We start from the raw sequence: 288,358 nt of genomic DNA on the forward strand, positions 1-288,358 counted from the left end.
CAGTGTATTTAAATGATTTACCTTATTATAATAAAATGGTACTTCACATACCACCTGCAATCAATGATAAAATACTTTGGTTAGATAATAGTAGAAACTCAGAGTAATTATATTTTAAAAGCCTCCTGTAAAAACAATACATACATAGAAACCCTGGAGTAGTTGTTGGTTTAATTTTATTTAAAACTCACGTTTTGACGACTTAGGAAATTGTTGAAGAAGCTGAAGCTGTACACAGTCGATATTTTTTCACTGAATACTTCTTCATACTATCAATTTGATGTTTTTGTTGAGGTAACGTACTAAAGAAATTCCTCGATCTGACGTACAGAGATGCAATACTGTTGCGTGCTCAAGTGACCATCAGCCTTTTCGCAGCCCCTTCGGTATTACCTCAATGGCGACGACTAAGCCAGCTCGGGGATACTCCCAGCCTGACCGAGAACATGCCACAGCCTTTCTCTACTGTTCCCTTCATCTAGTTTCTCCATGCGATTTCTGGAAGATACGACAGGAAAGTTCCATCTCCAGCAAAACCCTGAATATTGTAGTGGCCCAATATCGAGGTACAAATACAAGACCCTTGCGAGCGAGCTGTTGTTGTGGTGTCGGAGAGACCAGTGGGTGTATGGGTTGGAGACGGCGGAACGGAAGACTTTACTGTGTGTTCGTGTATTTCTGTGGACTGAGGCTCGGCATGTGTCAGCGAGGGAAGCCGCTATCGCGAGTGTGAAGGTAAATGGACCTGTGTTAATATTCGCTGTTGTGAGTATCGTTCTGCTGTTGAATACTGTTGAGCTCTTTAGTTGTTCACTGCATGTGACTGTGTGAATCATTGGACTGTCCGTGGAGTCGAACGAACGAACAGTCGTCGTGTGTCGAGTGGCCCGAAGCCCTGTGTTCATATCCAGCGGTCTACACACAGCTGCTCTTTGAGGTGATTGGAATTGGGGAAGTGAAAGTAAGGATTAATCGTCCGCAGGTGTATCAACGGGTAAGTCCGCCTACTGTATCATGAGGAAGAGAGAGATTTGTAAATAGACAGCAATTAGTGAGTGTGGCATTTCATTGTAAATTCGAGTTGTGTGTATATATTATGACCGTCCAATGGCAAGTGAGTCAGCTGTTGAGCCATTGAAGGTCATGCTAAAGGAATGGTTAATAGGAATTACTCGGAAATACATCCAGCTGGGTCAAATATCTAGAATAACTCGCCCATTCAGACAAGAAATGGGATGGATATAAGATGAGGAATGAAATTCCTAAGCTCAAAACCCCGTGGTCACCGCACGCTTACAGTCACGAAATATTATCTTATAGGTGAGCAGAGAGTAGCAAAATAATTTTACATTCTCAACAGTATTAAGAAGTAAGTCGACTATATGATATTCAGGTCCAGCGGTGTCATGAAGGAGGCCATGAATTGATGCCATATGTGACAGGATCAAGGCGGCGCTGAAGAGGTTAGGTCGATTACATACGTCATAAAGACAATGGTGAAGTGTTCCTTTGTACATCTTTCCAGTCAGATGGGATCACGTTATCTTGGAATTCGCATTCGAACTGTCATAAGCAGATGGAAGAGAGGTTACAAGTCAGTGAGTTGAGCCTAACGTATGGAATGCAGGCCGATATTAATAGCATAACAATGGTAATGAACTTTTGTTTTATAAATAATGGTATGGCATATAAAAACGGAGATTGAAGGTTGAACTGACAGTAATTAGCACGTCTTTAAGGGGAACGTCTACGTTCGCAGAACCTAAGAGAAATATTAGAGAACGTGATATATAAAATAATGTTACTGTGTCGAATAGCGATCTGAGGTTTTAATACTGAACAAGGGAAGTTTCGGAAATAACTGTGAGATATTGTAAAACGCCTGTGTCACTGTGTTAATTTTGTTTTTCTAAGTTTCAGGTCCATGGACTCAAAAATGTATGAAGATTTTTCCAATGATGTAATGATGGAAATGATTATGAGGGCTTAAACATTCCGATATCCTGACAGGCCCGGGAGATAATGCCGAAGTGAGGGCCAAAACTATGACCAATGGAGCAAAGGACTGAGAGCGGTATCACCTAATCTTCACTGATAAGTACCAAGATTTCATTTTCTTTACCCTATTTTCTTGTAGTTGCATAGCTGTAGAGTAGAATGTATTTTTCCTTTCATAATGAAGTGACGTAAATTTAAACAACTTGAGTGACCTAATGCGACTATCATTTAGTGCCCGGTTACTTGTGATTACGGTTATGTCCGAGGTTGTAATTAAGATCATCTATAATACGCAAGATTTAGCTTGTAAATACGTGCCTTACCGCGAGTTACTCGGAATCTTCTTCACGTTTACGGTGAATGGAGGAATGCGGTGTCTTCATTAGTGAACCATACTTGTGTTGCACGAATACTTCGTGAGGTGACTTTATTTTAATATTTATTTGTAGAAGGTCTTCTGCATGATAATACAATACGTGTTTATTGCGTAGTGGCGAATGTATCGTGAAATTAGTGTTGCGTTGATTGCGATTTGGTAATGATAAAGGAGATTCTTCGGGAATGCTTGTGAATTCTCTTGGGTAAGTAATGTGTGAATATGTACGATGTTCTTGAACATGGTGAATAATAAGGACAGGGTCGTCCATAAAGTGTTTTATGATGAATTAATATTGTTATGGGAAGTGTCTCGTTGAAAAATAGATAATGGGAGTGTGATAAATAATTGTTTGAGAGTTAGAGATGGATTTAAGCGCTCGTCATACAATTAAGAACCCAGAATAGGCAAGCATTTGTGTCGTTGTTATTTTGGTGATGTAAGATGTCCGAAGGTCGAGCGTAGGGATTGTTATATGATCATCGAAACACTGTTTCGCGACGGGATACGATGCAGATACCAGTTAATTTGAGGAAATGGTCACTAATTAGACGTCTTCAACATTTAATAAGCATAATATGTGTGAAGTAGAAGGTCGTATTTATCGAATTATTGTCACCTGGTAGTAGATTGTAGTCTTGCGTAGTTGCTTATAGTCTGTTTCCCGTAGATAGTGTGCCTTCAAGATTTTCTTTCAGGAGGGCAGTGCCGGTGGAAGCAGTTACTGTTAATCATTCTTTTGGATTATTTATGATTTGTAGCGGCTAGATATTGTGTTCTATTTAGGTGGCTGATACGGATTCCTGGGACATGCTGTTGTTGAGTTATGTCGATATGAGATCCAATTATTATGTGGGTTTTCCTACACTGTGTGCACTTTATGGATATTGATATTGAAACTGGTCACCATTAGAGAACTCAAGTTGGTTAGCAATTAGGTAATTTCCGAGATAATGGATAAAATGTAGGGTACTTTAAAATGAAATCTTGGATAAGTGAAGATAAAAGCAAGTGTAGTTTATAAAAAATTTTGAATAAAATTTTATTCGATCCTATTATTCATTGCGGGCGGACAATTAATGATAAATAATGATGATTTGCCTTCAGCAAGTTCCGTATTCGTTTCCATCAAGTTAGTATTTTCAATCAAGGTTTAAATAATGGTGTTTTTTTAAGTATTTAGCCAACAGAGATTTTCGTTCGTCTATCTAGCTATTATCCAATCATCATACAATGTATTATTATTGTATTAAGTTAGGTTTTGATTTCATTAAATTGGAAAAAGGTCCTTCCAAGAAACTAACATTCGTTTTCCTTATTTAATTGAGATATATTTAGCCTTACGAAATTGATTGAATACTATTCTTACCACAATCATGAACGTCTTGCGTCAAATGCTAGTCCAACTGCATAAACAGTTGTTGGATGTCCATGCCCTGGGTGGAGAATTATGCGTCACGACGGACTTTAGCTGAGGCTTATCACAAGAACCTACGAACCTTCTATATCCCCGGGCAATGGACGGGTGTAATATATATGTGTGTGTGTTCATTTATTGGTTCGTCCTGAAATAAAATGGAGTAATGAAAGAGACGGTGTTTTATTCGTAACACATTGGTGTCAGAGGTTAGAATAGACCCCATTTGTGATATATCGCTGTAATCAGCATGAATCAGCGGACCAGATACTGTAGATTTTGAGCGCCATCGGGAACATTCCAGAACGTCGGAGTATAGTGAATACACACTCATATAAATCTTTCTTTCATCTTGTGTTAATTACTGCATGCCATTTGAGACCAGAGGTCACACGAAGTAGAGACTCAGTTAAATGCGCTTTTAGCTAAAATGATGATGAAGAAGATGGAGGGTAATATGGAATAAAATCAAAAGAAAATGGAGGAGGAGATGGAAGAAAATGAAAATAAGGTGGAGGAGAAGATGGAAGACAATGAAAAGGAGATGAAAGGCGGGCAAGAGAAGACAGATGAAGGCGATAAAATGCCAATGGAGAAGATGGAAGAAGGCCAGAAGAAGGTAAAAAAAGTACGCAGATAGATGGAGCAGGGTCAGTACGAGATATAGGATATTCTGCAGGCAGAAATAACTAACGTGAAAAACGAACTTGAAGAAAATAACACGGTCCAGCAGGAAATCGACGAGAAAATTGATGTAAAGGTAGGGGCGGTTGACGAGAGAATAGCTATGGTCGGTCAAAAATTCAAGGCTATTTGCCTGGATCTGAAGCGAGAAGTCGCCCAGCCACGCGATAACGTAGGAGACGAGGCCTAGGTGGATGGGCCATCGTCTTCAGTACCAAGTTCGACCAAGGTGACGCCACCAACGTTTGACGGGGAGGTACCAGGGAGTACGAATCTGCGGCAGTTCGAGGCAGCTTGTTCTGCTTAATCACTGGAGTGAAGGGGACAAAGCTTTAGCCCTCGTCGTGGCTCTGAGGTGGGAATCCCTTAATGTACTACAGGCGTTACTGTAAGGTGCTCAAAACAAATACATCGCTGTAGTAGCCCACATGGACACCCGTTAAGGAGATCGCCACCTACAACAGGCGTAACAGACCCAGCTTCGAACCAGAACTCAGAAGAGTACGGAGACACTCGAGAACTCTAGACAGATATCACCCGTCTCGTTCGCCTGGCCTACCCATCAGCACCAGAAGAGTTCCTCAAACAGCTGGGTAGGCAGACGTTCATAGGTGGATAACGCAACCCAGATACTCAACAAATCCCTTCGTCTCGTCCACCACAAGACTCTAGGAGGCGCTCTCGGCCACGCCTTGGATTTCGAGGCCGCGAAGCAGGCATCAAAACTAAAAACTGGGGTGCGCCACCTGGAAGCGGACGAAAATCCGCGGTTGCAGAAAGATAGATCCCTGACCGATTTCCTCGAAGCCGTGGGAAGCTTCTATGAAGCCAAGCGGAAACTAGCGAACGATGCAATGGAACAACGCTCTAACCATCGGGTACTTCCAGGACTTGTCAGCAGTTCGAATTGTGTTACCAAGGGTCATATAAAATGGAATTTCGAAAACCACCGAAGACGGAAGCCTCCATCTGACGTCCTGACGGCCGAGAAACACACGAGTCAGGGAAACGACTATTAGCCAGGCTTATGGGGCGAAGGTTGGCTCAGCAAAGTCGTCAAGCCCCAGCAGCCTACACCCGCGTAACGAAACTGCGATCATATGGTAGCAGCCTAATGTTAGACTGAGTCGTCGATGGGATGCCGCAGAGCCATGCTGATTGATACTGGGGCAACGAGAACCATCGTGAAGACAACAGTTGTGCAGCGGTGGAGAATTCGACCCGTGCCGGTGAATCTCAGCCTGGCTACTTCCACAGGAGAAATGATGCCTGTCCACGGCGAGACAGTAATGGAATTTTTCGCAGAGCGGCGGACGGCGAAGCACCGGATTCTTGTTGCAGACATCGTGGACGAGATAATTATCGGACTGGAATTTCTGAACGAACAGAAAATCATCCTGGATATGAGCTCCAACACGCATCGGTACGGGGATGAAGAAATTGTCATGCGGCCAGCGGGGGAAGGCACTGCTTTACGCCAGGTTAAGCCGTGAGAGGACCTGACCATCCCTGCAAGGACCGAGGTGGTCGCGACTGTGAACGAGGATGGAGCTGCTGAAGGTTTGACGACCATTGTGGAGATGGAATATCAAAACGTTCGAACTAATGGATGACTGATCGCCAAAACCTCGATCAACACCTCTCATCAGCCTTACGTTCGATTAACCAACTTGATTGACTACGACATCGCCATCCACAAAGGCACAGCACTTGGTGTTTGTGAGTCCATTAATGGATTTCTCGCTCCGAAGCCATCGAGTCATATCGGCCAGACACAGGAGTGAGAGCAGGGAGGAACTTGCCAAAAGCCCTGAGTAAGGTGCATGAAAAATCCACCGAAAACGTAAAGCGTGGGCTACGAGAGAAGCTGGTAAATGCATGAACATGCCTATTGTAATTGATGTTGCAGTGATTCAGAACCTGATCTTACATCATGATAGGTCATGACTTTCTGGTGGAATACAAGGTGGTCCTAGACTATGCAGCTCATGAAGTATTTTGGGGAAAAGACAGACGTCTGAGGGTCACTTGGCATGATGAAAATCTCCGAACTCGCAAGGATACGGAAGTCGACGTAAACCTGGGATATATCCAATTAACGCATCTTCGACCGAGTGAAGAAGAGGAGCTGAGACACATATTAAAGGACTTTCTGGAAGTCATCACCAATAAAATAGACGGACTACCACGGCAATGCAACGCCTCCTCACATCAAACAACGTCCATATCCAATCAACGCGGATAAGCGCAACATCGTCATCCAGAAGTTTCAAGAGATAGAAGGGCAAGGTCTCATCGAAGCCTCTACATCCTGTTGGACCTCACCTATCGTCCTACCGAAGAAGAAGAATGGGGTGTATCGACTGTGTGTGGACTCCCGCAGGTTGAACTAGAAGACCGTTAGTGATGCCCACCCCATGCCTGACCTGAAAGACTCTCTGAAACAAGTAAGTGGGTCCAGGATTTTCAGCACGCTGGATCTCAATTCCGGATACTAGCAAGTGGAGATAGAGGAAAGTTGTAGACCACTGACTGCCTTCATGACACCGAGAGGATTTTACCAGTTTGCAGTAATGCCCTTTTGATTGAAGAAAGTTCCTACCACCTTCATGCGACTGATGGATAAGGTATTATCAGGATATGTTGGAGATTTTTTGCCAAGTGTACCTTGACGACATTTTAATTCACAGCAAGAATTTTCAAGAACACCTTGTACATCTGAGGAAAGTGCTGGAAGGACTAAAGATTCACGGACTGACTTGCCATCTGGAGAAGTGCTACTTAGCCCAGTCCCGCGTAGTATATCTTGGCCATGTTCTAACCTCTGAAGGCTTAGAAAGGAAACCAGAGAAGAATCGAGCTCTCGAAGAAGCTGAACGCACACGGACCAAGCGACAAGTACGTGAGTTCCTTTGCCTGTGCCGATGGTATTGCAGCTTCGTGCCACTCTTTGAAGACAAGACAATACTACTCACCGATCTACTCCGTAACAACCGCCCGTTCCGATGGACCAGCAAGTAAGGGAAAGCATTCCAAGACAATAAGGCTGCGATATGCAACGCTCCCGGCCTAGCCCATCCCGACCCTCAGCGGTGCCTGCATACGGACGCCAGCGACTCCGGCTTACGAGCAGAGTTATTCCAGGAGAGGAGTGAAGGCGGAAGCGACATAATCGATTATGCCAACAGGAAGCTATCTTCCACCGAACAACGCTACTTCACTGCCGAAGAGGAAGCCTTAGCCGAAGTGTGGGCAATGGGAAAATTCAGAGGCTACTTGGAGGGGAAAAAGTTCCAGTTCTACAGCGATAACGCCGCTCTCAAATGGTTAAACTCGGTCTCTGGCTCAAAATAAAATTGATTCGATAGGCTCTGTTAATCGCAGAGTTTGATTTCGATGTGTGTCACGTCCCAGAACCGATGAACATACGAACAGGTAGCTTATATAGGCACACGGCTAAGGAACCTGAAGCTAGGAGCACCATTGTCGAGAAAGAGTTTCCACGAAAACACAAGGGTGAATCTAAAGAACCTGTCCTTACCACCATCCAGAATAAAGTTGATCTGGGAGCGATCAAACAGTGGTAGGAAGAATACAAGCCCTGTAGGTCCATGGCGCAGTGAATTAGGAGACAGAACACCGAAAGTCGACTTGTCCGAGGGAATTCAAGACGTGCCACAAGAACTTCCGGGTTGACGGAGGACTCTTGACGTACAGGTCGCACCTCTCCGACAAGCCTGCAGTAGTGGTGATCCCCAGACAGCACACGACGGACATCCAGGAGGTGAAGAGACATATCAGTCTATCCGACGAAGATACTTCTGGGTCAAAATGTGGAAAGACATCCTTGACTGCGTGAAGGGGTGCTACGTCTGTGCCTGCACAAACACGAGCAACAGGAAGGCAGATTCCAGGCAACGAGGAAGACAGCCACAACGCCCTAGGACGTCGTAGCCCTGGACTTGATGGGTTATTACCCTAGAACACCACGGGCAAAAATAGGATTCCTAGTAATCACCGACCCCGGTGCATTCTGTCAGACAACGGGTGTCAGTCAAGGAAGTGGCAGCAAATCATGACAGAATGGGATATGGAGCACTGGACCACCCCTATCTACAACCCAAGGGCCAATCCAACAGAACGACGAAACCAGGAGCTGAAAAGGATTATACGGGCCCACCTGATAGACAAAGAACATCGACTGTGGGACCTACATATGCCGCAGTCACTCTTTGCCCTGCGACGACGCATAAGCCGTGTCACCGGCTATTCCCCAGCGGAGCTATTCCTTGGTCGACAGCTATACGACACCGGGGATTGGGAGATTAGTCCACTACCCACTTCAAGTCATGATGATGCAGCTGTTTCCCTGACAAAGTGGCAGCAGCAGCAGCAGCAGCAGCAGCAGAATATCAAGGAGAAGCAAGCTTTGGCCGAGAATAGATCCCTTATGCAGGCCAAGGCTCAAGATGCCGAGGAGACCCAGATCTTCCTACCAGGCCAACAAGTACTGCGACGTAACCACCCAGTCAGTAATAAGATTGGAGGGTTTCACGCAGGTCTCGCACCTAAGTGGGTTGGTCTCTTCGAAGTGGATAAACAGCTGGGCAATAGGGTCTACTTATTAAAGACCAACCCTCCTGTCAAGGTCCACGCATCGGAGTTTCTGCGAGTCACCCAACCGCTGCACAGAGTAAGCCTGGAAGAGAGGCCTCTAATGACAGAGCACCATCTGGTCATCGTGGGGAGAACGCATAGACTATCATTCAAGAAGAAGCTGGTAGCGAGGCAACACCGATCCCCGACTCGCCACAAGCTGGTCAAGAGGAAGGTAGCACATCTATCGACATCGAGGAAAAAAGAAGATACAATCTACGTCGAGGGCAAAATCGACGCATGTGACGTAGTGTGGAAATTATTTCAAGTTATTGGGGGATGTTGACGCAAGTGTAATAAACCCATGGGTAAATAATGTAAGTGTCGAGCTCAAATTATTCTTACTATTATTTTACGATTATGATTATTATTTTTATTACTTGCTATGTATGGCTATGGAGTGTTACATCCAGTTAGTATTTTTATTATTGTTACATTATTGTAAGTATGTAAGTAATTTATTGAACACTAGCAGTTACCCGCAGCTTCGCTCGCGTGGATTTCGTAAAATTATAAAATTAATCGTTCCTCGGTACTGTAATAAGACATTATCTGAAAATCCCTAAAGTGTAAACATTCACCGACAAATTGAGTTTCGTTTACCCCGGAATCTCTGCGTAAACTACGTTTGTGTTATTGCCTTTTGGGGCAAAGATGACCATGACAATAGATCTGTACATATGAGAAGCAGTCTTCTATCAAATCGAAAAAATTGTTTATTTTTAAAGGAGATTCCAAATATCTATCTCCACGTCGTAACATTTTCAGTTTTTGAGATAGGCTATAAGAACCCCCATAAAAGGAATTCAACCCCTTTATCAGTCCTTCCCGCCTCAGAGCAAGGAATATGAATAACAGACAACCAGGAATGTCCCACAATCATAACCAATGAGCTAACACCATTGAAGGAGGCGATGCATGGCAAAGAGGAAATTCCAAATGAAAACCAGAAACTAGCGGTTAAAGAATCAAGAGCTTTTATTACGGACAAAGAAGGAAGAGAAGTAATACAAGAACGAGAATCTGGAGACTACCGAATAGAAAATGAGAATAAGTGGAATATATACGTGAGGGAAAGGAGAGATAAAAGAGGAGAGAGGAAAACTGGGAGTGATCTTGACAATATTCATGATGCAAACACCCAACGAAGCAGACCAGTAATAGGAGCGAGAGAAGGCGATACCAAGATAAGGGCAGCAGAGCCAAACGCATGGTTATATGTGGGAAGACTGGAACCAAATACAACCAAGGAAGACATATGCGAATATCTCAAGGAAAACGGTATAGACGGAAAGGTGTTCTGTGATACAGTTAGCGGGAGGCCAACCGGCACAGCATTTAAAATTGGAATTCCGTAAAAAGACCTAGAACGAGTGCATGATAGTTCGTTCTGGCCCGCCCGTGTAGTATGCCGGCATTTTCGGAAACCTTGGAAATTTCGTTGGACTCAGCAATGACAGGGTTAGAGCCATGACTTGGAATGTAGAAGGACTGAGAGGTGCACTAAATCTGATATCAAGTAACATATTAGAGGAATTTGGCATATGTGTTCTAACAAAAACTTTCATCAGGGAGGACTCAATAATAAATGTACCAGGTTTCTACAACCATCATGTTACGCCAATCAACTCAAGAAAAGGGGACGGCCATCAGGAAGAGTATCAGTACTCGTTAAACCTCATCTAACCCCATGTAAACAACTGTTGAGAGACGAAAACCTATTGATTTTACGAACGAAAATATTAGTGATCATGGCAGTATACTTCAGCCCTGAACGCACTGCAACAGACAGTTGATACGCTTGGAAATGCGTTGAATATGATAAATGATGAAGAAAATGTGTTATTTGCCGTTGACTTGAACTGTCCAGTAGATAAACACAGCTGGAAAACAGAAGATGTTATGGACTACCTGAGGCACAGTGGATTCGTGCTGTTAAACAAGAAACAGGAATGGACATATATAGGAACACATGGAGGCAGCACAATAGATTTAATGCTTTCAAAGGGTCTCATAACATCGGGAACAACAAAGCGGTTCCTTAAAGAAGGCTCCATTGTAAGAAAGCACTTACCAGTGAGCACAGACATCATCACGAAGATAGAAGAGGTGGCTGACCTAAGAAAAGGGGCCAAAATCAAAAAGAATATAGACATAAACAAAGCGAAAGCAAGGACAAGCCAGATCGACCAGGTGAAGAAAATGATAGATGAAGGTGAAATAGATTCCGCAGCATGGTGGATAGCAAGTTGCTATGAAGAAGCGGCTCCTCTAAGCCTGGGGACAAGAAAGTCAAAACCTTCGTTCGACAAACAATGTTATGAGGCAAGGAGAAGCACATTAGAAAAATTGAACAGGGCAAGAGAAATAAGGAACATGGAAAACTTGGAAGAGTACCGGCAACAGAGAGTTCTGTACAAAGAGCTCCTGAAGAGAAAAAAGATTCAGTACATAGAAGAACAACAGAAAAGGATCATAGAAGAAGCCAAATTGGATCCATACAAGGCTCTACGACCGAAAATGAGCAAAATATATTCTAAGATCGATATGGAAACATGGAAATCACACCTCAACAAAACAACTGCTTCGAGAGATACGAGACCAACACTCAGGTGTCCAGAACACAGAGAACCATCAAATGTCATAACGGAAAATGATATATTTCAGGCCATCAACGAAGGAAGAAGCAATAGAACACCAGGACCATATGTAGTCAGAAATGAGCACCTAAAAGAGGCAGTGAGGGAAATGTTACCGGTATGGAGTGCCTTACTGAACAAATGCCTCGAAACTGGAAGGGTCCCAACAGATTGGAGGAAGGCAACAATCCGAATGCTCTCTAAGGGGAAAGGAGACACAGATGACCCGAATTCCTACAGATTGATCGCGATGGAACAAACAGGTTTGAAACTTCTGACGAGGATTTTAACGAAGAGAGTGATAAATTGGATCCACTGTTACCAGAGGAGCAATTTGGGTTCAGACGGAAAGGATCTACAACGATGGCACTGGAGAATTTACTGAATCATATTCGTATCAACGTAGAAATGCCACGAGGCAAATTATTTGTGGCATTCGTTGACTACTCCAAGGCATTTGATTGGGTAAACAGAAGGTTACTCATAGATAAGCTGGAGAAGTTAATCGGAACATCTAATGTCACAACACTCATATCAAACCTGTTGGCTGAGAATTATATACAGTTGGGCAATGGCACTGGGTCGTCAGATTGGATGCCACAGACTATAGGAGTTCTTCAAGGTGATCCACTTAGCTCTATATTACTTAACGCTTTCACCTCTGATGTAGTGTCAGAGATAGAGGAAAAGGCAGACACAGAAATGTACCTGTATGCTGAAGACATGGCAACTGCGGCTGAAGACATAACAGAACTACAACGTGCGATGAACTTGCTAGTGGACTGGGCAAACAGGAATGAAATGAAGATAAATGAGGAGAAGACTAAACTAGTCGTATTCAGGAAAGGAGGTAAACTAAAGGAAACAGAGCATATATGGTGTAATAACGTCCGCCTTCGCAGAGCTAGCAGTTTCAGATACCTAGGTGTAACCTTGCAGACCACATGCAGCAGTTTCAGGATCCATATAAGAGGTAGAATTATTGCAGCTCTGAAAGCGATGAATGACATTGAGAATATTACACAAATTGCAGTGGATACAGCCATGGTGCTTTTTCGAGTAAAAGTGCTACCAGTGTTAACTTATGGGCATGAGATCATAGGGGAATTTCTGAGTTTAAAGCAATTAGAAGACCTGGAAAAGATAAAATCCATGTATCTGAAGCGAGTCCTCAGTGTTTCAAAGACTACAAGATCTCGACTTGTATATGAACTCGCGAGAGAAACTTTCCTGATTGAGGACCTGAGATACAATCTTGTTTCACCAGGAGGCGCAGCATAGGATAACCTGTTACATAAACTTAGAGAAAAAAAGAGGAACATTTGGGAAGACTTCTACTCAACGGAGGCCATGACGGATCGGAAATGGATGGAAACGGGCTACCAACTGAGACACATAGTTACGAGATTGGCTGTGCACGGATTCCATTTCAAGATGTGTAAAAGCAAAGTTTTTCACGAACCGAACATAAACTGTGTGTGTAGGCTATGTGACCAAATATGTGAAAGATATATCCAGAAGTGTTCCTCGAGGTCCTGTTCGATTAGTGAATTTATTAAGGACTAACACTTAAGCAGAGCGCATTAGACGCCACGCTGTCTTATCTAATTGTGAACCTCTATGCACATTGTACGCAATAAAATTTATTATTAAAAAGAAATACATGTTCCTTTACTTTTAAAGGAGATCTCAAATACTAATTTTCGCATGTGTAACATCATCAGTTTGTGAGATATAAGCATCCTCATTAAAAATTATTCACTTCCTTCTTCACTTCTTATCATTCCTCCTCCCGTTAAGTGCCTTTCCCGAAAACAAAAAGTACGTGTTCCTGTATTTTAAAGGTCCTTCCAAATACGAAGTTTCATGTCTTTAACATGTTAAGATTTTGACTAATACTGTAGATATACCGATACTTATTTTCAAAGCTCACCCACTTTTCCAATTCTTTCCCACCTCTTAAGTGGATTTTCCGAAAACAAAAAGTACGTGTTTCTTTATTTCTAAAGGGAATTCAACATACAGTACCAATTTTCACGTCTGTAATATCTTCAGTTTTTGAGATATAAGTACCCTCATAAAATTATTCACCTTCTTTTTATCTTTTTCCCACATCCTCTCCAATTAAGTAGACTTTCCGTAAACAAAAGTATGTGTTACTTTATTTTTAAAGAAGATTCAAAATACCAATTTTCACGTCTGTAACATCTTCAGTTTCTGAGATATAAATATCCTCTTAAACAGAATTAAACTCCTTCTTTACTTATTTTCAACCCTCGCCCACCCAAGTCGATTTTCCGAAAACAAAAAAACGTGTTTTCTAAAGGAGATTCCAAATACCAAGTTTCACGTCTGTAACATCTTTATCTTTTAGTGATATAAGTATCCTCATACATATAATTCAACGAATATTTCAGTTCTTTCACCCCGTAAGTGGATTTCCGAAAACAAAAGAAGACGTCTTTATTTTTAAACGAGATTCCAAATACCAATTTTCACGTCTGTGTCAACTTTAGTTCTCATAATATATACGTATAGTCGTACAAATAATTCAGTAAACTTTTCAATTATTTCACCCGCCCTTAATTTGATTTTCAGAAATCAAAGGAATATGTGTTACTTTACTTTTAAAGGGGATTCCAAACACCAATTTTCATGTCTGCAACATCTTTAGTTTTTGAGATATAAGTAGACTCATACAAATAATTTAACTAATGCTTCAATTTTTTCACCCCCCGCCTAAGTGGATTTTCCGAAAACAAATAAGTATGCATCTCTTTATGAGATTCCAATCACCAATTTTTACGTCTGTAAAGTCTTCATTCCTTGAGATATCACTATCCTAATAAAATAATTCAACCCACTTTTCAGTCCTTTCTACCCGCCCCTGCCCCCTCCCCAAGTGGTGTTTCCGAAAACAAAAAGTATGTGTTATTTACTTTCGAAAGGGATTAAATATACCAATTTTCACTTCTGTAACATGTTAAGTGTTTGAGATATACTGTAGATATGCTCATTATAACAATTCTCCCCCTTTTTTGTTCCCCTTAAGTGGATTTTACGAATAAACTTTTATGTCTCTTTACTTTTACAGGAAATTTCAAATATCAGTTTTCAAGTGTGTAACATGTTAAGTGTGCGAGATATACTGTAGACCCAGACATATATTTTTTAATTCCACCCCGTTTGTCACTCACCTTCACCACCCTAATTACTGGATTTTCAAAAACAAAAAAATGTGTTTCTTTATTTCTAAAGGAGACTCCAAATACTAAGTTTTACATCTGTAAACTTTTAAGTTTTTGAGATATAAATATCATCATTTAAAAATTTCACCACCCTTTACACCCTCTTGTCAACAAAAAATACGTGTTTATTTTTAAAGGAGCTTTTTAAGTTTTGAGATATATATACATTCATTTTAAACATTTCTAAAAATTCACCCTACTTGTCACTACTTTTTAACCCCCGTTAAATTGGATTTTTCAAAAACAAAGAATACATGTTTATTTATTTTTAAAGGAGATTTAAAATACCAATTTTCAGGTCTGTAATATCTTCATTTGCTGAGATATAAGTTTCCTCATTAAAGGCATTCAACTCCTTTTTCACCCTTTTTCACCCCTCCTAGTGGGATTTTCCGAAAAAAAAAATACGTGTTTCTTCATTTTTAAAGGTGATTCCAAATACCAATTTTTATATCTGTAAACTTTTAGAATTTTGAGATTTAGATACACTCATTTTAAATATTCACCCCCTTTTCACTCGATTAGCGACGGAATATCCAAAAATCCTCCCTTGGCGAGCACCTACATTGTAATATGAATGTATCCTCAAAATTTTATTTCTTTCTGTCCAGTAGTTTTGGCTCGGCGATGATGAATCAGTCAGTCAGTCAGTCAGTCAGTCAGTCAGTCAGTCAGTCAGTCAGTCAGTCAGTCAGTCAGTCAGTCAGGACAAGATATTTTATGAGTTACGTCCTATTATATTATATTATTTCTCATTTTCTTTTGAAGTCCACCGAAAAAAACCTTATGCGTTCATCGACTGAGAAATGTAAGACATGAATGTAAATGATGTGTTTTCCCGTCCCGGTTTCGGCCGGAATTGAAAAGTTTCACGTGTATTCCGAGTTCGCTGTTAAATGAAATTCTCCTGTAATAATAGTAGCTTCTATTATTTTTTAACCCCGTCACACGTAATCTAGTGCCAATGCACAAATTAGGTGGTTTGAGAATACGTAACAACATTACAGGTGCTCCTAGTTTCAAACGAAGTTTGTGAGATGGGAATCCTGGAGGATTAAGAGTATTTAGGAATTCTACTGGATAATTGACAGAATCGTCCGTTTGTAATAAGGTGTCGGCCGATTTATACTGTATTTCTTCTGCATCAAAATATGTAAGCAAGGCTTCATTTAATTCATTAACCGTCTCATTAAAGTAAATCTACAAAAATCCAGGATCTTGATGAGCATTTGGCAATAGACTGCCTGTGGAATGCTAAATTTGACATTGTACTTTGAAAGTTGGCATAAAGCCGGGTTGGATGACTTGCTTAACACCAAAAGATGTCATTTGAAAATAGCTGCTATGTTTTCTAATTCGATCAAAAAATTACCATGATCTGGATGGGCACCCATTAGTAACTGTACAATGGTCCAGGTGGGGATTAGAGTGGTGGCACCTGAACCTTGCCAGAATCGCAACACATGCCTGGTGTTTCATCTTTTCACTTGAGAGCATTGCAGTATTGGCATCTATTGATCATTGTACCAGTGGTTATCAAGTTGTTATCTTCCTAATTCATTTCAGGATCGTAAGACATCCCGGAACGAAACTTAATTTTACATGGACGCAATCGTCTTTCTTTTCGGACCCAGGGTGTTGTTGCTCATATCGCATTTGAATTGTCCTCTGATATTCGCGATTATTTTGCTGGTGTGTAGCTGCCGCTGCTCGATAAAACTTGGGGTTATTCTTCTGGTAAGTGTCCTCTGCTGCTCTATGGAATTCGGGATTTTTCTTTTGGTATTTACTTCCAGCAATTTTACGTGTGGAAGTATTATTCTGTAAAAATATGGCTGCTGCTTTTTTAAATAGTATTTTTCTCGTAGCATTTGAGTATTGAGTACGACGTTTTGTAACAACCAATGAAGCACTTGTTTCTTCGCACAGAAATTCATATACAATACTTCAAAATGTCCGTTAGAGAGATTACCAGTAAATCGCGATCTTTTTACGGGATTAGCTTCATCACTAAATGTCCAGTATAACTTTGGATCACGATAAACTTCAAAGCGGAATGGAAATATTTTGCCGTCAACTCACATGTTCCACCATAAGATGAATCTTCTGACAGGAAACGTCGGCACAATTTGACGAGGATTAGTTCTTACCAAGATGATTTTCGGACAAAATGGAGACAACTTACGAAACTATAGCTTTAATAACTTCATTATGCCGTAACTGAGTAGAATATAAAATGTAAGAAAGAGATCTAAATAGACACGCACCGTTACCTACAATAGAATCAATGTTATGAGGCAACACTTCACCATTAATGTTTAGACTGTCTCCTTGAAATATCACACACCAGTACGTTGAATCTTCTGATATGAAATGTTGGTACTCTTCTGAGGAGGAATAGTTATTAGCCAGGATTGCCAAGGTTCAAACGCTTATTGGTCAAGAGTTCTATCACACTCACTTCATTACTGGTCGACAGTATTATGCAAGTTGCCTCCGGTCTCTCCTTCGTCAATATGAGTGACATATCTTCGAACCATAGACAGCTTTGCTAATGACGCATACGAGCGCCGAACTGGTACTTCTTTAGCCTAGCCTGTTTTACAAGTTCTGTATCCTATCTGTTAAGTTTTCTTTGATTACCACTGGAATTCAGCCCGATATCCTTCCTTATTGGATCTCCTTGATCCTTATTGACTCCCTATAATACTTCCTCCTATCTTTAAGTTTTTCCTGTAATCATCCCAAGTTTCTACAAGTCCAAGGATATCCATTTCTTCCAGCAGCTCTTTAAAGCCTTCGTTACATATTTTGTCCCATATTTCTTCAATAGTAACACATGGTACCTTTAACTCTAGTTTTTTTAACTTCTATATTCTAAATTCCCTGACTTACTTCTGGTCATTCTGGATCTTTCCATTTGTTCTATTTCTACCATATACTCTCCTGGAGTTTTAGGCGTTTTGCCATTCCCTTTCGCCCCTTATCAGGCTGTGACTTACTTCTTCTGACCATAAATCTTTTAGATTTAGGATTTTACCCTTTATCATTGTCTCTTGTCTTCTTTCTTCAATCCCCTTGCTGACCCATAGGCGTTGCTCGATAGGGCTACCTTCCAGTGCACTGTCTTCCACTCCCGCGTGCTCCGCTGCCTGCTTGGCTCCTGAATCCGCTCCTCTTCTTTCTGCCGTATCGCTCCCACCTACGTCATCACTGACTTCCGTCAGCGTTACCTTGCTCACTTCTGCTCCTTCCTCACACGTTACACTCTGTCGATGTTGGTATTTTTCCTCCATTTCCTGTAGGTGAACTGGTGTCCACATGCGCCACCAGTGACCGTCTCCAACGATCAGACGCTGGCCTTTAATGTAGGCCATTAGATCTTGATAACTTGCTTTGCCTAGGTGCCTGCGTAAAATGTTTTGTTCCTTGATGACTCCATTGTTCATGTCCCTTCTCACCCAAATTTTCTCACCATTTAAGTTGCTGGTACCTCTCAGCACTATTTTCTCCATCAGGGTTGATATTAGTTTAACCTTGATCGGTCTCCTACCCTTCACTTTCCCCACTCTATATACATTGTCTATGTCCACCTCACTAAAGTTCATCTTCATCTTACTTTGTATTACTTCTACCACTTTGCATACTATTTTCACCTTGCTTTCACTGTTTCCTTCCTGCATACCATAAAAATATTCCTCCTGAGCTCTTGGTTAGCCCTGTTTTCAGACCACTTTCCTTGACTTAGTTCCTCCGCTAAATCCCTGACTTTGGTCTTCAGTAGTTCTACTTCCTCCGTGTTATGAGCTACTCTCTCTTTTATCACATTCATCTCCTCTTTAACACACTGTTTTAACTCATGTATTTCCTTATTTATTTCCTTGGCTTGTTCCTTGACTAGGTCTCTTGTTTGCTCATCATGACATGCTTCTTTGATCAGTTTCTTAATCATTTCGAATTCTTCCCATCCGATTACACCAATTGGCCCAGACCCCAGGTTTAGCTCACCTCTACAAATTACCAATACGATTGCTATCACTCCTGCTACCATCACGGTTACCAATACATCCATTTGCTGCCCATTTTTCATCTCTCCTATCACCTTTTTACATTTCAATCCTCCATTCCACCTCCCTATAGCTGCCCTGCACTGCACTAGTGAATCGCCCATATTCAGCACTCTACTCAGCACATCCGCCCACTCCAACGTCCAAGTCACGACTGACATCATATGTACATACGATACGATCGCGCTGATTGTGAGGTAATGTCATGAAACATGCACTGTAGATAGACATTTATATCACTTCAATTAATGTAGGAACCTATATATAATGTATTCTTACTTATATAATTTGTAATCAACTGCAAAATTGTGAAACACACTGTAACTTCCAGAATGGTACTGGGTAGACGAGAACGATGGAGAATATTCTCTACACTATATCTATGTACTAAGCACTCTAGAATTTTCAAGAATGTATTTTTGTAACTTATCTTTCAAGAAGCCTGTCCAGGTACATATATAAAGAGGCAATCTTGACGGTACAGACGAGTTATTCCACGTGTTTTGATATGCTTTTAACCAGTCATCTGTTTCAACTGTGTTTTAAAGTTGCAATCTCCATGTGCAGTAATAGGCAATTTGTCAAAATGACGGTTTGTAATGTGAGTGTTTTGTTTGTGATAGCAGTCATTAAGGTTATGTGTGTGTTTAATGTGTAAATAGATGTGAATAAGTAACTGTACCAACTGACTGTTGGAGTGTCAAGACGTCTTCTTTGATCAGTTTATTAATCATTTCGAATTCTTCCCATACGATTACACCAATTGGTCCAGGCACCGGGTTTGCTCATCTCCACCAAATACCAATAAGATTGCTATCACTGCTGCTAGCATCACGGTTGCCAAAATGGCGGCTATACACAGCTATAGACAGCAAGGATTTCGGCCGGAAGAAACTCGTACAACATCGGGTTGATGTGGGTGACAAGGCTCCATCTCGAAGAGTTCCGCCCGTGAAGCACCACGAGGTAGACCACATGATCGAAGGAATGAAAGAACAGAAAATAACACAACCTTCATAAAGCCCTTGGAGCTTTCGAGTCGTATTGGTGACGAAGGAGGACGACTCTATTCGATTCTGTGTCGACTACAAATGAGTGAATGACGTCACGAAGAACGACAGCTACCCGCTCCCCGGACTGATGACACTGGATACGATATCAGGGTCGAAATGGTTCTCTACACTGGATCTGAAGAGTGGCTACTAGCAAGCCGACATGCATCCTGAAGACCGCGAAAAGACTACATTTTCAGTTGGACATGGTCTCTATCAGTTCAAGGTAGTGCATTTCAAATTGTGCAATACCCCGGAAATGTTTGAGAGGCTGATGGAGACTCCGCTGAGATGGCTGCACTGGAAGACGTGCCTGATTTACCTGGATGACGACATCGTTCTAGAAAGCATATTCGACGTGTACCTGAAGATTTTGAGTGAGATTCTTGGAACATTGAGAGTAGCCCACCTGAAAGTGAGCCCGAAGAAAGGAAGGAAGTATAGTACCTCGGTCATATCGACTCGGAGGAAGGAGTCCAAATGAATCCTGAGAAAACCATGACGGTGAGAAAATGGCGAGTACCTAAGTACAATTCGCAGCTTCGATGTTTCTGGGCCTCTGCTCCTACTACCGTCGATTCATCAGGGGATTTTCCAACATTGCCAAGTCGTTGCATACTCTTATGAAGAACGACCAATGGTTCACTTGGACAGAGGAATGCCAAAAAGCTTTTGACCACCCGAAGCACGCACTATGTACAACACCGATATTGGTATATCCCAGAGGCGGGGTGAAATATGTATTCGACAGGTACGCCAGCGAATTTGGTATTGGGGCGCCCTGTCTCAGGTCGTGGACAACGAAGAGCGGATAGTGGCATACTTCAGTAAGGCCCTTCCCAATCCGGGTAGAAATTACTGCGTCACCCCGAACGTGTTGCTGATCATTGTGAAGACCACCGAGCATTTCCTTAAGTACATTTATGGCCAAGAATTCCTCATCAGAACTGACCATGCATCACTCAGGTGGCTTCAAAATTTCAAGAACCTGGAAGACAGTTCACACGGTGGCCGGAGAGACTGCAGCAGTACAACTACGTGATTGAACATCGCATGGGTCACCTACATTCCAAAGCCGACGCTCTCCCGAAGGTCTTGTGCCGAAGACTGCAAAGTCTGCGCCAAGACGGAAGATGAACGTGACGTTCCCTGCCGAAAGACCACAGTAGTGTTCGAGGTAATTTGGAGTCGCGAAGCCTGGAGAATTGCCCAGACGGGTGTCAAGGGCATCAGACTGCTAGCCGAGTGGAATATCGCTCGAGTACCGAGGCCTGGATACATAAACATCAGTGACCTCAGCTCCAAAACAAAGTCGGACTGCTCGCAATTGGACACGCTGGGGACCAGGGATGGATTCCTAAAGTGTGTCTGGGAAGGCCGGTACGGGAAGAATCTCCGGAAGCAGGTGGGTGTCCCACGCAGTATGGAGCGGAAGTCCTGAAGGACGTACATGGTGGAGTTCCGGGAGGGCACCTCGGAATCAAGAAGATCTTGGAAAATTTGCGAGGGAGGTTCTACTGGTAGGGTGCCGATCGGACGAGGAGGATTTCTGCACTAGGTACAACGAGTGGGCTGCCAGCAAAAGACCAAGCGATAGACTTAAAGGCCGAATGAAGACTTGCAACATGGGCGCGTCCCTCGAGAGAGTGGCACGCGGTGTGGCTGGAACATTCCCTTCCAGTGACGTGGGGAATCTTCACATAATCGTCGTCGCTGATTATTTAACGAAGTGGCTGGAGGCTTATGCGCTTCCGAACCAGGAGACAAATACTGTAGTGGAAACCCTTGTGAACGAGTTCGACAGTAGATACGGAGTACCATTGGAATTGCATTCCGAACAGGGACGGAACTTCAAGTCAGCGGTCTTCCAAAATCTGTGCCGCTCTTTGGGTGTCCGGAAGACCAGGAACACGCTTCTTCATCCCCAATCGGACGGAATGGTGTAACGATTCAGTAAAACCATTGAGAATCACCTGCGAATAGTCGTCAGCGAACATCAGAGAGACCTGTTCCTCTTGGCGTACCGGTCTGCAGAGCACGAGGCCACTGTATGTAGATCAGCAAGGACATTGTATGGGGGAGAACTACGCCTTCCGGAGGATTTAGCGTTAGGTCAACCTGGCGATCATCCTAACCCTACCGACCAGTACTGCCTCGATCTAGCAAGGAAACTAGAGGGTGAACAGGCCGCTGTCCGGAAGAGGTTGAGAATAGAGAGCGACCGAATGAACGCACGATACTACCAACTAGCTACCGGATATCAGGAAGAAGACATGGTGTGTTTGTATATATCCCCAAGAAAGAGAGGCTTTCCCTCCAAACGCCAGTCGGCGTGCGAAAGCACTTAACGTGTTGTCAAGAGAATAAATGACGTCATCTCTCGCATACAACGGTGCCAGAGAAGCAATATGAAAGTGGTGGATCTGGACCGATTGGCTATTTACAAGGGAGCAGCTGAAGAAGGTGACTAATCGGTACGATCAGCTCTCGAAGTGGGGCGATGTTGCGTGCTCAAGCGACCGTCAGCCTTGTCGGAGCCCCTTCGGTATTACCTAAAAGGGGATGACTAAGCCAACTCGGGGAACCTACAGCCGGACCGAGGATATGCCACGGGCCTTCCTCTATTCTTTCCTCAATCAAATTTCTCCATGCGATTTCTGAAAGATACGACAGGAATGTTCCATTTCCAGCCGAACTCTGTTGTTTCTAGTGGCCCAACGTCGAGATATAAATAGAAGACCCCTGCGAGCGTGCTGTTGTTGTGGTGTCGGAGAGACCAGTGAGTGGGTGGGCTGGAGACGACGGAACGGAAGACTGTACAGTGTGTTCGTGTATTTGTGTGGACTGAGGCTCGGCATGAGTCAGCGAGGAAAACCGCTTTCCCGAGTGTGAAGGTAAATGGACCTGTGATAATCTTCGCTGTTGTGAGTATCGTCGTGCTGTTGAATACTGTTGAGCTGTTTAGTTGTTCACTGCATGTGACTGTGTGAGTTGTTGGACTGTCTGTGGAGTCGTACCAACCAACATTCATCGTGTGACGAGTGGCCCGTAGCCATGTGTTCAGACCCAGCGGTCTACACACAGCTGCTCTATGAGGAGACTGGACTTGGGGATGTGAAAGTAAGGATTAAGCGCCCGCAGGTATCAATGGGCTGGACCGCCTACTGTGCCACAAGGAAAAGGGAGACTTGTAAATAGACAGGAATTATTGAGTGTGGCTTTCATCGTTAATTAGAATTGTGTGGGTATATATGTGTGTGTGTGAACTTATTGGGTCATCCTCAAATACAATGGAGTATTAAAACAGACGGAGTTTTATTCGTAATGTACCTTCGCCTGTCCGCTATTTTGCCTAGCTGAGCGTATAAGCTGCGTGAACGTCCGGATATAAAGGTGTAGGTCGAAAAGTCTATCTAAAATTTACTTAAAATCATAGGACAGGCTCTAGGATACATTATTCCTAAATGAGAACTTGAAGAAATGAAAGGGTGGAAAGTTTTATGAACAACAAGCATGAGAAAAGAATGATAATCTTCACAAAAAAAAATAGCTTACATAAATATTACAATAAATTTATGTCTTCACAATTTCAAATAGAATCACGGGTCTCGAACCCAAATTACAATTATTACTATGGAATATGGTGGTATTATTCTTTTTGACGTATTATTCAAATAAACTCAACTACGCATGGCACGTAGCCTCGATCTCAATCGTCTCTTTACATGAAACATAATTATAGATTCGCACATCTCGGCCTGATTAAATAAATCCGAACTGAGCTCGATTGCTGCAGTCGCTTAAGTGGGGCCAGTATCCAGTAATCGGGAGATAGTGGGCTCGAACCTCACTGTTGGCAGCCCTGAAGATAGTTTTCCGTTGTTTCCCATTTTCACATCAGGCAAATGCTGCTGCTGTACCTTAATTAAGGCCATGGCCACTTCCTTCCCATTCCTAGGCCTTTTCTATCCCATCGTCGCCATAAGACCTATCTGTGTCGGTGCAACGTAAAGCAACTAGCAAAAATAATCCGAACTAGTCAGCAAACCAATATTATAAACTACTGCTTGGGACTGGCATATACCCCCCAAAATGACACTGCATCTACATTTACGGGATTCACCTGGAACAAACTGGAGAGGTAACAGAATCTCACAACCTCAAAATCAGCTCGTGCAGTAAATCCCTTGATCAACGATGCATGCAATAACAATGGACAAAACACATCAGACAAACACACACAAGGTCGAAATAACACATCCTGAGAAAGAAAACAGATTACATTACACGTCATCATCTGGGGCCCTGGGTCTCGAACGCAAGACCTCTAGGGCTCTGGATGTCAAGTGCCATGTATCACGCACAGCGGGTAATTACCGGTTACCTTAGCAACCTCTGGTCAGACGTAGAGAGAGAAAGTGATCGTCGAAATATTTTCGGTCTGGAGAATGGTTTTGTGTGTACATCCCATTCATTCATTGAGGCTCAGTTGGCCAACATCGACAGTCTTTACATGCGTTTGGAGACAGCAGATCTTTCTCCTCTCGGCTTTTGAAAGCATTCTCGTCTTTCAACATGTTATCAGAGAGTCTCGTCTCTGAGCTAAATTTACATCTCTTTATGGCACATCAAACTGTGCCCCAATATTAAGTCGCAATTAGGCCTTACATCATCCTGTACTCAAGTACATAAATCGCATTTCTCATGAGGATAGCCTGTTCACTTTACGGTTTCTCCCGCCTTGCATCTAGAATACACACGTTTGAATCTAGGCTTTCTCTTGGCCTATTCTCGCATCTAAGCCTTCTCGGCCTACTTTAACACATATCTCATTGCGGTGCCACACACACATATATGGGCTCTATCTACCCTCTCTAGGTTCTCATACCACACACAGGTACGGATTAATCTGTTGCGGTATCATATAAGAGACTCTCTGTGAATCACAACATTGTAAACGTTTTTCTGATCTCGCAGCAAGCGGAAAACATTGCCCCATGCGTAATCATGAACATCCTAAAACTGTTAACTATGTCGTCTCCAATACCGGATTCCCCGTTCGAATCTTCAGAGGTAAGTTGACCTCCAGTTCATTTTGATGACTTTGACATTAATATAAGCTGAGCGTCCATATATGGCGCATAAGAAATCTACATAAATGTTCACGTGATAACCACTAAACAACAATTACCCTCATACCACCTAAATCAAAGCTTATAAAATACATGGCTGGCGCCTGCCGTCAGTCCCAAGCTATTACTTAACCTACACTTGAAATAAACATGCCAAAGGTATTTTAAAGTTAAATTTTAAATATATACATTACTAAAAATGCCCTGCGTCGAATCTATAGCTACAAGTCATGCTTACATGCAGTTCAGCTCATCTGAATTCCTCCGTCATAGCCTCAGCGCGCCGTCCAGGGATGCGTCATAAATTAACACATTCCTATGACTATGTTGCACTAGATCCTGAAGCCTGGTACTCGAATCCTGGGAACGCCATTACAGATGCCGACTTCTTTGTCGATACTTGGCAAATCCTGCAAACTAGATGATGAACTATGACACTCCTCTTCACTGCCCTGTATGTTTTCGTGTACAATGCTGCGACCGAGGCCAGATGTTAGTAACTTAATCTGCTACTTATGATATTAGTCCGACCATGAGTAGAGCCTATTATGGGTATGATTCCCGGTATCAGCACATCCGTACGGCAGTCAACTTACGCGTACCGCACTAAATTGAAGAACTCGATCTGGTTATGATATTCATTTACTCACAGCAAATGCTCGGGTGAGCTAGTCTATTCCTCAACTATAGCTTTCTAATCATTTTGTTAGAGGCACTTTTTCTTGAGTCTGGATATGAGCGACACGCACTATACACCGGTCTTCCAGCAACTAGCCTCCAGCTCACCAAGGAGCAAGGGGGATGTTTTCATTCCCCTTCCCGAAGGGAAGGGGCGGGCCACCTAGAAGGTTACGCCTTCTCTCTGGCTAGGAGATTTGGCGGGGTTTGGAGATTTGTTGGTGTTTGAAGATGTAAAGGGGGAGCTTTGGTTTGGAGATTTGAAGAAATGGCTTCTTGGCTATGGAGTGTAGTTCTGGTCTTGTGCTTTTTATTGAGAATTGGTACATGAGTTTACATATACATAGAGTTACATAGGGTTACATACTTAAGTGACATACATAGCGTTGTTACAAAAATATATAGTGCTGTTACAATTTACAGGTTCGGTGGGAAGGTGTAGTAGGAACTGCTAGTGTAGGGTTGGGATATGATGAATTGGAGGGAAACTGTGATGTTAGAGATGGAGGTGGCTAGAAGACGGAGTAGGTCTAGTATCGGGTGATGGGATTGGAAGAGGGGTGTTTGGGGAGCAGGTAGGTAGACAGTTTGTGGGGATGGGGTGTTTGGGAAGGCTGGCCGGGGGCGGCGTTGCGAGTTATTAGGAGGGGAGCGCATAGTATGGGGTGGGGAGCGAGAGTGTTCAACTCGATGGTGCTGGCTGTGAATTCGGACGCCGGTGATTATCAGCTGATGTACTGCTTCTTCTGAGGGGAGTTGTAGCCGCACCCGTTGACGTTGTGGATGCGGTATGCGCGGCGGGCTTGTATTCCTGCTGCTTGGAGTTCTCGGAGTATTTCTGTCTATGTGATGGCTGGATCTACGCCTCGAATAACACAGCTCGGTGGTGGTAGCTGCTGAGGTGCCGGAGTTGCGGTGGTGGCTGCGTTCCCTTGCGTGGCTGACTGTGTTGCTTTGGTTGCATCTGTATGGTTGGTAGGGGGTTGCTGGGGGCTGGGTGGTGTGGAGTTTAGGGAAGTGATGGATGATGCCATTAGAGGAGAGGGGTGGCTGGACGTGGTACTAATAGTGGCAGTATAAGAAGGACTAAAGGCCGAAGTGATGATGGTGGTAGTAGTGGTCGTAGTGGTAGTTGTGGGAAGGATGGATTTGGGAGACGGTGTAGTAGGGAGCTGGTGTTCATTGATGTAGGGAGTGGTGCTAGGGTCGTCCAAGTGCTGCTTCACTATGTACGCCGGGGTGGGCTCTACTTTGTGGTGTCTGATCTTGATGGTCACGCCGTTGTTTACGATGTTAACCCCATCTTTTGGCTGTGTACATAGGCCAGCACGTACGTTGATGGTGAGTAGGTGGAATGTTCCTGGAGCCTGATGACATCGTGGACTGGGGCGCCGGTGATACGAAGTTCGTTGAGAATGTCCTTTTCAGTAAGGGCGGTGTCCACGCCTGAGATAATGCAGGAGAAGATGTTGTAGGGGAGGCGACTGTCAACTAGGCGTCTGCCTATTTATTGTTTCTTGGGCCGATTGAGTTGCGAATACAAGTGAGGGCCACCCAGCCGAAAAAATGTCTAGGCGTGTTGGTTAGTTTCCGAGTTTGGGGCGTGTCCAACTCACACGGCTGTCTACCTTATATAATATCTTCCAGTTTCCTGGGTACTTCACGGCTCTGACTAGAGATTGTCTTTGTGTACCTGCTGTCCCTTTCCAACGGTTGTTTGAGTTTAAGTAAGGAAACATGCCTACTCGTCACTGCTGTGGTGCAAATAATGTTCCATAATTACAATCAATACTTTGCAGTGTTTTATATTCGCTGAAGCTAGCATTCGTGTGGAAATAACATCTCACCGTCAGATTAGCACGCTACTAGGCCTGGAGTGCTCAGACTTGGCTACGTGTTGTTGGCACTACTGGCTTCACGTGAAAAATTCAAACATCTCTGTCTCTGTCTCGCGATATTCTTCTCTTTTTCTGACTCGCTTGGGAACGCCATCTAGGGGACTTCACGACTAAGTCCAAAATTAATCTTGCTTCCCGTTGGAGTTTTCATGAGTAACTGCAAGGGCTGCAGCTCGAGCTACCGGGTTCGTCTATCTCTAAAACACGGAGTTCGGGCTCTGCATGCTGCTATATTCGAATATTTTATTAACGTAAAATGCAGATATCTGGACTGTAATATGGTGATACGATACAGTAACAATATTCTCGTCAAGTGATGGAAATTTTAATTTAATTATACTGTAGATGTCAAAGTCTGCATTACTCTTTCACATTTATGCATATAAAACCCGTGAGAACTCCCAAATAGTACCTCAAACTGCATAACTTTTTGACACCATTCTTCGGTTGGCAGAGTAAGGCATCCGTTTGAAATGATTGATTCCTGTGGCAAGGAAAACATTTCACCTTTATCATCCAAGCTGCCATCAACAGAGCGACATTTGAATGCCAAGTTGCCTACAAGATATTTAACTGCATTATGGTTTACGTCTTCAGTTTCGAAGTCCTCGCTCAGTCTTCCACCCTTAGCAACTCCAACGTTTCATCCGGGTCACCTATGGGTCCAGTTGTTAAGGCCCCTTAAAACATCCATACATAATTCATTGCTTTCGAAGTTCAAGAAATCTTCCTCCATTACCAGCATCAGGATGAAAAATACCGGTATCACTCCGTAATGAATTATTTTCAGCTTTCAATTACACACTACGGGAGAGAGGAACGTCATTACTGCCTGTAAGTAGTAGAAGTCGAATTCTGTTACGAACTTTAAAAGGGGATGGATTGTTATAAAAAATCTCCCAGTCCCAGGACACTTGAAAAAATTCTCAAAGCAGTTTTGGTTGAACTGACAGTTAAAATATAAGGCGGAATTGCATGTTTCATGTCTTCAAAAAGTCGTAAGAGAGGGTTTATAGTAATGATGAACCCCTCCTGAAAAGGAAGTAAGGTTTTCGGATTACCAATTCTCACTTGTTTGATCACCTCAAGAAAGCGCTTCAGAGTATTTTCCTGGCTCCTCAAGCCAACTGCGCAGCCATTCTCATATTCTGATGGCGTCTGCCAGTTACACTCAAATGAGCGTCATTAATATGGCGTGTACTTGATAAGTCCCTGTTTGAGTTTGTAATAGGTTTCTTCTGAAATTCTGAACCATCAGCTAACGTCAAACCTTCACCTAAAAAGTGGAAAAGTTGTTTCTCAAAAATTTCAAGAGATGGCGTACATCACAGAACATCCATACTTTCCTTTTATCATCCACTGGATTCGAGAAAAAGGTCTTGTCCTTGGGGACGTTTAGCTCGGCATCCCCTCCCCCCCCCCACTTGATACAAGTTACGGCGACAACATGAAATGTCACAAGCCTCAAATTTACTAATTATGTTTCTTAACAACTCTGAGGTCATTTTCAAGTGAAAGTAATAAAATATGGGTTGCTTCCATGCAGCCAACAGCCCTCGAACCATCACTACTTGGACGTTGCTGTGAGGCCGCCTTATGCATACGGTAATCAGATGAATCGTGTGAAATACATCGGTCTATATTCATTTTGTCAAATTTATCTTTTCGGGACTTCTTGTAATAGCTAGCACCACTGTTCAAAGCGTTCAATCTCTTTTTGTAAGGTTGACCGGCATGGTGAAGGAATGTTCCGGTTTCCCAATTAATCATATGCTTCTCTGAAAAGCGATCTGAATGACAAAGCACATGTTATGTCTTCCGAGGTCTATTATTCTCGCTTGTTGCCTCCCAAAAAACATCGATCCTGGCGTAAAACACTAGGACAGAATCCTAACCACGAAGTACTTCCTCTCTGTGCCCCCTCCTTCACTTTCGGCGGAGACGGTCGTTGTCGTCTTATTGAGACGAGATACCTAGGTACCTTGAGCTACTTTAGACCGGCTTCTCTTCGTATTAAAATCGCGGCTTCTTTTTCCAATATCTCCACCTACTTAGCTGTTTTAAGGTCTCCACATTTTGAAGCAATTCAGGGCTAGTCGCCTGATCATTCTCTTCTTTGGTGACAAAGTCTGTAATGTCGACTGTGCCTGCTTCTTCACGCTCCTAACTTCGTGGCCCAAATATATATCAATGGAAACCTGCAAAGGAAGATGAACCTTCTGAGCTATCGCGTTTTATGCGTATACAAAGTCGAAACTACGCTAGTTAAGTAAAATAAGCCCAACTACTTAACGTTCGAAGTGTATGTATGAATAGTTGTAAGCTAATATACTGTCGTAACTCGATGTTCTCACATAAAAAGGTTATGCTGGCAAACAACATAACGAAGTAAAAATATATGAAAGAACTGTTTCAGTACCTGGAATCGTACCCGAGCCTTTATACTATACCGTAGCACGCAGAAAAAGTTTACTAATTGAGTTACAAGCATACTTCCACGTAGCTGTTCAAATTTATTACGTATTTAAATACCGTTTCGTATTAAAAGTAGTACGCTATTTGGCTGTGAATGGTGCTAGTGGTTGAACACGAAGCTCTATCACCATGTCAATTTGCAAAGGACAGAGACGGAACAGCATTTGAGCGCAGGATTTTGCTCTGCGGTAATCCTAATATTTCATTTCTCAAATCTCGTTCATAATCCTCTGGACGAACATGTATGGAACATACACTGGCATTATTAGGATTAAACTTGTCACTTTCCTTGCAGCGCAACACCCACACTCGCCTAATCCCCCTACGTTTTGGAAATCTGCGGTACAAAACACCAGTTATTTTGGTACATTGTGCTATAACACAATTAAATTTATATTTAAAATCCTTACTCATGTTTAACACAACAGTAAACAAAAGAAGGAAAATATTACAAGAGTCTACGTGCCCCAAAATAGACATATACTGGAAGCGAGTTCCTTATCGATCACCGCAACAGGTATCGACAGGAGCCCTCCACGTGACGTTAGCATGAGGCGGTGTTACGCGGGAAGAAAAGTGCGGGAATCTGGAATGAGTTCCCCTGGAATAACTTAGCGAAGCACTGGTACATTTGCTAGTGTGACGCATATTGCATCGAAGGCGGAAATAATTTATTTTTTGACTTGAAATTATTACTTGATTTATATTTGACAATTTTAACTTAAATTAGTTGTTTTATTTTATTAAATAAGCTTTATTACAAACAACTGAATCAAAAATGTTTAACAGTTACCAATGGTCAACGAGTACTTCACACTAAATTCCACCTAAGCAAATATACACGTAGTTTGCCAACTAGTCGCTGGACGGCGGCATAATTCAGTCTTTTCTATTTTTCTTCATTGAATAGAAACGACCTTCTGTCCAAATACCTGTTTCAGAAAAAATATAATTTACGAGGTATTAATTCTCAGGTGTCGATTTATGTCATTTTTGAGATTAGTTAAATATTGCGTCTAACGGAAATTGGTGAATTTCTTTAGGTTTCTCCAGTATTTCAAAAGCGATCAAGGTGATCCGTGAAAAACAAAGCAGTCGTAAGCATTGCAACAGTGTGGGTGAGTTATAGACAAAATAACATGGTAAAATAGTGCTGGCACATTTACAGGCTGTAAAAAGTGGGATCAGAGCAATTATTATAATCAGAATAAGAACTTACCCTCCTCTTCTTCTTGAACCGCTTTTCCTTCATCTTGCGGCATCGCTGGTGTGAACTGTATCGCACATGCGAATTTGGGTATGTTTAATGGCCGGCTCCCTTTCCTGACGCCAACCCTACGTGGAGGGATGTAAACAATGTTGCGAGTTTGTGTGATTTTTGGTACTTTGGTCTGTTGTCCGAATATGAAGATGAGTGTGTTGGGACAAACACAAGCACCCAGTCCCCGAGCAAGAGGAATTAATCGCACGTGATTAAATTCCCAACCCTGCCGGGAATCGAATCCTGGACCCTCTAAATCGAAGGCCTCAACGCTGAGCGTTCAGCTGATGAGTCGGACGATAAGAAGCTGCCCTCTAACTTGCAGATTTCCTGGAGAACCCATTGGGGCTAGTAACGTAATGTCATTCTAGACGAGGTTTGAGGTCGAATTAACCCTCGAAATGGGTCAGAAGGAGCCTTTTCAACGTCTTAAATCACAGTTTTGTCACTCAACCAAATTTATCTGTGGGTGTGGGCCATGAAACTTCAAGATTAATGAAACACCAGGAGTGCAAGTTTTGCAGGAATGAAGTACTTCCTCTTCTCCTATCTTGTATGGAAAGTGAAGTGAAACAAAGCAGAACAACTGCACAGATTGTTATTTGATACATTGTGGTTGCGCCGGGCTGAGCAGCACAGGTCGTAGATTTCAGGTCTTCTGAGCCCAAGCTAGCAGGTTCGATACTGCTTCAGTCCGGTTCTATTCGAAAGTACTTAAACACGACAGTCTCGTACAGGTAAAACTTCCGGCTTCTTGGAGTCTCCAAAATTTATAAAAATGTATTTAGTGGGACGTGAAACCAATAACATTATTATTCTTAAGTTTGGTTGCCAGACTTGCTATCACAACTTTCACCCTGATGACTTTGGATGAATTTGTGAGAGGATTGATTGTTCTGATACTTATTTTTATTTATTATCGTCTTGTTTTCTTTTTTTTCTTTTTGCTATTTCTTTTACGTCGCACCGACACAGATAGGTCTTATTGCAACGATGGGATAGGCCTAGGAATTGGAAAGAAGCGGCCGTGGCCTTAATTAAGGTACAGCCCCGGCATTTGCCTGGTGGGAAAATGGGAAACCACGGAAAACCATCTTCAGGGCTGCCGACAGTGGGGCTCGAACCCACTATCTCCCGATTACTGGATACTGGCCGCACTTAAGCGACTACAGCTATCGGGCTCGGTTCTTGTTTTCTATGGCGTGGCTCAGGCTCTAGAGCCATCTATTATTCCCAACCATAATGCACTGTTTAATATATCGTCGCTTCACCGGTAAAACGTTGTATTCCACAAAGCTCTTCCTACCGATTATTCTCCTTAAGAATGGGCACGCCTCCCAGCCACGTATGGATATGCAGTCCATCAGAACAAATTTTGTTGTGTTCATTTTTCTATGCCCACATGTAAAGGAAAATTAACCTTACTGTACCGTACTATAGGAATGTATGTTTGTATTACGTATTTACGCGCTCCTAGTGTATAATGCAAGTAAGATTCATTTTCGTTTACTTGTCGGTATAGTAAAACGAACACAACGGGCATTGTTCTGATGGACTGCGTATGTGGCTGGGAGGCGTGACCAGTCTTAAGGAGAAGAATGGATAGGAAGAGCTTTGTGGAATACAACGCTTTACCCGTGAAGCAACGATATGTTAAATTCTACAACATACTAAAGAAAATTGTGTAACTTACAGACTAACTGGAAAAGCTTATCGTCTAGTTCTTACAGTTAATATCTACATGCAGAAAGTGCTATAGATTACGTTCTTATATGTAAGTAATGTTTGCAACACCTTCTTTTGAACAGCTGGGTACTACGAATGTATCAATTTGAGCCGGCAGGCAATTCCGCGAGCGGTAATAGCGGGGATAAATGAATCACTGTAACTAGTAGTGTGATGGGTAGGGAAACTTAGCGGGGAGTTAGTTAGTTACATTATTTGGTGATTATTTCTCGATGATAGGTACTGAAGGTCATCTCTTAAGTAAAGCGGTGTTTCGGTCCGTAGAGCACAATGAATTACTCACGCAGATTTTTGTTGCATGTTCTGACCAAGTTAGATTTTTTCAATGATTAGAGCAATATTCTTCACGGAGTCTTTCAGACCGATTTCCATTCCCTGGAACATAATCGGAGGAATGTCTTTTTTCTCTCCAATTTATTGTGGTTATTTTTGGATCCTACGATGATGGCTTGTGAGTTTTTGGGTTAACTTTAATGGAATTATTAAGAGTCCAGTCTCAAATTCTGTTTTGGTCTGCGTTTACGTTATTTACGGCCACGTGAATGACGTTTGGGTCTGCCTGTGTGCATGCAGTAACTGTATGTCATCTGCATATAAGTGGTATTTGCATATTCTTAGATTTTCTGGTAAGTCATTTAGGTATATGGAGAAGAGGTGTGGTGCCAGGACACTGCCTTGAATTACGCCTGCTTCTGTTTGTTACTAGCTCGTGGTCTTAGTGTCTACTGATACACATTGTTGACGTCCTGTGTGATATGACTGCAGCCAATATAATGGTGTAGGGGAAAAATTTATAGCTTTGAATTTTGTCAGTAATATGTCTCGGTCTACGCAGACAAATCCTGTATTTAAGTCTTATGGTATGGAAACGTTCAGGAATGCTGTAGTGGTGGTTAGGTCGGAATCCTGATTGATAGTAGATTGTGTTTTTGAAGATAAATGAAGAATTCTTTGTGTACAATTATTTCGAGAATTTTACCAAGACAGGGAAACATACAAATTGGTCTAAAGTATACTGGGTTGTTTGGTTCCTCTTGTTTTTCTAAAGGTCGTATTATGGCACACTTCAAATCTGAAGAGAAAATGCCAGTCATGAGAGAAGTGTTATAATGTGTGTGGCTGTGGGGAGAAGAATTTCCAGATGTTTTTTTTTTTTCTGTGGCAAATTTATTCCATCACAACCAGTTGCGTCCGATTGTATTCCAGATATTACGGTCCTAACATCGTGTGGTGTAACGTGGGAAAATTGAAATGGATTGGTCATATGTCTCTTTTTGGAAATAATTCTTTCTCTTGTTTCTTTTTCGTTTGTTCGTCTGTCTGTGCTGATGATAGGGTGCTAGAATGTCTGTTGAGGTCGTCAGTGGTATGCCTATGGCGACGATGGGACAGAAAAGACCTAGAAAAGGATAGAAAGCGGCTGTGGTAATAATTAGCGTGCAGCCCCAGCATTTTCCTGGTGTGAAAATAGGAAACCGCGGAAAACTATCTTCAGGGTTGCCGACAATGGGGTTCGAATCGAATATCTCCTGGATGCAAGCTCACAGCACCGCGCCCACTTGATATTTTTAATGTCTCGGTATGTAATCAATTTGGGTTCGTATTTTGTGCACTTGAGGAAAAATAAATGAAGTCATGGTGTGATAATCCAGGGGTGGGTAATTGTCCGTGGGTCTGTATTCTGTTCGCGTTATTGGTTAGGAAAAACAGGGTGCGGGAAGTGGTTGTATGGTGAGTAGGATTTAGCGGTAGGATAGACATATTAAGGGAAGTAAAACTGTTTTCAAATCATTTAGTCTTGGAGGAGTTGTGATTTTTCAGATTAGTATTAAAGTCTCCCAATAAAATTATAGCTGGAGAGGAAAACCAGAAGTGCTCCTTCCAGCTTTTCCACATGTCCGGGCTTCGGCGCACGATACACTTCTACAAGCAGGCACTTCACACTACGAACTTGAAATTCCATAAATAGGAATTCGGAACTGTTGGTGAACTGACTCGGCGTTTTAAGAGTTATTTAAAACTTCAGGGCATTCCGTATGCATATTGCCACACTTCTCATTCCCTTCACCATTCTGTCGTTCCTGATTAGTAAATAGCCTTCCATGTGGACTAATGAAACGGGATTGATTCTTAAAGCCAGGACTCAGATAGCATTATTACGGGCATAAGATTTCCGGTGAATATATCAGTGAAATGAGAAACAATGCGTTGTGTGTTAAAATGTGAGGATCTTCAAAAGGCAGAAGTATTTACTTAGCAGTATTTAAAGATTGTTGGTTACAATAATAATGTCCAGATAGAGGAAGACACTAATGTTAAAAAGTATTAAAATTTACATATGATAACAATGACATTTATAATAAGATACAAAAGTTGAAAACTAGAAAAGGGGCTGGAATTGATAAGGTTTCTGGAGATATCCTAAAGATAATGGGTTGGAATACAGCACCATATCTGAAGTACTTATATAATTATTGTTTGGTTGAAGGAGCTACACCAAATGAATGAAGAGTTGTTATAGTAGCCCCTGTGTATAAAAGAAGGGGTGATAGACATAAAGCTGAAAATTACTGACCAGTAAGTTTGACATGCGTTGCGTGTAATCTTTGGGAAGGCATTCTTTCTGATTATATTAGACATGTTTGCGAAATTAATAACTGGTTCGATAGAAGGCAGTTTGGTTTTAGGAAAGGTTATTCCACTGTAGCTCAACTTGTAGGATTCTAGCAAGATATAGCAGAAACCTTGGATGCAGGAGGTCAAATGGACTGTATCGCGATTGACCTGTCTAAAGTATTTGATAGGGTGGATCATGGGAAACTACTGGCAAAAATGAGGGACTAGACAAAAGAGTGACTGAATGGGTTGCTACATTTCTAGAAAATAGATCTCAAAGAATTAGAGTAGGCGAAGTTTTATTTGACCCTGTAATAATTAAGAGGAGAATTGTTCAAGACAGTATTATTGGACATTTTTCTTATATATATAAATGATATGAGTAAAAGGTGGAATCAGAGGTAAGGCTTTTTGCGGATGATGTTATTCTGTATAGCGTAAGAAATTAGTGAGCAAGTGCAACGTGACCTCGAAAAAAATTGTGAGATGGACAGCAGGAAATGGTATGTTGATAAACGGGGTTAAAAAAACAGGTTGTGAGTTTCACAAATAGGAAAAGTCCTCTCAGTTTTAATTACTGCGTTGATAGGGTGGAAGTTCCTTGTGAGGATCATAAGTATGTAGGTGTTAAAATAAGGAAAGATCTTCATTGGGGAAATCACATAAATGGGAGTTTAAATAAAGGGTAGAGATCTCTGCACATGGTTATTAGGGTGTTTAGGGGCTGTAGTAAGGATGTAAAGGAGAGCGCATATAAGTTTCTGGTAAGACCCTAACTAGAGTATGGTTCCAGTGTATGGGACCCTCACCAGGATTACTTGATTCAAGAACTGGAAAAAATCCAAAGAAAAGCAGCTGGATTTGTTCTGGATGATTTCCGACAAAAGAGTAGCGTTACAAAAAAAATTTAAAAATTGGGCTGGGAAGAATTGGGAGAAAGAAGGCGAGGTACTCGACTATGTGGCAGCCATGAAGATGGTTTTCCGTGGTTTGCCATATTCACACCAGGCAAATGCTCGGGCTGTACCTTAATTAAGGCCACGGCCGCTTCCTTCGAACTCCTAGGCCTTCCCTATCGCGTCGTCGCCATAAGACCTATCTATGCCGGTGCGACGTAAAGCCACTAGCAAAAAAATTATATTCATGCCTGTACAAACATACAGAGGTACTATTACTTACAGTAATGGTTATCGGGAGAACTTCACAAATTGATTGAAGGATTACCTCTTACTGGGCACTTTCGAGGTAGCTTGGAATTAACATTTCAGAGATATAATAACCCCAATTTGACTGTAGACCTACATGTTAAGAAACTGCTAGATCTTCCATCAGAGGAAACAGAATCATCTAAGGATTGAAGAGTACGGTATTTTTAAATCAACATCTGAGCAACCTGAGCGCTGTTGAAGTAATGGAGACAGACGTGCCTCTGCATGAGGTTTTGTTATCTCGCTTAGTCCTAGACCGAATTAGCCTCAGTCTTAGAAAACAGTGAGAATCTAAATGCTCAGACAAGTAGTTCCCTCACTTGAAGGATTTTGTAGCATTCTTATAGAATAGTTGTCACGCTCTGGAGTTAACCAACCCTGAATAACACCAAAATGATTAGCAACAGATCGTACCTACACACTGTGGTAATAACGGTAGTAAGAATTCCTTTGTCACGACATCAACTGATTGTGAGTTTTGTAATGCTTCTCACACCCTAAAAGAATGCCCTGGGTTTCACGAAGCCGGCGTTGGAAATAGAATAGATTTCGCCAAGAAGTGTATTTTAGCTGCCTGGATGCTACTCATACTTTGAAGAGGGTAGATCAGGAAATTCTCGAATCTGCAATAATAGACATCATACTCTGTTGCGCAAGAAGCAAATTACTTCCTACAATGTTTCTACTACATCCGAAACCTACCAGACCCAGCAGTAAACCTACTTGGCTGTGAAGAGCAAAGAAGTTCTATTATCAACAGCTATGGTAGGGTAACAGACAAACGTGAGAATACGCTTCGATGTCGAGCTCTGCTCGATAGTGAGTCTCAGATGCATTTCCTGTCCAGGCATTTGGCAGATCGCATGGGAATTGAATTGAGTCGGTACTGGATGCCTATAAATGGGATTTGAAGTTAAGGACACTGAATAATCACAAATTTGTCAAAATCAAGTTAAATCAAGGGTCACAGATTACAACAATCCTATTGTTTGTGCTGTACTTCCTCGCATGACTGGTCAGTTCCCTACAGCACAGCTTGACACGTCTTACTGGCATCTTTCACGATTCCTCTTGGCGGAGACTCATTTTAGTACACCAGGTGAAGTTGAATACTACTGGGGTTTTCTGTATTTGTGACATACTGCGTCGTGGTCAACTCAAGAAAGAAAATCATCCCATACTACACAGGGCACTGAATTTGGCTGGATCTTATCGGCCAAGATACCACCACACTCTCTAAAGTCTACCAGCTAGAAAGTAATGTCTTGTTTTGTTCGCAGCAACGAACTGTACACATGCAGGTCGAACGGTTCTGATAACGAGAGGAAATATGCCTCCCCCGCGTTCTAAGGAAGAAATCCAATGCGATGAACACCTTGTGAACAGCACTACTGGGGATAGCACCGGAAGATAAGTTGTAAGACTGCCCATTAAACAACATCATGAGAAACTTGGGGATTAATTTAAATACGCCATTCATTGTCTCAATCAAATTGAACAACGGTTACATTGTCAACAATACTTGAAGAAGGACTATGTCAAGTTCATGACAGAATATAATGATTTTCATCACTTTGAACTTGTGACAACGCAAACCAACAAGCCAACATATTACCTGCCTCATCATGCTATAATTAAGCAGTGCAGCACTACCACTTCAACGTTTCTGCTAAAACTACTAGCAACTATTTTACCCGTGCAGGATCCCATCAAGATTTCAATCAATCAATCAATCAATCAATCAATCAATCAATCAATCAATCAATCAATCAATCAATCAATCAATCAATCAATCAATCAATCAATCAATCAATCAATCAATCAATCAATCAATCAATCAATCAATCAATCAATCAATCAATCAATCAATCAATCAATCAATCAATCAATCAATCAATCAATCCCGATCTGCACTTAGGGCAGTCGCCCAGGTGGCAGATTCCCTATCTGTTGTTTTCCTAGCCTTTTCCTAAATGATTTCAAAGAAATTGGAAATTTATTGAACATCTCCCTTGGTAAGTTATTCCAATCCCTAACTCCCCTTCCTATAAATGAATATTTTCCCAGTTTGTCCTCTTGAATTCCAACTTTATCTTCATATTGTGATCTTTCCTACTTTTATAAACGCCACTCAAAATTATTCGTCTACTAATGTCATTCCACGCCATCTCTCCGCTGACAGCTCGCAACATACCACTTAGTCGAGCAGCTCTCCTTCTTTCTCTCAATTCTTCCCAGCCCAAACTTTGCAACTTTTTTGTAACGCTACTCTTTTGTCGGAAATCATCCAGAACAAATCGAGCTGCTTTTCTTTGGATATTTTCCTGTTCTTGAAACGGGTAATCCTGGTGAGGGTCCCATACACTGGAATCATACTCTAGTTGGGGTCTTACAAGAGACTTATATACCCTCTCCTTTACATCCTTACTATAACCCCTAAACACCCCTATAACCATGTGCAGAGATCTGTACCCTTTGTTTACAATCCCATTTATGTCATTACTCCAATGAAGATCTTTCTTTATATTAACTCCTAGATACTTACAATGATCCCCAAAAGAATCTTTCACCCCATCAACGCAGTAATTAAAACTGAGAGGACTTTTCCTATTTGTGAAACTCACAACCTGTTTTTTAACCCCGTTTATCAACATACCATTGCCTGCTGTCCATCTCACAACATTTTCGAGGTCACGTTGCAGTTGCTCACAATCCTGTAACTTATTTATTACTCTATAGAGAATAACATCATCCGCAAAAAGCCTTACCTCCGATTCCACTCCTTTACTCATATCAGTTATATATATAAGAAAATATAAAGGTCCGATAATTCTGCCTTGAAGAATTCCCCTCTTAATTATTACAGGGTCAGATAAAGCTTCACCTACTCTAATTCTCTAAGATCTATTTTCTAGAAATGTAGCAACCCATTCAGTCACTCTTTTGTATAGTCCAATTGCACTCATTTTTTACAGTAGTCTCCCATGATCCACCCTATCAAATGCTTTAGACAGGTCAATCGCGATACAGTCCATTTGACCTCCAGAATCCAAGATATCTGCTGTATCTTGCTGGAATCCTACAAGCTGAGCTTCAGTGGAATAACTTTTCCTAAAACCGAATTGCCTTCTATCGAACCAGTTATTAATTTCACAAACATGTCTAATATAATCAGAAAGAATGCCTTCCCAAAGCTTACATACAATGCATGTCAAACTGACTGGCCTGTAATTTTCAGCTTTATGTCTATCACCCTTTCCTTCATACACAGGGGCTACTATAGCAACTCTCCATTCTTCTGGTATAGCTCCTACTACCAAACAATAATCAAATAAATACTTCAGATATGGTACTATATCCCAACCCTTCGTCTTTAGTATATCGCCAGAAATCTTACCAATTCCAGCCGCTTTTCTAGTTTTCAACTTTTGTACCTTATTGTGAATGTCATTGTTATCATATGTAAATGTTAATACTTCTTTAGCCTTAGTTTCTTCCTCTATCTGGACATTATCCTTGTAACCAACAATACATACTGCTGACTGAATACTTGTGCCTTTTGAAGATCCTCACATACACACTCCCCTTGTTCATTAATTATTCCTGGAATGTCCTTCTTGGAACCTGTTTCTGCCTTAAAATACCTATACATACCCTCCCATTTTTCATTAAAATGTGTATGACTGCCAATTATACTTGCCTTCATGTTATCCTTAACTACCTTCTTTGCTAGATTCAATTTTCTAGTAAGTTCTTTCAATTTCTCCTTGCTTCCACAGCCATTTTTACCCTATTTCTTTCTAGTCTGCACCTCCTTCTTATTCTCTTTATTTCTCGATGATAATAAGGTGGGTCTTTGCCATTGCTTACCTCCCTTAAAGGTACAAACCTGTTTTCGCATTCCTCAACAATTTCTTCGAACCCATCCCAGAGTCTGTTTACATTTTTATTTACCGTTTTCCACCGATCATAATTACTTTTTAGAAACTGCCTCATGCCTGCTTTATCAGCCATATGGTACTGCCTAATAGTCCTACTTTTCAGACCTTCCTTTCTATCACATTTATTTTTAACTACCACAAAAACAGCTTCATGATCACTAATACCATCTATTACTTCTGTTTCTCTATAGTGCTCATCTGGTTTTATCAGCACCACATCCAGGATATTTTCCCCTCTGGTTGGTTGCATCACTTTCTGGGTCAGCTGTCCTTCCCATATTATTTGCCATTTGTTGGTCATGCTTCCTGTCGTTCGCATTTCCTTCCCAATTGACATCTGGTAAATTCAGATCTCCCGCTACAATCACATTTCTTTCCTTGTCGTTTCCTACATAGCTGATTATCTTATCAAATAATTCTGAATCCGTGTCTGTGCTACCCTTTCCCGGTCTGTACACTCCAAATATATCAAGTTGCCTATTATCTTTAGAAATGAGCCTTAAACCTAGAATTTCATGTGTCTCATCTTTAACTTTTTCGTAGCTTACAAATTCTTCTTTCACCAGAATGAACACTCCCCCTCTACACGCTAGATGTTATTGATATAATATACAAATACATATTGGGAAGCTGGTTGCTCACTTGGGGAATATTACCACACCGGCAAGTATGTACATACAGACATCGCCTGGAAGATTATATGGACAATAGAAGAGAATATTTCCGTTGCGAAAAGTCCGCCTAGTTAAGCTGTACACCTCGGCAGAAATCACTGGAAGTGCCCGCTCGCTTAACTACGAGAGTGGAAAGGGGAGAGATAATGACTGAGTCACTAATTGCTTCAAGGAAAAGAATACCGATATTCCTGCTCAGTGCGAATTGGTACGTACGTCAAAAATTCTTAGAAATGGGGAAACAAATTTCCCAGGCTACGGGCATATATTCGTAAGGTTCTTTACGGGAAGAGTAAGGAACATTTAAAAGGCTCGCTCTATATTCTAGGCCAATGACAATATTCTGGTTATTATTTTGCCAATTTTCAGGTGTACAAGTTTTAATGTGTGAATATGAAATCCGGCTGTCTTTCCAATTAAAGACAAATGATACATTCTAATCATAGATCTTCAATTCCGTGTATTTTAGAAGATCTTCATTGTGATAATTTGCAATAACTCTAATAATTTAAGGTATCAATTTCTAGGAATTGACCCTAGCTGGAAGGCTATTGGCCAGAGCTACACCACGAAAATAGCGACGCTAGAAACTGAACTCGTAACCCCTTTCCGGTATTTATCCATAACCTCATTACACATGATGCTTTCTACTGTAAAACAGTTGGGATGTACCTCAGTTCAGGGGTTATCCCTAACTCGGAAGAAAATTACAGTTCTTTCACGAAGCACGTCGATAATTTTAATCTTCGATTTGTGGATACGGACAGGTTATTGACGCTCAGCCTAGAAAAAGGGGATTCATTATCTGACATCGTTTTCCGAAACAACTAATAACTTTGGAGTAGGGAAAATCGATTCTCATGCCAAAAAAAAAGGGGAGTCTTTCGCTATGATTTCCTCTACTCTATGGCAAAAAGTAAATGACGAGTGCTTACCTCCTAAGGAAGTATTCTTCAACAAACTAAATCAGCTAGATGTTAGTAATGAAGCTTATCAACAAGCTACAACTGTGTGTAATCACTTTAACATTAAAAACCTGGGAGGGTATAGCGAACTTTATTTGTTGTCAGACACCATTCCTTTAGCAGACATCTTTGAGTCTTTTAGAAACTAAACTACCGAGCTCGATAGCTGCACTCGCTTAAGTGCGGCCAGTATCCAGTATTCAGGATATAGCGGGTTCGAACCCCACTGTCACCAGTCCTGAAGATGGTTTTCCGTGGTTTCCCATTTTCACACCAGGCAAATGCTGGGGCTGTATCTCAGTTAAGGCCATGGCCACTTTCTACCCACTCCTAGCCCTTTCTTGTCCTATCGTCACCATAAGACTTATCTGTGTCGGTGCGACGTAAAGCAACTTGGAAAAAAGAAAGAAACTGAACTATGCAAATCCTGTGCACTTCTTCACATAGCCTTGGCATACTTGGGATACTATGCTCCTTTACACCGACATCGAACTACAATTACTGCAAGATTATGATGAAGTACTGATGGTAGAGTCAGGGATTCGAGGAAGAATATGCCATGTGTCACACCGCTATGGCAAGAATGACAACAACTTGTTCAACAATGCTATGTTTGGTCATACTACGGATAAATAGTGTCATGTTATTAGCCTCGCCGTAGCGGTCTGACACTTGGCATATACCACTTCGAATCCCTGACCTTACCACCAGTAGACGCGCACTACTTCACAACATCTGGACTTACGCTGGGACATCGAACTAGAATTACTGGTGGTAGAGTAAGGGTTTCGAGGAGGTATGAGCCATGTGTCATACCACTATGGCGAGGCTAACAACAAGTTCTTGACATAATTTAATTCTAAGCAACCCTCGAAGTTTATCACCTACGTTGAACAGAGGGCTGGAAAATGTGTCACCCCCTTCCATACGGTGGATTTCTATGGTTTACTCCAGATACTATTGATCTATCAAAGCTTGAAGAAGACGAGCACTTTGGCTGTATTTTCTAGGTTAATGTAGGGTATCCATCAGAACAACATGAACTTCATAATGACTTACCGTTTCTTCCAGAGTGTAAAAAGTCTACTGAGATCTGTGAAAACTTCTTCACCCAGGAATCGAACACATTTCGTATTTCACTATGTGGCCCTAAAACAAGCTTTGAATTGCAGCTAATTGGCTAAATAATCATGAAGAGTTTAATAATAGTGTACGTAAACAAGCAGGAAACAAATTTGAGAAAGATCTGTGGAAGTTGTTCAAAAATGCAATGGTAAAACTATAGAAAATGTTCGTAAAGACTAGATATGAGCCTTTTAACTGATAATAAAATACTCATAGCTAAGCCAACATTCATTGATAGAACTATGTACGGAGCTATCTTGGTAGCTGTTCAAAAGGTACAGCATGCAATCTTACTCAACAAATATATATATCGGTTTGCGTGTACTAGACATTTCTAAAACACTTCGCGTATCACTATTATGTTTTGCTTCCCTACTATGGCTTAGAAATTCTAAAACGTGTGTGCATGTGTACTGATTCCTTTCTCCAGTTAATAAATATAAAGGTAGCGGTTTTTCAGGGGTTCGGCGGCATCCGGTATTCAGTGGCTCCTGGACGAGGCCTGATACGGTGAGTGACGTCACAGCGCGATGCGTGTTGCTAGCTAAGAGCTCGCTCTTAAACTTACATGACCTTAAGCTAGCTATGTGCTCAGGCCTGACTTTACGGACCCCGGGTTCGACCCCCAATTTAAGGTCGTCAACCGTAGAGACCCAAGTTCGAAGCCTAACAGTACAAGTTTTAACCTGAGAGACTCAAAGTTCAACACACGGGCTAACCGCATAAGAGTGGAAGCTCAACCTAACAGACTTCAAGTTCGATACCCGGGCTAACTGCAGGCCTAACGTTACGCTAACCACGCGTTAACCTAACTTACCCTCCGAGAAATTGGAGCTGAGCTTGGAAAAAGATGGCGACTATAGGGCTTAAGACGTATGCTTTGTTCATAGAGGGGTAACACTGGAAAGCGGATTAATGTAGCTTAGAGCTGAACTTGGAACAAGATGGCGGCTATAGGACTTAATAGGTATGCTGTACTCATAGGGGCGTAACATAATAAGAGAAGGCTGGCGCTGGGGCTATTGCGCAAGATGGCCGCTATACAAGGGATCATAAATGGGACTAACTCCGAGCAATTGCAGCCACACCCCATATCAAGGTGTCAATCGACGAAGGAGACTCGATTTCATCAGAAATATATCAACATATTGCCCATATGAACCATGACGGCAAGACTATCAGCATTCAAACTGCCAAAATATTAACTTCTCAACAATTGCAGCTGCACCCCATACCAAAGTGTCAATCGACACAGGAGGCTCGATTTTATCAGAAATATACCAACATATTGCCTATATGAACCATGACGGCAAGACTATCAGCCTTCAAAGTACTAAATTGCAGCCACACCCCATATCAAGGTGTCAATCGAAGCAGGAGGCTTGATTTCATAAAAAATATACCAACATATTGCCCATATGAACCATGCCGGCAAGACTCTCAGTCTTCAAAGCACTAAATTGTTAACTTCTCAACAATTGCAGCCACACCCCATATCAAGGTGTCAATCGACGAAGGAGGCTCGATTTCATCAGAAATATATCAACATATTGCCCATATGAACCATGACGGCAAGACTATCAGCATTCAAACTGCCAAAATATTAACTTCTCAACAATTGCAGCTACACTCCATACCAATGTGTCAATCGACACAGGAGGCTCGATTTTATCAGAAATATACAAACATATTGCCTATATGAACCATGACGGCAAGACTATCAGCCTTCAAAGTACTAAATTGTTAACTTCTCAACAATTGCAGCCACACCCAATATCAAGGTGTCAATCGAAGCAGGAGGCTTGATTTCATCAGAAATATACCAACATATTGCCCATATGAACCATGGCGGCAAGACTATCAGTCTTCAAAGTACTAAATTGTTTACTTATCAACAATTACAGCCACACCCCGTATCAAGGTGTCAATTGACGAAGGAGGCTTGATTTCATCAGAAATATACCAACACTAGCAAATGTGCACGTGCTTCGCTACAGTATTATACCTTGTATACGGAGTTCTACGTAAGTTATTACACACACAGTGAGTAAGATTATATTAAATTGCACGTCTCATAGCGATATCCGAGAAGCAAAACGGGCAAGACCTCATACGTTTTTTCCACGTAAGGTGTAAGTTGGGGAAATTTAGAAAATGTGAGGTCACATTTCCTCCTGTCATTCACAATCGAGTTCGTGAATTTCTACAATACACTTACCAGCTGCCATTCGCAATAGAGACGGGTAGTTTTCATTATAATGTCAGGCTCCCTTTTTTAACGATACTCCCACTCACTTTGGAGAGATTTGACTGTAACAGAGACATGCTGCGCTATCCTAAATATAAAGAATCGAGATACGACAATAAGACATAGCACCAAAGTTGAAGATCTCTCCAAATTGAGCAGCGATCGTCTAATCGGCTTTGTGAAATGACTTATGGTTTAGAAAGCAGTTACCACGAAACGAAGGTCTGAACCGTCTAGGAAATTGCCTCCATATTTTGATATTTTTCGGGGACTAGTAGTAATACATTTGAACAGCCCGAAATACTCACTCAAAGGAAAGAGTGTGCAGTGACCAAGCGAAATAAGGTATATAACAAAGGGACGTAACGTATAGGGGATGTTTCGCATGTAGTCCACGAATTTTACAGAAAATCAGTAGTATAAGAGAAAATGGAAGGAAACTGTTGTTGTGTCCCTGTAAACCCCGATTCTTTTCAGTGATTTTAAACCATATGCATATCTAAACCTTCCCCTAGATCAGTACACTCTATATGTGAATTTCAGTCGAGATCTATCCAGCCGTTTCGCCGTGATGGTGGAACAGACTGACAAACAGACACGAAAGCTTCAAACCACTGATACAACCTTGAGTTGACCTAAATCGGATAAATATCTGAAAACTTGGCAAATCAAACTAAGTTACAGACAGAGGACTCCCTAGAATTTTCTTTATATACATAAGCATGAGCACGTTTGTAAGTTCAGACTTTCATTTCGATTTTTACTGCTTTTAAACGGTAGGTCATATCAACAAACGGATTCCACCATCAGAGGCCCCTTTTTGTTTTCTACATGGTTGATCCTATGACACTTATTTATGAGTTAGATTGAATTAGAAGCATTAAATAGGGTGAAATCTGGGTAAAGTTTTCACTCATTACTTTCTATTTCGGATACTTATGCAGCAGCCGGAATCATAAAATTGCCGGTCTGAGTGGCTCAGACGATTGAGCCGCTGGCCTTCTGACCCCAACTTGGCAGGTTCGATCCTGGCTCAGTCCAGTGGTATTTGAAGGTGCTCAAATACGTCAGCCTGGTTTCGGTAGATTTACTGGCTCGTAAAAGAAATTCTGCGGGACTAAATTCCGGCACCTTGGCGTCTCCGAAAACCGTAAAAGCAGTTAGAGGGACGTAAAGCTAATAACATTATAAATCATAAAATTTGGCTAACATATGACCACTGGTCGTATCAATGTGCATACCGCATTTGATGACTCTATCTTTCCTATAAGTGTGCCAAACGATAAGATATACGTGTAAAATGTACAACATTAACTTACAATTGAGAAATATAGCTCTATCTAACGTCCTATGACAATATGTCATAGGACCAAAGTTGTAGATCTCTCGAAATTGAAATTTTTCCTCAAAGGAAAGAGTGTCCAGGCTTCTAGATACATACGGAGTAATTAAGGAAGAAAATATTACAGTTAACAAAGTTGAAATTGAATATTGAATTTTCACGACCGCATTGTAATCGAAATCGACTTTCAGCCTATTAGGTTGTGTTACGTACATTTAGTACGTATTGAAGAGATGTTAAGTAAAGATCAAAAATGGCCAACCAGACACCAGTTGGATCCGAACCCACAAGCTCCCAATTTCGCGTCGGTTGCTCTACCAATTGAGCTACGGTGGCCTAGGCCATCTTTGTTCTGTTGGAAAGGATCTAAGCTACAGGTCTGGAACAACTGCCATCACACTGTAGAGTGCTTTTAAGTTGCCCGTTGAGAGCCAAGTCATTGAATATTGAATTTTCACGCCCGCATTGTAATCGAAATCGAAATGGCCAACCAGACACCAGTGGGATCCGAACCCACAACCCATTTTTGATCTGTGCTTAACATCTCTTCAATACGTACTAAATGTACGTAACACGACATAATAGGTTGAAAGTCGATTTCGAAATTTGAAATTAATAGAAAATATGATTATAACTGAGAACACCCGGATGGGACAAACAGCCCTATGTAAATACCAAGTGGCTGTATTGTAAAATGAAATGCCCCTCACTAGTGATGATATGAGTTAGAATATAGAATGGCAGAAACAGAGGATAAATTTAGGAGCAGGGATTCTTATGTAAACACATAAGAGGATGACTTATGGTGTTTTTACTTAAATCTAAAGAGGCAAGACAGAGGCAAAAAATTAAAGCTGAAAACAGAAATAGAAGAGAAATGAAGTAAAATTTATAGCAAATGCCAGAAAACACATCATGGTGTGAAATCTTGGGCTACACTCCGCTGTACTATTCAAGTGTTAACAGCTCCTTTAAAGCTATTCGACGACGATTGTGACCTCCAACGAGATTCCGCAAATATTCCGCAGAATGGCAGCATGACGTCTCTCTCGTCATCTACGCAAGGAACAACCATGAGTTTACAGGAATTTTGAATAAAATTACATTAACCTATGTTACTTCACTACCGGCAAGCAACCAGAGACGTTGCTATGGTAACCGGTAGGTTCGTTGTCGGTATGTCGGCCACTCAACTCAGAGCATGAAATCTGGAAAATTTTGAAATCACCGCAAACGATAATGGTGCATATTTTTTTTTTTTTTGCTAAACGATGGGTTCGATTTAGGGTTTCTCGGAAGTTTGTGAGTGGTACTAATTTCACTTCGTCCGGTGAGCTTGAGCATGGAAAAGCAGGCAATGTACAGCGCTCGGCCAGGGGATAAATTGGCTCTCACAACAACACATTCCCAGTTTCCCGTTTGGTTGAGTCGTTGCACTGGCCCGTAGGCCGAGTTCACTGCTATTAAAACTCCACCTGCTTTGTAAGTAAGTAAGGAAATTTTTCCTGTACCGGTGGAAAATCATATATTGTGATTATCATGCAGTATTTCACTATTGTCGATTGAGGAGTCGAGCCAGGAATCGGCTAGACACACGCAGTCGTAATATATGGTCACTCAGAGCGACGTTCAAGTAGACGAGTGATTTCTTCATACTACAAACATTCTGCTAGTAGATGTTGGGTCTGCTATTTTCCTCCTCGTTCTGGGTTCAGTTGGACATCACCGGCAAGTGCTAGTAGTAGAAAACTCAGGGTCAGCCTGGAGGTAGAAGTGTCAGTGGCCGAAGGCCTGTGCTTCACACGCTGAGTGGACGCCATTCGTTGCTGCTTGCCGTTCATACATAAGAAGTGGGCGTTTATGTTCAGCTTATTATTGGAGAGTATATCTTCACAACAAGTTATACCGCACAGAAAATCAAAGTAAACGCTGGTCGGTTCATTTTCACTCACACGTACCCACGATAAAAGCACTTGGACTGCAAGATAAACAGGAACACACTTACTATGCTCCTACAACCGTCCACCATAGATGGTTCACTGTTTTAAGAGGAAGTACAACTGAGTTACCATCTTGATAAGCGGAGCACTGGTCCTGGACCTTAAAGCCACGGGCGTTTCCTCCACAATTTTTGCTCTTTCTCATCGCATCGTCGCCATAAGACCTGTCCGTGTCTATGTGATGTAAAACAAATAGTTTAAAAAATCTGTGTTGAATATTATTGTAATTACTTCTACTCATACTCGATGTCGAGATTTCCCGTCCTACTTATAAAATATTTTTGTAAAGTGAGTTTATACGAATTACCAAGTGTGATTTGTATAATTTTAGTACTTTCAGTAGTTAAACGTGAATATTTGAAATTAAATTCATGTCTCAATCAATAAATTCCTTCGTTTCACATCCGACTGCTACAATATATAGGCAGACGTATTGCACGCTAAAACCCCGTGCGACGGTGCCCGACACATACCAGGAATATATTTTTCGTAGAAAAAATGTATCCAATTTGCGATTTTACTTATTGCTAACTGTATGTTCAACAGTGATCATATATTTCAATCAGACATGTTACACTTTGGTTTGAAAATGAATAATGTTAAGTAACGTTTTAATGTGTCCGCCTCTGTGGTGTACTGGTTAGCCTGATTAGCTGCTACCCCTGGAGGCCCGGGTTCGATTCCCGGTTCTGCCACGAAATTTGAAAAGTGGTATGAGGGCTGGAACGGGGTCCACTCAGCCTCGGAAGTTCAACTGAGTAGAGGTGGGTTTGATTCCCACCTCAGCCATCCTGGAAGTGGTTTTCCGTGGTTTCCCATTTCTCCTCCAGGCGAATGCCGGGGTGGTACCTAACATAAGGCCACGGCCGCTTCCTTCCCTCTTCCTTGCCTATCCCTTCCAATCTTCCCATCCCTCTACAAGGCCCCTGTTCAGCATAGCAGGTGAGGCCGCCTGGGCGAGATACTGGTCATTCTCCCCAGTTGTATCCCCGACCGAGAGTCTGAAGCTACAGGACACTGCCCTTGAGGCGGTAGAGGTGGGATCCCTCGCTGTGTCCGAGGGAAAAGCCGACCCTGGAGGGTAAACAGATGATGATGATGATGATGAACGTTTTAATGTGGCTATGATAATGTGAATAGAATTTGTGAATGATATGAACCATTTTGAACTTGAAATAAAAATACAAAATATAAATGAACTGGAAACTCTTTAATAATGTATTTTGCAATGTAGATCATAAACAAATATATTTTGTAAGTATATTCTATTCTAGTCACATTCCAAGAAACAATACACTACATATTGTATTAGCACACGAGAGTTGTATTTTGGGTGCTTTTTAAAACAAAGTGCGTTAGTAATTAAAACTACAATACCTTTGTAGTAAATCATATTTATTTTCCTCATGTAAGCATTTTACAGGGTTACATTAGTAAATACATTTCTGAGTTGCGGCAGGCCTTGGGAATACTATCTTGTTACTTATTCCCTTTTTGAATACCTGTGGTCACTTCGCCTTCTTCTTGATGTAGGCTTTCATGTAGAAGTCCAGGAACATTATGGACATGAAGGTGGCGTTTGTAACCAGAAGGAAGGCAGGCCAGTAGGGAAATCCACAGGAGTTATTGAACAAAATCTGCGAAGTGTGCACGGCAATTAAGAAGAACTGGATCTGTAAACAAGAAAAGGAATAAAATATTAATAGGAACTCCACCGGGAGTACACCCCAACCCCGCACATTTAAAAGAAGCGCCTTAAGGAACACTATCTATCGAACAAAACTTGGAACTGTTAATGCATAAAGTTGAGACATTGATCAGAAGATGTCACTACTGAATAACTGAGTAACAGGTTATTTTAAAGTTTCCTAAACTGACTGGATTTTTGTTTTGTTTTGGCACGTATAATGTTTCTCCATAGATGTATGTACTATAAAAACTGAGGTCATGCACTCTGGCGCAAGGTGGAATATTTAATGATTTGAAGAAGTTTTGTGTTTATAGGTTTTCGCAACTAAATTGACTTTCATTTCTTTTGATACTTCAAGGTTTGCAACACATCCTTCTCATTCCGCCAGCTTTGGAGTCTGGCCAATAACAAATTTTCTGTAATTATTTTTCAGCCAATCATAGGCTTCTTGTAGCTTTTTGTATAACCAATAAAACGAGAGGGTTATCCGGATTTAGTTCAGAGCCTTCTCGAACCCTCCTCTCGGGTATTAAGGCTACGGCTTTTTCAAGCTACCTTGTCTTATTGATCGTCGGATTTCTGAGTGTGTGTGTGTTAAGACAGGAGGCGGGATGCCTCAGTTTCTCGGCAGGCAGAACATCAGCTCATGTAGTGGCCACCAGTTTTATAAATCTGTAGCTATCTCCGCAAACTTACCCGAGGGGAAGGTTCTAATTTTTAACAATGTAACCATCCGTTTCCTAAAATATAAACTACTTCTTGCTAATGTAAAATTTCATAAAGACTTAAACTGTAAATTCGGGGATAGAGAGTGCGTTACCCTCTCGAGTTCCCCTTCAATTTGTCTTGAGGTGACTACGATTTTGTAACTGTTTTTCTTCCTGTAAAGTATTAGTTAACTTTCTTTCTAGTCACCTCAGTAGTGTGGAATTAGCCTCTGTATCATCAGGCCACAAGCCCAAGTAGGGTTTTTAAACTTGGTTTTCAAGGAGCGTAAGTGTACGCCTCCGTACATTTTGAGATGGGCCAGCAATATTAACCTGTTCTTCTTTTTCACGAAGGCCCTGTAGTATGGGTACTAGATGTCCCTGTATAAAGGTATTGTAAATTGTAGGTTGTGCCTAGAGAGGCCAGAAATTGTAAGGTTGTGTGTAATGTTGCCTTGAGTAGGCTGTAAGGAATTGGGAGCACAGCCTCCTTGGTTGAATTTATAGAGCTTATAAGTTCTTATATGATATTGGTGTAATATTGAGTGGGGCCTTTGGAAGGCCGTATTTGTAACCTTTGGAGCAAAGTGCTATTGAACTGTGTCTTGAGAGATATCTCTCGTGATCTAACCACACGCAATATCTGCGAGGTTGTAAATTTGTAAATTGGAGCTGGAAGCTCAAAATTTGTAATTTCTATTCTTGTTTGCTGTTTTGTACCTGACATTTTGTTCCTTCACATAGTGAAGAATTTTGTTAAGCTTGAGATCTTATAAACAACAACTTCATTTTAAAGTTTTAAATTAACCTTTGATATCGTAGATAGACCCATTCATGCCCACACCTTCTATCACCTCTGCGTTCCACGGATAACCACGGAACAGGAAACATAAAGGAAGTAACCTACTCGGTACACCATATTTGGCTCCTATTCAAAAGTTGCCTCCTAGGGCATACAAACTTGACTTCCACTGTTTCCCTTCAGACTTTTCCATGCAATTTTCTAACTTTATCATTTCCAGAGGCATACGTTGCGTTCCCAAGTAAATATGTCTCGTAAGTTGTGTCCCCAGACAAAATATCCCGTGAGATACGTCCCCAGGTAATAATAATTCTTTGTTGACCTCATGGGAACGTAAATGACGGCCAATAGTTCTCTAGAATTACTGAAGAGTAATATTTCATTTGTATATTGAACGTACATAAACCGAGTCCATAAAGAAAAAAACATTCTTTTTTCCCATTTACACTATTAAAACTGACATTAACACCGATAAGATTTGTCTTGTGGGTAAATGATTGTTTTTAGCATATTATTCAGTATTAAAATATTTCCGAAATCCATGGGCGCGGTGTTTTCTAAAATTATTAGGCTTCATTTGGCTTATATTGGAAGGTGCTTAGGATGCTGTTGTCTTTACGAATTGGAATCTTAAATTTTGTTGTTTCTGAAAACAGAGTATTTACAACTGATATGATACCTCTTCTACTTTTACGTAATTGTTAATGACATATCTCAGTTGATATCATGTAGTATCTGAATAAGATTGAATAATTCAGTGTGACCGATTGTAAGGTCATTCGTGATTTTGTGAAGTGATTCGCATCCGTTTGTGGTTCTTCTTCCTTTATGAACAAATTAGCACTTTTACCCATTTTTCAAAACGCATTTTGCAATGAAATATAAGTTAATTCATTGACTTTTTTCGATGCTCCATGGTTCAATTCAGACGTTAATTACGCCATGCTGAGAATATACTTTTTTTCGTAAGCGTTTACCTTTACTGATAAGTTCGATACGTCTCAACCAAACCGAGAGATAAAGAGGAAGATTTCCGAATGTACAGTACTGCACCCGTACAGCCGGAGACATGGGTCTAGGCACTTAGGGCCCTTCACAGGTCCTATTACCAACGAGAACAGTTAGACATTTATGTACACCACAGCTAGTCAAAGGTGCGACGATGCTGATTAAACGAGGTCGCACATGATGTCAAGTTGATAAACATCCAAGGAAAAGTGATAACGTGGTTGAAGTTGGAGTCATATAGGGCGCTCAATGAACAAAAACGAGTATTTACTCTAGTAAAATGGATAAATCCAATAATTTTACATACGATGGCCTATTTTGAACATATTCCGATACCATTTTGGTATACCAAGCAGTTGTATCTAAACATGACTATCGTTCCCAATTTTAAATATTCATGATATTCAGAACATACTATATCCTAATGGATGAAATAATATTATACATGAATATGGAAGGTTGGATATATCTACTCTACACAGAAAACAACTGAGAAATTTAGTTCGGTCTTTTTTATTCAGTAAATTTCTCTGCTATCAGATTGACGAAACAAAAGAATATTATTACCGGTAAGTTGAAGGCTAAAATAGAAAAATGATAAGAATAAGAATTAATTACTCTGAATGTGTCCAAGTTCGTAATTGAAATTATCATTCTAGTTACTCCCGTAAAATAAGGGGTAATGATTATTAATATGCGCCTTTTACAACGAAATGCAGTGGAAAATCAATTGCATTGTTTGGCACGTAACATTTTTCCGTTATACGAACACTAGTTTACATAAATCTTTAATTTGCTTCCTTTCAGCTACTAAAGTGTATCAACAACCATACGTCGGATAATATTGGTTGAAGCTCGGAAATATGGGTATAGTCATTTTATCATATAAACATAGGCTACTTCAGAATTTGAAGTTATTCTGTTGTACATCTCATTTAAAAATACCAGTTTCCAAGTTAGATTTTATAAATTTTTCATTATTCAGATTTGTTTCCGTAACAAGATACTACCTAATAACGTTCTTCCTGCGGTAAAATAAATGAAATCTACACACATGAAAGGCCAAACATATAATGAAGTACGCATACACATCTGAGAATATTACTACCGTATGAAGCAATTAAATGAAATGGCAATTCAAATAATATAAAACAATAAACAAGAAAATAAATCCACATTAAACAAATAAAACAACAAAACAACACACCTCTGAGGCACAATTAACTACAATTAAAGTATAAATAAATGCGGATGTCCTCGTAGTTACATGCACCGTTTAATTAATTAGTGATGGTGTCATCTCATCTCAGTACTAAATAATGTGGCCCAAACGTAGCGGTAATAATGAAATGGTATGTCTTCTTCAGAAATGACACGTAATTGACTGGTAAATGACCCTACAGTTTGGCTGGTGGTGGCTTATAAATAATAATTCATAATCTCGCTTCCGTCAACATATTGTTCAACATGTACAGAATTGTGGAATATAGGTTTTGAAGGCCTCTATTATGTGGGACATGAACGCGGCATATGGGGTATCTCCTTCCGTTAGGGGCGTATGTACGTGCCAAACACGTATAACGTAACACTGGGACTCATTTGAGGAACATCAGATTCTCAGAACATCTCACATATCGTACTTCGTAGTTCAAGTTGAAATATAATCTACACTTTTGGTATGTCCCGAAGAATCTGATGCTACCAACATAACAATGATCGTCGTTTCCATCAATACCGGTAGGAATTAGCACATTACTGTGTCCAATACATCATTCAAAGGAAGACCAACACACGCATCTGCCAAACACCAATTATAAATCTAACACATGTAAATTACCAATGTCGTATATTCAGAAGACAGTTCAACAAGAAACACACGACGCAGTTATGACATACCTTATTATAACCTGAATTACAATAAACTGATATGTTCTAGTCCCTCATCCCTTAAAATACGCCTCGACTAAAATGTACCAACAAATATACCAACCACCTTCTCCGGTGTTACTACTACATCCCAAATTAGGTCTGCATAAATAATGGGTAAAGTAATTCACACCGCACAGGGCAATCATCACACTGTTGTCCGACTCGTTAGCAGAACGGTCAGCATACTGGCCTTCGGTTCAGAGAGAACCAAGTTCGATTCCCGGCCGGGTCGGGGATTTTAACCTTAATTGGTTAATTCCAATGGCACGGGGCTGCGTGTATGTGTTGTCTTCATCATAATTTCATCTTCATCACGACGCGCAAATAGAAAGACCTGCACCTGGCGAGTGGAACCCGTCCTGGGATATCACGGCACTAAAAGCCATACGACATTTCGTCACACTATTCACCAATAACACATTACATTGTCTGTTATTCAAACTACCAAGATCGAAATACCACCATAGACTAATCACACGCACGCCAATCGAAATAGCAAAATTAAAAGCCAAAATCGGATATGTGCACACCGAAATAATTCTTACTCACAATAATAGGTTATGTGTTTGCTCTCTTCATCGATTCGAGTACCTCAAGACAAATTATGCTTTATATATTATATATTGCAAATGTCCAGGTGTCCAGTGCATAATGATTTATTTTATTTCTCAAATGTGATAGCTGAATGGATTATTTTAGATGGGACGTTCGGAAATAACTCCGGCATCGAAGTCCCATCACCCCTGCTTGAGTAGTATGCACGGCTAAATTCGGGAGTGTACGAATCAATGGTCTGTACGTATAAATGGGCACTAAACTAATTCTCTATAAAGGATGGGATTTTAATTATAAGACAAATACGACTTCACTACTAAATGAGAAAAATTGTGTTCCATAATTTAAAACACAAAATTTAATAAACTGAGAAAACACATGTTAAATACTATGCGACAGATATGCCATGAATTTTATACATTGAAAATTATACGACTGACTTATGATGAGCGAGTTAATGTATTTCAGTCTATACCTGAATTGTATATTTCACTTCATAACTTTATGGTATCGAGAAGACGTCCCCGTTTGGACTAATTAACACTCGCAGACACTCATTATACTGTGATAAATTAAAATAATATAATAAATATAAAGCACATTTCGCAACGGTTCATTATTCCTATATCATGATATTATATATTACAAATTATGATTTATTATGTCATAATATCATTGTGATTGAGGTGTTGAACAAAGCTTTCTTAAACTCACTTCCTGGACATGTGAAAGTCGTATCACAACATTACCTTATCCTATCCTATCTGAATATGTTATTAAGTATTAAATCACACACAACGCTTGTTTCACCGGGATATTAATAGGCACTACGTTTCAGACGTATTTCAAACAAAGTTGCTTCCTGTGGGACAACACATATAGCGAACAATATCAAACACAATATATGACATAAGTATTAACACTCTCTGAAAAGAAATAAACAGGGAATACTACACTTCATATTTACAAGAAGGCTAATGGTTGGTATGGTCCATCTACGATTACTAACAGAGAGCATAGCCGTCAATGCCGCATGGGAATGAACCCGAGATACTTTGATATATGGGGTGCATTTCCTGGAATTCCCTAAATCATGGAATTAATTCATTAAATACAAACAGAAAATTGGAGGAATTCTCTCATTTATTAAAACCTCGAGTCTACATGACGGTGGTTATCTCTGATTTCTGCATGTGATTGTTACATCCAAAAGAGGCAAAGTGAACAGCTCGCATAAATGTCCGAAGTAGCTGTAAGGCAAAACTCCGATCAGGCCGTTCCCTCTTGAACAAAGCCATAAATTTATCGGGCGCTCCCTCTGGTGACCGCTCTCACATTCATCTCCCAAACACAACGGAGCAGTTTCCGTTTTTATTGTTATTATTTTCGCGGAAGGACATTTCTGTTCTTTTATTCACCGGATGCTTTCAGCACCTATATCTTAATATGGCCCTGTTCTACCATAAATACCATTATCCTGGTGCGGTATATCACATCGCATTTAACACAAAATAATTTGGGGAGATTCACATTCCATCTACCATCTCAGCATTCCGGAGAATGAAAGGCAAAGTAAGCTCTGCTCTCCGCCGCGATATCTCAAACACATGCATATTTATAGAGACGACTCTATAGTTTTGGACTAAAATTCATTATAGCACTCGCGAACTAGATAGCTCAAGGTTGACACCCCGCTGTCTTAACTCCGTCATCTTGATCAGCAATCTTTAAACTACGGGTTAGAGAAAAATCCTACATTATGTGTTAAGTACAAGAGAAGTAAAATAAGAACATTCTGACGACTCATATTAACTTATAAATTGATGATAACTGGAAACATTCTAAAGAACATTGAGCCCTTTACATTACGATACTTCACACGTAATTAATTCTAGGGTCTTATGAATACATCATGCACTACATTTCCCTGATCATAAATGAAATGAATGGTTGCCCAAACATGAAGAAAATTTCCCGCTAAAATATAACAAACAAGAAACTACCATCCCTTTGAGACAGCGTTACAATTATGTGTATTTTGAATTATTTACATGTATAAATTAACTATCTACAGTTATAGTGTAATACAATTTTCATGCCAAAAATTGGAAATGTACTCATCACTTCAGCATTGTGATCAGCTGTCATCAGGCGGGTACAACCATGGCATTTTAGGCTGTCATCATGATGGCTCCAGTGGTGTGGAGCCCTAGGTTCGTCTGCTTGTGGATCACGTTCATGTTGACCGGATCTTCAACGCGCATCGGAATATCTAGAAGTTCTCTGCTGCGTTGGGATGGAACACAAGGCAAACGGTTTGAAGTTTCCTCGTTGATCCGACGATCACGCTGGTACAAATATGCAAATGAGGAAATTGATTTGTTATAAATGCGTTAATTTTATGCCACACATTATAACTCGTTGCGACTAGAACTGCTCATAGCCTCGAATCTACTAGCCTGGTAACGATATTGTCCCGTGAACCGTTACCGATTTCCTCTCATTTGCTTATCACGATTATTAACAGCTATCTAGGTGAGAAGCAACACACGTTCACCTGGTCACAGTCACTGGATGCACAATGTTTACTTAGCGTAACACTCTACGTGTTAATGATATTACACTCGCCTTATTTACGGCATTGGCTATCTAAAAGTCAAGTTACTCACTGCATTTTTAAGGTACTCAGCAGACGCGTCCTGCTCTATTAATATCGTAAATAAGCCGCTCGTTCTTTCACCAAGTTCACTTCCTTAATATACTTTCACAAGGTTATAAACTCCCCTATAGAACTTTCCTCTTTAAGTTTGTCCCATGCGTTTAAATACATTATGTGCATATTATAATATTGGCCAACCGCACTCATTTCACTCATTATATGTGGTTCCACCCACGACATTAAACTTCGCAAGGGTAAATAAATTCACAGCTTCGTGACGTCTCAACACGTAATTTGCACAGATCAATATTACTACCGTGCTCATAAATTCACTAGAGGCAAATTATATGCACACCGCACATTATGATGAAGTCAATGAAAGTACGACCGAGATCACAACAAATCACGGCTGATCACTGAGTAAAAACTGCGCACTGAATAAAGACTGACTAATGGATCAAGATCGCAGACTGAATAGAGAAGACTGAATACTGGATGAAGACTGTATAAAGACTGGATAAACGGTCTCAGTGCAATTTCTTTTTATAGATGAACCAGCCTTTCGCTCAGAGGAGGGGAAAACCACGCCTCCGTGCCAAACATCGGTCCCCTAATAATGGGTTTTCAACATTGGTTGAGGTATCAAATTAAAGCCTGAATATCCATCATTCCACTGATAGATTTTCAATCTGATCACGTTCACAATCTCAGAAGCATAATCAGATAATTTCCACTTGGTGACGCCATGCCGTGGGGACTCCTGGACTTCAGCCTTGCGGTCAGAACCCAACATCTGTTTACAATTTTGCTGCTCCCTCATAGACTGCGTAGTTAGTGGTTTTCGAAGATACATCTTGGCATCATAATTCCACATAAAATCCCTGATTCGTATGAATCCTGATTCATAAATATCCATCATGGATTTCAGAACTTCCGTTTATTACTATTAAAACAATTGAAGACTGTATGTTGTTATCAGTGGATCTGCAGGGAAAATAATCGAGCTTTCCTGTTTCATTGGTTGAGACAGCTTCTTGTGTCCCTCCTTATGACCTAGATCTGTGGTCACGTGCCGAGTGCTTACTCTGTTCTCTCTCCCACAGAAAGATAATGTTTTTAAAGTAGATGCGAGCTCAAGCCCTCCTTTCTCTAATTATGCGTAGTGAGGTCTTAGTCTCCCCAGTAAGCAGAGAGTCACTCGTGTCACTGAACAGGTAAACTATGATGGTTTGGACACTGTTTGTCCTAAAATTAAGCGGAAAACGGCATATTCTGCTTACAGGGTATTAAAACATGCTCCTGACCATAACGTGGACGGTTAGATCCATCCCACGCTTCGATTAAGATAAATCGCGAGCAGGGATTTTTCTTATCAATCATGCGGTCACTCTGAAAAGACGATTGAAAATTTCGAAGAATATCGTTTTCTTGCCTTAACTCGTACCTTACCCTGAGGATTCGTATTCCTACGTCATCAGACCACGTCTTTCGACGCACTTCATCATTTGATCTCTCATTACTACCGTCTATTACCTGACAGTCTTCTTCCAACAACATGCAATTGATCTCTTCAACTTCCTCGTCAAGTTCAGGATCGTCCGCGATGTTGGGTCCAGCTTCGTTATCATCTACTTTGGATGGTTCTCTGTCGTCCTGGTCTTCGGGTGGTTCTCTGTCGTCCTGATCACGGCTCTTCCGCTGGTAGCTGGCCTGGCACGTGGTACAACTTCACATTTGATGCGTTGTAAATAGCTTCAGTAGTGCCATCCATAGATTGAACCCTACAGAAGTTGTTTTCCAGATTCTGAATAATCCTATATGCCCCGATGTACAATTCCGTGAATTTGTGATAGATTATCCGCGGCGGATCTGAAATAGCTGGACGTTTGTCCAATACAAGCTCTCCTACACGTACAGGTTGATGAAATCGCTTATTTCCGTCTAGCTGTAGTCGCTTTTTCGCTTGCTTTCTTAGATACTCCAAAGTTCCTTCACACTTATTTCCACTGAAGGTCTCCGGTCCTCTGGACACGGTACAACGTTTTCTTCGTGTCTTTCAGGTTACTCGTTGAAATGGACCACACTAGGATTGTCTCCCGCCGATTCGTGGACCGTGGAGTTGATGCACTCCATGATGATCGGAATGACATCAACCGACCGCCAACGTTGTCGTGGGCAAAATATCCTACAAAATTTACCAATTTCCCATGATTCTTTCCGAGGGGTTGGATTCCGGGTATCTTACCGAACTCATAATATGCTGGATTCCCATTTGTTCCATGTCCCGTCGGAAGTGACAGACTTAAATTGCTATCCGTGATCAGTAAGCAATATGTCTGGTTTGCCCAAATTCGAAACAATTTTGTTTCGAATTTGATTTAATACTGTACGTGTGTTCGCCCTTTGCACTGAACATAACATAACAAATTTAGTGAACACATCCATACACACGAAGATGAATTGTAACCCTCTGGACGCGTTAAGAAGCGGACCAAAAATCCATGGAAAATAACTCACGCGGCTTCTCAGAAATTAGCGGCTTTGGTGACTGCTTGGGCAAGTATGCGTTTGACTTTTGCGCTGAGAAGTATCGAATGACATCAGGACTGTGCACGTCATTCTTCTCATCCTAGGCCATGTGAAAGTCTTCTTAAGTGTTGTCATGACCTTGTCAACTCCTGCATGCCCCATAGAATTATGCGCGAGCCATATCAAATCTACTTGGAGAGCTTATAGAACGACAACTCTAAGCCCAGTATGGGTTTAGTCCACGTATTTGTACAAATTCCCGTCGGTGAAATTATAATTTTGAACACGTTTCTCCGCATCCTGAAACTCGGGTGTTCCTGGCTGCATCTGTTTCCGAAAGAAACCGCTTATCAAACGATTTTCAGGACAACTCTCCTGCACCTCGGAAATCTGCCTCAGTGTGTGTAAAATATCTTGATCTCCTTCGATCAGCTCCAAGTGGTCTAAGATCTCAATCTCGGGATCTGGGATTCTGCTAGGCGCGTCTGCGATAATGTTGTCCTTGCCCGCGCAGTATTCCACGTCTAAATCAAATTGTTGTACAAACAAGGTCCAGCAATTTAATCTCCCGGACGACATTCTTGACTTAAGCATGAATGTGAGGGCCCGATGACTTTTCCGGAAAAGTACCGGAAATCCGTATATGTATTTACGCCTGTGGTTGAAAACGGTAACAATAGCGAGCATTACCAGTTCTGTTATGGTATACTGTCATTCATGCTCACATAACTTGCGACTCATGAAAGCCAAGTAATTTATATATGGCTCAGCATCCTATCTCTGTTGGTAAAGTACAGCGCCCCCACCATTCATGAAAGCATCCGTTTGAATAATGAAATTTCGACTAAATCAGAGTATCCCAGTTTGACACTATTGCTCATCGATTATTTTGTTTTGTTAAATGCATCTTCTCACGTTGCTTCCCACTTCCATCGGTTATTCTTTGTCAACAAATCTTGCAATGGAACAACCGTAGTCGTATATGCTGGACAATGGTCCGCAATGAATCCACATAAGCCTAAAAATTGTCGGACATGCCTCGTGGGTTTAAGAAAATTATGAATCGCTGTAATCTTCACAGGATTTGGAGAGATACCCCCTGAGTCAATGACGTGTCCTAAGAAAAGAATGTTACGCTGACAAAAGTGAGATTTCTCAAGATTGATTTTGAAATTGTTCCGGCCTAGATCTTCTAAGACAAGACGCAAATGTTCCAAATGTTCTTCCAGCGTCTGCGTTGATATTAAAATGTCATCCACGTATCGGACCGTTATTTATTTTACCTTGTCACTTATGTTTCGGTCTAGTTCTCTAATTAAAGCTGATCCAGCATTTTTAACCCCGAACGGTGAACAATTACACACTTAGGTCTATCGATCAAACAAGAATCCAGTTAAGACCTTCCATTCACTGGATGATTCCACGTGTTATAAGAAGCTCGCAAATCGTCACTAGAGAAAAACCGTATATTCTGAATATTTTCAGATGTCTTTTGGGTGTCTGATCATATTCCGGCACTAGTCTTTCATTAATGGCCCTCAAATTTAAGCACACCCTCAAAGACCTCTTCTGTTTTTTCCACAATGACCAGTGGGTTAAAACCGGCGTTGGAGTTTTTGAAATGACAACATGACCCTCCATATCCTTGATAATTGTGCGCACCTTAGCGTGTAGTTTTTCCGGTGTGAGATACGGATTTTTCTTAAAGGGTTCCCGGCGAGTCACTACCAGATTATTTTTGAAACTTAAAATTGTGCCAGTTTGTGATCCGAGAACATCCCGATGCATCTCCAGGATTAATTTCAATTTACTCTTATCCCTTTCGTTGATTTTTGTCTCAGCCAATTTATCCCGTACAAAATTTCGAATCTGGGTTCTTCTCTTCCCCCTTCTTTCTGCAAATTATCAACCATTATTTCGAATTTCTCTCTAATTTCTTCAATATTCTGCTCATCCCAATTGGGAGATCCATCATGGCCATCTTCTTTGTTATGCATTTTATGAATTATCCAGATCGTCCCGCCATCTGTGATCTCTGGCCTATTGTTCAAATGAACATTCTCCTGGCTCATATTAACATAAAATTTTACATGGTCCTGATCCATATCGATGACCGCTTTATATTTTCGCAGAAAGTCTGCACCCAAAATGTTATTATATTCCATTTTGTTCATAACCAAGAATGGGTGGGCAAGCATAGCACTACCTATCTCTAGGTCTAACTAAACCTGGGTGTCACGTACTGTCGTGCGATGTGGAATAATTCCTCGCACCTCACTTTGTATATAGGAAAGGTTAGAATTTGGAATGTAGGCTGAATCTCTCGGACGAAAATTTTTGACACTACGCTGACGCTGGCTCCAATATCCACCAAACAGCGTGCCCGTCGTCCTTGTACTCGTATGTAAATCACTGGTAAATCTCTGATGATTTTACTACAGCAGGGACTTGGGTCCTCTATTAAGTCCTCTGGTTGCACTGCCCAAGTACCAATGGTAACGACGGTCCATTCTGATTCGTGCGGATGGTTGCTAACATCGGGAAAAACAATCTCTTCATTGCCTAATTGGTCTTATTTACGATTCCACCCACTGTGTAATATTCAGTGGCATGGGGGTTGAGTGATCCTCATGATCATGCCCGCGTTGAGCCGGAAGCTGGAGGCTCTCTGCTCCTCTACAATCCTCTGACCTAACCATTCCTTGTATCGGCCTCGGCATTTTGTCCTTCCCGGCAGGTTGGTTCCTTAGCTGCTCAATACAGCTTCAAGACTCGGCCTGGAGATCCCGTATTTCAGTGTCCGAACATCTCGGTCTTTCCCACAACTGCCTGAGACCGTTCCTACATCTAGCGTAGGTCTTCGGAAGCGGCTGACTTGACTGTATGTGGGTCCAGTTCTTCTCTTAGAGCGTCTCCGGTATTCGTAGTTTTGGGAACTCCATGCTTCTCCGTACAGTTCTCTGGGTCTATTCCATATCGAAGAACTATCATCTCCCCTCTGTATCCAATAAGTCTTTCTACTCTTTTCAGTACTGGATCCCCGATTTCTGAGCTTCGGTGATCCTCTTTCTCGATTTACGTTCACTGTATGAAGTGCTTCATGATATCTTTGCATGGCATGGCCTCCGTTCGTGGTCTGGTCAAGCTTCCGTAGAATATGTTCAGGTTAGATGGCTGTCCCTACAGTTGCAGAAATGAGTATTTTCTGTACCTCTCGTGGCAGCCGCTTGCATATCGCCGATATCTGTTCAAAGTCAGGCGGTGGACTATCAAGTTTCTTCAGCCTCAAAAGTTGTGAACAAAGTACTTGCAGAGTCGCGTCTGCCCTGTAGCGGAGTATCGTCTAGAGTAAGGTTCTGAACGTACAGTAGATTCTGCTGTGTCTCAGTTCCCCAGTACTTATCATGGAATCGACGCCTGAAATCTTCGTAACTCTCAAAACAGTATTTGAACATCTTGAAACGAATAAGAGGCTGTTCCGCGAGGTATCGCTCCACTACTTTAAGGCGCTTGTCCACTGGTATGTTATGACACAAGAAGTACTGATCCATCTCAGAAAGAAACCCTTTCGGAGTCATGTGTACGTTAGATCAACATTGCTTCGGCTCATCATGAGTCATACGTATAAAGTAGTAAATCGGCATGGAAATAAAGTCCTGAGGCGTCGAACTACTTCCTGGTGGAAAGCGAGTTGGAGTCGCTTCATTTATATGTGATGAATCTTCACTCATGTCTGGCTCGATGCGATTCCCTTGGATATCCCGTTCATTTTCTCTGGTTTCTTCAAGATAGACTTTAATACATCATTTCTTTGAGACACTTGGATCTTAGGGTTCTCAACCTCTTCTTAAAGTTCCATGATTAACTTCTCATGCGCATCGATCTAGATGGATGCTTTGTGAGCCTTCAGCTCAAACTTATCGATATTTTCTTGAGATCCTAAAATTTTGGTTTGGGTTTCCCCTTGTTTTCCCTGGACGTCCGTACTCAGTTCGACCTTTACTTAATGCATTTCTTGATCGAGATACTCCTTACATTTTCTTTCCATGTTGTCTGGAACCTGTATTTATTGCCCCTCAAATTCTTGGGTTCTTAACGATAATTCTGCAAATTGGGTCGGTAAATTTAAAACGACCTCTGCTCTGGTATTCACCTCTGCTTGTAAGCCCTCAATTTTATGTTCTTGAGTGGTAACCTTCGTATCCAACTTTCTTATACGTTCATCTAAACGAATGTTCGTTTGTTATTTTTCCGTCAAGAAGTCTATGTGATTTGTTATGCCATTAATACGTGAAGTAAAATGATCCTTTAGTTCTGCGGCCTGGGCCTTACATGACGCTTCATACCTTTCCAAACGTTAAGTGAGCTGTCCTACCTGACTAGTATGTTGACTTAAACATTCACCTAGTTTGTAAAGCTGTTCTTCTTTCAACGTTTGCCTGTCCCTGTCTCTCAAAGAGTTCATCAAGTTTATTAAACCGGTCTTTCGTGTTCCCATTTGCCTGTCGCTGTCTCTCGAAACGTTAATCGAGTTTATTAAACTGTTCCTTTGCGTCCTTAAAACATTCATCAAGTTTCGCAGTTGCCTATTCAAACTTGCTGAACTGCGCCTGACTTTCCGCCATCAGTTTAGCCAACATCTCCCTCAATTCTTCCACATTTATAACGATACTATCTCAGAAACCTGTACCCCCGAATCGAACTGATCACATTACATCAATCTCCATGGTTTGGTTTCATAAATTTAGGTAGGCGTGTTTTAAATCGGAAATCATGTTATATTGAAATCAGCTTCACAACAGCTGTGTCACACTTCCTAATAATTACCAGTGATTTTCTCAGTATACCTGTAAATTATTCATGAAATAAATCCTGATATATACTGAAATGACTTCATTTTATCCCTTCATTAAAATAAATTTATCAGAATTCGCGCGCCTAAAATGGGCTCGACAACTTACATATACAAGAAACATGGTATACTCAATAAACATTGTATGCTCTCAGCTTCGAGATTGGCAAGATGCACTAGCAGAGAGTTACCCGTCTACGAGCTAACAACATTTTACAGTTCATTTGAAAGTTTAATTGCAATGGCATGAGGCCTCCTATCCTAATCGCGATATCTAATTCATTCAGCAAGGGACGAGCCCAATAAACTACTGTCGGCAGCCCTGAATGTGGATTTCCGTGATTTCCCATTTTCACACCTTAGTTACGACCACGGCATTCCTTCATACTCCTAGTCCTTTCCTGTCCCTCCGACGCCATAAGTCGGTGCGACGTACAACAGATTTTCAAAAAATAAACTGAAAATTATTATTGAAAGATTTGCGTTTTAGAGAGCTGAGCCTCTAAAATACGCCAGCAGTTCGTACGTCAAACGGTTTTGAGGGAACGGTTATTTATTTTCTGATCTAATACTAAATTGAACCACATACGGAAGAATTTGAATGTTTTAGACACTATCATATTTAACTTCTACGATGTAAAAGTAATGGTCGAATGAATACTTTTTAAGGAGTGAATGTTTTTATATATATACTAGCTATTACCTAAGGCTTTGCTCGCGAAGATTTCATAATTTGAAAAAATGACTTGTTCCTCGGTACTGCACTAACACATTATCTGTAAATCCCTGAAGTATAAAAACTCACCGAAAAATTGCATTTCATTTAGCCGGGAATCTCATTGTAAACCACATTTGTGGCATTGTTTTTCTGGGGCTAAGATGACCAGGATACTGGCAGACCTAAATCTGGTACACGGGACATGGAACTCTGTGTGTGAGAAACAGTCCTCCTTTATGTCGAAAAAAGTTTTCTTTATTTCTACCAAATTTCATGTCTTTCACATCTTAATTTTTGAGAAATAAGTCTCCTCATAAAGAGAATTCAACTCCTTCTTCACCTACTTGCGATCTCTAGCTTAACTTGATTTTCAGAAAAAAAGGAACCGGTACGTGTTTCTTCATTTTAAAGGAGACTACAAATATCAATTCTCACGTCTGTAACATGTCACGTTTGTGAGATACTAACAAATGTACCCGTGCTTCGCTACGGTATTCTACATTTGAACCCATGACCTTTGTGCCTTAAGAATATTATGCAAAAATTGTCAATTTAATAACAACTTCGATTCTTGATAGCATGGATTTAACACTGACGAGGGGTGATTACCTTCGGTCCCACGCTCTGCGATACGTGACGTCAGTCGCACGTGTCAACGGCGGAAGAATCTGAAGTCATTTTTGTGAACTATTTCAAAGCGCGTGTATATGGCGTGCCCCAAGCCAAGTCAAAAATATAGTGCCTATCAAAGGAGGTCATTTATCCCACAAATCGAACACGTTTACATAAATGTCCATGAACACTACTGCTGGAAATGTAGCGAATATGTAGTCACCTTCAAAACTTTTGTAATTACAGTTTAGTTAAGTCAGAAATTTTTTAGAAATTTTCTTGGCGGCAAAGGGACGCCATGACGAAGTCTCCTTCTCCTGCATCTTGGGTTACGAAGCGGACGATAAAGTGTTGAGCTGCTCTGTGAAATCAAACAACAAAAGTAGACTAAGTTCAATCGCAGATTTTAGCCATTGTGGCTGGGGTCTTGACTCCATGTGGAGATAGTTTCTTGAGTGGAAATAATTGTACCAGATAGGACGGTCAAAGTACTGAATAAATTCTCATGTGATATATAAAGTAATTCGTGTGCGGAAGTAATTACAGTCCATCGTGTGCGCTCAAAGAAAAAGTGAAGGGCATTTCTTTTTTTATGCTTTATTCCAGGAAACCTGAGGAAATATAATGATCTGTAAAGCCACGAATGTAAAAATGGCTAAATAAAAATGCCAGGGTCGCAAGTGAGCCCTATGACGAATACTGGCGTAACTACATAAGGTATGTGACTTTCCATCTTACTACCTATTATATCTTGTTTCATGATCTCTAAATGTGTATTTGAATGGGGATATACGACGCAGTGGTCACCCCTATATGGTTTTGTAAATGTTAGAATACGACTAAAAGAGTCATTTGTTTTATTTTCCACTTGTGTACATTTTTGAAGTTTTGCGAGTGCCGTGTGATGTTGTAAACAAGTTATTGAATAGGGTTTCGAAGTGATATCACGTCCAATGTAGATCATCATTTCCGTGTGTTTACTGCCTATATTTTGTGATGTCAAATTAAGATGTTCATTCGACGTAAAATTTTTCTGTCTGAAATTTTGATGTAAATAGTATAGAAATCCATGGTTACTCATTTTCAATCGAGTGGATGCGCTCTGTCGGGTGAGAGTCTAGTGTGATGAATTTGGCCACAGAGACAAACGTTTTTCTAGGCCCATTTTAAACTGTGTCTGACTGGCAATGAAAAGATCTAGTAGAATTTTTCAGTCATTTTTCGTGAAAATCAAGTTATTAAAAATACGATATCATTTTATGCGAAGTTGTTCATTATTAATGCATTGTGCGTATTAGACGTCATGAATTCTAGTAAGGATTTTATTCCAGTTCTTTGTCGGTGATAATTGCGAGTTGGGAAACAGAGGTTAGTTGTCGTGTGAGTTGAGATGAGATTTGTGAATCAGGTTAGAGACCTGTCAAATGAAGCCGGGGCATGGAAGCCCGAGGAATAATTTATAATGTAGGGAATGGAAAGCAATAAATAGGAATCCATGGCGGTATTAATTTGCGATGTGTATAATTATTGTGGGCATTTTGAAGTATAATCTATGTGCATTTGTTGGTAAGAATATCGCATTTGTTTAATTATGTCGGCAGAGTTTAAAGATTTAAAGAGAGAGGCCAGTTAGGTAGAACGACAGATGTCTCGTGTAACTGCCAAGCGAACTTGGGGGCGAGAGGCCTCAGCTTATAGGGGTTCACCGCAAGATAACGGGACACGCGTGGAAATGAGATTGTATTTCTCGGCCGGGGAGAACGTTAAATGTTGGATTTAGTTGAAATTTTCATCCAGTAATAACCTGAGTGTTATTAGATACTGTAAAATTTGTTTAATTGGGACGTAATGTGCATTTGATACGACGGACTTAGAGTATAATGAACAAGACAAGCCAATTTCAGGGTTGTCCAAAATATAGAGCGATGGTTGTGATGATGATTTTTCTGTGAGGGGTGCGCAAACTTTATCAAATGTTATGACGAGATCTGACATCGTAATTATATGGCGAGTTGCTTTTGGTTTGTACGTAGATTATTAGGGTGTCCAAGTGTTAATAATGGCTAGGGTTAGATTAGATTTAAAGTGTGAGGTTATGAAACGAGATATATAAACTGGACATGAATGATGTAGTTCTTTTCCAGACAATAGGAAGCAACAAATAAACATCCATAGGATTTTAAAATTGTGAGAACACAATTGCGTAGGAATTTGTGAAGAAAGCAGAGTCCGCGGAGATAGAATTTGTTGTCCTTTAAGATTTCATTAAATCATTTAAACTTATTTAGTTATTAAATTCAGTGAACCCGAATTTTGAAATAACTTTAAATCAAGCGAATAACTTGGAGATGCATTCTGGAAATCTTAGTTTGTTTTCTGGGGAATATGTAAATGGTAACGTAACGATTAAGGGGACATATCCGATGGAAATGGATTTTACTGCCACAAAGTTTGTGAGCATTGCTATTGTTGTATTATTTAACTTTGATTGATTGAGCAGTGAATGTGCTGGGGATAGTAAAGTGGAAACTTTGGTCATCAACCGATGTAACTTAATTGTGATTAGCTTTCAGCTTAGAAACTTGGATGGTCAGGGGGTCATCAACCTCAGTGACTTAGATTAGGGCCATATGCCACTGTAGCATCATTTACCTTGCGGTCATCATCCAGCCGAATTTAAGGATTTCCAGACTTTCCTTTCTTTAATAAAAATGAGACAATTGTTTCTAGTAAGAATGCCCATCAGGCGGACACGTGAAAGGCTCACCAGTGTTCTAACCTTCTATGTAATAAAATGATTGTGGTGTCCAGCGGACACGATTGATTTCACTGATACCGTTGACATATCAGAATCCTTCAGAATTTCCTGAATAAATAGGAATCTTTTAAACAGAGCTTTCATTCAAGTAGATAGATTAGAATTAATGAACCCTACCTTTACCTCAGCAAGTGACGAAGAACCCGATACGACTCAAGAGACAGATCTCATGAATTTTGCTGATTGGTAAGAAAGGTAGGTATCCCTATATAGAGACCAAAAATGTTCAACAATGTTTACGGATATCGAAGTAAATTACTGTACATGAAGAGAATAAGAATTTTTAAATTGCATGTCACGTGGCGATATCAGAGAAAAAGCATAGGGAGGTCCTCAGACGTTGTTTCCAATGTAAATTGCGAGTTGCGGAGTTGTGATGATAACGGCAGGTTCTCTTATCTACCGCAATTCACTATGCGTAACGTCAGTCACATTTTGATGGGTAAATTTGTTTATAATCGGGGCAACCTTGCAAGGGGGCACCTATACCTAATGATAAAGAGAATCAGATAAAAGAGTTTAAAAAAATGCACGTTCCCTTGCCTTCTGTTAGTCAAATCCAGAAGGGAATTATTCATTACAATGGTACACAGGCGAAGGAGGAGGACCTCATTCCTACTGCCAGTGTGTGTGAGGAGTACTTATTACAAGAGCAGACGCACTCCTGCCGACAGTCACTATTGATTTGTAAAGTATTAATTATAATGTCAGAAACATCCCTTCTAGATCGCTATAAATCGGCTTAAATGAATAAATGTAGATCGACATACGGAAGTATATGCATGTTCACCTTCATTTACAGAATAATTGCTGCTGAACGGTGCATCATATCGAAAACGGATTGTACGAAAAGACGCCTCTGGCCTCATTTAGTGATCTAAATGGCTGGCCCTAAGATATTTCCTCGTATCTCATCTATTTAAAGGGAAAATTGTTTTAGAAACGTTGAATAGGGTGAAATTTGTGTAAGGTTTTCTCACATTGAGTTATTTTTCAAATACTTATGAGACAGCTTCAATCATAGATTTTGCTCACGTATGGCTACTGGGTGGGCCAATATTCGTGTAGAATTTGATGATCCCATCTTTCCTCTAAGTGAATCAAACCATCAATGATAAGTATACAAAGTGCAAAATTTACGTAAATACAGAAATGGAGCGAAATTTAACGTACAAGGGACAGAGATACGAATAAAAGTCATAGGACCAACGTAGTAGATCGCTCCAAATTGAATGGAGGTTGTGCCATCCCTTTTGTGATACGACTTGCCGTTTAGCCATCAAATACCGCGAAAGAAGGTCTGTACCGTCATTAAAATTGCCTCCATATTTCGATATTTTTCGGGGGTAAAATATTTTTTTAATTATCTCGTAAATTTTCCGTCGGTTACAGGCAAAAAGCTATAATTCTGCCAAATTTATATTTTCTAACTCGTCTGGGAGATTGTGCAGCCATATTGATATGGGGGAGGGGATTAAAAATTGGGACTTTCAGGAAACTTTTAAGCTCATGGAACCTATAGGTTGTCGTTTTGGATAAATATCACTGACACTGTTCTTATGCAGATTTGAAACTCCCAGCGTGTCCCCCTCAGTGAATTTTAAGAATTTTAGATTTTTCTAGGGATCCTTAAGTCATGAGCTTATCTGGTACCAAGTTTTAAGATTCTAAGATGCCTAGAATGGTCTCATTAACTCACGTCTGTTTTCATTTTTATGCCTTAATTTATATATGTACATAGTACAGTATATATAGATCGCGCAAGACTGACTACAATTTATTAATATGGATTATATTTCACCCGCTTCCCTAGTGGTTTTAGGGGCGTCTTACTCCCACTGTATGCTTTCCAGGTAATAAGTCATACTTGAAAGTCATACTGGAACATACACATGTCCCTTATATCGGTCATTTTTGACAATTCATTTTTCAACCTTTTTCACCCCCTATGCCAATGGGGGCTGAAGTTGGACTTTAAAAATCCGGATATTACTATTCATCTCAGCGACCCGGAAAACTATGGTTTCGGCAGTATATTTGATGATTATTATACCACACTCCCACCACCCCTTCCCTAAGGGGGGCTAAACTTTGAGTTTTAAAAAATCGTGAGTGTTACTATTCATCTCAGCGACCACGAAATCTATGGATTCGACACTATTTTCGATTATTTTATATCTCAATCCCCCTCGCCCCCCACTACAAATGGGGATGAACTTGGACTTATAAAATATCCGCAGTCTCACTATTCATCTCAGCGACCCCGAAAACTATGGATTCAACACTATTTTCGATTATTTTTATATCACTTTCCCAATGCCCCCCACCATGAAGGAGGCTGAACTTAAAAAAATCCGGAGTGTCACTATTGATCTTAGCGACCCCGAAAAGAATGGATTCGACACTAATTTCAATTATTTTTATACTTCAGCCCCTCGCCGCACCCCTCCCATAAGGGTTCTTGGAGTGTCCTACCCCCCGTGCTTTGTCTCCTGATACTAAAAATTCGAAGTGTACAATTCACCTCGGCGACCCCGAAAACTATGTATTCGACACTATTTTCGATTAATTTTATATATCACTACTTCATCGCCCCGCCCCCCCCCCCCGCGCAATCACGAAAAGAGCTGAACTTGTGCATTAAAAAATTCTGGAGTGTTGGTATTTATTTCAGCGAGCCCGAAAAGTATGGATTCGACACTACTTTCGATGATTATTTTTATCTCACCCCTCGCCCCACCCCGCCCCTAAGCGTTCTTGGGGTGTCCTACCCCCACGTGGTTTATCTCCTGTTACTAAAAATCCGAAGTGTACAATTCACCTCGGTGACCCCGAAAACTATATATTCGATACTATTTTCGATTTTATATATCACTCCCCCCTCGCTCCCCACCCCTAAGTAGGGTGAACTTGGACTTATGAACTATCCGGTGTCTCACTATTCATCTCAGCGACCCTGACACCTATGGATTAGACACTATTTTTGATTATTTTGATATATCACTCTCCCATTGGCCCCCACAAGGAAGAGGGCTGAACTTGGGCTTTAAAAAATCCCTGAGTGTCACTATTCATCTCAACGACCTCGAAAACTATGGATTCGACACGATTTTCTATTATTTTTATATATTACTCCCTCATCGACCCCGCCATAAAGGGGGTTGAACTTGGACATTAAAAGTTCCGGAGTGTCACTATTCATTTCAGCGAGCCCGAAAAGTATAGATTCGACGCTACTTTCGATGATTTTAATATATCACCCCCTCGCCCTCCACCCCTATGTGTTCCTGAGCTGTCATACCACCACGTTGTTTGTCTCGTGATACTAAAAATCCGGAGTGTACAATTCAACTTGGCGACCCCGAAAACTATGTTTTGACACCATTTTCGTTTAATTTTATATATCACTACCCCTCGCCCGCACCCCAAAGGGGGATTAACTTGGCCTTTATAAAATCCGGAGTGTCACTATTCATCTCAGCGACCCCGAAAAGTATGGATTGGACACCTCATTCGTTAATTTGTATTTCTGACCCTCCTCGCCCCCCCCCCCCGCCCCTAAGGGTTCCTGGGCTGTCTTACCTCCACATGCATTATCTCCTGATACTAAAACTCCGGAGTGTACAATTCACTTCGATGACCTCGAAAACTATGTATTCGACACTATTTTCGTTTAATTTTATATATCACTCCCCCCTAGCCCCAATCCCAAAGGGGGCTGTCTTTAGACTTTAAAAAATTTCAGAGTGTCACTATTCATCTCAATGACTCGGAAAAGTATGGATTCGACACTATTTTCGTTAATTTGTATATCTGACACCCTCGCTCCCCCTAAGGGTTCCTAGGCTGTCCTACCCCCACGTGGTTTGTCTCGTGATACTAAAAATCCGGAGTGTACAATTCACCTCGGCAACCCCGAAAGCTACGTATTCGACACTATTTTCATTGAATTGTATATATCAATCCCCCTCGCCCCCCACCCAAAAGGGAGCTGAACTTTGATTTTTAAAAATCGGGAGTGTCATTATTCATCTCAGCGACCCCGAAAACGGTGGATTCGACACATTTTTCGATTATTTTCATATATTGCCCTCCTGAACCCTTACCCCTATGGGAGCCACGGATGGTTTACCCCCACAGTGCTCGTCTCCAGATAGCAAGTCATAACTGCACCAAGTTTGGTTGAAATTGCTCCAGTGATTTAGGAGGAGATATGTCATTTACATACACATATACATCCATTAGTCATAAGTGTACCAAGTTTGATTGAAATTGCTCCAGTAGTGTAGGACGAGATGTATTTACATACACACATACATCCATTTTTAGTTATATAGATAATGTAGATATACTAATTAAAAACTGTCCCACTCCTTGACTGAGTGGTGAGCGTTGAGGTCTTCGGTTCACAGGTTTCCGGCTTCGATTACGGGCTAGGTCGGGGTTTTTAATCGCGTGTGATTAATGCTTCTTTCCCCGGGACAGGTTGTTTGTGTTTGTCCCAACATTCTCCTCTTCATATTCACTCAAAACAACACATTAACAACCACAGCAGGAACACGCAATAGTTTTCACATTCCTACATATACGGTTGCCGTCAGAAAGGGCATCCAGCCGTAAAACAATAGCAAATCCACATGTGCGACGCAGTTCGCACCCGCATCCCCACAGATGTGGGTAAATCGGTAAAAGAAGGTGCTCATTTTAAAAATTCACCCCAATTTTTATCCTTTTCACCCCCTAAGTGGATTTTCCAAAAAATGTGTGATCATATTCAAAAGAGATTCCAAGTACCAATTTTAACGGCTATAACATCTTCATTTTGTGGGATATATGTGTCCTCATCTAAATAATTAATTCAACTCCTTACTCACGTCTTTTCAACCTCCTCCGGTTAAGTGGATTTGCTGAAAGCGAACATTTGTGTTCTTTCATTTTTGAAGGGGATTCAATAATACCAATTTTCATGTCTGTAACATGCTAAGCTTTTGTGATATATTGCAGAAAATTTCGCTGCTGTAGAATCCTGGAGCTGAAGTTGCCATGGTTACGGAAGTTCATTATTTTATCCGATTCCTGGATCACGGGTAGTGCGGTGCCAATAACTCCGTAATGGTTGGTTTTAGGGAATTAAAACATGGTTTTCGGGTCCGGAGGGCTTACCGAGTTTTGTTCTTTGCGTCAAGGGGATTCAATTGAGCTTCGCCTCGTCCTTGTACGACAAATTCGATATTTTGCCTATATTAGCCTATTAATAGTATATCTCCCCCCTGTGCCCCTCACCTCGAATTGTATTGAAAATAAAATATAGCCCATGTTACTCACTGGCAATGTAGCTTTGTATAGGTGAAGTAATTAGTCTATTCGTTACAGACAAATATACAAATTTTTCCTCTTTATAATATTAGTATAGATGCAAGACATATTGTAACCGTTCACAACATCGTCAGGAGCATGTCGTAATACCCTGTAAACAGAGTATGTCGTTTTGCGCGTAATTCTAGGACAAATAGTGTCCAAACCATCATAGTTTACCTGTTCCGGGACATGAGTCGCCCTCTGCTGCTTGCGAGACGAGGGTCTCAGTACGCGTAATTGGAGAAAGGAGGGCTTGCGCTCGCATCTACTTGAAAAAAAACGCTCTCTCTGTGTGGGAGAGAGAGCAAAGTAGGCACGTGGCACTTGATAAGAGAACTAGGTCACAAGGAGGGACTTACGAAGCTGTCTCAACACATGAAAGAATAAATCTCTATGATTTTCCCGCAGATCCACTGATACCAATTTACAGTCTTCATTTATTTTTAATAATAATAATAATAATAATAATAATAATAATAATAATAATAATAATAATAATAATAATAATAATAATAATAATAACCAAAAATCTGGAATTCGTGATGAATATTTATGAATCAGGATTTCTATGAATCAGAGAATTTTATGCTGAATTTGAGCTAGGATGTATCTTACGCAAATATTATATATACACTGACTGACAGAGCAAATGCAACACCAAGAAGGAGTGGTCAGAACTTTATGCCAATTGCAGGGTAGACTGACGTCACTGAGGTATGCTCATGATGTGAAATGCGCCGCTGTGCTGCGCACGTAGCGAACGATAAATGGGACACGGCGTTGGCGTATGGCCCACTTCGTACCGTGATTTCTCAGCCGACAGTCATTGTAGAACGTGTTGTCGTGTGCTACAGGACACGTGTATAGCTAAGAATGCCAGGCCGCCGTCAATGGAGGCATTTCCAGCAGACAGACGACTTTACGAGGGGTATGGTGATCGGGCTGAGAAGGGCAGGTTGGTCGCTTCGTCAAATCGCAGCCGATACCCATAGGGATGTGTCCACGGTGCAGCGCCTGTGGCGAAGATGGTTGGCGCAGGGACATGTGGCACGTGCGAGGGGTCCATGCGCAGCCGGAGTGACGTCAGCACGCGAGGATCGGCGCATCCGCCGCCAAGCGGTGGCAGCCCCGCACGCCACGTCAACCGCCATTCTTCAGCATGTGCAAGACACCCTGGCTGTTCCAATATCGACCAGAACAATTTCCCGTCCATTGGTTGAAGGAGGCCTGCACTCCCGGCGTCCGCTCAGAAGACTACCATTGACTCCACAGCATAGACGTGCACGCCTGGCATGGTGCCGGGCTAGAGCGACTTGGATGAGGGAATGGCGGAACGTCGTGTTCTCCGATGAGTCACGCTTCTGTTCTGTCAGTGATAGTCACCGCAGACGAGTGTGGCGTCGGCGTGGAGAAAGGTCAAATCCGGCAGTAACTGTGGAGCGCTCTACCGCTAGACAACGCGGCATCATGGTTTGGGGCGCTATTGCGTATGATTCCACGTCACCTCTAGTGCGTATTCAAGGCACGTTAAATGCCCACCGCTACGTGCAGCATGTGCTGCGGCCGGTGGCACTCCCGTACCTTCAGGGGCTGTCCAATGCTCTGTTTCAGCAGGATAATGCCCGCCCACACACTGCTCGCATCTCCCAACAGGCTCTACGAGGTGTACAGATGCTTCCGTGGCCAGCGTACTCTCCGGATCTCTCACCAATCGAACACGTGTGGGATCTCATTGGACGCCGTTTGCAAACTCTGCCCCAGCCTCGTACGGACGACCAACTGTAGCAAATGGTTGACAGAGAATGGAGAACCATCCCTCAGGACACCATCCGCACTCTTATTGACTCTGTACCTCGACGTGTTTCTGCGTGCATCGCCGCTCGCGGTGGTCCTACATCCTACTGAGTCGATGCCGTGCGCATTGTGTAACCTGCATATCGGTTTGAAATAAACATCAATTATTCGTCCGTGCCGTCTCTGTTTTTCCCCAACTTTCATCCCTTTCGAACCACTCCTTCTTGGTGTTGCATTTGCTCTGTCAGTCAGTGTATATTTTTTTGCTAGGGGCTTTACGTTGCACCGACACAGATAGGTCTTATGGCGACGATGGGATAGGAAAGGCCTAGGAGTTGGAAGGAAGCGGCCGTGGCCTTAATTAAGGTACAACCACAACATTTGCCTGGTGTGAAAATGGGAAACCACGGAAAACCATTTTCAGGGCTGCCGATAGTGGGATTCGAACCTACTATCTCCCGGATGCAAGCTCACAGCCGCGCGCCTCTACGCGCCCGGTAATTATTATATTACTAACTGCGCAGTCAATGACGGTGCGGCAAAATTGTAAACAGATGTTGGGTTCTGACAGCGAGAGGGAAGTCGAGGATCCCCACGCCATGGCGTCACCATGTGGAAATTACCTTATGATGCTTTTCAGATTGTGAATAGGCCTACGATGCAATCAGAATTAAAATTGATAATTGGAATCATGAAAATTCAAGCTTTAACTTGATACCTCAATCAAAGTCGAAAGCCGCTTATTAGTGGACCGATATTTGGCAAGAAGGCGTGGTTTTCCCCTACTACGAGCGCCATGCCGGTTCATCTATAAAAAGAAAGAGCATTGAGGCCGTTTATCCAGTCTTTATGCAGTATTCAGCCTTCACTATTCAGTCTGCGATCTTGATCCATTAGTCAGTCTTTATTCAGTGCGCAGTTTTTACTCAGTGATCAGCCGTGATTTGTTGTGATCTCGGTCGTACTTTCATTGATTTCATCATAATGTGCGGTGTGCATACAATTTGCCTCTAGTGAATTTATAAGCACGGTAGTAATATTGATCTGTTCAAATTACGTTTTAAGACGTCTCGAAGCTCTGCATTTATTTACCCTTGTAAAGTTAATGTCATGGGTGAAACCAGATAAAATGAGCTAAGTGAGTGCGGTTGACCTATATTATAATATACACATAATGTAATTAAACGCATAGGTCAAACTAAAAGAGGAAAGTGCTATAGGAAAGTTAATAATCTTGCGATAGTATGTTCAGGAAGAGAACTTGGTAAAATAGAGCGGGCAGCGTCTGCTAAATAGCTTAAATGCAGTTGAGTAACCTGTCCTACAGCTAGTCAGTGCCGTAAATTAGGCTAATGTAATATCATTAACACGTAGAGTGTTAAGCTAAGTAAACATTGTGCATCGAGTGACTGTGACTAGGTGAACGTGTGTTGCTTCTCGCCTAGATATCTGTTAATAATCGTGATAAGCAAATGAGAGGAAATCGGTAACGGTTCACAGGACAATATCGTTACAAGGCTAGTGCACTCGAGTGCATGAGCAGTTCTAGTCGCAAAGAGTTATAATGTGTGTCATAAAATTAACGCATTTATAACAAATCAATTTCCTCATTTGCATATTTGAACCAGCGTGATCGTCGGATCCACGAGGAAACTTCAAACCGTTTGCCTTGTGTTCCATTCCAACGAGCAGAGTACTTCTAGATTTTCCGACGTGCGCTGAAGATCCAGTCAACATGGACTTCATCCAGAAGCAGACGAACCAACGACTCCATACCACTGAAGCTATCATGATGACAGCCTAAGACGCCATGGTTGTACTCGCCTGATGACAGCGGATCACAATGCTGAAGTGAAGAGTACATTTCCAATTTTTGGCATGAAAATTGTATCACACTATAACTGTAGATAGTTAATTTATGCATGTAAATAATTCAAAATACAGATAACTGTAACGCTGTTTCAAAGGGATGGTAGTTTTTGTTTGTTATATTTTGGCGGGAAATGTTCTTCATGGTTGGGCAACCATTCATCTCATTTATGATCAGGGAAATGTAGTGCACGATGTATTCGTAAGATCCTAGAATTAATTACGTGTGAAGTATCGTAATGTATAGGGGTTAATGTTCATTAGGATGTTTCCGGCCATCTTCAATTTATAAGATAATATCAGTCGTCAGAAAGTTCTTATGTTATCTCTCTTGTACTTCACACATAATGTAGGATATTTCTCTAAACCGTAGTTTTAAGATTGCAGTTCAAGGTGAGGGAGACACGACAGCGGGGTGTGAACCATGAGCTTTCTAGGTCGCGAGTGCTATAGTGAATTCTAGTCCCTTGTGTTTGAGATATCAGGGAGGTGACCGGAGCTTACATCGCAGGTCATTGTCCGGAATGCTGAGGAGGTAGATGCAATGTGAATATTCCCTAATGATTGTGTGTTAAATGCGATGTGGTACACCGCACCAGGATAGTGGTATTGAAGGTAGATGAGAGCCAGAGAATGATATTGATGATGATAGCATCCGGTGAATGAAAGAAGATAAATATTCTTCCGCGAAAACAGCAATAATAAAACGGACATCGCTCCATTGTGTTTGGTATATGAAAGTTAGAGCGGCCACCAGTGGCAGCGCCCGACAAATCTATGCCTTTGTTGAAGAGGGGAACGGCCTGAGCGGAATTTTCCCTTACAGCTACTTCGGACATTTATGCGAGCTGTTCACTTTGCCTCTTTACGATGTAACAATCACATGCAGAAATCAGAGATAAACACCGTCATGTATACTCGAGGTTTTAATAGATGAGAGAATTCCTCCACTTTCCTGTTTGTATTTAATTAAACCGATATAGGGAATTCCAGGAAATGCACCCGATAAGACAAAGGAGTGCGGTTCATTCCCATGAGACATTGACGGCTATGCTCACTGTCAGTAATCGTAGATGGACCATACCAACCATTAGCCTTCTTGTAAATAAAAAGTGTAGTATTCCCTGTATTTTCTTTTCAGAGAGTGTTAATATTTATGTCGTACGTTGTGTTTGATATTGTTCGCTAGATGTGTTGTCCAACACGAAGCAACTTTGTTTGAAATATGTCTGAAACGTAGTGCGTACTAATATCCCGGTGAAACAAGCGTTGTGTGTGATTTAATACTTAATAACATATTCAGATAGGATAGGATAAGGTAATGTTGTGATACGACTTTCACATGTCCAGGAAGTGAGTTTAAGAAAGCTTTGTTCAACACCTCAATCACAATGATATTATGACATAATAAATCATAATTTGTAATATATAAAATCATGATATAGGAATAATGAACCGTTGCGAAATGTGTTTTTTAATTATATTATTTTAATTTATCACAGTATAATGAGTGTCTGCGAGTGTTAACTAGTCCAAACGGGGACGCCTTCTCGATACCATGAAGTTATGAAGTGAAATATACAATTCAGGTATAGAATGAAATACATTAACTCGTTCATCATAAGTCAGTCGTATAATTTTCAATGTATAAAATTCATGGCATATCTGTCGCATTGTTTTTAACATGTGTTTTCTCAGTTTATTAAATTTTGTGTTTTAAAGTATGGAACACAATTTTTCTCATTTAGTAGTGAAGTCGTATTTGTCTTATAATTAAAATCCCATCCTTCATAGAGAATTAGTTTAGCGCCCATTTATACGTACAGACCATTGATTCGTACGCTCCCATATTTAGCCGTGCATACTACTCAAGCAGGGGTAATGGGACTTCGATGCCGAGGTTATTTCCATTCAGCCATCACATTTGAGAATTCAAATGAATCATTAAGCACTGGAGCCCTGGACAAGTGCTTCAATTTGGCGCTCAACGAACGTGTGGCCATGTCATTTAAGGGCTAAAATTTATATCCATGTTTTGTAACATGAGCTGGCTTCCGAAATATAGCTTGGTTGCCCAGTGTTAACGTTATGTATAGCTTACAAATGCAGCCAGATATTAAGGCATAAGTTTCAATACTATTACTATAGAAGGAGTACCCAGCAAAATAGTATTAACAGATTGGTGTGAACAGAACTGAATGAATTGAAACACCGAATTTATTCCGTGTATTATGTTTATTAGGAAGGTGGAATACGTGGTAGATAGAATCAGAGCGTGTGAATACAGTTATTATAATGAATAATATGTCAGATGGAGTGCTCAAGCCACCATGAAAGACAAGTATATAGCAGTAGTATAATTATAGTTAAATGAGTACAGGATTAAATTTAATTGAAATAATGAAATTGGGAGAAGAATAGAAGGATCGTGTATTCAGAGTAAGTGGAGTCGTACACGATGGTCACTGAAAATTATAGCAGACCCGATAAAATTATGGAGTTGTGAAACTTCAGGGAAGCAATGAAATTACTTTCCCAATATTAAGGATAAATGACTGGATATAATTATTCAAATTCTACTGGTTACGGGGTGGGAACTCACTATCTCCCGGAAGCAAGCTCACAGCTGCGGCGCCCTAACCGCACGTCCGGTAGTTTCAGTTCAATACCGTAGTGAAGCACAAGTATCTTGTTAATCATATCCAATGACGATAAAAAGAAAACAAGAAGACCGTTATTTCACATTGTGATTGCAAAATAGGTTACTGACTTTGCTGCCAAGGTCCAGGTTAAACATGGCTTACGCCTCCTCTTCATTGTCACAGGATATACTGCGCTTGGTATTCACCGTAACATTTAGCAGCACATCATGGCAATTTAGATCAACCAACGCGTACAATCACGTCCGGAATGAACCTGAAACATTCTTTTGTAGGATTCCCTTTCATATAACTGTGATTTACTACTAGTACCTGTCACCAATCCTTCTCTTCAGTTCCAACGTTCGACTTTAACACTGAAAGCTTTAGCTTTTAACAACAACGAAAAAAATGATTGATCGTCTACTTTTCAACACAGCCAAAAACAATCTGTATTTAATACACCTTCTCTAATATCTTCGGAAAGTATAGTTTCTGTCAGCGGAGAGATGGCGTGGAATGACATTAGTAGACGAATAAGTTCGAATGGCGTTTATAAAAGTAGGAAAGATCACAATATGAAGATAAAGTTGGAATTCAAGAGGACAAACTGAGGCAAATATTCATTTATAGGAAGGGGAGTTAGGGATTGGAATAACTTACCAAGGGAGATGTTCAATAAATTTCCAATTTCTTTGAAATCATTTAGGAAAAGGCTAGGAAAGCAACAGATAAGGAATCTGCCACCTGGGCGACTGCCCTAAATGAAGATCAGTATTGATTGATTGATTGATTGATTGATTGATTGATTGATTGATTGATTGATTGATTGATTGATTGATTGATTGATTGATTGATTGATTGATTCAATAATTTTGACATACGTGACGCCACCAGCGTACTGTCGTGGATTTATTTTCCTCTTCGATGGCCTTCATCATTTACTTTCGTTGGTTCCGTCTCATATAATATACTAGTGAAAGTGTGGAAACTGTGGGTGTGGAGATCCATTGAGGGATATGAGGGAGGTGTTGGAGAGTTTGACTGAGATAATTAGGATTCTCACAGAAGACAGGAAGGAAGACAGGCCTCCCTCAAAAAATGTGCAGGTTACAGTAGGTGTAAAAGCGGGAGGGAAAGGAAAGGGGGATTTGTAGAAGACAGGTGGTTTAATGTTCTAAGGGGAAGGAGATTGCAGGCTAAGGGCTCTATTCAGGATCAGAATTCAGGACAGGTGCCTGTGAGTCACTCCAGGTAGAACAACAGAGGGAAGATGAGGAACAGAGAACTATTGCGGAGATGTGTGGAAGTAGGAGGAAGGCAAAAGGTAGGAAAGAGAAATTTAGAGTAGTGGATAGGAAAATACAGGTGGAACAGGGTCATGGTAAGGAGAAAAGGAAGGAGGAAGTAGCCTCTGCAACTGTCAGGAAAGATAGGGCTGACCAGGAGGAGAGGGGATCAAAGGAGGCAGGTAAGCTTGAGGCTCTGGTCATGGCGAATTCCACCGTTAGACATGTGGGGAAAGTGTGTGGAGGAAAGGGAACCAGGGTACAATTTTATCCAGGAATTAGGTTGAGGCAGATGTTGAGGAAATTAGGAGAGAAGGAGGAGCGGAAGGAGAAGGTGGTAGTGTTTCACGTTGATACCAACAACGTAACGGCAGCTGGTATAAGTACCAACATAGTTGGAGATGTGTGAGATCTGGTAAATGCAGCACGGGTGAAGTTTAATGAAGACGAGATTGTAATCAGTGAAATACTGTGTAGGAGGGATACTGACTGGAGTGTGACTGGTGATTTAAATGAGTTTCTGGAGTGGGTATGTGGGAAACAGGGAGCGAAATTTCTAGATTCTAAAGGGTTGGTAGGAGATAGAGATCTGCGCTCAGATGGCCTTCACTTAAACCGCAGTGGTACGTATAAGTTGGGAAATTTGTTTGGGAGTTTAATAGGGAGGTACATTCAGGGAAACGAGGTGGTCTGGGGAGCGGTGATAAGGGTACAGAGTTCTGGAAGTCAAGTAGGGATGACATAAAAATGTTGTTGTTGAACTGTAGAAGCATTGTAAAGAAAGGAATAGAATTAAATAATTTAATAGATATATATTTACCAGATATTGTAATAGAAGTTGAATCGTGGCTGAAAAATGATATAATGGATGCAGAAATTTTCTCGCGGAACTGGAGAGTGTATCGTAGAGTTAGGATAGGAATGGTGGGAGGGGGAGTATTCATTCTGGTGAAAGAATAATTTGTAAGCTACGAAAAAGTTAAAGATGACAAATATGAAATTCTAGGTGTAAGGCTCATTTCTAAAGATAATAGGCAGCTTGATATCTTTGGAGTGTACAGACCGCGAAAAGGTAGCGCTGACACGGATTCAGGATTATTTGATAATATAACCAGCTATTTGGGAAACAACATGGGAAGGAATATGATTGTAGCGGGAGATCTGAATTTACAAGATATCATTGGGAAGGAAATGTGAACGACAGGAAACATGATCAACAAGTGGCAAATAAGCTAATATAGGAAGGTCAGCTGATTCAGAAAGTGATGGAACCCACTAGAGGGGAAAATATCATGTATGTAGTGCTGGTAAAATCAGATGAACTCTGTGGAGAAAACGAAGTAATAGATGTTATTAGTGATCATGAAGCAGCTTTTTATCGTAGTAAAAAATATATGTGAAAGAAAGGAAAGTTATTAGAATTAGGACTACCAGGCAGTACCATATTGCTGATAAACAAGTAGGGGAGAGTTTAAAAAAAGTAATTATGATCGGTGGAAAACGGTAAATAAATATGTAAACAGACTCTGGGATGTGTTTAAAGCAATATTGTTGAGGAATGTGAAAACAGGTTTGTACTTTTAAAGCTGGTAAGGAAGGTAAAAGCCCACCTTATTATAATAGAGAAATAAAGAGACTAAGAAGGAGGTGCAGACTGAAAAGAAATAGATATGGCTGTGCAAGTAAAGAGAAATTGAAGGAACTTACTAGGATATTGAATCTAGCAAAGAAGGCAGCTAAAGATAACATGATAGAAAGCATAATTGGCAGTCAAACAAATTTTAGTGAAAAATGAAAGGGTATGTACAGGTTCTTTAAGGCAGAAACAGGTTCCAAGGAGGACATTCCAGGAATCATTAATGCACAAGGCGATAGTGTATGTGGGGATCTTCAAAAGGCAGAAGTATCCAGTCAGCAGTATGTAAAGATTGCTGGTTACGAGGATAATTGTCCAGATAGAGGAGGTGACTAATGCTAAAGAAGTATTAAAGTACATATGGTAACAATGACATTTACAATAAGATAAAAAGGTTGAAAACTAGAAAAGCGACTGGAATTGATTACATTTCTGGGGATATACTAAAGACAATGGGTTGGGGTATAGTACCATATCTGAAGTACTTATTTGATTATTGATTGGTTGAAGGTGCTATACCAAATGAATGGAGAGTTGCTGTAGTAGCCCTTGTGTATAAATAAAGGGTGATAGACATAAAGCTGAAAATTAAAGGCCAGTAAGTTTGACATGCGTCGCATGTAAGCTTTGGGAAGGCATTCTTTCTGATTATATTAGACACGTTTGTGAAATCAATAACTGGTTCGACAGAAGACAGGTCGGGTTTAGGTAAGGTTATTCCACTGAAGCTCAACGTTTAGCATTCCAGAAAAATATAGCAGATATCTTGGATTCAGGAGGTCAAATGGACTGTATCGCGATTGTCCTATCTAAAGCATTTGATAGGGTAGATCATGGGAGACTACTGGCAAAAATGAGTGCAATTGAACTACACAAGAATGTGACTGAATGGGTTGGTATATTTCTAGAAAACAGATCTCAGATAATAATTAGAATAGGCGAAGCTTTATCTGACCCTGTAATAATTACGAGGGGGACTCCTCAAGGCAGTATTATTAGACCTTTACGTTTTCTTATATATATATCTATGATATGAGTAAAGAAGTGGAATCAAAGATAAGGCCTTTTGAAGATGATGGTATTCTCTATAGAGTAATAAATAAGTTACACGATTGTGAGGAACTGCAAAGTGACCTCAAAAATATTGTGAGTTGGACAGCAGGGAATGGTATGTTGATAAACGGGGTTAAAAGTCAGGTTGTGAGTTTCACAAATAGAAAAAGACCTCTCACTTTTAATTACTGCGTTGATGGGGGTGAAAGTTCCTGTTGGGGATCATTGTAAGTACCTAGGTGTTAATATAAGGAAATACTTTCATTGGGGTAATCACATAAATGGGATTGTAAATAAAGGGTACAGATCTTTGCACATGGTTATGAGGGTGTTTAGGGGTTGTAGTAAGGATGTAAAGGAGAGGGCATATAAGTCTCTGGTAAGACCCCAACTAGAGTATGGTTCCAGTGTATGGGACCCTCACCAGGATTAGTTGATTCATGAACTAGAAAAAATCCAAAGAAAAGCAGCCCGATTTGTTCTGGGTGCTTTCCGACAAAAGAGTAGTGTTACAAAAATGTTGCAAAGTTTGGGCTGGGAAGACCTGGGAGAAAGAAGACGATTTGCTCGACTAAGTGGTTTGTTTCGAGCTGTCAGCGGAGAAATGGCGTGGAATGACATTAGTAGGCGAATAATTTGAGTGGCGTCTTTGAAATAAAGATCCCAATATGAAAATGAAGTTGGAATTCAAGGGGACGAATTGTGGCAAATATTCATCTATAGGAAGGGGAGTTAGGGATTGGAATAATTTACCGAGGGAGATGTTCCATAAATTCCCAATTCCTTTGAAATAATTTAAGATAAGAGTAGGAAAGCAACAGATAAGGAATCTACCCCTTGGCGACTATCCCAAATGTAGATCACTATTGATTGATATTGATTGATTTGAAATCACTAAAAAACTCAAAATTCAACACTGAAAAGAACGGTTTCTTAAGGAAAGCTTCCTCACCTCCACTTTTATTAAATTCTACATTCATGTTATTCCAAATTCGGAGTGAAGACGGGTTTCTCCTCTGACTTGGAGGAAGAATTTTCCTCCAAGTCCGATAGACTATACCGCCGCCGGTATAGTTAATTGATAATTTCTGACTCATCGTGTACTCCTAGGAAATAGGTTAGTAAAAGGGCATAGTTTTTCCCCTGGGACTCTCCACAATTCGATCCCCTTCTCCCCCCACAGAAAAAAGACGAAGAATGTTCACGGATCACGTCTTGGTCATTCCAGCTCTGGAACTTTGGACTGTTAGATCGGCAGCGTAGTACTGTTCGTTAAAAGTGAGAAAATGTGTGGGTTTCAATTTGATCGAGTATTGCTTTTAATCGCGCCATTCCTACTGAAGTATTTTTAACGAACTATGTTCATAACAGTTGGGAAACCCACTAAGACAATTTTTCTGAGGATGTAGAAAACAGGTGGAGGGTGAGTGTCTGCCATTATAATGAAAACTCTCTAACCTGATTGTGACTGATGGTACCATTACAATGACAATTCCTTAACCCAGTCTTCATATGAAAAACTAGTTGTTACCCACAGCTTCGCTCATGAGGATTTCGTAATTTGATAAAAATGACTTGTTCCTCGGCACTGCACTAAGCCATTATCCGTAAATCCCTAAAGTATGAAAACTCACCGAAAAATGGATTTAATTTACCCCAGAACCTCTTTGTAAAGTACGTTTGTGGCATTTCCTTTTGGGGCTAAGATGACCAGGCTACTGGCAGACCTAAATCTGGAACACGGGACATGGAACTCTATGTGTGAAAAACAGTCCTTTTTTATGTCGAAAAAAAAAGGTTCTTTATTTCTAAAGGAAATTCCAAATACCAATATTCACGTCTGTAACATCTTAGTTTTTGAGATATAAGTATCCTCATAAAGGGAATTCAACTCGTCCTTCACTTATATTCGATCTCCAGCTTAAGTTGATTTTCAGAATTGAACTTGCCTTGTCGAATAGTCATATACAGCATAGTAACTACTGTGTTTTTGTCTGTTCTAAACACTAATAATCAATATGTTTTCTCTTGTTCTACAATCACTTCTAGTGTGTGCTAATTGTAAGAGGATTCAACTTGTCTTGTCGAATAAAAAACATAGCGCAGTAACGAATGTGTTATAAGTTTTTCTGTTCAATAGGCAACATGTTTTTCTCTTGTCCTCTTACGTACCGTTGGAGGAGGAGGTGGAGGTTATATGAGCCTATGTATAGACGAAAAGCCTTTTTGCCATTTTGCCTTTTGCTATACGAATGAGGAGGATTAGGAGAAGGCGGATGAGGGCAGTTGTGTCCCGTGCACTTTAGCCCCTTTTGCTATACGAATAAGGAGGAGGAGGAGGGTAGCTGCTGAGGCTTAAATGTAACCAATGTATTTCTTATAGCACTAGGCGTTCTGTATAATTTCGCTCCTGCATGAACTATAAGCTTATAACCTATGCCAACAGACTGAAATAATATGTTTCCGAACCGATATTTCATGTTACGTATCTATATAATAATTTGTTCGACTGATAGGGCCTTAAATGTAAACAATGTACACTGACTGACAGAGCAAATGCAACACCAAGGAGGAGTGGTTCGAAAGGGATGAAAGTTGGGGAAAAAGCAGAGACGGCACGGACGAATAATTGATGTTTATTTCAAACCGATATGCAGGTTACACAATGCGCACGACATCGACTCAGTAGGATGTAGGACCACCGCGAGCGGCGATGCACGCAGAAACACGTCGAGGTACAGAGTCAATAAGAGTGCGGATGGTGTCCTGAGGGATGGTTCTCCATTCTCTGTCAACCATTTGCCACAGTTGGTCGTCCGTACGAGGCTGGGGCAGAGTTTGCAAACGGCGTCCAATGAGATCCCACACGTGTTCGATTGGTGAGAGATCCGGAGAGTACGCTGGCCACGGAAGCATCTGTACACCTCGTAGAGCCTGTTGGGAGATGCGAGCAGTGTGTGGGCGGGCATTATCCTGCTGAACCAGAGCATTGGGCAGCCCCTGAAGGTACGGGAGTGCCACCGGCCGCAGCACATGCTGCACGTAGCGGTGGGCATTTAACGTGCCTTGAATACGCACTAGAGGTGACGTGGAATCATACGCAATAGCGCCCCAAACCATGATGCCACGTTGTCTAGCGGTAGGGCGCTCCACAGTTACTGCCGGATTTGACCTTTCTCCACGCCGACGCCACACTCGTCTGCGGTGACTATCACTGACAGAACAGAAGTGTGACTCATCGGAGAACACGACGTTCCGCCATTCCCTCATCCAAGTCGCTCTAGCCCGGCACCATGCCAGGCGTGCACGTCTATGCTGTGGAGTCAATGGTAGTCTTCTGAGCGGACGCCGGGAGTGCAGGCCTCCTTCAACCAATGGACGGGAAATTGTTCTGGTCGATATTGGAACAGCCAGGGTGTCTTGCACATGCTGAAGAATGGTGGTTGACGTGGCGTGCGGGGCTGCCACCGCTTGGCGGCGGATGCGCCGATCCTCGCGTGCTGACGTCACTCGGGCTGCGCCTGGACCCCTCGCACGTGCCACATGTCCCTGCGCCAACCATCTTCGCCACAGGCGCTGCACCGTGGACACATCCCTATGGGTATCGGCTGCGATTTGACGAAGCGACCAACCTGCCCTTCTCAGCCCGATCACCATACCCCTCGTAAAGTCGTCTGTCTGCTGGAAATGCCTCCGTTGACGGCGGCCTGGCATTCTTAGCTATACACGTGTCCTGTGGCACACGACAACACGTTCTACAATGACTGTCGGCTGAGAAATCACGGAACGAAGTGGGCCATTCGCCAACGCCGTGTCCCATTTATCGTTCGCTACGTGCGCAGCACAGCGGCGCATTTCACATCATGAGCATACCTCAGTGACGTCAGTCTACCCTGCAATTGGCATAAAGTTCTGACCACTCCTTCTTGGTGTTGCATTTGCTCTGTCAGTCAGTGTATTTCTTATAGGGCTACGCGAACTGTTTATTTCAATTTCCGCATGAGCTACATGCTTATAAGTCTTATAACCTATGCCGACAGATTCAGATAGTATATTTTCGAACCGAAATTTCAAGTTACATGTTTATCCGATAATTTGTTCGACTGCTAGGTGCTTAAATGTAACCAATGTATTTCTTACAGCACTAGGCGTTCTCATAAGAGGCCATGTATAGCCGCCATCTAGTGCAATCGTCCATAGCCGTCACCTTTCTCTATAAGAATCTATGTACAGCCGCCTTCTTGCGCAATCTCCCATGGCCAGCATCTTTCTCTATAAGAGCCCATGTATAGCCACCATCTTGCGCAAGCGCTCCTGGGATGCCTCATAAGAACAGCTGCTATCTTACGCCAGCGCCCGTAACCCGGCTCCTAAGAGACTATGTATAGCCGCCATCTTGCGCAAGCGCCCATGGCCGTCATCATTCTCTATAAGAGCCCCTGTATAGCCCCCATCTTGAACAATCGCCCATGGCCGGCCTCTTTCTCCGTAAGAAGCCCTTTATAGCCACCATCTTGCGCAAGCGCCCATGGCGTCATCTTTCTCCATAGGAGCCCATGTATAGCCGCCCACCCATGGGCGGCATCTTTCTCCATACGAAGCCGTGTATAGCCACCATCTTGCGAAAGCAGCCCTTAAGCCGTCTCATAAGAGGGTATGTATAGCCGCCATCTTGTGCAAGCGCCCTTAGGTCGACTCATAAGAGCAGCCACTATCTTGTACAAGTGCCGCTAAGCCGTCTCATAAGAGCAGCCGCCATCTTGCGCAAGCGCCCTTGGCCGTCTCATAAGGAGCTGTGTGTAGCCGCCATCTTGTGCAATTGGCATCGGGAAAAGCATCTTGCCGTAAAACTATGGATAGTCCCTTCAAGATGGCGGATGTGAGGTTCGACTCGCTCGTTTTGGCGTCGGGAAGGCCAACTAGCCGTTAAAGTGAGGTTAGTCCCCTCAAGGTAGCGACTGTGAGGTTAGGCTCGCTCTTTTATTCAAAATCCGCAAATCGTAATTTCTCTACTACTATAGTAGGTGTCAATGACCTTGGGAAAATGACCTCGAACTCGGAACTGGCCTAGGTACACTACTAGGGGTCAATAACCTCGATGCGGACTCAACAAAAAATGCTGACTCTGCGTATTTAGAATCCCCACTGCCCTGCTAGTGAAATAATACTCAATGACTAATTTTCTTTTGTGAATGATCTTGATCCTAGAGGGACTGGAATCAAATGTGATGCGCCAGACTACCAGTTAACCTCCTGTGCATGCATGCTGGTACTTGATGACGTCAGTTTGCTCACTGAAACTTATGATAATTTTACTCACAATCTGTAACTGAGTCAGGTGTTTCTTCCACCAAATGGATTTCTTGTACTCCGGGTCCAGCAAAGAAAGTAAGTAGTAGCCGTACATCACAACGTGAACGAAGGAATTCAGGAGAACGAGAAATATCGGATTTCCACCTGAAAAGACAACATAATGATAATAATAACATCAATAATAATTACTCATATTGTACCTGCATATTATAATGGTATTGTATACATTTCTGGTAGATACACTTTTCTCATGAATAATTGAATCTATAGAAAAAATGTTGTGTACCGCGTAACCTTACCGCGGTGTGGAGCCTTGCGCATCCTAATGAAGCGAGTAGCCGGGTAGTAGGTGCAACCATATACAGTAGGATGGGTATCCGTCGAGAGACGAAAATAACGAATGGTTCATCGAAAGTGTGTAGCAGCCTTTCGGAAGTTGCAAAGGCGGCAGTCTGGGTGATTGTCTAATACGGTCTTGCATTAATATTTAACATGGCTTAGCTATGTTGATTCTGCCACTGGGCTGAAAAAACGGGAAACTACACCAGCTAAGTCCAGAGGACATGCGGCTCTCTCTATATGAATGAATGATGTACTGATGATGGTCTCCTCCCGTGTAAAATATTCAGGCGGTAAAATAGTCCTCTAATCAGATCGCCGGGTGGGGACTACACGAGATGGGGCAGTCATCGGGAAGATGAATACTGACATCCTGCGAATCGGAGCGTAAATGTTGAACTTTAGAATTGTAGTGGTAGGGCAGAGAATTTGTGAAGGATCGATTAAATTTAAATGTAGTTGGTATAAGTGAAGTACATTGGCAGGAAGGGCAGAATTTGTGGCCAGGCCACTAAAGAACTATCAAAACACAACCAAACAGAGTTAGTTTAATCTATATAAATAAAGTTGTAGGGGGTCCGCTCTCTATAATTTCATTTGTTTTGCCAATTTCTCAGATATTTATCCGTCTTAGGTCAACTCAAGATCGAATCGGTGGTTTTTATTTTCGTGTCTGTTTGTCTGTTTGTCTGTTCCACCATCACGTCGAAACGATTCGATAGATTTCAACCAAATTTCATATTTAGAGTATACTCATAGCGGGAAAGGTTTTGACATGCATATCGTTTTAAAATCTTTGAACAGACGGGGAGTTTATAGGAAAACCAGAACGGTTTTCCTTAATGTTATACTATTGATTTTCTGTAAACTCCATGGACCGTACCTGAAACGTCTGCTCATTATAAACAACTTTCGTTATGTTCATAATTTACCTTACTCTTCACCGACAGACCGACAACATTTCAGAATGTCACAGAAAATCAGGTTAAGAACGCTTTGTATTCGATTAAATCAAAGGCTATAAGTGTACATGATATTCCTATTACTTTTATACATAACAGTATGGGTGCTGTCCTGCACCATACTGACGCACATGTTGAACTACTGTTTACTAAACGGAACTTGCCTTACTGTCTCGAAAACAGCCAATATTTAATATTATACTGGTACCTAAGAGTTTGGACCCACAATCACTCTCTGACATTCGTCCTGTGTCCATTTCCTGCGCTTTCGAAAGCCTTTCAACGTTCAGTATATGAACAAGTTCTTGAATACCTAAACAAAAATGCTCTTTTGGACCTTTGCAATCTGGATTTAAGAAGGGTCACAGTACCGCGACATCACTTTTGAATGTTACTGAAGACATTAGAAATGCCATAGACAAACGACTGCTCACTATACTTATCCTTCTTGACTTCAGTAGCGCCTTTGACACTATAGAAATTCCGAATATGATACAGAAAATGGAAGTGCTAAATTTCGACCTGGCTGCGCTTTTTTAAATTCTTATTTGAGTAACAATCAACAGCGTGAAAACAGTAAACGACAAGCCCTCTGAATGGAAAACGAGACTTATGGTGACCCACAGGGCAGTAATCTAGGGCCCGTACTTTTCTGTATTTATATTAATGACATAAGGTAAATCCGGTACAGATGCCGCTACGGTGCAGTTGTCGCATGCACTGTAGGCACAGGTTTCCATCGTTAGAGCTATATGGCACTGTGTATGGTTTTTTAAGTTTTTAAGGAAGAACTACTGTCTGCGGGTGTGATGGAATTTGCTAGTATATTACGCCAATTATAGCCAATATCTTTTGGAGAGTACATGTTTGCTCCTGACATAGTTTTTCCTTGTGTTCATTTATTGATTATTAAAATGATTTCAAATGCTTAAATCAGCCGTTTTGGTACAGGAGAAGTCAGAAGTATTACTCTAATTGATAATAAGCTTATTTTAGGCCATGTTGGTCTTGAGATACGACAACGGGAGAGGGCGGCGTCTCTACCTGATAGTTGGAAGAGTTGGCGCACAGCAGTCCGGTAGAGATGCCTCATTGCTAACAGATTCTAAAAGAAATATCTAAACATTCAATACTATTCAGAGGGTACCATTTTTTTTATTCGAATATATTATTACCGAACGATTCTTGAAATAAATCATTTATTTGTATTCCTTTCATTGCTAACGTTGTTGTTATTATATACAATTACATTGTTTTCAGAAATAAAACATTATTTGATAAACCAGAGAGTGTTTTTAACATCGATGAGTTTGGTGTGCAGGCTAACAGCCAAACTGGTTCTGTGATAACGTAAAAAGATCCAAATCTGTTCCTGTACTAAAGTCAGGAGAGGAAGGCGAAAATGTAACTGTTCTGGCTTGTTGTAATGCTTCAGGCCAATTTTGCTTCATGTCTTGATTTTTAAGGGTGTCCTATTGTTCAATTATATTAAAATTGAAGAAATTAGCTTAAATTTGATTTTGCACTTGATTATTTTACTTGCGGCATCTCTCCCAAGCAAAGTCGGCATCTATACAGGGTTCCAGGGAGAGACTCCGCTGACGCAACAATGTTTTTGTTCTTTACTTTCTCTCATTTATTTTCAACTACCAATGTTTTGCTCATCTCTGGTCTAATAAATCATGCTCTATCAATTTGCAACATTTCAAAAATAAATCTACGGATATATAAGAAAACACCTAAAAAGTGCGACAACTCTACCGGAATTACCTTACCGTCTGTGACAGGAAATAACATATACCACCTCTATGCTGACGATCTTCAAACATATCGACACTGCAAGACAAGATATCAACAATGACCTCCGACGACTCAGTATACATGCGCAACGCAATTCTCTTATACCGCTACTAAACTCCACAAAATCTCAGGTAATCATAATAGGAACACGAAAATTACTGGGCTGCTCAAGCAATGTCGCTATCCCGCCTATTCTACTGAATGTAACATTATTCCCTACAGTAAAACGATTAAAAATCTAGACGTAATTATGAATGAAAAACTTTATTTGTCTGGTCAGAAATACGTAAAAAGAGTTTTGGTGTGCTATACCCTCTTAAACGGCAGAGAGATATATTTCCATTTGAGCTAAAACTAATACAGACACTCATTCTCCCTATTCTTGATTATTATGACGTTGTTTTTGTTGACATGACGAGAGAAGAAACACTTAAACTTCAACGAACACTGAATTCCTGCCTGAGGTTTATTTACAATATCGGGCATGATGTTCATATCACCCCATACTATCAGGCTGTCTCATGCCTGAAGCCTGACTTACATCGGCAGCTACACACTTTAACGATGTTATTTAGGAGTGTTAGCTGAAATTCAGCCAATTTCTTCTAAATTCACCTTTTTATCATCATTTCACAACTTAAATACATGTTCTATATCCTTTCTTTCTATTCCATTGCACCGCACAAATAAAATTAATAGATCATTTGTGGTGTCCGGTGCCAGGTTATGGAATTCCCTGCCAGCTCAGTTCAGAGAAACTAGCACTTAATCGAGTTTTAAGGTCACCAGCCGAGGCTACCTGCTGAGAACAGCTGACTGAATGGTTGAAGTATAAATGGTGTGCGTGCCTGAGGATTAGTAATTTGTATGAGTTTTTAATATTAATTAGTTTTAATATTTAGTTAGTAATTTATTTAAATTTATTTTAAATTATATTATGTAGTTTTAACTGTTTTACGTATCTCAGTATTTTTTAAGATTTTGATTAGTATGTGGTTAAGTGTATGAGAGGGCCTCGAACCCTAACTTCGCCACTGTAAACAAGGTACTAATAAATAAATAAATAAATAAATAAATAAATATATACATAAATAAATATAGAATGTAAGGGGTATGGGTATAGATATTTTGTTAGTTGGTAAAAAAAAATACACGTCACAACATATGCTAGGGAGGATTTACCTTGTTCTATTAGTTTCCCTAGCGGTTAGGGCCACGCGGCTGTGAGCTTGCATCCGGGAGACAGTGGATTCGAACTCTTCTATCGGCAGCCCTGAAAATGGTTTCCCGTGGTTTCCCATTTTCACACCAAGCAAATGCTGGGGCTGTACCTTAATTAAGGTCACGGCCGCTTCCTTCTCAATCCTAGGCCTTTCCTATCCCACCGTCATCATATGCCTATCTGTGTCGGTGCGACGTAAAAAAATTCTTAATTAATTTCCCTCGGAAGCCTGGGATGCAGAATATAGTAGTATAAAGTTACAGTTTTGTGACGCTAATATTCGTATGTTTAATTTTTATTAACGTACCAGAAACCAACGAAATGGAGCTGTTTCCATTTTTACACCGTTTTGAGTGCCACCGACCCAAGTCGGGATTAGAACCTGCGAACTCGGACTCAGAAGGACAGCGACTCAACCAAATGAGCCACATGAATAGGAGGCGTTTGTGATTATTATTATAAATAGATTCAGTTAGTATGTTTACAAAAGTTTCATGAGGAGCATTTATTAAGGCGTACGTTTTTCAACTGTCCTAAATGCACGAGACCGGACGGAAGAACTAGCTGGAAGCTAAAGAGCCTTGCAGGGGTGTCGCTTCCTTCTCTGTACACTTTTCCAAACCAAACTCCATGGCGTAACAGCCCCGAAGGGCCATCACCTACCAAGCGACCGCTGTTCAGCCCGAAGTCCTGCAAATTATGAGGTGTCCTGTGGTCAGCACGACGAATCCTCTCCGCCGTTATTCTAGGCTTCCTAGACCGGGGCCGTTATCTCACCGTCAGATAGCTTCTCAATTATAAGCACGCGGGCTGAGTGTACCTCGAACCAGCCCTCAGATCCAGGTAAAAACCCTGACCTGGCTGGGAATCGAACCCGGGGCCTCCGGTAAGAGGCAGGCAAGCTACCCCTACACCGCGGGGGCGGCTTGTTACTTTTAGGTCTCTTTTTTAGAATTTGGCTTAAGGCAACCTGCATTCGATGCCCGACACTGACAGAGTTAAGAAAGGCATGGGATCGGGAAGATACAACCTTATTTGTGGGTGCAATAGAGTTGGCCATGAGTCTCCCGTGATCGAAATATCTACGACCTGACACGTAGTCTCCTTCACGGGGCGTAGTACCAAAGTGGTTCCATTTTTCAAGAAGACAAATTAAATGATGATTTTACTTCCTCACAAACGAAGAACCATATTATCAATTTTACGAACAGTTTCAATAATGCAGCTGCTTTAGAGTACAGAAGCTATGATTTCGATTGTTGGATATAATAACATGGTAACAATCAAAACCATCAATATCTACAGAAGATCCGTCACCGCACTCGGTAAGACCGGATTTCTTTTCATATCCACCGGGTGAGTTGGCCATGGGGTTAAAGGCGCACAGCTGTGTGCTGGCATCCGGGAGATAGTGGGTTCAAACCCCACTGTCGGCAGCCCTAAATATGGTTCTCCGTGGTTTCCCATTTTCACACTTTAATTAAGACCACGCCGGCTTCCTTCCCACTCCTAGCCCTTGCCTTTCCCATCGTCAACATAATACCTAAAGTGCGACGTAAAGAAAATTCTAAATAAAAAGTAAAACATCTTTTCACATCCCCTTCCAAGGAAAAGTTGTATCCACGCTACTGGCCTGGACTTGGCCACTGAAATTATTTTGTGGGTACGCCACTGTATCCACCCGCCATTTAAGGTACAAGGTAAGCCCGAAGATTGGTTGGATTCTCAAAATACACCACCATAAGTGATGCTGTTATGGCTCAAAAGTACTAAAGAAAGGTAAGGGGCGGGATCTGGTGTTTTAAGTAGAATCCGAATCAACAGAATGGGACTTCCCATTTTAAAAATATTTCATGCATGGACTGTGATTCAAGCCTCGGCCGTCTTGATGAGAAGATAGAACCACTGGAACTGAGTTATCACGTTCGCTAATTACAAGATAGTTACCCGCACTTTTGATGGTGCCATTTGAGGTTCCAATCAGTCCCAGGGTATTTGACAAAATATATAGACCTACCTATAGAACTTAGGCACGGATCCGCAATCTGTCTTACTACTCTTAGAATTTAAAAAAATATCATATCTTACCGACGATGCACGTAGCTTTTCCCTTAGTGACAAAACGGCCCCTCTTCAAAAAAGTTACTTATATGGCACAAAGTGAGGAGCTAACGTGTAGCTCACATTCTTGTCACAGTCTTCCAAACGCTGCAACTTAAACACAGCACACCTTTCAACCACGGTACAACTCCAGTTTCCTGGAACCGATCTGCAAAATCTGACACGATGTTGTAAGCTTGCAACTGTTTCTGGCCGTGGCCCCCGTTACCTCGGTGCTCACGTTCCGGCCCCCTAATGAGTAATCCCTGGCTATTTTCCCTTTTCCTCATCTTTTGCCATTTGTCAACACATGGTTACATCCCCAATACTGAGGCCTCTACAGGGAAATAACCCCGCGCATCACAATCCTAAGCGTTTTCCTTTCATTCAAGTAGTACAAATATGGAGCATCATGTATAGCTAGTCCTGCTAGTAGATTCTTTGTCGCTGCGTTAATTTATCATTTCGGCGTAAGATTTTAAGTTGTTCATGCCCTACGTAAAACAACTGCTGATCCTCGCTCTAGTTTCAGGAAACATTTTGGAGGGGGCCCGGCCCCCTGGGGCCCCCTTGGCTACGCCAGTGTAGTGGTTAGTGTGATTAGCTGCCACCTTCGGAGGCCCGGGTTAGATTCCCGGCTCTGCCACGAAATTTGAAAAGTGTGCGAGGGCTCGAACGGGGTCCACTCAGCCTGAGGGCAACTGAGTAGAGGTGGGTTCGATTCTCACTTCAGCATTCTGTAAGTGGTTTTCCGTGGTTTCCCACTTCTCCTCCAGGCAAATGCCAGGATGGTACCCAACATAAGGCAACGGCAGTTTCCTTCCCGCTTTCTTTCCTATCGCTTACAATCTTCCGATTCCTCCACAAGGCCCCTGTTCAACATAGCAGGTGAGGCTCCCTGGACGAGGTACTGGTCATTCTCCCCAGTTGTATCCCACGACCCAGAGTCTGAAGCTCCAGGACACTGCCCTTGAGGCGGTAGTCGTGGGATCCCTCGCTGAGTCCGAGGGAAAAACCGACCCTGGAGGGCAAACAGATGGAGAAGAAGAAGAAGACAATCACGACAAAAACCACTACCATCGCTACATAATACGATTGAACAATATTTTCATGTTAGCGATGCTCGGTGTTGATATGGATTAAGCAACAAAATTTTAAACTCATTAATATCTCTGTTATCATAGCCGGTTCATTAAATCTCAGCCATAGACGCCCAAGAGAGTTTCGGTTTACTTGGTCTGCCATCTAGTGGGGGCCTAGAGTAAAACGGAACGTCGAAATTGACGAGCAGACAGCCAGATGGCGTCAAATTGAAATGTCTGCACAGGGTAGCTGAGGCCATACGATTATTATTATTATTATTATTATTATTTATCGGAAATTCTATTGTCTCTAATTTTTGTCATGTACTGTAGTATTTATCGACAAGACCACTAATAACATACCGGTAGATATTTGAGATTTAAATTTTAAGCCATCCCCTAACCTACCATCCCATAGAGTGTGAAAAAAACTTTTTGTAGACTATAGACCAGCTATCGCAAAACTTTACCGACTAGCGTGTCAATTAAGGTCTTGATTATTAGTTTCTACTATCTAGTGTGCCATCGGTTATTTTTCTTTAAAATCATCATGAATCCCTCATTTGTCTTCATTTTTAGGTATTACACAGGAACCTCGTTTATCCGGCCCTTATTAATCCGGATCTCCGGTTTATCCGGATCGAAAATAATAAAAAATTAGTTTTACTTGTACAGTTTTTCTTTTATGGGCTGGATACTTCTTGAATATCTTTTCCACCAAGGATAGTTAAGGACAGGAAATGGAAGTAAGTCGGCCGCGGTCTATCAAAGGTACCGTCCCGACATTCGCCTAGAATATTGAGAATGGAAACCGTGGACTTTTCTGAGTTCCTTGACACATTTGCACGCACTCCCGTATACTCGGACGTAGATGTGAACGACGTAAATGGCTGGTTGAAAAATGACTGCAATTCAGGCTACGGCATAATGACAGATGAATAAATTATTGCCTCTTGTTCCTCGGCAGGTAATGACGGGAGTGATGGTGAATTTGAAAATGAAACTAGCGCTCCATCAGAAGAAACACTGACTCATGGCGATGCAACAATGCAGCTGGACAAACTAATGGCTTATTTAGATTCCCAGACTGAAACCACTCCAGCAGAACTGACGTTAGTAAAACGTTTTCGTGATCCTGCTGCGCGCAAACGCTGTACAAATACAAAACAGCAAAAGGTCACACATTAGGGCTATTTTAGTGCATACAACAGAGTCGTAAATGTAAGAAAATTGTTCTTTTATTTTTCATACAATTGAAAAAAGGTATTACTGTACAACTTACGTTATTAACTTGTAATCTATTTCGATGGCCTAGAATGAAAACCTCGTATCTCACCAAGTTCTTCTTATCCATTATTTCCCTTAAGACTGGTTACGCCTCCCAGCCACGCATGAATATGCAGTCCATCAGAACAACGTTCGTTGTGTTCTTTATTCCTATGCCGACGTGTGAAGGAAAATGAACCTTACCGTACCGTACTATAGGAAAGTATGTCTGCGTGACTTATTTACTAAGTCCTAGAGTATAATTTTTATAAGGTTCATTTTACTTTACGCATCAGCATAGGAAAATAAACCCAACGAACATTGTTCTGATGGACTGCATAACCAAATGTGGCTGGGAGGCATGACCAGTCTTTAGGGAAATAATGGATAGGAAGAACTTTTTGAGATACGAGGTATTCAGTCTAGGCCATCGATTTGTTCTTTAGTCCTTCCGGATTATCCGGATTTTTGACAATCCGGATCAGTTCCGGTCCCACTTAATCCGGATAAACGAGGTTCATGTGTATATGGCATTATAAATCCATTCGGCTGAATGTTTCATGATTTTATTTTGCAATCACCACTGAAAATTATATTTTGAAAACCGGTAAATTTCAAGAATAAGTTTTGTTATCCTTAATTATAAGACTTTACCTGGTGCATATTTCATTGCGAACCATAAACCAAATACCATCATAGCATGATGATACACATGCAAGAACGAAACCTGCGTGAACTTCTTTCGGAGTATGAAGAAAACCTGAAACATATCAATTATTATACTGATTATGAAAACAGGAATATAATACTGAACTAAACTAGCAAACTTTCCGTAGCAAATGTTAAGAAAAAGAAACAAGCAACAATCTTGTACAACACTATTAATCTTTTTTACAATTATAAATCTACAGTATTGCTTGAAATCCGAAGCACAGGGACAAGATTTTCCATTTGAAATATACTTTTTGAAATTGTGGGGAACTGAAGTGCGGCTACCTTGGCGATAAGCTGGTAACAAGCTAGTACAAAGAAAATATTTTCTCCTCTACACGGAGAATATTAGAATCGTGGGTGTGTTTTGGGACTTAGGAGACGAGAGAGCCAGTACAGATTCTTTGGTTTTCTCCGTTTCTCCGTATGTTTGAAATGAAATGAGAAATTGTTGAGCATGACATGTGCATAAAATGATGAGAGGTGTATTGTGATAGGGTCGTCGAATAATGTGAGTGATTAATATTGTATGGATCGTGGAAGAATGTTTCATTGGGATTAACCTTTTAATGGAATAATGCGTTGTTAGAAGTCCCGGTGATATTTGTTGTAGTGAAACAAGAAATTTCGTCATGCATATTAATTTGATTTTCAGTAATGCGTGGTGATTACCTAGGCATAAGGGCGGTATTTGCGATGATGTTTCGAGGCGTTTTGAAGACACTTGTAGGATGATCGTAAAAAATACCTTGATTAGAGTACAGTATTGGTAATTGCGCACAAATTGGAGGATGATATAAGATCTTCGTTAGTTAATGACACTATGTAGACGAGAGCTATGTCACAAATTGAGAGAGTAACCTTCACTAACGTGTAGTGTGTAGATTGATTTTCTTGCTAGCTAAATTTCTTCTTATAGATAATTGAATTGACGCTTAGAGGTGAAGTAGCTTTTCCAGGTTTTTTTCACGGAGGACACCAGGGCTGCAGAGTCATCGTAGATCTTGAATCATTGTAGTTGGTGATGATTGTATTTTCAGATATTTATTACTTATGTGCAGATGCCGATGGAGCTCAGACGAGATTAATTTCATTTTTCATTTTTATTGTCCAACGTTAATGTTTTGAAGGATTATAATGTTGTCCTGTGTTTCTTTGATCATTTTGTAGCCTGAACGCTATTAATATGCACAGGTTATTGGTGCGTTCAAGTTGCTTATCTAGATTTTCGATGAATTAAAGGAAGATTCCAAATGATAACGGGATATTAAAACATTTATTTTGAAATCAGTGAATAGGTGTGTCAAACAGACAAGATTTTTATAATTTTAACCATCAGTTAGAAGATAGATGTGACGAATGATGGACTTATTTGTAAAATTAAGCCTTCAGCAACGGTTTTCCTTGTGTTCCTTCTTGCGAATTTTAAAGATTATTATTGATGTTGCGAGCAACCTGTTATAATAAGAGCATGATGATGTAAAATGGAACATTAACAAGAGTCAGAGATTAGAATTATTTTCTTTTGATCAACTTAATGTTCAGTTGTCTTTCTTTTATTAATATTGTTGTTGTTATATCGGATATGTTGGTTATTAAACGGAACATCCTTCCACGAAAATTTTTTTTCGGATTTCTGATTTAATAGAATAAGGTATATCATGATGGTTTAGGTTAAGATATTAATTAATAAATATCTTCATACGTCAGTCAGATCAAAAATAAAGCCAACAGTGCGATTCTGTGACCCAACTTTTACGTCCCTAGAGTGGAATCTTTTGCATCTCCGCATGACACCAGCCGAGGCATAACTTTTTCAACAAGAACCCAGAATTTAGAAATGCGTGAAAGGTCACAGTATGCATCTGGTGGAGTGGGAAGGGTAACTGAATTTAAGCGAAGGCCAGGCGACCCCATCGCGATTGTGGCTGTAACTTCATCTCTCGTCATCCCTTGTCGTTGCAGTGGGACATTTCTGGCGACATTCAGTAGCTACTATTTGACGTTCAGAACATGTCTTTACTTTCAGCTATGGCGTACATAAGAAGAGGGGCGGGAGGTACCGGGGTTTACCAACCTCACCACCACGAACATCAACTTCCCTTCCTTTAAATGTGAAACATGAAACAAAATTTATACATTAATATCTCACACTGAAAATATTCGCGAAGATAGAATATATGAGCTTGTTTTATAATAATAATAATAATAATAATAATAATAATAATAATAATAATAATAATAATAATAATAATAATAATAATAATAATAATGTCTTATTGCTTATGTTTGTCCCAATACTCTCCTCATCATATTCAGACAATCTGCCACACAACCAACCATCACAGAAATACGCAATAACATTCCTCCACATAGGGTTGCATCAGGTAGGGCAGCTGGCCGTAAAACAGGGTAAATTCCACATGTGCGACACAGTTCGCATCCGCAGGTGTGGGAAAAGCCGTAAAGGACGAAAAAGGATACAAAAAGATTGATAGTAATAACACACATACTGATAGTGATAAATAACCTCAGAATTCCTAACGCACCTATATTTATACGTCGACTGGTGAAAACAGTGGAAAGCCGGAGGGGGTTTCCAAGATTTCTCGGGAAATAAGAAAGGAGATCATCAGTTACAAATTTTATTATATAAATAATGTAGAAATAACAACAAGTACTAGAGAGATTTAACAATAATTAATATTTAAATATAATATTCCAGCGCTTGGCCTTAAGCGAAAAAGTTGCCACAGGCTGTGCGCATAAAAATGTAAATAAGTAAGACTATTGTCTTACGACAGCTGCGAAAATCAGAATACAATATCCGAATGATTTCCGTTACTTTGAATGCTGGTTAGAACCCAGACCGATAATTTGAATAATTATGAGCAATTAGAAAATATTAAAGTTATCAAAATAACAAAGTCAGACATAGAAAATGTTGATGAGAAAAGTTTACACAGTAACGCTACAGTTCTTGAATTGAATTTTATAGCACACAATTCTCCGCCGGGGAGTAGAGAAATGGACCTTTTGTCCAGTAACTTCATTATTCAGTGGTAAGCTTCAGTTAGTAACTTTTGTAGACGAACCAGCCGACATATAGATAAAATGTGTCCATGGACACGACTGGCTAAAATGGTCATTAAAAAATTCAGTAGATCTCGCTGCAAAGAAAACCAAACCCTAGGCTGGCATTATTTTCATTTCCAAAGTGGAAAACACAAAGGTCGGCAAGGGCCACATCGGGTGCGGCTACGCTGGTTGAAAAGTCATGCTTGTAGCGCTCCACTCATGAGCGAAAAGCGAGGTGGTTGACCTCGAGTGGACTGCAGCGAGGTACATGCTTAGGAGAAGTCGCTATTCCATAATGCGTGCGGCAAATATGCTGCTAAATGAAGGTGCAGCATAGGAGCTGACGTAGAGTACCAGCGGCGATTGCGGCCAGACCCGGAATGTGAAAGCGAAGGCAACGCATTCCCGTAGGCTTGTCCCTTAAATAGCACCGAGGAAGATTCCAGATTGGGCGCAACATAGTGCTGTACAACTAACGGAAGTAATTACAAACCTGTACATGAAATTCTTAACAAAAAATAAGAAAATAGTGAGGAAAAAGGAACCCAGAAAGAATATCTTTAAAAATTTCCAATTAATTAATATAACGAATACTAAATACAAATAACAAAAAGAACCCAGAAAAATATCTTTAAAAATTTCCCATTAATTAATATAACAAATACTAAATACAAATAACAAAAAGAACCAACGAAAAGACAGAAAAGCGCGGAAGGATACACTTTCGGCACCAATCAAAACGAAAGTTGCCAGTGACGTAAGCAGTCATGTTAAGGTGCTGCAACCAATCAAGAATCAAGAAGGAATGACGTAGGGCAGCGAAGAAAAGAAAGAAAATATACGAACGGAGTTCGTTTAACCTGTGACATTATTGCACGTCGAAGGAAACTTGTAATCAATTAACGAAAAGTAGCCAGGCGGAAACAACTAATTAAGGTAAGAACAACATACAACATCAATTTAGAAAAATAGGAGAGGTACCGAAATCAGCGAAATTTACTAATAAACGGTACGTTCATGAACGAATGAACCATCGACAGTGAAAGAAAACTTCTGAGAATTTGTAGGTAGAATGAGTTCCTACACTTAGATTGTATTTACACTTTCAAACAATGCCCCTGAAGGAAGGAAGAGTTTGTACTGAAATTCTGATCTGATCCAACAGCCAAACAGCACGGCACTGCTGTGAATGGTCGACTGGCATCACACAGCATCTACTATATTGTCTTAAACCTGCTAGGTCTTGTAGGATTTAATGAAACACACGTGTTGCCATTGTCACTTTCCTCAAATCTCCATTACCATCGGAGATATAAAATAGAATGTGACATCAGCTGACCATGGGCAACGTGTAGCTGTAGCCGGAAGTGGCGCTGAATATGTCATTAGCTTCACGTTGGTACAGAAGCGAGCTGACGTGTTCTCCCACGATGAAATACAGTACTTTATGATTTAAGCGCACAATAATTGCAGTACCAGCACATCTAGCTAGTTGCTTTACGTCGCACTGACACAGATAGATCTTATGGTGATGACGGGACAGGTAAGGCCTAGGAATGGGAAGCAAGCGGCCGTGGCCTTATTAAGGTACAGCCGCAGCATTTGCCTGATGTGGAAATGGGAAACCACGAAAAACCAACTTCAGGGCTGCCGACAGTGGGGTTCGAACCCACTATCTCCCGGATGCGATCTCACAGCTGCGCGCGCCTAACCGCACGGACAACTCGCCCGGTACCGGCACATCTGGTACAATACCTAGGTACACGGTCCATGGGATTAGTCTGCCCTCTATCTTCAAAATAATTCCTCTACTTAAACTGCGCCAGGTTCGAGTTCGAAACATATTAAAGCTCACGCTGAAATTAACCGAACTGATAATGAAATAAAAACTGATATTTGTCGGCAATCTACTCAATAACAGAACGCAACCGATTGTAACACAGATTGTTAATATTTTGTAATACCGTAATAACAGCAAAATGTCCCAGCTGTCCATCAGTTGTAAAAATATCGTGCACGATGGATTTTATACTTTGAGACATGTTTTAATATCGTCACCTTGGTATTAAAACTGGGTAGCCTAATGGTGATGATGATGATGCTTGTCGTTTAAAGGGGCCTAACATCGAAGGTCATCGGCCCCACTGGGTAACTTAACAATAGGCTTGAACCCTTTTCTGGAACCCTGATGCTCTGATTCAGAAAGATACATGACAAGAAATTCAGAAGAAATGCTCTGTTTTGCAGTAGAACTTGCTATATATTTTGCGGTATTATTAGAATGTTCTTGCACACACACAAAAATGAAATTATAAATAAAATTTTCTAGTTGGTACACTGGATTGAAATGTATGAGATGTTTATTTACCCACTTAATATTATTTTAAATGCAACAAAGACAGTATAATGTGTCACTAGCTTTAGCATGGGTGACGTGTAGCTGTAGCCGGAAGTGGTGCGGCCTATGTCATCAGTTTCACGTTAGCACAGAAGCGAGCTGCCGTGTTCTCACACGATGAAATACAGTACTTCGTGATTTAAACACACAGTAATTGCTGCACCGGCATATCTGGTACAATACCTAGGTACACGGTTCAGGGGATTAGTCTGCCATCTATCTTCAAAATTATTCCTCTACTTAAATTACGTCACGTTCGAGTTCGAAACGTATTAAAGCTTACGCTGAAATTAATCTAACTTACGTTCTACAAAATTACAAACTGACTTAGTAGAAGAATGCAAGAATTTTCCATACTTGAATGCTCTCAAGTGCATTTTATTAAAATTGTACAAAACCGATATAATAAAATCGCAGAAAGGTCACATTATTTACTCTCTGTTCGATGTGACTTGGTCTCTTATTACATCGTCGCTTTGTATTTGCCTCAGTAGGAGGTTTTCATAAAGCGACCGGTACTCTGGAGCTAAGAGCTGGAGGAACTGACTTGAACAGAGAAACTGGAGTATCGTACATTTCCACTTTTCCTTTGATTTTGAACCCTTGAATCTACCGTTCCATCGTCCATCGTCTTGCTCAGCTGCTTCGGTAGAACAACATTGATCCTTAGTACTTAGGGCGTATATGATGATTCTTCCTTGTCACTTTATCGACCGATCGACAGGGTGCAGAGGAGAGTATGAGTACTTCACATGAGGAGCAAAATGTGTTTACTAAAAATTCATTGAATTAAATCACGATAATCTCAGTTACTGAATAACCATAAAAGAACAAATTAAATATTTCCCAAATTGTTGTTATCAATCAATATAGCGTGGACGGCGAAAGTATCTTCAAATTATTTACATTAGATCTTCCAATGTTTGGGAACGCAAAATAAGATATCGTCGTTGCCGGGACCAAACCTCCTGTGTGATAATATTCTTGGAGATATACTGACCCGCAGCACATACCTTATGAAATGCACTTTAGATGTCAGCATCTTATCTGCCGAAGTTCTAAGCAAAATATTTCATATTGGAGGTTTTGTCCCGGTAGCGACGATATGTGGGCAGCAGAACCAGAAAAGGACAGAAAAACCTGAATATCGGGCAACATTGACCCAAGCGATAACTGAGAATTAACCCACACGTTCCGTGGAAAATCTGACCTTCAACAAGTAGAAATTCCGTATTTACATTTAATTAAGGTTCTCCAACAGTCGAATATTCTTTCGAATACCGGAACATCCCCTAAATGGATACTTAATCGAACCAAACTATCAGTTGCAATGGATTGGCTACGAAATATTAATTTAAAGCATGATGTTTGTTACAAGTTAACAGCAATTATAAAAGTCCGAAATAAATCACACCATGTGTTATCATCTCGTAACACCCTTAAGCTGTAGATAATCCCGATGCCGAAATATACATCACACAAACAGATGTTCAGAATGAACCGACAACACTTGATCCGAGAGGAACTTACGTTACATCGTTCTGAAGGAACAAAATTGCGAAATGCAGAAAAACATTAACTTACTTTGCGTTTAGAAGAAACACCAAACACTGAAGTTAAATAAAACTGGCAAATCACTCAAAAAGTATTCTTAGTAAACCAATTTCCAGGTTACGAGACAGTTACATCGTTAAACTAATTAAATTATATGTCCACAACATAATAAATGCTAACATGAAATCTTTCCAACTCCACATAACTACAACTACAATTACAAATCGCCGGGCTGAGTGGCTCAGGCGGTTAAGGCGCTGGCCTTCTAACTCCAACTTGGCAGGTTTGATCCTGGCTCAGTCCGGTGGTATTTGAAGGTGCTCAAATACGACAGCCTCGTGTCGGTAGATTTACTGGCACGTAAAAGAACTCCTGCGGGACTAAATTCTGGCACCTCGGCGCCTCCGAAGACCGTAAATGTAGTTAGTGGGACGTAAAGCACATAGCATCATTATTATTATTATTATTATTATTATTATTATTATTATTATTATTATTATTATTACAATTAAGAATCTGTCTACTTACACTTATTCCATTAAACTAAACTACAAGTAATCGGTAGACCAACGTCTCACATAAATAGTCTAATATAAAATAAAATATTTGTAAGAGGTGACGAATTGAAATCACATTCGTTAGTGTAAACCTCCAATACAAAACAAAAACAAAAAAAGTAAAACTAAGTGCCAACACATTGCACTATCGTAACATACCGTTCACCTCAACAATAAATCTCGAAGTGAAAGAAAAACAATATAAAATAGAAAATAAAAGGTCATCGGGCTTGAACGCACGCGGCTATGTAGTTGGGAGTAGTCTCCATTAGCCAGATTTTCACGCGGGACAACCCTTACATTTAAGCCAATACTGATGCAACGCTATTATGGAAGTACTTTCCAGCTAGTAAAGGTTATGCCGAAACGTGGCCTGAATGATACCTGCAAATGTCTTCCATACATGTATCCTCTACTGCAGACACTATCATCGTTCAAGTCGATTCATGAAAACTCCTAACCTGTGACTTCAATATGTACAGTATACACCCGGTGTCCCATTCCTATCGCTTAGATAACGCTAAGATGTCTGCACATCATTGAGACTGTTGAACGACATCGGAAATATAACACAATATCCGGATATCTCTATAGAACACTTTCCCGCCTTGTCAATACTTTACATATTTTATTATATTTAATTACCGTACATGTTTCGAGAGCCAACTACTCTTTTCTTCAGCGGTGTCAAACATTAATTAATCTTTGGACTTGGTGCATTGGTACAAATAGGAAAATTATATATAAATCTTGAAATTGTTACAATATTTCTCTGTGTTTCACCTTTCACTTACTTACTATGTCATTTGTTACAGACTTTAAACTAGAATTTACAAATCATAAATAATAAAATCTATTAAATTAATCACTATATGTTAATTTTATGCCCTTATTTACATTTAACAAGAATAAAATGTTTCTTCGTGTCTAAATTTAACATTTACTTTGCCATTTAGTAGAAAAAAATGAAATGGCGTATGGCTTTTAATGCCGGGAGTGTCCGAGGACAAGTTCGGCTCGCCAGATGCAGTTCTTTTTGATTTGACACCCGTAGGAGACCTGCGCGTCGTGATGAGGATGAAATGATGATGAATACGACACATACACCCAGCCCCCGTGTCAGCTATATTAACCAATTATGGTTAAAATTCCCGACCCCGCCGGGAATCGAACCCGGGACTTCTGTGGCCAAAGGCCAGCACGCTAACCATTTAGCCATGGAGCCGGACTCATTTAGTAGAACCATTTAAAATTAATTCGTAAAATAATAAATAACATCTATAACGTTAATCACTATCTTAATATCGTAATAATAAATAATAAATAGCCAATTCGTAAAATAATAAATAACACCTATAAAGTTAGTCACTCTCTTAAAATATTTTCTGCTCTCTTCTTTTCCTTCTTTCCTTAAGTCTGCTATAATTCCGATACCTCACATGAATTATTTTTCGTTTCCGTTTGGTGAAGAACGGGTTAGAACAGTTCAATTTATCCCTCATCGAAATTCAAACATATACAGGGAAGTTCGCTAAATAAAAGTAAACTCGTCTGATATTACGCACTCTGGGCGAGTTAGCCTTGCGGTTAGAGGCGCGCGGCTATGAGTTTGCATCCGAACGATAGTGGGTTCGAATCCCACTGTCGGCAGCCCTGAAGAAGGTTTTCCGTGGTTTCCCATTTCCACATCAGGCACGTGCTGGGGCTGTACCTTAATTAAGGCCATAGCTGCTTGCTTCCAACTACTAGGCCTTTCCTATCTCATCGTCGCCATAAGACCTATCTGTGTCGGTGCTACGTAAAGCCAAAAACAGGTCTCAATCTACGAAATTAAAGTTAATTTAAAATTTAACAAGGTTATATTTTCTTTTCCAGATTAAGAAATAACAAATATAACAGGTACTCAAAAGCCGAACAACAAATCGAGAATGTACAATTACAGAGATTACAGGATTTGGGCTCCGAGAGCCAGACACACACTTCTTGAGCTATAAGCCCAACTTGACCCATATACAAGATTCAACAAAGGGGAAGAAGACCCCAATCATGCTCAGGAGCTCTAGCTCCCAATTACATAGTAAAGCCTCCTCGAGGCACGCAAAAACAATTTTGTTTGGGAAGAGCAACCCGCTCTCAAAGTTCCAGCCTATCAAAGGCCACACCAAATTCCACCTTCAAGCTGTCCTCCAAGGACATAGACACAGGGGTAAAAATACCCGACCTACTGAGCCTATTCACCAAAGAAACAGGACAAATACATGGCCCCAAAATACAAACTTGAGTGGAGGCGTAACTGCACTCCTAATACATTTCTTTTAGAAACCTATTTGGCACTAGGCCGCTTATTCAAGGGCTAATCCCATACTAAAGAGGTGGCTTATATACGAAAACGATTTACATTACATTAGAAGGGAAGAAACGGATGTGAAAATAAGTTCACCTCAAAGCAATATGAGTGGGAGCTCGAGAGGGTTAAGCACTCTCTATCCCAATTTGTAGTTTAAAAAGATAGAATTGATACCAAGTGTCTTTACATTTTAGAGGAAAGTTACATAGTAAAGGCTTCGGACCTGCCCCGAGAGTTAAACTGCTGAGCTAGCAAGAAAAGAAGTTATTAAAAGGCCATTACCTGTTGGTTGAACTGCTGCCCGAAGAAAGAGGCGCTTCCCGCCCCCTGCTGCATAATTTACACAATGATAGATGTTACTGAAGTGGCGCAGAGACCCGAAAATCAGCAGTTTATATACCCTCGTGGAAGGTTCGAGGCGTTACGAGAATGATAACACCCGCCCACAAGCATTTTATTGGATAATGGCAAAAACTACTACACTAGACGAAGAAGAAACACCTTATTGGTGGAAAATTAATTACAGAAATTCCTTATTGGTCAAATTCAAAACTGGCGGAAAGAAAGGGTTAATATTGCCAACTTAAACAATGACTGAAAGAAATTTAACAAAGAACAAACTTATGAACCCAAAATATCTCCAAAAACACAATTCGTTCACTTCGCACCTGGGTGCATACTTGTAGTCCTTCAGTAGTGTCATCTAGAAGAGAATGTCCACAGTTTTTACTACAGGCAAAACAAAAATACATAGAAAATGACACAGTTCAGAAAACTTGCACGTCAAGAGGCTCAAGAGGCGTGTCGAAGCTAATCTTCACGACACAGGTGCTTTCATACTCACCTTTGACAAATAGACACTGGCCTAACGAATTAAAGTTTCAATGTATATGCTGACAGTTCGACCTTACATTCCAGCACCTATTAGAAACCTGTTTTCGCGGAAATAACTCGTTACAAACTCCGCTACGGTATTAGGATTCAAAATGTCATAAACCGAAGAAATCATTTTCACTGCCTTGATTTCTTTAAAACAACAATGAAAATTGTCATGTTATTGCCGTATGCAGTGAAACACTCTACAGCTGACTAGCGCGTGCGGCTCTGATCGTCACTGTCCTTGAGTACCAAGGCTGTCCACTACAACCAGCATGAAGGCTTACATGTACGGTACTCGCTCTACTTCCCACTGATCTATATCAGGGTTTCGCTGCATGATTTCGGAGACTTGTAATTACATCAGGAGGCTGACTTTACGCGCATCGTCCTCTTATAGTACAATGATTGATTTCAAAAAATCGGGATAGCTGTCGATCTGTCTTGCCTCCTACTTCCCTTGTTAAACACATTGCGGACCGGGGGTTCATCACACTGCCCGGACTATGCCCGGCCATTTTCTGTGTAACGTATTGCTACAGCGCATGCACGTAAACAAATGCGTCTAGCTTCACTAACCTTGCACTTATTAAGATGAAATTTACAGGAGACCTTTTGGTAAGAGTCCTAATAACGTTTCCTAGTGTAGTATCTGCTCAAATCTATTTCTACTCATTGTATATGATGGTTTCAATGAGGGGACCCGTTGGCCTGTTCCACCAAGAATGGATCGGGGGGGAGATGCCTATCGGGGGCAGATGCCTACAGCTTCGTAGTTCCGTCGGGTACCACCAGATCGAAACACCAACTTGTCTCGCGCTTGTTGGCCGCTGTTGGCCGTTGAGTCCAATGCGCATAACGCTGTGTGAACAGTATTTCCGCTCCGTTATCAAGAAATTCAAGGTAAGAAATTAAGACGATGCCTTGTTAATAATGCACTGTTGTTTTAATGTGCTTATCAGCCTATATAATCAGTAGGATATGCAGATATGTGTTGGGCATGGTGGATCCTTTGCAGTGTAGGTTGTTAAATTCACTTATTCCGGAGCTGGCATAGTGTTCACGTTGCGGAAAGCGGCATCTCACCCCGACCCTCGGTAGAGATACCAATTTTTCTTCGGGGTAAGATGCCGAATTTGATTCCTTAGATATAATATTTTCTTTTCATAGGAACATCCCAAGAGCATATATAAGGACATCAAACCATGACAAGAATGAGAAAGATTATTCAGATAGCAGAGGGTGTGCTTCTCTCCCAGAGAAAAACAACAACAGACTTGAAGGTCCAGCGGAATCAGCGATTGCAAATGAGACAAAGCCAGGAACATGCTTCGAAGCAATTTCTCCTATACCTATCTTGGATACGTTACCAAAGCGCAGAAAGAAATCAGCTGCAGTTCTCACAGATGAACATCGAATAGACGATGCAAGAGCTCGACGAGAGAAAATTAAGACCATGAAATCCACTACGAGACAGTCTGCTAGACTAAGCAAGTCAGAGAATGACAGTGACTTTTGTGCCCTCAATTATTCTGTCAAAAATGGACCACAGGTAGACTGGATTCGGTGCATCGTTTGTGATAAATTGTTACATGAAACCTGTACAGATTCAGAAAACATATGCAGGAACTGTGCTAAAGAACTTTAATACAAGAGTCATTAATACAGCTGATTTCATGTGGTTACAATAAGATTGTATTTGTTTATTTTTTTATAATCATAATAAATATCCTTTATGAATTGTATTTAGACGATTTGTCCCATAAATGCCATAAAACTAGTAGTCAAAACTCATCCAGATGTAATTACCATCTTACCCCGACGCTCGGGATGAGATGACTAAATACATGCCTTTATAAATAAATGTCTAGAACATAAAATTACTCATGATTGGCATTGCCAATTGATCTATGCACAGAAAACACTCGGCAAAATATACTTTTTTGTCTGGCACAAACTCTCAATTTTTATGTAAATTTTTGTCCTTAAAACACTAAGTTGGGCCTCTTCCCCCGATCTAATCAATATAAACAAAGAAAAAATTATCGTATCGTTACATCAGTCCACTTCAATGTCTTAGGGGATATTTTGTGTGATGTATCAGTTTGCTGGTGATTCAATTTCGTCTGCTCGGCAACAAGTTCAAAGAAATCATCACAAGAAATAAGCCCTACAACTCAATATTTTGAGGTTCATCAAGTCTTGCCGCTATGCCAGGAACTCCTGGGAAATCCTGCAAGGTCGGTGAACTATTATTTTCTACCCATTCATCAGAAGAAATAGACATATAATTACATTTACACTCACAATATCACTTTCAGCCTCGTTCTAGACCACCTCTACGTCACATTGTTTTGGAGGGCGTACATCATTGTTATCAACCTAAACACTTTTGTCAGAATAGCTTTCAACATTGAACTCGCGATCGTCAACATCACTGGGGCAATCCGGTTACTTATCGGCATATACTTCATTAAAAATCTCGTCACCATCTAAGCCCGTGTTCAGTCTGGGAAGCGCCATCTTACATACCACATGGTTCCTTGACCGATGTAAACATGAGATCGGAAAACTTAGCAAATGAATCATAAAAGAGAAGAAGAGTGTAATACAAAGCTAGCATGGAATAAGACAAAAGCTTCAACAGCGATATTCTAGTAACCTTGACCGCCAGCTAGTTTCAGAAGTTTCGACATATGTCACCGAACATACGAGTCTAGTGAAGACGAGTCTCCCGTCCACAAAGCTCGACAAGTCAAACACGAGTTAACTCGTCTTCCGTCCACAATGTGTAAAATAATGGAGCCTAAGAAACGTTCTTTATATAAATACTACGATGCAGAATTTTATGCAGATATCTCAAGTAGTTTCTGACTTACTATGAAAACAATCCTTAAAAGAAAATATTGCGGGAAAACGGCAACAAATTTAAGACATACTGGGACTCAGATGTGATATATTTGTTTATACTTTGATGTTGGGGGATACTTTTTACCGTATTAAAGGGGAAAGTATATCTTAAAAATATTTAAAACCGAAATATGTTTACTAATTATCCCCCCTAAGGAGTATAAAAATGAGCGAATAATAGTGAGAATTTTCGGCTCTTCTTTCACAAAGTTAGTAAGTGAGCATTCTTTCTAAAAAGAACGTGGTAGTTGAAAAGTGAAATGTACTGCATGCTACCTGCATACAACGACACATATTACGGGACTAGGAACCTAACAAGACCTGGATGATTTGCATGGCGATGGACTCGTTGCATCACTACATTTCGGGAAGTCATATTCTAGTTTCGAACTCGGGAACCACTCCGCGTGCTTATCGGTTCGTTGTACAGCTCAGTGTATCCCAAGTGGACAAATTCATTCCTTATAATCTAATGTTGTACGTGATCATTTTACAATCCACCAAGAGAAGAGACATTTCTCTCTAATTAGTGAATTATTCTGAATATTCTGTATCATGTATTTTACTTACCGTATCTAGAAGGTCGGCCACTTTTAACCAGAAAATGAATTTCCCAGCTCCGTATATCTGTAAAATAAAATACAGCATTTAAATATAGGCCTTTGCTATTACACAGAGTAAAGCGAAATTCGCGCACTCGGGCGTCGCAGCGCGACTCCTCACATGCCAGCAATAAAAAAATGTCTCTCACAAAAGTTCGTCCTGCGAGTATATCCGGTAGAAAAAGAACGTTGAAGAGTGACAATCTGGCAACACTGGGACTCCAAGATTGTTGGACGTAGCTAAGAACAAGTATCCTTAGCAGGTGCATTGACTGGTCTTGGAGGTAAAAGTACGGCTTTCTTTGCAGCTTCATCCGCAAGTTCGTTTCCCGCAATCCCAACGTGGCTTGGTAGCCACGCGAAAGTGATTCTGGTGCCAGCATCCATTAACCTGGCTAGAAGGTCATGTATCTGCTGTACCAGTCGGTGTTGCGAGAAACAGGTTTCAATAGACTGCAGAGAGCTTTACGAATCGGTACACATAAGAAAGTGGCTTCTCTCGTCACGCAGTGCAAACTGCAGAGCCTCTAAGATAGCATAAAGCTCTGCAGTATACACGTTACATATTTTACGAAGCGAGATCTTCGTGCTCATATCATCAATGACGAAAGAGCAGCCAACATTATCTCCGATTTTAGAACCATCCGTGAAGATCAGTTGTTGCAGCCGGATATTGGTGAGCGAAGTCCTGGAAATACCTCCAATAAACGGATGAATCCCTGTTCACCTTGGGTCCACGGAACAGATCTAGACGTATATCTGGTCGCGGAACTAACCACGGAGGTACCTCGCTAAGAGTTTGTCCAAGACAACCACCGATATTGATATTCAAATCATGACACAAGCTATCAACTCGAAACCCAACCGGCCGTGTGGCATTCGGCCGGTCTTGGCACCTCTGGTGGTATTGGGTACGATAGATGTATTGATAGCTTGTATGTAGCGGCATTTCACGAATTTTGGCAGCATACGTGAGGAATTCGTAAAGGTGGAACTCTCCGCTTCAGCGATTAAGTTGGGAATGGGGCTAGTGCGGAAAGCTCCCGTTGCCAGCCTTGCTCCACTATGGTGAATACTGTCTAAAAGGCTCAGCGTAGATTTTGTTGCCGAGCCATAAGCCGCACTTCCATAGTCTATTCGGGAGAGGACAGTCGCCATGTAAAATCGTAGCTGTACCGCACGGTCAACCCCCCCACGAGGTGCCGCTGAGAAACTTAAGCATGTTAAGTCTCTTCATGCAGGCAACCTTCAACTGACGGACACGTTAGTCTCTTATCAAAATGGAGACCCAGGAATCTGCAGGTGTCAACCACTGGTAAGACACTGTTTCGCAAGCGGAGCTCTGGTTCGGGATGCACAGGCCGACGTCGACAGAAGTGTACAACTGAGGTTTTCGCTACTGAAAATCGAAAACCATGTTGCAGGGCCCAACTGTCGACTCGGTTAATAGCTTGTTGTAGCTGTCTCTCAGCAGAGGCCACCCTTCCGGAGCTGTAATGTCGAGCTAAGTCTCTACAGCGATGGAACGACTGCGGGCCCAGCAGCGGCAACTATGCCATTGATGGCGATTGCGAACAGCGTAGCACTCAGTACAGATCCCTGAGGTACTCCATTTTCCTGAACGTAATATTGAGAAAATGCATTCTCTACTCGTACTCAAAAGAGACGGAGGGACATGAAGTTCTCAATAAACGTTGGCAAATTTCCCCGAAATCCCCACTGGTGTAGTGTAGAGAGAATCCCATATGGCCAGGTAGTGTCGTAAGTTTTCTCCAGGTCAAAGAACACAGCGACTAGATGTTTCTTCCGGAGAAAGGCCTCATGAATGGCGCTCTCCAGTCTGACCAGATGATCAGTGGCAGACCGATGAGAGCGAAACCCACACTGGTAGTTAGACAAGAGACCTTCCTTTTCCATGGCCCACACAAGATGCCGGTTAACCATCCTTTCAAATAGCTTTGAGGCCATTTGTAAGGCATATTGGCCTATAACTATCCAGGAGTTTTGGATCTTTACCTGGCTTGGGAATTGTTATCGCAATTCCCTCACGCTATTGAGATGGAAATACTCCCTCACTCCATATTCTGTTGAACAGTGTGAGAATATCCTAGAGACATCTGTCACTCGCATTTGATTATGGATTTTGTGCGGTCAAGGAGCCGTATCCCTGCATAGCGCGAGTGCACTTCGCAACTCCCAGTCCGTGAAGGGCAGGTTGTGGGGATGCGAAGCACTGGAGGCGAAAGAGAGATGGTGTGCCTCTGCTTCGCGCTTAATTGGTAGAAATGCAGGGTCGTATCTCCCAGAGCTGGACGTATCTGCAAAATGTGACGCGATGTGGTCGGCAATGACAGAAGGAACCGTAATTATATCTCCATTAATGGAGATTCCGGGTACTGAGGGCACATTCTGTACACCGACAATACGGCGGAGTTTCGTCCACACTTGTAATGACGGAGTATGTGCCGTCATAGAAGACACATACTTTTCCCACGTAGCTTTCTTACTTTCTCGAATCAAAAAACGGGCCTTCGCGCGCAGACGCTTAAATGTGATATGATTGGCCATCGTAGGATTCCGACGATAATGCTTAAAAGCCCATCGGCGATCACGTATGGCTGCTGCAATTTCGTCCGTCCACCATGGTACCTGTTTCCGGCGACGAATACCGGACGAGGAAGGAATTGTTTCCTCTGCAACAGGCAAAATTCCCGTAGTAATGGAAGAGACGTGGTCGTCAACAGACTCCAGCATATCATCGGCCATCACTGCGCGTTTAGAAAATTCTGGCCAGTTTTCCCGCCGAAGTAACCAGCGCTTGGGTACTTCGGACTGTCTTTGATTCAAGATAGAATTATCGGGAAGTGGTCACTGTCACAGAGGTCATTGTGTACTTGCCACCGTAGCAGGGGAACTAGCGCACGGGTGCACAACGTGACATCCAGGTGTGGGAATGTGCCATGTGCGCTGCTGAAGTGTGTTGGTACCCCTGTATTAAGCACGCAAAGATCAAACAGAGTGATCAGTCACTCGAGCATCCTCCCCCTAGCACAGGAAGATGGAGAACCCCATAGTATGTTACGGGCGTTCACATCTCCCAGCATGAGGAAAGGAGGAGGCAACTGAGCGATCAATTCTTGTAGTGCATGCGTTTCAAGATCGTAGTACGGTGGAAAGTACACTTTGCACACCGTTGTCATTACTGGCAGCGGAGTGCGAACTGCAACTGCATCTAGCTGAGTACGGAGCGGTACTTCTTCGCTGAAGATGTCGGAGCGAACTAGGGTACAAATGCCCCCAGTTGCCGCGCTAGCCACAGCTAATCTATCTTGGGAATCAAGATGATATCCTCTCATAGCCGTGTCGTGTCCAGGTCTCAAACGAGATTTCTGTAGACAGACTATGGAGGCCGCATAGACGGATATCAATTGACGTATCTCAGCTAGGGGACAGTGATAACTACTGCAGTTCCACTGCAATAGTGCCATTGTGTGGATAGGTAGCGTTAGGAAATTAGGACAATTGCTTGCCCTTCTTTCTATCAGCTAACTGCCAATTTCCCCCGTCTTCGTCGGTGTCCGTTATGTCATCGTCACCATCTACAATAATAATGGCTTCAGTCTCCATTGTGTCCCCAGCAGGGGGTGACTTGGAGGCTGAGCCCTCCGTAGATGGCGTGCTCTCTGGTTTTGAACGGTGGGCCTTCTTCCTGGGAGAAATAAGTTCCTCAGAAAAGCATCGAACATGAGACCGTCGGGGTCTCTCGTTTCTACCCGCCGTTTCCTTATTCTTTGAAGGAGAACCGGCAGATTTGTTGCCGGTCTTCTTCGGGGATGCTGTGATCCCCGATGGGGTTGGAGAAGACTTTTTCTCCAACTTCTTAGGGGAGCGCTCTGGCTTCCCTTTCTCCTCCTTCTTGACCTGTGCTTTGGTAGGAAGGCTGGAACGAGGTTTTACAGCCATATTTCGGGAAGTCGTTCCCCCGCACTTGAACTAGAGGACTTTCCAGCCGAAGGTGTCTGAGAAGTGCCCTTTCCAGAATTTTTTCGCAATAACTTGCTTACCGATTTTTTTGTTGGGATTTGTTCTCTCTTCTCTTGGTTGTTGGTGCTGTGAGGAACTGTCTGCTTGCTAGTTGATGGTTGCTCCGGAGCGGTTGCTACAAAACTTGTTGGTGTTATTGGTAATTTCGCTGCCTTCTCAGCAAAGGAGACGGAGAATTCCGGAGGAGCCATTGATTTAAATTTCCTCCGGGCATCTGGATAAGATAGTTTATTCAGTGTCTTAATCTCCTGGATCTTCTTTTCTTCCTTGAAGATAGGACAATTCTTGGATCGGGGGGCATGCTCACCTGTGCAGTTTACACACACGGGTGGTGGTGTGCATTCTACAACGGTATGTGCCGCTTTTCCACATTCCCCACAAGTTGCTGAGCCTTGACAGCGCGGTGATGTGTGACCAATCCGTTGGCAGTTGTAACAGCGCATAGGTGCTGCAATATAAGGTCGAACTGTCAACATATACATTGAAACTTTAATTCGTTAGGGCAGTGTCTATTTGTCAAATGTGAGTATGAAAGCACCTGTGTCGTGAAGATTAGCTTCGACACGCCTCTTGAGCCTCTTGACGTCGGAAACTCTCCGACGTGCAAGGCTTCGGATGAGATCATCATCAGAGGCTTTGACTAAGTCCCTGTGAAAGATGACTCCTTTAATGGAGTTCAGGGACTTGTGCTTTTCCAACTTAACAGGTACTGGTCCGAACATTGTAGCTTCCAGTAACCTGTTACTCTGTACAACCGTAGTGGTCTTGAGAAGTACGGAGCCGTCTCGTAGCTTTCGCATCTCATCAACCTCTCCACCAACAATATCCTCCACAGCATTATCATAGGTAACACTGAAAAAAGACATATCCACTTAAATTAAATATAATTATATCTATGGCCATTTAAAACCTAGGACAATTTCAGCCTCGCCCACAAGAGCTTGGCAAGTTCTTCTACCCCACGCATATATTACATCTCCTTTGGCGTCCTGAAGATTCCATCTTAAGTTACTTGATCACTCCTGAGAATTCTTGCCGTGTCTAGAGGTAATTTTCAAACAACATGTCCAAACAGAAATTCATGAAGTAGGCCAACATTTCTTAGGATATTCCCAAGGCATTTCAGACGTCTGCTATGTATAGTAGCTGTAGCACCAGGTTTATTACGAACAGTCCTTTTATCCTGGTTACCGCAGAGTACATAAGTGTTTTATTTTACAGGACTTAACATTATTCAGAGAATTTTATTTTCGATTGTTGTTAGTTATCATCTCCTTTTCTTACGTGAAATCCAATTTTCACCATCCTAGAGTAGAACTGGTAGATTAACATTGTATTGTAGATCCTCAATTATGTTTCTGGATTGTAATTTTGAGCTTAATAACCTTCTGACTGCGAATTAACATCAACATCAAAATCAAAATCTCTTTATTTGCAAATGAGGTGTCTACCTCGGTGGCAAATGGTACACTAAAATACATTATTGTCAAGCACTAAATATTAAATTAACAAGAGAAGAAAATTTTCCTATAATACAATATTATACAACTTACACTAATAATTTTTTCTATTAAACACACACATCATCCTTAATAAATTTATATTGTTTAAAAAATTCTACTTATAATATCTCCTGTACTACTTACAAATATAGTCAACTGATATACAGTATGTGGAATTACTTCAAATGATACTGTACAACTGGTGTAAGATTAAAATTTACATTGCATTTTTTACTTTTTTTTCCTTTACCCATTCTGGAACTTAAGTAGCATAACGACCTGCTGCGTCTTAACCAGAGCCCCTTTTGCCACCACTTTTCAGAGTTCCTGAAGGGCCTTCACAGCTACCGTGGCGGTCCCAGGGCCCTCGAAGTCCCCACTGTACTCCACCCCTACAGGCAGTCCCCTACTTTGGCTGTCCAAACTCCTTAGACCAGGGGATGGAATTAATTTATTCACACACATTTTTATTTACATTAACCTGCACTGGTCGAATGCCCTCTAAACATTTCATTTATTTTCTCTGTTGCTTCTTGAATATCTGTACAGATTTTGGAAAAGGATCAAATACTACCCCTGGTAAACTGTTCCACTCCTTCACACCCTTCCCAATGAATGAAAATTTACCCCAATCGCTAAAATGCTAAAATTCCTTCTAATTTTATGTTTGTGGTCAGTCCTGCCGATATAATTATTTTCCAACTGAAGCCTCTCACGGATATCTCCCCATGCTGTTCTCCTGTATAGGCTCTATATAATCCTGTAAGTCTAGTTTTCTCCCTTCTCTTACTTAAAGTTTCCCACCGTAGTTCCTTTAAAATTTCTGACACACTACTCTTTCTCCTGAAATCCCCTGTTACAAATCTTGCTGCTTTCCTCTGCACACTATCTATTTCTTTTATTAGGTATTCTTGGTGAGGATCCCAAACACTGTTTGCATATTCCAATAATGGACGAACCATACTTAGGTAACTTTTCTCCTTTAATTCTTTGTTGCATCCTTTAAGTAGCCTCATAATGACATATAACGATCTGTATGCTTCCCCAACAATGTCATCAACATGACCCTTCCAGTGCAAATTACTTTCAAATCTCACAACTAAGAATTTGCACTTACCATATTTTGGGATAGCTACCTCATCCAAAGTATATTCAAATTCAGTTTTACAGCTCCTGTTTGCAAATGCTGTAATAGTTGATTTGCCTCCATTAACCTTCATATTATTCTCTTCAACCCATTGTTGGATACTCACAAGGTCCCTTTGTAATTCTGAACAGTCCTCAATGGTATTTATTTCTCTATAAACAATTATATCATCTGCATACAATCTTACTTTTGATGTTATATCATTCCCTAGATCATTTACGTATATTAAGAAAAGTAACGGACCGATTATACTACACTGTGCAATTCCCTTCCAAACTTTCTCTTCCTGCGATACTTTATTTCCTACTTTGACTTTCTGAACCCTTGAATTTAGAAATGTTTTTACCCAACGTGTAACCCTTACGTCCGATCCTATTCCCTCCAATTTCTTTAATAATATTCCATGTTCCACTCTATCAACGTCTTTGGAAAGATCTATGGCTATGCAATCTAACTGGCCTCCTGAATCCAACTGATCTGATATGTCCTGCTGAAATCCCACCAGTTGTGTCTCACAAGAATTTTTTTTCTAAATCTATACTGGCTCCTCATGAACCAATTTTTATCATCACATATCCCTCTGATGTACTTTGATATTAAACTCCCCAGTATTTTACAAACTATACTGGTCAGGCTGATTGGTCTGTAGTTCTCTGGTTTCCTTTTATCACCATTTCCTTTATAAATTGGTATTATTATAGATTCCTTCCATTCCTTTGGTATTACACTATTATTTATGGCATAGTCAAAGAGAAATTTTAAATAAGGCACTATGTACCACCCCATTGTCTTTAACACCTCCCCAGTAATTTGATCACTTCCTGCTGCTTTTCCTTGCTGAAGCAGTTGGATTTCTCTGAAAATATCTTCATTTGTTAATGAGAAGCTTCTTGTTTCCCTCTGTGTCTCTCCCTCTGTATCTTCTGATTCGGTTTCCAAGTCCTGACAATCATCTACTGAATCTCTGAATTCCCTACTAAAGAGATTTGCTTTCTCAGTATCTGTTAAATAGTGTCCACCCCCTTCTCCCACCATTGTAGGAATTTGGATTCCTTTTCCTTTTTGATTCCTGATATATGAATACAGCTTTTTCCATTTCCCTTTGTGGTCATTACGCTCTTGAGTATGCCATTCATATAATTCTCTTTTGCTTCCTTTTCCACTCTATTCAGTTCCCTCATTAGCTGTTTTCTACTTTCTCTATTCTCCCTACCTTCTTTGATTTTCCTGTTCACTTTCTACATTTTCTTTTTAATTTTCTTATTTCCCTTGTATAATAAAGAGGATCTGAGGTCATTTTACCCTTCTTAACAGGTACAAATCTCTTCTCTCCTTCCCAAATGATTCCTTTGGAATTAGTCCAAAGTGTATCCACATTACTCCCTTCTCTTATCCAACAACTGAATTGTGATTTAAGGTAAGTCACAAACTCATCAACTTTAGTTTTTCTGTACAATTTCTTGTTTTGTGTGACCCTCTCATTAAGTCTTTTGGTACCAGTCCTACATCCATTATTACAGCCTTATGGTCACCTATTCCTTCAATTACCTCAGTTTTATCAACAATGTCCCATGGTTTAACCATGAATACATCTAGTAAGTTATTGAGACGAGTTGGTTCTTGTACTACTTGTGTAAATCCTTCCTCCCAAATTAACTTATTTGCCAGTTTCTCTTCATGGGCTTCACTTGCAGCTCCATTCCATTCAACTTCAGGCAAGTTTAGATCTCCCCCAATTATTACCACATCATTATTATTGTTTTTATGAGTATAATCTATTATTTTCTCAAATATTTCCATGTCTCTTTCCTCCCTTCTAGGCCTGTATGTTCCTATAATTCACACCTCCTTCGTATTATCACAAATTAATTTTATCCCTAATATTTCATCCCTTTCATCGGTAAACCATTCATGTGAACAATAAGTTTCCTTCACCAGAATAAACACCCCCCACCTCCCTTTTTATCTCCACGGTCTCTACGATAGACTGTGTACCCTTCTGGAAATACTTCTCTATTACCCACCCCATCTATCAATCGATCACTACTGATCTCCATTTAGGGCAGTCGTTCAGGTGGCAGATCCCCTATCTGTTGTTTTCCTAGCCTTTTCTTAAATTATTGCAAAGAAATTGGAAATTTATTGAACATCTCCCTTGGTAAGTTACTCCAATCCCGAACTCCCCTTCCTATAAAGGAATATTTGTCCAAATTTGTCCTCCTGAATCCCAACTTTTCCTCATATTGGGATCTTTCCTACTTTTAAAGACACCACTCAAACTTATTCGTCTACGGATGTCATTCAACGCCATCTCTCCACTGACAGGTCGGAACATACCACTTAGTCGAGCAGCTCGTTTCCTTTCTCCCGAGTTCTCCCACTCCAAACTTTGTAAAATTTTTGTAACGCTCCTCTTTTGTAGGAAATCACCTAGAACAAATCGAGCTGTCTTTGGATTTTTTCCTGTTCTTGAATCAAGTAATCCTGGCGAGGGTCGCATACAATGGAACCATACTCTAGTTGGGGTCTTACCAGAGACTATATGCCCTCTCCTTTACATCCTTACTACAAACCCTAAATACCCTCATAACCATGTTGAGAGATCTGTACCCTTTATTTACAATCATATTTGTGTGATTACCGCAATGAAATCTTTCCTTATATTAATACTTACGTACTTAAAATGATCCCCAAGAGTAACTTTAACCCCATCAACGCAGTAATTAAAACCGAGAGGACTTTTCCTATTTGTGAAACTCACAAACTGACTTTTAACCCCGTATATCATCATACCATTGCCTACTGTCCATCTCACAATATTATCGAGGTCATTTTGCAGTTGCTCACAATCTTGTAACTTATTTATTACTCTATACAGAATAACAACATCTGAAAAAAGTCGTCTCTCTGATTTCACTTCTTTACTCATATCATTATAAGAAAACGTAAAGGTCCAATAATTCTGCCTTGAGGAATTCCCCTCTTAATTATTAGAGTGACAGATAAAGCTTCGCCTACTCTAATTCTCTGAGTTCTATTTTCTAGAAATATAGCCGCCCATTCAGTCACCCTTTTGTCAAGTCCAATTGCACTCATTTTTGCAGTAGTCTCCCATAACCTACCCTACCAAATACCTTAGATAGGTCAATCGCTATACAGTCCATTTGACCTCCTGAATCCAAGATATCTGCTATATCTTGCTGGAATCCTACAAGTGGAGCTTCAGTGGAATAAAATTTCTCAAACTCAAACTGCCTTCTATCAAATTAGTTATTAATTTTGCAAACATGTCTAATATGATCAGAAAGAATGCTTTCTGAAAGCTTGCCATGCAATTCATGTCAAATTGACTGGCCCGTAATTTTCTGCTTTATGTCTATCACCCTTTACTTTATACACAGGAGCTACTATAGCAACTCTCCTTTCACTTGGTATAGCTCCTTCATGCAAGCAATTATCAAATAAGTACTTCACATATGGTACTGTATCCCAACCCATTGTCTTTAGTATATCCCCGAAACCTTATCAATTCCAGCTGCTGTTCTAGTTTTCAACTTTTGTATCTTACTGTAAATGTCATTGTTTTCAAGGGTCAATTTTAATACGTCTTTAGTATTAGTCACCTCCTCTATCTGGACATTATCCTTGTAATCAACAATATTTACATTCGCATTTTAATGTCAAATTTAAACTTCCTCTCCTTCTTAGAGACATTCAGTTATTTTCAGGCTAAAATATTTCAGATCCGGAATCTTATATCCTCGCTTCACCGGTAAAATGTTGTATTCCACAAAGCTCTTCCTATCCATTATTCTCCTTAAGACTGATCACGCCTCCCAGCCACGTATGGATATGCAGTCCATCAGAACAATGTCCGTTCTGTCCGTCTTCCTATGCCGACGAGTAAACGAAAATGAACCTTACATGCATTATACACTAGGAGTGCGTAAATACGTGATGCAAACATACATTCCTATAGTACGGTACAGTGAGGTTAATTTTCCTTTACACATGGGCATAGGAAAATGAACACAACAAAATTTGTTCTGATGGACTGCATACCCATACGTGGCTGGGAGGCGTGATCAGTCTTAAGGAGAATAATCGATAGGAAGAGCTTTGTGAAACACAACGTTTTACCGGTGAAGCGACGATATGAGAGACTGAATATTACTATGCCTTTCCTGGACACATTCATAAGTATTTTCTTATTAATTTTGTGCCTTGAGCTTTTGGTTTCTTCAACTAATTTTTCTCCCAGAACTATGAAACTGTTCACTAGTGGCCACCAGAAAAAATCAACGAAGTTGAATTTCGCACCAAATTAACAAATCGATGGCTTTCCTTAAGAACCTCGTAAGTCCAAATACTCTTCCTGTCCATTATATTCCTTAAGACTGGTCACTCCTCCGAGTCTCATATTTATATGCAGTCCAAAAGGATAATTTTCGTTATGGTCATTTTCCTCTGCCAATCTGTGAAGGAAAATGAACCTTAAATACATTGTACTGTAGGAGTGTGTAAATTTGCCATGCAATCAATATCCCTACAATACGGTACGATAAGGTCCATTTTCGTTTAGACATTATCAAAGGAAAATGAACACAGCGAAAATTATTTTGAGGGACTGTATACAAATATATGACCGGGAGGCGTGACCAGTCTTAAGTAATATAATGGGTAGGAAGAACATTTGGACATACGAGGTTTTAAAAGAAAGCCATCGAAATGGAAAATAGATCAAGACTTTGAACTTTCTATCGTCAAACTTGTAGCAAAATATATGGTTATTCTAAATGAGTTCCATGAAAGTAACATTAAATAAGTCAGTTTATATCATTTATATTAATAAGTTAGATCCAGTTAAACACATTGACTAGTTAGAACAGGGCCTCTCAAACGCCCAAAATCTCACGCGTGCAGAGCGAGGCGCAAGAGCTCCGTGCACTGTGCATCGGTGCCGCTCGGTGCCGCTCGGTATGGCTCGGATCAACGCTTCGTCTCTGGGCTACTCGGCTATGCTCGGCTCTACTCGGCTATACTCAGCTCAACTCAGCCCGGATTTGGAGCGCTACGGCGCAAGTGGGGGAGAGGGAGACAGGCGGAGCGAGCGAGACAGGCGTGGGGAAAGAGAGAGTTAGCGCTATTGCTCCAAATCGAGGAGTGGGGATCTGCACTCTGGTCAACCAAGCGAAGTCGTCTTTTGCACCGTGCACAGTGCATGCACCACGCGCATGCACTCTGAGAGGCCCTGAGTTAGAATATTTATTTTACAAATTTTCAGTGAGCCAGTGTCACTAGGAAGTCTTTCCACTTGTACGAAATCGCACCTAACATTCATAAGAGCATGTCAGTACTTTCAATAGTAAACAGCACATCACTGATCCGTTGTTAATACTTATCAAGAATTGCAGAATGTGGAGATATGTACTCGTCGTCTTTAACCGAAACCCTCAGAGAAAACGGCATTATATCTGGAGATCGTGTATCCAAGCTACGTTCACACCATAACTGATTCAAATATAGTGCTGAAAACTGCTTGTATTTTCTGGTTAATGCACTTCTTATTTAGCTATGTATTTGCATGTCAATTATATTTTACGTAGTGTGTGCAAAAAGGAAAGCAGTATTCAGTCAATCTCGTCAAATCAACAGAAACGTCCAACTCCATGGCTAAATGGTTAGCGTGCTGACCTTCGGTATAGGGGTCCCGGGTTCGATTCCCGGCAGGGTGAGGAATTTTAACAATAACTGGTTAATTCCCCTGGCACGAAGACTGGGTGTATGTGTCGTATTTATCATCATTTAATCCTTATCACGATGCGCAGGTCATCTACGGGAGTCAAACCAAAAGACCTGCACCTGGCGAGCCGAAGTCCTCGGACACATCCCGGCACTAACAGCCATACGCCATTTCATTTTCTTTTTCAACAGAAACGAACAACAATCACGAAGTTGGTAATGCATGATATTGAACACAAAATTATCGTTCATTGTGATGGCAGATCAGTACCGTGTATAACCACCTCGGAGCTTGAATATTACGAGGCATACTCATCACGAAAGAATCCAACATTTTTCTCCTTATTTTTAGTAGAACACACTACACTTGGATAGCAACTTCAATAGTTGCTGATTGTTGGCAGGAAGATTAGGGAGGTGGGAATTTGCTCCGCAGTTCAGGCCATCCCTTTTAAACACAGTTCATAACAGTGGAATAAATTTGGCCAGACTAGTTGCAATATGTCGTGCGTATCATGAAACTGATTGAACAATGGCCCGAAAGACACGAACATTATCAACCACTACCTAGTGTGAAGCCCTCGCTCAACGTGGTAGAAAATCCTCTAACTACAGGTGGGAGGATGTTGTATCTGTACACCTGACCACTCATGTTACCTGCGTAGGGATTAGAGGTGTATGTCGACCAAACATGATACCACTCCAAACATGATGGATCCCTCTTGCTGCTGATGGCTCTGCAGGATGAAGGGTTCATTCCATCTCTCACCGGATCGTCTACATACTCTACCTAGGTAACGCTCCTGTTGCATGTGTGCAAGCTTATAGTGAACTCATCAGAAGAGTATACGTCCTCATCGCTTCTGATGGCATAGGCTATATGAGTTGTGTCCCACCTCACATGAGATGTCCTATCTTGCCCTTTAAGAGAAGAACTGGCACAGCTGATTTCACACTGTCTGGTCTGATACATTTACTCCGGTGGCCTGCCAAAGATCCTGGCTGAAAGAGCGGACAGTATCAGTGAGCCCCACGACATGCAGAGGGCAACACACACCGATCCTCCCAACGGACTCTTTTGTGTGGGTGTCCTGCCCGTTGACGATCGGGTACCGTTTGTATCTCCCTGCGTTTCTTCCAAACTCTGGACACATCACTCTGTATCACTCCAACACGAGAAGTGGGTGACATCCAACTTGTCGCGATCCTTCTTGCAGCAATGTCACAATTCGAATGCGATCTGTAGCAGGAATGGGTAATCTTGCCAAGTTTATCTTAGTGTTGCAAGTGGTGTTTATTCGCCACTGACCTTGCAAGTGATGTTGAAGTAAGTGACATGAGATGTGCCTCCTATCGCAAAAGTACCTAACGTTGTCTGGGTTTAGCGTCGCTCTTTGTCTCAGACATTTTCCGTTGATACTGGATCTCGCGTGACGCACCTGATGAGCATTCTTTGTTTGGGATGACTATTTACACATTACAAAAAAAAATTGAAAATAACTTCCGAAACACCGGAGAAAAGGCTCCTTACGGCTCTTAGGTGAGACAGTCGGTATGTGTTCCCTGGTAACGTCCATTATGAACGACGTTCTTTCTTTTTTAGATAGAAGCGGTAGAAATGCGTACTGCTCAAACAACGATATCGATGGCTTTCTTTGAAAACCTCGTATGTCCAAATGTTCTTCCTACCCATTATATTACTTAAGACTGGTCACGCCTCCCGTTCATATATTTGTATGCAGTCCATCGAAATAATTTTCGCTGTGTTCATTTTCCTTTGCTAATGTCTAAAGGAAAATGGACCTTACCGTACCGTATTGTAGGGATGTTGATTGCATGGCAAATTTACACACTCCTACAGTACAATGTATTTAAGGTTCATTTTCCTTCACAAATTGGCAGAGGAAAATGACCATAACGAAAATTATTCTTTTGGACTGCATATAAATAGGAGACTTGTAGGAGTGACCAGTCTTAAGGAATATAATGGACAAGAAGAGTATTCGGACTTAGGAGGTTTTTAAAGAAAGCCATCGATATACCGTTGTTCACTACTCTAAAGTTAAATAATTATGAATAGTCGTCATTTTATTCTTCCAGCCCTTTATCTAATTTACTGTGGTTGGTACCTGATGTAAATTTGACCCAATTTTACGGCAGGATTCCCTTCCCGTCCCAAAACCATATAGAGGGCGTTATTCACTCTTGAATGTTTCTATAATGTCTAGTAGCTTGGTGTATTGTACGTATATCAAGAAAAGTGTATCGAGACTGGCACGAATTCCCAGTCCCCAAGCCATAGGAAGTAACTATATCGTCGCTGGAAAGGTAAAAGGTTGTATTCCACAAAGCTCCTCCTATCAATTATTCTCCTTAAGACTGGTCAGGCCTCCCAGCCACGTATGGATATGCAGTCCATCAGAACAAATTTTGTTGTGTTCATTTTCCTATGCCCATGTGTAAAGGAAAATGAACCTTACAGTACCGTACTGTAAGAATGTACATTTGTATTACGTATTCACGCACTCCTAGTGTACAATGCATGTAAGGTTCATTTTCGTTTAATCGTCGACATAGGAAAACGAACACAACGGACATTGTTCTGATGGACTGCGTATCCATATGTGGCTGGGAGGCGTGACCAGTCTTAACGAGAATAATTGATAGGAAGAGCTTTGTGGAATACAACCTTTTACCTTCCCAGCGACGATATTCAATTAAAATCCTCGGCCCTGCTGTGATTTAAATCTGAACCTGCCTATTGGTTACTAGTCAACGAAGGAGCTGGACAAACATTCATCAATTAATAAATACACTGCTTTCCCCACAAAATCTTTGATTAATTTCTTTCCCCCGAAAATTGGCTTCAGTATTGTTCAGTAGAATAACGTTGTGTCTTAATATGTACCAGGATAGCTCTATTTTCTTCCTTTGACTAGTAGCAGTCACAAGAGTTAGTTCGTTTATGTCTTGTTAAATTCCCTTCTTTAATGAATTTTCATCCAGTAATGCTTCATCTTCTCTTTATGTTTATGGTGTTTTAGGAGGATGTACGAATATCTATTCAACCCTTCTTAACTGTAACCGTAGAATATCAAAGGAGGAGGTTCGTCCCCTCAATGGAGGAGGATATTGTGATCTTATAGGACGATTGTAATGAGTTTGTTGGGCTCCAAAACCTAACAACGGGTACCAGGATGTAATTAAAGAGGGTCGGATGGGAAGTTAAAATTTGAAGCTTGGCACACAGAAGTGAAAGAAATAACTGACTTAGTATGGGGTCCCGTGGTTTCTACATCACCTTCCTAATTCGCGAGCCTCATATTTGTCACTTCTTACCACCTGTATCGTCGTTGATGTTAACATCATTTTGATTGATGACATGGATATTGATTCCCATAAGGATCCTGAAATATTTTCCCCGAATGAATAAATTTAAAATACCAATATAAATGGTCCGTTATTGGACATTATAAATTTTCCAGCTAACTCATTCCTGGTTGCCAACGTTTGCCCCCGTGTGCTGAATTGGGCTCATCAGTTGATAAATAGCACACCCACCAAGACGCATGGCTAGTGCATACCGTGGAGGTCACTGCGTAGGCTACTCGGAGCCATCAGCAGTGCCAATGCACTTGAGAGACATTGTCTCATTCCCAAAAATTGATGACTGCTTGGCCATCAGATGATATAGAAGTTGATTCCCATAGGGAACCTGAAATATTTGTCCTACGCAGTAGCCTCCATGGTATGCACTATCCATGCGTATTGGTGGGTGTGCTAAGTACCAAATGATGAGCCCAACTTAGCACTTGGGGGCGAAACGCTGGCAACCAGGAATGAGTTAGCTGGAAAGTTTATAATGTCCAATAACGGGCCATTTATATAGTATTAAAGTTTTGATTGACAGTGTAAAGTTTTTTCTGTAGAAACTAGAGAATTTCAATTCCTTTGTTACAACCTACAACACAAATTACTGTTAAATAGTTGGTCCTTAGCGAGCGCTGGATTCTCTTGAAAAGTACGATATCGAATATAGTTGAATGGAAAGGATCGGTTGTCAGTAAACCAGTTCGAATATCTGTTTCCACTTAAAATAAATCTAGAACGAGATTCGGCGTCTTAACTCTTATACTCTTCGCTGAACAGTAATTTGAAGACGGAACTGAGCACATCTGTTATAGTGGGATCAATGTGAATTATGGGTAGGACCAAGAACTTTATGAGGGGATATTTTAGAATGCAAACGTGTTTAAATTTTATCTCTTGGAGTGCAGGACGCTTTGCTATGCTACCAATTTATGCTACTCTTTCTACGGAACCCTTCAATGGTTAAGAGGTTATTAGATATTTGTTTGCAAAGCAATCGAGCTCGAGTTCCATGTGACTGTTGATAAAATATTATTGGTTTTACATACAACTATTTTACGGTTTTTTGAGACGCCGAGGTGTCAGAATTCTGTCCCGTGGGAATTTATTTACGTACCAATAAACCTATCCATACGGGGGTGGCCTCTTTTGGTATTTTCAAACTCCAGTGGACTGATCGAACCCGCCAACTTGGACACCCAGCCGGGCATCATTTGCCGGTACCTTCCTTATTCGACGGTTAGATTGTCTTTCATTTTTTTCATGTATTACTAGATAGAAGAGTTGTAGACAATTCAGGTATTAACACCAACGTGGTGAGATTATTACCTGCATGATTTTAATAGATTGCTGATGTGCTGAACTCAAGCCTGCACATGTCTACCTCTCTGATTGCGCAACACCGCAACACCGTAGTTGCACTGGCCGCCTCCCATGTCGTCGCTCCTATGCCAACACCATGAATGTGACAGCGCTCCTCCAATTCATTATTTCTCTTAACACTTGTCACGCCTCCCGGCCACATATTGATATGGAGTCCATCAGAACAATTTTCGTTGAATTAATTTTCCTATGCGCTTGTGTAAAGGAAAATGAACCTTAAATACATCATACTCTAGGAGTGGGTAAATATGTCATGCAAACATACATTTCTACAGTATGGCAGAGTAAGGTTTATTTTTCTTTACACACGCGCAGAGGAAAAATTGTTAACACTTGCATCTAGCAGGCCTAAATTGTTGAGAATCATGGCTGTGCCTGACACTTCGCCGGAGGCTCCGTGCTTGATTTCTGACCAGGTCAGGGATTTTTACGCGGACCTGAGAGCTGCTTCGAGGTCCAATGAGCCTCCGTGCTAATAATTGAAGAGCCATCTGACGGTGAGATGGCGGCCCTCTTTTAGGAAGCCAATAAGCAACGGCTGAGGGGTTCGGCGCGCTGATCACGCGTCACCTGATAATTTGCAGGCCCTTGAACTGAGAAGAGATCGTTTGCCAGGCCAAAGACCGTTCAAGGCTGGTACTTTCAGGGGGTTGAAAATATTGAGAGAGGATGGGAGGATGGTTGCCCTGTTATACCTCCTCTCAAAGCAATAATCACAACCACCATTGACCAGGATTCGAACCATGGCCGTTACCCACCCAATTCGTACTCGTCTGCATTCTTACGCATTACAGCATGAAATTCCTGGACCAAAATTTTGAGTCTCTTACCTGTTCTGAGAATTCCGTGCCATCGTTAATGAGAGGCATACAGCGCCAATTAAATCTTTCGTTTGTCACCACACTGATAGCCTGAAAATGATAAAATATCAATTAGAAGGACAACATAATCGTGAGGTTGCAAAGAAAATACATTAATTAAACAGTATTAAATCTGATAAAGGGAGTATTGATCATGTTCACAGTTCTTCATTGCTCTGCTCTCGGAAGAAATATACAATGGATTCGTTAGAGTACCTAGAACAGAGCAGTCGCCGTGAAACTGTATTTTTCGAGGCTAACAAAATTTAACTAGCAGTTTCATCAGAACATGTCATTGACTTAATGTGTTTTGCCTGCATAGTATTTCAAGAATTATGGCTAACCTGACTTAAGGTAGAATCGAATTTTACCTGTTTATTTTTTATTACATACAACATATACAGTGGTTTAAACAAAACTTGTTAGTTTTCTCTAAAGGCTATTGACATTTTTAATAATTAAAATTAAATTTCTAGCAATCGTGACGTGGCAAGCACCACCAACAAATACTGTATAAAAGAAGAAATCCAGCTACCAACACGTTAAAAAGTTCAAACAATAAGACGTTTCACGGCGTCAAGTCATTTCAAACTTTTGATGATTGTAAGGTAATCGCTAATCAGTAATTAACGAAAAACAATAAACGTTAGCAGTAGTTCAGCTGTCATTATTCAGATCACAGTTAAATCTGGTTTGAAATTAGTTAGAGTGTATTTTATTGTAGTGAATTTTCTATTGAGCGAAAAATTGAATTAGAAACTTCAGTAATGGAGTGACCACTATGACGTGATGGGTCTCACCATTGAACAGAGAGGCAGGGATCACGTAGTATAGTGGGAACATGCTTAATTCGTTTTTCTTATAAACCATGATATAGAGAAAATAGATTTTTACTTACGAGGACTTAATCTAGTCTAACATTTTAAATGTTACATTACCTTGAATACCGGGCGAGTTGCTCGTGCGGTTCCCGGCCCGCAGCTGTGAGCTTGCATCCGAGAGATAGTGGGTTCGAATCCCACTATCGGCAGCCCTGAAGATAGTTTTCCGTGGTTTCCCATTTTCACACCAGGCAAATGCTAGGGGCTGTACCTTAATTAAGGCCACAGCCGCTTCCTTCCAACTCCTAGCTCTTTCCTATCCCATCGTCGCCATAAGACCTATCTGTGTCGGTGTGACGTAAAGCGAGTCGCACAATAATATTACCATGACTGCCGACGATCCGATATGGATTCATATCATCATCATCATCATCTGTTTACCCTCCAGGTTCGGTTTTTCCCTCGGACTGAGCGAGGGATCCCACCTCTACCGCCTCAAGGGCAGTGTCCTGGAGCTTCAGACTCGTGGTCGGGGATACAACTGGGGAGAATGACCAGTACCTCGCCCAGGCGGCCTCACCTGTTATGCTGAACAGGGGCCTTGCGGGGGATGGGGAAGATTGGAAGGGATAGACAAAGAAGAGGGAAGGAAGCGGCCGTGGCCTTAAGTTAGGTACCATCCCGGCATTTGCCTGCAGGAGAAGTGGGAAACCACGGAAAACCACTTCCAGGATGGCTGAGGTGGGAATCGAACCCACCTCTACTCAGTTGACCTCCCGAGGCTGAGTGGACCCCGTTCCAGCCCTCGTACCACTTTTCAAATTTCGTGGCAGAGCCGGGAATCGAACCCGGACCTCGGGGGGTGGCAGCTACACCACAGAGGCGGACATATGGATTCATATCTGATCCATATTGTAGGACCACTGATCTTACTTCGAGGTCATTTGTATTTTATATTTTATGTTGTATTCCAAGCTATAAATGAAGGTATATGCTGTTATTCTGTAAAGCTATACTGTATAAGTTATTGTAAAACTTACTTCAGCGGAGTCTGTATAGACCTACTTTGCTATTTCTGGCAGCCTGATTTAGGGGAAGTGTTTATTCGTCTTGCATATAAATGTTATATATTAAGTTGACGAGCTGTTGGTGGAATAGTATTATTTTTTTTTTCGAAACATGACTGTTTAAAATTATCTCACTGTTGACCATAACAGACTTTAAAAATAATAATCTAGTGGTTTTCAAAATGTGGGGTTCAATCCTGGAAGGGGGACAGCATGAAGTGCTAGGAAGGGGGACCAGCGTCCATTTCTGTATAAAAATTAGAACTAGTCTAAATAATTAATATCAGAAATACACAAGAAATGAAGTTGTATACATTCAAAAAGCATTAATTGTTGTAAATATCAAAATATTAATAGTTCAACGACAAAATAAAATCCGTATTCCAGAAGCAACATTGAAAAGAGTCGTAATCTCTAGAGCTTACATGTGCATATTGTTGAACATGGCGGGAGTGCGTTACCGCGAAACAGATGACCACCTTAAAGTTAGTTGCTGTTACACCATAGTTTATGAATGGTTAAAGTGATATTTTATGACTATTTGTATTTCCCTTTCCTTCTCCTACGAATAATAAACTAAAACGAAATAAAAAAAGAACAAAAAACAAACACATTAAATGTTGGCTGAAAGCTGGTAGTGCACCAGGATGTACACTCGAAATATTTAGTATCTCGTGTCCAGAAGTATTTATTTCAGGAAGAAATCAGTACAGCCCTTAGAATCTCCTAGTACCTGCTTACACACTCTCCCTCATTGGTCACATCCATCAGACGCCTAACACATGCACACATCTGAACGAAACACACGCAGATGGGAAGGTACTTGCTTCTCCGCTTGCCCACAGGTCCCTTTGATTCGACATTGAAGGGAGAAGGGAATGAAGGGAGGAACTACATGCCTCATTCAAGGCAATAGACGTAATGTGTATGTCAATTCAGTGAGGGTCAAATTCTCCAGTTTCTTTGTAATTCTTGCGTGTGAGGTCTGGCTGAAATGTTAGCGGTCTCGCGCTTAACCACTGTAAGAAAGAATGACCCTTACTTTCGTCAATATATGCCTTGTTAAATACTACTACTACTACTACTACTACTACTACTACTTATTATTATTATTATTATTATTATTATTATTATTATTATTATTATTATTATTATCCCCAAAAACTAAAGTAAAAATTACCTGGCATTAAATAATTATGATTATCAGAGATGCAAGGGGGTTTGGAAAACCGGTCCTATGAAGTTATTGTCAGCGTTGAAAAACAATCAAATTCCTTATTTTGGGGTGGGATTACATAGTACATACCTCATCGCAATTAAATTACAGTTAATGAATTGTTTTCCTTGATTAGGAAAAGCTAGTATAGCCAGAGTGTTTAACCATAGAAACATCTTAATCAGTCCCCGAAAAACTGGAGTTGGGAGTGGCCTTTCAGTGCGCAACGTAGAAAGCCACACCTCCTGGAAGACGAACACATGTAACGTTGCCTTGGTTACTTCTCCTTCATCCTCAGGATTGGCCAAAATCTTCGCCCAAACTTTACCTGTTTCCTTTTCCACCCGGAATTCTTGTGATCGCGATTGTACGTCTTTATACCTGGTTACTACCTGCATAGGTTTGTAATTACATTTTTGGTTATTTTATTTCACTTTTTAATTTGTAATTACTATTTTACATATTATAATTCTCACATATAAATGTCTATACAACTAAAATGTGTTAGTACTATGCTTGTATTTCCTCTTTCCTTCTTCTAGATATAATAAAACGAATTAAGAATATAGGAAACAACAAAATGCTATCAAAAACACATTAAATGTTGATTGGCAGCTAGAAGTACACCAGGTTGTGCGTCTTCATAGCTGATTACTGCCTGCCTGCATGGCATTGCAATTATATATTTTAAACTTTTTATTTGATTGTTATTATTTAGTTACTATTTTTATCTATACAAATTAAAAAATGTATAATAATATACCCCGCCGCTTCTGTTCACCGCGTAGCTTTTTTGTGTTGTTCTCGAGTATTTATAAGTCAAATTCTTTTTTCTTATTCCGCTTCATCGTCTTCTTCTTCCTCTACAAAGAGAAATTCATTGTCATCCCCACCCACCTCCAAGTCCTCAAAATCATATCTTTAAGGTGTTTGACAACATTGTGCAGCACAACACAGCTCACTGCTAGATTTGGTACTCGTTCTAATGAGAATCGCGCACAGATAACAATGATAGGGTATCTTTGTTTCAGGTGACCAAGCACTCCTTCTATTACAGCTCTTTCCTTCGCGTGTTTAAGATTGAAACGAATTTGAATGTCGTCTACAGAAGGCTTGAATGGCCTGATCAGCCAAGGGGGATATGCCATAGTCGGAATCACCCAGTAAACAAGCGGCGCCCTCGTAAATAGATATGGTGACCCGTACAGCACTCCTCCATATCCTTGAATCATGCATAGAGTCAGGCCACTCGGCGCTAACGTTAGTGAATTTTTCTTCAGCATCACAAATGCCTGGACAATAATACTGACAAAACACTTATGGTTGACTAGCTGTTACCCACGGCTTTGAGAAAAGTAGTTGCTCTTCCGCACTGCATTAAGACATTATCTGGAACATGCGACATAGAACTGTATATGTGAGAAACTGTCCTCTCTCAGGTCGAAAACACGAAATAATACGCGTTTTTTTATTTCTCAACGAGATTCCTAATACCTATTTCCACGTCTGTAACATCTTCAGTTTTTGAGATATAAGTGTCCCCAAATTAGGACTCAAACGCTTTATCAGTCCTTCCCATCCCCGCAGTTAAGTGGATTTACTGAAAAAAAAACATGTTCCTTTAATTGTAAAGGAGATTAAATACCAATTTTCACGTCTGTAACATGTTAAGTTTATGAGTTATACTGTAGACACACTCATTTTAAAAATTCACTCCTGGGGCCGATGACCTTCGATGTTAGGCCCCTTAAAACAACAAACATCATCATCATCATCATCATCAACAACATCATCATCATCATCATCATCATCAAAAATTCACCCGCTTTTTCAATTAACTTACTTTCACCCCGAAGTGGATTTCCCGAAAACAAAATAATACGTTGCAATATTTCAAAATGACGCGAAAACGGTGTAATCATATCCGGAATCGCGGAATAAATTCGTAATTGCCCTTACAGCCAAAGGCTACCATTTCGTAGGATAACATTCGAAATCAGGTTATTTTAGTAATGATATGGTTTAAAATAAAATATGATACATGTACTAATCTTGATCGTCTTTTGAAAAAAATTCTGAAGCAAGTTACCTAAGTACTTAACAGAATAAAGTTAATTGGACGTGTATATTTTACGCAGGAATTGTACGGAAGTGAAGGAGATATGTTCAGAATGAATATTTATGTTGTGTGTAATATATATTCACAGGCAATTTCATTACATGTAAATATAAAGTACATACAGGGCGAGTGTATTGGAGTAACTGAACATAATTACCAAAGTGTCCAAAACGTCTTTCATTCGTTATATTTTATGTTTCAAGTTGAATAAAATACATAAAATCAGTATCAAAACTCTCAAGATGATGTGTCCTATGAATTACTAAAATGTCTATTGGATCGGGACATCACAATTGGAAGGAAGGTATCACAACCACTACACCACAGAGACGGACAAGTTGTTTCTTCGTAGAATTGTTCCGACGTATTCAGAGACATAGTTGTTGTACTGGCAAGCAGTGACTTCTCTAACGATATCTAGGACAATGTTATTTTTGTTAATGTCATCCGAGGCCATGAATATTGTCCATGCATGCCCGAATGTCTTATTAAATGATTCTTACAATAGTGAGGTGACATTATTCTGAAATTAAGTTATGTTTGCATGCAGAGGTCTGTGTTATTTTACAAGTGAAATGATTGGTATTTGGAATGGGATGCCATGTTTATGATAACAACGTTGACACAGTCTGCAGAACCTGGATATTGCAGTGCTTGTGTCATGGTTGTTATATCTGTTGATTATATGTTGGTGCCAGTGTCGAAATATAGCTTATCTAAATGGTGGCGTGCCAGATGCGACCGTGCCGCATGCGACCCGTGCCACTAGCGACCGCATAATCTGTAACCGTGCCGGATGCGACCGGCGTTGACAGGATGCGACCGGCGTTGACAAGCAAATTGTCATTTGATAAGTTGTGTCATCACCCGAAATAAGGTAAACTAAACGAAGTGCAATGTAATTTCAAAAAGTCTTATAAGCAGCTACTGTCCCTACTTTACATAACACTTCTGGGGGAAACTCGTTTTACAACACGAAATATGGTGATGCGTTTACGTCTTTTCCCACCGGGCGAGTTCGCCATGCGGTTAGAGGCGCGCGGCTGTGAGCTTGCATCCGGGAGATAGTGGGTTCGAATCCCACTGTCGGCAGCCCTGAAGATGGTTTTCCGTGGTTTCCCATTTTCGCACCAGGCAAATGCTAGGGCTGTACCTTTTTAAGGCCACGGCCGCTTCCCTCCAACTCCTAGGCCTTTCCTATCCCATCGTCGCCATAAGACCTATCTGTGTCGGTGAGACGTAAAGCCATTAGCAAATAAATAGTATATTCCTAAAATATCTCCATATATGGAGCTGCGCCTCCATGTCTGGGAGAAGGTACCAAGCAGGTTAGGTCAGTGCGTTGCCGGACGACTAGTTACAGCTACTTCGGTAGGCTGCTGGGTTCCAATACCCCGTCGGCCATCCTCGAAAATTATTTCTCGTGGTTTCCCATTTTTCATCTCCAGGAAAATGGGCGTGGCATTTCATTTCGTAAATTCCACAAATATTGGCTGGGAATCAAACCCGGACTGCCTTGGTGAGAAGCGAGCAGTGATGCCACTGGGCTCGTTTCTATTACTCCCCACTCTATCCGGTTCTTACTGCGGGTCAGGGTGTGTAGCAGATTTGGCATTCTTTTACGGCTGGATGCTTTTCTTGACGCCAACCATTAGAGGAGAAATGCTACATGTTAATGTGGTGGTGGTGGTGGTGGTGATTATTGTTTTAAGAGGAAGTGCAACTAGGTGACCATCCTTTATTTAACACTAATCAGGGAGAAAAATGGAAGGAATCCGACTCTGCGAAAAAGGAAGATATCAGCGAAAGAAAGACAAGAGCCACGAAGGGCGTGAAAACGAACGGCTCTCTAGGCCTAGAAAGTTCTAATCCCGTGGGGGTTGGAATAGAACAAGATTGGACAAGGAAAGTCGGATAGGATAGATGAAAATGAGGAGCCTGGCACAAGTAAGTGGAAGCAGTGCTAGGACTCAACTCAGTGCCCCGTGGTCACTAACCCACGCTCCCAAGTTGAGAGCCCCTTACGACACGCAGGGAATACCGTGGGTGTAATTCTACCGCCCCCCTCCACAGCGGAATGTGGAGTTAGATAACTTTCTTCTTTAGCATGACTTTCCTCTGGTTCATCGATTTTCTGGTACTACTGGTACGTAACATATTGGTTTATCATAGTACTCCACGCATTTGATTCCTTCTCTGTGGCACTGATTGGAATGAGCAGTGTGCACACTGAAAGGAATAATGGCAGAGGATTGTTCACGGCTGTCTGCGGCCTGGTCATTCCAGGTCGGGAACTTTGGACTGTTAGATCGGCAGCATAGTACTGTTAAAAATGAGAAAATGTGCGGTTTTCTATTTTATCGTGTATTTCGTAATTATGATAGCATTGCTAGTAACTGCGACATTTCTGTTGACTTCATTGTAATGACCTATGATGATTTCAGTTGGCAAAACCACAAGGACAGTCTTTCTGATGATGTAAAAAGACAGGTAGAGCGTGAGTGCCTGCCATTTTCATCAAACTGCCCAACGCCACTGACTGGCAGTAGGCAAGTGGGCCTACCATCATAATGAAAACTTACCAAGTTGATTGTGACTGACAGTAGGCAAGAGGACCTGCCATTATAATTTCCTAACCAAGTCTTCACATGCGAAAATACGTATGGTGACTTGCCCGTCGCTTTTCTGAGTTACTTTAAGAGCTATGTAGTTTAATATAATCTTATTCACAACGTGTAGAGTATTTAACCTAGAATTCTGAATACAATGTAGAATTCCGTAGCGAAGCACGGGTACATTAGCTAGTCATATCTAAATTTGTATCAGAATCTAATTACGCTGTACCGGGGACTCCGAAATTAAGTTTGAATCCCTTTCAGAAAACAATCGATAACGTTTTTTTAACAAAACACACGAGTATCGTTACGAAAATATTGCAAATCTTGGGCTAGAAAGACTTAGAAGTAAGAAGACGAGCTGCTCGACTAAGCGGGATGTTCCGAGCTGTCAGTGGTGAGATGGCGTAGAATAACATTAGTAGACGAATAAGTTTGAGTGGTGTTTTTAAAAGTAGGAGAGATCACAATATAAAGTTAGAACTCAAGACGACATATTGCGGCAAATATTCGTTTATAGGACGAGGAGTTAGGGATTGGAATAATTTACCAAGGGAGATGTTCAATAAATTTCCTACCGGGCGAGTTGGCCGTGCGGTTAGGAGCGCGCAGCTGTGAGCTGGCATCCGGGAGAAAGTGGGTTCGAATCCCACTGTCGGCAGCCCTGAAGATGGTTTTCCGTGGTTTCCCATTTTCACATCAGGCAAATGTGAAAGTCGATGTGTACTTTAATCAAAGACAAGGCCGCTTCCTTCCCACTCTTAGCCCTTTCCTATCCCATCGTCGCCTATAATATATATAATTTCGTGTGGCTATTTCTAGCCGGGTGCAGCCCTTGTAAGACAGACCCAAGGATGAGGGTGGGCGGCATCTGCCATATGTAGGGAACTGCGTGTTATTGTGGTGGAGGATAGTGTAATGTGTGGTGTGTGAGTTGCAGGGATGTTGGGGACAGCACAAACACCCAGCCCCTGGGCCATTGGAATTAACCAATGAAGGTTAAAATCCCCGACCCGGCCGGGAATCGAACCCGGGACCCTCTGAACCGAAGGCCAGTACGCTGACCATTCAGCCAACGAGTCGGACATCGTCGCCTTAAAACCTGTCTGTGTCGGTGCGACGTTATACCACTAGCAAAAAAAGAAGATCCTAATTCTCTGAAATTATTTACGACTTAGGCCTACTTATTTATCGTGTCCTATTAGTACCAGAAGTGTCCGAGGACGTGTTCGGCTTGCCTGGTGCAGGTCTTTCTACCTGACGCACATGGGAGGCCTGCGCGTCTGGATGTGAGATTATGATAATGAGGTAGGGAAGGATGAAACCCGGTGTCGGCACGTACCCTACTCCTCTCGAATAATGCCAAGGGGTCTGCTCAATGCTTTACGTCCCCATCCGACGGCCGAATCACCATCAACAGCATCATATTCCCTCACTTCATTTGAACACTGCGAAGAAGTTTAGATTTGAATCCAGGCTTGTGGTACGCAATCTAGTGATTACAAATTGTATACACCAACTTTCCTACCCTGCCGGCCTACATTCTCATGGTGAATTTTTTTTTTCATCCGGGCTAAGTGGCTCGACGGCTCAGACGGTTGAGATGCTGGTCTTCCGACTCCAACTTGGCAGGTTCGATCCTGGCTCAGTCTGGTGGTATTTGAACGTGCTCAAATACGTCAGTTTTGTGTCGATGGATTTACTGGCACGTAAAATAAGTCCTGCGGGACTAAACTCCGGCACCTCGGCGTCTCCTTAAACCATAAAAGTAATTACTGGGACGTAAAGCCAGCAACATTATCATATTTTTCTTTCGACCAACGGCACTCGAACCTGCTAACAACGGTGTCAGACCTTTATTTTAGAAAAGACTAAGTTAGCTACTGATAAGCAATCTGCCACTTGGTGACAGCCCTTAATGCAAATCAATTGTAAGTGATTGATGGGTCGCATGCGGCACGGTGCATATCCGCTCGGTCGCTATTGGCACGATAATGGCCGGGTCGCATCCGGCACGGTCGCATCTGGCACGTAACCATCTAAATGACGTACGGTCAGATTTGGTCGAATTCGCGGGATCCTGCTCATTCTGAAAATAGAATAGGTGACTTCGGTGAGATGTATGATGTGTTGATAGTTTATATTTGCGTGTTTCCTTTGCATTGTAAGTTCATGTGTTATATTCATGATCTGAATCCATCAATTTAGGCGCGAAATGTGATTTTTATTCCAAGATGTCTTTTATTTGATCGTGTAAATAAATAATCCCGTCCACCTCTGTGGTGTAGTGGTTAAGTGTGATTAGCTGCCACCCCTGGAAGCCCGGGTTCGAGTAGAGTTGGATTCGATTCCCACCTCAGCCATCTTCGAAGTGGTATTCCGTGGTTTCTCACTTCTCCTCCAGGCAAATGCCGGGATGGTACCCAACTTAAGTCCACGGCCGCATCTTTCCCTCTTCCTTTTCTATCCCTTCCAATCTTCCCATCCCCCACAAGGCCCCTGTCCAGCATAGCGGGTGAGGCAGCCTGGGCGAGGTACTGGTCATTCTGCCCAGTTGTATCCCCTGACCTAAAGTCTCACGCTCCAGGACACTGCCCTTGAGACGGTAGAGTTGGGATCCCTCGCTGAGTCCGAGGGAAAAACCAACCCTGGGGGGTAAATATATCAAGAAGAAGAAGAAGAAGAATGTTCAGTACAATGCCATGTCATAATCAGACTTTCCTATACGCGGGAGAAGGCAGTAAAAACTTCGTCGTGTTGATGTAAACAACAGTAGTAACGTCCCGAGTAAGAGGAGTGAGGGAATTTTGTCATCTTCTCCTCCCCGAGAGGCTCTCATCCCTGCACTAATTGGTGCGAAAAACACGTAAATATTCTTTCTCTAATTACAGAACGAGATAAAGTACAAAATTAGTTAAAACATATTTAACATCAGTCAAATTTATACTGTTCATGCCTCCTTAACTGCGAAGCAAAGCGAAGCAAGGCAAAGTCATTTCCGTACAGGCCATGAAGGCCCTTGGAGGGGTGGAAGGTAAAGGCTTCCACTATTCGTAACCTCTGCACGTGATGGGGTAGAGCGGTTAGCTCTACGCCCGGCCATCTTTGCCCCCAGGAATTAACCTGGTACTCATTTTTCGTGTAGGCTGAGTGAACCTCAGGGCCGTGTGCACCTCCGGAAGTGGAAATCTCGTTTCTTAAATTTTAGGACTTCCTGACGGATATTAGAACCCACGTCCTTCCGGGCCCTTAAATGTGGTATTTTAATGTATAAACTAGATTTTTGTAATATACTAGTTAACCTGGTGAAATACGTAGGCATTGGATACTACTTGAACGATGTTATATATCTTCATTATTCCTTCCAGCTGATATGGTTGTCTGTCCTTCATGAACTTCGGCCCGCAACGCCGTACGAAGAATACGTAGCAAATATCGAGGGATATCCAGAACCAGGGTGTGTTGATGTAGAACAGTTCTGCTGCACGGGGGTCTGAAAACATAGAATGTCTTTTATTAGATTGAATAACGCATCTGAGTGATTACATTGTAAATAAATCACTTGCTTCAGGACATTGGGTATTCGTGAATGTACATATTATATACATAAATAGACATAATCACATAAAGTACCCTCTCATTTTAAGTAACGTATAACGTATCTCGTAATGTATTAAAAGAAAGTCTGAGTATTAACATGTTATTAAGTTAACTGATTGATTGATTGATTGATTGATTGATTGATTGATTGATTGATTGATTGATTGATTGATTGATTGATTGATTGATTGATTGATTGATTTTTTAAAATTATTATAGTTGCATACCCATTGTACTATCTGAGTTCCAGCTAGCTTCCAGGATGAAGAATAAACAGATAACATTGCATTAAATGTTATGGCTACCTACACAGTGGAGCTTCATTGAACGAGTATGCTGAATGGTTAATTAGTTTTATGGATGTTTTACGTATTTCTTCTCAACTTAGTAGACTAAAAAAATGAAGTCCTCGACCCTGTCTGACTCTCTCTCTATCTGTCTGTCTGTGACGGCTAATCTCAAGAACCACCCGATGGATTTCGATGCGGTTTCCACCGTTCTATTAAGAATTGATAGAGGAAGGTTTATGTATATAAAAAATATCTCTGTGATCAAAGCAAGCCGAGCAGTAACGATTTCGGTGAAGCGAGTCGAAGAAAAAACGGCCGTTCGTGCCCCTTTTCAGCTTACGCTGACTAAACCTTTAAAGATACATCTCGACCCCTCTAACTAAGGCATCGTATCTGCATAAAGTGGTCCGCCTCTGTGGTGTAGTGGTTAGCGTGATTAGCTGCCACCCCGGAGGCCCGGGTTCGATTCCCGGCTCTGCCACGAAATTTGAAAAGTGGTACGAGGGCTGGAACGGGGTCCACTCAGCCTCGGGAGGTGGGTTCGATTCCCACCTCAGCCATCCTGGAAGTGGTTTTCCGTGGTTTCCCACTTCTCCTCCAGGCGAATGCCGGGATGGTACCTAACTTAAGGCCACGGCCGCTTCCTTCCCTCTTCCTTGCCTGTCCCATCCAATCTTCCCATCCCTCCACAAGGCCCCTGTTCAGCATAGCAGGCGAGGCCGCCTGGGCGAGGTACTGGTCATACTCCCCAGTTGTATCCCCCGACCAAGAGTCTGAAGCTCCAGGACACTGCCCTTGAGGCGGTAGAGGTGGGATCCCTCGCTAAGTCCGAGGGAAAAACCGAACCTGGAGGGTAAACAGATGATGATGATGATGATCTGCATAAAGTAAATTGTTGAGGAGAGCCGTTTAATGTTTTGAAAATTTCCAACAAATCAGAGAGGTTTTCAATATTAACGAATATGAGCTCGACGGAATGCATTTACTGACTAGTTTACTTTTCCCCATAATGGTGTTTTAATTTATTAAAGGAATTTACATGTAGTTACGATATTATTGCACTGGAATTATCCAGTGGAGAACATCGTATGTGATGAAGTTTCGATGTTCTTCATTACAGATGTGTGTCCGTCTCCGTAGCGTAACGGTTAGTGTTATTAGCTGCCGTCCTCGGGGGCTTGGGTTCGATTCCCGGTACTGCCAGAAATTTAAGAATGGCAGGAGGGCTGGTATGTGGTTAAAGTGGTACATGCAGCTCACCTCCAATGGGGGTGTACGTGAAAAGAGCTGCAACACCTCAGGATGAGGACACGAGTTTACTTTCTTATTAGAGATGTGTGAACCACCAACTGTATAAATCAAGTTACGTTGTTATTGTTTCGACATTTCAATTCAATAATGATCATCAGGTTCAAGTTATAATATCTTTTTTAAGTTCAGTTTAATTTTTACCCCTTAAAGTTATCTAAGAGAAAAATATGACTGAACTTAATACTTTTGAGGTTGTTGCCTGTGAACAACACATCGTTACAGACCATGGAGTTTCAGATGTCTTTCAGAATAAATGACCAATTTAAAGAGTAGGCGACCGAGCTCGATAGCTGCAGTCGCTTAAATGCGGTCAGTATCCAGTAATCGGGAGATAGTGGGTTCGAACCCCACTGTCTGCAGCCCTGAAGATCGTTTTCCGTGGTTTCCCATTTTCACACCAGGAAAATGCCGGGGCTGTACCTTAATTAAGGCCACGGCCGCTTCCTTCCAATTCCTAGGCCTTTTCTATCCCATCGTGGCCATAAGACATATCTGTGTCGGTGCGACGTAAAGCAAATAGCAAAAAAAAAAAAAAAAAAAAGTAGGCGATTTGGAGGGATAATTATTACCGGCAGTTATTATTTTTACCTGCCAGGTTGAGTGGCTTAGACTGTTGAGGCCCTGGCCTTCTCACCCCAAGTATGCAGATTCGATCCTTGCTCAGTCCGATAGTATTTGAAGGTGCTCAAATACGTTAGCCTGGTGTTGATAGATTTACTGGAAAGTAAGAAAACCTGCTGGACAAAATTCCGGCACCTTGGCGTTTCTGAAGACCGTCAAAATGAGTTAGTGAAGCGTAAAAATAACATTACATCTTTATTACATTATTATTATTATTATTATTATTATTATTATTATTATTATTATCATCATTCTCTTTTCACATTTTTATTGTTTCGAAAATACAAATATAAAAACCTAACTAAATGAACAGTGAAACCACTTGCTTTTATAAGTCTTTGTTAGTCACTAAGAGTGGCGTATACTGAGGGCTACCAAGGCTATCGGTAAAGCCCAAACCTCAAATGTGAACGATGGAAAGGTAAAGCACATTATAATGTAAACATCTGACACATTGTTCAATTTATAAAACTTGAAAGCAATGAGATAAAATGTCGCTCGTATTTCTGAGTGCAAGGTATCGGACACTGACATTGCAGCCCTGGCTCTACGTCCCTCTCCCCACGACTCAACCTGATGCGTATGCCCGATGGTTGCGAAGATCGGGGGATAGGTGTGCTAGGCTTCGGTCCGTCAGATCGCCACAGCGGTTACGTGCCAGATGCGACCGTGCCGGATGCGACCCGGCCATTATCGTGCCAATAGCGACCGAGCGGATAAGCATCGTGCCGCACGCGACCCATCAATCACTTACAATTGATCTGCATTAAGGGCTGGCACCAAGTGGCAGATTGCTTATAAGTAGCTAACTTGGTCTTTTCTAAAATAAAGGTCTGACACCATTGTTAGCAGGTTCGAGTGCCGTATGTCGAAGGAAAAATATAATAATGTTGCTGGCTTTACATCCCAGTAACTAGTTTTATGGTTTAAGGAGACGCCGAGATGCCGGAATTTAGTCCCGCAGGAGTTATTTTACGTGCCAGTAAATCCACTGACACAAAGCTGACGTATTTGAGCACGTTCAAATACCACAGGACTGAGCCAGGATCGAACCTGCCAAGTTGGAGTCGGAAGACCAGCATCTCAACCGTCTGAGCCGTCTGAGCCACTTAGCCGGGATGAGAAAAAATCACCATCAGAATGTTGGCCGGCAGGGTAGGAAAGTTGGTGGTAGACAGTTTCTAATCACCAGATTGCATGCCAAAAGCCGGGATTCAAATCCAAACCTTTTCGCAGTGTTCAAATGGAGTGAGGGGATATGATGCTGTTGATGGTGATTCGGCCGTCGGATGACGACGTAAAGCATTGAGCAGACCCCTTGGTATTATTCGAGAGGAGTAGGCTACGTGCCGAAATCCTACTTCATTATCATAATCCCACATCCTGACGCGCAGGACGCCCAAGGGAGGGTGAAGCCGACAGTCGGATTCGAACCCACTATCTCCCGGATGCAAGCTCAGGGCCGCGCGCCTCTAACCGCATGGCCAACTCGCCCGGTGGGAAAAGACGCAATCGCATCACCATGTTTCGTGTTGTAAAACGGGTTTCCCCCAGAAGTGTTATGTAAAGTAGGGGCTGTAGCTGCTTATAGGACTTACTGAAATGGCATTGCACTTCGTTTAGCTTACCTTATCTTGGGTGATGACACAACTTATCAAATGACAATTTGCTTGTCAACGCCGGTCGCATCCGGCACGGTTACAGATTATGCGGTCGCTAGTGGCACGGGTCGCATGCGGCACGGTCGCATCTGGCACGCCACCGCCACACCAATCATGCGTTCCTTATCGTATATACTTCCTCACGTCATACTTCTGTCTTTACAGATACGAGTGCTGCTATTTCACATCCTTTTGCTTCTACATCCTTGTAGACAGATACTGTTATAAGAGTAATATAGTTTTCTTTATATAGGTTGATCTGCAAAAATGATGGGTATACAAACTTCCAGGTTTTGAGTTCTCAATGGTTGGGTGGAATAGAACCTGTGATCATAGGTCGGACAGCACAACTGATCTTCCGAATAAGCTAATAAACCAGGGCACGATGGGTACGCCTACTGGGAATGCAGAAAAATTCAAAATTTGAATTTAATAATAATAATAATAAGAAGAAGAAGAAGAAGAAGAAGACGATGAATGGAAACTGTATAGGCTTAGTGGTGACCTCATGAGGATGAAATGAATGGTGAAAACGTGATAAACACCTGCTCCCCACACCAGGGGAAATAAAAGTGGTGGCGTGCCAAATGCGACCGTGCCGCATGCGATTCGTACCACTAGCGACCGCATAATCTGTAACCGTGCCGGATGCGACCGGCATTGACAAGCAAATTGTCATTTGATAAGCTTGGTTATAACCCAAGATAGGGCAAGCTAAATAAGAACCAGAAAAAGTTAGCAAAATGGCCAAAAATTGAGAACACTGCTTACTGGTAGGGAATGAAATTATCGTTGTTCTGTTCAAATACTCATCCGAAAACTGTGCACAACATTAATATACACTGAATTAGTCATCGGGAAATACAACCCATACAGCTCTTCACGGAGAACAATTCGAACGATTTCATGAAAGGCTCACAAATGATAATGAATGAGTATATTTCTTACGAAATTTTAAATAAAACATTACTTCGCACACACACACACAATTCAAGATCTCCTTGAAATATGTCAGTGTAATGTATAATTTGGAATGCCATAAACCGAGGTATTCCTTCCCCAAAGAAACCATAGATGGGTCATAAATGGGCATAACGCAAGAGATATTTCAAGGACAAAATCCTAAAAAATTTGGGGAAATGTACAACCAGGCAATCTTCTACTGAATACTAGAATAACACAAGTTCGGTTATATTTAAAAAAGGATTATTTGTTTTACAGTTAACTGATGTGTAAGTACAGATCTTGGGGATCATCAGGACCAGTCCCTGAATTTTCTGGAAACAGATATGGCACGGCAGCATCTTCTTCAGTTGCTTTTCAAGAACTTTCCTGTGAAGTACCAGTACGGAGTGTAATGTCATTTCAACAAGTCCTATAAGCAGCTGCTGCCCCTACTTTATGTAACACTTCTGGATGAAACTCGTTGTCTTACAGCACGAAATATGGTGATGTGTTTACGTCTTTTCCTAAGATATGTCCAAATATGGAGCTGCGTTTCCATGTCTGGGAGAAGGTACCAAGCAGGTTAGGTCAGTGCATTGCAGCACGACTTGTTACAGCCTTGTTAATGCCTTGATGGCACCTTCCTCCAATTTCTAGCCCGTGTAGTTATACTCACAGGCAACACCTCACACAGCATACATCCTCGGACACTCCTGGCACTAAAAGCCAGATGATAAAAAATGTTAATCAATCAATGACTTCTAGTGAGGAGTATTGTTGCAGGTATAGGCCCTACAGCGAATAGCTGACATAGGAAACGCCATGCCCACGCGTGAAGCTGGTTAGTCTAGGCCTTATCTTCGTACAGAGGACCGCATATTAGAATTTACTGCAGAGGTCCCCCAGCAGAAATACTCGCCAAATCGCGGCAGTGCCAGGAGTGGACCGTCCTACGAACATAACGGGAAGACCGGCAACATCAGTATCATTTGCAGTGTGTTCTGCACTACTGAAAAGAAATTTTGCAACGCAGACAGCCTTCTCTGAATAGGTCCATCCTCAACCCAAATACTTCATGTTCACAAATGAGGTCTCGTTTACGAGGAGTAGCAGGTTCAGTTTTGACAACACGTACGTGTAGTCGGAGAACAAGCACCATGCTACGAGACGTTCCCACCGCCAGGTTCGGTTTTTCCATTAATGTTTGGACAAGGATTTTGGGGAGCATTATCAGAGGATCTGTGATATTACCTTATAGAATGGCTAGCGTATCTTATCTATACGCGACGGCATCTGTGGTTGCAACATGATGGAGCACCCCCGCGCTTTACCGACGCATTGCGCTGTCACCTAGACGTGGCCTATCCGCAACGACAGATCGGCCGACAAGAAGTCCCCATCAAAACCCCTTAGATTACTTCTTTTGAGGGTACATGAAATCTAAGGTTTATCGCAGAGAAGTGGAAACTCTGCAAGAGTTCCGGGAATGTGTCTTGGAAGCTGCTCAGGACATCAGTCAAAACAATGAGATACTGAGGCGTGTTCAAGAGAATTTTCTCCGAATGTGCCGAGCATGTATTGCCGCCAACGGTGTTTTCGAACACTGCTGTAACAATGAAAATCATTTCCCACGGCCAATCTGGTCAAGTGTGGTGTTCTCTAAAAGGTAGGCCTACATAAACGCTTTGTCGTTGTTTTAATGTTTTTCTATTAAAAAGTAAATACACGTAGAGTTTTACGTGACTGTTACTTTTGTGATCATAAGCCACAGGACCTCCGTTTTTATGTGGAATCCGACCCATAGGACGTGACATTTAATTTCGTAAATCCCACACGTATTGGCTGGGAATCAAACCCGGTCTGCCTTGGTGAGAAGCGAGCAGTGATACCACTGGGCTCGTTTCTATTACTCCTCACTTTATTCGGTTTTTACTGCGGGTCAGGTTTTGTAGCAGATTTGGCAGACTTTTACGGCTGGATGTTTTTCTTGACGCCAACCATTAGATGAGAAATGCTACGTGTTAATGTGGTGGTGGTGGTGATTGTCAGAGAGAAAAAAATGGAAGGCACCCGACACTGCGAAAACCAAAAATATCAGCGAAAGAAAGACAAGGGCCACGAAGGGCGTGAAAGTGAAAGACTCCCTAAATACCGTCGGGGTTGGAAAAGGACGAGAGTTGACCAAGGGAGATGGGATAAGATAGATGAAAGTGAGGAGCCTGGTACAAGTAGGTGGGAGTAGTGCCAGGACTCAACTCAGTGCCCCGTGGTCGCCAACCCACGCTCCCAAGTTGAGAGCCTCTTACGACAGGCAGGGAATACCCTGGATGTTATTCTACTGCTCCCACCCACAGCGGGATGTGGAGTTAGATAACTTTGTTCTTTAGCATGACATTCATCTGGTTCATCGATTGTCTGATACTACTGGTACGTATCATAGTATTCCACGCATTTGGTACCTACACTGAGGCGCTGATTGGAATGAGCAGTGTGCACTCTTAAAGGACTAATGGCAGAGGAGTGTTCACGGCCGTCTGCAGCCTGGTCATTCCAAGTCGGGAACTTTGGATTGTTAAATCGGCAGCATAGAACTGTTCGTTAAAAATGAGAAAATGTGCGATTTTCTATTTTATTATTTCATATGATAATATTGCTTGTAATCGTGACATTCCTACTGACTTCATTGTAATGATCTATGATGATTTCATTTGGGAAAACCACAAAGGCAGCCTTTCTAAGGATGTAAACAGGCAGGTGGAGAGTGATTGTCTGCCATTATCATCAAACTGCCCAACTCGACTGACTGGCAGTAGGAAGTGGGCCTGCCATCGTAATGAAAACTCCCCACGTTCATTGTGACTGGTAGTAGGCAAGAGGAACTGCCATTATAATTCCCTAACCCATGCTTCACATGAGAAGAGACGTATGGTGACTTTCCCGTTGCTTTTCTGGGTAACTTCAAGAACTATGCAGTTTAATATAATCTTACTCACAACGTGTAGAGTACTTCATCTAGAATTCTGAATACAATGTAGGATTCCGTAGCGAAGCACGGGCACATCAGCTAGTCATATCTAAATTTGTTTCGGAATCAAATTACGCTGTACCGGGGACTCCGAAATTAAGGTTGAAACCCTTTCAGAAAACAATCGATAATGTTTGGTAACAAAACACTCGAGTAGCGTTACGAAAATGTTGCAAATCTTGGGCTGGAAAGACTTAGAAGTAAGAAGACGAGCTGCTCGACTAAGCGGGATGTTCCGAGCTGTCAGTGGAGAGATGGCGTTAAATGGCATTAGTAGACGAATAAGTTTGAGCGGTGTGTTTAAAACTAGGAAAGATTACAATATGAAGTTAGAATTCAAGACGACAAATTGGGGCAAATATTCGTTTATAGGACGAGGAGTTAGGGATTGGAATAATTTACCAATGGAGATGTTCAATAAATTTCCTGATTCTCTGAAATTATTTATGACTTAAGCCTACTTACTTATTGCGCCCCATTAGTGCCGGGAGTGTCCGAGGACGTATTCGGCTAGCCTGGTGCAGGTCTTTCTACCTGACGGCCATGGGCGTCTTGCGCTTCTGGATGTGAGATTATGATAATGAGGTAGGAAGAGGGTGAAACCTGGTGTCGGCACGTAGCCTACTCCTCTCGAATAACACCAAGGGGCCTGTTCAAAGCTTTACGTCGTCATCCGACGGACGAACCACCATCATCAGCATCATATTCCCTCACTCCATTTGAACAATGTGAACAGGTTTGGATTTGAATCCAGGATTTTGGCACGCAGTCTAGTGATTACAAATTGTATACCACCAACATTCCTACCCTGCCGGCCTACATTCTGATGGTGAATTTTTTTTCATCCAGGCTAAGTGGTTCAGACGGTTGAGGTGCTGGTCTTCCGACTCCAACTTAGCAGGTTCGATCCTGGCTCAGTCCGGTTGACGTTTGAAGGTGCTCAAATACGTCAGCTACGTGTCGGTGGATTCACTGGCACGTAAAATAACTCCTGCGGGACTAAATTCCGGCACCTCGGCGTCTCTTTAAACCAGAAACATAGTTACTATAACGTAAAGCTAGCAACATTATTATAATTACTTTTTCGTCCAACGACACTCGAACCACGGCATCAGAACTTTATTTTAGAAAAGACTAAGTTAGTAACTGATAAGCAATCTGCCACTTGGTGACAACCCTAAATGCAGATCAATCGTGATTGATGGGTCGCATGCGGCACGATAACGGCCGGGTCGCATCCGGCACAGTCGCTTCTGCCACGTAACCATAAAAGTACGAGGGGTTTGATTGTGAGAACTGAACCGGGCACGTCGGACCAAAGGCATGCATTCTATTCATTTCGCCACAAAGCCGGACTCTAATTTGCTAAACCGTAGGCTACCATCTCCACTGATCAGGTGTTGAGTATTGACAGTAGCAGGGGCCAGGACAGTAGCTTGTGAAACAGCACTGACAACACAGCAGACTACTCCGCACCTGGCGTGTTGGCCTTGCTGTTAGGGCCGCGCAGTTGTGAGATTGCATCCGGAAAATAGTGGGTTCGAAACCCATTGTCAGCAGCCCTGAAGATAGTTTTCCGCGGTTTCCGATTTTCACACCAGGCAAATGCTAGGGCTGTATCGCTTCTTTCCCACTTGTAGGCCTTTCCTATCCCATAGTCACCATAAGACATATCTGTGTCAGTGCTACGTAAAGCCAAATGTAAAAGAAAAAGACTACTCCGTTGGCTATTAGTTAGCTGCAGCTCAGAACGCTTAGGGCTTGACGTTTACTAAATAAACTATCGAAAAGCGGTAATCTAAATCTAGTGGTAGCCCACGACTTGTTCCCAGCATACACCACTGGTCACTGATAGTGCCACCGGGCGAGTTGGCCGTGCGCGTAGAGGCGCGCGGCTGTGAGCTTGCATCCGGGAGATAGTAGGTTCGAATCCCACTATCGGCAGCCCTGAAGATGGTTTTCCGTGGTTTCCCATTTTCACACCAGGCAAATGCTGGGGCTGTGCCTTAATTAAGGCCACGGCCGCTTCCTTCCATCTCCTAGGCCTTTCCTATCCCATCGTCGCCATAAGACCTATCTGTGTCGGTGCGACGTAAAGCCCCTAGCAAAAAAAAAAAAAAACTGATTGTGCCTGAATCAATTGCTTCGGCTCCAGCAGTTTTCAGATTTTTGTAGACATGTTCATAGATATCTGGAATGACATAATGTGCACGTAAAGACAGAAGCTCCTTCTTCTTTTCCGGAGCCACTAGCAACAGTCCCTTAAAAGTATTAGCAAAGTTTCATAGTGCGAATTGATTCCCGTCTTCCTCGTCGTTTCTGGCTAAACTTACACATTTCTCCTCTAATCGGAGGCTTCAGCTGTTGCTGGTGAAAAGTACCTTTCTGACATATAAATATGACTGGTCTTACTGAACAAATGAATATAACTGGCACCACCACCTGAGTTGAACATGCAGTCATGTTCCTCACTAAATCAAGCATTTATCGTCGCCATAAGACCTATCTGTGTCGGTGAGACGTAAAGCCCCTAGCAAAAAAAAAAAAAAAAAAAAAAAAAAAATCTAGCATTAATTTGCCTCCTGACTACATGTTAGAATTAGTAAAATACTACACACAATAATCCCATAACATTTTAGTCGGCGTCTTACATTGCACTGGTAACGTCAAGGTAGATAGAGTAAGAGGTACGGATCACGCGCAGGTCTCCCCACCACTCTTGGCCGTCGATGACGTCATCTTGAACCCTCAGCGCCTTGTCTTCTGTATGAGGTAGGCTAATACACAGCTGTGAGCTATTTTGTTTTAGCCACAAGTTAGAGATAAGATAACTTCATTGATATTTTAACTTCACCTCAGAAAAGGCATTCCACTTCACTATTACAGTAGAGTAATAATAGGAGATCAAATACAGTGTGAATCAAGCAGCGTTTCTGAAGTGTTTCGATCTGTATGAACGGTTGTAACAATGCTAAGACTGTGATCGCAGTGGAATGGCCATTCCATATGTTCATGTTACCTATGATAACAATAACAAGGGGACTGTAATTGTTACAGACTCGAACATTAAAGCGTGATGATTACAAGAAATATGCCCGTTGTTACAGCAATATTGGGAAACTATATACACTGTCAACAACACAAACAGCAAATGTTAGGAAACCGTCCACAACACCAACAGTATAGTAAATGTTCTCCAAGTGCCAGGAGCTAACAAATTCCACGTTAACATTAGATAGGCTGTATAAATTAATGAGCCTGTATATTAACATTCTTAGCACTGGTTTCATATACAACATAATAAATAGCCTTTCATAAAAGAATAGGTATGTTATACACAAAGAATAATACTGATATTTTTAAAAAGAACATCAAACACATTCTATAGCGTCAGTGGAATTTCTTTGCTTTTCTTCTTTTTTTTATCGGTATTGTATTAACTGAAACCCGGTCTCTTGAATGTCTTTCTTACTTCTGTTTAAAACGTCCATTCGAATAAAAGAACGGCTTCTCACGAAGCAACTTGTAAACTCATAAATTTCGGGGAATTTCTTCTTCAGGATATCCGTAAGGTTTGTGATGATGTTAAAATCCTCTTTCAGTTCTTACCCCTGGTAAAATTTGAACTCTCTTTCCATCTGCACCACAGTGGAGTACCATCTCTCTGTAGGCCGCATCAAACTGTCTCTAGACGTTTTAGAAATCTAATTTCCACCTTTTGTATGTTGACATGTTTTCCAATTCTGTATCGAGTTTCTTCTTCTTTACCCTAAAAGCTATACAGTGAAGTCTTTAAGCACCTCATCACGATCCTTGGTTTCGCGACTATCCTCGACCTGTTTTACTAGCTCTTCAAGGGCTCCAACGAACCCTTGCTCATCCTCCGGTAAAGAATAGGATGTTGTGGGCTCAACGCTGGCCTTTTTTTAAATATTTGTTCTTGGCGTCGACCTCTGTAGATCTTTTGCCACTACATTCACCATACGATAGGAACCTGCGGGTACGGTAAGTGTAATAATTGCGGAAGTGTAGAGTGCTGGATGTGAGGGAAGGAAGGTTAAGGACGACACAAACACCCAGTCCCCAGGCAAGGTATATTAATCATTTACAATTAAAAACCCTTCACCCGGCCGGGAATCGAACCTGGGACCGCTGGGTGACAGGCGGACGCGTTGCCCCCCGATATCCATGGAGTTCATCAGTATCACGTAACATATTTGGACGCAATGTTTCATAATCTTCCGGAGAACAGTTTGAATTTCTTATCGCCTCGGAAGCATTGAGGCTGACAGCAATGATTTCACCTTTTGCGTCACAGCTGTCGGAAGAGGATGGTCATTAAGTCTCCCGAACACTCGAAGCTCAGAAAGATAGCTTTCGATAACGTCTTGATTACTTCTGTCACCATTTATTTAGGCCAGTGGCTTTAAGGAATACATGAAAGTGTATGTTTCGTTCCTTCGCGTGCCTGCTATGTTTTGTACAGCCTGCACTCGCATGACAAACCATACTGAAAAGTGTACACTATTACTGATTTTTACGTTTCATCACATAAAATAAACACACACGGTTTCTTATATACCACAGATATGTTACTATCGTGTACTATTAGCACCTAGCTTCTGCGTGCACAGCGATTCTTATTCGAACTACCTCTAGCCTCTACCTCATTCAGGGCAGATTCAACGCGAGGGTCCTGCGTGACGTCACAGCTCTGCTACTGCGCACCTCTCTCGTGATCCCTACCTTGTATTCTACGTACCTTGGGTAACGTTCCTGCCTGTACTGTGTCCCGAATTCAGTGATAGGGGATGTCTCTCTCCATCTGCTAAAATGAGAACTATAATCAACTAAAGATCGCTCAGGTCACAAAGCAGTAAGAATGGAAACTTGAAACAACTTGGCTCATCATTGCTGACAGATGCGCAAAATCAGTGCCATCCTTAGCATGCAGTGTTGAGTGAATGGGTTGATTACTTCCTGTAACATAACTTTTACATAACTTGTTATAGACAGCACTCCATTTAAGAACATAATATCTTAAGTTACGATGTTCTTAATTGGAACAAATTAAATAATAACACTTACGATGATCTTAAATACTGAATTAACAAAAAGTATTTTGCGAATGAGGGTGGAATAGTTTTCCAGTTCATGGAGCTCATTTTTAGAACATGATAAGCGAATAATCTCAAAATTACAAAAATGTCAGGAACGATGTTCTTAGTTGTAGTGGACGATCTACACACTCGTAGTAAGAATTGTTCTACACAATTTTCTTCTTCTTCTTAATCTGTTTACCCTCCAGGGTCGGCTTTTCCCTCGGACTCAGCGAGGGATCCCACCTCTACCGCCTAAAACACTCCTGGAGCTTCAGACTCTGGGTCGGGGGATACAACTGGGGAGGATGACCAGTACCTCAACCAGGCGGCCTCACTTGCTATGCTGAAAGGGGCCTTGCGGAGGGATGGGAAGATTGGAAGGGATAGACAAGGAAGAGGGAAGGAAGCGGCCGTGGCCTTAAGTTAGGTACCATCCCGGTATTTGCCTGGAAGAGAAGTGAGAAATCACGGAAAACCACTTCGAGAATGGCTGGGGTGGGAATCGAACCTACCTCTACTCAGTTGACCTTCTAAGGCTGAGTGGACCCCGTTCCAGCTCTCGTACCACTTTTCAAATTTTGTGCCAGAGCCAGGAATCGGACCCAGGCTTCCGGGGGTGGCAGCTAATAACACTAGCCACTACACCCAGAGGCGGACTATTTATTTATTTATTTATTTATTTATTTATTTATTTATTTTTTTATTTATTTATTTATTTCAAGTGGCGAAGTTAGGGTGCATGGTCCTCTCCTACACTTAACCACACTTACAATAAATAATTTTATGCAGGTATATTAAGTTATAATTTAGTAGAATTACATTAAACTAACACACATGCTATCACTGTCACTCACATTTACCTATGAAACAAGGTATAAAGGAATTAATATATTATACTGTACATTAACTAATATGAACTATCACTAGTCTTTGTCGCATGTCTGGTGGCAAGACTTCTTTGTTTCTTTTCAATGGATGAAGCGAAGCAAACACTTTCTGACAAAAATACCGGGTGATATAGCTGCCCCCATTCTTCCCCAAAACATATACAACCAGCTACTGGTCATTCTCCCAAGTTGTATCCCCCAACTCAATGTCTCACGCTCCAGGTCACTGCCCTTGAGACGGTAGAGGTGGGACCCCTCGCTGAGTCCGTGTGAAAAACTAACCCTGGAAGGTAAACAGAGTAAATAAATAAATAAATAAATAAATAAATAAATAAATAAATAAATAAATAAATAAATAAATAAATCTGTCGATGAATGTCAAACTAAGACACTACAATGCAGTAATCAGACCTTCAGTCCTCTATGCAGCAGAGTGTCTATATTTAACTAAGAAGACCCCACTAAGAGCCCTCGAGGTACAAGAAAGAAAGTTCCTGAGACGGATAGTGGGATCAAGAATTTTACCAGATGGAAGCCGTTGGTATCAACCAAATCGTGAGCTATATAAACACCAAGGAAATCTCATAGATGCCATCAGAAGAAGGCGACTGGATTTTTACGGACACCTATCCAGAATGGACTCAAATAGGTTAACCCATAGGATCTTCAAGGCTGCTAATAAGGGCAAAGGTACTGGATTCGTGTGGATGAAGCAAGTGGAGAAGGACCTTTCGGAACTCCATATAAATCAAAATGACATAGCTATTGGAGTAATTATCATACAACTCTTAAAACTAAATCCTTTGTAACATTCCTCACAGAAGTTATTCACAGACCAAAAGACGAGACCAGGAAATGGTCTGAGGAACGTAAGATTGAATTTAGCCGGAAAATGCAAGGACTACTGGGCCATCAGAAAAGTTCGAGGTACCAACAAGAAAACAGCTGCCAAATCAACCGATAAGAACACCAATTGTGGCAAACAACGACGATGACATCAAGAAACAGCTAAAATAAATAAATAAATAAATAAATAAATAAATAAATAAATAAATAAACAAATAAATAAATAAATAAATAAATAAATAAATAAATTAATTAATTAATTAATTAATTAAATAAATAAATAAATCTGTCGATGAATGTCAAACTAAGACACTACAATGCAGTAATCAGACCTTTAGTCTTCTATGCCCTCTATGCCCTCTATGCCCGAACGAAATAAAAAATAATATCGTTGTTTTAATTTTTTCACGCAATATCCATTGTGAAATATGGAGATGTAAATGACCAGCTTCAGAGCGGCAGAGTAGATTCCGAGCCAGTGCGTGAGCTGTAAGTTGAACACGCTCCGATACATTACTGAACGATATTCCAGCAGTGATTTTTCGTTATCTATACAACATCCGTGATAACCTGTCATGTCGAGGCGGAACGCGAATATAGGTCGTTGTACATTTGCATTCGAAAAGTGCGTTTATTACGCAAGAATGAATATGACCATCAAAGAGATTCTCGATTGTCAAAAGAGATGGAAAGAATGGCTTCACAAAGTCAAATGTCTCCAAGTTCACTGCCCATGTTCAAGGATATTATTTAGTGTAGGCTACACAGTAGTCCATGTTGAACAAGATATTCATTACCCTACAGAATTTCTAAATTCTTAACGTCCTTCCGGCTTGCCAACACACAAGGTGATTTTGCAGTGGTAATGATTATTATATTCTTGAGCAATCTACGCCCGGCTAATTAATGCAATGGGATGCGATTGGTAGCGAAAAGTTTGAAAAACTCTGTGATTTAAGCTACTGATATATCAGGCTGTGGCACAAGAAAAGTGGACCTAATACTGACTATCTCCATAATTCCTACAGATTATCCTTTTGATTTCAAACGAGTATAATTCCCGGTAAGGGTCTGCTTTGGCATGGCAATAAACAAAGCACAGGCTCATACACTTGGCGTGGCTGGAGTTGATCTCATTGGAGAATGATTTTCACATGGACAACTTTACGCGTCCCTTTCGCGTGTTACATGAAAACGAATTCTTTTCGTGTTCATTACTGGAGGAAAGGCGATTATTGTCATAAACAAGGAAATCTTACATGCCTTCGGTTAAAAGTAACCTATCGCCGTAAATCCATAACTGCTCCCGTGTGAAGCAAGGAGGACAGGGGGAGGGGGTAGCTAGTTTATATATAAACAAAATAAGAATTTTTCTTGTTGGTTGGACAAAGTGCTAAAAAATCGGTAACTGATTTGTGTGTCATTAATATCCAGGATAAGAAGATTTTAAAAACTCCATGTGTCTCTGTGTATATAACACTTCTCTCTCTCTCTGTACGTGTCTACACGCATCACAAAGAGAACGGATGTACAAAGTTTAATTAATATCGGTTATTATGGCTGAGATATATTTGGTTAGAAATTTGAGATATGAGAGAAAATATGGCACTTGTTCGGCTTCGGTACGTGGGGTGAGGGGAATCTTTAAATATGTGACAATTTTGAGATATTGTGGCGGGGTCCGTCCACCATTTTGTTATGACGTTTGGAAGGAGACAAGACAGCCTGGCTCACATGATGGGAGACATCATCGAGTTACAGGCCCCACCTTCTCGCCCCTATAGCAGGGACGAATCAGGCGCTCATTGGCCAGTCCAACAACTACACCACTGTCAACACTACGTGCTTCCGGCAGTAAGAAAAACAAGTAGTAAGACGAACAATGTCTATCCATTTTCCGAGTTTTAACAAAGTATCTGGAAGGGCTGGTCTCCCTATAAAAGGCTTCCCAGGTTAGTTCTAGTGATTCCGTCAGTCAGTGGTTGAGAGCGAGCAGTGCAGTGACTGTGACACTTCAGTTCTGTGAGGGCAGCGGCGAGGATTGAGTGCTTCGGAGCAATGGATTGCTGCGAGTGAACTGACGAAACAGTGCAGCCGATCGACGTGGGGCCGTGAACAGAGAACTGAACCACGAAGAGACGTGTACAACTGTGTTGCGCGCGCGTAAACTGTGAAGTGTACGGCCGCTAAAGTTGTCCAGTGAATGTATTCATGAACTGCCCTACGGCACAAGCAATAGTGTACAGTGCGTGTGTATGTGAACTGTGTAGGGTAAATGGTTTTATTCTGTAATTGTTGGATTGAGATACTGGGCCTAGTGAGACGTAGCGGTGAGAACGTAGAGAGAGATGGATAACTAGTATAATTATGTACCCGTACGTAAGTTAGTTAAAAACCCTAAGAATAGCGCTACCAGTCGTGTATTTATTTATCTAGCACCCTACTATGCCTTACCATGTAGCCTATATGTTACACCTTGTAGCGCAGGCCTATTAAACATAGACATTTTCTCGTGTAAATTCTTTCAGAATCAAGATATAAAATGTCAACAATAACATTTAAAACTATTAATCCTTTTGGCGGGGATTTAGGACTTTCTGAAATTGCGATAAGCCGATTTATTTTCTCGAATGCATTGTCGAACATTCTAAAACGATTTATTGTTGACTAGCTGAAGTACCCTTGCTTCGCTACGGATTCTGCACTGTATACAGAATTCTATGTTAGGTAGTATGCATGTTGTGAGCAAGATTGTATTAAATTGCATATCTTTTAACGTTACCCTAGAAATGCGATGGGGAAGTCACCAAAAGTATTTTCTTATGTGAAGAATGAGTTAAAGAATTTTCATTGTAATGATAGGCCCTCTTACCTACCATCGGTCACAATCAAGTCGGGGAGTTTTCATTATTATGGCACCCACTCACTCTCCACCTACGTTTTTACATCCAAAGAAAGGCTGTCTTAGTTTTTTCCCAACTGAAATCAACATAGATCAGTACAATGACGCCAGTAGGAATGTCACGATTAAAAGCAATCGTATCAGATGAAATACTCGATCAAATTAAAAACCACACATTTTCTCACTTTTAACGAACAGTACTACGCTGCCGATCTAACAGTCCAAACAAAGTTCCTGAGCTGGAATGACCAGGCCGCAGACAGCCGTGAGCTGTGAACACCTTTTAATTTTGTTGGGGATGGGGGCAGGAGGGGAGTGAAGGTGCGGGAAAGGGGCGATTAGTGTAGAATCCCAAGGCAAAAACTATGCCCTCTTACTCATCTGTTTAATAGGATTACCAGAGAAGTCAGAAAATCTCAATTCACTACACTGGCGGCGGAAAAATCTACCTGACTTGGAAGCAAATTTTTCCTCCAAGCCATAGGAGAAACACCCTCCTCATTCCTAATTGAAGACATGGATGGAAGAAGGGCGTAGCTCAAAAAACACTCTTTTGAGATAAACGAGTTTAAAGAATTACAACATCAAACACTTTTCTCAGAAATACAAAATTGTGGTATATTATACTTAACTACATTCTTGATTATTTCATAATATGTATATCAAAAATATTTATACACTTTTTGGTTTGTTGTCAATTTTGTATTTTGGAGTTACGCCCTTATTCCATTTTCAAGAAACATTTTCATTGAAAATTAATGTTTTTTACATTGTTGGAAGCATGTAGACAAGTTTTACAGGTTAGAACATTTGACAGGGCACAACATATTATTAGGGGAGTCACTATATCGAGAATTTCCTACTCCCACAGATTCAGCTCCCCGGAATATATTTTCAAACCATGCACGTGCACCTGCGCATAGAAAGCTTACTAAATCTTTAACAACTTTTAATTTTCTGGGTTCAATACCTACACAAGGGACTGGAAAGCTATCCAAATTATCTTACAGACCATATATCCTTCAATAACTGAAACTTGTCATGAAACGTAATATTATAATTCTGGCTTCCTGATACAGTTCCTTCAGGAGGGTGACATAATATGACATACTTTGGAATTGAAAACTGAAGTCCTTTAGTTTGTGGTGTTGCAAATGACAGTGGGCTGAGAATGGCAGATCATTCTGATAGTAAGGATTTAGTATCCGAATCATCTGAGGTTTCATTTGGTATATATTCACTGCAGTGGCGTATCCTGGAATCTCCACTGAGGCATGCAACTAGTAACCATGCAGTTAACACAATGTATTATGTAAATTTCAATTCTACTCAGCCTAATTACATGTAAGTGAACTCGAGCCAAACAGTTTTACTGTAAGTTCCTGGATTGAACGTGCGTACACAATTCTTGTTTTCTATTTTTAAATTTACGAGAGTCCGCCTCTGTGGTGTAGTGGTTAGTGTGATTAGCTGCCACCCCTGGAGGTCCGGGTTCGATTCCCGGCTCTGCCACGAAATTTGAAAAGTGGTACGAGGGCTGGAACGGGGTTCACTCAGCCTCGGGAGGTCAACTGAGTAGAGGTGGGTTCGATTCCCACCTCAGCCATTCTGGAAGTGGTTTTCCGTTGTTTCCCACTTCTCCAGGCAAATGCCGGGATGGTACCTAACTTCAGGCCACGGCCGCTTCCTTCCCTCTTCCTTGTCTATCCCTTCCAATATTCCCATCCCCCGCAAGGCCCCTGTTCAGCATAGCAGGTGAGGCCGCTTGGGCGAGGTACTGGTCATCCTCCCCAGTTTTGTCCCCGACGCAGAGTCTGAAGCTCCAGGACACTGCCCTTGAGGCGGTACAGGTGGGATCCCTCGCCGAGTCGGAAAAGCCAACCCTGGAGGGTAAGCAGATTAAGAAGAAGGAGAAGAAGAAGAAGAAGAAGAATTTTTTTGCTATGGGCTTTACGTCGCACCGACACAGATAGGTGTAGGAGTTGGAAGGAAGCGGCCGTGGCCTTAATTAAGGTACAGCCCCAGCATTTGCCTGGTGTGAAAATGGGAAACCACGGAAAACCATCTTCAGGGCTGCCGATAGTGGGATTCGAACCTATCTCCCGGATGCAAGCTCACAGCCGCGCGCCTCTACACGCACGGCCAACTCGCCCGGTAAAGAAGAAATATACGAGGGAAGGTAGAGGTCTCCCGGCTTGAACTATTTGAATCTTTTCATCAAACGAACGGCCAGTAAACTGATTTACAATTATATCCGTTTTAGACTCATCCATCGTTAATACCACAATAAGCGCAAAATATAATAAAAGACCGAAAACGACGAATAGCACAGGAACAGCACACACAGAATGAACTCACTAATCAGCAAAACACACAATGAATTAACTCACTAGTTAGCCACAACTGAAGCACTGGAGGAAAGTCACCTCAGTGGCATTGGTCAGTTTCGTCACGTTGGGTTCTCGCTGGGGGATAATCTGTGGGTCCCGTTTGCTGTAAACATGTCGACTTTCTCCAAGTTGCTAACAGATGGCAGAGGGTAGCACGGGTGTGGGGTGACAAATTCTGACCAAGTTTCAATTGCAGCGACATCGTTCGGAGGGTTTCAGAACTACGTCTGCCACCGAATGCAATTTTAAGATTGAATGCCTTGCATCCTCAACTCCGCCATGCTGTCTCTTTCTTCCTAGAGAGGAGTAGACGGCGAGACTACACCAGCACCACACGTAGTCAAGCAACGGAACTAGTACAGTTGCGCGGACCTTTTGAACTTCTGAGAGATGAAATCGTTAATATTTGACTTAAAACAACCTAAAATCGTACATCAGACAGTTCTTTGTGTTATCATAACGCATGCAGTGAATGCCTTTCATTCAAGGAGAATACGCCCCTGATTCACTGTCATCTGCTGAAATATCAGATGTTTCTCCTCCTGACATTACTCCTGCGTCAGCTGTTTCGAGTCTGATGAGTGATGATTGCTGGCTCGCCCTAAGTCAGCATTGGAGCGTATTTTAAGTCGGACATGAGTAATATTTGGAAGAACGGCGCAACTCAATATAGCACATCACACGCCATCTATTGACACTACCGATAAGCCATTTAGGTAGTATCTAGAAGAGCCTCCAAGGAACGTATATATGCAATTTACCGAATAACGCCACAACCTGACTTAAGCCCTTCTTCCATCCATGTCTTCAATTTGGAATAAAATGAATGTAGAATATAATAAAAGTGAAGAGGGAGAAGCTTTTCTTAAGAAACGGCTCTTTTCAGGGTTGAATTTTGAGTTATTTAGTGAACTGTAGTGATATAATTTGGAATAGGCCTAAATTGTTACTCTAGAACAGGTCATACTCCTACTAGTAAGGGAGCCTTTGGTCCGGCCCCGCGATGTAGGGGGCAACGCGTCTGCCTCTCACCCGGCGGCCCCGGATTCGATTCCCTGCAGGGTCCGGGGTTTTAATTGTAAATGATTGATATCCCTGGCCTGGGGACTGGGTTTTTGTGCCGTTCTTAACGTTCCTTTCCTCACATTCAACACTTTACACTTCCGCCGTTTACAAAATACACACAGGTTCCTCACAAGTAGGGGCAAAAGATCTTTCTAGGTCTACGCCCCGAACAAATAGCATTTTAATTTTTTTTAAGTGAGCCTCTGTCTTAAATGTGCACACGGCTCATTCAAAACAGCGCGTCAGAGTACTAATCGAATAGCTTGAATACTATGATGAACCAATGTGTTACGTACCAGCCGTATCAGAAAATGTATGAACCAGTGCATGGCAATGCTAAAGAAGAAAGTTTTCTAACTCCCACACCTATTTCCCGCCAATATTCAGACAGGCTGTTATACTCGTTACGCAGCAGTAAATCCATCTATCGGAGATGAGTGGCACCTTAAGAAACAAAGACAATCACCACAAACAATGGTCAATTTAATGGTATTGTTGATCACTGTTATGCGTTTTCGATACTGTAGGCCTTCACATTTAGTTTTCTTCCGACTCTAAAAACTACCATTATAATAGTCGGTACATTAAAACTGAATGAAACATAAATGATCGGAAATTGTATTCTCTATAGCGTTTATTACGTCGTACAGTACTTTCCTATGGGACCAATAACGTAGGTAGGTATTTTAAAATTAAATTTTAGACGCCGTCCCCTAAACTACAATTTCAACCAGGGTGAATAAAATTGTTTATAGCTTAGACTGTGGTACCTTATTCTCCGACTCTATATACCGATTTTTATTAAATTCTATTAACCTATTTTCTCATGGCTCGGCATCGAGATGGACTTAGCAAAATATACTAATTCATGAATATCTGTGTTATCATAGTCGGTACGGTAAAAGTGTATAAGACATAAATGATTGGAAATTTAATTCTATATAACTTTAGTTATGTTGTATTCATCGATAGGACCATTAATATTGTAAATATTTCAGAATTACATTTTGGGCCTTCCCCTAAACTAACATTTCACTTAGAGAGAGTGAAATTATTTATAGCTTAGATTGTAGTGGCTCATCCCCTGACTTTACATACCGATTTTCATTAAATTCTCTTCAACCGTTTTCTCGTGATGCGTGTACATGCAGACAGACAGACAGACAGACAGACAGACAGACAGACAGACAGACAGACAGACAGACAGACAGACAGACAGACAGACAGACAGACAGACAGACAGAAATTATGGAAAAGTAAAAAATGCATTTCCTTATTACTGTGGACATGACCGATACAGAAATACCATTCTTTTTAAATTCTGAGCAATGTACAGACAAAACTCTCATCATATATATTGTACCAGGAAAAGTTCTTGGGTATTGAGCATGAGAAGGACCTCAGGTAGTGGAAGGTGATTTTGGAGCCGATACAGAGCAGGACAGAACCGCAGGGCGAATAATAGATGGTTATTCTTTTGTTAACAATTTATTTATAATGTTCAAAGATTCATCACCCTACAATATTAATATAGGACTCAAATCTTTCATAAAAATCAAAGGTTTAAACGGAGATCTTCGTGAAGTCAGTTCGAGAGAAAATAAATGAATATCACTGATTCTATAGTCTTTTTCACTTTTATGAAAACACTAAATATTTGTCTTGAACCTAGAGTCTTTCCAAGTATTAAATCCAAAAAAATGAACACACACTTATTATTGAAAATTGAAATAAAAATTTAACGTCTTGATGAATGTTTCTCAGTTCGTTAGCATTGAAATTAAGGATCATAAAACACTTGAAAACCCTAAAGTTCTTCTACGTAATGTGAACATGAATTAGTTATAAAATTTGAAAAATAAATCTATCACTAAATGTGAACTTCTTGGTAAGGATGAAAAGTTATAAAATATTGTTCACACGTAGCACTGAGAATATCACTGCTCAGGATTAATGCAAAGAAAGTCAGTCAGTTTATGACTACTCACTTAGAAGAGAAGATTTTGCTTACAAATGTTGAATGGGAGTCTGGAACATTCCGCGGAGTGCGGACGGAGAATCGAACTCGGCGATGTTCCATGAAGAGACCACGTTGACGTCCCTCGATGGGTACCATAGATGAAATGATGTCTGATGTAACTGGATCTTGAAGCATTTCACCAAGACTTCCGCTGCTCTGGGAGGTGATATTTGAACACGGAAAGTTCAATTGGCGCGATTAGTAATCACAGATATTATCATTCACTGTCGTAAAACACAGTTTAGCTCGTATTCTAATTTTATGATGCTAAGTGAATAATTACAGTCCTTGCTGCATAAGGCACTATTTAAAATCGTCACTGATAACGTCTATAAATACACAGTTCAAACACTTGAAAAATGCATCGTGTAATAATTTTTATCACCGTCTCTGAACCAATATCGTAAACAGATAAAGCTGATTTTCTGATCGTGATTATATTATATTAGCATGAATTGTCTAATAAAAAGTTCTTAATATTCACCAAGTTTATTACTGGAGAAAGGCGTGTCCTGATATGGCACGAACACTGAGTAAATAAAGATACACAGTTCAAGGATGTACTGTTTTAAAAGTAATGAGTCGTAGAATAATTAGGGTTATAGTAACTGATGGTTTCTGTTTATCACACACGACAGTTTGAGATATCGTAGTAGTTCACTATTATGCGAAATTAACAAAGTTCACATGTCATGCGCTAGTCTGTGAATATCAAATACTTGACTTCTCACTTCAATAAGTTCACAAGTGTGATCTTCCGAAATATCCTGAATTTTATCGTCGTCGCGGCACGATAGAATAAGTACGGTGCAACGTCTTTTACAAGTTCGCCGGCGATCGATTATGGCCATAATTACGGACTCACGAAACGAGGCAGAGTGTACTTCCTTCGCGAACGAGACTGCACTGACAGACTGTACGAGGGTCAGACTGCTCTCTCTCCCTCTGTCTCACACATACACACACTGCTTGCCGGCCTTGATATAGTGGCATATATATCCCCGCCAGGAGGGGTGGCGCTATGAATCATGTGACTGAGAGTGCACATTCTTCTCAAAGTTTAAATTGTAATAATTCAAAAACTACTTGACAGATTAACTTGAAATTTGCTGGGTTGTACTTTTATAACGTCAGCTACAATTTAGCGTTGGTCCTGTTGCAATCGGTTAAGGCGTTAACATGTTCATGAAAGAAAAAACTTCGAGAAACGACTCTAGGGGAGGCAATTTACAAGCGGCAGGTGACGTCACTTGACCTTGCCTGGCTTGCTCATGGAGTCTGGTAGTTACTGGAATGTTCCTTCGCTCAGCTGTTCACATATCGGAAGGGAATTGTATGCTGAAATAAAGTTTGTAATCCATATGTGCCAGGGCCTAGGCATTCCTGGTACAATATATATAGATATGTCATGCCCATTTGCGAAACAAAGATTTTTTCTCATTTTTTCGCACCACAATTTCCTCAAATTGTATATATTAGGTTTCTCTTCACTGCAGACTTGTGGAATTGTCATAGAAAATTGAATGACAGCTTACATAACGTGCTACCAGGCTGGAGTCCGGACCTACACTAATTGTCACCCCCGTATGGCACGGTGATCTCAGTACCACAAGATGGTGGAGCTATTGCATCATTCGACGATATCATACTGAGGTCAGACATTTGTTGCTAGATACACTGGTCCGCCCTCTTTATACCGTTGTCGCACGTTTGTCTAGAAATTAATCGATTTGAAAAATTTCATGGTTATGTGTAACTCACTGACCCAAGTGTAGGCTACTATTGAAACCAGGGAAGCACCCTATGTCGACGAAATTCGGGTGAGGATAGACGAGGGACTTACCCGCCGGTTTTAGTGACAATACGCGCGACGACTAACTGATTTTGTCTTGCGTCTGTCATATTACTGTTGTGATTTATTGTTACTGGCTGCGCGGTTTGTATCACATAGCTGACAGTCTGCATTCAGGAGTTTGAACCCCACTATCGGTAGCCCTGAAAATGATTTTCCCTGGTTTCCCCCTGTTCACAACAAGCAAATGCTGGGGTCGTACCTTAATCAAGGCTACGTTCGTCTTCCTTTCCTATCCCATTGTCACCATAGGACCTATCTGTGTCGGTCCGACGTAAAGCAAAATTGATTTTATTTATTACGGACTAACTTATCTGGTTGGGCACCAAACGGTACGGATGGCTAATTACGTAGCAAATGCCCGCGCGAATCGCATCATTCCCTATCATTGCATACCAGTCGGCGCGTGCACGTATATAAGTCGCATGGTTTCGTGTGGTTAGAGTTTGTGATAAGAGATGATGGCACATTTCTCATCCCAATGATACCAAACATGGTGATGTTTCAAAACAGTAATTTTCGAAATACCATACACCATGAAATTTTTGCCCTAACTGTCCGAATTCTACCAAAAGGCAAGTAAGGGTGTACTGCCCGAAGACAGGTCCGAACCTCCGCAGAGGTGTGCCTGAGCCGGAGTTTACGTACGGTAGGGTGGCTAGTTCCTTTCCTCTCCTCCATTCCCTTACCCCCCCCCCACCAACAGCGCCTGGCAACCCATTCAAATCTTGACCACGCCCAATGATGCTTAACTTCGGAGATCTCACGGGATTCGGTGTTTCAACATGGATACGGCAACCACAAGGATACCTCTATTTCAGGAAAAAAGATTTTATGTTCATGACACAGACATAATGGATTGGAATTTACATTCCCGTGTCGATATGAAGCAGACGAAGATATTCTCGCATTTTCGAGCCCCCCTCACTATATAATGAAGTGACAATGAATTAAGATATATAAAATATAATAAGATATGTAAAATTAATTTAATGTGAGACCGTGAGTAACATCGTGACATTTATTTAAATGCCGTGACGTTTTAATGTATATATATTATAACCGTTCGTGGATGTGGGTAGTTCGAAATGACATGTTTTGTTTTCAATTAGACCTTGGCTAGTGTCAGCGGTTCGCAAGGAATTCCACTCATGGGCATGGTCATTCGGCGAGTATCTGTTACATCTCTTTCCAACGTCAGGCTCAAAACACAGAGTAACTTCTACGTCCTACTTAACTACATAAGGCTATTAAATTATAGTTTGAAATGAGAAGATCGCAATAAAATTTTGGAAGGATATTCCACTTTAATTAACTACTCATGAAAGAAAATATAATAATAGTAATAATCATTTTACTAGACGACGTGACGGAGAATAACAAAATATCACATTGATTAATCTTTGTTGGTTTCATTAACACATTATAAACATTATCTGAAGTTAAATTTAAAAAAATCGTAGGAAATTCATCACAATATTCCTGAAATTCTTGTCCACAAATACAATGAATTATTAACAGTTCTCCGAAATCTGCCACTCATAAGGTATCATTCACTTTGTTCATTCATCTGAGTCAATATCAGCCCACAGTCTGCCTTCCCATATTCTATCTGTTTTGATCGTTCAATTATCATCATAATAAGTACAACTTGAATATCCCAACGATTCAGTCTTCGTAACGTTGCATAAAATAAAATCATCTGTTAATCAACCAGAGTGACCAAAATAAATTCAATAAATAACCAATCATGGTGATGACAGCACTCATCTGGAACATTCAGCTTCGCCGTACCTAAAATAAACACCATCTAACTACTGGCATATTCAATGTAAACGGTAGTCTAATATCGGGATGTCCACATCGCGTCTGCAAGATTTTCTGTAAGTAATACTACTGCCCAAAATTAACTACAGCAAGCAACTACTCTGAATGCTAACGTACTGCAACAGGTGACATTAACCTCTTAAACAACCCATCTCACTGTTTATTCGTGTCACTTATCGAAGATCCTCTCAAATTCATCCATTAATACAGTCGTCTTACCTTCATGCAATGCCATAAATTCATATTTCGATGATTTCCACACGCTCATTTAATATCTCCGGGATACCTTTGGAAAATACTATCATCACATTATCGCTTGCCTACCCGATTTTTGTTTTTTAGAAAAAGAATCTCATGATGAACATCTCATTTAAACATTACCAATCTAGGTTCATTGGCATTCTCGAAGACTCACTAAACCGCAGTATCAATCTCAACAAACCACATTATCATAATAATCACATTACCTCATCATAATGTACTCGACGACCCTAACATTTACCATATCTCATCTCAAAATGTGCAGCAAGCCTACATCATCATTCTAAATACAGGGTGGCCCACTTAAACATTTCACCGCCGATATATCTGAAACAACCACAGATATTGCAAAATGACTTTCACGGGCATGAAGGCAGGGAAGAGACTAATTAAAGTAAAAACCATGAGCCAGTCTAAAACGTAGGAAAATAGTACACTGACTGACAGAGCAAATGCAACACCAAGAAGGAGTGGTTCGAAAGGGATGAAAGTTGGGGAAAAAGCAGAGACGGCACGGACGAATAATTGATGTTTATTTCAAACCGATATGCAGGTTACACAATGCGCACGGCATCGACTCAGTAGGATGTAGGACCACCGCGAGCGGCGATGCACGCAGAAACACGTCGAGGTAGAGTCAATAAGAGTGCGGATGGTGTCCTGAGGGATGGTTCTCCATTCTCTGTCAACCATTTGCCACAGTTGGTCGTCCGTACGAGGCTGGGGCAGAGTTTGCAAACGGCGTCCAATGAGATCCCACACGTGTTCGATTGGTGAGAGATCCGGAGAGTACGCTGGCCACGGAAGCATCTGTACACCTCGTAGAGCCGGTTGGGAGATGCGAGCAGTGTGTGGGCGGGCATTATCCCGCTGAAACAGAGCATTGGGCAGCCTCTGAAGGTACGGGAGTGCCACCGGCCGCAGCACATGCTGCACGTAGCGGTGGGCATTTAACGTGCCTTGAATACGCACTAGAGGTGACGTGGAATCATACGCAATAGCGCCCCAAACCATGATGCCGCGTTGTCTAGCGGTAGAGCGCTCCACAGTTACTGCCGGATTTTACCTTTCTCCACGCCGACGCCACACTCGTCTGCGGTGACTATCACTGACAGAACAGAAGCGTGACTCATCGGAGAACACGACGTTCCGCCATTCCCTCATCCAAGTCGCTCTAGCCCGGCACCATGCCAGGCGTGAACGTCTATGCTGTGGAGTCAATGGTAGTCTTCTGAGCGGACGCCGGGAGTGCAGGCCTCCTTCAACCAATCGACGGGAAATTGTTCTGGTCGATATTGGAACAGCCAGGGTGTCTTGCACATGCTGAAGAATGGCGGTTGACGTAGCGTGCGGCGTGCGGGGCTGCCACCGCTTGGCGGCGGATGCGCCGATCCTCGCGTGCTGACGTCACTCGGGCTGCGCCTGGACCCCTCGCACGTGCCACATGTCCCTGCGCCAACCATCTTCGCCACAGGCGCTGCACCGTGGACACATCCCTATGGGTATCGGCTGCGATTTGACGAAGCGACCAACCTGCCCTTCTCAGCCCGATCACCATACCCCTCGTAAAGTCGTCTGTCTGCTGGAAATGCCTCCGTTGACGGCGGCCTGGCATTCTTAGCTATACACGTGTCCTGTGGCACACGACAACACGTTCTACAATGACTGTCGGCTGAGAAATCACGGTACGAAGTGGGCCATTCGCCAACGCCGTGTCCCATTTATCGTTCGCTACGTGCGCAGCACAGCGGCGCATTTCACATCATGAGCATACCTCAGTGACGTCAGTCTACCCTGCAATTGGCATAAAGTTCTGACCACTCCTTCTTGGTGTTGCATTTGCTCTGTCAGTCAGTGTATTTTCAACATCAACTTACGTTTTTTTTAAATGGACACTCTGTATTATTTCGTAAGCAATCGTTAATATGAAAAATCACATAAGTAATGGCATTTGTTTCATCGCAATAGGTCAATTACATCCCGAGATATTGCAACGTGAAGTTGACGTTTGAGATCAGTGCACTTTAGCGACTGCAGCTATCGAGCTTGGTAACGTCTTAATAATTTCAATTCATAAGTTTACTCAAATTCAGCAACACGAGAAATCCTACACAGCTTTATAATTAGTAGAAATCTTGCAAATGCTTTCTTACTTCTTCATGGATATAAATGATTAAGCGGAAGTATCATCCACAACTCAGTATTAAGAATTTATATGCGGAAAGTATCGTAACATATGTAGCTACCTCTGTGGATCAGTGGTAGAGTTTTGGCCTACGGTTCCCAAAATAGCTGGCTCAAATCCGGCAGAAGTAGTGGGATTTTTAAAGGGCGGAAGAAATCCATTCAATATTCCATGTGGTATGATCTCGGTATGTAAATGATCTCTGGTGACACATTTGCTTTTACCCGATGAAACTAATTAAAACATAGACTTAAGCACCGTTGTGTGAATTGGTTTACTCTGCCGTCTACTGTAGTAGGCCAAGAGTAAAACGCAACATGGAAATTAATGAACAAGCAGAAAGGTGGAGTCATGTAGTCTACATCAGCTCAGGCCATAGGATTATTATTATTATTATTATTATTATTATTATTATTATTATTATTATTATTATTATTATTATTATTATTATTATTATTATTATTATTATTAGTTTCCCGCTGACTCCGCCCGCAATTAACAAAGTATGGTGTTGTTCGTTACTATCCTCACCGATGTATTTGCAAAGTTTCGAGTTAATGAAATAAAACACATGATCTGCTCTGGTAATAGAATGTAGTAATATTGTGTCAACAAAACACTTGAAAGTACATCACACAAAGAAATTGCATTAAGCGTTCCTTCGAACAACACTACGAGCCGAACTGTTAAAAAGTCCTCCAAAGATCTTCGTCATGGAGACAGTAATGTACTCATAACTTTTCTCAGAATCTACCAATTTAAGTAGTTATTATCTCAAAAGAAAGCGCTTGATCCACTGTGTGTTTTTAGACCAAAACAAAATCCTTACCTCAATCAGAACCAAAGATATGATTGCTTCAAAAAGACAAAAATTAAAAAAATCAAATAATTTGAGGAAGGCGGATGTTAAGTGATTTATAGTACCTGATGACAAATCTGTGCATGAATACCTTTCAGTTAAAAAATGAAGGAAATCGACAGGATAGAATGGCCGGACTGACTGACTTTAGTTTTCATAAATGCTTTTAATATATAGATTATGATTTTAACATATGGGATAGGAGACGCCTATACAAAGAGAAAACTCTATGTGAGAACAAGGGAAACATCGCAAATTTATCATATATTGTGAATACTACTAGCTCGACATACAGTGAAGTGCAGAAATGTGGTTCTTTCGTGGCAGAGAACGAGAACTCAGAACACCATATCTACCATCAGTCTTCACAGCAAAGAAATAAAAAGGAGCAAGGAATGGAATTCTGTCTACACTTAGGTCTGTCTTCGTGTATGTTGTATTTTCATTTAATCGCCCATTTTCTCATTGACACATAAGGACTACCTCACTATTCGTTCCGTTTTCTGTGTTACCCCATATGCAGTCTTGTTAATTGTGTAGTAACACTGGTTCTCCTTCGTCATTTAAGGATGTTCAATGAAAAATATAACCGCTCACAAATGTTTGTTGATGTGAACGCAGCAGAGTGTTGCAGCGAATGACTTCTGAAGTGGGTACTTTAGGGGTCAGTATAAAAGTTCTAAACAATAACATACTGAAAGTTACTTTTTACGAATGTATTGCTTTCCAGGTGAGTACTTGAATTTGTAAGCCTAGTCTATTGCAGAAGGAGTTGCAAGGTGCATGTTTATCCTCCTATTCCACAACAAATACATGTTTGCGTAGAATTATTTGTGGCTTGAAGCGGTAATTGCTTAATATAGAGTTATTTGTGTACAGTACACGAAATCATCGAACAACGCAGAATAACAGAATGTGCCCACTGCTGATACCTCCCTTCAACTAAGTGAGGTGGTTGAGTGTGGATGGATTTATTTCAACATCTTACCCACTTGTGGGTGTTCAGAACATGTCTCTGAAGACAACATTTCGTGATCAGTGCTGTAATTGTTGCGTACCTATTTGTAACAAAGGGATTCTCTAAGTTCAGTGAAATGTAGGTTTCCTTTAATCGATACGATTTAGAGGAAATTTTCACGTTTAAGCTTTTCGATGGCTACTGCATTGCTTACTACATTATTATAACGGCTTCGGCCACTAAATCCAAGGACTCATCAGTGTTAACTCTTTTTCTTAGATATAACTTCCGAAATTGCACATCTAGGCCTACTGGGAAACAAAGTGGTTTCTGGAACAATATATTGTTACTGCTTCAGGCTGTCAGAAAACCTTAAGAGAATAAGAAAGATAATTAGGCCTGAATGTATGGCATTAAGTTTTACTTACCCTGTAGGTCGTAGTTGACATATTTATACGTTTCCACTATTCTGTCTAAGAATACACCCATTCCGCCTCCTTGATGTCAGATCTTAGAAGATTTCTGAAATGAGTAGAGAATTTCACTTGAACATACACATACAAATGTCTTATTTGTTTAGTCTATGTGGTGAAACATTACCTGTCATTCAGATATTTAATGTTAACCAGAGCGACAGTTCAATATTAATTTGACAGTACAAACATTAAAATAAATGTTGACCAACAAGACGTCAATCTTCTATATGAATAAGATAACAATGCTAAAAAAAATGAAAACTCAAGATGTACGTGATGTCATACATAATCTGATGGAGGCCAAGGCGCGTCGGGAAGACTAACTTAGAATTGAACATATCGTCGCTGGAAAGGTAAAAGGTTGTATTCCACAAAGCTCTTCCTATCAATTATTCTCCTTAAGACTGGTCACGCCTCCCAGCCACATATGGATACGCAGTCCATCAGAACAATGTCCGTTGTGTTCGTTTTCCTATGTCGGCGATTAAACTAAAATGAACCTTACATGCATTGTACACTAGGAGTGCGCAAATACGTAATGCAAATGTACATTCCTACAGTACGGTACTGTAAGGTTCATTTTCCTTTACACACGGGCATAGGAAAATGAACACAACAAAATTTGTTCTGATGGACTGCATATCCATACGTGGCTGGGAGGCGTGACTAGTCTTAGAGAGAGTAATTGATAGGAGGAGCTTTGTGGAATACAACCTTTTACCTTTACAGCGACGATATGGTAAGCAAATATCTAACAAATACAACTTACGTTCCTTCCTTATACTTGTATGCAAATATCAATAAATAATTAACTCGCAGGTGTGAAGACGATAGTAGAATTGATTTATAAATGAAGGTGTGATCAGTGGCGGGAAATAACTTGGCTAAAATCCTGTGAGATTTCAGAGTACAAGGGTAGTGTAATTAAAAGTAGTTACATATTTCTGTGAGAGGAATCACCATCATAGGTATTTATTCGTCAAATTACTACAGATATCTTTTGTAAAATCGAATGTATCATCTCAAGTGACTGATTAATCCAATTCTATAACCAGAGACTCGATTACAGTGATAACACAAACTAGTTGTAGCAGCAGAAAATCGTAAAAGAGCACCATTTTCCACCCATGCTCTTTCTTTCCTGAGATTCCGTCTCTCAGATTCCAGTCTTCTTCTATACTTCACAAAACTTTTGACTCCAAAGCATACGACTTGGTACCATTTTGAATCATCATTGGCTATAGTTTCCCCGTTAACAATTCTTCAGATTATATTTAAAAATATATTAAAAATATTTTAGCTGCCCTCCATGATTTTGTCGGCCATTCTTTGGTTGGGAATACATAATTTGCTTTGGAAGGCGTCTGTCTGGCATGCAAACAATATGTCCAGTCCATCGCAGTTGATTACTGATTATGTTCTCTTCCATGTTTTTATGGTTGGATTCCTCAATGAAACTGCCGTTCGACCGATGATTTTGCTATTTAATTTTCAATATCCTTCGCAGGCACCGCTGACGATATCACTCCAGGCGTTTCAGGTATCTTATATAAGTAGTCCAAGTCTCGCAGCCGTAGGTAAGTGTTGGAATTATAACAGCATCGTAAACACAGAGATTTGTTCTAACACTTACACTAGCATCCGAAAGTTAAGCATAAGTTACGACTAAGCAGGGCAACAGGAAATAGACCGCAAATCGCACGACATTTCCACCTACCAACCTTACGTGTTCGCTCTGTATAGGAAAGGAGTGCTAGTGGCGTAACCGCAAGGTAAACACAGCCAGTGCCTGCGCCCCACACCCTCAGTCATATTTGCCCTGTTATAGTGTGCGGAGTGTAGCCTCGTGGTGAACGTGACAATACAATGGCACAAGGACGCCATTTAGACCCCGTTTCGCAGGGTAGAATACTCGGCCGTCTGGAAGCAGGCCAGACACAGACCGAAGTCGCCGTATCCTTGAATGTGCCACAAAGTGTCATTTCTGGGCTTTGGAGACGACTTCGAGACACAGGAGATGTTAGTCGTAGGCCAGTACCAGGTCGACTAAGGGTAACCGCTCCACAGCAGGACCGATATCTGGCCTTAATCGCCTGATAAAATCGGAGTGCAACTGCAAGACAATTTGTCGGTGGAGCTTGCAGCTGTCTCAGGGGTTGCCGTTTCCCGGCAAACTGTGTTCCGGAGGCTTAGAACATCAGGGCTCTTTGCCCGACGTCCAGCAGTGTGCGTCTCGCTCACTCCAGCACAGAGACGGGCCCGTTTACTGTGGAGCCGTCAACATCGAAACTGGGCCATTAATGAATGGAGGCATGTGCTCTTCACAGATGAATCCCGCTTTAGTTTGCAGAACGATTACCGTCGCACATTAATCTGGAGAGAAACGGGTAGCCGATACAACCACAGGAACATTGTGGAACGGGACCAGTATTGGTGGTGGTGGCGTCATGGTGTGGGGCGGCATCATGTTGAACTGCCGTACGGACCTGCACATCTTAATGGGTGGTCCGAGGAACACTGTTTACGCTCGGAGATACTGGGATGAGGTACTGAGACCACATGTTCGACTCTTCAGAGGTGCGGTTGGTACAGACTTCCTGTTAAAGGACGATAATGCCCGACCGCACCGCGCTGCTCTGGTGGATGAATTTCTGGTTGGGGAAGACATTCATCGCATGGACTGGCCAGCGAGGTCTATGTATCTGAATCCTATAGAACATGTCTGGGATGCATTGGTGAGGCCTCACCCGTCAGCCTCCACCAAAGGCCCTCCAAGACCATTTCATTGCCCTTTAGGAGGAATGGGATCAACTGCCCCAAGAGCTCTTGGAACATCTGATAGAGATTATGCCACGTTGCTGCGAAGCATGTGTGGCCGTTAGGGTTAACAATAAACCCTATTAACAGCATATTTTGTTGTGGAAGACAAGTTTTGTTAGTTGTTGTCAAAGGTATACCTTAGCTATCAGAACCTTTCTGACACTGTTTTTTTGACAAGTTGTGTGACATATAGAGTGTGAGTCAGCTTCCGTTTGTTCAGCAATCCGTCCGACAGTCCTATCAGGCGGTATGGCCTCGTTTAGTAATTATGCTTAACTTTTGGACACTGGTGTATATTGTTATTATCACTATCTTTACGGGACGCACAAAATCAGCCCTAGGGCATCTTAAACCATTCTGGATTTCTGCATCAATGTTTGCACGAGTGTCAATTCTTCCTCTAGTGTGCTTCCTTCAGCCTTTTCATTCAGTCCTTGTTCAACGTGTTCCTTGAAACAATCCCTCCCACGCTTTTAACTTTTCTAGATCCTATATCCTTGTATTCCTTTCTTCAGCTTTAAATGCCATTTCAAAATATGGTGAGAGTGCACGTCTACTCCTATGAAAGACTTGCGATTCAACACCTAGTTTATGAATCTCTGTCTAATCTTAATGCAGTCTATTGGACACCTTCCAATGTCTCCATGTCTCGTACACGTATACATGCATCGTTTGTGGTGTTTGAACCAAGTATAAGCAAGAAATAAATTATGATCGGTGAGGAATTAAACCAGCTGACGTATTCGTTCATCTGCCCCTATCCGAATTTTCCTACTGTATTCCCTTCTCTTCCATGGCCTACCACAGCGTTCCAGTCCCCATCACAATTAGATCCCCGTCACCTTTTACATATTATTTTAAATCTTCTACCACTACGTATATTATTTCGATTTCTTCATCATCCACTGAACTAATAGGCATATAGACCAGCATCATTGTGGTGGGCATTGGGTAAGTGTCAATCTTGACAACAATAATACGTTCACTACGCTGGTCGTAGTAGCTTAACTGAATCCCTCTTTCCTTATTCAATATTAAACCAACTCCTGCGTTCTGGCCAAAATTCCTGCTCTTTCTGCCAACGTAGTTCACTTATACCAACAACATCCTCTATCATGTTCCTTTCCCAACTGGAATCTTACTGTGGAATTCACAATTATACCTCGCGTTGTGTTAGAAGCCCAGTCTATAAAACCAGGAATAACGGCTGAATGGATCGTCGTGTTGACCACTATACGCATCGTATTCTGCAGGTCTTCAGGTAGAGCAGCGGTCACTTGGTAGGACATGGCCCGTAGGAACCCTTGCGCCATGGCGTATTACTTTTTTGTGTTACTAGAGTACGCCATCATGCCTATCGTCCAAGTTGACCCATTCACAACAAGGCAAGAAATTTCCTTATCTGCAACCCAGCCCTTCTTCCTCAGGGCGTCAGTTATTTTTGACCTTACAGTGTGGTGAATTTAGTTTTCAAAATAGAACACTATGTAAGAATAATAATAGTAAATATATAGTTAATATGATGAAGCCAGCCTTGTCTCCTTAATTATGATTTACTTTTATTATATTGTTCATCTTAACACACTAAGGGTTAGACATATAGAGTTACCACCACTACCACCCGCACCATTAGCATTACGTGTGGTCATACTCTCATGTTTCGTTAAAAATGCATTATTTTTTATGTTTTATACGATCTGGTAGTCCTAGGGAAAGCAAAATAAACTTCACCTCTCACATTATTGCAGGAAGTTACACGGTGCAATACAGTGTGGGACTTCTGTAATAATGAATTGTGAATCACGAGCCAAAAGGTCGAGTTGACGATTATTTCCTGGACGATAACCCGCCATGCCACGTAGTTGTCACTTGAGCATGGCTAAATTGTTACGATGTCGGCCTTTTGGTTACATGGGTCCCAGGTTCGGTTCCCGGCAGAATCGGAAATTTTAACAGTCATGGTTAATTTGACTGGCACGGTGGCTGGGTGCATGTGTTGTCTTTATAATTTCATGCTCATCACGACGCGCATATCGCCTACGGGAATCAAATCAAAAGACCTGCACCTGACGAGCCGAACATGTCCTCGGACACTCCTGGTACTATACACGATACGCCATTTCATTTTTTTTATCTGTTCAGTAATATTTGAGTTTTAATACACTGACTGACAGAGCAAATGCAACACCAAGAAGGAGTGGTCAGAACTTTATGCCAATTGCAGGGTAGACTGACGTCACTGAGGTATGCTCATGATGTGAAATGCGCCGCTGTGCTGCGCACGTAGCGAACGATAAATGGGACACTGCGTTGGCGAATGGCCCACTTCGTACCGTGATTTCTCAGCCGACAGTCATTGTAGAACGTGTTGTCGTGTGCCACAGGACACGTGTATAGCTAAGAATGCCAGGCCGCCGTCAACGGAGGCATTTCCAGCAGACAGACGACTTTACGAGGGGTATGGTGATCGGGCTGAGAAGGGCAGGTTGGTCGCTTCGTCAAATCGCAGCCGATACCCATAGGGATGTGTCCACGGTGCAGCGCCTGTGGCGAAGATGGTTGGCGCAGGGACATGTGGCACGTGCGAGGGGTCCAGGCGCAGCCCGAGTGACGTCAGCACGCGAGGATCGGCGCATCCGCCGCCAAGCGGTGGCAGCCCCGCACGCCACGTCAACCGCCATTCTTCAGCATGTGCAAGACACCCTGGCTGTTCCAATATCGACCAGAACAATTTCCCGTCGATTGGTTGAAGGAGGCCTGCACTCCCGGCGTCCGCTCAGAAGACTACCATTGACTCCACAGCATAGACGTTCACGCCTGGCATGGTGCCGGGCTAGAGCGACTTGGATGAGGGAATGGCGGAACGTCGTGTTCTCCGATGAGTCACGCTTCTGTTCTGTCAGTGATAGTCACCGCAGACGAGTGTGGCGTCGGCGTGGAGAAAGGTAAAATCCGGCAGTAACTGTGGAGCGCCCTACCGCTAGACAACGCGGCATCATGGTTTGGGGCGCTATTGCGTATGATTCCACGTCACCTCTAGTGCGTATTCAAGGCACGTTAAATGCCCACCGCTACGTGCAGCATGTGCTGCGGCCGGTGGCACTCCCGTACCTTCAGGGGCTGCCCAATGCTCTGTTTCAGCAGGATAATGCCCGCCCACACACTGCTCGCATCTCCCAACCGGCTCTACGAGGTGTACAGATGCTTCCGTGGCCAGCGTACTCTCCGGATCTCTCACCAATCGAACAGGTGTGGGATCTCATTGGACGCCGTTTGCAAACTCTGCCCCAGCCTCGTACGGACGACCAACTGTGGCAAATGGTTGACAGAGAATGGAGAGCCATCCCTCAGGACACCATCCGCACTCTTATTGACTCTGTACCTCGACGTGTTTCTGCGTGCATCGCCGCTCGCGGTGGTCCTACATCCTACTGAGTCGATGCCGTGCGCATTGTGTAACCTGCATATCGGTTTGAAATAAACATCAATTATTCGTCCGTGCCGTCTCTGTTTTTTTTCCCCAACTTTCATCCCTTTCGAACCACTCCTTCTTGGTGTTGCATTTGCTCTGTCAGTCAGGTCAGTCTACCACCCAGGTTTGGTTTCTCCTCCGGACTCAGCGAGGGATCCCACATCTACCACCTGAAGCAAAGTGTCCTAGAGAAATTTTGTCGCGGGTAAAACTGGGGAGGAGAACCAGTACAACTCCCAGATGGCCGCACCTGCTATGCTGAATAGCGGCCTTGTGGGGATGGTAAGTTTGGAAGGGATAGGCAAGAAGGAAGGGAAGGAAGGGGCCTTGACCTTAAATTAGGTACCCTGCCGGCATTTGCTTGGAAAACACGGAATACCACTTCGATTATGGCTGAGGTGGGAATCGAAACCCCCCTACTCAGCTGAAAACCCGAGGCTGAGTGGAGCCCGTTCCAGTCCTCGTACCACTTTTTAAATATCGTGGAAGAGCCGGGAATCGAACCCGAACATCTGGGGGTGGCATCTATTCTCACTAACCATTACACAAAAAAGGTGGACAAAAAGTAAAGTAAACATAAGTATAACTATTTTATGCCGGACAGTTAAGAAGAATTGAAAATTACTGACCGATATACGGACATATTTTACCTTCCCCTGTCCTGCGTGCCTAGCTCAGCAGGACGATGCTTGGTGTGTCCGAAGAAAAGGGTAAAAAACAGATCTAACTAGAATGATCGTAAAATACTGGTACAGGTTCTAGAATACATCTTCGTGAATGAGAACTCGGCAAGATAATGGGGAAAACATAGTTTATTAAACCAAAAAACATAAAGTTCTAATTCAAAACAATGGAAACTATTCCCCAATCAAAACCGCAAAATTAATACACGACAAAATTGCAATTTAAATTTAGTCACTAATGGTTGTTCAAAATATGCGGATCATGAACCCGGGCATAGAAAGTTCAATAACTTCGATAGCATGAAATCTACCAATTTGTGACGGAGAATGTGATAAGTCGACTGCGATTAGCCCGTAGGTTGGCATTAAAAACCGTCTCTTAGACGTAATTATAATGTTATATTCAATGTTGGCGTAATTACCCTAATTGAGAATTAGTCGGATATAAACATACAATGAAGAACACTTAGTTTGGGACTAACCATAAATTTACCCTCTAAAAAACACTGATTCTAATCACGGTATCCGAACCGTGGTACAAGGCAGAGGTATGGAAACCTCACAACCTAGTTGCAGCCAACGGGCTGTGAAATGCTAAACAACACAATTAATCGACCAGATATCACACACATAGGACACACCTGAAAGGAACAAAACACAAGTGTGTACACTTGATGCATTGGAGTGAGCGGGCACCGCTCTGAAGGTATGCGGGGTTCTCGTAGTATCAGGCTATGTCACAATACATAGGCATAATATCTGGCTACATGTTCCTAAAACGTGTGACCAACTGACTGGAAATGGGAACGAAAATAAACTCTGTTTCGTGGTCAGGTCTAAGCATTTCGCACGTCACCCTGGAATTAACGGTACCGTGCGTATACACACGTTCATTCATAAGTCGCTCCTTCTCTACTAGCTGCTAGGTTCGTCTAAAATACACATTTTTGGCACTATAGCCTCGTTAAATATTATTTGTAAGACCTGGACTAGATACACACTGGAAGTCCTTCTATTTCGCATTCAAATCACCCCTCAGGCGACATTTAAAATGTCACACAAATATTCACGTCACATCTCGGCCTATCCTCAATATTCCTGGAGCATCACGGCCAGCACACCTACTCATAGTTCATCTCGGCCTCACAATCCATATTCCCAGGTTCAAATCCCACGTACAGGCAAAGTTTTCCGACCACTCTATGTAATTGACTCTCACTAAATTCAACGGTGCGGATAGCCGTCAGCTGAAAAACATGCACTAATTCTACTCCATGCTCATCTTGACTAGAGATCTTCTAATCTATAAGTTCTCGTTCGATCCTCATGAGGTCCAATGCCCTCCAACGTGCATGGATGAATTTAACACCACTTATACATTAGTGTCTGCATGACACGAGTGAAAATGTCCTAACAAAAACACACGCTACACTAAATCCTAACCATAGTCCTCGTATCCAAAATTTAAATAACATTGAAATAAGACTGAGGTAAAGCGTGTCTCCAGTCCAAAACATATTTACGAGGTAAATGAAAGCTAAAGAAAGGCCACTCTGGCGTTATTGGGTACTTTCCCAAAGTCAAATGCCGACTTTGTCGGCCGCCAGCGTGCCCACGCCTATGACGGGTCTACACAAGTAAAATTACGTCATCATGCCTCGGTTCAGCTGAGGGAAAACACCGCACTCCGCTCGGTACGGGTTCGACAAGTTTATACTCAGGGCCATCCATCGTACTTAAGCTCGTTCCTTGGTGCAGAATTCAAACTAGTCCACAGTGTTAAATCGATTCAATTGGACAGTGATGTGATATGCTTCATCATGATAAAAATAAAAAAGCTATCGTAAATTTTTTTCCGGAACAGCATAGTGAGACATATCATATATGCCCCATGCATATTTGTTTGAATATGGCTCAACACTGTGAGTTCATTACATTTGAAGGCTTTGCTTGAGAGGCGGTTAGCCAATGGTTTTATTCTGGACCGCTCGGAGATAGAGGACAGTCAGTAGCAAACTTTGAAACGGCGAGTTATTTTGAAACCTTGAACTAGTCTGCAGGGAGTGTCGCAGTATCACGTGACGTACGGCGAGTTTGAAGTTAGCCAATTGCGAGCCGAGAAGGCGTGTCCTACGATCATTGTGAATCCCAAGACAATTTCTCCGGATTACCAACTTCATTCAACGCAGTGCTGACCTACTACATTTATACGGGTGAAATCTGATATTTAGCCAATGCTCCACAGTTTTGATATGAATAATGATTTGCCGTTGATTTTAGAGATGCTTATCTGTTCATATTTCGGTCAACTTCAGTCTATTTACTGAATTGCTATTTTCCATCGGTCGTGTACTTTGTCTCCGGATGGCGGTTGAGCCCTCAAGCCATAGTCAACAGGAGAACCCCCTCTTTCGAATAAGACCGGTGAATCTATCAAACCAGTGTCAGGTTCTTGTCTGGTAACCATTTCTACAGTGACGCTATCAAACTATAATTGCGAGAATGATATAATGACAGTGAGTTATATTAAAAGGCCTAACCTCACAGGGCCTAGTTGTACGGCCAGATGCACTTCCCGACACATAACAGAGAGAGCCTACCCTCAGAGTTGCCATCTTGGAGGGGCCTAACCTCACTTTTACGGCCTGATGCCCTTCCCAACGCCAACTTGAGTAGCAGGGCAGGGCAATGGGGATTCGCCTAGGAGAGCAAGCCTAACAACACGGTCGATATTTTGGGTGCCTAACCTCATTTTTACGGCCAGATGTCCTTCCCGACGCCTCTAGCAAGCCTAACATCAAGGAGGGGCCCAACCTTACAGGGCCTAGTTTTACGGCTATATGCCCTTCCCGGCCCATCTTGAACGGGCCAAACCACACCGTCGCCATCTTGTCCCAGTTTTACGGTCATATGCCCCTCCCGTCCCCATTTTGGAGGGCCTATATACACAGTTACGGTCTTGGGCCAAGTTTTATGTTCGGATGACCTTCCATCCTCACAGTCGCAATTCTGGCGGGGCCTAACCATATAGACACCATCTTGGGGCCCACCCAGTCGCCTTCTTGGGTGCAGTTTTACGGTCAGATGACCTTCCCTCCTCACAGACGCCATTTTGTAGGAGACTATCCTCACAGTAGGCATCTTGGACCCAGTTTTACAGACAGATGCCCTTACCTCCTCCTCCCATGGCCTAGTTTTATGGCTAGATGCCCTTCTCGTCTCAATATCATGGAGGGGCCTAACCTTACTTCCCCTACGGTAAGATGCCTTTTCCTCTTCCTTTTCTGGCCAAGTTTTACGGTCAGATGCCTTCTATTCTCCTCATCTGGCCCAGTGTTACGGCTAGATTCCCTTCTCTCATTATCATTATCCTAGTACTGTACTCCTCCTGATTTGAACCAGCTTTACGGCAAGATGCCCTTCCCTCCATCTCATTTGGTGTATTCTTAGCAACAAGACGTGTTTAATTCGATCGTACGATGAGGTGTATCGTTGTAGGTAGGCACGAGTCTAGGTAGCAGTTCAATCCAACGATAAGAACTCCACCTTCTCACCTCAGCTACTAACGAAATATCGTGGACCGGTCGACACTAGCTACAGACAGCCAGGAATTGAATCCGGACCTCGTGCACTAATGACTAAAAGTATGAAAGGCGTAAACCCAAAGCAGAGATCAGGTTAAGATAAATAGGATTTAATATCATAAGGTTGCCCGAACAAATAAAAGATGAGCACAAAATAAACAGAGAGGAGACAAAAGGAAAACAGTTGCTCACGTATATAGTCTTTGAAGTATTCTTAAATACATAAGAGTCTTTCGCCTCTTAAATAACCATCTCATAAAATTCTCGCATTTTACTAATTCAACAGAGGCATAGGGAAGGGAAATACAAATTGGTTCAGTTAATACCAGTCAGTGGTACATAAGGTTTGTTACAAAACATTTCTTTCATTAGAACGAAGCATCAATTAGAGATAATATTGCAGATTTTAAAGAAGAGGGAATTACTGTCGCCGCTCCAGATAAAACGAAAGTAATTCAACAACCCGTCAAATCTTCTCTAAAGGTACCCGCAACACTTTCCAATGTGTCAGAATCTCTCAGAAATTAAAGTATTAGAAGCAAAGTGGACATAAAGGAATAATGTTAGAACATTAGGAGGTTATAAGGAGGATAAAATGGCGTTGCCATAGTTATACCGAAGCAAAATAAACATGAGTCGAAGATGAAAATTTGAATAGAATATAAGATCCCGGAATAGGTAAATAATATTGCTGAGCAAGTCAGGAACATCGATAAGATAACCGAATAATAATAATAATAATAATAATAATAATAATAATAATAATAATAATAATATTAATAATAATAATAATAATAATAATAATAATAATAATAATAATAAAGCTAAAGGCAAACATTCATAAGGCACCGAAAAATAACACCGATCCGACAATCACACAATGCACATGCACATATACACATAGAGACCAAATGTGCAAAGTAGAATAAAATATAGTATCAAGGCACGTTACGATTATGACCGTAAAATCATGTTAAAAGTCAGTCGATGGATTATGAGCCCGATCCGAGAGTAGAGATCAGATTATCTGGGTGGCCGCTACGAAGGCAAGGCTCACCCAGTCATTAAAATAACCGAATAAAACATAAGCTATGAAACATATTCATATCGCATGAAATGGCGAACATGAATCGTACAGCATTAGCGTTTCAAACATATTACACAACACTGGCTCAAGCTAGACGTAGCAGTCGAAGAGGATATGTACAGGTCTCAAATGTAAAAGAATCCAAAAACAATCATATCACACACACAAACACACACCTATCAAAGAGGATCAGTGTTACCTTTCGTCTCTACGTAGGAACGAATATATATATATCAGGTAAACATAAAGAAAAAGGGTAGAAACGTAAATAGGTCCACCACAATAGACTTAAAGAAAAATACAGAACAGGGATCACATAGTACACTAACCGAGCATAACTGTGGCAAGCCAAGGAAAAGGAAATTTAAACAAATACTTTGTGTTTGAATGATAACTCAAGTCCAGGAAAATAACATAGGATACGTCAACAGCAGCAAAAAGCAAAACTGGATGACTGATGAAATCCTGGAGCTTATGAATGAAAGGGGAAAATATAAAGGTAAATATCCCGTCAAATACAAAAATCTACACAAAGAGATACGTAGAAAATGCAGAGAAGCAAAGGAATCCTGGATGTCTGACAAATGCAAGGAAATCGAGGAACTTCAGGAGAAGCATGACCACTTTAACCTATATAAAAAGGTGAAAGAGCTGAGTGGTCTACAAAAGAAGCGATGCGGACAAATATTAAGGAACACAAACAATGAGATTATTATAGGAGTTGAAGAAAAACTTAAAAGATGGAAGGAATACGTCGAATATCTCTTCAATGATGACAGAGATGATCCTCTACCACCTGACGAAAGAATCAATGAAGCCAGTCCTGAAATAACAAAGAGTGAAGTATTGAATGCCATTAAACTTCAGAAGAATGGTAAAGCCACTGGTTCAGACAGAATTTACGCCGAAGTTGTTAAAGTTATAGCTGAACAGGACTCAACCGGCCTCAGTCTACTTACATCGTTGTTCAATATCATCTATACATCAGGAAAGATACCTTCTGACTGGCTGAGATCAACTTTCATACCAATACCGAAGAAGCAGAACTCCCAGTGTGATGATTACCGTATGCTTAGTTTGATGTCCTATGTCCTCAAAATATTTCTGCGAATCATACACACCCGGATTTACAAGAAATGTTAATCTTATATGGATCAGACCCAGTTTGGCTTCCGAAATGGGGTCGGCACACGTGAAGCACTCTTCTCCTTAAATGTACTAGTACAGAGGTGCAGGGACATGAATATCGATGTATATACTTGTTTAAAAAGCCTTCGACTCTGTGAAACATGAAAAGATGATAGAGATATTAAGATCGACTGGTATTGACCAATGCGATTTACGCATTATCAGCGCACTGTACTGGAATCAAACCGCAGATGTCAAAATCGACCAAAGAACATCAGAAGCGTCTACAATCAGAAAAGGTGTTCGTCAGAGTTGTGTGCTGTCACCTCTCTTATTCAACATTTATTCTGAGGCAATATTTAAGGAGGTATTGTTGGAGGAAAACAGCATGATAGTTATAAATGGACAGGCAATTAACAATATCAGGTACGCAAATGATACTGTTGTCATAGCAAATGAATTACCTGTGCTCCAACGCATGATAGACAAATTAGTCCAGCGCAGTGAAGAGTTTGGCCTATTTGTCAACGCTTCCAAGACCAAAGTTGTAGTCTTCTCTAAAAGAAAAATTCCAGCAACCCTGTCAATAAACGGCAGTAAGATTGAACAAGTATCCTCCTTCAAATACTTGGGTACTGTGCTAGATGAGGAATGTGATTCCAAGAGGGAGATAAAATCCAGAATAGAACAGGCCAGGAGGCAATTTTTTAGCATGAAACAGCTATTTACAAAATCGGACCTAAGTGTGCAATTAAGAATGCGAATGATTCGGTGCTATGTATTCTCCATTTTTCCCTTTGGATGTGAAAGCTGGACCCTTGACCAAAATCTAGAAAAAAGAATTGATGCTTTTGAAATGTATCTATTTTGCCGCCTACTCCGAATACCGTGGGTTCTGAAAATTTCAAATGACGAAGTCCTTCATCGCATGAAAAACAAAAAGAACTATTACTTACTGTTAAAAAAAGAAAAACCCATTATCTAGGTCACATTATGAGAGGCGAGAAGTACCAGCTATTACAACTTATCATTGAAGGTAAAATACAGGGGAAAAGGTCTGTTGGCAGGAGGAAGAATTCATGGCTGAAGGACATCCGAAGATGGCACAACTGCACTTCAGAAGATGCTTTCCATGCTGCAACATCACGTCCAGAGCTGGCTATGTGGACCGCCAACCTCCGCTAGGAGAAGGCGCCTCAAGAAGAAGAAGAATCCAAACAGATTATCGATGGCTTTCTTTAAAAACCTCGTAAGTCCGAATACTCTTCCTATCCATTATATTCCTTAAGACTGGTCACTCCTCCGAGTCTCATATTTATATGCAGTCCAAAAGAATAATTTTCGTCATGGTCATTTTCCTCTGCCATTTTGTAAAGGAAAATGAACCTTAAATACATTGTACTGTAGGAGTGTGTAAATTTGCCAAGCAATCAACATCCCTACAATACGGTACGGTAAGGTCCATTTTCCTTTAGACATTAGCAAAGGAAAATGAACACAGCGAAAATTATTTTGATGGACTGCATACAAATATATGACCGGGAGGCGTGACCAGTCTTAAGGAATATAATGGTTAGGAAGAACATTTGGACATACGAAGTTTTAAAAGAAAGCCATCGTTATGTAATGATGTACGTTGACTCCAAGCAGAGAATCACGTAGAGAAAATCACAAAACGTTTTGTAGTACCATTTAAAAGATACGAGAATCTCAATTTTTTCTACCCAAGCCTTCTCCTTATCTTATAGTCAGAGAGCATACAAAGCAAGTTTTAGAATGAAAGGAATGCTTTAGCAATTCGTAATTACATGTGGTGACATCTGTCTCATCGGGAGGAAGTAGACGTCAAATTAGAACATTTATCCCATTTTGAATTAACTGACTTATGACATCGATATCAGAGAATAACATATGATGAAAATTAGATGTGGGTGTGGCGTTCTACAGCACTTGTCTTGAGATTGCTGTACGTAGAGTAGTTATGAATGCCAAGTGACTTGATGTAAAAAAATCCTTCTTGCAAAACTATTTACCTTGATAGGTTTGAAGAAGCCTTGGGCAGCGTTTTGATTATTCATCAATATGTTTAAATGCGTCTTTGACTTGAGCTGCTGTCTTAGAACGCACAGGTTGTGCAAAAGCAAACTTAGATTACACATCGATGACAGTAAGTATATACTTATACCCATCACGCTAGAAGTATATGGAATAAATTCTACTAAGCCTGCTTGCCAGAGATCATCCATACCGCGTGTAATAACGCGTCTAAGTTAGTAGGTACGACGTGCTGGTTTATGTAACTCGTGTGCGAGGCTTATATTTACAGGCGAGGTCCTACCATGACGAGGCATTACTGAATAAAACCCGCATGATATAAATCTCTTCCTATTTCTAGAATTTCTGATTCGTGATCTCTATCACGAGCATCTTGCGAAGCGCTTAGAAGTTGTAATCGTTCAACGAGTAAGTTAAGGTTATTCCAGTATCTTACGTTTACATACGTCAACAAAGGCTCGTAGATAACATTAAGACCACGTGCAGTTGGCTTATGTGACGGAAACAGCTTAGAAATAAACTCTCGATACTTGTGGCTCTTATTTGTATTTACAGCTTCTGCCTCCTGTAATTACGTCATCTTGCGTTAGTAGCAAAATTTACTGCTTTATACTCTTTAAGATTATCTTGTAAAATTATATCCTTGTCAAATATTCGCGAGAAAAGAAGCTGTAAGAGTCCTTTAGTAGGTTTATAGGTAACACCAAATACAGTGACTCTGTTGCCATTAATCTTTGCATTACCTATCCAGAAACAGTCGTCTTCATAGCGAATACTGAAGGTTGTGTCAGTGTGTCCTGTAAAGAGATTTCTATATCAGGAGCCAAGAGAGATCCATAGGTATTACGAATAAAAGTCTTAAAAATGATTACGATACTCTGGCCTGATCATAACCTCAGACAAAGAAGGTAGGTCTTGTGTTAATGTACTAGGTATTTCAGCAATAAAATTTGTAGTTAAAACTTAACACGCTTAGATGGTGAGTTATCGTTAAGTTCTTCTTTCTCATACTCCCCTTTTTCATCCTTTTCTTCATCCCTACCCTGGTTCTCCTCTTCATTATCCCGCTCCTCTTCTTCATGCTTTTCTTGTTCATGCTTCTATTTTTCTTCATGCTTTTCTAGTTCATGCTTCTCATTGTTATAAGATTACTGCTTAGAAACAATACTTGTAGTAGACTAGGGCAATGAAGTAGAATTTAAAATCTCTTTCAGTGGTGTACCTAGTTGCGCATTCAAAAATAAATCAATGTCTGCTTGAATAGGTTGAAGCTCTTGAAAGTTTCGTCGAATATCGTTTCGCTCACGGATTACATGTTTTGTAACCACATTGCTGGGTGTTGACATGATGGTGGTTTTCGAAAAAGTGGTGTCTGTAACTCTGTGTTGATGGATATAAATTATCAAAATCAATGTGATATCGTCCATTATGAACATCACTTTCTTTATCAGTTATTAAAAAGCCGTAACGATGTGACGACCAGCATGTAACACACATAGGTTTAAAGTCATTGAATGTCATATCAGTGTACACATGATCATCATACACATGCCGCATGTTGCGCTCATCTTGCCGAAAAGGAACAATAATATATGCTTTGTCGCGTATCAACTGCTTAGGCACACGAGAATAGGTTTGACACAAATAGATGCAATCCACATATTTATGTCGCCCCATACTAAAGTAGGCACGAATAGCGTTTTGCTGTTCTGTTGCGACATAGTCAAAGTTCATATGAGAATTTTGAAGCACATCATCCGGTGATGGTATTTGCTCATGTGCATTCAATGGAAAATATTTCAATCCATCTTTAACCAGGTCGTGCATTACAATTTGTAGTTCAGTATATAGTGGTTGACAGAATGACTTAGCGAAAACATAAATATTCTTGTAGCGTATGCCATTTAAAGAGGTAATGGATGTGAGTAAAGGATATGTGTTCCCACATCCCAATGGGCCATATATAATACATCGAATATTAGAATGAAACAACGTTCCATGTCGTCTTTCTGTAGTTGTACGAGAACTAGGTAACAGATGTGGCACTATGTCACTAACATGTAGTGTGTCACGATGCTTTACAATCTTCATGCTAACTGAATACTAAAGTGGGCAATAGTAATACACATATCAAACGAAAAGCAGGTAACTGTTAGTTCATAAATCGCTCTTAACGAGCAAAGTGTGTACATAATGGTGGAACAACGTTATCCAAACGTTATGAAGGAGAAAAAACAGATGGATGGAAAGAAGTTGTAAACGCTGCGCGATAAGCTACACGAAGGGAATACAATCCGCGTGTAGCAATTACAAGAAAACTACGCTCAGCAAGAGCGAGAATGACTCCAAAGTGCAGAGCAATGATTTGTAAATGTGCACGAATTATTCCTGTACTAAAACGAGGAGGATTTCTCCCTGCGTTGTTTGCTGTACTAGCAGCTTTAGGGTCTTCGCTGGGTGGTGCTAGTGCTGTATCTAGAAGTGTTAATGTTGTAAGAGAAGCGAAGCAACAGTTGAAAGAGGGTGAACGTCGTAACATTACAATGGAGGCAATTGTATTACGATGTAAAGGTGTAAACATGAAGCTAGCGCCATACAAAACAGAGATTGGCGTCTACATATCACCAGAAACGTCTACTAAATGCTCTGCCACATCGAGCTCTAACTCACGAACAAGATTTTACGTTTGCTAAACAACAAGGAATTCAATATTTTCGAGGTGTGTATATGCGCGATCAACCACCAACATGCCCACGTGAACGTGAGATTGCTGTAATTAGACAACAGTCGCGGACCTAGATATCATTACGTTGCCTACGTAAAACGTAAATCTGATGTATGGCATTTCGATAGCTATGGAGACTCACCCCCTCCATTTGAGTTCATACGGTATTTCGGAAGCAGTGCAGACATTGTTTACAATAAAAACAGTGTTAAAAAATCAATGATCGCTTGTGCGTGGGATTATTTCTATTTTTTCTTATATCAAACCTGGACAGTAGACAAAGAGCATCAGTGTGCACGTGATGATCAACGGTGTAAGAACGTTCGGACCTGAAACAACCGCGTACTTTAATCCACCGATCGAACTCGGACAACTGCCACATAGTCTTGGACTTGTGTCGTTTGAAACCTACCGTACATTAAAATCTGTAATGTGCGTGATGGCGAAAAAAAAGTTCTATTACGATGAGTATGTGTTAACGCTACCATCAATCAGTTATTCAGTAGACGATATTCATGACTACATTGAAAGTACGTTAATTGAACAGTTTATTGAAGAGAGTTTTAGTAATAACTACAATTTCTCAATTACTGTGAGCAACATTTGTTATTTAGTAATCATTCAAGATTGACTTCAAATCACAACCTGATTCGATTTGAACATTGCCTGGATTTTCACCAAGAGATCTCATACCGAACGTACGTTACGAGTCGATCAATCTATAACACTCTTCGATGATCATCATGTAAACATTACTTGTAATATTATTACAGTCTTGAATGGTAATCAAGAACATTCACACGTCCTGCACGACTTTATTATTACAGAGCAAGGTGGTTATACCCCTTTCAGACCTGAAAGAAAACTGGAGGTGTGAATTTTTGTTTGTACGTCAAGAACTGACTAAAATGACCCTCAAACACATATTAATAGTTTATTTTCCAAATAAAAACTAACATCCGAAAAACAGGACCCACACAATTGTGCGTATCAAAATTCAAAACCTCGTTGTATCACGTACGGTGGTGTAGCTTCAAAATTTACGTTCACTAACCAATGTACACACTTCATTGAATATATTCCGGTATTCAGTAAAGCTTCGAGATTAATATAAACGCAGTAAATAAATACTTACTTTCGGCACTACTGCTTCCTGCCATCTCGCCGATCAACTGTGCTTTTTAAACTCTTCTTCCTTCGCCCTGGCGGTCAAGCGCATACTAAAATCAATTGAAATACACGCCACGTGTCCTGCACAATCACTGCAGTCCGGTGTAGCGCCCAAAAAACATCAAATACGGTCAGGGATAACTAAAATACGAACCCGCACAATTGTGCGTACTCGGTCTGAAAGGGATACTATTCGTGAGAAACCGTCCGTAGTTCTTTATCTTCATGTGTCTGTAAAACACATTAGTAACATCACTCTTAGGCTTGTGAATAAACATAATCAGCTTATTAATTTAGATCGACACAGGTACATAGCTTACAAATTTCGTCTTAAATCAGTATAAAAATCTATAAAACACGGTGTACATTCCGGAGACATACTACGTGTTTAAGAAGACTCAACGAGTTAACAGATGATCATAAGCATATTCCCCAAGATTTAGGTTATACGCTACAATAACAAAGTGGAAGAAAAGCTAGACATTAAGAACACAGTAGAAACTTATGAAGGAGTAGTACGAAGTGAGCTTCATTCTTATCAACCTTTTACGTTTGGACTCAATAACAATGGTGAGATACGCTTTATTATTAATCAAAAAGATCTATACACCCTACCACACGAAAGCTACCTCTATATTGAAAGACGCGTAGATAAGACAGATGGAAGTGGACCAAGCACACCTCAACTAAACAACCATGGTCTAGTTATCTCTTCTTTGAAGAGCGTTGTTAAGTAAATAATATGAAAATAGAGATTGAAATTAAACTCTACCCTTCTTATAGCGATGAAGAAAGTAATCTTTTACGGATGGCAGCATGGTGTCCGAATGCTAATAACAACTGGATGATTAATCAGAACGGTACTTTTTCAGGTAGGTTACAATTAAAACGTATTATCTGCTTAGCAGATGATTTTAGACTATTTAATCAACGCAAAACAAGAGCTAATTCTAATCCGTGATCGAAGTGATTACAATTCTCTTAAAGCAGCAGAAACACCAGTAGACTCGAAAATTATACTTTATCGTATATTATGGAGGATTCCACATGTAGCATTATCTGATCGAAAAGACATCGATTGCTCAAGATTGTAGAACATGATACACAATCACCTAATCGTTTTCGGACTTGGGAGCTGCATGAATATCCTGTATTGCCACCTACAAATAAGCATAGCTGGGCACTTGCTATTTTCTTTACGTCGCACCGACACAGATATGTCTTATGGCGACGATGGGATGGGAAAGGCCTAGGAAGTGGAAGGAAGCGGCCGTGGCCTTAATTAAGGTACAGCCCCGGCATTTGCCTGGTGTGAAAATGGGAAACCACGGAAAACCATCTTCAGGGCTGCCGACAGTGGGGCTCGAACCCACGATCTCCCGATTACTGGATACTGGCCGCACTTAAGCGACTGCAGCTATCGAGCTCGGTAGCTGGGCATTTAAAATGTCACGTTTTACTGAAAAGCCATTGTATATCATTTGTGGTTTTCAAACCCATCGTAAATTCAACCAGGAGAAAGATAGCTCACAGTTTGATCTCTGTAAATTAAGAAATACTATACTGTATCTCAACGGAATTACGTATACATACGAAAACATAGACACTAATTTTGAGAAAAATAAATTTGGGTTGCTCTACGACATGTTTTTTAAATTCATCATATTATCATAAAGAAGATCGTCCGCTGTTTTCGCCAGAATAATTTAAAAATTAAGCACCGATTGTAGTTATAGACTGCTCTTATCATGAAGAATCTATAAATTAATCTCCTGTCGATATTCGTTTAAAATTTGAAACATCTGAAAACATTCCTGCTAACACAACATCCTATTGTCTTATTATTCATATGAGTGATGTCACCTTCGACTAACGAATATTGTTACAAAACTATAAATATGGATAGCCCTTTATCATTGATAAATAGTGTGTGCTTCTTCACCGTAAATTATAGAAAAGAAAGAAGCAAAAGACTACACGGTTACAGACAATCGTCTTGATAACAAACAAATCGGTGAATGTGCACCCTTTCCACCTACCAGTGTAACTAATATGCAATATCTTATTTCCCTCACACAAGTAAGTGACGATATTAAGATGTCCTATAAACATAGAACCTTATATCAGATGCCAAAACAACCGATTCAATGTTTACCACCAGGATTTTTATCTACGTACGCTGCTCCTTTCGTAGATGCTGTTTGGGACATTCTTCCTCTCCACAGTAAGATGTCAATCGATGTAGCTTAATGCAGATCATGTCGAGGTCATTACAAGCATCGAGACAGAATTGGTTGGGATGATTGGGATGGACCTAATCCGAAGATTTTAAACTATACGCAGTAAATGGATGAAATTTTTCCCTCCTTCACAATACCTGACAATAATTCAGAAACGAACAAAACACATGAATAACATCAAGGTAATAACTGCATTGGCTTATTTGTAAAGCTTAACATACATAGTATAATATATTTAAAAGCTTAATTTTATAAACAATAAATATTTTGTTTAATTTGAATGTTGCAGGAATACAATTTTGGAAGCATGCTACCCCTTCGCAGGGAGCTATTAAGGAGTACTGCAAAATTGTCGGCAGGGTACCAAAGACTATTTTATAACCGGTAGTAGATTGTTTAGTTTTGTAAATAATTACACAATAAATGTTTAATTAAATTCAAAATGTTCTAATTATTACATCCCCTTCGCCTCCTTACACCCATCGAAAAGATTCACACTTATACCATCTACAAAGGCTTAAGTTTTCTAGTGAGTAACATTGATAACGAACATTCTAACATGCATAACCATGTTGACATAATCGCTCAATGTTATAAGAGAATGGTCTAAAACTGGAGCCAAACGAGGAGGGAAGGGCGTCTTACCGTAAAACTGTGTCAAAAGAGGAGGAGGAGGAGGAGTACAGTACTAGGATAACAATAAGGAGAGAATGGCATCTAGCAGTAAAAATAGGCCGCATTAGGAGGAGAGCAGGGCATCTGACCGTCAAACTGGGCCAGATAAGGAAGAGGGATGACATCTGACCGTAGCAGTAGTAAGGTTAGGCCCCTCCATGATAATGAGGAGGGAAGGGCATCTAGCCATAAAACTAGATCAGATCAGGAGGAGGAAAGTGCATCAGTCTGTAAAACTGGGCCCAAGATGCCGACTGTGAGGATAGTCCCTCCAGAGTGGCGCCTGTGACGAGGGAAGGGCATCTGTTCGTAAAACCTGATCCAAGATGGCGACTGTTAGGTTGGGTCTCTCCAAAATGGCGTCTGTGAGGAGGGAAGGGCACCTGACCTTAAAACTGTGTCCAAAGATTTTACTATATAGTTAGGCCCCAAAATGGTGGCTGTGAGAAGGGAAGGACATCTGACCGTAAAACTGCGCCCAAGGTGGCGACTGTGTGGTTAATCCCTCCAAAATGGCGACTGTGACGAGGGAAGGGCATCTGACCGTAAAAGTGGGCCCAAGATGGCGACTATGTAGTTAGGCCATTCCAAAATGGTGGCTGTGACGAGGGAAGGTCATCTGACCGTACATATGGGTCCAAGATGGCGACTGTGATTTTAGGCTTGCTCTCTTAGGCTAATCCTCATTGTCCTACTACTCAAGATGCGTCGAGAAGGGCACCTGGCTGTAAAATAGGCCCTGTGGGGTTAGGCGCCTCCAAGATGGCGTCGGGAAAAGCATCTGGCAGTTAAACTACGCCCTGTGAGGTTGGGAAGGGTGTATGGCGGTAAAACTAGGCCCTGTGAGGTTAGGCCCCTCCAAGATGGCGTCTGTAAGTTTAGGCTTGCTCTCTTACGCAAAATGCACGAATCCGCAATGCCCCATTACTCAACTCTTGGTGAATGACCTCGGACCTCCGTACCCCAACTGCTAGGGGTCAACGACCTCATGGGAAAATGCTGATTCAGCACCCATTATTTTAGAACTGGCCTTGCCCTATTGAAAAAATTCCAGAAGACTGGAAATGTGCACTAATTTATCCACTCCCCAAGAAAGGGGGTAAAACAGATATAAGCAATTACAGAGGGATTTCGTCTACAAAATTTTCTTCACAGTCCTATTAAATATATTAGAAAAACAAACCGACCACCTCGTTGGAGAATATCAGGCAGGTTTTCGAAAGGGCAGGTCATGCCCAGAACAAATCTTAAACCTAAAATCTATTTTAAAACAAAAGAAACAATTATCTTTTTGACTTCAAAACAGCTTATGATTCAATAGACCAACAGACTCTATTCAACATACTTGAGGAATTTCAAGTCGGCAGAATAACAAGGGGATTGATCAAGCAAACTCTTAACAGGCACAACAGAGAAAGTGAAATTTTAGGAGAAATTTCAGAGTCATCCGAAATTACAGCAGGGTTCAGACAAGGCGATCGATTATCACTACTACTATTCAACCTAATTCTGGGAAAATTGGTTCGAGATTGGAAAAATGAAACTAAAGGGATCAGTATTAGTAGACTTCTCACAAACGAAATTCACCCTAATTGCCTCTCTTTTGCAGATGACATGCCAATCCTCTCCAACAAAAAATAAGAAGCACTGTAGTCCGTAGAAAACTTTATGAAATAGCGGCAAGAACATGTCTACAAATTTCATATGTAAAGACAAAGTATATGGAAGGTCCAAAATCAGGATTTAACGACCATCCTCTATTCACTAGATATGGGAAAATCTTCCAAGCAGGTGAATTCAAATACTTAAGTGAAATTAAACAACCGAACGGGATAAACCAGCAAACAAACAAAGAAAGAATTACAAAACAATAAAAAGCATACACAATTGTCTAGAGCAGATACAACCAACAATCTATATTCCAAACGGCAAAATTACGACATTAAATTCAGTTGTCAAACTAGAAGCCCTTTATGCATCAGAAACTCTGATAATTAGTGGCAGATCACAAACAAAACACATCGAAAAACGGGAGAGGAAAATTCTCATGAAAATTCGAGGAAATAAATGCGAAAATGGTATTTGGATGAAAAGAAAATCAGAGGAAATCCATCAGGTAACAAAAATCATAGACATCATTATAAAAAGAAGATAAAAATTCTACGGTCACCTGATCAGGATGGAGAAAAATAGCCTAACGAAGAAAATACTAAATATCACAGTATCTCTCAAAATTATAACTGGCTCTAGAAATAAACTAAGATCTCCAGGAAATTGGTGCAAATGAAGAAATATTGCAGGGAAGAAAAAATTCAGAAATCTCATAAACAAACACAAATTCGCTGATCAGCCTAACAGGCAAGATACAGGATGGACGGAAGAACGCAGAAAGAAGCACAGCGAAAGGGTGAAGAGGTTTAGGGAAGAGAAGAAGAAGCGTTGTGCTAAATAAGTTCATACGTGCTCCTTAGTTTGCCATAACGAATCAAAAGGAAAGGTTAAAATTTTGCTATTTTTCCACCCTCCGCAATGAAGGTTGATTCAGGACTATGCTCTAATGTTTTGCGGAGTACAGCGCGTGTAGGGATGAGAGATAGTTCAGGAGAGATTGTACTAGTTACAGCTTTGTTAGACTCTGTGAGTTAGGTATGGTTTATGACTTCTGAACTTGTCAAAAAGCTTCGCATCCGTACAAGGGCTTGTCGTCTACCTGTTGTTGGTGTTGGCAATGCGAATGTGTCGCCTGTAAGCTTCATATGTAACCGTATTTTGTTCTCTAATATCTCAGGTTGTACATTGAAATTGAACTGCACAGTTGTGAACACAATCACAAGTCCACTCCCTGCGCAGGAAAGACATTGTTCCAATTGGGTTATTCCTCATGATATTATTTTGAGTGATAGGACATTAAATCAGCCTTCTACTGTTGACATCTGGTTAGGAGTTGATGTCTACTATGAAATTATTTCTTCTAATAATTTGCATAACAAAAATTATACCGCCTTATTGGATACGGAATTTGGTTGGGTATTGTCAGGCATATTCCCTGAGTCGTGCATTAAGCATAGTGCCAAGACTCGTCGTGCCAATCTTATAAAACTTGACTCTATTGACACTAAACTCCAAAGGTTCTGGGAGCTTGACGAACTTCATCAACCAGTTCTTACAACCGAAGGAAGGACTTGTGAAGACCACTTTATGAATAATGTTCAAAGAGATGATTCTGGTAGTTTTGTTGTCAAACTTCCTATTACTGCTGAATTGTCACTTGTATCTGAGTCTAAGCATAATGCTGTTAGAAGGCTCAAACAGATTTAAAATAAATTTGCTAGACTTCCAGACCTGAAAAAGCATTATGAAGTTTTCATGCATGAATACAGTGAAATGTGTCACATGGAAATTGCACCTACCGTGACTTCTAACTTATGTTTTTACATGTCTCATCATTGTGTGCTCAAGGATTCTAGCACTACAACCAAGTTGAGAGTTGTCTTTAACGGAAGTTGCGAATCATAAAATGGAATAGCATTGTAACCGTCCAGGCTTCTCCAGCCCTACTAATTTAATGTAATATCATTTTACGCGATATCATTTGATATCAAGTTTATCCGCCATCGGCAATTATTCGTAATAACATATTTATTCTACGTCAAGCATTTGTAAATAAGGTTTTTGCAATCATATTGTACATATTATAACATCATTTATTATTATTATTATATTATGAAAGATAGGAATATATTGTGCCATTTCACTGTTATAAGAAGTTCCGTCCGTAAGAAGGACAAAGATGGAGTCCAGGTCTCCGAGAATAATTAACGTCAAAGTGTCTGACGATACCGCGAGCGAAAGCAAAAGTATTTACCACAGGCGCTAGAGAAAGGAATTTAGATCCAGAAGGCAGTGAAAAAGAACGAATGTGAAGATTGTTACTAACAATTATTTAAAAAAATAAGAAAACGAGATTGAATTGCTACTTCTAAACCAGAGTCGAAGACGGAAAGCAACTACGTCAGAATTAAAGAAGGTATCGACAAGAGATAATTTCAGCAGAAGCAAGGAGCAGATTTATTGGAAGCTGCGTCGCAGATCAAGCAGAAGATTTTTAATTTCGTTCCGCGAACTTTAAGATACGTGGAAATTCAAGCATAAACTACGACAAGTTTACGTCACGGCAGTCTCTGCTGACGTATTACTCGATATCACCCAAGTTAAAGAACTACAGAAGTGGGAATCCTATAATAACTCCTGGAAAGATAAAGGAGAAAAATCTGTTCATTTCAAGTCATAGAATTATACTACCCCAAGATTATTATTTGTCAAGTAGATCAACTCTTTCAAAGGAAGCAATCTTTTGCGTTAAGCAGATTATCACAGTTGTTCATGATGGCAATGCTAATTGATTCTGTTTATTATTCTATTCCAACTAGTCCAGAAATGAGCAAAATGTTCTAAGAAGATGATAGGCCAGACTGCCCAAATGGGTGCCGTCGGATGACGTTGTCTGCCGAGAGATGACTAAGCCCAGAGGAGAATTATGCCAGTATTTCCCATTCACCTAGGGAAGTAAAAAGAGGCGTGTCCCTATGTCCTGTCAGCTGGACATATGCCGACGACTGGAGCTGCTGAATTCAGATAAGTCTTGTTTTTAAATTAATGTAGTGATGTTTTATATTCATATGTGGGTATAATACAATTTGTTAAGTTATTCCGTGCGAAATAATGAAGCGACGAAAGTAATGTATTGAATTAGATCAAAGGTGGTTAGGTAATCTTCGTATATGAATGACAAATCCATAGATAGGTAGTCAATCAGTGATGAAAGCCTACGTTCGAGATGTGATCCATGTAGTGTGAAATACTGAGTTCGTTAAGGTGATAGTGAATTGTATACTATGTCAAAGAGAGACTTAGGTACGCGTGTACGTTGGTTATGACCAAAGAATGTCAAGTTAGGAACCAGCAGTAGGATATGTCTGCCAAATAGATAGATGTGTTTACAATAATTTAAGTTTATGACGGAATTAAGGTCATAATGTCGTGAAATATGTCCATGAGCCGTGATTAAAATAAGAAATGCCACGATTAAATGGAGTGGATACGTATTTAGTAAAGGAGACGGGATATATGTTTGGAAGTATAATAATGATTATTTTAAGAGAAGTTGATATGAGATTGATAATTTAGAATGGTGGTAGTTATTGATTCTTCGCGAATATGAGCACAGTGATGTAGTAGTGGACTTAATGGTTTCAAGTTGAGTTTGTACTAAGTGGAAATGAATATGTAGCATTTATATGTACTATTTCTTTTACGAGCAAGCATGAGAAAGTTCACAGATGATTGAAATGACACCTGTTGGTTAGCGTGCGTACTTGGTAGTACCAATGAAGTCTCAGTTAGGAGGATGAACCAAACACATCCACTATGTCACGTTTTTTTTTCTAATTATAATCTATCCTCAAGCGAAAGGACGTGTAGTAATTTCTTAGGCAACACCCTATCACTGATGACTGACTGTAGATGTATAAGTTGTATCTTATGATCGAGTCTTCGCACAATGCAGACCACATTAGCTAGTATACTTCAGAAGAAACTAGCAGAGTAGTCGTTAGAATATATAAAGTCGCACGTATGTTCAATTATAAATAATGAGAAGATTCAGATTTTAGAATAGTATACGGAACCTACTGGTACTTGTTGAACCATTTATTAAAAATACATTAATTTAGAAGAAGACTTATCAATATTCACGCAGAAGAGGAAAAAAGCATGAATATTCAGAATTGTAAATCAGTTGTTTATAGAAATATTAGGGAAATATCCTCCCAGGTTGATATTTATAGGTATCTATTGATATGTTGTGAGAGATAGGAATAACTATATGTCAGCAGATTAATATGAGCTCCGAGTGAGAGCCAGCAATTAACTCAAAACTTCATAGGCAACAGAGGAGAATTCCAATTCATGAGATATGGTTGTAGGCCTAAAATGCGTCCTGAATATCTTGAAACCGCCCTCAATCTACACTTTAGCTTGTAAGGTATTATACTGTAAATATTTTTCTTTGCTAGGGTGCACCCACACATGTTTTAATTACCAAAACATATTTTAATTTAGTTGCTTCAGTCTATTAATTTTTTAAACTTTATTTCGATTTAATCATTTCTTTACAAATCTAAGATGGTGAGTTTGACATCTTTGAACTTATAATTTTTAATTTGTTAATTACGAGCTGAGTTATAGTAATGTTCAGTTAAATAATTGGTTATACGGACTTCAATAATTTGCTGTATACACTGACTGACAGAGCAAATGCAACACCAAGGAGGAGTGGTTCGAACGGGATGAAAGTTGGGGAAAAAAACAGAATCGGCACGGAAGAATAATTGATGTTTATTTCAAACTGATATGCAGGTTACACAATGCGCACGGCATCGACTCAGTAGGATGTAGGACCACCGCGAGCGGCGATGCACGCAGAAACACGTCGAGGTACAGAGTCAATAAGAGTGCGGATGGTGTCCTGAGGGATGGTTCTCCATTCTCTGTGAACCATTTGCCACAGTTGGTCGTCCGTACGAGGTTGGGGCAGAGTTTGCAAACGGCGTCCAATGAGATCCCACACGTGTTCGATTGGTGAGAGATCCGGAGATTACGCTGGCCACGGAAGCATCTGTACACCTCGTAGAGCCTGTTGGGAGATGCGAGCAGTGTGTGGGCGGGCATTATCCTGCTGAAACAGAGCATTGGGCAGCCCCTGAAGGTACGGGAGTGCCACCGGCCACAGCACATGCTGCACGTAGCGGTGGGCATTTAACGTGCCTTGAATACGCACTAGAGGTGACGTGGAATCATACGCAATAGCGCCCCAAACCATGATGCCGCGTTGTCTAGCGGTAGGGCGCTCCACAGTTACTGCCGGATTTGACCTTTCTCCCCGCCGACGCCACACTCGTCTGCGGTGACTATCACTGACAGAACAGAAGCGTGACTCATCGGAGAACACGACGTTCCGCCATTCCCTCATCCAAGTCGCTCTAGCCCGGCACCATGCCAGGCGTGCAAGTCTATGCTGTGGAGTCAATGGTAGTCTTCTGAGCGGACGCCGGGAGTGCAGGCCTCCTTCAACCAATCGACGGGAAATTGTTCTGGTCGATATTGGAACAGCCAGGGTATCTTGCACATGCTGAAGAATGGCGGTTGACGTGGCGTGCGGGGCTGCCACCGCTTGGCGGCGGATGCGCCGATCCTCGCGTGCTGACGTCACTCGGGCTGCGCCTGGACCCCTCGCACGTGCCACATGTCCCTGCGCCAACCATCTTCGCCACAGGCGCTGCACCGTGGACACATCCCTATGGGTATCGGCTGCGATTTGACGAAGCGACCAACCTGCCCTTCTCAGCCCGATCACCATACCCCTCGTAAAGTCGTCTGTCTGCTGGAAATGCCTCCGTTGACAGCGGCCTGGCATTCTTAGTTATACACGTGTCCTGTGGCACACGACAACACGTTCTACAATGACTGTCGGCTGAGAAATCACGGTACGAAGTGGGCCATTCGCCAACGCCGTGTCCCATTTATCGTTCGCTACGTGCGCAGCACAGCGGCGCATTTCACATCATGAGCATACCTCAGTGACGTCAGTCTACCCTGCAATTGGCATAAAGTTCTGACCACTACTTCTTGGTGTTGCATTTGCTCTGTCAGTCAGTGTATTACATTCCGTCCTTGATTTTTTGGGTCAGTCAAGATTTAAGCACTTAGTGCAATAGATTTCAATAGATTCATTTTTAAAATGACTAACTCAAATAGCATTTCTTATATAATGCATAGTGGGTGCCGGACGAGTCAATTACCGGCAGATTCAAGATGAACGTCGCTTGCATGTATTTTACCCGATACTGACATTTCTTCGATTTCTCCTTACGCCAGAAATGTGGATGCGTTAATTGAAATATTGGTATGGAGAGAGGCTAAGAGAGGAAGTAAAATAATTGATTATGCAGTCGGGTAGAAGAAGTAGATGGAATTAGGAAATTAAAGCAATGCTCGCCAAAGATAGATGAGATAATCAAGTGATCATGCAGTTTCCTCTATCAGAAATTATTTAGGGAGGATAGCATAATGTTCGACCTTTGGATTGAAACAAATATGTAATAAATAAGATATGTAAAACTTATATCATTCTTTCAATGTGTATCGTAGCGTAGAGACTTAGATTTAAGTGGATGAATGCTGCAACATCTTGGTAACATTCAATAAGTAACGTATGAGAGTTGTATCTATGTGTAATTTAAGATTTCTTTGGCTCCGCATGACATGTCTTTCTCATATTCGGAACTCATAACCCAAATGATAGATTATGTTGGTCAGAAGAATCGTAATTAAGCTAGTCTGGATCTTATGCGTCCTCTCAGGGAGCGGAGACGGTGCAATATTATATATTGGATTTGGTTAATATGTTGAAATATAGTTATTGTCATTTCATCTCATATTTGCGTATACGGAAACGGTTATTCTTGAGCGTGGAAAATTACATGACTCACTGGGTTTAATTCATGAGCCAAGGCTAGTAAACAGCGACCCGCGCGCGAGGCTTGCAAGCTGGTCAGCTACATCATCGACACGCCTACTGGACTTGTCAAGAAAGAAGAGAAGGGGAGTTGATAAATCGATGTACGAATCTGATACTTCGTTGTATATGAGTTTTGAGATTGAACTGTTACCAAGAGTGGGGGTGAGCCCGAATATATAGAGATTCTCACCACGAGAACGGCACCTAACAACCTAAGTACTATTTCTGCTGAGAACCTAACTAACTTCTACTGTGAACATCTACTGTGAACGACGTTATTGATTTTTGTACAGTGTGTTATCGCTTCGATACAGTACTGAGCTGCGGTTATGTTATCGGATCTGCGTGAGACGAAACAAGCTTATGGCTTGTGTGATATTCAGTAAATATTGTGGACGAAGAACTATGTTTAGTTCAAGTCTACGGAATTTGGTACAAGTCTGTACCGTGTAAATAGTATAGCTCAGTTGGATTGAGATTTCTACTAATATGGAAAAATTCATATCTCGGAATTTTCTCCTCATACGATCAATGCTGATCAGTTTTTACAAGTATAGGGCCAATGTCTAATTTTAGAGACTAGGCAATTAGGGAGTGCTAGTCCAGATAGCCCGTACCATATCAGAGAAGGAAGGAGGGATGCCCATGGAGCCAATTCTACATCGAGAAGAAGAGAACGAGTAACCACGGAAACCCGATGACTTCAACGAAAGCTGCAATTGGTGAGCTTCAATTAGATAAAGCAAGCAATTAGTAAATTCAGTAAAGTAAATTCTAAATCCCTCCACGCTTTAAGGAACTTTTCCGATTCATCTCATTTTTTGGTATATTAAATTCATTTGTATTTTATATTGCCTTAATTTTCTTTCTTAAGCGATACTTAATGGTTAATTATTTAAAATACTACCATTGTGATTATGGAATGTTAATTGTTTCTATTTGCGTGGCAATTTGCGGCCAAGCCACATATAGTTTTTTTGAGATTCATGTGTCCCAAGGTAATAACTTTCATCTCCCCAAGTGTCTTGATGAGGAGAGCAAACAGTTACAGCATTGAATTCCCTGTTATCGCATCGTCTTACTATTCAGCCTGACGTGCTATATATTGTTTTAAAGTTCAAAACCTAATTTGTTGCTCTTTAAGCTGACGTTACTAAGATGTACTGAAGTGTGATAATGCATCCTGACCACAGAAATCTTCAGAAAATTGTTTGGCGTGAATCTACTGATGAAGGGATCAAGGAATACCGTCTTACTACTGTTACATACGATACAAGTTCTGCCCCATTTCTTGCTACGAGATGTCTAGTTCAAATTGCTTATGAACACAAATAATGTCACCCCACTGCATCAGAGATCATTCGCTCTTGTTTTTATGTTGACAACCTTCAGATAAAGAGGCTAATGAGCTTCAATCAGAAATTTCTTCTGTGCGTGATAGTGCACATTGACACCTTAAAATGTGGACGCCTAATTTTCCATAAGCCCTTGCCAATGTACCTGTAGAGGATAGAGAAATTTTGTCACCTTGTAACCTCACTAAGGATGAAGCTATTAAATCATTAGGTATTGTGTGGCATGCTAGGTATGATGACTTTCTGTTTCAAATAAATTTGAAGAAAGAATCCAAGGAAGTCACTAAGAGAAGCATTCCCACTACCATTGCTTCTATATTTGACCCTTTGAATTGTTAGAATATGCCGTGGTTAAGTGCAATCTGTTCCTGCAGTCTCTTTGGATACTGAAAATCGATTGGGATGATCCGTTAGAACTTTCATTTGAAATTATTGAAATTTTGAATGCTATCTGGAGTGAGCTCCCCTTGCTTAATGAACTCAGAGTGCAGAGAAAGGTAAAAGGTTATTGAAATCCATGCCCTTTCTGGCGCTTAAGAAGATGCCTATGTTGCTTGTGTGTATGTTAGCACAGTATCAGATAATGATGAGGTATCAGTGATACTGTTGACTTCCAAATAGAGAGTTCCTCCATTGAAACAGAAATATATTTATCCCTTAGAGCTTTATGCTGCTCTATTGTTTTTTCGATTTATGAGTAAGATCAGTGAATCTCTAAAATTGCACATTCCTTTCTCCATATACCGATGGACCCACAGCACGATAGTTCTCGTTTGGTTATACAAACCCGCCAATTGTTGGAAAAAAATTTGTTGACAATAGTGTTGTTGAAATTCAGTCCCTCGCTTCAGTATCAGGTTGAAGACATGTACCTACCCACAGCAATACAGCTGACCACTTGTCTCGAGGTGTTTTGCCCTCACAAATGCTTTCCTTGATGTATGTTATGTTTGCATGACCCCTTTTGGGTGCACAAATTGTCCCCAGTGTATCCTGATTTTGTTGACGGTAGTATGCCATCTGCTGCGAATTCAGAATCGAAACCCTTTTTGAGAGTCCTGCTAGTTAATGTACAGCCTCCAAAGTTGGAGAAATTTTCTTCCTTTCTCAAACTGAAGCGAGTTTATAGCTATGGGTTGTTGAAAGTTCGTGGTCGTCTCATGAAATCTCGGTTGAAATACACAGTTCCAAACAATTAGGGGAACATGTTTTGTAACGCCTGGTATGTGAACGTTAATTTGGTAGTTTAGGTTCCAATGGTCGTACAGCGTACCTTAAGGCCTTAGCTACTAAGGGTGTGTCAAATCGAAGTATATTTTGTAGATGTTGTATGTTTCGTTTATTTTCCATTCATTTGTCTGTGATAGTGTATAAGGCACTTGACATTGATTTTGAATGTTGAGATCCCTCAAGGTAGGGAATGTGATGTGGCTTTTGTGTTGGCAACTCGTCTGCTGCATTTCATTTTGTCATTCTCATAATTGGCAACGCGCTGTCGCGTCCTTTATTATTGGCAGACTGAACACGGCGATCGGCAGCAATATAATATTGGTGTATCTCTAATTGTACATATGTATAAATATCTGGCGTTTATTTATTTATTCATGTGCAATAAATATGTTATAGCACCTTCTGAGTGATGTGCTGTATCTGCTCGTTTTGGGCAGTTTAGTCCTCCATCAGACTTTTTTCAATATTGTACTTGTGCGCCTATGGAAATGAACTGTTATGTGCGTCCGATATGTTGGTTCGTCGGTCGCAACATAAGCTATTTAAGGAAAATAAGGACGTTTTATTCCGACAGTTGGTGGTTAAGGGGTTGAAAAAATGTTAATACCCCTAACACAGTGTTTGATTCCCACACATTCCACAAATCTAGAGAGCAGCAAATTGACACATACATGCTATAATATAAGCAAATTAGAAGGAAGAACGAAGATGTTTTATTCCGAAATGTTGTGATTAAATGAGCGAAGGGTGCTGAATTTTGGCGTATGATATCCTTATAATCTACTAAGGAAAAAGTAAAGATGTCTTATTCCGAAGTCTTGCGATAAACGGTGTGAAATCTGGATAACCACGTAAAACACAACATCCACTCCCAACAAAAGTGCAAGGCTGAAATTGCAGTGGTTTATTATAAGCTAATTAAGTAAAGTGAGGTTGTTTAGTTCCGATATTTTGTGATAAATAAAATATAATGCATTATCCCATGCGAAGAACGAGCATTCCGGCAGTAATATTAGAAATGAAATGACGCCTCTTTGTCTACGTTCTGAAACGATATCATGTTAAACTACTAGGAGGAATTTAAAAGAAATGTTATACTAACATTATTAAATGATTTTACAAATGACTGTATTTCATTTCAAAATATTTACGAAATTATTTGCAAAAATTCGCATGATTGTTTAAAATAAAATAGCATTATTAATTACGAATATGCTTAATCATCAAACAGAGGTATAGAACTAAGCTCTCCGTTAGTACGTCCCTGCATTTTGCTCTATGATACCATATAGTGATTTATTCTCCGGAAAATTACAGTTACATAAATGAGTACCAAATGATTGCTTACAGGTGGCGGACTTTGCTCTATGATGCAGCATAGCAATTTACAGTTTAGAATGAGTATTGAATGATTGCCTTCAGACGTATCATCTTGACTCTGTTTATTCCAAACTATACAGACTTCGTGTTAGTCATAGATTGGATTACTGTATATACCATATTTTTGCCTTCCTCTTCGTTTTCTAACCTCAGTTCTATACATGAGTATCTGGAATAAGAATTGAGTGAATGCTTCCAGACGTATTTCCTTAAGTCTTTTTATTCCATTCAAACTTCGATAAGTTTGCAACATGAGCAACGTGATTGCGACCTTACATAATAAATTTAATAAGCTAACCAATTAAATAAGGGGAAAACGGTTGGTACCGCCTCTTAATAAAGGCCAACAAGTGTTCATAAAATTCAGTTTCCTACCGAAAATTGGGGTAATAACTCTTAATGGTTCTGCAGGAAACTTCCCTTTATTTGATAAAGCACGCGTTCCAGAGCACGCGCTAGCCGAACGCTGTCCGCAGTTTCTTGTAAATTACCGACTGAATACCAGAATGTGCGGAGGTTGATATAGGTTGAAGCATATGTTTGATTACGTCAATAATCTATACCGGCAGGAAACACATCGGATAGCAGGCGTCGATCTTAAACCCGCTGCTTTATTCATGGCCAGTTCTATGTGGCTACGTCAAAATTCAATAAAACAAATGATCTCGTTTTTCTTACTCCATATAGCTCAACCACTAACATATTGTACACAGAGGCCTTTGGAAATTAATTCACAAATTTGTCAGCTAAACTAATTTCCTCACCAGAGATTTTTAAAAAATGACAGCTTACAGGATGCTTACGAACAGAAGTCAGTGACATGGCCGACTGTCAGATGTCCACGAGGGGTATGTTCTGCTAATGCAATATCAGAATGCAGCATATGTATCGTTTTTAATACTAGATTAATTGAGATTCTTCGAAAAGCTCTCGAAAATGTCCTTCTCCCTGCACCTGGGATCTACTACATGTTGATCCCTGTGCAGTAGATAGGGGACTCCCTATAGGGATGATCTTCGGGTCCACGAACGGACAGGTAGCCCAATTCCTGGGGCCTTTAAAATGCTAGGACACTGTCTCTCGAGGAGTCATAAATATGGAGAGCCCAAACACAGGCGGTATGTACAAGTACCTCAGCGGTAACTATCGTGGAGTAGGAGACCTGCGGTGCAGTGTAGGAGACGGACGAGGCAACCCAATAACTGGGGTTTATAGACGAAAGGTACATGCACCAACTAGAAGCAAATATCATATAGGTAGCGTCTTTTCTCCATGTTAGGGTTGGCTATCGACAGCGTCTTTACCCCAGTTTAGGGGTGGGTGACCAGAAACGAGAGATGCGGCAGGGAAACCATTGTTATATTTCCCAAGGTTGTCATTATGGATAGAATAGAGCAGAGTCCCCTAGTCCTGGGCAGCCCTTAAGTGGGCAGGGGGTGCTATGAAACTCCCGGTCCAATGAAGTGATATCTAACATGAGATTAGCAATATGGTTTGTGAGGAGTTTGTTCATGGATGTTAAATTTGACAATGAAAGAAATGACAAGACTGATGTTCATGCAATAAGTGAACTATGATGGCCAGGCAGAGATATATGCAAAGGAGAAGATGAGAATTAGTATTACCTTGGCAGTCCTCAAACTGATAAAAGTCACCGTAATGGCAAAGCAGTATTTGTGAAGTCAGAAATTGTGAAACACATCAGCAATTTTGTTCCAGTATCAGTTCGTTTTAAGCTCTTACATTTACATGGCTACCCTTTTAAGGTCAGCATAATACAAGTATACGCCCCCACAGCAGATAAAAGATATGGTAATGAAGTGGAAAACTTATGCAAAGACTTGCAAAACATTATGAATACAACGACAAGTGATAATGTAAGGATAAAAATGGATTTCTATGCATATCTCGGAAAACGATAGTGTGGAGACTTGGTGAATTTTTGGGAACTTGGCGAATCCATTAATCGCGGAGACCGGTTGTATCGGTTTTGTTGTTCTTGTTGTTTGAGTCATCAGTCAACAGAGCGCCAGCTTATTCTTTGTTAACATTTTCATTTCTACGTAACTACTGAATGGTAAATCTGCTCTAATCTGTTTGTCATATTCATACCTTAGTCTACGTCTACCATTCCTACTGCCTACACTTCCTTCAAAAACTAACTGAACAAGTCCTGGGTGTCTTAAGATGTGTCCTATTATACTATCCCTTCCTCTCGTCAAGTTTGGCCAAATCGATCTCCTCTCACCAATTCGATTCAGTATCTCTTCATTCGTGAATCGATCTATTCATCTCACCCTCAGCATTCTTGGACAATAACTAGCTCAGAAAGAAAGAAAAAAGATTTTGAAATGTGGTGTTACAGAACTTGGTCTTCTCTTTCGAGATCCTGAGTCCCGTCTTGCTAGCGATCTTTTCTAGGAGGTTGATCAGTATGGCCGCTAACTCTAGGTTTTCTGAAAGCATCGCAAAATCGTCAGCAAAAGCCATGCATTTGACGTTGATTCCTCCTGATTTTCTTCCTTGATTTTCAAGTTTAGAATTCCAAATTCTCAAAAATCTTCTCCAGGAATTATTATTATTATTATTATTATTATTATTATTATTCCTTTCTCCAGCACTTTCTTTGTGGAGTCCCTGGAGCCACCCAGGCTTATTTTGGTTTCGGCCAGGGTTTAAGAACGTCTTGTAAATATTGATAGGAATATCTTAACACATGATAGACCTGGTTTCGAACCTCAGCCTTCCGGGTTTGGAAGTTACCATCGAAGCCACAGAACTAATTATGCCCCATATTATGATGATTAACACCTGTCTAAGTAGGTGCGAAGGAATATCAGTAACGTGTGCTCGTAATTTATTCAATTCCTACAAAAAGAATCGTATGCATTTTATTCCAGGAAAATATGATTTTTGTGTTTTGGCGAATGTTTCACCAGATGCCTAAACGAAATAAATGGCAAACTATTAGAATAAGTAATACACAGGCTTCAGAATTAAATTAGAATTACATTTCCTTATTTTCGGATTTGAGTGAATTCAGAATGTATAGGATACATACGTCGGAGGAAAGTCTAACAATTTTATCAGAGGGCACAATTATTATTATTAGCACTACAAGCCTACGTAACAGAAATATGGCACCGGACGTAAAGCTAACCTCTCTACCACACGGAGTACCGAGATTACGGGTAGTGGAGGCTTTTAACTATCACTCCTCCAAGGGCCATCGTGGCCTGTATAGAAATAACTTTCATTTACTATTGAAACTAATTGAACTTGGATATAGGACACTTTACTACCTTAGAGACATTGGGTGAGTCAAGAGAGATTTCCTTTTGAACTCATTTCTAGCCCAAAGGCATAAAGACTGGGATGTTGCTTTAGCTGTGGCTGTCTGGCATTGCTGGATACGATTGATTAATTTAGAGCTCACTCGAAAACACATATTTGTATTATATTATCACAACTACTTCCATCTAATACTTCTATACAGTTTACAACATTCTTTATGTAAATGAATGAAAATGGGCTATGAAAGAATTTTGAACAAAATATCGATAAGTTATATACATTCATTCTTTTATGTATCCCCTAAATGTACCAATTGCATGTTTAAAACTATGCAGATCCTGCACTGTACTGTATATGCCCGCAGGATGTTCTTACGCCATCCGCCACACATTGTCAAGTGATATTTGTATCTTCTCCTGCATGCTTGAATTTAAAAAGTAATGTTGGTTACTATGTTCGCGGATAGGAGTGTGTCAATGACACTCTTCAAAAAGAATATCAAACAAACTAGAAAAGAGAAATATAGTGAGAGTGGGCAGAATCACTTTATTGTTTCGGAAGAAGTGAGCAATTTTTATAGCTGAATGACACTTACCTTTCCTGGGTGAAACTATGCCTACGTTGAGTCGATGATTAGCAGTGGAGTATCTGGCCTCTGGGATGCGACTGACAATCAGAACAATCGTATTTTTATTCATAGTCACTGTTCGTTCATAATGAACACAAACTTCAGCGCGTGTTCCGCAGCTCTCCTCATGCATATTCTAACACCTATTCGACTGAATGACGAATGATGACCGTGCAAAACTGACCTCTCTACTATTATACTGCCGGCCCCATGGTGTAGGGGTACGTGCCTGACTCTTATCCGGAGGCCCCGGGTTCGATTCCCGGCCAGGTCAGGGATTTTTACCTGCACCTGAGGGCTGGTTCGACGTCCACTCAGCCTACGTGATTAGAATTGGGGAGCTATCTTACGGTGAGATAGAGGCCCCGGTCTTGAAAGCCAAGAATAACGGCCGAGAGGATTCGTCGTGCTAACAACACGACACCTCGCAATCTGCAGGCCTTCGGGCTGAGCAGTGGTCGCTTGGTAGACTAGGCCCTTCAAGGGCTGTAGTGCCATGGGGCTTGTTTGTTTGTTTGTTTGTTTGTTTGTTTGTTTACTATTATATTAACAGCGTGTTGGGACCGCTTGATCAGAGATATGTATTATCGACATATAAGTATGAAAACTCGTATGTCAGATAAAATTAATTTTACAAGTGAAACAAAAATATAGTTTATTTAGATTTCAAAGTCTCTCTCAATAGGTTTATTGATAATTATGTTTTAATATTTTAGAAGCATGCATGTACCGTCAACTTAAAACAATGTTTAATTCCCTTCGTGGTTTCCCATTTTCACACCAGGCAAATGCTGGGGCTGTACATTAATTAAGGCCACGGTCGCTGTCTTCCAAATCCTAGCCTTTTACCACTCTTCCGCCGCCGGATAATCTTTGATGCATCAGTGCGACGTTAAAAGAATAGCGAAACTATTTTTATAATTATCCTTTTGATGGACATGAATTGTTCAGGGTTACGAGGTTAGCATTATATTTCAATATATTTGCAGAGACTCAACTGTGACGCATATGGCATGAAAGATGGAAATAATTTAATTTTTACTTGAAATTACAGAAGGCCGTTTCGGTATCTCTGATGGTGAGTTTGAGGGCGACTGGCGGCACTGTTATAAACTTGAACACGCCAAAATGGGGAGTGATAATTCAAATCAGTACTGAGAACGTGTGCGTAGAGTTTCGTGAATGATGCCGCGGCGGATTGACCCTTACTGGGAGAGCTACATAACAGCCCTTTGTAATGTGCAAGAAGCGTGATTTATTGATATCAAAGAACAGGATCAGTGCTGTATTGAATAAAAGAAGGCAAAGTCCGAGTGGGCTTAATTCCAGAGGGGAAAAGAATAGGCAAATCTACGACGAGCCACCTGCCGTAGACCAGAAGTGGTGAGGAAAGTGAAGGCCCTTGTCCCAGGTGTTGACCCTGCCACCCCCCCCCCGCCACCCCCCCCGCCACCCCCCTCCCATAAGGGGATGTCGCACGTAAGTTAGGGGTGTCTGTTTTAACAGTTAACACCACAAACAACAAGGACCTGCAAGCTCTTGCCTCGTCATATTTCGGAATGTCGCACTAACGCAAGGAACAGATAGAAAAAGGTGGTGTTATTAGACGAAGCATATGTGTACCTTAGTGACTGTAACAAATCCAGCTCGATTTTACCACCAACCTAGGGAAAATAAATAAATAAATAAATAAATAAATAAATAAATAAATAAATAAATAAATAAATAAACATTGTATAAACAATGTCAGGAAAGTTTTCCAATGGATTTCATGATCATCGCTGGGTTCCGCTACAATGGCAAGTTAACTATTCGCCGTATCGCTAATAATGTGAAGGTGAACTCTACATACCATCAGCAAGAGGTTTTAAGACCCATTTACAACACAAATATCCCAGCACTGTATGGGAAGGCGAAAAATCAGATAGGGGTACATCAAGATAAAGCATCCAGCCAAACCTCTCGTTCGACTCATCTGTTCTTAGAAAGAATGGCAATGGAAACTGGAATCTGTGCAATTCCTTTTACTGACATTCCGGCGAAAGTATCCGATGGGTCACCCGTGTACTTCTGTGTATGTGGACTCCTAAAAAGGGCCTCAGGTAATTACGTCTATGCACTGTCAGTGGCCTCTGGAAAGCCTGTCAGGAGTGGGATAAGATAGAAAAGCTAAGTCTGAGAAAAAGTCTGCTGCAATGGATATTACGTTGTCGGGCTATACATATAAATTGTGGCTTTCCTATTGAGCAGGTGGAGACATGGCTCTTCATAAGCTAATTACCCTTCAAACATCATGCCCAGAGATTCCGAACGATCTTCTGCATTACATTTTACATTTGACAATTCGAATTTTAATTAGTTGTTTTATTTTATTAAATAAGTTTTATTACATACAACGGAATCTAAAAGGTGTAGAAGTTATCAATGATCAACGAGTACTTCACACTAAATTCTTCCGACACAAATATATATAGTTTGCCAACTAGTCGCAGGACGGCAGTATAATTCAGTCTCTTCAATTTAACTACATTGAATAGAAACGACCTTCATTCCAAGTATCTCAGTTTCAGAAAAAAATCTAATTTACGAGGTTTACATTCTTAGGTGTCGTGTTACGTCATGTTCGAGATGACTTATATGTTGCGTCTAACGGAAATTGGGGAACTTCTTGTGGTTCCTCCAGTAGAATATCTCAAAAACGATCAGGGTGATCCGTGAAGAACTAACCAGCCGTAAGCATTGTGACAGTGTGGATGAGTTAGAGATAAAATAACATCGTAAAACAGTGCTGTCACATTTACAGGCTGTGAAAAGTGGGATCAGAACAATTATTAAAACAAGGATAAGAAGCTAACCTCTTCTTATTATTATTATTATTCTACTGATACTGCTGCTGCTGCTGCTGCTGCTACTACTGCCACTGTTCCTACTTCTTGGGGGTAGCTGGTGTGACCTGTATATCACATGTTATTTGGGTATGTTTTACGGCAGAATGCCCTTCCCGACGCCATCCCTATGTGGAGGGATGTAATCCCTATTACGAGTTCATATGATTGTAAGTCGTGTGGTGGCTTGTCTGAATATGAAGAGGGGTATGTTCGGACAAAGACAAAGACCCATTCCCCGAGCTAGAAGAATTTATCACACATGATTAAACTTACCAACTCGGCCGGGAATCGAAACCTGGACCCCCTGAACCCAAGGCCTTAACACTTACCATTCAGCCAATGAGTCGGACGATAAGAAGCTGCCCTCTAACTTGCAGATTTCCTCCAGAGCCAATTGCGGCAAGCAACTTAATGTCGTTTTAGACGAGGTGTGAGGCCAAAATATCATCGGACATGCGTCAGAAGGAGCCTTTTCAACGTCTTGAATCACAGTTATGTCGCTACACCAAATTTGTCTCTGGGTGTGGGCCATGAAACTTCAAGATTAATCAAACAGCAGGAGCCAAATTTTTGCAGGAATGAAATACTACCTCTTCTCCTATCTTGAATGAAAAGTGAGGTGAAGCAGACAAAGCAGGACAGCCGTACGGATTCTTATTTGATATATTTTGGTTGCTCCGGGCTGAGTAGCACAGGCCTAGAGTGCAGCCCTTCTGAGTCCTACGTGACATGTTCGATCCTGGTTCAGTCCGGTGGTACCGTACTTGAAAGTACTTAAACACCTCAGCCTCGTGCAGGTAGATTTACTGACAAAAATTCCGACATCGTAACTTCTTCAAAATCCATAAAAATATAAATAATTGGACGTAAGACCATAACTTTATGATCCTTAATTTTGGTTGCCAGACTTGCTAGGACAATTTTCACCCTGCTCACTCTAGATGAAAATTGTGAGAGGATTAATGTTTTGTCACGACCTACGATTTTTGGCGGATTTTTCATACATCTTGGACAATAGCTTACTCTGTTCAGTAGGGTGACACGTGATAGATTTTCAATTATACTTTGGATGGGAGGTCAATTACATCAATATGAAAAATTATTTACATAGAAATACCAGTAAATCCTAAAATTAATTAACATTCATTGTTTAGATAACAGAAAGAAAGGTAAATAAATCCGTAATATAATGAGGTGCTAAAAGAGTGGGCTGCGATAAGAGCAGTTGCTTAATTTCGAATCGCTTTGGATCCTGGGTTGGAACTGTCACCTGAAAAATAATGTGACGTCTGGAAGGGCATTCGGCCTAAATTCAAAATGAACTTGGGTCGCTCCCTTAACCCTATAAGTATCTTCGATAAGAAGTCCGGGCCCTTGTCTCACTGATCAGCGAACTGGCCTTCGGTTCAGACCACCCCAGGTTGGTTTCTCGGCCCAGCCGACGGTCTCTAGCTGTGGATGGTTAATTTCTCTGACTCGGGTATTGGGTGTTTGTGTTTGTCTACACTTATCTTCATCTACACGCTACAAACCACACTAAAATCCACCACAGAAACACACATCAGTGAATAAATCCCTCTACATAGTTTTGACGCAAGACCAACTACGATTACATCAGACAGTAACACAGAAAAAACATGGTGGACATCGGTGGGAGACATGAGAGGTTATGCGTGTTCATTCCTAGTTAACTAAAGGAAACATCACAAGTCGAACGTCATAAAGTGCAAGTTACTAACCCAAATATGAATAATTATACACCAAAAGTAGCGTTTACGCGTAATTCTATTGTAAATCAACTGCAATTTCAGTGGGAAAATTACTTTATAAACGTCAGGTTGAAACAGACATACAATAAAATATTTTCACATATGAAACTCCGGACTTCAAATAAGATAAATAGGTCAAAAAGTTTAACCTTAAAATAAATACCATGCAACATCACAAGTACCCACAGTCCATTATGGAAAAAACAGGCAAACAAGTACATTTCTCGTACAAAATTTCAGTAATAATGATTTTTTTAAAGTGCTATTTGTTCGTGGCGTCCAAAAACCATCTGCAGGGCTGCATACAGTGGCGTTCGAACCCACTATCTCTCAAATGCGAGCTCACAGCTGCGCGCTCCTAACAGCACGGCCAATAATAATGATAATAATAATAATAATAATAATAAATACAGAATAATAGAGATAACTTAATCGAAACATTTACCTTATTACTGGATAATGCATCTACTTGATGCTTAGTTTCATCAGTTTGCGTATCTGCTGTTTCAGTTCATTAGGGTCATCAATTTTCCTTTTCGATTTTTAGCTTGCTAGTTTTTTGGCTATGTCTTTAGAAGCACTGTTTTCTTCTAAGACTTGAATATAATTGTTTCTAAAAATGTTAGAGAGAATTTCTTCTTAATAAGATATTTTAATGGGGTACCACATTTGCAGACATCATCCCAGTTTCTAATTATGCATTCACTTAGCCGCATGTCTAAGGTTAACAATCCATACTGCTGACTGTCTAATTTTAAAAATTCCTGTTCATAAACTTCACTAATCAGAACCTGGAACAGTCTGAACATCTGAGTACACAGAAGTACAAGAATGGGCGAGGGGCGCTTCAGTCCATCATGGTTCACCAGAGTAAAATAGGAATATAAATCAGAATCACACACTAATGTTTTCTTCTGACTGCAGCGCTTTCAGAAAATCAGAACATTTACTACCTAATCTGTCTATAACTTTAAATGTAGTGTAGCTTGCAATATAAACCAAAACGTTATGTGTCTGTGGGGTAATTGTAATACTGTCCAAATCTCCTAGGGGTGTTCCAAAGTTTCTAAGTTTTCAATATTGTTTTCTGCCTTTGCAACTTTATTAATTTATTAATTATTATTAATTAACTTTAAAGGAAACTCTCCAAGTTGTACAGACTCAAGTGTGAGTATATCCAATACTTAAGTTTCCTCTCAGAATCTAAAATCTGCTCTACTAATACATTGTAGGTACATCCACTTAGCTGTCTGTACACCCTAAAACTTCGGACGGAAATTGGACAGTTTAAGGGCATTTAAAATAAGCTACATTAGCATTCTGCAAAGTGCTAGTAGTACTGGTGCCTCCCGCAGGCAGTAGCCTCCAGTGAACTTCAAGACATGTATTGTGCTGCCCTCTTGTAGCATGTACCCAACTTACCTTGTACTGCATTGTTTCTGTACACAACGACAATATTTTCGGTCGTCATCTGTTTTTTTTCCTGAATGGAGGATAGAAGAAGAAAAGTCTTGCTCTTGCTGTTGGATCTTTAAATTACGTATTGGCAGAGGGAAAAAGGAGGAAAATGTACCGTTTTGATCCCGGGTAATTCTATCGCCGTGTGGTGATAGTCACCAGTCGGTTTTGATGTATTTTATTTGTCAACTTGGGAAACTGTAAGTAACTACAATCTTCGTCTTGATCCTGGAAGTATATGGATGTGATAACAGTAATTATCAGCGAACTGTTCTGTGTCGTCGGGTATATCTACACCTAAATTGTACTAAGTAAAATTAAATTATCACTGTTAGTGAAATATTCGATTAACCAAAGAGACTGAATTTCTGGTTATCTTTATTGTGAATAGGTTATAAACATTTCGTGGGGCTTTAATGTAATTATTCATAGAATGATTTTGGGTTGTTAACCACCCTAGAGATGTCCTCTTAAAACGAAAATTAATGTATTCAATGATTTTGTGACAAGTTCGTCTCCATACTTCTACTATACCTTCGAGAGTACGTCTTAATGTTAAAAAGGGGTATTATGCATTAATCCTGTCTGGAAAATCTTTAATATCTTACTATACGAAGCATTGTGTGAAAATGGGAGAATGTACGAGTATAAAAATCGTTTTTAAATGACTGGTTCTAGCTTTGGTTGATTATCTTGTAAGGGTAGCCATTTTCTTGGTCATGTGACCGGTTACCTTGGTTACATTCACAACCCATGGTTGGTGAATGTAATTATTATATTTTGACATTTGACGTGTGTTACGACTGTTGCTGGTGACATATGACTTCTGTGGATTGCTTTTTGTTCGGGTTGTAGTATGGGAATCTGAGTTCGTGCTTGGTATTTCTGCGGTTCTTTGTGTTCTAATGTATAAACATTTTAAAACTAAATAATTATTTTCCTTGGTGGCTTATATTTCTAATTTCTCCTCTATGTTTTATTTTAATTATGCGCGCCTGATCTGCTCTTTGTGCATTTTGGGGATCGGTAACTAGGCTTTTCTGATTTATGTTGATTGACGTCTGAAGTAGTCATAGAAAAGCATTTTTCTACTCTACTACCATAGTGTAATCAAATCAAGATCTTAGGGTTGGAACTTTCATTAATTACTACGTTTCCTAATTTACCCTGAAATATATTCCAGATTTATCCTACGATTTGAATAGTGAAAGCAGTTTCTTTTGATTTTAATTTGAATCTAACTTAATGTTCTGGGCTCCCTAATTTAATTTAATCTTCCCTGTGTCTTATATGCAGGACTCTTTATTTGATTTGTGTCAACCTTTTCTTTCCTATTATTAAAGTTCCTGTTTAACTTAAGTCTGTTGTTTTATTTAAGTCAGTATTAACTTATTTTACTTAGTAGTAAATTATTTATTCTTTATCCACCTGATCTTGGTGGGCCCTAGCATTTCCCACGTGTTGCTACGACCTTCTATTGGGAATTTCCGAGTTTATACTACCCATGGTCGTGCAAATACTATCGTGCTATACCTCCTTGAAAGTACGCGATAACCTTCCTTCCAATCCATCATTTTTCAATTTGTATGAATGTATGTATGTATGTATGTATGTATGTATGTATGTATGAAAAATCATATTTTCTGAAGATGTACCTACACAACGGTTTTAAGGAACCACCGCATAAAATTTAAACATTTTCCTGTTGGTCCTACGATTGTCACAAACAACATCAAGTCCAACTTCATGCATCACTTTTATAACTTCATTAGTTAGTTTTAAAAAGGTTGTCAGCATTTATGTTCTTCACAGGAAAAATACCTCTTACATCCTTTATATCAGAAGATATGGAAGAGTACATGAAAACTTACATGGCACTTGCTAGAACTATTTGCGAACAGTTTTCCGCCACTCCATAAATCCTACCTGCTTTGTACGAGAATTTCGATTTTTACATAAATCTCATCCAAAAACACTGTTTTTCATATTAATTAAGAAGTTTCGTTTTTTTTGCAATAATGTTTTCTGTAAAGGCCCATTTCCTGGACAGTTCGAATCTATTTTAGTCTAAAATGTCCTCAAGTACACTGAGTGAGGGAAAGTCATCACATTTGTAAACCCGAGGAAATGATATGCACAAGGGAATGTGAAATATATACAGCCCACACTAATACTTCTGCGGAATAACGCACCTGATTTGTTTCACATCATTCCAGTTGCTCTAATGCAAATTTCGTTTTATTAATCTTCAGTTTGTTTTAATCACTGTCCACTTTGAGAATATGTTTCACAAAATTTATTAACATAGTTTTTCACTGACTGTAACACTAGAATCTGAAAAATTACAAGGTGACTTACCAATGAATCAAACGTGCTCCATCTATTGCATTTCAAGACTTCCTGTCCTTCACTCTACAAAATCCATCTGAACTGTTGAGTAGATTTAGTGATGTTCCTATGGTACACTTGAACATCTAAGGAACTCGTCACCTTAATACTCACCGGAACTGATGACACATCATCTTCTTGTAATTTATAAAAGGGAACGTAATTCTCATTTTCACTTGCAAGAAATGGGGCTAAGTTTCGTTTATGCACCTCAGTTGTAAAACACTGGAAATTATCAATAATATCATTTTTGCACCCCTGTTGAAAAATTTTCATCTCTCAATTGTACCTCTTGCTTAACAATTTCTGGATCTTTCCGGGACTGACTTACTTATGTAGTCAGGTATATTGACTGATTGGGGAAAATGCTAGGATAGGCATCAGTAGTTAACTTTGGAACATTGCGTGGTACTCGAACTGGATCACCACTTTCTATGGGTTGTTCTGGAAGAGACGTTGAATTGTATGTTGAGCTGCTCGGAGACCATCTCCACCCATTTTTGGCCTTCCAGCGCCCAGACAGTTTTGCGGTGTTTCAAGGATGATAACGCGCCGCCACATCGCTCCCACGTGGCCCAGGAATGGTTCCAGGAACAGGCAGCGGAGAGCCAACGACTGCCATGGCCACCTAGGAGCCCCGATATGAATCCTATCGAGCATATCTGGGATGTCCTGTACACAACTCCATTATCATTTGGTTCGAATTTTCCCTGTGAATGCACTTAAGCCATTTTTGCCTTAATGCTGGGTCTTTCGGAAATCTGAACACTGAAACTTACACACTACCCCTATAATTGGACTTACATGCAGGCACACAGCACATACGACATATCGTATTAAACTATAGGGCATACACATATTGCATAGTTAATTGAAAAGAAAAGAAAACATTCTTAGTGAAGAACATTAGAACAATAACCTAATCACCACGTCAATTCTTCAAATAAATAAGCTTTTTAAGGATAAAGAGCATTTTACGGCACTGAAAGAGGCTCCATAACTTCCTTTTTTTTTTGTTTGCTATTTGTTTTATATCGCACCGACACAGATAGGTCTTATGGAGACAATGGGATAGGAAAGGCCTAGGAATTGGAAGGAAGCGGCCGTGGCCTTAATTATGGTACAGCCCCAGCATTTGTCTGGTGTGAAAATGGGAAACCACGGACAACCATCTTCAGGGCTGCCGACAGTGGGGCTCGAACCCACTATCTCCCGATAACTGGACCCTGGCCACACTTAAGCGACTGCAGCTATCGAGCTCGGTGATAACTTCTTTAAGGCTATAAATATATAAAATGTAGATGAATAATATTCACATTTCGCGGTATTATTTAGCTAAAACACGACGTCCACAATCAAAACAAACACATGCTAGCACACCGATATCCGCCATATTGGACAGTTTCAATAGGTCGGTTAAGGTCTGAAGTAATGTAGTTGGTCTAGGTTGACGTCAGGAAAGCTATGAAACTGGGTCAGTTCGATATAAAATGCCGACTCTAACAAATTGGGTTCAAGGCAAAGAATAGAAAAAATGTGTGAGTTGAAACAAATCTCATGAATATTATAGCTTTCTGAAAGAAAAAGGCGCAAATAATGCAATATACACCGCAGACCAAGCGATTTGGCTGCGCGTTACGGGTCATATAGCTTATGTGCGCATTCTGAAGATGGGGACTTCGAAACCCACTATCGGAAGCTTGAAGATGATTCTCCGTGGTTTACCACTTACACACCAGGCAAATGCTGGGACTGTACCTTTATTTAAAGATCACAGCTACTTACTTCCCAGACATTACTCCTTACTATTGCATCGCAACCAAAAAAAATCTGTTTTAGTACGTTAAACTAGCAACAAATGAAACAAAACAGTCTGTAGATGGTGATGAGAAATGAAAGTTGACGACCACCCCGTCTTAGCTCTAACCAGAAGAGAAACAGGGAGATGTCTGACCCTTCAATGATAAATGTTATCGGCCAAAACTACGGGAGCGGCCATGTAGGTCGTAAAATAATCTCATGTCTTCGTTCCGAGGACGTGCAGCTCCTTTGAAATATCTGGAATGGATGTAAGCTGCATGTACCATTTTAAGTCGTGAAACTGAAACACTCTCGATTTCTCGCAAGTTAATATCTTCGGAGTCGAAGAGAATAAGTGTTGACCAAGAGAAGTACGACGGAAAATTGCAGAGGCCAGAACAAGTATCAAAGTGATGACCACGCCAGATGTCGCTTAACTTGTAAGACTTCACGGATTCCACTGTTTCAACATGGCTACGCCATCGGCCCGACGTTAAATAGCTATTGTCACGGCCACCAAAATAGGCGGGTCAGAGAAATTACACCGTTGCCAGGTTCATATAGCAACTGGCGAAGAATGTCTTATTTAACACGATATTTTTGAGCGTGAGGCAGTTTGCTCCCTCCCAATTTCCTGCTGTTACCCCCTATAATGTTGCAATACAAACTACAGTTTTCAGAAAAAAACATGCTGATTTTAGCGGTATACTATTTTCCGCATAAACCAATTCATTAATATTATTAAGAATAAGAACCTGAACAAGTAAATATAACTCCGTAAAATCGTGTATTGTAATATTCAGTAAGCGGCCACGTTTTTATTTCTTCAGGCAATAAAATTTTGTCTGCGGGAGAAATGTAGAAATCATCTTACTTAATTTTTAAAAATCGCAAACATGTTTTCATCGGTCATTTAGTTTTCCTGGAAAACTACCCCTCGTCACTTCCTGTATTGTTCTCTTCGTCTGATTTTCCCGTGCGCATTCTCGAAGGTGTAACGAGGATGTTCCGTCTCTAGTTGAGCCCCGAAGATTCTAGTTCTCCACCATCGGGATAGAAAAAGGAGGTTTGCCGCGAACAGTTAATACGTCGCTGGAGTGGAACGGTAATAGTGCTGGCTATCGTCAGTGTCCCACCGAAGTCTGAGTATCACCATGAAGGTGGCCATATAAATGCCGCTAGCTGAGGTCGTTTGAGTCGCACACGCCAGCGAAGGCCACAGGACCCTATAGGGAGGTACTTTCGGGTTATGTATTACTCTGTATCAGCTTTATTAAAATACAGTATTTGTATTTGTTTATGGTTTACAGTATAGCTTTATATACTTGAGTACTGTATTTTAGACTGCCTAATATCGAAAAGAAACCTCCTTTAAAGAATACGTTGACTTGGAGCTGATCGGCTTCGTCTACGCAGCGCTGCAAAGTTAGCGTTGCAAATCCGTGCACAAAGATAAATGACTCTCGACCATCCGTCGCTTCACCGTTCCCATATCTGACAACAGAGCAGTTTTCCTCACCCGCCTAATTCAGTGGCCGCAGGTTTAGTCAAATAATTATAATAACCTGACTGAGTCTGGTATTATTTTCTCTTGATCCTGTATTCCTCTGTCACATATCCGGTCCAAACGCTGCTATTCAATTTTTTTCCACCCCGACAGATTTAGGTTTACGAGTACTGGTACTAAGGCAACTTTTATCATTCCTTTCTTTACCCGATGATCTCATTCTTAGAGGTCTGAGCTGTCTGTTTAAATATTCTACTGATGTTTAACAGGGCTTTTAAAAGTCTATTAGTATAAACTAAAAGTAAATATGTATAGTTTTCGTCAAGCGTGTTTAGTATTGTTACGTGCCAGCCCTGTCGTAGCTCCCTGCGGTATTTCCTGGCAGGCCGGAGACCTACCAGCTTGCCAAAGAGCATGCCATCGTCTCTCGTTGTATTGTTCTCTTCGTCTGATTTTCCCGTGCGCATTCTCGAAGGTGTAACAAGGATGTTCCATCTCAAGTTGAGCCCCGAAGATTCTAGTTCTCCACCATCGGGATATAAAAAGGAGGTTTGCCGCGAACAGTTAATGAGTCGTTGTTGTGGAATGGCAATAGTGCTGGCTATCGTCAGTTTCCCACCTAAGTCAGAGTATCATCATGTACAGAACGCAGTACTGTGTGTACTTTCTAGGAGTACTGAACGGAATATTGTGTGCGCTGCCTTTCAATACTATGTGTGTACGTAGAAGGTGGTAGGTTTGAATTCAGGCCGAGGATACGTTTTAATTTATGATTTTGTAATTTTACCTCACTGTACGTGAAATATCCTTTTAATGCATATTTTCAGTTAATAACAGTGTATGCGCCCTTCCGAAGGACCGATATGCCATCAGGGCTGGATAAATACGGAATAGGAAATAGGGGGAAACAAACTACACTGACAATGTTTAGCTACGGTAGCAAGTCGAAGTGATAACCGTTTGGTTTAGCACATCTGGGCCTGCTGCTGAGTAAATTTTCTTGCATTCCGAAGCATGGCCGGTGTTATTGATCTGCAAATTTTGGTGATGTGTTGCCGGAGGTGCTCGGAATTTTCTGGCTCAAATGTCCCCACAGAAAGCCCAATGGCGTTAAATCCGGTGACGTACCGGGCCAAGGAACAGGTCCTCCTCTTCCTAACCATATTCCTGGATGTGTCTCATTCATATGGCGACGGACGGCTGACATCAAATTGGATGGAGCTCTATCCTGTTAAAACCATACCGTTAAACGATCTCTAACTTGTACATCCTCCAGCAGAAGTAATGTACTGGCAGAGAAAGTGCAGGTAGCGTGTGCTTGTTAGTAATCCCCGAAGAAATAGGGTCCGATAAGGCGATAACCCAAGATTCCACACCATACATTCCCTCCATATTGTACGCGATAGGCTGAATCTCACACCCAGTGACGATTGTCAGCATTCCGATAGTGCATACTGTGGTGGTTGAAAGTTCCATTATTGTGGCCTCGCGATTCGCCCGAGAACAAGATTTTCGATAGTAATGCATCATTTTCCACATTTCCTTAGAGCTTCTGAAAAAAAAAAATTCTTCCGAACTTCGAAATCTCAACCGCAGAGCTCTTTGTGTGGCTGTAGATGGTAGAGATGATATTAGTGTGCATGCAGTATTCGCCATACGGATAGCTGGCAGATGTTCAACTGTTATTAAAAAGAGATAAGAAATGCATACATTTTCACCACTATACGTAGTACAGTCATTTTCTGAGACTTGACGCCTGGAGGATAGACATCCAAACGACTCTCTGTGTTGCACACGATGCCGCATTACACGGCATACACCTACACAGAACCACATCCACCCTCAAAATAGTCGCCGTCGGCCGTTAACCACTTAAACAGAACCACATCCACCCTCAAAATAGTCGCCGTTGGCCGTTATGCACAGTCGCCAACGTTGGTATAACTGCTGGAAGCACCGCTGAAAGGAAACACAACATTTCGTCTCCAGTTATTATCCGGTTGAGAAACGTCGAATCATCGTCAGCACTACTGATGAGGTCACCACAAATCGTCATGTGGTCATCACGTTGGTCTTGCGACAGGATTCGTGGCACTCTGTGCTGGGGAACACGAGACATTTTGAGGTTGAACCCTAGGACTTACCATTCCATCGTTGGTCGGCCACAGCTGCTACAACAGAGCAATATTGAACTCTTAAATCTTGGGTCGTTGAGGGAAGAAATTCGGTCACGATCTTAACCAAACGATGGGGTTCAGAAAAGAGCCTAACTACTTGAAATGAGGAACAATTATGTGCTAACTAACTTTTATTAAATTCGAAATGGCACGACAATATTATTATTTTATATAAATCATTGAAATAAAAAAATTATAAATTATTTATTATTGAATGTTTCAAACGCAGTCACATTGCATAGCATTGATTTATTTCTCACAATATCGAAGAGTTGCTTCGGGGAAAGTAATAAATTAATGGACAGCGAAACTAAAAAACTGAAAAAGGAAAAACCTGAAAACCGGGCACCTATTACTCCAATCGAGAACTGAGAATTAATCCACACGATCCGTGGACTGACTTTCAACAAGTAGAACGCCTGATTTCCTCTCAATTAAGGTTACCCACCAGTCGAATACCCTTTGCGGATACGGAACACCCGCCGAATGGACCCTTAATCGAACCAAATTGACTATCAGTTGCTTTGGATAGGTTGCGAAATATTATGGGAAAGCATGGTGTTCAATACGAGTTAACAGCAGCATTCACAACTGAAATAAAATTCCACCATGTATTCGTCATTCATGACACCCTTAAGTGATCAAATAATCCCGTTCCGAAACGTGCATCACCCAAACAGCTGTTCAGAAGGAACCAACAACACCATGATCCGCGAGGATCTTACGTTACGTCGTTGTGAAGGAACAAAACTGCGAAATGCAGGAAACACTTATTCATCACGCATTTAGAAAAAATGCCAAACACTGAAGTTAATTCAAAAGTGGTAAATACACTTAAAAAGTATTATTATCAAACCGATTTTCAGGTTAGAAATGGTTACGTTACGCTTAATAAAATTACCAGTCCACATTGAAAAATACAACAAACTTAAGGAATTCTTTCCTTCTTAAACAATAACTACCATTACATCTATCTACGTATTATTTGTCCCAACACACTACCTACAAAGCTATCAATTAATCGAACTCAACTACGTATAAAAATGAAAGAACGAGAAAGATTGAAAATAAAATATATTACTGGCTGACGAATCGAATCCGTATTCGTAACTCAAGTCTCTCACTAATACATTGAGTGTCAATATGCACACTATCAAAGCGAAAATGAACACCATTACGCCAAATACTTAGTTCCGTAAAATAAAATAAAATATCGAAGTTATTTGGACTCAACACGCATGGAGAATTGTAGTAAAATGTTCAATCACCTTTAGCTCGATATCTAATGTTGGACAACCCTTATTATGCACGCCGTCAGGGGTCCCGTAATCTTAGGTCAACACTTTCCAGCTGTTGAGGGCTGCGAGCAAGTTTGGCCTCAAGCTAACTGTCTTCATTTTTCGTATTTTACTGTAGATGCTACCATCATACAGGTCACTTCGCAAAAACATCTAATCTGAGACTTGAGTATGTACAGCTGATATCCCAGACCTATCGTCGGGCTTACTTAAAGTCTGTACACCCTAACACTAATCTCTATGTACACAATACCTTCCTAATTCTATCGTCGAGCGTGAACTAGGACGTCTCATCATCAGTATACTCCTAGGATAACCTGTGACGTCCTAAATCTATTGTCGGGCGGAAACTGGGTCGTATATGCTTCCCCTAGCATATCAGGCGAACTAGCAATTTCAAACAAACCCTGATAATTCAGCTGTAAACCTGGTCAGACTAATAACATGCAACGGAACAACGTCTCTTACTATTAAACGAACGCAAGTCGGAAAATGCAGTAAGTCTATCTCGTTACAAAAACAACGTGAACTTGAAAAATAAATATCACGTGACGAACAATCCCCCAACTCAAACACGATCTCAGCATGCGCAATGAAGTTTTAGGGAAGAATAATAGTTCCAAACACACGTCTACCATTTAGTGGATGTTGTCCAAAAATAATAATCATTACCACCGCATTGGAAACCCTCAAATCGCCTACCGTCATTTCCAAATATTTATATCCATGACTATCCAATGAAACGAAATTCAATAAATTTACACGGTTAAACAACACCAACCGTGTATTCTAAATGCTCTTTTATCCTTGAGGTCACATTATCCTAATATTCATACTGACTTTACGAAACTAGTCACTTAATTTTTACTACCAAGATTTAGGCTATAATCTTTACTAGAATCGTTTTTCACTTGGGATCTTACTAGAACTCTACTGTGCACCACACAGTAATCGTCTTAATTTTCGGATTGTTAGCGGAATACACTACAGCCTACCACATAAAATCTCACATTTAATATACAGCCTGTCTCACAAATCTTTCCTCGGCAAACATAGCTTGTCTCAAAACTCATTCTCCTCGCCTTATCCCGGCGGTATTACTTAAAATCCAGGCTCCCTTTCGTGGTCTTCAATATTTCTACCACTCTCATCTCCACATATATAAATTCTTCGCTCTCAATCCATTTTTCTTATATTTCAAGACCCTTTTCAAATTTCAATCCTCCTGTGAAAACAATAAGCATTATAAAATACACCTCTTTATTTTTACTGTTACTACAACTTTCGGACCTCAAGAATACAAGAACACACCGTGATTTTCCGTATCATCGACATACACGATGTCACAAAATTTTACTCCCCTGAATAAAACATAACTCTATCGAATTTCACTGGAATTTTTCTAAATGCCCGCAAACCTTGTAGAAAATACTTACAAAATCCACTTTTTACATAGGAAAATTTTATCCCGCGGTAGACATTATTATTGTTATTATTATTATTTTTTTATTATTGACAAAAATTTTCTGAATTCAAACGATATTCGAAATTAAGACATTCGCCACGACTACTTTACCATTATCACTTTCCTAATTTTCCTCAATTTGGACAATATCTCATAGAACATTAACACAAGATTTAAACGTCGCATTTTATAGTTTCTTGATGTGAAATTTTACAACACTACAGACTTTCACACGCTGACCAAAATTATAACACTTTTCGCCTGATAATTCAAACGATATTCGAAATTAAGACATTCGCCACGACTACTTTACCATTATCACTTCCTAAGGAAGGTCTTGAAAAATTGGTTGGGACAAACAACGGTCTAACTACAACATAATACAAAATATAGACAGACCTGCATTGATGTCATCTTCACATATTCTGGCTACATTTAGCCAGCTGACCTCGTGCTTAGCCGCACATGGCTACAAGGAACATCATCATCTTAAATATATCTATCTTACAAATACTGCCTTTTCACACGTTATTAAATGACAACACAAATCACGCACTTCCTTCGTTATGATTTTGTACAGCAAACCTCCTTCGTTCTGCAGTCGACCGCAACTATCTCCCTTCTCCCCAGACTCGGCTTTCATACACCCTAATACAACAGGTGTTCCACAGATAACGAAATCAGAACTACTCTGACTAGCTTCCTAACTCCCTTAACAATTTCTAACACACACGAGGTGATAAAATAAAATCAGGTATGTATTTAAACAGACGCCTATGCTTTCACAGTTTTGTCGGCGAAAGTTCAGAAAAATTTCTGTCACCTTCCATTTTCACCAGTAGATGTGAACCATAGCCACGAACATGTACTAAGTTATTTGGAGATCAATCTTATACACTTTTCTGCCGGCGATGGGCGTGAGCTTCCGCTGCTTCAGAAACCAGACAGACACTGAGAAATATACAGAGGGGGTTTCTTTTATAGTCTTATGAGGTGACGCCACTCACACCACTAAGCTTGATTATGCAATGTGCATGCAACGATTTTCATGAAACTTGTTCCAGAATTTCGGACAGACTTGCGATTTATTTACATGTTAATCTCATAATTTTACCACACTCGCAACAGGTGAAACAAATTATTTCTGCCCGGGCGTTTCGCGGGTTTTCTTCATCCATTGACCTTGGCACGTGGAGCTAGTCCACTGATCGGGCGCAGATTTGTACCTAGGCTTAACTGCGTTTATATTTACCCTGGGGGTTCTGTCTTCACGTAGGGTTTAAGAGTAATTTAGATTATTTATTTCTGTATTTACTGTGTTGCCAAAATCTCTCGTTACGAAGAATTCCACGAATTTGAAGAATTGTTCAATACTCGAAGTCCACCGAGGTGTCACGGTATTTCACGAGCTTGCGGCTCGGCCCGACACGGGGCGAGTTCGTTCCCACGCGACAGCGAGGCTCTTGAAACGCAACATGGCTGCTCTCAAAAATAAAAGTAGCTTGTTATTTGAAATAAATATTGAGAAAAATAAAAAATAATTTTCTCATCGTGGAATTATGGGTTCAAGGTCATCCGTCAGAATTTTGTCGCAAGTAGCATGGCTGACACCTATTGCTGCTGCGAGGATCGTCTACTGATTGCGAGCGGTTAGCACGCACCAACGTTGCAACTTCTTGGATCTTGCGTTCCGTTCAAACTGTTTGTGGCCGACCAGTACGCACATCATCTTCCAAACGGTTCCGTCCTGGCACAAGACGTCGGTGCCCCCTAAACACAACACTGCGACTCAATACGTCCTCACAGTAAACCTGCTGCATCATTTCAAACGTTTCGGCAGTGGTTTTGCCTAATTTCTGGCAGAACTTGATGTTTACTCGTTGATCAAACTGTGACATCTCAAGGTCCGACGGGCGCATTCAAATCACCGTCACAATAACAACCGTATTTCAAACTTAATGACTGTACTACGTATTAATTGTCTCACAACCAAAATAATTTAAAGGAACACCTATAAACAAAATTACGTCGAAGCAGCGTAAGTTCTCCGCCTTTGAAATAAAAAAGATATCACTATCGCCCTTTGACGGTAAAAAAACAATTGCAAACGCTCATGGACACTGTGCTGTCTCTACACTGAACTGTTGAATGTAAATAACTGTTGCAAATATTCTTGAGATCCAAAAGAAGATAGTTATCTTTCTTTGTAATGTACAGTAATATAACACTCTAAACAGCTTTCTAACTCGTTATACAAATTTCCCTCTTTCTATAGCATATGGAGGATCGAGTACCTATATTGTTACAGACTCTTTCCTAACCTCCTCCCCTTTGGGTGTTAGCTCCACCTCTAGCTGGAGAGCTGGTCTCAAGCGTGGATGAAGGAGGAGAAGCATCTAGAAGCATTTGCTCTTTTAATCACTACTAAAATATGCAGTCACCATTAGCTCATTAGCGTTCTTTATCCATTTAGTGGCCTTCGGCTCTTTTACCCGTTTTTTGCTAGTGGTTTTACGTCGCACCTACAGATAGGTCTTATGGCGACGACGGGATAGGAAAGGGTTAGGAATGGGAAGGAAGCGGCCATGGCCTTAATTAAGTTGCAGTCCCAGCATTTGCCTGGTGTAAAATGAGGAAACACTGATAACCATATCAGGGCTGCCGACAGTGTGATTAGAACCCACTATCTCCCGGATGCAAGCTCACAGCTGTGCGCCCATAACCCTTTATCCCTTTAGCCCTTTCGTGCCCTTTATTGCCCTTTAGCCCTTAACTTCCCTTCTTTAATATCCATTGGCACTTCAGTACGCTTCAGCCCTTTAACCCACTAGTACCCTTCAGCATTTAGCCTTTTAGTGCCCTTTAGTACCTTTCGTCGTTTATTACCTTTCAGCCCTTTAACCATTTAATGCCCTGTATCCTTTCTACCCGTTAGTGCCCTTTAGTCCTTTAGATCATTATTGCCCTTTTTCCCTTTAGTGCCCTTTAACAATTTAACAATTTAACCTTCACTGTCCTTTAATTCTTTAGTGCCCTTTAGCTCATATGCCACATCCCCTGGTCCTATAAGAGAAATTCACAGTCGCCATCTTGCACAGAAGTAGAAGCTCATCTCCGAGCCACTGAGGTAGCTGTGCACAGTGCGGTATATAAGAACAGTATATAGCAGCCACCTTCCCTAGTAGACCTTGCCTCTGTTAGGCCGATAAGACTATTAGGTCATAAGTTACAAGTTGTACGTCCCTGAGCTAGCTTTTGAATGTCATGTCCATAAAATCATTGTAGACCAATAACATCTATCCCAGCTCCGTAGATTTTTCTCATAAAATCAGTGTACAGCGGCCATCTTGCCTAGTAACTTTATGCCTGTACGTTTAAGCTTCCACTCTTACGAAGTTAGCCCGGGTGTCGAACTTTGAGTCTGTTAGGTTAGCTTGCACTCTTGGATATCGAACTTGGGTCTTTAAGGTTGGCAGCCCTATGCGGTTAAGTCTGGAGTCGAATCGAATTCTGTACAAGCCGGCACACGTAGCCAGCCGTCCTACTATACAAAACGCCAGCTTCCACTTTTTAAATCTCCCGCACTTGGTCCAAAGTCGGTATATAGACACCACTCTTCTACCATTAAAATATTTCTAGTAGAACAATGAAACTAAAGTAAGGAATACTAAAAATAACTGCAGAAATATCACATTTTTAAGGTAACCGGCTCAATATTATCCGTGTTCAGATTGACTTTGCCATTGGCAATATTTCGCTCCTCGCCATTACGATCGATTCAAACACGGAGGGGGGGGGGGGCGCTTACATTTATTCCGATATGACTGTCGTCATTCTAAAGACGGTCATAGTGAACGTACTTGAACCACATGACGATAATCTCTACAATAATGTGCATTTTGAATTCGAGTTCGAGATATGATACTCTTGATGGGAGACTCCAATGACGATTATCCACAAAACGAAAATTTGTCAGCTTTTATGAAAACACTCTTTGGATTACGCTTTTCTTAATCATTGACCTACTACTCTCGGCAATGCGTATTTCGATCCCACCTTAAGCAGAAACATCGATGTCGACAAGAGTACGTCTCGTCATTCTCATACGGGGTGAGTCCCGCAACCAGTGCCGTTCTCCCTGCAAACGAAAACGCGTTCGCAGTCACACGTTCCCGTTCAACCCATACAGACCCCATCAACTTCGTTGAATGGAAAATTAGATTGGGAAACAGACAGAGAAACAATAAAACTTACCCAATTACATTAAGTGTTGAATGCCTTGTAATGCGTGATGATATTCCTGCTCACTTTCTGCAATTAAGCCTTATGGAACTTCCAAAAATCGGTTCGGACTGAAATTCTCAATTCTTCTATAACGTGAGGATTACTTTTATACGGTCTAATCTTCCAAATTACCCTATAAATAGAAGTCGAAATGCGTTAAATTGGGAGCGCGTGCTAGCCATATGCTTGCACTAAGTATTTTATCCCGGAAAAATATCACGGCACTGCATTAATTGAATTACGATCAGTATGTGGCGTAGCTTCATCTTGCTAGAAATACCTGAGGGACCTCTCAATTAGTTCATTGAAAAAACGTCCTTTATATAAATTCTAAATCGATCAGAAATAATGGCGTCGTTAGTAAAATTAGCCCTAGAATTCTTCCAGCCTTAATAGCACACCAAGCTCCTATTTTAAGGTCATTAAGTCAAATTTCATGTTCTTGGATTCTCACATGATCATTATCAGTGATTTTGTGAATTTACATGTCCATGCTAAGAAAAACGCCTTATCAGAATACAGCACTAATTCAGGATTTAACTCATCTCTGTTAGCAGACTTAGGAAACAAATAGTAATAATATGGACCTGCGGATGAACCTTTTTGGCATGCATATCTGTTACTTTGTAAGTTTTAAATTTCAGTTCCCTTGCTTCCTCGCGTGCAGAAGATAATGTTACCTCCCGTTACTGAGCCAGTTTCCCTAAAGATTTTAATGGGCATCGTTCAAGTCTTTCAGAAATATCCTGATTTTTTCATCACTTACAACAGTCGGTTATTTAACTCTTTTTTGTTTAGCACTGAACCCACAGTTTTGAATTTCTTTAATATTTAACAGTTTTGTAAAGATTTGGCACTCACGCTCCAAGAGATTGTTCGAGGAATTATCTTCTAATTCTCTAAGCAGATCGTGCTTTGAACATATTCAACACACGAAAATACGCTACTCTGTACGGAAGCTTATCGCTGACTATCGAGCTATGTGGGTAAGGTGTCTATCGCATCATATACTCGCCCACATATGGGACAGTGAATAACCAGCATCTCGACTGAAGCTCTCACTCTACAACAGACCGGTGGTTGATATGCTGTTGTGGTGGTGGTGGTGATTTGATTTAATTTGTTCATTTATTATCAACAGAGTCATTACTCCTCCAATTAGAGATGATACAATAAATGCAAATAGTAACGATACTGACAGCAACAAATAATAACAACAACGAAGCAATATACATATTTACAAACCACATACGGTAGAAGAGAACATGAAAACAGATAAGTGTTTATACATTTGAAACGACCGACAGATAAAAGAAGGAAATATCACTTTGTTACCACATACGCAGAACAGGATACTAAGAACTCTCTGTCAATGAGGCGTCCATATGGTGTCAACGAATTTCACTACCTGACGAGTGGAATACATCCACCATCCCACTAATTTCATTCAGGGATCATAGGGTCTACATAAACCAAGAGTTACTGTGTGGTTCAGTTCTGCCCGTGGGCAAGTGAAATGTGGCAGTCTGCCTGGGGTTACGGGAAGGAACATGGATTGGTTGCAATGGGAGTAAATTAGGACAATCAAGGAAATTACCGATATAGATGGGTATGGCACGTCCATATAATACCTGCGCATAGTTTTAAGTGACTCAATATGCATCTTTGTACAAAGCAGATCATAATCCATCAATGGCAGCTTGATACACAAACACTTTTACTGATCAATTTTGCGAATCTCATCTGTACTCGCTCTACGGCATTAAGTACTGCTGTGAAGGGATCCACTCTTCAGAGCAGCACTCTAGACTAGACAGTATAAATACTACAGCGTTTTCAATGTGACAACGGATTTAACGATTGCAATTTCTTTCCGGATATTTACCGACACGAATAAAGAAATTTCAGCAAAGTTATTCTATTTTCTTGAAATGGATATCACAGATTCTAAGGGTATAAAATAGTGGATTTCAGGCACAAAATAATCGAAACTTAATATCAATGGATATTTTTCAAAGAAAAATGACCAAAAAAACAAACATATTTGGAACCCATTATCTCTGCTGCTCTTCAATCTAATAGACTCATTGTTACTTCAGAATGCTTTGCAATTTGTTCTGAGTATATCAGAATAATTTGCATAGGGACAAATTTATTAATGTATATTCTCGTAGAGAAAAATACATTAACTGCGGGGTACCGGCCTTAATTTCAATATAACTGTATGATTCTCCTGTACAATATAGCTGCAGTATTTACCTTCATTTTAGTTTATAAATGAAGCTAATATCTTAATCCTAACTGAATTAGTTAATATTTAATTGGCCCAATAAATGACAAATATTGAAAAAATGAAACGTGAGTAAAAGTCGCTAGAAGTTGAGGTACATATTTAAACTAGCTTATTTCTATGCTCCTAGAAACCTCCTGATGCATCATAGGTGGTGTCTCCTTCTTGCGAATTTAGGTCAGTCTTTTGCTTTCTGCTGGCGCATAAGTATCTCCGACGTAATGTTTGCTCCTTTGTGCATGGCTTCGAAGTCAGAGTAAGGTGCTCCTTATCAGAAGCACGTACGCCGGACACTGTATACTTGCCTGGATTGACGCCAGCCTTCTAAATATTGTCCAGTTCAACCAGTGGTAAATACTGTCCATTATTCTAAGTTTTACGGTATTGCGTTTAAGGTGAAGATCCCTGTATTTGGTAGCCACACATCTTACCTGCAAATCTATAATAATAAAAGGAAGTTTTTGTCTGTGTTTTGTGTGTGTGTGTCTGTGTACGCGATGTCCAGCCAAATCTACAGCACACAGATCTGAAATTTTTAACATATGTAGATGGAAGGGGGTCTGAATTGACCTAGAAGCCAGAATTTTAATTTTTGCTTTCCTTGGTCAGTTATGTACGAAAAACTATCGGAATACGTGTATTGCGATATGACAATCCAACGTGCTGTCACCAAGTTTAAATGCATAGATCCACTGTCGCTAGGCAACGTAAATACGGTAGGTAATACAAGTTAAGCAGACATTTTACGTCCATGGCTTAGGAAGCCATTTTTGGTCTTATATGGTGTGAGGGCATATGACGCTGTTGATGATGATTAGTCCGTCGGATGGGGACGTAACGTCTTGAGCTATTCAACAGATGTAGACCATGTGCCGGCGCCAGGTTTCATCCTCTTCATTCTTACTATCATATATCATGTCATTCATTCATCTCATTAACTCTTCTGTTGAGGTTGACGTCATGAAAGTCATCCGGTCGTAAGACCGCGCTACGAAGATTCGTCTCACTTCATATCCGACCCCGCAGAGAAAGGGGACAAGTGCTGGACACACATGCATTTAGAGGAAACATATAGGATACATGGTAGACGATAATAATAATAATAATAATAATAATAATAATAATAATAATAATAAACAAGGAATAATACACATATCAGTCAAGATGCCATTTTAAGTCCTTGGAATTGGAAGCCATTTTCCTTCAGTCCATGCTGTCTGTCTGTCTGTCTGTCTGTCTGTCTGTCTGTCTGTCTGTCTGTCTGTCTGTCTGTCTGTCTGTCTGTCTGTCTGTCTGTCTGTCTGTCTGTCTGTCTGTCTGTCTGTCTGTCTGTCTGTCTGTCTGTCTGTCTGTCTGTCTGTCTGTCTGTCTGTCTGTCTGTCTGTGTACATGTGTGTGATGCCAATACAAATCTACGGCACGCAAAGATCTGAAATGTTTGTCATAGGTGGGCACAGCGTAATGGAGCTGTCAACATCATGAACAAGGAACATTTGCAAGAATTACTCGGTTTTCTACAAATTGAATTGTCTATCGAAACGACATGTCAAAAGGTCCCCATACATCCGCACACTTCTAAAATACTTACCTGCAGAGACTTGCTTCCGGGAGGTAAGTAGGAAGTATGCATTTGTTCACACACGCTCACACTTACTGATTATTTATTGAGGGAATGGAATATGACGAGCTCAGCTGTTTGAGATATACCAACAGATCTTAACTGGGGCGAATAGCTTAACACTCGTATCTGCTGTGGATTGCCATAATGAGGTATTGTACCGGTTACGACCTGTACATGCCGTATTTTTTGGCTATTAATTGTACTTCATTGTCATGCAAGACGTTCAGAGCGAACTTGGTTTGTTTACTTCGGAGGAGGGAGCAGGCGAGCCAGCGACAGCTGTGTGTGTGACGTAGCTGCAGGGACAATATAGACTACCCACCTGACGCCACGTGTAGCCTGCATGGCCTGGTATGTTCTGGATATGAACGTCACGCCTTCGCGAACATTCGATTAAAAAAAACTTCTGTAATAATAATTGCAGCGACTTGAGTGATACGTCAATTTGAAGAGGATAACATAAACGTATCAAATTATGACTCTAAGGAAAATCCGTCGAGGGATTCACGAAATAGTCCGCTTCAAAGGGATCACGTTATCTGACGATGTAGGAACTCCAAATTGAATATAAGCTGAGCTCACTTGACTCTGATCACACATTCATAGCTGGGTGTCCAGCCTGACTCTCCACGCTGCAGTGTTTGTCGAAGTGCTGACAGAGGCTATCTTCGAATATTCAAAGTCTTCATGTGGGACTTCAATCAAATCAAATCAAAATCTCTTTATTTGCAAATGAGGTGTTTACCTCGGTGGCAAATGGTATACTAAAATACATTATTGTCAAGCACTAAATATTAAATTAACAAGATAATAAAATTTTCCTATAATACAATATTATATAATTTACGCTAACAATTTTTTCTATTTTTAATTTCGTGTGGCTATTTCTAGCCGAGTGCAGCCCTTGTAAGGCAGACCCTCCGATGAGGGTGGGCGGCATCTGCCATGTGTATGTAACTGCGTGTTATTGTGGTGGAGGATAGTGTTATGTGTGGTGTATGAGTTGCAGGGATGTTGGGGACAGCACAAACACCCAGCCCCCGGGCCATTGGAATTAACCAATGAAGGTTAAAATCCCCGACCCGGCCGGGAATCGAACCCGGGACCCTCTGAACCGAAGGCCAGTACGCTGACCATTCAGCCAACGAGTCGGACATTTTTTCTATTAAACACACAGCTCATCCTTAATAAATTTACATTGTTTACAAAATTCTACTTATAATATCTCCTGTACTACTTACAAATATATTCATCTGATATACAGTATGTGGAATTACTTCAAATGATACTGTACAACTGGTATATGATTAAAATTTACATTGCATTTATTTACTTTTTCTTTTTTTTTACCCATTATGGAACCTAAGTAGCATAACGACCGGCTGCGTCTTAACCAGAGCCCCTTTTACCACCACTTTTCAGAGTTCCTGAAAGGCCTTCACAGCTACTGTAGCGGTCCCAGGGCCCTCGAAGTCCCCACTGTACTTCACCCCTACAGGCAGTCCCCTACTTTGGCCGTCCAAACTTCTTCGACCAGGGGACGGAATTAATTTATTCACACACATTCTTTATTTACATTAACCTGCACTGGTCGAATGCCCTCTAAATATTTCATTTATTTTCTCTGTTGCTGTTTATTCTCTTTTTGAATATCTGTACAGATTTTGGAAAAGGATCAAACACTACCCCTGGTAAACTGTTCCACTCCTTCACACCCTTCTCAATGAATGAAAATTTACCCCAATCGCTTCTGTCAAAATTCCTTCTAATTTTATATTTGTGGTCAGTCCTGCCGATATAATTATTTTCCAACTGAAGCCTCTCACGGACATCTCCCCATGCTGCTTCTCCTGTATAGGCTCTATATAAACCTATCAGTCTAGTTTTCCCTCCCTTCTCTTACTTAAAGTCTCCCACCCTAGGTTCTTTAACATTTCTGATACACTACTCTTTCTCCTGAAATCCCCTGTTACAAATTTTGCTGCTTTCCTCTGCACACTATCTATTTCTTTTATTAGGTATTCTTGGTGAGGATCCCAAACACTGTTTGCATATTCCAATAATGGACGAACCATACTTAAGTAACTTTTCTCTTTTAATTCTTTGTTGCATCCTTTAAGTAGCCTCATTATGACATGTAACGATCTGTATGCTTTCCTAACAATGTCATCCACATGACCCTTCCAGTGCAAATTACTTTCAAATCTTACACCTAAGTACTTGAACTTGCCATCTTTTGGGATAACTACCCCATCCAAAGTATATTCAAATTCAGTTTTAAAACTCTTGTTTGTAAATGTTGTAACAGTTGATTTGCCTCCATTAACCTTCATGTTATTCTCTTCAACCCATTGTTGGATACTCTCAAGGTCCCTTCGTAATTCTGAACAATCCTCAATGGTATTTCTTTCCCTATAAACAACTATGTCATCTGCATACAATCTTATTTTTGATGTTATATTGTTCCCTAAATCATTTACGTATATTAAGAAAAGTAACGGACCGATTATACTACCCTGTGCAATTCCCATCCAAACTTTCTCTTCCTGTGATATATTATTTCCTACTTTGACTTTCTGAAACCTTGAATTTAGAAATGTTTTTACCCAACGTGTAACCCTTACGTCCAATCCTATTCCCTCCAATTCCTTTAATAATATTCCATGTTCCACTCTATCAAAGGCTTTGGAAATATCTATGGCTATGCAATCTAACTGGCCTCCTGAATCCAATTGATCTGATATGTCCTGCCGAAATCCCACCAGTTGTGCCTCACAAGAAAATTTCTTTCTAAATCCATACTGGCTCCTCATGAACCAATTTTTATCATCACATATCCCTCTGATGTACTTTGATATTAAACTCTCCAGTATTTTACAAACTATACTGGTCAGGCTGATTGGTCTGTAGTTCTCTGGTTTCCTTTTATCACCCTTTCCTTTATAAATTGGTATTATTATAGATTCCTTCCATTCCTTTGGTATTACGCTATTATTTATGACATAGTCAAAGAGAAACCTTATATAAGGCACTATGTACCACCCCATTGTCTTTATCACCTCCCCAGTAATTTGATCACTTCCTGCTGCTTTTCCTTGCTGAAGCAGTTGGATTTCTCTGAAAATATCTTCATTTGTGAACGAGAAGCTTCTCGTTTCCCTCTGTGTCTGTCCCTCCGTAACTTCTGTTTCAGTTTCCAACTCCTGACAATCATCTACTGAATCTCTAAATTCCCTACTAAAGAGGTTTGCTTTCTCAGTATCTGTTAAATAGTGTTCACCCCCTTCTCCCACCATTATAGGAATTTGGATTCCTTTTCCTTCTTGATTCCTGATATATGAATACAGCTTTTTCCATTTCCCTTTGTGGTCATTAAGCTCTTGAATAATTCCATTCATATAATTCTCTTTTGCTTCCTTTTTCACTCTATTCAGTTCCCTCATTAGTTGTTTTCTACTTTCTCTATTCTCCCTACCTTCTTTGATTTTCCTGTTTACTATTCTACATTTTCTTTTTAATTTTCTTATTTCCCTTGTATAATAAACAGGGTCTGAGGTCATTTTACCCTTCTTAACAGGTACAAATCTCTTCTCTCCTTCCCACACGATTCCTTTGAATTTAGCCCAAAGTGTATCCACATTACTCCCTTCACTTATCGAACAACTGAATTGTGATTTAAGGTAAGTCCCAAATTCATCAACTTTAGTTTTTCTGTACAATTTCTTGTCTTGTGTGACCGTCTTATTAAGCCTTTTTGGTACCAGTCCTACATCCATTATTACAGCCTTATGGTCACCTATTCCTTCAATTACCTCAGTTTTATCAACAATTTCCCATGGTTTAACCAAGAATACATCTAGTAAGTTATTGAGACGAGTCGGTTCTTGTACTACTTGTGTAAATCCTCCCTCCTAAATTAACTTATTTGCCAGTTTCTGTTCATGGGCTTCACTTGCAGCTCCATTCCATTCAACCTCAGGCAAGTTTAGATCTCCCCCAATTATTGCCACATCATTATTATTGTTTTTATGAGTATAATCTATTATTTTCTCAAATATTTCCATGTCTCTTTCCTCTCTTCCAGGCCTGTATGTTCCTATAATTCCCACCTCCTTCATATTATCACAAATTAATTTTATCCCTAATATTCCATCCCTTTCATCGGTAAACCATTCATGTGAACAATATGTTTTCTTCACCAGAATAAACACCCCCCTCCCTTTTTATCTCCTCGGTCTCTACGATAGACTGTGTACCCTTCTGGAAATACTTCTCTATTACCCACCCCTTCTCTCAACCACGATTCCACTCCTATCACCACATCAGTCTCATAAGATTCCATCAATGTACCGAATTTTAATTGTTTATTTACTACACTCTGACAGTTTACCAAGAGCAATCTCAGACCCCCTTCCTCCCTAAAAATTGACTGTTGCAATTGGGTAACTTGAAATTCCTTACTTTCCTGAGTTTCATTTTCTAGTTGGCTGAGCCAGCTTGAAGTACAGCTGGCTCTTTCTACTAGTTTTCCTGGTCAGTGTTATAACTCAAGGGAGTTGCCTTTTTTACAGTACATATCTTATGATTAATAAAATCTAGAACAATATTTGCTATCTTTCGTTTACGTGAATTGTTTAGATGAAGGCCATGCTTTGTGTAACAGTGTCTCTCGAAACTGCTGCTATCAATTACCTGTGTATTACGAAAATATTTACAAATTTTAACCATATCTGTATTAACTTTGTCCACTTCAATGTTCACACACGAGTCTCTAATCAAATCATGTCTGTGGGGCACGTTCACTACAAAGATGTTAGTGTGAGTCAGCTTACCTAGTGTACATTTAAGTTCAGAAATAACATTCTTAGCGTCGTTGTGAGCTACGTCGTTCGTTCCGCCGATGATCACTACTGCATCACGACTTCCGAGATTTCTTGCCGCCTGCTTCGTGTTTTCCAATACCTTCTTCATTGGGGCCCCAGGATAGATGACTGCCGATACTGCAATATCTTCATTGACCATTTTCTCCGCAATTCCCCTCGCCTGGCTATCACCAAATATAAGAATGTTCGACACTTTCGCCGGTGCACTGTGTGGGATTTTAGGCCTAACTTTGCCGCTTCTCGTAACGGATTTTGCGCTATACGTTTGACTGCTTCCTATACGGATACCTTGCGTATCGCTTACTTCCCTCAGGGCTGAAAATCTATTTTTGGTGTCAATTACAAAGTTGTCCTTATTAAACTGTACACTTTTCCTCCTAGATACTGAAGCAACTTGACACCACGCGCTAGAATTCTCGGAGCCACCTGTGTTCTGAGTGTTTACTGGTACCGGTACGTTCGATTCCAGTAAACGTACCTTTTCCTTTAAAATCTCATTCTCCGCTTTTGATGCTTGTAAATCCTGTTGCAATAAAGAGAAAATTACAAGTACATTATCATTACCTCCATCCTCCAAGTAATGAGACGCCAGCGATTCGTTGACCGTTGTAGGCCTAGGTTTGTTACCGCTATTCAAATTGCTCTCGCCGCAGCTAACACAAGTCCAAGTATCTTCATTTTTAGCAAAACCAGCACTACATATACACTCAAAATGGTACCAAATTAAACACCTTTCACACTGGACACCATTCTTCACTCGCTTCTTGTTTACACCACATTTATTCCCGATTACTTCGCAAGAGAACCGGGAGCTATCTTCACTTACATCCTTCGCTGACGCCATCTTGACATTCATCAAACTCTGACAGTCGAGTTGAAATTATACATTGTGCGCGTGTGAATTCTAATGTATAACAAAGTCTTTATAATGAACATTGAGTCTATCAGTGAAGCTGAACTTTTAATTTTTGCGTGTGATGAAGAACAAATTATTCAAAGTCTTTATTTGAACTTACAAATTTTGCGTGTGTTGGAACTCTGATTATGACAAGTCATGTATTGGACTTAGGTGACAACAGTTCAGTTGAACTTACGTTCTGTGCGCTTGTAGAAACTTCTCGATATAAATTACTTTCGTTCTTGTAGAACTGAGTTTATTACCACGTTGCCTGTGTGAAAATTAGCCTCTGAACAAACATGTCATCAGTTTCAGTGTGACACTACCACGTTATACTATTAACTGTGACATTTTGTTAAATCTCAGTCAGCATAATTTTATTTATAAATAAGGGTGTTTTCGAACTTTCACCTGAATGTTAATGCAAGTGATTACCCTAATCGTGTGCTACGACACCAAGGTTGGGGTTTGAAATAACTTACCGAGGGAGATGTTCAATCAATTTTCAATTTCTTTGCAACCCTTTAAGAAAAGTCTAGGAAAACAACAGATAACAACCATGGCGACTGCCGTAAATGTAGATCAGTATTGATTGATTGATTGATTGATTGATTGATTGATTGATTGATTGATTGATGGTAAATTGTGCTCTTCTACATTTTAAAGTATATAATTAACTATATTGCTGTCCGACTCGTTGGCTGAATGGTCAGCGTACTGGCCTTCGATTCAGGGGGTCCCGGGTTCGATTCCCGGCCGGGCCGGGGATTTTAACCTTCATTGATTAATTCCAATGTCCCGGGGGCTGGATGTTTGTGCTGTCCCTAACATCCCTGCAATTGACACACAACACATAACACTATCCTCCACCACAATAACACGCAGTTACCTACACATGGCAGACGCCTCCCACCCTCATCGGAGGATCTGCCTTACAAGGGCTGCACTCGGCAAGAAATAGCCACACGAAGTTAGAACAATATTGATGATTTTCTCGCAGTTGCTGTTGCTTTCTACGTCAAAATACTCGCGTCTCTTAAACGCGCATCACTTGGTAGATCTACTTGTGGAGCAGTAAAGAAAAAGCGATTACGAGCCACGCATTGCCATCATTCCCAGCGATATGCCATTTCATTTCAAAAGACAGCAGTTCCTCGATCGCCTTGCTTTCTCAATGACTATCAACAAGGCACATAGTCAATTATAAGTTGCATGATCACGAGTGGGACGGCGCAAAAATGTATTTGTTTTTGCAGAAGATGGAAAGACCAAAAATATTGTATATCCTTAAGTTCTTGAATAAACGTTCTCAAATTCAATTTAATGCACAAACGATCATTGTCTTGCGTTTATTATGTGCTTATAAATGTGACTGCTTTCGATATGTGTACGTACTTAAAAGAGTCATTGCAAAAGCTAGTAAAAATGGAAAATAACTTATATTAATGTCTAATCCACTGTTTTTGTGTCGCTGACATGAATGCCATCTTTAATTTTCAATGTGTTAACTGTGGTTTGAGGTTTATTTTTTTTAGTAGCGCAACATGAGTGTAGATTGTGACACTCTGGGTACCCGTTTAAATCCACGTTCAGCCTCCACTGAGATGGGGTGAAAAGTATGACCATGATGAGTATTAAATCTATTTCTGGATTCACAAGGCAAGGCTGATTACTGTCAGCCTTAATGGCAGTTGGAATCGTGTGTACCATATCGAAAGCGTGATGGTAAAATCTTACAATTTTCACCCATTATTTACTTTGAAATGTTCAAATATTTCTCAGAATATTCGGGCTTCCATACGGACAAAGTTTTACTCCAAAATTAAATAATCTGAAACTTGAAATCTACAAAAAATCACTTTCACTTTATTAACAGGTAATGCAAATCTTGAAGGTAAACGTTCAAAAATTATCCAAGCAATGCGGGGTACTATAGCTATTTAAAAATAAATAAGTGATTTATAAATTGGTATATATTTTATTATCCTTTGTTGCAGTTGAACTGGTATAAGTAAAAGATCACAATGATTTCGAGCATCACTCGGTCAGCCAGGTACTTGCAATTAAACATGTTAGACATTCGTTTGAAAATTAATACCGTGAAATACATTTCTAAGGTGGCTATGATATTTTGAATTGAATTTGTAAATTACATGAACCATTTTGAATTTGAAATAAAAATACAAAATTCAAAAAGATTGAAAACTGTTTATTAATGTATTTTAGATTCCAAGAAACAACACATTACATATCGTATAAGCACACGGCAGTTGTATTTTGGGTTCTTCTCAAAACAAAGTGAATCTAATTAAAACTACTGTATGAAATGAGGTCATTAAGATGCAATGCCTTTGTAGTAAAATATAATCATTTATTTTTCGTCGTAAATATTTTACAAATTTACATTGGTAAATACATTTTTGAGTTGCGGCAAGCTTGAAAGAGAAATGCAGTTTCACGCAGGTTTATGTTTTCAGTTATTTCAATGGATATGAACGAAGAAGACTGGAGAAAACTACCTCGTGATTTATTCTCTTAATGAATACCTTTGATCACTTTGCCTTCTTCTTGATGTAGGTTTTTATATAGAAGTCGAGGAACATTAAGGACATGAAGGCGGTTTGTACAACAAGAAGGAAGGCAAGCCCGTAGGGATATCCACAGGTGTTATTGAACAAAATCTGCGAATTGTGCACGGCGATTAAGAAGAACTGGATCTGTAAACAAGAAAAGAAATAGAACATTAATAGGAGCTGTAAAGAAAGTAACATACCTGGTACACCCTAGTTGATTCCTGATCGAAATTTGCTCGGACGTAATCTCCACTGTTGCCTCCTCCACTTGACTTCCATTGTCTCCCTACAGATCCGTCCATGCAAATTTCGAACGTTGTTATTTTCGGAGGCCATAAGGTGCGTCACCAATTAAAAATGGAACGTAATATGTGAACCCAGATAAATTATCCCGTAAGATGCTATTCCACGTAATAATAATCATATGTTTACTTCACAGGCACGTAAGTGACGGCCAGTGATTCACTAGAATTACTGAACGGTATATTTTATGTGTATGTTGAACATAATAAAATGAGTCCATGAAGGACAACAAACATTCTTCTTCCAATTTACAGACTTGAAATTGACATTAACACCAAGGCGATTTGTGTTAAGAGTATGGATATACTGTTTGTATTATCCAGAATTATGTTGAAATATATCCAAAATCCATGAGCGCTGTGTTTCTAAAGTTATTATTGAAAAGTGCTTAAAATGCAGTTGTCTTTACAATCTGGAGTCTTCAATTTTGTAGTTTTTGAAAACGTAGTACCTACTTACATCTGATGAAATTTTACTTTATTCATGATGCCTCTCCTACATGGCGTACGACCTCCGTAGAAGCCTGGTGCAGATCTTCTTCGGGTTGACGGCCTGTAGGCGACGTGGCTGTCAGTGAGAATGTGATCTTACCTAAGATGCATTCTAACGAATGCAACCAATTAAGGTTAAAATCCCCGAGTCGGCCTGGAATCGAACCCGAAACCCGTTGAACCAAAATCCGGCCAAGAAGCCGAAGTAGAGTAACGCTAATCAGAAAGGAAAATCTAAGTGGTCTAACCTTAGGAGTATGAAGGTATTGGCTAAAGAAGAGGAAGGCCAGGCAGGACTTTGAAATGAAAGACATCCTAGGCCTCGTAAACATAATTTCGTCGCGGTCGAAAGAGAACAGTTGGCTAAAGTCGGTCAAATAGGAAAGATTAACGTGTGGAACCTAACACAAGTATGTAAAGCAATGCCACACTCGGCTAAAGTAACCATAGCCACTAACTCTCGCCCCTAATTTGATAGGCTCTGGTCCCCCTTTTAGTCGCTCCTAGGACAGGCAGGGGATTCCGTGAATGTATTCTATCACCGCCACCCCCGGAGATAGAATCTCGTCCCGCCTCAACACTGTCGATAATTTTTGCCACAATGCGCCAAAACCGTATGATTCAGTTGTTATATCCCTTAGCATCAGTCGTCATCACCATTATCTATACCATACACGACACTGGTCGTCAAGTTCTGTGATTATTTCCCTAAAAAGTAAACTCGTGTCCTCATCCCGAGGTGGCGCAGCTCTTTTCAGATACACCCCCATTGGAAGTAAGCTGCATGTACCATTTCAACCACATACCAGTAGTATCGAACCCGGGCCTCCTAGGACGGCAGCTAATAACACGAACCGTTACACTACAGAGGCGGATCTTATTTCCCTGAAAGAGAGGAGGAAGTACCACTCAGCAAGCATTCCTTCTTAACACCAAAGAGAAGGAAAACTGAAAGAGGTCCAACCCTTCTAAAAGGAGTTGGTAAAATAACGGGGAGGGGCACAAAAGCTTTGAACAAGAGTCGTATTTCCATGCCTTCGAGAGACCTCGCAAACCTAATACCTTCGCGGTTGGAACAGAATAATTGTTGACCAAGGGAGATCTGATGGGTAATATTAAAGGTAGAGGCAGGCAAAAGAAAGTGAAGCAATTAGTGGACTTGTGGTCGCCAGCACTCGCTCCAAATCGGGAGCCCCCGGGACCCTATTTTGTAGCTTCTTACGACCGTGGACATATTCTACATTCCCCACCCAAACGGAGATCCATGCGACCTGGCATTTCTACCACAAGAGTGTAGATGACAAACAGAAATGTCCTGCCGATTCCATACGAACAAATATCACCTTGCTGGAGTGAATTTCTACGGCAGTGTGGTGAAAGTGCTTCAACGTGGGGACCACACTCGAAACATATTTTCCAGCTAGAGTAAAACGGTCGTCATATCTAGACTCATCCCAACACATGACTGCGCGTATTGAGGCTGATGGTATGCGTAAGAAGATATTATTATTTATTTAGCGTATGGCTAGAGATACAATGCCTGTCTTTGGTAAGATCTACACTTCTATATACGTAAATCATTCTAAATTTTGAATGAAGTCTATAATTTTTGGGATCGCGAGAGCAAAGGCACAAATAATGCCATTATACTCTCTTGTCTTACAATCGGTGATGATGTGCTGGATCGTCTGTTGTGTAGCACCACAGTCACACTTAGACGTTGAAATTCTGTTCCACTTGTAGTGGAAGGCTGCACATTTCCGTGGTTGGTTCGAATCCTGTTCAGTGAGGACCATAGTCTACAAAGGGGGATGAAACCAGGTGGTGGCGTCTTCTTCAGAGGAGGCATTGCTGGGTAGTATTTGTCGTTGAGTAACTTCTGCCATTCAACTGAACGTTGGTAGTTGCTGCTTCTCAAATTCACGGCATCTCTTGTTGGTGGTTTTCTCGAACGCAGGCGATTAGCATTTCGATGGCCTAGACTGAATACCTCGTATCTCAAAAAGTTCTTCCTATCCATTATTTCCCTTAAGACTGGTCACGCCTCCCAGCCACATTTGGTTATGCAGTCCATCAGAACAATGTTCGTTGGGTTTATTTTCCTATGCTGATGCGTAAAGTAAAATGAACCTTATAAAAATTATACTCTAGGACTTAGTAAATAAGTCACGCAGACATACTTTCCTATAGTACGGTACGGTAAGGTTCATTTTCCTTCACACGTCGGCATAGAAAGAAAGAACACAACGAACGTTGTTCTGATGGACTGCATATTCATGCGTGGCTGGGAGGCGTAACCAGTCTTAAGGGAAATAATGGATAAGAAGAATTTGGTGAGATACGAGGTTTTCATTCTAGGCCATCGATTTGCATCAACGATATCATAATGTATCGGCAGTTCCGGATTGTTCATTATTTTGTTGAATTCTTTTAGAAGAAGACCTTTACGTTTGAGATCTGGAGGGGGAGGAATATGACTTAACACTAGTAACCACTGTATGGGGGTAGATTTGATTGTGCCAATGATGAGAAGCATTGTAGCGTTCAGTTCAATACCTATGATGTTTGTGTGGGCACTATTTAACCAGTGAGCAGCAGAGTATTCGGCAGTGGAATAAACCAACCCTAGAGGTGAGAATCGTAGAGTTGTAGCTGTAGATTCTCAAGTTGTTCCACATAATTTATGAATTATGTTATTGCGAGTTATTACTTTAGATTCTGGAGATGGTTTTTATAGAACAACGTTCTATCCAATGTGACTCCTAGATATTTAGGGTATCTACTGAGTCTCAATTGCCGGTTGTCCATGTACACCTTTAGCTCCCTATTAGCTATTTTGTTGCTTAGACTAAAGCAGAAACTTAAGTTTAAAGAAGTGTGTGAACTTCTTAAGGATTTCTGTCAGGATATCCTCCGTTTGCTCAACTCTTTGCTTTCTGATAGCGATTGCCCAGTCATCTGCGTATCCAAATTTCCTTGAAAGTGTCTGCGGTATGTCTGCAATATTTAAACTAAACAACAAAGGAGCAAGAACCGACCCTTGAGATAGTTCGTTGTCCAGCGATATTTATTTGTTTAAATATTTCATTTTGTTACACGGAATTGTCTCTGACCCAACATGGTGTTCTAAAGTCGTGTAGTTATTCTACACGAGATGATAGTGAGAAGGGAGACAAGTTGCTCGGCCACGTTATGAGTTATGTACGTCGTGATTATTATCTTTGGAAGGAGACATGTGGGATAATAATGGCCGAGGGACACCAAGGGATTACAAACAGATTACAAAGGATATGGGAGGTATTAGTCATTAAGCGATGAAGAGCTTGGCTTAGGATCGTTCTGTGTGGAGAACAATATCAGACCAATGCAAGAACTGATGCTAGAACATCCCCTTTCTACATTACGATTAAATCAAGCCTGTAAAATTCGAGCAAGAGCAAAAGTTGTTACAAATATAATTGTGCAACCGAGGGAGAGAAACTCGCCCCAAAAGCCAAGAAAATACTAACACAAAGTGCGTAAAGTGTGGAATTCACAGTTTCGTTCAGTGTTATTGTTTTGGTATATACAGCCTACAAGATCTATCGTGTACAAGTTTGATCTAGCTTTGCGGTATTGAAATCGTGTTTATACTATTATGAACGTAAAACATTATGCATTTTATTTGGTTGATAACGGTTCCAACGTAAAACATTATGGATTTTATTTGGTTGATAACGGTTCCAACGTAAAACATTATGGATTTTATTTGGTTGATAACGGTTCCAACGTAAAACATTATGGATTTTATTTGGTTGATAACGGTTCCAACGTAAAACATTATGGATTTTATTTGGTTGATAACGGTTCCAACGTAAAGCATTATGGATTTTATTTGGTTGATAACGGTTCCGACGTAAAACATTATGGATTTTATTTGGTTGATAACGATTCCTTGAAAATACTCTCATAAAATTTGATTTAGATTTCAAAACTGTAAACAAGTTACCTTGTTTCTGCCTGATTTGCTTAGCTTATATTATATTATATTATATTATATTATATTATATTATATTATATTATATTATATTATATTATATTATATTATATTATATTATATTATACTTCTTACAAGTAATATAATTAGTCGAATTGTTTGGATGATAAAAGAAGTAGAAATTTATTTGCAACAGAAGTTAAATTTTATGGTCTCGAGCAGCATGTATGTTACCTATTACTTCTGTATCCAACTATAAATTGTGTCAGCAGTTAGTCTACTCTTTAGTTATTTCTGTGCTTTGAACTTAATGTACAAGGTGGCTACGTTTCGAATACATTGCAGTATTCCTTATCAAGGTAACCGAAGTAAACCTACTCGTTGTGAGGTAATCAGTCTCACTAGGCAGCTAAAATAAACTATAAAGAAGGTCACTGTACCTCGCTTTATAACGTCTCTCCATTTCAGACACCAGAAACATTTTTGGAACACCTTGGTCACGCTGGGCTGGTCACGCTCCCAGAATTCTTTGTGGCAGTGACTATTTTATGACCAAAGCTCTCTATTTGCTGTCGTCTGCTTGTTAGACAAAGCAATGAGGTAAAAGTTATAATGGGTTATTCTGGCGCTTCGGATTGTAAAGGTCACTCATCTAAAGGGACTAAATTATTTAAATTTCCGAAGGACAAGATTATGAGGAGAAAAAGTGTGCAGAATTGCCGACGTAATAAGTGGCAGCCAATAGAGCGTTCAAAGCTGGGTGAGATAAGTACAAATTTTGCTACAGAAAATGAAGTAATAATCACCAATTTTGACATAACTTATTTGCTTTTGTAAAAAGCTTGTCTATCAAAGTATTTTTTACTGACAATATACTGATTATAATCTATTCCTGCAGTTCGTTTTGAGGAATGTAAATTCGAAGTAAAGAGAGCAGGTGGAAGGAAGCTGATAAAATGGAACAACATCCCTACACACTTTGATTTCCCGTATTCCCCGAAATCTTTCCCGTGTGTCAGAAAGGCCCCGAAGGAAAGAGGGCTAACTTCAATTCTTGTGTATAAAATTGTGTTTGTCAGTTTATTGAGATGGTAATTTATTGTACTACCGGTAATCTTGCTTTCTTTCCTTCTTAAATCCGTTTGCTGTCCAGGGTTGCTGTTTCCTTCGGACCCAACGAGGGATCGCACCTCTACCGCCTCAAGGGTAGTGCCAAGGAGCGTGAATTTTAGGATCGGGTAATACAAATGGGGAGGAGGACAAGGACCACACCCAGGTGGCCTTATCCGCTATGCCTTGTAGGGGATGGGAAGATTTGAAGGGAGAGAGTACGAAGCGGCCGAGGCCTTAAGCTAGTTACCATCCTGGTATTTGCCTCGAGGAGAAGCGGGAAACCACTTGAAAATATTTCGAGGTTGGCTGAGATTGGAATCGACCCTCCCTCTACTCAGTTGACCCCAGAGATTAAGTGGACCCCGTTCCAGCCCTCGTACCTTATTTTGTACCTGGAATTGAACCCTGGATTCTGAGGGTGGCAGCTATTTACAATAACCACTATACCACAGAGGCAGACAATCATTTTCATAATTTTTAATTTCATACAATTCAATGACCTCTGAGATTCGTTAACATTTAGACACGGTTTTATTGATAATTGTAATGTAAACTTTTCGTAACTTATTCAAATATGTTTGTCATTAAATAACATTTATAATTACTCTCTTATAATCATAAACTCAACCCAAGGTGGTGCAGATCCATTTTCAGGCGGACCACAATGGAGGTGAGCTGTATATGCCATTTCAACTACATATAGGACCTCCTGCCATCTTAAGTTTCTGGCAGTGGCGGAAACCGAAACCGAGGCCCGAGGACGTCAATTGATAACATAAACCGTTACGCTGAGAAGGGAGGCGCACTCTCGTAATGTACCGCAGTTTTCTAATATTTGCATGCCTTCCTGTTGCTAAGAATGGCTGTAACATTTATTGTAATACTTTTGTTTTAGGCCTCCAATCAAGCTATCAACTGAGGTAATTTCCTATAACAGTTTATGGTCAGATTCCACACCCTTTTATTTCGTTTCCTCTCGCATACCTATATGTTATTATTGCAAATCTAACCCTATTGAATTAATTAGGGACTACGTGAAGGGAAAATTTGCCAGGGTCAGTTTGGCTGCAGGTGATTTTTATTATGTTTATTGTTTAATTAAAATAATTTGTGCACATATGTGTGTGTTTTGCTATTTGCTTTACGTCGCACCGACACCGAAAGCTCTTATGGCGACGATGGGGCAGGAACGGCCTAGGAGTGGGTAGGAAGCAGCCGTGGCTTTAATTAAGGTACAGCCCCAATATTTGCCTGGTGTTAAAATGGGAAACCACGGAAAACCATCTTCAGGGCTGCCGACAATGGGGTTCGAACCCACTCCCCCGGATGCAAGCTCAAAGCACACATATGTGTACATTGGTTCTCTACTACTACTTTGATATACCAGTCTAGCCTAAGCAAGCATCGAGTGCAGACGTACTGGGTCAAGTGTGCTGGTAGAGCGGGAGTGGAGTGTGAGCGGTGAGTGCAAGAGGGAAGACGAGAGTGAGGAGAAAGATGATTGGCTTGGAACAATATCGGGTAGTTATCGGAAGATGACAGGGGAGAAACAGCCAAGAAAGAAGGAGGTAAAGTGGAAATAGGATTAAAGGGTGAGTTGATATTGGTGGTACTGCTAGTTATAGGGGGCGTGGAAGTAAACCCCGGCCCGAATTCCAGTGGCAACATGAGCTGATAAGATGTGTAGGTCATAAGGGTGGTAAAGGAGGTTGTGGAAGAAGTATGCTCATTTGAAAAGATTAAAAATATGATTCAGTAACAAGTGAAAGAGTTTGAAAATATAAGGCAATGGAACCAGGGAAAAAGAGACGAAATAATGACCGAAGTGGGAAACAACAAGAGAGATATTGTGTCACTCAAAGAGAAATTAAGGAATATGGAAGAACAGGTGGTGAAGCTGAAGGCAGAAATGGAAGACAGTAGCCAGGAACGTAGGAAGAAATGATTATTTATATACGGAGTGTCGGAAGAAGAAGGAGAGGACAAGTTGATGACAAATTACAAAGTTGTGTAAGTCATCCAAAACAGAATGAAAATTAACTTCAGTGGAGTTGATATAGGCAATGTGGAAAGGAGAGGTAAAGCGCAGGGTATCAGGCCGATAAAAGTGAAGTTGTTATCCACCCTGACGGCGGAAATAGTGATAAGAAACGCGGGTAATACACAGAGTACAAAAATATGGAATAAGAGAGACATGGGAAGAGAAGGGATTAAGAATATAGAAACCCTTAAAAAAACATTTAGTGAGGGCCAGTCTTCAAGGATTACGAGTTCACATTAGGGGTCAGGAATTAGTGGTAACCAATGGCCAGTGGACCAGATTTTGGACAGTGACGAAATTACGGGAATCAGAAGAGAATTTGAAGCAAGGAGAAGTGATGGGGAAGAGAATGGAAAAAAGGCAAGTTATAGAAAGCATTGTCGGAGAAGGCGATAAGGTGAAGGAGAAGGTGATAATTAAGGAACCAAGGTAAACAGGAAGTTGAGCGAGGAAAGGCAGGGAGATGAACACAGTGAAAGAGTGGTCGTGCATAGTGAAGAGGAAAGCAGGGTGAGAATATAAATGTTTAGAGAAGCAGCTATGGACATTGCCAGGGAAGAGGAAATTGAAAGAATGGATGTGCAGAGTGGAAAGGAAAGATCAGACAGGGCGAGAATAGAAGTGTTTATGAACAAAGGGAGGAGCAGGAGCCTAAGGGATCTGTGGAGAATGAAAAAACGATGAGTAAATCAAGTAAAGTTAGTAAGGAAGGAAATAGTGGATGAAGACATGGTGGTAATATAAGAAAATATGGTTCGGTTGGTTAAGAATGAGGAAGTTATAGTGGCTGTGAAGATTTGAAATGCAGAGTGAATTGGTTGGGAAATACATAGTGAATTTAGTTGTAAAGTGTGATTTGGTTAGGAGTGATTATAGTTAAGTATATTTAAGGATTAGGCTGGAAGGAGAGTGGAGTTGGCGTGGTGATATTTGGAGTGATTGTAAATAAGGAAAGATGGTCTGGTTTGTTAAGAATATGTAGAAATTGGTAGGTGGTGGAGTGTGCTTGTTAATGGGATTTGAAATATATAGTGAATTTAGTGGTTAAGTGTGATTTTGATATGTGTGATTATAGTTAGGTAGATTTGATTTAATGTTTGTTAATCAAGTTAAAGTTGGAAGGTGATGGAGTGGGATGAAAAAAAAAAGATTGATCAGAGTTATGTGAATTATAAGGGAACGTAATAGTGATTATGGTTGATTGAGAACATTGTTTTGAAGAAGTTGAGCTGAAGTTTGGTGAGGTAATGATGGTTGGCTGAAAGGTGGATGGAGGCTGGTCAAAGAGTGATCAGGAGGTATTTGAATTATAAGTGAACGTAAGAGTGGTTATGTTTGTTCGAGAAGACATTGTTTTGGAGGTGAAGTCAGGTAATGCTGTCTGGTAACAAGGAAGTATTTCCTGTGGTAAATGCAATGTGTGGGGATTATGACACACTAGCGTGGCAGGTGTTGTAACGTGATGGCTGGCTCAGCAAACCTGACTAGGTCAAGAGATAGGGCAATAACTGAGATGGAATGTGCTAGTTTTGTGAGACTAGCCAGGAGAAAGGTGAAGGTCTTTAGCCTTCTTGTGCCGTACTTCCGATGATTTATTTTATCTTAATTTATGTTTTTTCCAGCTGCCGTATAGCCAGGACTAACGGATCTCCGGAAGTGAGTTGACAGTGGGCCATTTATTTCTAATTACTATATTGTTTTTTTATGTTTGCTTATCTGATTTTTCTTATTTGTCTGGTCAGTTGAGCAGAAAGAACTTTTTTAGGATTAGAGATTCCACAGGGTAAAACATGGAGACAAACTCTGTACAGACACTTTGAAATAAATAAATAAATAAATAAATAAATAAATAACTAAATAAATAAATAAATAAATAAATAAATAAATAAATAAATAAATAAATAGTAATAAATAAATAAATAAATAAATAAATACTACTAGTGTGACATATATTATACTAGTCACTCATAAGTGAATTATAATTTTCAAAATACACGTTGCCCGCATGTCCTGTCAGCACATCGAGCTTTCCGGCAGCGGTGAGCAACCGATACTTGAATGGCAGAATACTAAAACCATACAGTGTCCTGTACAGCTCATTGACAGCGTCTGTATATTTCCATCCTATTAAAAACACTTCAGGAATTGCGTTATTTGTAGCATGTTGTGTAAAAGGAACATCCCCGAGACTGGATCGGCGTGTGGTCGGAACTGGACCCGAAAAAGGTAGCCCAGCGAACAATGGGACAGTGTGGCTTAGACCAAACCCCGCAGAAAAGCGCTCTCAAGTGTAAGAGAGAGTAGGAGATAAGACGCGAGGCAGCGACAGTATAACACGCCAAGAGGTTGTGCCTATTTTAAAGGCTTCTACAATAATAGAAAAAACTTCCTGGATTTTCTGTAGGTATCACGTATGCCGACGTCGAATTTTGCCCCGATGGTGTTTTGATCCAGAGGCATATTAATGAATTGAGCTGAATTTTATGTGTATACCAGACTGAAAATACGGAATACTTTACTCACAGGGCGAATTGAAGCCACCACATGTCCAGCTATAACATAATGCTAACACGTGTAAATATAGCGCGCCTCCCATGCGGAGAACTGTGCCCAGAGTTAGCTCCTCTCTCGAAAGGACGCGAGTGCCCTAATTAATGCAGGGAGCTTGATTATTTAAAAACTGCCGATCGGATTGCGATCACATTTGGCTCGAGTGAAAGAGGGAATTGAGGTCTAAAATATGCCACCTTGAAATACCTTCAACAGTTATTAACGGAGCCGATATCCTTAATTAAGCGTGAAGGAATCTCTCACCCCCATGGACCAGCGAGCTGACGATATTAGGCCTGTCCCGGCCCTCGCTGAACACAGTCTATTGACCACTTACAAAGACAAAGTGAGTGCCCGTCGCTACCGTAAACTGTAAAACCTTCTGGGGACTGTATGTTAGGAACACGAACAATAGCCAATCGAGGCTAAGCAAGTGTCTCAGCGCTGTGCATAAATTAAGTAAGCCGCTAGAAACATTTGTATAAATGAATAGCGGGAGTCGGCTATGAACAATGCCGTCATATATTACTACGCGCTATCAGTAAATTAGTGATATCCAATTCGAAAGCAGTAACATTCGGCGGTAGTAGAGCCTCGACAAGGACAATCCGCTATTCGGGGACAGGGTTTCTCAAGCCTCATGAGTCACCCTATTCCCTGTGTTAATGCGTGCCACCCTTGATTAGAGTGACCTGTCTACATAAGGGAAACTCCTGTGTAAATTCCTTGTATGCGTCGTTGTAGACAAATAGGACGTGTGACGAGTGCTGGAGCTGATACCAATTGGTTTACTTCAAGATTTATGGCAGTTGAACGAGACGATCGGGATGATGGACTGTCACAGACCAAATTCGAAAGCTGATACTCTTGTCTACAGCGCCGAGAGAATGGACGAGCAAAACTATGGCATAGGTTTCCCGTTGAAGGAAAACGACTACCATTCAGATGAGTAGATGTCATTTTATTTCTTAGCACGATAAATTATAATGGGAGGGATACAGTATAGTATTCCCTTTTGTTAATATATAAATGCTGTAAATAATGCATGTCACGAGTTTTCTTTTGTCATGTTAACGTAAAATTAAGAGAGCTAACTCTCTGGATGACCCATTTCCTTCTTTCTGACAAGTCCTTCGTGAGGAGCAGTTTATTGTTAGTAATTGGTAATATCCTAGCAAGTACGAGAAACAAAGATAGAATACTATTTTGAATTCCCGTAAGGTGTGTTGGAAACAGTAGTGAGTGATGACTGAGGGATACCATGTCCAAGAAGTTGCTTCTAATGATTAATACGGTTGTCGTAAAGAATAGCTGGGGAGCTCACGGGTCATTTAGACAATGCATGCTGAGCTGATACTTACTTTTATGGCATGAACATCAAGGATGAAGAGTTCTGACTGAGACAGATACAAAATTGTGTTCTATAGGTAAACTATGTTAGGGACAATGTGCAAATTTCCCTTGATTTTTGATTTTCACCAGAATCTGTCTGGAGTGCTCTATTTGTGTGAAACTAGTGTGACGTGCTGTGGTACCCGGTGCTTGAAGGAGTGGTCAGAATTTTGACAATGAGCGAAGAAAAATATGAAGGGTTGAGAAAGGAATAATTTCCACCCTTATGCCTAAGGAACTGGGATGCGCGGTATGAAAAGTAATGAAAAGCCGAGCGCCCAAAAGAGTCTACGATGATATGTGAAATGAGGAATTCAGATGTGAATGCCTCAAAAATAAGAGGTTCGAAAACAAGTGAAGAGTATTTCTTGGAATCTCAGCGGTGATATGGAATAAAATAGCAAAAATAAATGAATTGGGGCGATGATAACTGTTCCCTAGGAAAGGAAATAGCGGCTGTAATTAGAAAGTTACGGTCTGCCTTGGCTCATGAATGGATATTCTTCCGGCCCCTCTTCTCGCAGACTGCTATGTATTGAAGTTAAAAGCTATGGGCCCTTGGATTTCTCATTGTACTTTTTTCAATAATTCGGTTTAAGAACACTTGTGTTAAATGATAATGTAATGATAATTTAGATGGTAGTTTATATATGTAATTTCCCCGTCCCCACGAACAGCTGTATAAGGCAAGAGATCACTAGGGATTTTCAGATATATGTCTCTGAGTCAGAAGGAGCCCGGTTCGAATCCAGGTCAGAATGAGCCGGAATACGCAAGCTTGCATTAAGCTTTCACCGGGGCAGAAGACAGCGATATCCATGTCTCTCTTCCAGGAATGGCCCCATTTATACATCAAGTGTATATATAATTTTGTTTAGTGTATTATTTTATTTCTTTGAGTTCAAACAGAACCGATGTTCTGTTGTGTGTGACTTGCGTCAGGGTTATGGGAAGTCTTTGGAGTTTTGCTCATTGTTGTATTTACTTAAATGTAAATATTTTGCTCATGTGTTGAATATGTAGCGTAGGGACCGGTTACGTACGTGCTAAGAATAGAATGTATTATGCAGGGGACACTTCAAATTGCATGGTGGTGATCGACCGAAACGAAGTAAATTAACGATAGAAAGTTAGATGACGTTCGATTGCCAGACTTCGATTATACTTCATTGCCAGATAAAACCTTGTGCCGAGTGAAATCATTGAACGCCCTTCAGGCGAGTCAATTTGAGTTGGTTATTTCTTTCTTGTTTCCACCGTGTGCGGAGATTTTGTTGTAATAGAGTTATTTGCTTTCTTGTGTCACAATTCAGGAATACATTGATATTCGTGATCCCATTACATGATTTCTGTAATTTCTAGCAGTGCTAAGTAGTATCCAGTAAATAGTTGTACCCAAAAATCCCACTTCCACATCAGATAAGGCTCCATATTTATAATTTTTCTGAACGTTACTACTCCACAAGTGCTCGAGTATGCCAAGGCTAGCACGGAAAGTAGGAGGAGGGAGGTTCGAAGCCCGTGTTGGCAATTCGGGCCGCTCTTTGATATGGTCTCATCCGCAGTCGTTCGTCAGGTGACGCTGACGCATTTTTATGCTTGGGTCTCCCATCAAAGCCCGTAAAGATGTAATACGTACCTCTAATTATTGCTTTTGTAATTACTTTAACACAGGAAACAAGAATCGCGGTACAGGAGGATTCTCGGGCAAACAAAGACAATCACTTAACCTTGGAAAAATATTAAAACCTTTCGAAGTCACCCTTAGTACTCTTCCTCTGATTAAATGGTAATAGTTATTCACTTGTTCTACAATCATTTCAAAGAATTCATCGTCAACGTATTCATTGAAGTTTTGTAGTGGATTCTATGCTATTTCCGTACATAAAACAACAACACGTTTCAACTTGGAAAATGAGCGTTGTAATTTAGAATCTTTACTAACATTTGTTAAATGTTCAATAATGCTCAATGATTATTTTTTCATTTATTAATGATTATCTTGATCCTAGAGGGATGGGAATCAAATATGGCGGACTACCTGTTAACTTCCTGTGCATACATGTTGATACTTCATGACGTCTGTCTGCTCACTGAAATGACTACTCACTCACTTATAGATGATAATTTTACTCACAATTTGTAACTGAGTCAGATGTTTCTTCCACCAAATAGATTTCTTGTACTCTGAATCCAGCGAGGAAAGGAAATAGTAGCTGTACATTACAACGTGAACGATGCAATTCAAGACAACGAGAACTATCGGATTTCCACCTGAAAAAAGACAACATAATAATGATAATAATAAAAACGCAAATATTATGCTACTTATAAGTTCCTGGTAGATACACTTGACTCAAAAATAATAGAACCTATTGATACAATCTTATGAACTATGTGACCTTGCAGCTGTGGGGAGGCTTGCGCGTCCCAATGAAGCAGGTGACCGAGGCATAGTTGCAACCATATCGAATGGGCATCTTCAGAGAGACGAGACTAAGGAATAGTTCATCGAAATGGGGTTGCATCCTGTCGGAAGTCGCATGGGCGACAGTCTGGCTGATTGACTGAAATAGCTCGTATTAAATCAATATTTAACATGACTTAGCTATCAAAGAGTAGAGAAAGGTTCACCTATTCAATACCATAAGCTTATTATAGTGTCCTACATAACTGGCGCTAGTTTCTACCCCACATACATTGGGTCATCCATTGTCAGTACGGACCATAATGAAATTCATAACTTATGGCTTAGCTACGTTGATGCTCCTACTAGGCTGAAAAGAACGGTAAACTATAGGAACTAACTCCCGAGGACACACAGCTCTCTCTATATGAATTAATGATTTGCTGATGATGGCTTACGCATTCAGGAGGTAAGAGCGTCCCCTATTCAGATCTTCGTGTGGGGACTACACGAGAGGGGGCAGTCATTAGGAAGACGAATACTGACATTCTGCGAATCGGAGCGTGAAATTGTAGACATTTGTATCGTTGTGGTAGGTTAGACATTTGAGTAGGGAAATGGATCGACTATGATGTAGTTGGTATAAGTGAAGTACGTTTACAGGAAGAGCAGGATTTGTGGCCAGGTGACTACAGAACTACCAATAATAATAAAAAAAAGAAAATATGGTAGCGTGCTATCTGCTATGACCAGCATAGTGAACAGATTAATGTTGTCACGTTTAACACGAAGCAATCGTCTACCACGATAGTACAGGCCTACACGCCTACTACTGTAGTAAAGTGGAAGATGAAGAAATCGAAGGAATATGCGAAGGGAGGTAGCAGCCTTTCAGAAATTATAAGAGCGGAAGTGTGAGTGATTGAATGGTATAGCCTTATAATAATAGTAGCAAATGTACCCGTGCTTCGCTACGGTATTCTACATTGTATTCGGATATAGAGGTAAATACTGTACATGCAATAAATCAAATTGTTTTAAAATTGCATAACTCTTAGCGTTATTCGAAAAACAGCATAAGGAGGTCCCCGTACGTTATTTCCAATGTAAAGTGTCTGTTGCGGAGTTGGGATGATAACGGCAGGCTCACTTGCCTCCTGCGCGGTCACAATCGTCTTGGGGTGTTTTCATTACAATTTTATTTCATTTCATTACAATGGCAGGCCACCTTTCCTACTTCCAGACAGATTACAGTTGAGGGTTTTTTATTATAATGGCGAGCAACTTCCCTACTAACAACAAAAATTGAGTTGTGCAGTTATTATTATAATGATAGGCCTTTTCCTGCCAGCCAGTGCACTGCCAGACATAAGAAGTTGGTGAGATTCCATTAAAACAGCAGTCCACTATGCCTAATTCCAGTCATATTTTAGATGGGTACATTCGTTTATAACGGCGGGTACCCTGGCCTACAGCCAAACACATTCGGCTAGGGGAGTTTTAAACAAAACTGCATGCTCCCTTGCGTTCTGAAAGTCAAATCGAGAAATGAATTATTCATTACAATGGTAGGCCTTCCTTACTAATGCCAGTTACACAGGAGTTGGAGAAGGGCCCCATTCCTACTGCCAGTCAAAGTCGGTGTGGGGAGTACTGATTACAATAGCAGACACCCCCTTTCTCGATCGCTACAAACCGACATCAGTTAATATATAGATCGACATACGAAAGTACACGCATGTTTACAATATTGCAGTCCTTCATTTACAGATTAACTGCTGCTAAACGATACGTAATAAAGACAAAGAATTGTACCATAAGACGCTAGATTTAGCAGCCTAAATGGCTGGTCCTATGATACCTTTCATCTATTCGTGGGTCAGATTGAGTTGGAAACGTTGCATAGGGTGAAATTTTGTGTAAGATTACCTCACACTGCTTTAATTTTTGGATAATTATGTGACAGCTATGTACATAGCATTTGGCTCTCATATGGCTACTGGGTGGGCCAATTTTCGTGTAGAGTTTGATGATTTTATCTTTCCTATACGTGATTGAAAGTACAAAATATGCATGTGAAAAGTCCAAATTTACTTAACATCGAGAAATAGAGACAAAATGAACGGATAAGGGATACAGGTACGACAGAAGTCATAAGAGCAAGGTTGCAGACAACTCCGAATTGAACGGAGATTGTGCCATCTGTTATGTGATAGGACTTCCCGTTTATCCCACGAAATACCTAGAAACGAAGGTCTGCACCATCGTTAAAATTTCCTCCATATTTCGATATTCTTCAGGGATAAAAAGTGAAACATTTAAAAATCTTAAAGTTTTCCGTCCGTTACACTCTAAAACGTATAATTTTGTCAAATTTAAATTTTCTTGCTCGTCTGGCAGATTATGACTAAATCTGGAATTTGAGCGAAGGGGGTAAAAATTGGGAATTACAGGAAACTAAACCAAAAAAATATGCAGAAGGTTATTATTACCTCTTAAACGGATAGCTGTACGAAAATTTCGCCAAAATAGTCAATGCACAGGCAGACAGTCGTTAGGATTTTATTTATATAGATAGATAAGGAATCAGCTTCACGTACAACACCTTTTGGACTATGTCCGCTGGACCGACCGTTCATGATATGTCCCCCGTTGAACTCCTGTCGAATAATTGGACATGAAAAAATTTTTAGAAATGAATTTCCAACAATTTTAGTCGATTTCCAGTCAGGTTGGTCTTGTACTATATAGGCCCTATATATCGTGGGATAGTGAAGTCACCATTTCGGTTCCCTATAAGCCCCCCGTACATTCCGGGAACATGAAATGTTATTAATCTTTAAAACCTACCTTTGGACAGGTGGATGCTAAATATAAAGTTTGGTTCAAATATCTTCAGTAGTTTTCAAGTTGTAAGAAATACGCTTTACACGCACCCGCTGTTGAGTTAAGTCCGGTGGGACTTGTACTGAAGAACGGTCCATTAATGATATCCCCCTTATTAATCTTCGTATCGAAATAATGCACATGGATAAAAAAAGGTTTAGAAATTAATTTCCATTAAGGCAGGTAGATTTCCATTAAGTTCTGTTGTGTATATTTTGTGGGAGTGCGAAATCACGATATCGGTTTCGTATAAACCCCCAGTCATTTCAGGGACTTAGAAACAATATTTGACCTAAAACCTATACAAGGACCGGTGGATTCTAAATACGACGTTTGGTGGAAATATATCCAATAGTTTCCAAGTTATAGAGAAACAAACAAACAGACAGACAGTAAAGCTAAAAATAAACAGATGGTGATTATTACTCCTCAAACGGATAAATGTAGGGAAATTTCACCAAAAGTCAATGCACCGACACACCGTCGTTATGATTTTATTGATATAGATAAGCATGGACACTCTAGTATTGCAGACCTTTATTTCGAGAGTTTGTAACTCTACGACATATCCACAAGCGGACTTCACCATCAGACGCCTCTTTCAGTGTTCTGCATGGTTGGTCCTATGACATCTACTCGTATCTCCAATATTTATGGGTTAGAGTGAGCTAGAGTCAGTGAATGGGGTGAAATTTTGTACACTTCCCACATACTACTTTATATTTTTGATATTCATGTGACAGCTAGAATCATAAAATTTAACTATCATATGGCCACTGGTCATGTCAATGTGCATGCTGAATGTCATGATTCTATCTTTCCTACTCGTGTGCCAAACGATAACTTATACGTGTAAAAAGTACAAAATTAAATCGAAATAAAAAAATACAGCTCTATTTAACATATAAGGGATAGAAATACGACAAAAGTCATAGGACCAAAGTTGTAGATCTCTAAAAAATGAAACAAGATTTTGCTTTCTGTTTTGTGATATGTGTTGTAACCAAGGTTGAAGTTTACAAAACACAACTTTTATTGCTTCACTTTATGATATTTACATAAATAACTGAAATTTATTTTGAAGCAAAAAGGAATATTGAATCTTGAGAAAAGTCTGTCTTTATACAATATGTACAGGTTTGCAGTCTTTATATACACTTCTATCTTGAAAAGATAGTCTTGGTGAATTGACACGTTGATAGTCGAGAACTATCTGGCACACTAACATAAATGTCTATGAGAGTCTTTGTTTGTTGAAGTGCCTGAATTCCTAAAAAGCAAGTTCAATTGATTGAAGAAATTCCACCTAGCGAAACTAAGGGAGCTTGCATATATTAGGGAATGAAAATGGCTTGTAAAAGAATTACGGAACATAGGCAGCGGAAACAGGTAAGGGAGCGGTGACCAGAGGTGAAACCTCGTACTTCCAGAAATTCAGTCCACCTGGTCGAAGCACATTTTCAAGAGGAGTAGCCTCCGTGCTCGACGTAGGGTGTATTCTGGAGCTGGACACCGGGGCAAGTGGGCAAGTTAGCAGACAGGGAGCTCCTATTTATAGTACACTCGATGGTCAGGCACGCGCACTGAGGGCTGCGCGTCGAAGCTAGCAGAATGATACACAGGCGCGCGTGCAGCTGGCAGGCGGAGGGAGAAGGGAGCGCCGGACATACAACAATATGACTTACCGTTTAGCCACCAATTATCCCGAATCGAAGGTCTGCACCGTTGTTAAAACTGCATCCGTATTTCGATATTACCCTGGGCCAAAAGTTGTATATTTGCATAGCTTAGAATATTTCCTCAAAGAAAATAGTGTCCAGATTTCGGGATTAGCACTCGCAAACATACGGAGTACTTAAGGAAGAAAATAATATAGTTAAGAAAGTAGGAATTAATAGAAAATGGATTATAAACTGAAGACAACGGATGACGACAAATATGTAAATACAAGTGAATGTATTGAAAAATCCAATGCTCCTCAATAAATGATGCTGGTGTGAGTTATGGATGTTAGAAAGCGGTAACAGAGGAGAGATTCAGGCGCAGGTATTCTTAGGTGAACAGATTAGAAAATGACTATAGGTGTTATTACTTGAGCTATTCGAAGACGGTTATAACCTTAAACGATATTCCACCAAAATCCCGCAGAATGGCCGATTGTCGCCTCTCTTGCATTCTACCCAATGAAGAACCACGAATTTACAGGAATAATGAAAATGGCAATACGTTACTTCCCTGCTGGCAAGCAGTCAGAGACGTTGCCATGGTAAAGTGTAGGTTCGTTGTCGGTCTGTCGGTCACTCAATGCAGAGCATGATACCCGCAGATATTAGTGAATTTATCCGTCATTTGAAGAGTAAGGTAAATTATGAACATAATATAAGTTATTTAAAATGAAGAGACTTTTCACATACAATCCACTGAGTTTACAGAAAATCAATAGCATAAGAGAAAATGGAAAGAACCGTTCTGGTTTTCCTATACCCCCCCCCCCTACCTGTCGATTCGAAGATTTTAAAATGATATGCATATCAGAACTTTCCTCTGGATGAGTATACACTAAATATGCCATTTGGTCGAGATCTATTCAGCCGTTCCGCCGTGATGGTGGAACAGACAAGCAGACAAACGGACGAACAGATCAACAGACACGAAAAATAAAAACCACTGATTTGGTCTTGAGTTGACCTAAAACGGATAAATATCTGAAAAATATGGCAAAAAAAGGAAATTACAGACAGCGGACCCTCTACAACTTTATTTATATAGATGAGCATGGTAGGTCTAGCAGTGCAGACCTTTATTTCGAGAGTTACTGCTTTGAAACTGTACGACATATCTACAAACGGACTTCTCCATCACATGCCCCTTTCAGTGTTTTATATTTTTCGTCCTATGACATCTTCTCGTATCTCTTATATTTATGGGTTTGATTGATTTAGAATCATTGAATTGGGTGAAATTTTGTAGTTTTCACATAATACTTTATACTTCTGATACTCATGTGACAGCTAGAATCGTAAAATTTGACCGTCATATGGCCACTGGACATGTCAATGTGCGTGCCGGATATCATGATTCTATCATTCCTATTCGTGTGCCAAACGATAATATATTCGTGTAAAAAGTACAAAATCAACTTGAAATCGAGATATACAGCTTTATTTAACGTATAAGCGATAGGAATACGACAAAAAGTCATAGGACCAAAGTTGTAGATCTCTCCAAAATGAAACGTGATTTTGCTTCCTCATTTGTGATACGAGTTGCCTATTAGACACCAATTATCACGAAACGAACGTCTGCACCGGCGTTAAAATTGTATCCATGCTTCGCTATTTTCCGTGGTCAAAAGTTATACATTTGCATAGCTTAGAATATCTTCTCAAGAAAGGAATATCAAGATTTCGGGATTGGCACTCGCATACGTATGGAGGGGGGCTGCCTGGCCGAGGCGGTAAAGGCGATCTATGTTCACCCGGAAGGACGTGGGTTCGAATCCCCGTTAGGAAGTCGTAAAATTTAAGAAACGAGATTTCCACTTCCGGAGGTGCATATGGCTCTGAGGTTCACTCAGCCTACACCAAAAATGAGTACCAGGTTAATTCATGGGGACAAAGGCGGTCGGGCGTAGAGCTAACCACACCTAACCATCACGTGCAGAGGTTAACCCTCAAGCACACGCGCCAAATTTTAGGACGCAGACACACGCGTGGGGGTGCTTTTCACCCCACATATAATTGTATTGTAAAATATGAATTACTGTATTACTTGGAGATTTTAAGATAGATTATATAAGAATGACTCTGTCTACGGGGATACAGCCAGAAAGATATAAGAGCGGGGAGAGCACAGGAGAGTTATTTGTACATATCACTAGGAAATAAAATGACCTGGGGTGGATTCCACCCCATACGCGTGTGTTTGAGGGTTAACAATGGTGGAAGCCTTTACATTCCACTCCTCCAAGGGCCTTCATGGCCTGTACGGAGGTGACTTTGATTTGCTTTGCTATACATACGGAGTAATTAAGGAAGAAAATTATACAGTTAAGAAAGTTGAAATTAATAGAAAATTGATTATAAACTGAAGACAGCAGGATGAGGACAAATATGTAAATACCAAGTGAATGTATTGGAAAAATCCAGTGCTCCTCAATAAATGATGCTGGTGTGAGTTATGGATGTTAGAAAGCGGTAACAGAGGAGAGATTCAGGCGCAGGTATTCTTAGGTGAACAGATAAGAAGATGACTATAGGTGTTATTACTTAAGCTATTCGAGGACGGTTATAACCTTCAACAATATCCCGCCAATATCCCGCAGAATGGCTGATTGACGCCTCTCCCGCTTTTTACCCAAGGAACAATCACGAATTTATAGGAATGATGATGAAAATGTCAATACGTTACTTCCCTGCTGTTAAGCAGTGAGAGACGACGCCATGGTAACCTGTAGGTTCGTTTTCGGTCTGTCGGTCACTCAATGCAGAGTATGATACCTGCAGAAAATAGCAATTTTCTACGTCATTCGAAGAGTAAGGTAAATTATGAACATAACGAAAGTATTTTATAATGAAGAGATGTTTCACATACAGTCCACTGAGTTTACAGAAAATCAGTAGTATAAGAGAAAGCGGAGGAAAACCATTCCGGTTTTCCTATAAATCCCACATCTATTCAATGATTTAAAATTGTATGCATTTCAAAACTACCAGGGATGAGTATACTCGAAATATGACGTTTGGTTTAGATCTATCCAGCCGTTTAGCCATGATCTTGGAACAAACAGGCAAACAGACACGAAAAGTAAAAACCACCTATTAGGTCTTGAGTTGACGTAAAACAAATCGATATCTGAAAAATTGACAAAACAAAAGAAATTACAGACAGTGGATCCCCTACAACTGTATATAGATTGAACATGGCTTAACTATGTTGACACTGCCGCTCGGCTGAAATGAACGGTAAACTACAGCAACTAAATCCCGAAGACATACAGCTTTCTCTGTATGTACAGTATAAATGATGTAGTGATGAATGAATAATGTACTCTCGTTTAGTCCCCATCTGGAGATCTGAATAGGGAACTATCTTACCTTCTGAATATTTTACCTGGGAGGAAGCCATAATCAGTACAGCTTACATTCATACAGAGAGAGCAGTTTGTCCTGCTACCCACTTCTAGGGAAGATAGACAAGGCAGAAAGATGGCATGAACATACCAGAAAGTTCTATCAAGGGAACGAAATAGAGATTGACTCATGGAAATACCAAGAATCATATAAAATGTAATATGAAATGGTACACTCACGTAGAAATGTAATTTCTAAAATACGTAAAGCGAGACGAGAATCTAATTATTATGGGAGACTGGAATGCGATTAATAGGCTAAGAAAGAGAACGTAATGTACTAAGGAAATTTGGGCTGGGAAAGAGGAAGTCGGCTGGTTGAATTTTGCAGCGATCATTATTTAGTTCTTTTTTTTGCTAGGGGCTTTACGTCGCACCGACACAGATAGGTCTTATGGCGACGATGGGATAGGAAAGGCCTAGGAGTTGGAAGGAAGCGGCCGTGGCCTTAATTAAGGTACAGACCCAGCATTTGCCTGGTGTGAAAATGGGAAACCACGGAAAACAATTTTCAGGGCTGCCGATAGTGGGATTCGAACCTACTATCTCCCGGATGCAAGCTCACAGCCGCGCGCCTCTACGCGCACGGCCAACTCGCCCATTTATTTAGTTCTTAATAATACTTGTTTCAAACCCGCCACGAACGAGGTCTGTATACTTGGACCAGATCTGAAAGGTATCAAAGAGACTTCATAATGATTAAGCCAAAAATTCAGAAACCAGGTGTTGAATTGCATGACCTTCCCAGGAATAAACTTGGACTCTGACCACCACAACTCGGTGGTCATGAAATGTAATCTGAAGTTTAAGAAACTGAAGTAATGCTAGGAGATGGGATCTACATAATATGAAAGAAAAGAGTCATTGTTCCAAGGAATATGTTGCACCTGGACTAAATGAAACCGCTGAATGAAACACATTAGATGAAGAGTGGACAGTCGTGAAGAATGAGATCCGTTGGACTGCTGAAGAAAGGTTAGGAAGAACGGAAATATAAAGTAAGTATCAATGGATAACTCGGGAGATAATAGACTGCAAAAAATCAAAAAGTGAGGTGGGAAGAAAGGAATACAAGCAAATAAAGAACGACGTAGATAGAAAATGCAGGACAGCGAAGGAAGCATGGCTGAAAGAGAAGTGCAAGGATAGTGAAGATTGTATGGTTGTAGGAAAGGCAGATGCTACAAACAGGAAAATCAAGGAAACCTTTGCAGGACGGAATGCTAGCTACATGAATATTAAGAGTTCAGATGGAAGACCTCATTTAGGGAAGGAAGACAAGGCAGAAAGATGGAATGAACATGTCCAAACGTTTTATCAAAGGAAAGACATAGAAATTGGCTCATACAAATACCTAGAAATCCATCTAAAATGTTATTTGAAATGGTACACTCACGTAGGATGTGTAATTTCTAAGGAGTGAAAGTCATTATAAGAGGGTGTAGCATTTCCAAGTTATGGCCATTTATGAAACAACGTACACAGAGGCAACACGGCTATGGCAACACAATATAAGCTCACTTCTCCAGATAGTCCCCAAGAAACTGTAAACATTTCTCGGAACGGTCAACCAACTTTTCGATTTCGGATGCGCAAAAATCACCTTCAGAGCTATGTAAACACCTGGAGACAGCTGGTTTCACCTCCTCATCTTTTGGGTATCGTCATCCACCGGGCTCCCTTATCAGCTTTCCGAACACATGAAAATCACATGGCGCTAAGTCTGGACTGTAAGGAGGATGTTGGCATACCTCCCCCTTGAATCGCTGCAGCAGTTCGGACATTTGTCGCTCCATGTTAGGTGTTGCGTTATCGTGCAACAAAATCACACCGGCGCCCTTTTTCCCTGCCGCTTTTCTTTAATTGCCTTATGCAAACGATTCAATGTTTGACAATACGAAGCCGAGTTGATCGTTGTGCCTTTCGGCATAGATTCCACGTGCACCACACCATCCATGTCAAAGAACACTGTCGCCATTGCCTTTCCTGCTGAAGGTTTGACCTTGGCTTTGTTTCGTGGTAGTTATATGGTGTGCACCGATTCCATCGATGTTCTCTTTCTTTCGGGGGTGAATTGGTGTACCCACGTTTCATTCCCTGTGGAGATTCGTTGCTCTCCACAGCATATCGTTACCAAATTTCCAGTGACGTTTGGAATCGTTGTCCCTTGTGAAGATCGGTGAACAGACGTGGAACCCATCTTTGACACAGTTTACGAAATCCAAGGCGCTGGTGAACAATAGAGGACACACTGCCATACGAAATGTTCAGCATTCTGGAAATTTCCTGCAGTATTACGCCCCGATTGTCTCTAACGATCCCTACCACACGGTCAACATTTGCAACTGAATTGGACGTTGCGGGCCTGCCTTCGCGATATTCGTTCGTGAGATCAGTGCAACCGACGACAAATTACCTACAACACTTTACAGTACCTGGGCGAGAAATTGCATGCTCACCATATACATCAGTGATTCCGAGACGTATGTCTCTGCAATTGAGCCGTTTGGCCCAGAGAAATCAGATCGTTACACGCATCTCCAATTTGGAGTGAACATCCAGTTGACGCGCCATTGAGCCCAGCCTGCTCTGCACACACAGCACGACGGTATACCACAAGAACCTTCCTATCGGACGTGTCAGCAGTTACTGTAGCTTGCTACGCTTTCGTCACGGTCACGACACACAGCCTGCTTTCGCGGCGAGCTAGTGTATGTTACTTTTTGATCCACCCTCGTACTTTGTATTGAAGGTGCTGAAGGACAGGCGAAGGAGCTGGGCTGTTTATCACTCGTCAGGCGGGTCCTGAAATATGGACCACAACCAGTTCGGAACAGGGCTCATTAATGAACTAGCGAAAGGCTATGAGGTTCGTGTTAAATTATTCCAATTCTAGAAGTATTGTTACAAGTGTGGTAGAAAAACTTAGGTGGGAGGCGCTAGGGCTATGAAGAAAAGAGTACGATTATGTGCCGTGTACAATGGCTTTACAACTAACACAGCTTGGGGAGAGTCGAACAGTCGCACAGATGAGTATTTCTGCATGAAAACAGGTCAAAGGTTGATAGTAGGGGAGAGACAGGGGCATGTTGTTAGGTTTCTTTGATATCATTCAAAATAATTTAAGATAAATAGTAAATGAAATTTAAGAGCCTGCGTGGATCAGACGGTAGCGCGTCGGCCTCTCACCGCTGGATACCGTGGTTCAAATCCCGGTCACTCCATGTGAGATTTGTGGTGGACAAAGCGGAGGCGGGACAGGTTTTTCTCCGGGTACTCCGGTTTTCCCTGTCATCTTTCATTCCAGCAACACTCTCCATTCTAATTTCATAGCATCTATCGTTCATTAATAAATCACTTTGGGAGTGGCGACCCCATCGTACTAACAGCCTATATCTGCTTCATTCGTTACATCCCTGACCGGTCAATGACTGGAAAACAGGTTGTAGGTTTTCATTTTTCATTTCAGTAAATGAAATCCCAATTTTACTGATAGAAAGAACGAACCTTTATCATAAGAATAGTGGTATAAAAATTCTAGAACATGCACACATTTGCCATTAAGATACATTTTTATCCGGTTAGGTATTCTGTAACAACATGCCCCACAACGAGGTAGGTTGTTACATGCAAGGGGCACTTTGTTACATAGACTATATCATTGAAAATATTATGAATATTTATAATTTTCATTTTAAATTCAAAATATGTTTAGGCCTATTCATTACATATCACTTATCACCTCCCCCTATGACCAAATTATCATTATTTTAAAGCAATACTCTACAAAGTTTATAATGGTCAGTATTGAAGTTCATTAATATTGACCACGGCGAAGACAAAATATATGAAAAAAGCCTCTGTATAATCATTTAAAAGATTCAAGTCAATCATTACCAAGAAGCAAACATTGAAATCATAATCAATATAATCTGCATTGTAATAAAGTGATATGTAGTGACATGGTTTACTAAGGTTGGTCGTTCAAAAGACGTTTCTGCTCTACATTCTTAGTCATCAGCACTGTTATCTTACCAGTATTACAATAACATTCGTTCTTAGAATCACATTGAAAGTGAGACCAAAACGTTCACGCTTTGGAGTGCGTTCCGCCCTAATTTTTCTTTCAGACCAAAACCCTTGACATTCATCATATTTTTCGTGTTCTAAAAAAGAAGAACTCGGAGCCCGGCACTTTCCTTTAACCTTCTGATTCTTCTTATCGATCTCCTTCTCATATGTTATTTGTCTCGTTGTAGTTTTTCTTCCCTGCACGTCTCTTGATGTTCATTTTTCACGGACGTTTATGTCAGCACTAAGGACTTCCTAACTTTACGACCATTAGCTTTTCATTTTCGTTCGCCTGCTTTCGAATACGGACGAATTTCTTGAGGATTTTCCATCTTCTGATGTTTCTGATAATTTGAGACTATCAGTGCTAATGTAACTGTGGATCTGCTTGAGCCAGGCTCGTTTGCGTTAGATCTTTGGATCTGCGTCGACACAGTTGTCAGAACAGTGTAGCGTCCCAGTAGAATTTTGGCACTAAAAGTTTTAAAAGAAGTTGGTGCAGTAACGTCAGAAGAAAAGTTAGTTCGCAATTAGTGCAGCTGGTAATTATGTTCCTCTCCTTTCCATTTTTCCGAGGAAACTCTTTCGAGATACTGTGAAACGATGCAGAGTCATTAATTGAATTCCGAACGCTGTAGCAGCTTTCCTAATGGAAGATTCATTCGATCTAACTTCTAAAGCGTCTGCTTCAAAATTCTCCATATCTGTGTTAGCCCTGCCACTTGTCTTCTTACGGGAACGAACCACGTTATCTGTAAGAAATGAAGGAATCGAAATAAGAACAACATTGGGCACATTGTTGCATGTACAAACATGCCCCGCGTGGTAAGTAACAACTAGCTCCAGTAGCCGCCCTCTTACATTTCGTGTCACAGTTAAACGCACAGGAAAGATATAATTATCTTAAATTAGAAAGCAAAGACTTATATCTGAGGGTTTTAATCACAAACAGAAAGAAAATTATTTACCTGTATTTTTGATCACGTGGTTAAAGATCGGAGAGATGCAGGACGCTGCCTAAACACACAGCAAAAATAAACTTTTCCACTTGAAAAATTTCGCAGATCAACAAGCAGCGTGAGAATCCATAGGAACGTGAGGGACGGCAAGGTCAACACGTGATATGAAGAGGGTTGCGCTACTCTCATTGGTTCTTTCAAAGAGATGTTTGTAACAACGTGCCCCTATAACAACTAGCCCTGGTTAAAGTGCCCATAGTAACGATATTACAAAGCACCAACAAGCATCTTGGGACGTCATGGTTCCCCTGTCCGGTTCCATGGCTAAATGGTTAGCGTGCTGGCCTTTGGTCACAGGGGTCCCAAGTTCGATTCCCAGCAGGGTCGGAAATTTTAACCATCATTGGTTATTTCCGCCGGCAGGGGGCTGGGTGTGTGTGTCGTCATCATCATTTCATCCTCATCATGACGCGCAGGTCGCCTACGGGAGTCAAATCAAAAAACCTGACGAAGCGAAGTCCTCAGACACATCCCGGCATTAAAAGCTATACGCTAAATTTTTACGCTTTCCCTGTATTGCCATTCTCCTTGCAGGCTGAACAGCTCCAGACATTGTCTGAGTCAGACATGATTGCTCTTCTCCTTTTCATTTTCACCAGAAATTATTTTATTTTGGTCGTTTTACATGGAGTGGAAAAGTGATACTTATGAGGGTGGAAATAAGAAGGTATGTACTCTACTGAAATACTTTATTGGTATTTGACTTAACCTAAATGTATACACTTTCAGTCTGTGATTAATTATACCTACATCATTTTAAACTATTTCAAATAATGGTGCCGAGGTGTATGTTACAAGCACCCTTGGGTGAAATTTTCTTCACTACCATAAAATCTAACCTTTGTTTTAAATAACTGAAGAAGAACAGTTGAGCAAGTATGTGCTAATTTCACTAATATCTGTGTGAAGTTTCAGATTATCCATGTTTTCGGAAGTTACAGGGTGTCCTTGACGTTTTAAATTACAGTACGCAGATTTTCTTTCAGAATCGGATTGGATATTAAAGGAAGTTAACATAATGGCATTGTTTGAACTGACAAAAGAATCCTCTAAAAGAAGATAGAATATAGTTTGTTGTGTATGGAAAACAAACATTTAGTTATTATCATACCGATTTATGTTACATGCCGTTCAGCCGTTTTCTCGTACAAAGATACATACTTGCAGGCAGACAGAGAAAATGGAAAATTAAAAAAATGAATTTCTTTCTTGCTTTAGACACGGTCGATGCAGTAATACCATTTTTTTCTTAACTCTCAGCAATGCACAGACAAAGCTCTTATTTTATATATTGACTAGCTTTTTTACCTTTTCTTCGCCCGGGATTTTGCAATGAATTACATGTGTTCTTCATGAATTTATGTGAAGTTATATGGCACTATTTCCACGTTTAATATGGTATGTTAAACTGATATTTTTCTCCGTAGGTTTGTGGTGGTAACGTGAAATATGATGAAGCTGGACAAAGTCGAGACAGAATGAGGGCGATTTCCGAACTTATTGTACAGTGCAGTTCCTTGTCCGTAGTTGTGCGAAATTCTCGCTGCTTCTCAGGTTGCATATTATTGCTTGTCTGACAACTGGCGTGGCATTGTGACTGAAGACTCACAAAACACTTCGTTGATAATACCTCCCTCATTATCCGCTTTGTCAAAAAGAGAAAATTGCTCTTGAGTATTCCCCGTTATTCCAACATGCACCAAGTGTCCCATGGCTTAAAAATCCAATGTTTCGTAAGCATTGACCTTATTATTCGTCGTACAATAAATACGTATATGGGATAAACGAATGGAAATAGCATATTCTTAAACTTTTGTTATGCACAGTCTTTTGATAGTCCGCCTCTGTGGTGTAGTGGTTAGTGTGATTAGCTGCCACCCCCAGAGGCCCGGGTTCGATTCCCGGCTCTGCCACGAAATTGAAAAGTGGTACGAGGGCTGGAACGGGGTCCACTCAGCCTCGGGAGGTCAATTGAGTAGAGGAGGGTTCGATTCCCTCCTCAGCCATCCTGGAAGTGGTTTTCCGTGGTTTCCTACTTCTCATCCAGGCAAATGCCGGGATGGTACCTAACTTAAGGCTGCTTCCTTCCCTCTTCCTTGTCTATCCTTTCCAAATTTCCCATCCCCACCACAAGTCCCCTGTTCAGTATAGCAGGTGAGGCCGCCTGGGCGAGGTACTGGTCATCCTCCCCAGTTGTATCCCCGACCCAGTGTCTGAAGCTCCAGGACACTGCCCCTGAGGCGGTAGAGGTGGGATCCCTCGCTGAGTCCGAGGGAAAAACCGACCCTGGAGGGAAAACAGATTACGAACGAACGAACAGTCTTTTGATAGACATTAACGAAGATATTTGGAAATAATCTTTCTATAAAACCAAACTCCATATGATGACCTTGATGTCATATGCACGTGATAACACAATCTTGCATGAGTAGATTCCAAATACGTAGTTTGGTTCAAATATGTCCAGCAGTTTTCCAGTTATAGGAAGACAAACAGACAGATAACCAGACAGACCGACATCTAAAGGAAAAGTCCTTTAGATCATCAGTATCACGTGTGATACAAATAATTGTAAGGAAATCTTTCTCAAATAATTAATGTACAGGGACGCGAGTCGTACCATCTTATGTATGTGGATGATGTTTCTGATTATTATTATTATTATTATTATTATTATTATGTTTCCTCGGCGATCAGTTACATTAGGCGGGATTAACATTCAAGCCGAGCGAAATATTATACGTCCTCTGATTTTTTCCCATTATGGATCTTTCAAATCACTATTCATCCCTTTCCTCAAAATATTTCGGATTAAAAAAACCATTATCCTTTGCAGTTCAACGTAGATGTACTAAGTGAAGTATAGATGATCAAATGCATAACGCGTCTGGTGTGGAAGTGGTTCTAATTATTGCAGTACTATTTTAACATCGACAGGATACCCACTCTTCCTAATATATTCAGTTTAATACAATTTTTGTCTCCAACAAATGTGGATTCCCGAGTATAGCATTTGCAAACAGGCTTTTTTCCAAATTCAATAATATGTTATATTATGTCCAACAGCTCTTCAAGTTCACTCTCAAAATCGTAATCACAAGTTAGCGATGGATAATATTCTGATCGGTGTTGGGAGCGCATCAACAAGGTGTCCTCAGTCAGCCTGATGTTTCCCCATGTCTAATGTAAATCTAGAACTATATTGTGTGGGAATTTGTGCCTTCCTATAAATGACGGGTAGTTCTACTGGAAATTATAAATAAAATAGAGGAAAAGTAATGTATGATCTAGCTTTTTTGTGTCTCAGTCGGAATTTGTCCAGCACTTTCAAAACTTTTCTTGATGATGAGCTACGGGAATTCCTCCCGGTCGGCGAATGTGTTAAAATCACTCATATTCGCCGATGAACAGCAAGGGGACGCCAACAAGCAATTCCTCCTTGATATCCAGAACGTTAGAACAAATATCGTTCAGTAAACGCTTGGAGAAAAACGTCTACGTACAAGCAAACTTTGGAGGCTTAATAACTTTTCCAAGGGATAGTATAATCGACTAGCCGTTTCGACGTTTTGGTGGACCTTAAAGGGACACATTTCTGAATAATTGGCAATATAAACGAAATTACAGACAGAGGACCCCCTACAAATTTATATATTATTATTATTATTATTATTATTATTATTATTATTATTATTATTATTATTATTATTATTATTATTATTATTATTATTATATATGTATATAAAGGATTTACTAAAACAGCTTTTGAAAAATCCGTCCGTTCGTTCTACTGGACCTGTATGCTTCATTTTTGTTTCACTCTCTCCGGAATTACCTGCCGGTGAATCATGAGACATCGATAGGTCTCTTAGTTCAGCCAACTTTGTGTCATCATAAAATCAAATCATTAAATGATCATTCCAGGTGAAGGCTAACCCTAACTGGCAATATATTCTGTACTTAGCAGGTTGCTAAGCGACTAGCACTTTCATTAATACTCTGATATAGGCCTATGTGATTTTCATACTAAGCAATGCCATTGCATGCAGCCAAGTTTGATTACTACCTTCCAAGCCAGATAATGTACACTTCCTCCGATCACGGCAGAATAATATTCCCTACTCTCTGATTATCTAACTTTTCCCAGCTTCCAAATACGTTATATAGATGGCAGAGCGTTCCTAAAAACTTAAATGCTGCTTGTAGAAAAACGTATAAGCAAACCCCGTGGTGACATACGCTTTAGACATTATCTGGGAACACTAATAGAAGGATAATCTAGCTTCGCTAGAAAGAGTGAAGGCCATGTATCCTAACAAAATTCTCTGTCTGCCAAAAAGCACTAACATATGAGCTCACAAGACAACCGTTCTATATTAAAAAAACTGCGATTTAAAATACCACTTCATTCTACGACACAATACCAAGCTTTATATCAGGAACTGCAGGATAAAAATCGAATATATGGATAGATTTTTTCCAAACAGACGACATGATGACATCAGAATTGATGAATTCTGACTACGGAATGCGGCATACCATAACGCGATTCTCATTAAATATTCAAAAAGAAACTGAAAAGGGCGGGCAAAACAATATGATTACGATTTATGTGACCTATTTGTAACGAATGCTGCGGAGCGTTACAGGTCCTCTATCTATATATTAAAAGAGTTTACTAAAAACAGCATTGGCAAATCCATCCGTCCGTTCTACTGGACCGATTTACTTCATTTCTGTTTTGTTCTCTCGGGATTACCTGCTGGTGAATCCTGAGATATTCATAGATCTTCAAGTTCATCCAGCTGTGAATAATCATAAAATCAAATCATTAAATGATCACTATAATAATTGCAGGCGAAGGCTCACCTTAACCTGCAATACATTCTCTACTTAGCAGGTGGCTAAACGACTAACACTTTAATTAATATTCTGATATATGTGATTTACATCCTTAATAATGTGATTTCATGCAGCCATGTTTGATTACTACCTGTGAAGCCAGAGAGTATACACTTCCTCTGACCGCGGAAGAATACTATTCCCTTCTATTCTGAACATCAACACGCTTGCTGACTATTGTTGTATGATGAAGAAGGACAAATCAGAAGCCATACATCGCAGACGGATTCTACTATTCTTTGATTCTCTAAACTTTCCCAGCATCCAAATATATTCAACAGGTGGTAGCGCGTTCTTAATAACTTTACAGTGACTCTGGGTACAGTGTGGCCATATTTTAGCCAAGTACTCATTCAGCTGATTTTCCATTTATGTACTTATTTCAGTTACAACGAAAGTGCAGGCTCATGCAGAGGAATTATTCGGATCATTATATTCGAGTGGGCACACTTACATGATTAAATATAGATTGTACCGTATATTAACAAGTGATTGAGGATATAAATGTATTCAAGATTAAATTTGATAAAAGAAAACTCACGTCCTTATCCCAATGGAGATGAGCTGCAAATACCTTTATTAACCACATACCTATCCTCCTGATGTTCTTAAATCTCTGGCAGTAGCGAAAATCGAACCTGGGCAACTTATATTTGCTAACCGTTTAGCTACAGAGGCGGACAGTAGACGGATGAGGGAGGGTGATATAGGTAGTTATTATCTCAGTAAAGAATAGTTCAGTGTTCAAAGTGTTATTTATGTTTGCGTATATCAATGGCCTAGAATGAAAACCTCGTATCTCACCAAGTTCTTCTTATCCATTATTTCCCTTAAGACTGGTTACGCCTCCCAGCCACGCATGAATATGCAGTCCATCCGAACAACGTTCGTTGTGTTCTTTATTCCTATGCCGACGTGTGAAGGAAAATGATCCTTACCGTACCGTACTATAGGAATGTATGTCTGCGTGACTTATTTACTGAGTCCTAGAGTATAATTTTTATAAGGTTCATTTTACTTTACGCATCAGCATAGGAAAATAAAACCAACGAACATTGTTCTGATGGACTGCATATCCAAATGTGGCTGGGAGGCGTGACCAGTCTTAAGGGAAATAATGGATAGCAAGAACATTTTGAGATACGAGGTATTCAGTCTAGGCCAGGGCCTCTCAGGGTGCATGCGCGTGGTGCATGCACTGTGCACGGTGCAAAAGACGACTTGGCTTGGTTGACCAGAGTGCAGACCCCCCACTCCTCGATTTGGAGCAATAGCGCTAACTCTCTCTTTCCTTACGCCTCTCTCGCTCCGCCTGTCTCCCTCTCCCCCATTTGCGCCGTAGCGCTCCAAATCCGGGCTGAGTTGAGCCGAGTATAGGCGAGTTGAGCCGAGCATAGCCGAGTAGCCCAGAGACGAAGCGTTGATCCGAGCCATACCGAGCGGCACCGAGCGGTACCGATGCACAGTGCACGTAGCTCTTGCGCCTCGCTCTGCACGCGTGAGATTTTGGGCGTTTGAGAGGCCCTGGTCTAGGCCATCGATATGTACTGTATGTATAGGTCAGTATTGAGCAAATTCAGACTTAGACTACCTAAGTACTGGTAGCTGACCTCTCATTTAAATAATACTTGGGATACAGAAATTCATAAATACTTAAATATCTAAAAATTCTGCATTCATAGGCAGGTAGACCTTTAATGAGATGTATATCATAATACATACGGGATGGTACAAACACTATGTCGTCGCTCGACCGGTAAAAGGTTGTATTCCACAAAGCTCTTCCTATCAGTTATTCTCCTTAAGACTGGTCACGCCTCCCAGCCACGTATGAATATGCAGTCCATCAGAACAAATTTTGTTGTGTTCATTTTCCTATGCCCATGTGTAAAGGAAAATGAACCTTACAGTACCGTACTGTAGGAATGCACGTTTGCATTACATATTTACGCACTCCTAGTGTACAATGCATGTAAGGTTCATTTTCGTTTAATCGTCGACATAGGAAAACGAACACAACGGACATTGTTCTGATGGACTGCGTGTCCATATGTGGCTGGGAGGCGTGACCAGTCTTAAGGAGAATAAGGGATAGGAAGAGTATTGTGGGATACAACGTTTTACCGGTGAAGCGACGATATATAAGGGTAGACTCATTGTCTTGAATACCGTGTGTGATGAATACAAGGAAATTTTTCTTTAACATACCACATACCGTTATTATGAATATAATCGAAACACACACAGAACATAGGAAATAATTATAGTAAATTAGACCTACTGTATATCACCCAATGGATACACAATACTGTATTACCAAGCTAGCTCGATATTTATGGTACATTAACACGATATGTCTTTCCACTCATTTCACAAATATAACAGAAAAAGTAAGAAAATATTGTGTATAACATTTTCAATAAGGATGAATAGGTTACTGTTACTGTATGAAATATAGAAGTGGTATTTGTTCAATAATTTTTAGACAAGCAATTGTTTAGTTTGAGATACCAAATTCATTTCATGGCACAATCGACATTTCACCAAATAAAATTACACATTAGAGCCTACCTTTCCTTAGGAGATTCAAAGAGATAATTTTTCAGTTTTAAGAGTTTGGAAATATCATACAAAATCATACAATGGTTTCATATTGAAAGTGAAAAGACATAATGTTACCAAATGTAATGTCAACTTCTTAATCTCCATTTGCATAACTTTTATCAGAATAATGCACTCATGATCCCATGAATAAGTAAGTGAAATTAACTATTTTTCAGAAATATATACACTACTATGCAAAAAAGGATTTACCTGTAATGTGGTAATGTAGGCCTCAGCAAATTTTAGTAACACATCTCTTCATTACTTCCAAAATCTTATTTTAAGAGAATCATGTAATACTACCGCATTTAAAAATTAATTATAGTATTATTGCACAAATCGATAGCCTAATACTTTTGCAGTTTCTAACACATATTATTCATAGACATCATGAAAATACAGCCCAGCACAATTAGATTAATACCTTTATTCAAATCATAGATGAATGAGCTGCTACAGACTTGCTGCTAAACATGATTTTGCTCTTTCTTTTCCTTGGGGTAATTTTTAAACTCTAAACAATATATCTCTTCAACAAAGTGTTCTGAAAATCATGACTGTCAGGAATATGGCACACATTAACCTCACTTTTTATTCTACATGCAAAATAATGTACTAAGTTTACATTTTGAGGTTTTACAATATCAATGTAGTTAGAAAATATGTCTTCTACTTTAAAAAGTAGGTTCATTAGCAAACCATAGTGTGTTATATTTGACGCATTTCAACCTGCTCAGTTTCTCATAAGATAAACCATAGGGTTTCAAACCACCTAAACTAATTAAGCATTTATCACAATGCTCGTGGTTTGTATTTATGCTTTTTACAGCATAATGTAATCCAATAAACAATACAGACTACTTTGTTCACTTGAGCTCATGACTAACCTCCCAAACACTAAGCCTTGTGGTAAGTTAGGTTCATTTGTTACCTTCGAGTGTTCAATATACCTTATATATTAAAGAAAACCTGCCATGTTTTCTCTGTCATCTTCATTGTAACTTCCACTGTTTACATCTTTCTGCTTAAATTTTAATGCATTTGGGATTATCAGCTTTGCCCTAAGAGGACTGAAAAGGTTTTGTAAAGAGTCCTAGGTAAACCTGGAAGTCACAATATACTTGCAATTACAATCATTTAACATAATATTTTTTAAATCTAATATGAGTGTGATTATCTGCCACCCCCGGAGGCCCGGGTTCGATTCCCGGCTCTGCCACGAAATTTGAAAAGTGGTACGAGGGCTGGAACGGGCTCCACTCAGCCTCGGGAGGTCAATTGAGTAGAGGTGGGTTCGATTCCCACCTCAGCCATCCTGGAAGTGGTTTTCCGTGGTTTCCCACTTCTCTTCCAGGCAAATGCCTGGATGGTACCTAACTTAAGGCCACGGCCGCTTCTTCCTTGTGTATCCCTTCCAATCTTCCCAACCCCCATCCAGCCCCTGTTCAGCATAGCCGCCTGGGCAAGGTACTGGTCATCCTCCCCAGTTGTATCCCCCGACCCAGAGTCTGAAGCTCCAGGACACTGCCCTTCAGGCGGTAGAGGTGGGATCCCTCGCAGAGTCCGAGGGAAAAACCGACCCTGGCGGGTAAACAGATTACGACGATACGATACGATACGAAATCTAATATGGATTTAGTACATATCTGAACACCAATTTGCACTGGTTTCCAAACACCTTTCTTCCCAATTTTAAGTAGGGAAAAATGTCAATAAACCTTTCCAGAAAAATAATCATCATCATCATTACAATTACAGACATGTCAATTCACCGCCGTTTTGTATAGTCTCATCATATCGAAATTGATAGAAAGACGGTTTTCACAGTATTCTATAATTTATGGCAAGCAAATGCTGTACAGCAGAAGTGATAGCTTGCGCCATGTAATTACTACCGTCACAGCGTTCATCATCATCATCATCATCTGTTTAACCTTCAGGTTCGGTTTTTCCCTCGGACTCAGCGAGGGATCCCACCTCTACCGCCTCAAGGGCAGTGTCCTGGAGCTTCAGACTCTTGGTCGTGGGATACAACTGGGGAGAATGACCAGTACCTCGCCCAGGCGGCCTCACCTACTATGGTGAACAGGGGCCTTGTGGAGGGATGGGAAGATCGGATGGGATAGGCAAGGAAGAGGGAAGGAAGCGGCCGTGGCCTTAGGTACCATCCCGGCATTCGCCTGGAGGAGAAGTGGGAAACCACGGAAAACCACTTCCAGGATGGCTGAGGTGGGAATCGAACCCACCTCTACTCAGTTGACCTCCCGAGGCTGAGTGGACCCCGTTCCAGCCCTCGTACCACTTTTCAAATTTCGTGGCAGAGCCGGGAATCGAACCCGGACCTCAGGGGGTGGCAGCTAATCACGCTAACCACTACACCACAGAGGCGGACTCCAGAAATATAATACTTTCGTTATACCGAGTAGCACATCTGCCCCTACTCGCTCAGTTTTATGCAACCGGCAGATTATAGCCTATCGTAAAACATTGACCTTGGCTACTCACAGCCTTACTACGCTTTCAATAATTCGTTTATTCTTTTCATCGAAATCAGCATTAACGATAAAATACCGTATGATGGTAAAGAATAGTGAAAATTCTGTATTACAGGAACTTCAATTACAAAGAATGTGATGCTTGAATAACTAGAAGTATTGTAGATATAACGCTGGCAGACGACATCTCGTGATAGCCGAGCGTGCTTGAAGTTAGCTTAATAATGCGGTGCTCGTAAGTCGAAGGTTCGTGTCCGATATAGGACGATTTTTTTAGTTCGTTGTTAAATGTTCGTGTGAGTCGCGTTGTTGAAGACAAGTCTAAGTCATGATCAGTTCTCATTTTGCAGGTACTCTGTTATTTTCATTTCCAAGCATTTGCAGCTATTTGCAGCAAAATAAGCTATTACCGACGGAGGTGCAATGAGCTTGTGCATAGCCATTTGTTTAATGAAGGAAATGTTCAAAATGACCACCTCCTTTGTTAATGCGTATCTGAGTATGGTAGAGGTGAATCATTCTAGCTTGCTGCAACGTATGTGGTGGAACCTGCCTGCACTTTGCTGTAAAGAATGTGCTGTTTCTTGTGCCCTATGTATAAAGTCGTTCTTCGAGACGAACGTGCGCAGTTGCTTGGTTGAATGGGTGTGTAATAAGTAAGTGCAGTGCGCTTCATTCGTTGTAGCCGTTTGCCATATAAAAGTCGCATGTTATTAATCCTTTCTGAAGTATGCTTTCATTCTGAAGGTGAAAAGTGATGTTTGAGACTTAAGGAAGTTAAATCTTCATAAGTTACACCTTAACTACTAATGCCTTAAGAGTATAAAAATAAAATTGAATAGCTCGTAGGTAGATTGGAACTCTGAATCCGTCGGAACAGTCACATGGTGGCTGTGATTACTACCGTGTAGCAACTCCAAGCGACAAACCGTAGGCATCGTATCTCTGTACTAATAGAATAATCTACGTTATCGCTTCTAAACTGATCTTGTACAGTATGTTACATGTTCTGAACTCGAGTGTGCAGACACCTTTACCTTGCTGCAAACACCACAGTATGCTAAAGAATCATGTCTCTTAAGCCCAGATAGTTGCAACCATTCCCTACGAGTTGAGTATGTACCTATTCTTTCTGTCTTTCTTTCTTAATATGTTTACCCTCCATGGCTGGTTTTCCCTCGGACTCAGGGGGGGATCCCACCTTTACCGCCTAAAGGCCAGTGTCCTGGAGCATGAGACATAGGGTCCGTGGATACAACTGGGGAGGATGACCACAACCTCGCCCAGGCGGCCTCACCTGCTATGCTGAACAGGGGCCTTGTGGGGGGATGGGAAGATTGGAAGGGATAGACAAGGAAGTGGTAAGGGAAGCGGCTGTGGCCTTAAGTTGTTTACCAACCCGGCATTTGCCTGGCGGAGAATTGGGAAACCACGGAAGACCACTTCCAGTATGGCTGAGGTAGGAATTGAACCCACCTCTACTCAGTTGACCTCTCGAGGCTGAGTGGACCCCGTTCCAGCCCTCATACCACTTTTCGAAACCCGGGCCTCCAGGAATGGCAGCTAATCACACTAACTACTACACCACAGAGGCATGTATTACTTTGTTAAATGAGTCCATCATTATGTTTCAGGTGGTATTCACAATGAATTTGTCCGTAGTTGGTGGTTACGTGGCGATAATTATTAGGTATGTTTATTACAACTTCAGAAGAAAATCTGAGAATTCAGAAAAGTCAAGACTTCGTAAAGGATGCCTAGAAGAGTACGAAATTAAATTTTTAAAAGGCATGAGTCAATAAGATTTTGAACGCTCACTTCTCTATGTTGCTTATCCACGTACATCTAACATCCTTAATTCCGCGCAGCTACTTCCTGATTGAATGTCCACCTCTTACAACTCTGTATTCACGAGGAGAGCGAAAGTTCTCGCTTCGTAAAGTTACTGATGTGTTACAGCCTTATGGTCCAGTTTTATGACTTTGTTGAACGCTGTGGTCGCCTCTGTGGTGTAGTTGTTAGTGTGATTAGCTGCCACCCCCGGAGGCCCGGGTTCGATTCCCGGCTCTGCCACGAAATTTGAAAAGTGGTACGAGGGCTAGAACGTGGTCCACTCAGCTCGGGAGGTCAACTGAGTAGAGGTGGGTTCGATTCCCACCTCAGCCATCCTGGAAGTGTTTTCCGTGGTTTCCCACTTCTCCTCCAGGCGAATGCCGGGATGGTACCTAACTTAAGGCCACGGCCGCTTCCTTCCCTCTTCCTTGCCTATCCCTTCCAATCTTCCCCATCCCTCCACAAGGCCCCTGTTCAGCATAGCAGGTGAGGCCGCCTGGGCGAGGTACTGGTTATTCTCCCCAGTTGTATCCCCCGACCAAGAGTCTGAAGCTCCAGGACACTGCCCTTGAGGCGGTAGAGGTAGGATCCCTCGCTGAGTCCGAGGGAAAAGCCGAACCTGGAGGTTAAACAGATGATGATGATGATGATGATGAACGCTGTGACGGTAGTAATTACATGGCGCAAGCTATCACTTCTGCTGTACAGCATTTGCTTGCCATAAATTATAGAATACTGTGAAAACCGTCTTTCTATCAATTTCGATTTGATGAGACTATACAAAATGGCGGTGAATTGACATGTCTGTAATTGGTACTAACCTAAAACGTTTTCCGTGACCACCATTTTCTATGAAAAGAAAATGGCCTTTTGAACCAATCAGGAGCGCAATTCTCTACCGAAAACAAAAGGAGTAGTTATGGTTTGTACAGTACAGTAACATTTCGTAAAAATGACTGGAGTGTTGGACTCCGCTCTACATAAAATGATACAGTGTTTTTGAGTTTGGCCTCACTTACTGCCTCTTGTACCGTTTTTGCATTGTGCGGGGAAGTCTATATCGGACTAACCGCACATAGAATTACTGTGAGATATTTCGCAAGATAGGACTAAGAGACATTTAATTCTTAGCTGGTTGCATATGTTTGGGAAAGATAGGGGCAGCTATACCACCCGGTATGATGCTGTGTAAAGCGTACTTAAAGCCATAGTTGGGCAGCGGGAGGTCAAAATTACAAACCACTTTTCTACCATGCTGTTGTGAAGTAATCAGGTCTGTTTTCTTCCTCTGCTAAGAATTTTAGACTGCAGCTTACTGTGTGACTGATCACATTAGTTTCATTCATTTTGTTCAAATGTATTGGAGACAAGTCATTCTAACTTAACTTTGGGGCTAATTGAAAAGTGAACCTGTTTTGATGTTTGGCACTCTCCTCTATATGAGAAAAGTTTATCTTACTGGAGATTAAACCAAATTTATTTACACTGGATTCAGGAACTGTGACTACCTTACTATTTGCAATCAATATTTGATATTTTTAGACAAACATACTAGGTCTGGAATGACATATATTTTTCAAGTTTCTTCAACTGGATGGACAAATGTATTAACAGTTTAACAGTAACGTCCAACTTTAACACCTACACTCCTCCAAAAGCCCTGATTTGGTGACCCCATGTTTGATACAATTCC

At 40.8% G+C, this 288,358-nt stretch overlaps 2 protein-coding genes across 5 annotated transcripts in view; both read right to left on the minus strand.

Annotated features, from left to right (window-relative positions):
• Nucleotides 1–50,824: 50,824 nt before the first annotated feature.
• On the minus strand, nucleotides 50,825–214,238 carry LOC136858213 (very long chain fatty acid elongase 7). 4 transcript variants are annotated; one of them, XM_068225450.1, is made up of 9 exons: nucleotides 214,120–214,238; nucleotides 176,001–176,094; nucleotides 157,181–157,243; nucleotides 144,268–144,458; nucleotides 133,098–133,178; nucleotides 115,049–115,105; nucleotides 100,702–100,807; nucleotides 91,284–91,420; nucleotides 50,825–51,119 (listed from the first exon to the last, which is right to left on the minus strand). In XM_068225450.1, the coding sequence occupies exons 2-9, from the start codon at nucleotides 176,059–176,061 to the stop codon at nucleotides 50,955–50,957; spliced, it is 861 nt and encodes a 286-aa protein (XP_068081551.1). In that variant the 5' UTR covers nucleotides 176,062–176,094; nucleotides 214,120–214,238; the 3' UTR covers nucleotides 50,825–50,954. The 4 variants fall into 4 exon arrangements, with proteins under 4 accessions (XP_068081551.1, XP_068081550.1, XP_068081553.1 ...); XM_068225449.1 differs by having other exon boundaries at nucleotides 157,181–157,246; XM_068225452.1 differs by lacking the exon at nucleotides 157,181–157,243.
• A 32,632-nt stretch (nucleotides 214,239–246,870) lies between these two features.
• Nucleotides 246,871–288,358, minus strand: part of LOC136858558 (very long chain fatty acid elongase 7-like) — a 188,072-nt gene continuing 146,584 nt past the window's right edge. The window contains exons 7-8 of the mRNA XM_067138187.2: nucleotides 261,455–261,591; nucleotides 246,871–247,595 (exon numbers count right to left, since the gene is read on the minus strand). Of these exons, the coding sequence (XP_066994288.2) occupies nucleotides 247,431–247,595; nucleotides 261,455–261,591 (302 nt within the window). The 3' untranslated portion in view covers nucleotides 246,871–247,430. The remainder of the gene's footprint in view (nucleotides 247,596–261,454; nucleotides 261,592–288,358) is intronic.

The sequence above is a fragment of the Anabrus simplex genome, chromosome 1 (genome assembly GCF_040414725.1).
Source record: "Anabrus simplex isolate iqAnaSimp1 chromosome 1, ASM4041472v1, whole genome shotgun sequence".
NCBI classification, from domain to species: Eukaryota; Metazoa; Arthropoda; class Insecta; order Orthoptera; family Tettigoniidae; genus Anabrus; species Anabrus simplex.

Excerpts from the sequence above, each read along its gene's own strand:
- LOC136858213 (XM_068225449.1), bottom strand. The coding sequence starts at position 176,061 with ATGGGTGTATTCTTAGACAGAATAGTGGAAACGTATAAATATGTCAAC. Across the intron at positions 144,459-157,180 it reads AGGCAGGAACGTTACCCAAG|ACCCCCGTGCAGCAGAACTG; the intron begins GTACGTAGAATA and ends CTATGTTTTCAG. Across the intron at positions 100,808-115,048 it reads TGGCCGACCTTCTAGATACG|GTTTTCTTCATACTCCGAAA; the intron begins GTAAGTAAAATA and ends GATATGTTTCAG.